Genomic DNA, 264,076 nt, shown 5'->3' with positions numbered 1-264,076 from the left:
TAACAAGTAGCATACATGTAATAATTTTAGTCAGTATAGGCTAAAAAATCAAACATGGCTAAAACTAAAAACAAAAAGGATAGTACGTAAAAACTATGCAGGGTTGATGAATACTAAAAGCAAACACTCCGAGCATTATATATAAGGGTTAAAATCGCTCTAAGATAAGGCAAGAAACTCAATTTAACTGTAGAATAGGTTTGCCAGTAGGAAAGCAGTCAGTTTTGTTTTTATAAATTTGATGTCTTCAAAGCCCGAGTTGAGCCTGGAAGTTTATTAAAAATGTAATACCTTGGCGATGCAGATTAGATTTAGATTTAGTATATATATATATATATCGTATGGGGGACAAAGGCAGCTATCCATAAATAAATAAATTAAATTAAAAATTACAATTATTAAAAAGTACGTAAGAACAAAGTTCTTGAGTCATAAATTAAAAATAATATTAAAATCTCCCGTCACAAAGCTAAATCCAAATTACTGAGCCAGTTTAGAGACCCATCCTCTAAACCACTCAGACCAGCCAGACCACCAGAAAACAATCGCAAAGGGCAGTCGTTTACAATGTGCTCAATTGTCTGAGAGTTATTTAGATTTAGTGAGCCTTTTGTATGGAATATCAATAACTTCTATTCCTGGTATTATATACAGAGTAAGTCAGAAATATGGTAAAATATTTTAAGACGTAACTGTAGAGCTAAAAATAAGAAAAAATGTTATATAAAGGTAGGTCCGGAAACGCTCCATTACTGAGTAATGGCTGGCGAAAGATTCTGCTTTGTTTTCAGTTCACCTGATGAAATGTTTTGTTCTTCTTGCTCTTTATAATAAGGAATGAGTATCTGATTGGTAACAGCTGGTAATAATTAAAAATTTAAACAACAGCTGTTTTTACATTTTTAAATAATAAATAATCAGCTGGACATTTATTATTTTGTCACCTCATTGTTGAACAAAACAAGAATCTGTAAAGATACTGTGTGTTTGTGTTAAGTATTTTAACCAGTTGTTTTAATTCATTTTATTAGTGATTTTGTGTTGTGTGTTTCAATTATTAAAAATGGAAGGTAGTATTCATGTGTATCCAAACTCTGAATTAGCAGACATGTATTTAATGTATGGTTTGGGACGCTGCAAAAGTACTGCAGCAAGACGTCTGTATCAAGAGAACTTTCCTAACCGCAGGTGTCCAAGCGCAAGATTTTTTGCCTCTATTCATCAATGCGTATCTGAAACAGGTTCTTTGAAGTCCTCAAAGCATAGTAATGCAGGCATCATGTAGGCCTGTTGAATCATCTAGTATTGAATCATTTCAGCATAGTTGGTTCTTAATGAAATTTCTGATCATCCTGAAAAGAGCACTAGAGAATTGTCACTACAGTTTAATGTCAGCCAATGTAGTATTCGGAGAATACTACACGAGTACCAGTACACTCATACCACTTCCAGCATGTCCAAACTCTTTTGCCACAAGACTACGCTCCCCGTGTTGCTTTTTGTTTATGGCTTCTGGGAAAATGTGCTGATCAAAACTTTTTAAATACAATTTTGTTTACCGATGAGGATCACTTCACAAGTACAGCTATCATTAACTTCCATAACAACCACACTTGGGCAGACAGAAATCTTCATGCTATCAAACCTAATCGCCCACAACATCAGTTTTTAGTAAATGTTTGGGCTGGAATCTTAGCAGATCATTTAGTCGTATTCGTGCTTCCTCCCAGGCTTAATGGCGTGGTGTACTTGAACTTTTTAAGAGACGAGCTACCTAACCTGCTTGATGATGTACCTCTGCATTTGCGCCAAAACATGTGGTTTATGCATGACGGGGCACCTGCTCACTACTCTCTGGCTGTTCATGGACACCTAAATGAGAGTTTCACAAATCAATGAATTGGCCGAGGTGGACCAGTTCATGGCTAGCAAGATCACCGGACTTAAATCCTTTGGACTTTTACCTTTGGGGACATTTAAAAACATTTGTTTACTCTTCCCCAATAGATACCATTGAAGAACTCCGATTAAACATTTCTAATGGAATAGAAACCATTAAGCAGACACCTGGAGTTTTTGAACGGGTCCAAAACTCGATGAGAAGACGTCTGAACACGTGCATTTTGAATAACGGAGGTCATTTTTAGCATCATCTTTAATCTTCCGGAGGGACTTAAAGCGATTGTAGATATGTTTATTGTATTTAAAAATAAAATTTTTAACTAAAAATATGTTTCTTTTTTACCAGCTGTTACCAATCAGATACTCATTCCTTGTTATAAAACAGCAAAAGTTTGCTGTGTAGTGTAATACGTGAGGAGTCAATTTCATAACTTTTTTACACATTTAGTTAACTTTGCTTATTATGGTTGTTTTCAGAATTAAAGTCTCTACAATCTGTATTAGGACAAAAATTTGTTTATCGGTCATTTAACAATGTTATTGGACATGAAACATTTAAGACGGTATTTTTGTTATTACATTTTTGGCAAATTTCATACTTTTTCTCAAAAATGTTCACACTACAACCTCTAGAGTGGTTTTATTTGATTTTTCAGGTGATTTTCCTTATAAATCCACCTTATTTGAGTTAAAATGTAAGAACAAAACATTTCAGAATTACTTAATTTCACCAGGTGAACTGAAAACAAAGCAGAATCTTTCGCCAGCCATTACTCAGTAATGGAGCGTTTCCGGACCTACCTTTATATAACACTTTTTCTTATTTTTAGCTCTACAATCACGTCTTAAAATATTTTACCATATTTCTGACTCACCCTGTATATTTATAGACATCACTTCTTAATGTTAAGCTTTTCTTAATGGTTATAATAACATTAAAAATTTATAAATTTACCACAGTCAGGATATTCTGGGTTGTAAATAACGGTCTACAGCTTGTTTTTGAGTTAACTTTACGTATGATTCTAAGAGCGTTCTTTCGAAGTAGTAAAACTCTATTTACACCAGAACTGCCTCTCCTTATACTGAGCCCATACAAGATTAGGCTTTGAAAAATGCAAAATATGCTGTCTTAACATATTCAATAGTTATTCGGTCCCTTAATTTTCTCAAGAGATATATTACTGTCGATAACTTATTACTTAAAATATGTACACACTAATGCCAAACTAACTTACTATATAGGATTATGCCCAGTAAGTTGACACTATCTTTAAAATTATGTACATTACTCAAGCTAAATATCATTATCTGAGTTTTATTTATATTAAGCATAAAAAAGTTGGCTCGGAACCAACTCGAGACAGAGTTAAGTGAGGACTGCATCCATATGACCAAGTCATGTATATCAGCATTAACACCAATCAGAGTGGTGTACATCAGAGTCGGTGTTACAAGATATGTCATTTACCATAACAAGAAAGAGTAATGGTCCAAGGACGTATCTCTGTGGGGCTCTGTGCACAACGGTACCTACCCGAGAGAGCTATGACCATTAACTGTGATAATCTGCTATTTGCCACCTGAAAATTAGACCTGATCAATTCAAAATTATTGTGATTTACAACGTAGTGCCAAAAATTTTCAAGCAATATACCATGTGTTTAATTATCAAAGGGGCCTTACTGAGGTCACAAAGTATTACCACCGTATTTAGCATATGATCTAAACCATCTAGTACACCAATAACCAGATGAGTGGCTGCATTCACTATGGAGAGACCATTCCTAAAGCCGTACTGGGCACCCTAGACCTAGATATTCTTGGGAATATTAGAAATAGGCCTTTAGTTCTCGGGCAGTAACCTATCTCCCTTCTGAAAAATTGGAGTGACCCGAGCAACCTTTAACTTACTGGAAAAGACACCTTCATTCAGACATACACTGAAACAGGCTATCAAAGGTAACAAGATATTTAGTAACTACTGATTTTATAAGGCTATTCGATAAAGAATAAATTTCCTTACTTTTACTGTCCTTCATTCGCCCAACCGTATGCAGAATCTGAGTCACTATAATAGATGCCCACTACATGTCCTCCACTGGAGCATCAGCTCTTCTGACCATGTCCATCGGATTGAAAGGGGCAGTCTAAACATTCTTGAGGGCCCTTTCCGCAACACCAAGGAAATACCCATTGAATTTATCCGGGGTAACCGAAACTGTCATTATATTTCCACCCGACCTGTAAGACATACGTAATTATTAGTAATATAAAATTCATAGAATCAATGTACAGATAGTTGCTGGAAAGGAAGTCTTGTATTACAATTCGATACAAACATCCTCCGGATGTAACTGGATACGCACATCCGCCCAGACGCCGATGGTGAACAAACAGGAAATGCTTGCTTAAGCAGCGGAAATGCTTATTTGTAAAAACCCTTATTTGTAAGGGGCAGCCATGCTAATATGAAAAATTGGTACTCACCAATTATGATGGAGAGATTTGGCAGAGGCGTGGTCAATGAGCTGGCGGGAGAAGAACATCAAAACTGAAGAACAAGGAGGAGAGGGGGAAGTGGAGGCCGGGAATTCAAAAAGTGAAGTTCGGGAGTGTTTGTGTTCGTGTGCGGAAAAATATCTCTAGGCGTAATAAGTGTGATGTGAAATAAAATGTAAGTAATTTTAAGAACTTAGTATATTTTAGGGTTCATTAATCATTTTCAATTCCATATCTATTTAAATGTTCACAATTTCGAAAATGTAAATTCATGTAAATGTTTAGCTATTTTAAAGAAAGTTTCTCATGTTAGTCCATGAACTCATTATTATTGCAACACTACAAAATTACTAGTAAATGTTATAATGAATTAAATTTAAAATAAATTGTAATGAATAATTTAATATCAAACATGTTTTCAAAGTATTAAGGTATTAAGGTTTGTGCTTAATATGTCGATTGACGCAATCAATTAATCAATTTAATGAAATGTTGTCACAAATAAATGTGTTGGTTCATTTGAGGGTATTTGTACTGCCAATCTAACCTATTATTAAATCCTCTCACAGCAACCCTTGCTCAAAATATGTCACAACCTTAATCTTAAACTAAACCAAACTACAAAACCTTACAGACCTTTCTTACATAATTAATTTTCAGGCAGCAGAACACTTGTTCACTGCACCTTTAATAAAAACAGCACTTGTTTTCAGTTTTGCTTGTCTACTTCCATATCGAAAAATTTTCCTAGCGGCACAATAGACTAGCTTAGCCTCCAAGCTTCCTGTTATCTTAGCAATGTCCCGATAAAACATTAGTCTCTCCCGCACTACTTTGAGTACAGGGATGAAACATTTAGGTTCAGTAGGCGTATTGAAATGAAATGAAAAATGTCTTTATTAGAGGTGAATTTAGGACTATAAAGTCCTTTCTACCACTTAATCTCAAATTTTCCGAGCCTTGAGGATCGATTTCGGAAACAAAAATTAAATCCATTTTTAAAAACTTGAATAAAATCATTAAACATTGTTTCGGCGTCATCGACAGAGTTTATTACAAACTCCCAGATAATCGTTTGGAGAGAATTAATAAAATTGCACAATTTATCTGGTGTGATGGGTCTACCAACACTAACAGTTTGATTATTCTTATTGACAGATATATTTGGATCTGTCATCCAAACAATGGCACAAACTGAGTAAAGGTCACTCAAACCATTCTCAATTACTTCCTAGTCAAGGTTAGTTATACTATCGAAACACGACAGTCCTCTTATTGTGTTGTAATTCATAAAATACATATCGAATGCTTTCAAATGATTTTCCAGCCTAACTGTATTAGTATCATGCTTGGCAGTATTTACATTAGTTTCCACCTATTATAAAGTTACATTTATTTTTTTCCAAATCCAGAATAATTCTTTCGATGTTAAACATAAACAGATCCAGGTCAACAGAACCACTAGGTGAACAATTGACAACTATTACAATGATCTGAAATGTTCAGAGTTTTTACAGCAGTAAATTCATTATACAATTCTGTACAGTAATAGGAAACATCATTAGCTTCATAAATACACTGGAATTTATCCGATATGAAAAGAGCATGGCTTAAGATCTAAGCTTTTAGATTTGAAAATCAATATCTACCTGTGTTTATGTTCTTTTTGTAGTTACGAAAACAAATCTTTACAATGAAATGAAAGTCAAGAACTGGGACTCAAATCTTAACATCTTTCGCAAAGATTGATCTAATCATGCCATTTACAAATCTTCAAGTGGTGATGTGCTTGTGGCAGTATATTCTTCGCTGCATTTCTACTCCCTCTGATCTGACCAATTCATTGAAAACATATTTATGACACTTAGGACTTCTTCTCGTCTGTTACTTAATGGTACTTACATTCCTCCAAGTCAGCCCCTTGCTATGTCTGCTAACTATGCTGATGTTGTTGAGGAGGTCTTGGTTCTGAACATATTATACCATTATATAAATGTTTGATTACAATTCGCCAGGAATTTGGTCCAGCCCATTTCCATCAGCCTTTACCAGACCTTCTTAGTACCTAACTTACACAGCGTTCTCCTGCTACCTTACACAAGTAAACCACATTGCTAATGCTAGAGGTGTTCTAATTGCCCTGATATTTAGCTCTGGCCTGTTTCTAGTACGTCAGGCACTGTATCCACAATTACCAATAGACGATGCACACCCAGCTCTAATTTTTGAGGCATCCTATATAAAAGTCTAATAATCAATACTAGTTTATTGACACAGTTGAACTTTACAGTTTTTTAGTGCAATTAAGAACACATACAAGTTACATTAGATAAATGAAATACGCTTTATAAGAGAGTAATGCTACAAAATAATTTGTACATTAAAGTACAGTTTATTCCCAGATTGACCTGCTGACTTCATATAGGCCCATTAAGAACAAGATTCAAGATGTTTATTGAGCTATTAGGTACAATGTACAATAAGACAAGTCATAGATATCACTTTAAGTAAAATCACACCATGCAGGCAAGAACATGCAAAATTTATAAACTTTACCCAGATTAGCCTATGTCTTAGGTTAGGTTGTAATACAATCACGGTGTCGGTGCCGGTCTTGAAGAATTCACTGTACGAACAAAATGGATTATTAGTAAACCAATTTTTAACAATTCTTAGAAATTTGAATGTGTATTGTAGACGTTCAATAAAAGGTGAACTTTTATAAAACTTGATACCTGTAACAGGAAAACACTTTTTGCTTTCATCAAGCCCATATCTGGGCAAAAATAGATTTGCATTATTTCTAATTGAGTAACTGTGAACACCATTCGTTGGTAATTAACCACAATTGTCATTTATTTCTACAGATTCAGATTCCTTATTTGTCATTACACATTACAGAATGCAGGATAAGTGTCAATAACAACAACAATAAATTAATGTCACAACAATTAATAACAGTCAATAATTAAGAACGTTTATGTCATAATACTCTTGAACACTGTACAGACATTCATCCAATAAAATATGCTTAATACTATTCTTAAATTTATTTACAGGCAACACCTTTAGATGTTGTGGTAAACTATTGTACATTTTAATCCCTTGGAATACAAAACTATTTGAGTGAGAGTATAACAACACCTCTTTTAAATTAACACATCATTTAATGTTGCCTGTATCTTTTGTTGTGTTCATGTACTGAGGTGTAATCCTCAAGAGTAGACAAATTGTTTCTTATATACATTAAAACAGACAATACATAAATATATGGCAGGGATGAAGAGAGGTTTATAATGTGTTCTAGCTGATACCCCACATATTAATCTGATGGACCTTTTTTTTGCAACACAAAAAGTCTCTGAGCTCCATGATAATTTCCCCAGAGGGAAGTGCCATAGGACAATAGGCTGTGAATGTATGCATAATAAACACATAATAAGGTATCTGTGCCTACACTATCTTTCAGTATCCTAAGTATAAATATACCCTTGCTAACACGAGTAGATAAGATGTTTATGTAATTTTCCCATTTTAAATTAGATTGAATATTAATTCCAAGAAATTTTAAACTACTGGTAACATTAAAGTGACTTAAACTAACAGGTAAGTCAACAACCTTCTCCATGTTAATACAAAGCTTGTTAGCAGCGCACCAATCATTTATTACTCTGGTTTGCTGGCTTAAGACTGATCTCATGTCTTCAAGGCTCTTTTTTTAACATACACACCCAAATCATCAGCAAACAGGTAACTACTAGCACCAACAGAACTTAAATTAAAAGGCAGGTCATTTATGTACAAAATAAACAGTGTCGGACCCAAAATTGAGCCCTGTGGTACACCATGTTTAACATTTAAAGACGGAGAAAATGAACCATTTAGAAACACTGACTGATATCTATTTGTTAAGTAGGATCTAAAAAACTTCACAGTAACATCAGTGAAACCATAAAAAACTAACTTATCAACTAGAATGCTATGTGCAACGGTATCAAAATCTTTAGACATGTCATTTGATCTAAAGATTGAGCAGTCTTTATTTTCAACTCCATTTAGACATTCATTTATTAATGTTTGAACTGCATCAATGGTACTACGTTTCGCTCTGAAGCCAAACTGTTTAGCAGATAACAGACAGTTTCCTTGTACATATTTTACAAGTTGAGTATGCACTAAGGATTCCAGTATTTTAGACACTGCTGGCACAATAGAGATAGGCCTGTAATTTTTTGGTTCATCTTTGGCACCTTTTTTATGAACAGGAATAACCTTGTTTTGTTTTAAAATATCAGGAAAGACACCCTGACTAATAGACTCATTAAATAGAGGAAAGTGCCCAAAAGCGGACCCCTCCCCCTAAAGTGGACCCCTGGCTTTGTTGCTCTGTACGATGCTGAACTCTATCGAAACTAAATGTAACTACTAGTTTAGACTTCTGCCATTACAAGGTGGAGCGCTTACGGCACCTGCTTCACCTGCCGGCTGTCAGTCCGCCATTACGTGATTTGTAGATAGACAAAACTTTTTACAGTGTTGTACGTTATTGGACATTTCTACTACATTATTGTAAGTAAGACTTTTAACATATATATATTCTTAAACCGTAAGGAATACAGTTAATATTTATTACCAAACCTTCTCTTATTTCAATGTTCCGCTAAACATTTATTTCGTAAAAAAATAATTTGGTTGCAGTCGCTTAAAGTGGGCCCCATAAATTTCCTAAAGTGGACCCCTTATATTTCATGTTTGAATACCTGTGTATGTGTCTTTACACGATATTATTCTCTTGGTATTTGGTTTCAGATTTCAAGAGAATAATGGGGAAGGTTGAACATAGAAAGTGGAGTCCGTCTAAAATGGCTAAGGCCATTGACGCAGTTAGAAAAAAATAAGATGGGCTGGAAGAAGGCTTCTAAGCAATTAATGTACCGAAGACCACCCTCATGAGGTTGTCAAAAATGAAATATGGTACTCCTGAGGAAGCTGCTAAAGCAAAAAGAGGTAGGGCTACAGTTCTAGGGAAAGATCTCGAAAAGGAATTAGTTCAATATTTGCCTTGCTATGGAGGCGCTTCCTTTATTTGGACTGACTCGTAACGACTTGAGAAGAATGGCCGTACAAGTGGCAGAAAAGAATAACTTAGACCATCCTTTTAAAGACAACATTGCTGGTAAAAAGTGGGTAAGCCTTTTCTTAAGCGACATAAAGCAACGCTGTCAGAAAGGAAACCTACTGGAACGTTCCTACAGCAAGCCCTTGGGTTCAGCAAAGAGAACATAGAGAAATTTTATAACCTTCTAGAAACCGTCTATGACAAACAAAATTTCACACCAGACCGAATCTTCAACGTTGACGAGAGTGGTATAACTGTAGTACAGTCTAAAGTACCTAAAGTAATTGGACTTAGGGGCAAAAAAAACAGGTAGCTGCTTTGACATCAGCTGAACGTGGTGCCCTCATAACTGTAGTTGCCTGTATGAGTGCTAGTGGCTCATTTGTTCCCCCTTTAGTAATTTTTCCAAGGAAAAAACATGAGTGAGCAGTTAAAAAAGGGGGCTCCACCTGGAACACAATTCGCAGTCCACCCATCGGATGGGTCCAAATAAACTCCTTCACTCAGTGGTTTCAACATTTTGTCGAGTCTACTAAACCCACAGATGAAAAACCAGTGTTGTTGATATTAGATGGCCACTTCAGCCACACACAGAATATTGATGTTATCGATTTGGCAAAAGCCAATTTCGTTACAATTTTGTCCCTGCCTCCTCATTGCTCCCATAAGCTGCAGCCATTGGACAGAACGTTCATGGGACCTCTCAAAGTCTATTACAGTGAAGAAATTCGGCAATGGTTGCGGCTAAATGACCGTGCTCTTAATGCTTTTGATGTAATGGACCTCTTTGGAAAAGCCTACATTAAATGCCAGACAGCTGAAATAGCCATAAATGGATTCAGAGTGACTGGAATATATCCACTAAATAAGAAATTGTTCTCAGATGCCGAATTCATTGAAGAGGCGAACAAGAAACGAGATTCAGCTTTTTATGAATCGGTGCTAAAGAGAAAAACTGCAGAAAATCTGATATTTTCTGAAGTAAACAGAAGAATGTTATGTGGACGAACCACGGAGTAATTGCACAATTTGACCCAAATAGACCGTCCACATCTTCAACAGGACAGTGTGTTGCTTTGTCACCAGCTTTACTAGATGAATCTCAGGGTTCTTCGTCTTTTTACGACAAGTCCATTTGACATCGCTCCCATCCCAAGAATCAAAAGAAGAACTCAACTAGAGGGCGAAAGGCCTGCAGTTCCACGATAATTACATCTTCGCCTTATAAAGCCCAGTTGATGGAAATCAAAAAAAGCTAAAGAGGCAAAGGAAGCTGAACATCAAGCAAGAAGCAAAACCAATCGTGGTCGTGGGTATAGATCAGCAGGACCTTCAAGAAAAGGAAAAGAGCTTGTGAAAAAACGTCTTGAATTTGAGAAAAACGCCAAAAAAGGATCAAGCAGTGAAGAAGACGTCTGCAGCATTTCGAGTGGGTCGTCTGTAATGGCGCCTGTGCTAGGAGTAACGCCAACAAAACGTGATGATGCTTTATGTATGTTCTGTGATCGAAAGATTTAGTGAGGACCGTAAAGGCGAACTGTGGTGATGTGCGTTATGTGCTCGCAATGGGCCCATGAGGACTGTTCTGGTGCAGAAAAAGACAAATTTACGTCTGCGATTTTTGTCAGTAGATAATTACATTTCTTTAAAATTTCCTGTAGCTTTTTTAAACTGGCTTTTAATTTTGTTTTTTGTTGTTAATTGATATGTAACACAAAGCAACTTTTAGCAACCTTTTTTTAAATTGCCAAAATGCAAGGTTTTGGAAAATCATTTTTTTTTCTCACTTATAGTTTGTGATATTTTATATAAGTAAGATTTAAAAGATGCAAAACATTATAAGCAATCATTATATGCTTTAATAAAATCTTTGTCACTTTTTTTCATAAGTTTAAATAATCAAAAACAAAATGGGGGTCCGCTTTTGGGCACTTTCCTCTAAATAAGCTAAGACTTCACTAATGCATTTAGCAGCTATCTTAAGAATAGGAGCATTTATTCCATATATATCGACATGTACTGTTGCTTAGGCTGCAAATCGCTGTGTACACACTTTCCACAGTGAATTCCTCCAAAGAGAAACTAAAAACATTGTTTTGATTTGAACTAACAGCTCTCAAATACAGATGATAATCACTATTGCTAGGTGGTATATTATTACTAATATTATCAACAGATTCGATAAAAAAACTCATTAAAATGTACAGAAGTTAGCCCATTTGGTTTTAGTACAGGCTTTCTATTTACATTAAGCGTTTGATTCACTACATTCCATGCAGCTTTTGTCTTATTTTTAGAGTTATCAATAAGACTACTGTTATAATTAAATTTAGCTTTTCTTATTTCAGATTTATACATTTTTTTCATCTGGTTGTACTTTCCCCTTATAGTCTCGCAGCCAGTGGAACAGCTAGTCATTAAAAATACAGCCTATCCAACTCTTGTTTTAGTTCAATAAGACCCACATGGTACCATTTAGAGCATACACTTTTCTTTTATTCGAAATATATTTAAGTGGAATAGAAGTATTTAATGCCGATAAAAATAGATCAAAAAATATTTTAAATTTACTATTTACATCCCCTTTGGAGCAGTAAACACTAATCCAATTTATTTGGTTTATAAGATTTACAAAATGGACTAATTTAAAACTATTTACAGATCTAATAATATTACTACGTTTAGATATATCCTCATGGGACTCCAAATGAGCAGTAAACAAAATTGCATTGTGGTCTGATACCGCAGTGTTAATAACTGTAGCAGTCCAGCGATCTGGATAAATTGGCGTAAGAAGATTGTCTATACAAGAGCCCCCTGAACTGGTTCCACTCAGTCGAGTGATATCACATACCGTGAAGTGCAAGCCAAAATCACTTATAAGGTCACGCAACTGAACAGTGTATTCATCAGAGTTAAGAAAATTAATATTGAAATCTGGAGCCACAATAATGTTAAATTTAACACCATGCACACTTGTGAAAACAAAATGGAGTTTATCAAAGAAAGAATTTATATTACCTGAAGGTGGTCGATATAATGTCACAATAACCGTGTTCAAGCCAGGCAATATCACGGCAGATACTTCACAGTCAATTTATTCCGCAAAAATTATGGACTTATTATACACTTCAAAGTCTAGATTCTCTCTAATTAAAATTAAGAGTTCTATACAAATATGATGCAACAACATAACCTGGCAATGCAAGGTTGCTGATTTCATGTTCTTTCAGCCAGTGTTCATTAACACAAATTACATCAGACTGATGTGTTTTAGCCATTAGATTTATAAAATCAATTTTGTTTGTAATACACTGTACATTCCAATACAAGACATTTAGAGGCTGTTCAGATTCAAAGCCCAGTTCACAAACACTCCGAGATAGGCTAGGTCTATTTACTTTGACAATATTTAGCCTCGGAGATTTTACACTTAAATTCCCAGAATTTGTAGTGACTGCACCTACATCACTGTTCACAGTTATGTCACTGAATTGGCTTTCCAAGTTTGTGTGTTTAAAGACTTCTTAAAGTGGAATCTATTAATATAAACACCTTTAGGCCAAAACTCTGATCTGTATACAGTTCCCCACTTATCTGGGGAAATGCTAACCTTAAAAGAGGAGTATTCCTCAGGGTGTTTTGAGTTCAATTTCTCAACCAAAACATCATTACATTCGCGATGCGCTAAGAAATTCTTGACTTCATCCTTAGTGGTAGTTGGTGTAAGTCGTGAAATAAACAAATATTCTCGTTATTCACCGTTGTAAGGTTATGTTCAACATCAACACTAGCACTGCCACTGCCCGTTAGACCACTACGATTTGATGTAGACCCTTTCTTCTCCCTGCTCGATGTACGCTTTGATTTATAAGATTGAAAATCTTCGACATTCCCACTAGGCCTACTGGGTACACGAAAGTCTGAACGTCTTCTAGTTTCTTCTCCACTGCCATTTACAGCTCTTTCCACCGTTTGCAGTGTGCACTGCTGACCTGGAAGACTGTCTGTACTGCCATTTGTAGCAAGGTCAATCACTGAACTTAAGTTAAGCCCACCTGCGATAGGCAAACACTTTGAAGGTTTATCCTCAGTAATAGTTTATTTTATTAAATGGTTGTTTCTATTGTGTTGCTCTAACATTACATCTTTACCCACTTTTACTTTGCCAGCATATGTGGTGCAACTAACACTTTTTCCATCAATCAAGTCGCTCAGGGCTTCTGCCTGATTGTCCAAAGCAGACCTTAATCTAACATTCTCACTTTCAACTAGAGAAAGTCGTTCACACAAGGCTTTTTGATTTGAACTTAACTGGTGAATTTCGTCAATAGGAGCTTTCATGTGAGGATAATAGCCCGAACATACCTCTTCACTGTCATCTTTAAGTTTACGGGAATGTTCCATACACTTGGCTGCCGGCAGCCTACAGTTCACGCATAACCAAGACCCGTTATTTCCAATATCTAAATATTCTTGATATTCTTCGTCACTGATCGATACACATCGAATATGGAACCAAGACTTACACGTTCCATTGCAGTAAACTGCTTTACTATTTTTGTAAACTTTACTTTTACACGCAGCACAATTGGGATTAGAGTTCCTTTTCGCCATCTTGGATAATCAATCCAACATGGATATTAAAATAAAGTTTAAGTCAATTCAAATAAAATTTAAAGCTAGTTTAAAATAAAATTTGAAATCAATTTAGTAAACAAATACACAGTGCTAGGATCAGGCACAATACTCTGATATATATATATATATATATATATATATATATATATATATATATATATATATATATATATATAGAACTTGATTATTTACAAAAAGAGGTTTGTAGTGATCCTTATATTCTGCATGGGAATTACCCTCATGGCCTTCTTCTGCAATAGAATTTTACTGGCATTAGATACATGGCCTCTTAACCTAATACTATAACAGACATGGCTCTGAAAAAAGCAAAGAAAGCTTGTCTTAAGTAACAGGATGGCAATTCAAATATAAGTCTTCTCAACAAATACGTACAGCACCCTATTTAATTTTATACATATATGGTTTAAATGGTCACTCCATATTAGCTTAGAGTCCAAGACAAAACCAAGAAGCTTAACGTAGTCGTAAGGTAGACTTTTAGTTTCATTTAAAGTTAGCCCATTATCCTTCAATTAGTGTGGGGCAACTTTAAACAAATCATGTACTGCAGACTGAGCCAACTGTAGATCTCTATGACAAGAGAACAGCGAGGTTTCATCAGCAAACAACACCTTGCCAGATACACTGTAAAAAAGATCATTGATTGCAATTACAAACAGTAGAAGACCAACACAGAGCCGAGCCGTGTGGGACTCGATGGTTGACAATTTTCGGGTTAGAGCAAACACTGTTCCAGCTAAGATAGGGTTGTATCTGCTGGATAGGATTTGATCTCTCTGAGTGCACTGTCCCCCAGACCATATTTTATTGATTTGGAAAGAAGAATATTATGCGATGTGCAGTCGAATACCTGCGAGAGGTCGGAAATCATGACAAAGGTTGATTGCTTTGGTTCAACAGCAAGAACTGTGGATTTGCCACTTCAGAAACTGTACAGCCCAGGGTCTCTGGGGTATGATGGTTTCAAAAACTTTGGCAAAAACAGCGATCAGCGATATCGCATGATAAAATCTCACCTCGGGATCTCTTCTTAAAGATAAGGACTGTTCTTGCCTTATTTTAGCACATCAGGAAAAATGATTTCCACCTAACATATATGTTCTACTGGTTGCCTTAAACCTATTCAGTACACTAACTGTATCTAGATTATTTACTATATACATATACTACACAACTGATATGGTTAAATTTGGGATGCAAGTCAAATTTATCATTACCCAGAGGTGTTCTTAGGCACCCTTGACAGGATGGTAATATGCAACCAATGCCGTCAGAGTAAATCACATTCATAATTTGCAATAGGAGGGATTCCGGTCAACAAATCAATCCCTGAAAGCCATGCACTAGATTCAGCAAGAGTATTACCTACACACTGATCCGAACAGTGATATCTTTCTTAACTTTCCCAATGTAAATTTAAGTCCACTGGCAGGTTTAAGTGATGTAGAGCACCTTTGGGTCGAACTCTGTCCTCAACAAAGACATTCATTATTTCACTTTATTTGGACATAGTACAGTATGTTAAAACTTTAAGCATATGTGCGTCTTGAGCTCAAACTACCAGAAAAGTGTTTGCGTTATTGGTTGTATATTCCTATTTTTTAAATTGCTATACAAGATATATTTGAGACACTTTCAAATTGCTATCAATCTAATACAAACTGACATACCTGCAAGAGATTTGGTATGCGTTGCTTTATACTTTTGTACATGCTTCGTAAACTTTTGTACACCTTAATCTTCTACAAATTTTAATGACTATATTGCTTTCAATATTTTGTAATATCTAAAAATGGAGTATAAATTTGTTACTGAAAAGATTGTGATATTCTGATATATTTATATTGTATTTAACCATGTTATCCATTTAAAACAATTGTTTACAGTTTGAAACATGGTGCTAGGACCATAACAAGCTGTGTTGAAATGAAATGAAAAATGCCTTTATTAAAGAGGAGGAGTTAGGGCTATTAAGCCCTCTCTACCACTCAACCTCAAATTCAAATGACTTTATTTGTATTATATATACAAAAGGGCGAATTTAGGGCCATAAGGCCCTGTCTTACAATTAACCCTAATATAATAGTACACAACTTAAGTCAAATAAAACTACTATATTTAAAATAAAACAAAATTATATAATAAAGGTATCTTTAAGAATTTAGTACACATACATTCATACATTAAATTCATACACACATTCACTAGCACCCTATCCGTCCTCCAAAACCTACCCCAACTAACCCATCGCTGACATCGTTTCTAGCAATTTAGCTTTCAGTAAGTCTGCAAACCGGTTTCGACTCCCTACTGACTTAATATGGTTAGGAAGGGAATTCCAAGCTCGACAAACAGTAACGACAAATGATTTGTTGTAAGTTGAGGTTCGATGGTGGGGAATAAGAAGAATTGATGAGGCCATTCTTGTCTCTCTTGCGCTTGTTTCAGAGATCAATTTGAATTTGTCAGCCAGATATATAGGCTCTCCAGAGTTAAGACTAGAATACACCAAAATAAGAATTTTTAATAATCTTGTATCGGCCAATTTTAGAATGAAATTTTGAATATAGATATGCGTTATATGGTTGTCACGTCTTAGATCAAATACAAAACGCAAACAGTAATTTTGGCATCGCTGCAATTTGTTAACAGATCCACAGTCATATCATTGATTATAGAGTTACAATATGAAAAATGAGGAAAAATCAGTGTTTTTACCAGTAAAAGTTTCACATGTTCTGGCAAGAAGTGCTGCATCCTCTTTAGTGAGTGAACTGAAGCAAACACCTTCTTACAGATGCCCACAACAGCATCACACCATCCAAGAGTTGTGTTCATATTTAGACCCAAATTTTTCACTTTGTCACAGTACGGAAGAGGAACGTTGTTTACAGTAATTTTGGGCATATTATTTGTGTCTATATAGTTCTTTAGTCGTGAGTGAGAGATGATAATCGTTTGGGTATACAGAACATTTACAATAGTTTATACAATTGTGTTAAATTATTAACTTATTCTTTAAATAGAAAAAACAAAAATGCTTAACCTGTACAAAATTAAATTATCTTAAAGTAACTTACTTACTCTTACTCTTACTCCCAGGCCCATTTATATCGGAGGTGATATTTAACCGCACCAACAAAGCTCCTCCATCTTGAACGGTCCTCTGCATCTTCCTCTGAAGCGCCCATCTTCTCCATATCAGCCTTCACCTGGTTCCACCATCTCACTTTTGGTCTCCCCCGGGGCCGTCGTCTTCCTTCTGGGTTACCGTACATTACCCTCTTCAGTTTGCATTCCTCTTCTCTTCTCAAAACATGGCCTGCCCAACGGAGTCTTCTGCACTTTATTTCTCCTATTACATCCTTACTATTGTAGAGCTCCCTGATTTCTCTATTATGTTTTCTTCTCCATACCCCTTGTTCATATGATGGCCCATAAATTTTACGTAGAATTTCTATTCTCGAAAACTAGAAGCTTTTTCTCATCCTTCTTATTTAGCCTCCACGTTTCGGATCCGTACAAAAGCACTGGATATATAATTGTTTTGTATATTCTAGTTTTAGTTTTGTGAGAGAGAGATTTGGTTGAAAGTATCCTATTGCATGCATATACACATCTATTTGCTGAGTTGATCTCCTATTTTGTAACTCGGTCTTTCAGAGCTTGCTCGCATTCCTGATCAAACCATGGTTTTTTTGTTTCTCTTCTTCCTACTACCACATACCTCTTCTGCTGTGTTCAGAACTACTTCCTTAAAATTAGACCATTTGGCATCTACCGTTTTCATTTTTCTCCATGTCTTCCAGGGCCTTAAATCTATTCTCCAGTTTCAGTTTGAATTCATCAGCAATATGCTTAAGCTCAAGTCTACCCACTTTCTATTCTTCTTTCTTGCTTTACTTCCTTTCTTCTCTGGATTGCTATTCGCTGACACACATCACTTTGACTAAAACTAATGAGTGGTCAGTTCCACATTCCGCTCCCCCTAATGCTAACGAACATCAGTTATACTGCTTTTGTGCCTTTGGTCTGTGATCACGTGGTCAATTTGGTTTTTTGTTGTTCCACCAGAGTGATGTCCATGTATATTTGTGTATATCTTTTCTTTGGGAACATCGTGCTTACTATTTTATATTATTCATTTGCAATTGCAAAACTTGCCAGTCTGGTTCCATTGTTGTTTGATTCTTGGTGCAGGCTCTCTTTTCCAATAGCAGGTCTCCAGACTTCTTCTCTTCCTACTTTGGCATTTGCGTCCCCTAAAATAATTCTTCATATCAAAACTTGGTAACCTACCCACTAGTTCGTCCAGAAGACCATAGAAGTCATCTTTTCTCTCATCATCTTCTGCTTCTCCGGTTGGCGCGTAAAAGCTGACTAGATGATATGTTACCAAATTTTCCCCTTAACCTAATATTGCACAATCTATTATTAATTGCTTCATAATGTATCACAGCCTCCGAAATTCTCTTGTTTACAGCAACACCCCCACACCACCGTGGTATCTGCGTGGTATTTTTAGCCACTATAATAAATAAAATAATCTTTGGTGTTAATTCTCCCTGCCAGGGGCCACCGGGTCTCCTGAAGTGCCACAACATCCATGTTATACTTGTGCAAATTCTTCTGCTAGTATGTCGCTCGCCCCTGGTGCTGCCAGTGTTCTTACATTCCATGTACCAAATCGTAATTGTTTAAAGCAAAGCCGGGTCTTTATCCGTTTTGTTCCATCCAGTTTCTACTCTTTGTTGGTGATTCGTAACAACAATTTTTTATGAGGAGGGTCGTCAGCCCAACGCTCAAACCCCCAACCTGGAGGACCAGGGTATCTCTCTTAGTCTGGCTCCTACCTCACGAAGACCTGTCCGGCAAGGGAGGCCCTACCAGTAGCTACGCTACCGCCGGTATAGCTCTTGAGGTCGTTGGAGCACGCAAGCCCACCCGCCACATCAAGGCAAAGATACCTTCGGATGGGATCTTAAATTAAAAATCTATATATTTAAATGAATACTTACTGAAATTATTTGAAAATACAGTGTTGTATTTTCAAATAATTTTAAAATATATAGGCTATTTCACATATAGAGAGGACAAGATGAAGTGAAACTTGCTTTCTTGGTTCATTTATAGCAGCTTTTACACAACAAGCGAAGATTGTGCTAACATAGATTTTTATATTTTACTCGAAGCCAAGGTGAGTGGCTCAGTCATTATATCTTTGCTAGCTCTAGCTGCTATCTTCTGACTCCCTTACACTCATATCTCCAAGCTAGTTCTTCCCGTGTTCAATTTGTGCTACAGAAAATTTCTGTTCGGTAGCAGACTCTGTTTCAATGCAGTCTGTTGTTACCTGATACTTTGTGACCCGTACAGGAAGTTAGCCAGCAACTGATCTGTTGCTGGTAAAAGCTGCCCTAAAAAGAGAGAAAGGCACTCGGAAAGTAGGGAAAATTACCTCACCTTTTACAATGTTCGAAAATTGTTTCACATTGCAAAAACATTTATCAGTAAAGAATGCTTTGGCTTGGGCCTGAATTTTATTTAGAAGTTATTGCTCTCAAATTATAAAGTAGAACTTTAACTAATTTTAAGTCAGAGCAGGCTTGTAGTTTTTGAGCCTATGTTGACTGAATGAATTCTTTATTTAGTCCTTTTCTACATTTAACTGGACAAGGTTGACAAATTTTTTGAACACTTAAAACGTATAAATATAGTGTGATATGGAGTTTGCATTGTTAAAATATTATAAATTTCGTGGCTTAACACACAGGCACAGTCTTCTACATAATAGACATGAAACTGTTCAAATTTCTAATTTTTTGAAATGTCCATCACAATGAGAGTGGGATAATAAGCTTAATATTACCCTCATGGCCTTCTTTTGATAAGTGAATTGTTTTTTTTTTTTTTTTTTTTTTTTGTTTAGATTTGAAGCAAAGTCACCCCAATTTGGTAAGACATGTGACATGCGTATGTGTTAGACCTTTTGTGAACTGAGTGTTTGTGAGGTTCAAGAAGGAAAAAGATACCTTACCTTCAATTTTAACCAGTTGTTCACTTCAGTTAAGACCATAATCAAAAATCACACACAGCAGGTCATTCGAATATACTTTTTATTTGTTCGTGTTCACTTTTAAGTAATTAAAGAGTAGTGACATTTTTCTCAAGTCAATTACACACGCAATTATGAATAACCAATCTTAAATAATATAATCATGTTTTATGTAGGTGACCAAACTTCAGGATTTGGCTGAACCACAGACCAAAGAAAGAAATTGACTGGACATTCTCATGTACGGACCATTAAAAAGTTGAAACCGAACTATGACCATTGGTGATAATTACAATTGAAATAAAATCAGAAATTTTGCATTTGTTTACAGAAATATGTCGGCATGACGATAAAAATTGTAGAAAGTCTAATAGTTTGATTTTCTTTTTTATTAATATAAATGTAAAAATTAGAAACAATACGTTTCATACCTGCAAAACATCAAAAAGTCCTGCTGTAAGTAAGTTTTTTTTTTAAATTTTGTAGACATTTTTTACAAGAGAACAATGAAAAAGACCTATTTTATCCTTCATATGTTTTTATAAACTGTGTCGTTTGGCTACAAATGAGGTTAGAAGTAAGTTATCATAATGCCTGGGCCCATACTTACTAACAATACTACCAAAACTTATCTTTCTATAAATTCCCTTATTGATTTCATAAAAAATGAAGTTGTGTTCGTATACAATGCAAATTTGCTCTGGGTTCTTCTACTCTACAAGAGAAAAGAAATAATTTAGCCCACTGATACACTGTGATAGTGTCACACTTTTTAATGACCCATTGTTTTATATTTTTATCCACACCACTTAGAAAAGTTAAAATTTCATATAAAGGTAATTACAGTGTACAGGACTTGACCTCCACAGACTCTTCAAAGTTCTATTTAATGAAAACAATCAAAAATTTATATTAGTGATTTTCATAGAATTTGTTCGTTGAAAATACTAAAAACAAAAATTCTCTTACAGACATAGATGTAACGATCGATAATCTCCAAAAATGGTTAAATTAAACATTTTTTTATTATTAAATTAAAAGTAAAAATATTACTCAATCCATTGCAAATCTTCTAATAACATTCAATCATGAAGAAATATTTAAGAATGTCTTTATTGGAAAAATTATTAACAATATTGGGCTAGATCTGATCCCGAGGCTTAGTCTAATAGTTTATTAATAGTGAGAAGAGTCGGATTATGTTATTACCGCTAATTGGTTACGTGGTTCATTTTGACTGAGCCACTTGCACTGAGCCACGTACCAACATTATTAAATATAATGTTGTCTATCTTATCATCCAGTATATCATGGGATTAAATTTTACGTGCTCGGAATGATTATTGTATTTGTAAATCATTAAACAGACAAAACAGAAAAAAAAACTGTCTATGAAATACTTGTGTAAATAATATTCTTTTTGTCCAACCCCACACAATGAAGTTAATTAGTGATTTCTGGTTTCTCTCCAATTCAATGATTGTATAAAAGAAAGCGATTATTAAAAATACTTTTATTTTATTTTCCAGTAAAATATCTGTTCTGGAGCACCAAAGTCAAAAAAGGGATTTTGTGTGAATATCTTTCAGTGATAGTGTTTATGTAAATCTTGGAATGATAAAAAATAGACTGATTGCAAATAAATCTGAAATACACTTGTAGTTGGTTAATGTCAACGTTCCTCTTTTTAATTTGTAAGTTTAGAAATCAGTTTTAGTCAAAATACAAGTAAAAGTATTATTTAGCAGTTTCTAAGAAAGTTTTATTGGTTATAGTGTACTGGATGTTTAACAAAACAGCACAAACTGTATTTTTATAAAAATTCTTGTTTAAAGAGATTTGAAAGGATAAATTTCAAATTTAGGTAAAACAATGAGTAAAACTTTATTGAGACCTTACAGATAGTCAGATTTCTTTCTAGCTCTTAGGCTTATGCAGCCAGTATTACAACCCACGCTGCGTCAAAACATTTCTTACACAATTAAATATTTGTAATATTCCATCCTTTCTGTGGTGAGCCTTTTTCAGTTAACAGGTAATAAACCAAAACTAACACTATGAGGCCGAAATAATTCAAGAATGTTTATACTCTTTGTGAACCAGAAAACTTACATATTAGTCTAATTTTTATTTTATTATATATTATTTTTAATATATGTTGAAAATATCTCCAGAGGACATGTTAATTTTTTTAACATTGACAAATTTAATAATCATGGCTTTGGCAATTTTTAGCTCTTATCATTTAGCACATTTGATTCTCACAATTGCCATAAAAGTTCTTCTTGAACAAATTTAATTATAATTGCAAATAAAATACAGTATCCATAGAGACAAAACAGTCTTAAGGCTTTGAGTTCTCAAACAGTGGGAAAACAGCAATATGCAATTTTTAGTATATAAATGAAGAAAGTTGTGTAATATTTTGGCACTATACATTTAGTAGTAAAACGAAATAAACATTCACGAAGGTATACATGCGTTTGAGCCCATGGAATACAATGTCTCTCTGCTTACCAGAATTCTTAGTCAGTAATGAAAAATTGGCAATCATATTATAACTACTGCATGTTACTAATGCTATATGATAAATGACATACAAAATACAGAATCTATAAAAAATATGTATAAGTACTGTAACCAATATAATTAGAGATATTACATAATTAACTCCACAGTATAGGGTTATCTTATTAATTAATATAACAAATAAGATAATATGGGGTTTAGTTTCTTATTTTTTATATTAATAATTAGAGATATATTTGTCAATTTATTAAACTACATAAGCATTCATGAATGTTAAGTATTTTCTATCTAATATTCAGGAATTAATGAGTCAAGGCTAAGAAATGAAGTGGTTGAATTAACATATATCCTCTTGATATAAATGACATATTTTTCTGCCTCACAACTACGACGGATGAAGTTTTAGGTTTCCAATCTTCACTACCATGAAAATTTGTAACTGACCAAATCGGATTCAGATTTGATACAAGATTGATCAAACACAATTTTGTATCCCTACATACAATTTGATCAGGACTTGAATCAAATTACTTGTTTTTATCCAAATTTGTCTTAATCATAAGGGGAAATTCTGAACAAACTTGATTGATTAAATCCGAAAAAGGTTATCTACAATGTCTTTTATTTTTAAAATGTCTTCCAGTTTTTTTGAAAATGTTGGTCCAAATTTTTGTAGAGCAGAATGAATCTATTAATTTTACACAGATGTCTTAAAGATAATGATAATGATTTTGACTACTTGAATTGAAATGCATGTTCAGCTTTTATTTGAATATATATGACCTTGTTTTCTATGGATGGCCTGTCAATTGTTGAAAGAGTAAAGCTCAGATTATTGTAACTTTTCATGATGAATCAAATTGATTGAATTGAATGAGTACAGGTTAATGTGTTGTATAATTGTGTGACAAATATTCCCATGCAAAGTTTTCCTTCACATACCTAAATTATAACTGATAAGGTTTTCATCAAACTAAAATAAGATTTATTTTACTAAAATAGTTGCATTCAAAATGTAGATTTACAATTAAATATTTTAAGTTTATCACTGATTTTAATAGAACACGATTTTATTTCCCAAAGGTAAAATAATTTCAATGAAAACCTAATTTTAAAAATTACTCAAAATCAGTACACTTTCCTCAAAGTTTTCTTTTTACAATGTAAATCTGTAAGGACGTTACAAGAAACAACTATGGTTGTGGATTGCTTCTCATTCCTGCTGGGACAAGACTCAGAGAACAAGGCAGTAATGTTTAATGAACTGGATGATAGTAAAGTAACCAAAGAGGGGAGCAAGGAGCTGGGTGGGGTCTGTGATAAGAAGGATCAAGATTGGAGTACTTGATAACAGAATATAACTGCTCAAACCTGCTTAGACCTTCACTCTTGTCTTGACTTGAGACCAACAAACATGAAGGGGTAAGTCATGATTTAGAATTTATATTTTATTTCATTTCAAATTATAGTATTATCCTTGAATCCAGTTTAAATTGTCCTCTTTATGTACTAGTGATAAAATATACAATTTGTCTTTAAATAAAAATTATATTTCTATGATTTAAACACTTTAATTGTTTCTCTTAACTGGAATTTTTTACAAGACACATCTTTTATAAATCGGTTAAAAATTTAGTACACATTAATATATATAATTTTTTTTTTAATTCCAACTTTGAGATAAGTCCCAAATTGGGTTTACTAATTGATTGTAACATGAACAGCAGCAATTGAATTGCAGCACAGTTTAAAAATATAAAATATTTCTTAGTTATTTCATTAAACCTTGAATTAGTAATGGAAATTCTCCGATTCTGTACTCTGGGTGATTTTAAAGATTGTTAGTCTACATGATCCTTCTTTCTAATTGACTTTTAGATCCTCTCCCCATCACAATGATGAAAAGTGTTTTAAAGAATTATAAGGCCAGTGGATATGCTTTGTTTGCATTATTCTGTTCCACTATTTTCCTGAAACGTATTACTTTCTATTTTATACTTCAGTTCTAAACAATTTTGATTTTACTATTTAACTAAAAGTACTGCTTTAGATTGTGAATATTGATTACAAATTCTGTTTTGAATATATAAAAGAAAGAAGATTTAACTGAAGTTAAAACAGTATTTAATTAAAAATGCATTTTATTCATTTCAAGAATATTATACAATGGCATTGTTATAAAAACCTTCTTTACTGTAATTATTAAAGTAACTAGGTTATAGATGATGCTATTTACTGTACTTACATGCATGATATAAATAAAGATTATTTATATTATACCCAGTGTCTGGAACAAGGGGCGATAAACGATATTTCAAATTGAGCATGAATAAAACTTGGTTTAGATCTTGTTCCTTGCAACTATGGTGATCTTCATATTATTTTTAAATGTAACGTAACTGAAATTTTAAGTTATTTAAATTTTCATCCTGGTTTCAGTTTGTAAAAATTCAGATGATACTGTATAAAATGTAGAACACAATTTATTCAAAAGCGGTTTATTAAATGTTATATTCCACTTATTATTATATTCTGTTCACATTTAAGTAATTTATTATTCATTTACTGATTACAACATGATTTTCCACAGTTATAATACACAGTCGTATTAAATAAATAACATTATAATTATTTGCTTTCAGCGATTAAGCCAAAACTTGGATTAGTAACCAATGTTTTACTTAGTCGTTCCAGAAGGAAAAGAAACAATTTAGTTGACAACACCAATGAGCATCTCTGCATGTATACCAATCACCTTAAATATATTAATTTATTTTCATTCTGTTTAAACTCGCTTCTGCATTGAACTCTCGTGTTGCCAAAATAACTTAAATTTGGATTTGGAATCAAGATTAAACAGTGTAAATTTTTACCAAATATTTGATTCCTTTTCACAACAAATATTAAAAATAAATGCTCTATTCTATAAGTGTTTGTATATGGTGGTGAAAGTAGTGATGAGGTGTTTGAATAGAAATGTATTGACTAATTCGAATACTTTTAAAAATAATTCAAATGCCTAAATGAATGACTGAAACTGAAACAAATGGTTGTTTGTGAATAATATCTAATGAATCACTGCTGTTTATTCATATTTATTGAATACTTTATTCAAGATTGTTTATTTGTCTTTAGACATTTTTTTATAAATTCAATTGACATCATCAATATACTTAATGTATGTATATTATATTTATTGGCATGATATCATATCTTAAAAATAAGAAACAAAAGGACAATTCTGTCCATAAATAAGTACCAGTGGCCTAAAATTTTAATCATTAGTGTTGCAAGACAAGTACTCATCAATTGAATAAAATGCTTTATATTTTAACCAAATAGTAATGTAAATTGTAAATTTAACAAGCCTAAGTGACTGTGGTATATCAGGTAATTTATTAAACAATTTAATTTCCATATATAAATTACTTTTTCTAGTTGTTTCTAATCTAACAATTGGCTTATCCAATTAATCTTTGTTTCTGGTATCATAGTTATGAATATCATGTCACGAATTGTACTTTTCAAAAGTTTCTTTACATATTATAACATTCTATCTTGATAAAATAAATCGAATAGATGTTTTCTGTTGTTGAACATTTATAACTAATAACATTTTATGACTGTCCTGAAGCTTAAATAAGGGAAATATACTGGTTTATTTAATAAGTGAACATGTTTCATATAAAATAAACCATATTATTCTTTTGTAAAAATATTCAACAAATAATTTGTACAAATTTTTTTGTAAAATAATTAATTTTAAATCACTCCATTTAACAGGTTTTATTTTATTTATAAATTGTGAACAGTATTAAATGAAAAATTTTCAAGTGATTTGTTGTGAATAGTTTATCCATTACAAGTTGAGACTGTACATTAATTCAAAATAATTTGAATGATGCTAATAAATACTTATTAAAATGCCTCTTAAAATATTTGTATAGTTATTCAAATCCCAAAGTATATTCAAATATTCCATCATTAGGTGAAAACAATATTGTTGAAAGATAACTACTAAAACAACACTAGAATGAAAAGAATATTTAAAGACAGTAATATTCAACAGGTTAGGACATATGTGAAATTTGGTTTTAATGTAGTGTTTATAAAGTAAACATTTATAAAATTGAATTGTAAAATACGGATAATAAAGAGGTCATATCAATTCATACTAAAATTATATCCTTATATTTCAATCATTTGCATGAAGCAATAGAAATGTTTCTCCATATTCACCTGGTTCTAATGTTATCTTCATCATAGGTTATTCATCCTACATTAGTTCCAGGACATATGAAGTATTTTTAGACCTGGAATGAACACGTGTGGTCGTCAACATTCAAACAATTTTTTATCAACATATCTTGATTGTAATCTTCTAATACTCAAAAATAATTGTTTTACCTTTAGGATGCCATCAATTATTCTACAATGGGAAGTTCTGACACCTAAATTATCTACTTAAAGAACAAAATCTGGTGATGCCATTTTCGTAGGATCTTTATACTTTTTTTAACTAGGTTGTTTTCTTAGAAACTTACTATACTATACATCAGAATGTTGGTGTTATTAATTGGCTACACTCTTAATACTTTTAATCACATATTGTACTAAGTAGAAATGTATTTACTTTTTTGGAATGTTTACTATTTTTACAGATATTTAAAAACATATAACAGTACCAGAATCCAGATCACTGATGATGGACAATTTAGCTTGACAATAATTTTATTTTCAAAGCACTTATTATTTATATCAAACATATAATGTTTTAAATTGTTGTATTACAAACCCTATACACAAACCTAACAATATATTTTGAACTGTACTCTAGGGAAGTTATAGCATGACCGGTGGGATGCGTGTGAGGAGTGGAGGAGTTGAGCGCGTGGGGGCACAATCTAAAGTAGGGGAGTGAATACGGTGCTACTAACCCTACTGAGAGTTTTCGGCTCCCGTCTCAAAGTGGTGGCGGGAGCCGAATATTGTAGTGTTTGCCAACATTTCTAGACCCTTATGTTCTTACCACGGTGGTATTTTATGATGAGCAATTTAGTATAGGAGACCTTGAGAATATTTGAACATTTCTAGACTCTTTTGAAGTTACGGCGACGGACTTTTATTATGGGGAATTCAATACAGGAAATCTTGGAAATATTGGGACCGGATGTACGTGATCTTAACAATGACTATGTTCTGCCGAAATTGTGTTCGTAGCTCACCCTTCTTAATGAGTTCGCAGTAGAGATACCTGGTGGTAAGAAAGGGTTCTCATAAATTGGGAAAGAGTAGGAATTTATATTATTCTTGATCTCCAACGACGACAACAGTTCAGGATTGTAATTGTTACGCTTTGTTAGCCATTAAAATTCAATTTATCATATACTAACCGTGTAAGCTTCAGGATTTACGATAGTAGATACAATTATACACTACAAAATTTTCAACTGACATAGCCTAGCTGCTAAATTAAAAATTAATATAAAACTGGTTAAACTAATTTGTCAATATACACAGTAGAATAAGAAAAAACTCAGTTTTATCTACCATCTTGTATCAAGTTAATTCAATGATGTATACTTAAAATAACAATAACGCCAACGATCCACACGCAATAGTTAACATAACAAAACCCCGTTGTCGATGAAAATTATTTATTGTTCTTCGAACTACACCCAAATCAAAATTGTCCAGATTACTTTTAGTATGTTTGCGTTTTCTTACTTTGTTGTGCGTACTAAAAGAATTGCCAATTGGACTTATTTTTTTTCTCCTTCAAAATTCGTCTCAGCGTACTTTCAGAAAGTCCAGTTGCCTCTACGACACGCTGTTGAACTTTCTTCAAATTTATAAGTGTGTTGGTTTCTGCTTCCCGTTTCATAAAATGGGAAGTACTTCTCTTGCTTGGCCGTGTATAACCTTTCTACCTCCAATTTTACTTTTTACATTATGATCCATCTCAAACTCTTTACTTAAAACGTAATGAGCACAACGCAATTAATTCACAAATTGTATTACAACTCGTGAATTGGCACAAGCGAATGTTTTTTGGGCGGCACGTATAGAAGACTGGAGACCGAAGTTCACAAGGCTAAATACGGCAACAGACTGAGCCACTCCACCCCCCACCACTTTAGTTCCGTCTTTGCCTACGGCGCATCTCGAAGTCACCGGTCATGCTATAAATTCTCTACTATATAACGTACATAAAAATATATACACACACCAAATAGAAATGTTGGTTTCCAAGAACACAAGAAGAAAGCTGGAGGTTGAATGCACACATACATTAACAGTTGGTAGTAATTGTTAGGATTGTCTAAACACAATAGAATGTTAAAGTAAGAGATTTGGCAAAGACGTTAATAAATTGAAATGATAAAAGACAGATATATAAAGATAGCTGAAATCGATGGTGGCAGTAAATCGTTCCCTGGCATTTCTTGTACATACAGTTGGTGATAACATTTTCTCATCATAGCATTCAAGGGGTTGAAATAAGAATATTTGTGTCTAAAAATGCATATTGAATTACTACAAGGGATGTCCAAAAGCAATAAAAGTTCTGAAATTAAAAATTAACAAAATGAAGAACAATAAATTTTATTATGTACATTTGAAAGATAAATTCTTCATTTATTTGTCTTTATAATTGCTCTTCAAGTTAAGGAACGTACTTTATCTTGGCACAAGATTTTAACACCATATTTGAAAGAATCTGCCACCTGCGATTTCAACCACTGGTTTACACCGGCCTGCAGTTCAGCATGACTATCTAAACTCGCGTGATACTGACATTTCACCCAAGTCTCGTCCCAAGTTATGAAATTATCAGTATATTTGTTCTCATTTTGTAATGTTATTTTGCTAATTTGAGTTTCAGTACTGTAGGCAGTCTGTTATTTTTTATCTGTTCTTGGGATTTTCAGAACCCACCTATTGCCAAAATGTTTTGGAACCTAACTTTCTCTTCACAATTTCATGAGCAAAACTCAGTGAAATTTATGGAAAATGTTCAAAAACATTCCACAATCGTGAAACAACAATTTTAACATTAGTTTTCATCGCTAGTTCAACAGTGATAAGTCTAGGCATACCATTTAGTTCCTCATCGTGAACATTGGTATGGATACTTTTTAATTAAAACACCATTTTCTTATTCAGTTTTAACTCCATTATTGCTTTTCCAAACACAATAAAATTGACAGTCAATTTTAAATGGTTTGTAATTTTTCTTGACAAACACCTATTTACAGATTGTCTCTTACAAGTAACATGATTTTCTATTACAGTGCAGATTTTAACAAGTGAAAGAGAGCAAAGTCAGAGACCAATAGATTAGATGATTGGTCTCGGGCTAAGTAGAAGGAGCACCACCACAGCTGTTTACAGAGTGCAGAAACATTTTGACACTAAAATGGTGGCTCTGGACTTCCTAACCACAGTGTATTATTCACAGTGTTGTATTCATTTCTAAATTTATAGTTGAATTAGTACATTCCTTTATATAATTAGCAGTTATAGATTGGTGTCAAATTTGTCTTTGATCACAGGAAAAAGATTTGATGCAAAATAAGTTTTGCAATTAAACATTCTCAAATAAACTAAATATACTCAAAACCTCATAGAACATTTTTTATCCAGACTCTAAGAACTAAGAAATTATTAGAGAAGGCACAGGTTCTCCAATAATATTGAAATAGTTAAAGCCAAAAATATTATATAAACAAATCACATGCTAAATAAAAGGTGCTTTGAAGAAGCCAACTACATTGTAAAACAAGTTTTTGATCCGATACTACAAACCAATAAACATACATATAATACCCGTTTTAATAGACATGTCGATCAACACAATCTTGAATTTTACAAAAAGAAAACATATTACAGAGGTGTTAGATATCTACATAATTTACCAACAAAATTTATAATGGAAACAAATCTGTTAAAATTTAAAAAAGAAGTCAAAGATTATTTAACTAATTTGTCTCTATATTCTTTTGAGGAATATTTCAATACAAAAACCAATTAATTCATTTAAAGAAGAATTGAAAATAAATTGTTAAGATGTTACGATTGTATTTTTTTACTTATATTTTAAAATTAATATTAGTATTTAGTTTCATTGTAGTGACGCTATTCTTTGTACCTTGTACATATTACAGAATAAAGTAGTTTGACTATTGACTATTGACATTATTAAAAAAAAAAACACACACACACACACACACACACACACTTAATTGGCACAATATTCTTGTTATACAATGATTTACTTAATCTAGTAAAATCAAATCTTTAATTACCTTATGTCTATAATTTTTCAGACTGAACAAAATATATTGTATTAAAACTGCTAAGAATTGCTCAAGTAATTGTGTCAAATTCATTATTTATCAAGTAATATATTATGTTTGGAATTTTAATTAAATTGGTATTGATTTACAATAATCTCTGTTATAAAATATTGATGTTATCTGATTAGTATTTTAAGTATTCGTATATCTTGGATTTTAATGCTAATTCCACTCATTCCAAGTGTATCCAAGTACTGACTCAATAAATACAAATAAGCCACTAAAATTTAATGTTATTGTGTTATTCTAGTGTTGTTAATGTTATTCTAAGAACTAAAAATTATAAGAGAAGATACAGGCTTTCAGTAGTATTGAAGTAGTTAAAGCCAAACATATTATATAAAAAAGCATATGCTGAATAAAAGGTGCTTTGAAGAAGCCAACTAAACTATTTAAAAGCACTTAATTGGCACAATATTCTTGTTGTACTATGATTTACTTAATCTAGTAAAACCAGTTCTTTAATTACCTTATGTCTATAATTTTCAAACAGAAAAAATTATTGTATTAAAATTGCTAAGAATTGCTCAAGTTTCAGGTTGACTGGTAGAGAGGGCTAAATAGCCCTAATTCTGCCTCTTAAATAAAGGCATATCATTCACTCATTTCAAGTAATTGTGTCATATTCATTATTTATCAACTAATACATTATGTTTGGAATTTTAATTGAATTAATATTATTTTACAGTAATCTCTGTTATAAAATATTGTCGTTATCTGAGTTGTATTTTAAGTATTCATATATCTTTAATTTTAATGCTAATTCCACTCATTTCAAGTGTATCCAAGTATTGACTCAATAAATACAAATAAGCCACTAAAAGTTAATGTTATTCTATGGATTAGTCTACTAGACTCTTGAGTATATATCAATAAGTACAGTGTATGTAATAGCACATTTTGGATGAAATACTATATGTGACCACTGAAAATACTGTGCTTCGTACTAAATTCAAATTTCTAAGTCCTGAGTTTTTTTTAAAGTCTAAGCTTTTTCGAAATAAAAACTCACAATTACAGTATCTGATTATTGTACAATGTACTATATAACTGTAAAACTACTATCATAATATGCTTTATAATAAAGTTGTGTTAGTGGAAACCTGAATGAATGTATAGTAATTGTGATCCTAGAATTAAAGTATTCTCATTAAAACATTCAACCTGGGAGCTCAAGCCCCACCAAAATTTTGAAAGACAAACATTAAAATTGCACCTAGTAATTTGTTTTAACCCATTGGCTTATACATATTTTTACTATCAGCTCAACTGGAGTTATCCTATTAAAAATGCTAAAAACGTAAGAGTTTTGTTATATGTTTATAAAAAATTTATTTTTCAAGTTATTTGGTTATATTTTATATCTTTTTGGATTAACATGAAATGGGCTTTAATAATAAATAGATAGTGATATATTTGGTCATAATTTAAAAATAATAATGCTATACAAACTAAAAAAGTTTTGGAATTTTTTAAATTAAAAAGGAATTCTTTTTTTACTCAAATAATATAAAATAAAATACCCCATTGTTGCTTTTATTTTATTTGAAATGTATTTCTCTACCTAGCAATACTAGAATATGTGTATATATATATATATATATATATATATATATATATATATATATATATATATGCATAGTTTGTCAGAATAAATGTTTTTTCTAAATACTGAAAATTCCAAGAATATTGATTTTTTTCTCTTGTAGTACACTAATATTCTTATAGTAACTTATTATTCATTTAAATTTCAATTAATTGTAGTATTGCAGTTTTTCTTATATGTTACAACAATATTAGTCTAATTTATACTAACATTTGGTTGAAAAAGGAGTTAAAAAAAAAATTATTTAGATGGTGCTGTACTTGTCACGGAACGGTTCCGTGATATAAATTTTGAGCCCAGACTAGCTGTCATGGAACCGTTCCGTGATACAAAGCCAATGGGTTAAGCCAGAATATATTCATGGGGTCTCTCATGAGGTCTTAAAACTCAATAATTTCCCGGGGGAAAATTCCCGAATCCCAATTTTTTGAGGGTATTTTACACCTCCTAAACCACCCAGTGTAACAGCCTCCTGCGAAATAATTTTCTGTATACACCACTGTATGAAGTAAATACAGTATATTTAAAATAACCACTTTACAAAGTTATTGTATATTTTGTACATTGGTCAGGAATTTGCCTGTCAAATGATTATAACAGAATTTACTTTTCAGGTTTCGGAGATTGGTTATCCTAGGAGTATTCTTGGTCACTCTTCTCATCGTCATTGACATAATCGATGCCGGGAAGAAGGAACCAAAGAAGTAAGAGTTAATTTATTATCAGACTAATATTTGTTTAGGAGCAATTTTAAACATTGATAACATTTATAGCCTTTAATGGAAAACCGCAAAAGTGCACATAATATATCTCACAAATCTAAATAAATATTGAATTTCGAACAATATACTGAATATTTAAAATTTATATAAAATAACCTTTACATTAATTCTGAACCATTTCGACTTAATTTACTATAATTTAACCAACTTAACATTTTAATTACAAAATATATTATTATAAATACTTGTTAAAATGGTGGTGAAAACACATTTTTTATATAATCATGAATATTATTAGAGCTAGAACATAAGTTCAAGTACAAAATATGTTTGATTTGGAAATACTAATAAATTTAAGTATGATGTCTTATGTTTGCATTTAAGAGTTTCATATAATAAATCTAATATCGTCTGTGATTTGTTAAAGAGCTTCATTTGCAAGTATTTATGACTCTGCCTTCTGGTAATTCTTATAGATTATGGCTGTAATAACAGTCTATGGTTAGCTGCAGATGAATATCAAGTTGTCTAATCACGCTCATAGAAAAAGATTTTTAAAATAATCTCATTCCTTTCAAAACCCTTTTTGGCATGGATCAAAAATATATTATAATTATAATGTTGTAAAATACAGAACTTTACACATTTAGATCTGGGCACTTGAAATGAATATTACTTTTTTATACGGTTAATTGTATAATGTTAATACAAAATTGATGAATAGTATAATTATGGATAAACAATGAACATAATTTGTGCTTATAAATCTGTTTTATGAATAGTAATCATCAAAACCAGCTGATTATAAAACTGGAAAAAATAATATTTCTTAGTGATTTTTCAATAAGTGTTATTTAATAATCGTCAGCTTATAAGAAATTATCATCGTTGCAGTTTTATGGACACCTGAAACACTTTGAAGTTTAAGACACATACTGTTGAAAAAGTATTTTTAAATACATTCTTTGCACAGTTACTAATATAAACTGCAAAAACAATTAGGAAAAAACTTATTTTTGTTTTGTAAATAATAAGTGGATAATATATTCCAAAATCTCCCTCTTTTTAAAATGTACCATATGTAGCCCATTGTAATTATAGACAATGTTTGGCACACCATCACATTCTTCCAGTTTGCTAGGTTGACCATAATTTCCTTACTGCTACAGGTCTGTTTTGTTTATCATAGGAGGTTCTACTTTAGTTTGGATTGCTTTGTTTGTAGTTTTCATGTACTGAAAATAAGTCCTGATGAAGGTGTAAACTGTCGATAAATTGAAAGTAAGTTAAAGTTAGATTGGTACATCACTTCTGATTAATCAGAGGATCATACATGATGACAACTAAAACCCTCTAAGTGATAGTAAGTCTGATACTGCATTCGATTATGAAGACGGAGAAACTGATACAATAACAATCGACCTCTGTATTCACGAAACTCAATCACTGATCTTGATTACCCATCCTCATTTGCCAACAGCTCGACCACAACAAAATCAAATAAAACAGCTGATAAATCGTAGACAGCTCCGACCATTTCTTCCTTGGTAACAGAACTGAAAGAAAAGACTGTTTACTCAAGTGCTAGATTTCGAATTCCTTTACTGGTTGATATGATTTTGAAATCATTGATAATTTTTTTTTTAATCTGTTCTTAAAGAGATCAGTCTAATACAAGATTGTTCTTTTTTCACCTCTAGTAAAAAAAATTGTAGATGATGCCAATTAATATTTTGCACATAATGTTTACAACTAACTGTTGTGCTATGAACGCTTATAATGAATTAGCTTAAAAAAATATTACATGTAACATGTTTATGTTTACTTTTAAAATGTATTAATACATATTCTTGAATTTTAAACTTTCAGCATAGAACATATATCTGAGCAGCATTGGATATATTGAAAGCTCATTTTTCACTTGTCATGAATATCTTATTTTTCATAGGAATTTTCTATTTAAACGAGTTATATGAGGCATATCCAGAAAGAAAGTGTGCTGAGGTTCTAATGGCCGGAAGGAATATTTTCAAGATGTTAGCTACCGATTTCTCCCCTCCGCAGATTTATGTAATGTTGAGAACTGTCAATGTGATGATACGTTTCGTGAAAAATATCAATCGAATCTCAAGTGCAAAATAAGTGGTGTCATCTATTATCTCGTTTGGAAAGGATAAACTGCGGTTGAAGTTTATAATAGGGTTAAAACCGAATAATTCCATACAATGGAACAGAGAAAATTATCTCCTTGGAGTTTGTAGCATCTAAAAACTCTTGCCACCCGATTCAACTTGTGTTTGATTGTCAACACTGTTTTTAGACCAACCTCACAGACAGTTTCCAATATCCGAGGGTTTCTGTGGTGGTTTCGTGTAGCAGAGACCTGGAGATTGGTGGAAATATTGCAGAAAGTTCATCACAGTCAATCTGCGATCGTTACAGAGTAAAATTTCAATTTTTCCAGATTTCAGTCACCATCGAAAGTTTTCCGCTCCTCTGATCATCATGCACAGACGTACAACCGTTTTTAAACTCTCAACACACTCGTATGATTCATACCTTTATCAGCACATGCAGTTTTTTACCACATTATAAACATAAAGCAGTTTTTATCTTTAAAAAAATTTAACAGATAGCGCTGTGTATTTTACACTTGGCGGGAGATTGGGTTGACATTTTTCACGAAAAGTATTGTCGCATCGACAGTTCTCAATGTACTGACCTCGAACCGGTCTCGTTGCAGAGGGAAGGAATCAGGCTACATGGCAGTGTAGCCAACATGTGAAAAAGATTTCTTCCACCCATGAAAGCCTCAATACACTTACTTTCTCGATATGCCTCATATATGACCATGATTTACAATCTTAAATTCCACTAAGATGTATTTTTTGTTTAGCGTATCCTCCTTACTCAAATGCCTATCATTACTAGCTCACACACATTCTTATACACTGCTTTATTTTTATTCTGTATTTGATTCCAACACTTAACAAATATCTAGCTTCCACAGAGTATTTCATAACACATAAGTTTGCTGTCAGGTCTCTTCCAAACCAAATCCTGGCTAGATTCCTGCAACAAACTAGGCCTACTTATATTGTTAACTTTAATTGGATCCTTGTAGGTGTTGTCTAATCTTTTTTTTTAATCGTATTCATAAATGTATTCATAATTGTTTGTGGATACAATACTTAAAAGCACCCCCTTAAAACTGCCATTTCAATGCAACTCTTTGTTAACTGTGTTATTTGTTCATTACCACAGTGCAAAATCTTTACTCTTAAATTTTATTTATTTTTTTATTGAAAATATTGTTCATCTATAAGACTATGAATTGGGAGAGAGTTTTTGGACCCACCACAACTCAGAGGACATTGACAATATGTAACGAAATGCTTAAACATCAGCTTAAATACCATTTAGGCTTGTGTAAAGATATGTTTATGCTATAAAAATCTAACCTGTAAATAAGTAAAATACATACAAATTTATAATAATAAAAATTACACTATCCACATTTTTGTTCCAGGAAAGAACTTGAAAATAAAACTCCAAACATAAAAGAAAAGTCAAAGAACATGAAGTATGAAAAACTGAAGAAACAAGAAAATCTGAAACAAGAGAAGAAGAGATCTGACAAGACAGCCAATTCCGAGGACACCAAGCAATATAGCGAAGATCCTAAGCTTGAATCGAAGAAGTACAAAGTCAAGAAAGCAGCTAAGTACTCATCTAAAGAGGGTAAGACAGTAGAAAACAATGTGAATCCAAAATACACTAAGTCACACCAAAAGGCTAAGAAATACAAAATATTAGAAGATAATGAGCCATCACAAGAGTTCACAACAAAAGGAAAGAAACAAAAGGCATATATCTCAAAAACATTATCTCCAGATGACAACAAGACTCTGAAAAAGTCACCTAAAGATAAATTTCAAGAACCTGTTGATGAGGAACTTAACAATGTGCATGAAGAACAAATTGATGATGAGGTCAATAGTTTAAAAAGAAAGAAGTACAAATTGGTGGAAGTTGTTTTAGAAGAAGATGCTGAAGAAGAGAAAGAAGGAAATGAAACATACATTGAATTAGGATCTGAAGAGGATATTTTTGGAACGAGTGAAGGAAATGAAAGCGAAGAGATCGTTGAAAAACTTGGAACAGGTCAGAGCTTTAAATTGACAAAGAGTAAAAAAAACCGCCAAAACTCCTTCAGATGACTACTTGAGTGAAGAATTCAGCACTGAGGATTACAGTGTAGAAGAAAGTACAGAATCAGGCTATAGTGAGGATGAAAGTCCATCATCTAAATATGAGGACCCGAATACCCAGCCGAGCTGTAAGCCTCAACCAGAAGATCCACACCGAGTTGGTCCCAAGAAACTCGTGCTTTATGTCATTGAAGAAGAAGTCAATGGACAAATCAAGAAACGAGTAGTTACAGAAGAAGACGGAGTAACAATGTGCGAAGTAGCCGACCTTATGAAAGAACATTACTATGCTGGTTTGCTCTAAGAATAAACTTAGCAGTTTAATATTATAAGACTATGTTTAATTGTAATATTCAGACGTTTAAGCTATTCAGCTCTTTTATTTACCAAAACAACCCAGATACATGTATAAGCTAAAAAACCCAGTGAATAATAATTTATTACATAGAAGTAGTTTAACAGTTATATTAGAAAAGCATGCTAAGGTTTAATAATACGGTATTTATAGAAAAGTTCACAACTACTTATAACCAAAGAGTTCCTTTAACAAGATTGTCTCTTTTAAAATTTGTTTGGTTGTTAGTTCTAAACATTAGAATACATTTTTGCAATAGGTGTGAGTATAATTTAAGCAGGTGGAAGATGGTTTTAAGTACAAGTAAGTGGTTTTAAATATAAAATATGTTCAAGAAATACAGGTTTTTAATGGTTTTAGCTATTATTAGCCATCAGTTTGTAAGAAACATTTTGCACAGATTTGGTTTCATGTATTTTTTACGTTTAGTGAACAGATACTACCAAGAGCTTCCTTTAGTGCTTAAATTTGGTTCATTTGGATTAACTCATAAAATTGTGTTTCTTAATTTTGTCCGTAACAAAGTAATCTTTAGAGATATTATTGGACCTTTAATAAGATTTCCATAATTTAAATTTTACACGCTTTAAAAGTGTTAGTTGCAAAAATTTGTATTTTTATATACACCAGTAATTAATTTGTATCATGAAATTGAAGCCATATATGATTCAACGTCAGCATTAAAACTCCATGACTTAGTGTTTTTATGTAAAACTACACTTGCGTCTACTGAATGTTAGTATTTAAATAAAATATAACCATCGTTGTACTCCTTTTACTTAAGGAAGATTGTGAATAAATTGTTTTGTACCAATGCAGTTTTAATTTGTATGTCTCTTACGTACTATGGATCTTTACAGTAAGATATAATGGACATTTTACATTACGATAAAGTCGATGAATTTCCAAATCTATATATATAACTGGATGAAAGTTTTAGGAACAATGTGTGTATTAAATAAAACTTACAGGAAAAGGTAAAGGCACTAATTGACTGTAAAATATGCACAGTAAAAATACTTTACAAACTGCTCAAACACCTGGCATAAAGCAGATTGCAAAGATCAGAAAAGTATTAAAATTTTATATGTTGAAAATTTATAAACATTTTAACTTAGGATTGTGAGTACATTCACTTTAAAACTGTGATATTATATTCCACTTAACTTCTGTAGGCCTTATTGCTGATCCTACTTTAATAACGCTAGCTTACTTATCACTGATATAAACAATCAAGTAATTAAGAGTTGCACATGCTTATCATTTGATCTCAGGGTCCACATACCAGAAAATTACTTTAATAAAGCTAGTTTACTTTATTACTGACATAAACAACTGAGTACTTCCATATGAAGCATACTTCAACATTTGATACTCGGGGCTTTATGTATCAAAACTTTGTTTTGGAAATGGTTTAAGGTCAACACATCAGAAATGTCTTATTGTAATTATAAAGAAATCTTCAAATTGCAATATAATATATTTACTACAATTTAAATCTACTGGTACACAACATCGTCATTACGTATTTTTAATTACTTTACAAGTTATAACTCGGATATAGTTTTATACTAACCAGCCTAAAGATGGAATTGGTAACACAATAGTTTTGCCTGTATAACTCAGGAAAGTCTAGTTATTGATAAATCCCCTAGATGTTTATTTTTAACTGAAGGGGAGAAAGTTGTATGGTAACCATCCACAGGGCTTCTCAATCCCAAAAACTACTCCCAAACACCTATCTCACATAATTTTTTAATCTTTTCCTTCCGTTTTCCAAAATAACACTGAAGTAGTTTCAATTCTTACAAAACAGTCGGCCATATCAGTTTACCTGTAATTGTGAAACACCACTTTTATTTGCTACTTATTGTGGTTTTTTATTAAATTTAAATATCTGATTTAATGGTGGTAATGTTAATTAACGACTATTAACCCTTTGAGTGCCACCGGGTATGTCTGGAAAGTGCCAAGATCTGATTAGATTGGCTTTTCGAATATTTATTATTCTGATACTAATTGTGGACATTGTACTTAGTCTCAAATTAAAGCTAAAGAAATGTACAACAAAATGCACATATCCACAGTTTATTATTAGATAGTATTCGTTTTCATACTGCAGCTGATATCTCAAAGGCAGTGGCAGTGAGCCTGCCCAGGAGTGTAACTAATTGTTAACTTTTGTAAAAACTTACTTTTGTATATTGTATATAAACTTGACTGAATAAGTATAACTAACATACACTACTACTAGCCTACTTTTTGTGTGATGGAATGTTATTTATTTTCACATCATGTCTGAAGAAAACTAAAAAACTGTGGTGAGTCTTTTATTCTGTAATGTAAATTGAAGAAATGTAAGTTTAATAAGAAATAAAACGGGTTTATGTCATTGTATACATATCAAATAAAATAAAAAAAGAATATCCATCTTTATTTAGTTCCATGCGGTTGGTAAAAGGTATTTGCCAAATATGAGAGTCGGCTTTTATACGGGTGCAGACATTGCGCACTAAAACAAAAAAGTTCCAACTCAGTTATACAGGTACTTACTTTTTTTAAATTTGGTATATTTGTTCCTACTTGTATGTAAAATAATGCAAAATATGCATACAAATAAATAAACAACGTAATTTCAAAATTTTTGTTTTTCAAAATTGAAAAAAAATTAAATTATTTTTGGTATTTAAAAATGTTTATAAATGTTATTATCCAAATACATATTTTAATGTATAGCTCAGTTTTCTCCCTACATAAAACAACAAAAATCATCTTGTTATATTTATTTTTGATAAAAGTTATAAATTATGTAGCGGAATACTACACAACACCAAAAGAGTGCTTGAAACTGAGAGAAGTGAACTGTCAGAAATAAATATAACTGGCAGCGCCACCCCATAAAAAGCGTTTGGCACTCAAAGGGTTAATTTTCCTAAAGTGTTTATTGTAGTATTAATAATCTATCAAAATTATTTACAGCCCAACAAAACTAACAACAACACTTCGGACTTGGCTACACAAGAGTGGTTGGTAAACGTACAGGCTACAACTGTAGTGTCTCTATGACCTGTGCATGTGTGTGTACCATACTTGCTTCAAGGGCTGACATTATTCAAGTTTTACAGCCCATAAGTACTGGTGTATTATAGTTTATAATTTTTTAGATTTTTCTAAAGTTGTTTCCTATATTTGATATCTTATTTTGATAAAATGGTTACTTTCAGTATGAAAAGTTATTGAATACAAAGTGTAACACTTTGTTAAAAGTTACAATACTGTGGATATACTCTACTCCACAAATAACGACATATTTCGATCATCCCAGTATATGGATGTCATCTCAAAATTCCATTAAATCACTGAATGAATCTTGCTGGCAAGTGTGTACAAATCAAACTTCAAAACAAAGCTTGAAATCCATAAAATTGTATTAATTTTAACCAATTCAAACATTACAAGGTCATTAGAAGGAAATATCAATTTTAATTTCAAAAAAATATTATGATGATAAAACAACACCAAATATTGCACATTTTTCACTTCCTTTTACAATTTTGTTCTTATGACAAGAATTTATAAAATTTGCCAATACTTCTAGAATATTTTCCTTGCTTATAGATACTCAAACTGGACTTGATTAAAGGTCACAAAACTTGGTTCTAAGCTGTAACAAGATTACGAGTACCCATCCCATGACACACACACTTTCAAGGTCACAAATGGATGCATACACCTATATCTCCATGTGGGTTTCTGCGCCATAATAATACTTTCTCCTATATCGCGTATATTTGACAAAGTTAAAATTACAATATTTTTGTAAGTGTTGTGTTCACTAACACAAGGTCTTATGTGACCAAATCAACACACAGATCTAATGACAAATGTTGTACTCACTTTACTGGCCGTATTTGGAATTCAACTTAGAGAAATTTAAACATAACACTGCAAATAACGTTAGTATTTGACAAAAATCCCCAATTGCCTACAGAAATATTATATAAATAATATTATGAACATTATTATATAATTATTATTAACATTATTATTATTGTTATTACTATGAACATTATTATTAGGCCCGCTGAATGAAAGAGCAAAGTCAACTGGACTGAGGACTAGTGATACTTTTACTTGTATGAAGAAAGTAAAAAGGACCAAATTTAAGAATTTCTTGACTATGCCTCGGACTGGGACATATGTAACAGTGACCTGTCAATAATTGTTTTTTTAACAGGCAGTTCACAGGTGTTCAATAGTAATTAACCAACAATAGCAAAATTCTATAAAATTCATTTATTAAGTTTTATGCAGTTAACTTCTGTAGAATACAGTTGTAGATTAAGAGCTGGCTTTAGTTAAACAACCTTGAGTTTTTCCATAAGAACGAACTTCATGTACTTTTATACCCGTATTTTTTATTACAGAAATATAGGTGTCTCATTTTAAAGACACAATCAATGTACATCCAAACGCGTTTTAGTTTTTTCTTTTTAAAGTGTACACTTTGTGAATGTTTACATGATGAAGTACAAAAGAGCTTTCCTGAATAACCTATAAAAAAAACTAAAAATCATTTGGATTTGTATTTATCATATCTTTAAAATTAGACATCTTTCATAATTTTACGACTAAAAATAAGATTCTAATAGTGCATGAGGTATAACTCTTTGCTATCGGTAGGCCACTAATGTGGCCCAAACATCTCTCGCTCCGCACAAATGGAGTCTCAGGTGGTTGTCTTATCAGCTCGCCGGACCACATATAGTGGCCAGCTGGGTTCTATGTCACCACTTGTATAACCATTTACGTCACTTCAACTCAAATGTAAATGGCAGTATTTGACCTTCGGCTCTTTAAATAATAGATTTAAATAAAGGTCTAAATAATTTACAATGTTTATTAGCTTCAAGGTTGAAACTTTATCGATTGGTTATTTAATTATTTGCCTTTAAACAAATCATATATGTAATTTCAGTTATACGTTGATCTGTTTTAAAAGTATTTTTATTTACCAGATAAAAATGCAATCAGTCTCAAATAAGTATCTAGCACCAACAGAATATAAATTTATTTCCATGTTTTGAGGTTTGTCTCTACCAAATGCACTTGGATTTTAGTAAATTGATAGGATACACTATACAAGGCTACAGTGGCACTCAGATAAAAAAAAAAACAATTCTAATGATGTTCTGTACGTGCTGCAAATAGAGAAATATTAATTTAGTTACTTATTTGGCCGAGAGATTGCAGCACTTTCCATCCACAACTGTAAATTTTATAACTGCACAGTATAGCGGGCCACACATAGTGGCCAAACAAGCTGAACAGCCAAAACAGCGAGGGCCACTAGGCGTGGCTTGCCAGGCTGAGGGACAGGACGTGATCGTAAATCGCAGAGAAAAGCCATGGCCACTGTAGTAGCTTGGCGATCTGAAAGGTCACTCATGTTAGTTTAATGCCGCTCGCAAAGGGTTAACATCGTTCTTATGGTGTTACAATCAAGATGGCCGCCAGTACAGCCGCCATCTAAAATAATGTAAGCAATTATCTCATTATACACAATGAGGCACATATTATTCACCAAGACTCACGTATTATGGCAATCACAACGTGATAGTTGCATGAAAAGTACTGGTGTTTATAAGTTCAGCTGACAACCGTTTATATTATTACCAAAAACTGCTTTACAATAAAAATCTTTATACAATTTGATTTTCTTTAAACATTCTGACACAGGATGTTATTTAAGGGATTTTATTCCACTTGAACAGGAAAACAGAAAACTATAAAACTTAATAAACTCCCTATTTGAAGTTTTTCATAAATAAAACTGTTTAAGTATTTTATTGATTTTGATATCTTGAATTTGAACATTAAAAATAGATTAAAAACTGAATTTTTTTAGGCACTGGAATTAATGTTTTTTTTTTTGTTAAAAAAACCAAAGTATTTCAAAAATAAAGTTAGACATACACGTAACCTACATTTAAAAAGTGATGTACATCTGAAGAATGAAAATTGATCAATGGAACAAAAATATGTTTATCATTATTCCGAGACAGTTTATAATAACACTGTTTTAGTCCCTTAAAAAATTATACATAACACCAATTAGTTGGATGAAGAATAGTCATAATTCAAATTTGTTCTTTAAAATAAATTCTTTATGCTTAAGAGGGTATGTGCCCAGTTAGCTGCTTTCTGGGCACATCAGCCTCTGCTTTTCACATGGGGATAAACTTTAAAATTTCATTATAAATACAAACTCGTCTTAACCCTTTCCGAGCCAATGACATTACTAGACGTCATGCCTAAACTAGCGCTAAAAGCCAACGACGTCCACTGACGCAAAAATCAATTTTAAAAAAGAAATATTATTTAAAAGCATTTCTGGGTAACAAACTTAGTAAAAAACTGTAAAACAAGGGACAACCGTTTGTGTCTATTTTGAAGTTCACGGCTCTTGTTCTAGCGGCAAAATGGCAGGCGGCCGGATGTTCATAGTCTCCCGCAGAGCCAACGACGTCTACTGACGCGCGCTCAGTCTGCCTGTAGCCTTCCGTGGGAAGTGTTTATTCACCCTTCCATTTTCGAACCGCGTATTTATCTTTTCAATTTTGATGTTAATCAATGTACAGTGTAGTTTATGTATTGTTACGTGATGTCAGAATGTCAAAATAAAATTTTTTTCAGTGAAATTATGATTTTACCATTTTTTGGCTGTAAATTAACAATAAAGAGTGAAAAAAAAATATTTTGTCGTTTTTTTTACCTCTTATGCTACCTATAAGAAGTATAAAAACAAATTGGTTTTGATTTGTGGGAATCTTTTTATTTTTAAGGTGTATGGCTCTTAGGAGTAGTTTTGATTATTTATTTGTGGCTCGCTAAGGGTCCACAAATCTATAAATGTTTCACTTCAGAAACTTAAATTTTAGTGTCTCGATGCAAACAGATAAAAAAAACATGATTATCAGTTGAAACTAGTAATTTATAATTAATATTCAATATAGTTTCTTATGGGAAAATCCTTAATGAATATAATTCATAAACAGTTAGTGATAACAGATAATAATATATTTAACAATTCAATATGACTGACACACTACAGTGTAAGTTTCTGAAACAAAACCTTTATGGATTTGAGATAAGTTCCTATTTATAATGCAGTTTTAAACTTTAGCCCTGTGTTAAAAGCAGAGCTCAGATCCGTGGTCAGCAGTTGAATGGCGATCCAACTTTCGGGTGGTTTAATCTTTAAGTAAAAGTACTTTGTATTATAATGATACTTTATCATTAGTATCATTAAGTAAATGATACTTTTATCAAACCTAACTCACCAGAGTTTAAAACTTGTGGGTCAAAACAATTTAGGATAAGATAACATTTTTTAATTCTGTTTTGAACTGCTGACTCATATAAGAATATAAAAAATAAAAATAATATTAAATTAGGAAAGCAGCCTGAAAGTTTTTGTCTGTGTCACTTAATAAAAATGGATTGATCCCTTTGGCTTATACAATTTTAAGCCCATTGTGGTCTGTTATAACACATTTTAACTTGAAAATGTAATTTTAAACTTTTTTTGTTTATTTTAGAAAGCCATTGGCAAAAACCAATTATAACGTAAATTAATTTGAACAAATACAGGGTGACTGCCGGGAACCGGACGAATTTGCAACAGCTGTTACATTGTTGTTACACGTTCTAGGGAGATTGAGGTTATGTCATTGTTTTGAGTGAGCTTTACCATTTTAGTCACAATGGATCAGTGGTCAGTTCAGCATCGTGTTTTTGCATATGACACATTTATTAAAAATGGCGAATCCGTTATCAAAACACAGCGTATCTTCGCCACTTTAATATTGCGCGAAATGACACGGTTTCAAGCCGGAATACATTGCTAAGATGGGTGCACAAGTTCAGAACAACAGGAACAGTATCAAAGAAAAAGCCACCCGGTCCAGCAAGAACAGTGAGAACACCAGACAACATCGCTAGAGTGAGAACTGCTTTGATGAGGAGCCCGGGTCGCTCTGCACGAAGACACGCACAAGAGCTACGCATGAAGCGCGATTCTGTCAGAATAATTTTAAAATCAGATTTGAAATTTCATCCCTATAAAATACAGGTGGTACAGCAACTGAAAGAGAGGGACTATGGACAAAGAGAAGATTTCGCAGTACGTATGCAGGTGTTGTTTACTGATAATCCTGATGTAATGATGTTAATGAGCGACGAAGCTCACTTCCACTTAAACGGTTCAGTGAACAAACAAAACTTACGATATTGGGCTCCTGAAAATCCATGTAACTTTCATGAAAAACCACTCCACTCTCCAAAAGTAACGGTTTGGTGTGCTGTAGGCCACTTTGGGATAATTGGTCCGTATTTTTTTGAGGAAAATGGAGTCACAGTGACAGTGAATTCTGCACGCTATGTTCACATGTTGGAAACATATCTCAAGCTACAACTTCGGAGGCGAGGAATAAACGTGAAAAATGTTTACTTCCAACAAGATGGGGCTACAGCGCATACTGCCGCTGCATCGATGCGAGTTGTGAAGATGTTCCCTGGTAAGTTGATTTCACGTTTTGGTGACGTGCCGTGGCCGCCGAGGTTACCAGATTTGTCCCCCTGTGACTATTTCTCTTGGGGGTATTTGAAAGCTCGTGTCTATGTTCACAAACCACGAACATTATTGCAGCTAAAAGATGCAATCACCGAAGAGGTGAATTTGATTGGACAAGACATGTTGATGAGAGTGCGTAATGATTTTCTCCAGAGGTTGGAAACCTGTATCCAGGTTAACGGCCATCACATGCATGATATCATCTTTAAGAAATAAACCCAAACTAGGATAAAAGGTTCCATAAAACATATGTTTTTTTAAATGGTATGTTTTCACCAATATATATTCCACAATTAAATAATTTTACTATATAAAATATGGTTGTACTATTCATTTAAAATACGTCCGGTTCCCGGCAGTCACCCTGTACATAGCATTTATAGTTTTGATTCATAAAGAAGATTCTATAATTGAATATTTCGGAACAACTAAATTAAGTGTCAAATTGATGTTGAAGGGTTGGAGTTGATGTTAACCCTTTATGGTGTTAAGAATAAGTAAATATGATTATTATCTTTTGGTAAAACTTAAAACATTACTGAAAAACTTAACTAAGACAACAGTTGTTAAATGAACAAACACAATTAATAACTCATTTTTAAATTTTATTATATTAACAGCACACACATGTAACTATTAAAAAAGTAAACCACTTTGGTAGTTTATTATGAATAAGGTACTTACATTTTAAACTATGTAAGAAAATCATTGCATGTAAAACTTAGCCTTACTATACATAAATAACAAATGTATATATCACAAAATATAGTATGAAATGAAAACTCATTCAATATTATTAAAAATCAAAATAAATTCAAAACAGTTTATGATTAATTGTTTGCAGATGGGGTGGAGGATGGTGTGTATACTGAATATTTTTAAATATTATGATATTATTGTTATATGTTAAAATATTTTAAAAGTAAACAACTTTGGTAGTTTGTTATGAAAAATGTACTTACATTGTAAATAATATAAGAAAATCATTGCATGTAAAACTTAGCCCTACTATATCAATAACAAATGTACATATCACCAAATAGTATAATGCAATGAAAACTAATTAAACATTTTAAAAAATCAGAACGAATTCAAAACAGTTTATGATTAATTGTTTGCAGATGGGGTGGAGGATGGTGTGTATACTGAATGTTTTTAAATATTATTATATTATTGTTACATGTTAAAATATTATAAAAGTAAACAACTTTGGTAGTTTGTTATGAAAAATGTACTTACATTGTAAATAATGTAATAAAATCATTGCATGTAAAACTTAGCCTCACTATATCAATAACAAATGTATATATCACAAAATAATATAATGCAATGAAAACTAATTAAATATTATAAAAAATCAAAACAAATACAAAACAGTTTAAAATTAATTTTTCTTAGTTCATTGCTTAAAATACTATTTACTCTGACTTCCTTTAGTCCAAGCCTATGAGGTGTTTTCGTCCTGGAAACAGTCTTGCATCTCAATTTCAAAGCTAGGTGGGCTGGATGATGGTGTAAAGGTCTCAAACAGTTGCCTGCCATCATCCAACACTATTGGTGTTTGCAAAGCCTCTTCCAGGTTTGGGCTTGGAGGGCTTGGGACAGTGTCAAATCCGGGTACAGTATCCGGTGCTCCTGCAAAATTCCCATGACCTTAGCACTTTAAATGAATAATCAAGTTATTGTTGTAAGAGATTATTCAAACTTCATTTTAACAATACATAGCATGAATATCAAGGCCTGTGTTATGGCATTTTTTCTGGTTCACACCATCTCAAAAATGTCTACCACAATTAAATAAATTCTTGAAGTATTTCGGTTTTTAGTTATGGTTTGATTTTTTTTATTGAATCTCTCTGCAATGAGGCTGAAATACATCAAGATTTTAACAGTGTTAGAATGGTATTGTTTTGGTGAAGTGTATACTAAAAAAACTTTCATGATAGTCTGCATAAGAGCACATGCATGCTTTGTTTGACATGGTTATTAACTCCAGAAAAGTATGAACATCTCTAATTGTCAGGGCTGATAACTCCTGAAGAATGTGAAACTCGTCTTTTGATATGATCGCTAATTCTTTCGATTTATACATTTCTTGTACGACATTACATAATTTTACGCAATGCTCTATTCCTAGTACTGTAGGTGGCAAAAATGTAACCCAGGAGTCGAGGGGGTATGAAATACTACCCAGAAAAAAGGGATATCTGGGTGTTTTTCTAAATCATTGGACCTTAGAAGGAAGTTCACAAGGTAAGTCTACTGATTTTCCTATCCATTAGACATTACGCTTGGTGTTATTGAAGCATAGTTTTGAGTGAACATTACATTTTTTATTTAGGATAAAGGAAAAGAAAACCAAACATAGTTTTCAAAAGACTAACACTGGCGTTTCAAAAACTATATTGGGCCTAACTTTATCTCAACAATCTAATGCCATAGGAGAAGCTCAAAATCAGTGTATATGTAGTTTTTGGATCTCACATAATCCAAACCAAAACGGAGTACATCTAAATGAAAATTAGTAACTTGGATAGTGTATATTGCACATACTCGTATAGTTTTTGGGTATCTAAAAGATGGGCTGGCCGAGTTTAAATGATCCTAATGCACAAGGAAAGAACCTACTCAGTGTGTGGCACTACCAGTTATTACTCAAGACTATTGAGAAGATCCAAACCAACACCTGGTTTGGCTTTTGTTTTGGCGGCCTACCTGATGTGGCACTGTATTTACTGAACCCCTGGATCTAGGCTAGTGGATTGGCATTCTGGAGTGTATCCGTTCTCAGCAAACACTAGTAATGGTTCTATGTCAGGCATGAATAAATCACTGTCTAGAACAGCATGACGTTTAAAAAGTAAAATTTCAAAGTATTACTCATGAAATTATATGTTATTTGGTTGTAAAATATTAAAAATATTAAATTTGTGGTAGAAAACAAATGTGGAGTTCTCATTGCCTCACCCTGTATATGGAGCTTGCCTTGAAAACTTCCTTAAAAGAACACATAAAAGTACACATATTTAAAACTTTTCAATTGCATTGCAGCAATTTTTCTCAACCAGTAAAGAGCATTCCAGTTGTCTCACAAAATGTACAACTGCATACCTTGGAATGGAGGCGTGGACTCCATCAGCTGCTCAATTACATAAGAGAGCATCGTTATGCTGAAGCTGTCATCCCGCCGCAACCCCAGAGCTTTGTGGAACATGTCCACTGCCTCAGCGAGATTGTTCTGCAGAGCCAATATGAAGCCTATACAAGAGACGGTGGAGGCATTCTGAGGAGAGATCACCAGGGCCTGAAACCGATGGTTTTGGTTATAGAATTCGTTATTGACTATTAGATAGCTATTTAAGAGCCGGCAGTAGTACAATGACTTTTTTTCCCCCGAAGAACAGTTTTTTATTGCGGTGTTACGGAAGATGTCTCATTTAAAAAAATATAACTAATATGCATCCAAACACTTTTAGTTTTTGTAAAGTGTATAGTACTTTTTTAATATTTAAACGATGAAGTGCAACAAAGTTGAGAAATTTGTCCGAATAACCTAAAAATATATCGGAAAAAATAAAAAGCGATTGGATGTGTATTGATTATGTCTTTAAAATTACATATCTCACATAATTAAATAAAACTACATGAGGTTTAGCATTGTTCTCTAATGGGGAAAACTTAAGGTCAATTTACAACAATTGGCTCTTAATACAGGCCAACAACAAACTGCCAATTATTAATTATATTTTTAGATTGTTTTGATAAGAATACCTGTGCCTGTGAGCCGTATCATACATTCTCTTGCTCAATATTTGTATGCATTATTCTTGTCCAGAGATCGTATTAACGGAATGCACTCAGACTGCTTTGACTTTATAATAGATCCTTACAATCTTTTTGGAAAACAAATTGAGAAATTAAATATACCTTTGGCATTAAGATACATACTACAAATCTTCTCTACAAAATGTAATTTAATTTGAAAACCATCTAGAGGGAATAAATGTTAAGAATTTACTCATAATTGTTTATGCTATTCTTAAGAAATAAATGCCAAAAAATACTACATTCGTTAGTGAAAAGATGATTTACTGGGTACAAAATAATTCAGTGGTCTAAATCTACAAACTAAATTCTCTTTAGGTGACCTTTCTGCAATGGTTTCGATTGCTTTTCTGGTTGGTTTTTTTGGAAGTGCCAATGGCCGTGCAGTCTAAGACGTCTACTGTAAGTTAGAGATAGCGCATGTTCAAATCCTGTCTATGACCATAGCATTCCATCAAAACCTTGTAATGCATCGACTCTCCTCCTTATTATTTTTAATAAGATCCTCACACAGGCCGGTGGCCCATTAGGATAGACAGAATAAGGCTTATAAGGGGATCAATCTCTTCTTGTATTAAAAAAAACCTACATTCAAAACACAAGTTCAACCTTTTATCACTTCTGAATGTAATTTTATTACATTGTCAGCTACGAAAATGGAAACGAGATGAACAAGCATAAAAGGATAGGAATTAACACAATCTTTAGTTGCACAAGTTTAACACATTTTAATTTCCCTGACTTCCAAAAGTGGGATTTATAGAGACACTACCTGACTCCGTCTATATCTGTAGCTAATGTTACACCTTTAACAAGCATTTTAAGTTGCGTACAGAACTACACTTTATCTTACGTCCACCTTATTGGGGCCTGTACTTTTTTTGGTAATGATTAATGACCTAAGTAGTAATATTCCCTGTCACATTACTATGTATGCTGATACTACTTTGTTAAGTCGTAATAACTCAAATGACATAACACCCTTAGCTACATCTGTAAATAATTCATTGACACAGGCAATCTCCTGGTTTGATGCCAATGGTTTCTTTTTAAATTCCAAAACCAAGCACTTGTATGTTACCCTTAAATCTGTAAATAATATTCCTGAGGGCTGTGATACTTCTGTGGTCTTGCTCGGATTGCATATTGATTCTAGGCTAAGTTGGAATGTACATATTGATGTTGTTTGTAAAAAATTAAGCAGAGTAATATATTTATTAGTTAATTTAAGAAAACATGTCACTTTAACGTACCTGAAAATGGCATACTTTGCTTATTTTGAGAGCATTATTAGATATGGCCTTGTTATCTGGGGAAATGGAACAGGTATGGAAAAAGTTTTGATGTTACAGAAGAGAGCTCTGAGAATATTTACTTATTCTGAATCTCTAGCCCATTGTAAACCTCTTTTTGTTGAAACTTATATCCTTACAGTAATTAATTTGTACATATTTGAAGTTTTAGTTTTAGTAAAGAAAAATATTGTTTCGTATAGATCAAGAGGTGGTATACACCAATATCAGACTAGGAATGTGGATAAACTTGATATGGTTCGATGTAGGCTTACCAAAACTGCGAGCTATCACTCTTCACTTGGCATTACAATTTTTAATAAGTTACCTGTGCCATTAAGGGGAATGCCATTTTCAAAATTTGTTACCAATTTAAGACGCTTGTTACTCAAAAACCCATTTTATAATTTAAATGAGTACCTTTCATGTAATTTTAACATAGGTTAAATAGGCCTGAGTGATAACTGTATGTACTGTTCTGACAAAATCTATTACAATTTTGTAAATTGTTGAATGATGAATAAATGAGTTTATGACCTTACACACTAACATTCTATAACGTTTTAGGTACCTAAAACATACCTGTTGGTGGTACCTGAGGGCATCATCATACTTGTTGAGTTTACGGCAGGTGTGTCCCAGGTTGTTCAACAGTGGCTCCCACTTTTCTGCGATAATTACCTCGTTGATCTCGTGCACATGAGCCAGTGCTGTCAGAAAGAATTTCTCTGCCATGTTGTAACTGTGTAACAAGTTATTACATAAAATCTAGTATGTTTAGACATGTAACATAAAATATTATTTCGAAAAATTACAGGCCTTAATCATGTTCATTGTAACGAAATAACATAATATATTATGCACATATTAAGAAATGCCTTGTTTGTTTTGCAACTTTCTTAAGACTAAGTGTATAATATTTATGATTACGTTGAATTATAGTAAGTTTTAGTTGCATTTCGAATAGTTTCTTCTGGCATTTATACTCTTGTTGCAAAGGAATCAATATCTAGTCTGATGGACTTAAACAGGGTTCCCACTCAATCTAAATACTCAAATTCACGGCTAATTCACGGTTTTCACGGTTAAAAAAATTAAAATTCAAGGTCGGAAAGTTTTCATAAACAACGTTACCGGTACAAACAAAATCGTGTTGGAGAGGGGCGAAGTTGAGACGTAAACACTACAGACGCGGCGGAGCGGTAAAATACAATATAAAACTTCTTCCCATTTGACTAACGATGTCATTGGTCGTGCAGCAATTGACGGAAACGTCTAAAAGAACAAAATAACAATAGGCTTCGGTTACGACGCAAGCAATGAGCGGCGAGCGCCCGATTTTATGTGCGATTTGCTACATAATGAATATAACAAGGCATATTATTTTTACAAAACATCATCATAACAGTCATCAAAGCAATGACAAAGACAAATTTCAATATAATTAGCATGCACATAGCTCATCATTTTCTTTAACTTACAAGTTTGTTGAAATCTGAAGAGAACTTTGTTGACACAGGTTAGACAAGATACAGGGTGACAGGATTCGTACGTTGGCTAAGGCTAACTCGTTTGAGTCCATGAAGTACACTTGCGTGATTATTAAATTATTTTCTTGTTTAACACATTATTATTATTATTTCGATCGATTTCTTCCACAGGAAAATTTTCACATAATCACAGGTTCACATTTTAATTAGTACATAAGAAAAGGCAATTTTATTGAAATTAAAATAACATATAAACGTTAAATGTATAAAAATTATATACAACTTGTTATAAGAAAAGTTATTTGGTACCAGTTTATACAAAAAAAATTATATTTGTACACATAAATAAAGAAATTGATAAAAATGTCTAGAATAAAAGTGAATTACGATTTGCACTTTTTGCTAAGTTCCTGTATCTTATCGTCTAACTCAGCTGCCCTTTTCCTGGCGTCGGACAAAACCTGGAATTTTTGTGCTTCCAATTCTTTTTTTTCTATCTATTGCAGCTTGCTTCCTCTCTTTCTCAGAATTAATTTTGTCTTTCATTTCTTCTCGTTGTTTTGCCAAGTGCTCCGAGTAGTGGGCGTGGGAATTTTTGGCAGCATGAACTAATTCATTAGTGATTTCCATTGCCTCCAATCCTCCTGCTGCTGATACGCCGTCACAAACTTTTCTCAACGCGACTAAACTCTCCTCCTTCAAGTTTTCAACTATACACTGTTTGTTGAGAGAGAAGCCTCTTTCAACAGAAGAATTTCCGTGAGAAAGTGTCAGAATGAGTTGAATGAAAAGCTTTAAATCTTATATCAATTCTCACAATAAGAATAATATTGGAGTGCCGAGCTGGGGAAACAAATCTTTCATGATGAGACATGAAACCAGCTGTTGTCCGAGGATGGGGGAGTGGAGTACACGATATACCCCTTCCCTTCCACTCTCATTGACATTAGACAACAAAGGTTATTTTTACCATAACATCGCTGCACCACATTACAATAAATGAACCTTGTACGATATATTTTTCATCTGCATTAAATGATTAATAGCGTTAACGTAGTCGTATGGAACCCGACAAAATTATACTTGGACGACTTCCTCGATTTGTAGTTTTGTAGTAATAAAGCTTAACACTACAAAGTTACTTGACGTTTGTTGTTTCCTGGTTAGAAAAAATGCAATGGTTTTTTTTTCTAACGTTTTTATAACATGACGTTTCATTTGTAATATTTTACTAATACATTATACAATTTAAACACACATTCACCATAAAAGATTTAAACCGTGTACACTCGTAATATCCATGCAGCTTAGGAATCATAAAGAATATTATTGATAAGGAAAACGCATATCACTACCGTTTAATATCTAAAGAGATGAAAAATAAAATTGTTTTCTCAATCGACCTTACTGGTAATTAAAACCGTTATATATGCCTATAAAGTTATGGTCTCGCTGCGTTAATTGATATGTGTCGTGTAGGTTCTGCTCCGTCACATTATTATACTATTTATTTACGCAAGACCCTAAATTAATTCAATTTATTGTCCACCATAAATTAAAATTTTTTATAATTATTACATTGTGTTAACAGTCATTACACACAACGATATAGATATCGTACTGAATAGCATTTTTCTCATTAATATTTAAATAAAATAAGGGATTTAATAGAATGAAATTAAGTTAAAATGTAATTTAAATTCCTTACATTAGATTAAGGATTTGTATACTTTTTTATTTTATGAAAACAATAATAGACTATATCTGATACAATAAAACTCCAATACGAAAAGTGTTTACATTAAACGACAATCTATCAAGTAATTAAATTGTGTTATTAATCTCGCGTTCAATCAGAGAATGCCTTGTTTACATTTACAGCCGCGTAGCGTAGCCAAGGCCCGGAACCTGGCGACAGACAAAGACAGGCCTCACGTGATTTGAGCCGGAAGCGTCATCTCCCACCGGCCCTTCCTTTTCCTCATTTGTTTATAAACCATATTATCAGTAAAATCGCTCAGATAGCAGCACCTGTCAAACTTCGTGGTCTATCCCCTACATTGCGTGCTACTTTTTACTTTGCAATAGCGAAGGTCAACTTTCCCATATGATCGTCTGACGACGACCCGTGTTGATTTTATTTATTCAAAAGTTGTAGAGATTTTCACGGTATGTAAACAAAATTCACGGCTTATTTAAGGTTTTTTCACGGTGAACGAAATTCACGGCTTATTCCCGGTTTCACGGTTTTCACGGTCGGGTGGGGACCCTGTTAAAGCACTGACATCAGATGAAGCAATAGTTCTCCTATTGGTCGATTGATATTGCGTGGTGTCTGTCTGTCTGAATTTTACCATGTAAAGCAAGTTCTGGACTGAAATTATTATTACAAAATTACATTGTATCAAGTGACACCATTTTCAATCTTTAAAATTGTAAAATAAATATATTATCATTCTCATCTTTCTTTATTACAATTTTAATATTAGCACAATGCATAGCTGTATATAAATCCTGTCTTGGACATAGCTGAACCACAAGTGAAAGTGCATCACAAGAACAGAATTGCATTTAATTTGCTTTCTGAATGATTTATCCACACTAGCAATGAGAAAAATTCCATGTCATTTCTGACTAACCATAGTATTATAAATTGTCAATTCTTTATCATTCAATATTTAATTTCATACGGCGGATTATGATATATCAATGTCTAAAGAACAAAATGAAACTAATATCAAATTAAACATAATAAGGTAAGAGATTCTGAAATTTGCATTACAAGCATTTTTCTTAAATGACACAAAAGTCGATGAACAGTCATTATTTTAATGAGGATTGACAATCTAGGTGCATGGTTATTCTAACACGCTTTGGCATACACATATTTATAACATTGGAACAAACAATGTAATAACAAGTGACTGCATCTAGAAAACTAATTAGTAATCAATTATGCTTGTAAGTGAGCTTACTCATGGTTCTGGAAGGCTATGATGCCCATCTCGTGGATGACGAAGGGATCATGGGGAGCTATGGTTTGAGCCTCTTTGAAGAACCTTTCGGCCAATCGGATGTTGTTTGTCAGTCCGCACTCGAGACCGATGTACAGGAGAGGCAGGTGACATCTGTAACATTTACATGATCAACAATTAAGTTTCCCTTAATTGAAACACACAATTAAATTTGTACAAGTTTGTCATTGTTCAAGTTGTTTCAACATGCATTAACACATTTTCTTCACCCAGCAGGGATCACTTTTGGCTGGTTTATACCTTCCAGTTGAATCTACCACTGGGCACAGCAAAAACCGATGTGTCGCTTAAATCTGGGCAACCTTATGGATGTCCAGGAGCGGCACATCACTAACTGCAAATGTTGAGATTCTGGGATTCAAGGGCAATTCGATAGGTCTAGTCTACTACGAGTGATGACTATTGGAGTTGGTGGGGTTTGTTCTGTAACCTCAGAGCTTCTTGCTAGCCTCAACAAGAGTGTGCCACCCCCTGCCTACTTTGACTGGAGAGGCTGGTTCAGTGCTGGCCTCCCCTTGTTCCGGGGAGACACTTACTTACAAAAAAAAAAAATCACTACAGATATAACTGTACAAAATCACACATTTCTATTGGTTGTACAATTAAGATACAATATTTAGGACACTTTGAAAAACATTAGTATGTTTGATTTTAACATGATTTTAAGATAATAATTTGTAGTTTATTTACAGTCACAAACTGTCAGTGGGAACCCATATTTCAAAAATATACTGTATTTAGTCCTGACATCCGGATGTAAGTTTTTTCACCAGTTACAGGCATGTCTATATAACAGGACGTTAGTATTTCTCTGCAATTCTTCAAATGTCCGAATATACAAACTTTGGTACCCAAAAGGGTTACTTTTAAAAAGTAGCACAAGACTGGACGAAGAGTTCTCACTCAACTGCATATACACAACACCATAAAATAGAATTTGAACATCCTCTTCAAAACCTTTTTTTAATGTGCCACTATAATTAAAAGAAACATACTATTATAATTTAGTACTCACCCCTTCATTAGTTTTGTGGCAGAGAAATACGCTGCCATGGCTTGATCATGTTCATTTTCAACTGCGAAGGAGTGTCCGTATGCAAGCCAAGCAGGTGCAAACAGTGGGTCCAGTAACGTTGCCTTTCCCAGGTAACGTCTTGCCGGATCCCGTTTTCCTGAAAGCAAACATAAAATTGATTTAACAATTATTTAGGGTTATTTGTACTGACAGAAACTTAGTACGACATTTTGTCTTTGTAAGTGGTTCAAACATGCTCTAAAAAAACTTTTATTATGAACATGATTTCGTATTAATTCTCTGAGCCTACGACGAAGATGTTCTGTAACTGTACCTGACAAACTGTGGATCAGAATAGTAATGCGTCAAAGCCGAAAACTAATGACGATTTGGTAAATGTGTGTTATTGAATTCACCAAATCGTCTAAAAAGATTCGGAATTGAGAATCACTGAAGGGATTACAGAAAAGTTCTATTGTTAAGTATTAAGGGGTAATTTAAAGCGGGTCCTTTCTACACCAGTAGTTTATACTAAACATTTTTGAAGTGAAAAGGGTCCACATCATTTGCTAAATTTATTGAATTCCAAGGAAATTGAACTCTTGACCTCTTGGTTAGAGAGTTGCAGCCTTACCTTTACGCTACGCTTATAGCGTAAGGTACACGCTAGATATGTATTTTTAAGTTTTATTCCGTAAAAAATATAAAGAATGAGAAAAATGTAAAATAGTTCATATCTGAGTATAACATAACTGTAAAGGCCTACTTTATAACATTTTATTTATGTATCTTTGTAGACCCAAATGTATGATTATCTTTGTATTAGAAAGATTCATTAAAAATAAATTTTAAATTATTATTAATTTATTCTTGAAACATTTTAAATTACTATGCAAATAACATGGAGGAAATTGAAAAATAATTCCGATCTAGGGAGGCCGCCGAGCTGTCAATGAAAGTAGCGCCCATCTGTACTGGCCATTCGAGTTGCGAGGACAAACTACGGCAAAACTAACGTGAGCTGTCTGCAACCTTGGTGTCACCAGTGCTGCTGGCCTTTCGAGCGCAAAGGGTATTTGATACTGAAGTGGAAAACATTTTACAATCTTTAAGAAGCCTGGTTGATGCTATCTCAATAATCAAACAAGAAAACAAATAACTAAAGGATCTCTCAGCCTACTTGCAATATTATGCTATCAATCAGAAATCTGACTAGACGTTATTCCTATTCACGTCTTGATGAGTGTGAATAAGTTATAACATCCAGTCCTTCATTCAATTTAAGACAACTTATTCGATGAAATTAAGTTTCATAAAAGTGCCATATTACCTATGAGAAAGTAATAGCAGCCAACTGCAAACCAAGAAACGGCTTTGTCACTCATCAAGTCCACAAGGTCATGTGCTAAGGAAAATAGTTCTGTAACACAACAAATTCAACATATATTAGACCATTCATTTATAAAAATCTAATGCTTGTTTTATATTCATGTTTGCAACTGTTTTAAAACACAACACCAAAACCAATGTTGACAGAACGCCACAAAAGTTTAGTACGCACTGTAGTTTTGCTTCGAAAACACATTCAAATACCAAATGCCATAACGTTTCAACAGTTAGTATGAATTCAATAGTGAAAACATGACTTTTTGTAAGCCAGCTTTGGAGTCCTGTAATTCTGAAAAGGAGCTAGTTGTGTTGAATAATCAATCAATCTTTATCTGTACTTGCATTACTTTAACGATGCAAAACTAGATGAATTATAATATAGTTACCTATGCCTACAAAAGTCCTCAATCCTCCAGATACAGTTTTATAATCAAAACATTCTTGATACATTGTTTTAAAATTATTTAAAGGAAATGCCTTAATACTACATCACAATACATTGTAATATTTAATATCAAGATACAGAAAAGTCTTGAGTGATTGTGTACTGATTAAGGACTGCAGTGGAATCATTAAAACTAAACAAATTTTTCTTTGCATATAATAAAGACGATACAACATATATATTTAAGGCAGTGTGAAGATTCCAAGTTTATGGCTGACAATAATCTCTAGGAAGAATACAACATATTATACTTATAGCTTATTTTTGTAAAATAAAGTCTATTTGCAGATGAGAGGTTTCTCCAGAATGAAATACCATAGTTTATTTGACTAAAGGTTTGAGCATAATAAACTCTCAATAGTACATAATAACTTAAGGTATTCTTAAGAACTCTTCAATAAAAAGAAACACTTGGCTACACTGTCAGATATTTGGCTCATTTTACTAGCAGAACTAGCAAAAGAAATTGAAGTCAGCATTGGGTCAGTACATTCGATTTTAACCGAGGATTTGAAAATGAGAAGAGTGTCCACAAAATTTTTCCCAAAGTTGCTGACAATGGAGCAAAAACAACTTCGCCTTTAAATTGCACAAGACATACTGGACAGTGCAAAGAGTAACCCTGTCTTCCTGAACACAGTAATCACTGGTGATGAATCCTGGATTTATGGATACAACCCGGAAACCAATCATCGCAGGGGAAACACAATATCTCAAAGCCCAATAAAAAACACGGCAAGTTCACAGCCAAGTCAAGGTCATGTTGACAGTCTTCTTTAACTTCTATTCTATCTTGAGGTTCTTCTTCACCTACGTGACGCAGTGCGCTGCAAACAACCGAATCTGTGGGCAACAAAAACTTGGCAGCTCCATCACGATAGTGCACCTGCCCACTCTGTACATCTAATTCAGAGTTTTCTCACTAAAAACACACACCCCTGGTTCACCAAGCTCTGTACTCCTCTGTCATGGCTCCCTGCAACGTCTGGCTGTTTCCTAAGCTGAAAATGCTCCTGAAAGGAACTATATTTCAAGAAAGAGAAGACATTAAACAGAATACGATGGCCGAGCTTAACGCATTCTAAAAGATGCCTTCCAGAAATGTTTTGAACAGTGGCAGAAGCGCTGGGAGAAGTGTGTGTATCACCAAGGACACTACTTTGAAGGGGATTAGAAGTTTGTAGCTCTAGTTCAATAAATGCACTTTTAATGAACCAAAGTCTGATACTTTATGAACAGCCCTCAAGATATATGCCTATAATGAACATGCAGGTTCACTGAGCTATTCTCACAAACAGGTACAGTTTATTTGCTAACAATACTTTAGGAGAGTAGCTGTACATGATGGTAGTACAATAATGTAATTAGAGGCTTAATTATACGAGCATCCCAAAATTACGTTTTTATACTTCATCAATATTCAAATCATCATATGTTGTGGTTTTATTTATTTAAAAGATTCTACCCTGCTTTTGAACAGTGTGAAGTCTCATTTATTATAGTCATGTTATACCTCAAGGTTAAATCATCTGTATTCATTATTTTCTAATAAATACAGAATGACATAATTTATGCAATTTTAAAGTTACAATAATGTTTTACTTAAATCTAACCTACAATACTGTGCTACAATGGAGATAAATGATAAACACACACACACATCATTACAATCCTCATATATTAACACTGACCATGTTAAAAATATTACGAAGATAAACACCAAACATACCTATTGATGGTAAAATATTGTAAATTAACAGTTAAATATTAAAATATAGTAGAAATTCGATTAACTGAGCTAAATAAGACTAGGACTACCAAAACCTGGTGAATACGAAGATTAATAAAATATCTTTATTTATAGAAAAATTCAATATTGATTAATAAAATCAGTTTATTTATATAATAAATTAGTGACTTACAACCTAGCTGTAACCAATAAATGCGTTCTAACCCTGTACAGGTTTTATTCAAAAAAACAACAGCGGGTAGAGCAATGCAAACAACACACTGCCAACATAGTGTTCCGTATTCTCACACGTCAAATATCAGATTTGTTATCTTCATTGTAATTATGTACACACTTGTTAAATCGGTATTAATTATCTCATTACCTCGGGTAATCTAACTCATACTGTATCTACTCATCAAATGAATAAGTAGGATCGTTTATCAAATAACTCTTGAAAGCTTTTAAGTTTGTAATTTTAATAAATTTCAAGAACTTACTTGTTATTGGAACAAATGTACCTATTATTTTTTAATACGGTAATTTGTTACAAAACTACCAATTTTTGAACACAAAAAAACAGTAAAAGTGTAAAACACAAGTTTAAATATTATTTTGTATATTACGAAGACCTATGTACAGTTACCTTTTAGTAAAATTTGAATATGGGCATTATAAAAATGCATTTAAATAACTGGTAAGGTTTTCACCTAGATATGTTAACCCTTCGCGCGCTGTTGACAAATATAACTGCCAATATTTACTTTGCTCAAAACGCTGTTGACAAATATATTCGTTTTTAAACATTGAGGTTATTATTGGGAGTAAGTAGTTCCCAGTTTTGCCGGTGGAGTGCAGCAACTGCTGGAGTATTTATCCCTCAATAGAAAAGCACAGTAATAGTTGTCCCCGCCTCCCGTTTTTTGTCCAAGCTGCAAAATGGCAGCGCACTACCCATGCCATGCCAGACACAAGCGCTACTGACGAACTAACTCGCCGGTTTAGTTCGTTCGCGGACTGCGAGTGGAACTGTTGTGTTTACGTTGTCAAATTGGTTTTTGACATATTGGGAAGATGTGTTGTGTGTACACGCAACGGTTTACGCAAGGAGACCATTTACGTATGCGAGACATGCACCGCCCAGCCGAACCTGCACCCGGATACGTGTTTCAAGACGTACCACACGTTGACGTTATCTTGAACACCGTGATGGCTAATTTTAGATCTTTTTATACCCATTAATGTTTTATTTTAATTGTATAATATACATACTATACATATAATATACTATAATATAATATTATACACGATAGTAAAATTTCGTTCAACATTTCGTTAAATTTGGTGTATTTATATTGTTTTATAATTTAAATAAACGTATTAAAAAAATTATACTTTTTTCGTTCCCAAAAGTCTTTTTATATGGTAACAAACTCAAATACAACATTAGCGTTGACTTTATGGAAAAAAAAAATTTTGAGGTATATGTAGCGTTTGGGTATGGTGCGTCCCAAATTGCCGTAGCGCGGGAAGGGTTAAGATATATACAAGTTTGGTTCTATGTAAATTTAGAATATACAACCTAATTTTACTAACTGTTGAGTATTATAGGGATGCAAAACTAAATAATATTTGTAAAGAATATTAGGAGAACTCCAGCGTAAATTCCTTTTTTTCCCTTTATTCAAAATGCATTTTTTCATTAAATGTAATGGGTTTTAAAACAAGTTCAATGGGAAAATTAGTTTTGTAATTTGATGATTTCTACTTACTAGTTACATCCTTCAACTCCACAAGGCAGCTTATGTGTATTGGAAGGCAGGTTGTGTGGTATGGATCCTTCTTGAGAATTCTGCAACAATTGTGATACACAATTAACACAAACTAGACGTAGCAACTACAACTATTTCTTTGTAGCAACAACTGATGCTACATTTATTGTGTTTCAAAATTAAATTTCCCTTTCCAATATTTGGAAAATGGAGACAACTAAAATATTTTACATAAAATAACCTACTAGCGTAGATCTCAAATTAATGACCTTGAACGGGTAAAATAAACAACATTAAGAAACTGTATCGTGTTCCACCATGGCTTGAAAATATATTAAGTGTTATTGGATTAGTTTCATCAAGACATTGTACTGAGGTGTCACATCGTTATTAAATATTGGATTGCTCCCTTCTTTTTTTTTTTTTTTTTTTTTTCCTTTGGGATATTGGGGTGGATTCATAGATCCTCACACGTCAACCTGAGCTTATTGTGTGCCCCTTTGATGTTAGAGGGGTAAGCCTATCTTCGTGCCCTTAATTAGGCTAAGAAGCTTTTCCCCGATACTAGCATCTGGTTCGTCGCCTGGTTGTTTGTCACCGAAAAGAGCCCTTCTCCTTGCTCCCAGTCTCTCACAGTCCAGTATTATGTGTTTTGCAGTCTCTTCAGACTTATTGCAGAGTCTACACTCCGAGGCCTCATTTCGTAAACCTAGAGTGTTTAGGTGTTTCCTGAAGTGGCCGTGTCCAGTGATCAAGGCAATCACTTGCTTAACCCGATCCCTGCCCAGCCCCATCAGCCATCTGGTGAATCCGGAGCTAGAATCGGCAAGCAGTCTTTTGCCGAGTGCTTGTCCTTGGTGACTCTGCCACCGCACGCGGTGTGTCTTCCTGGACCATTTGTTTATACTTTGGTAAGCGGCTGACTTGCTTATACCACAACTCGGTTCTGGACCGGTGTATGGCATGCTTGCTCCGCTTTTGGCAAGCCTGTCGGCGCATTCGTTGCCACCTATGCCTGTGTGGCCCGGTACCCAACCAAGACGCACACAGTTGCGTGATCCAAGCTTGCAGAGAGTGTTAAAGCACTCCCACACAAGCCTGGATGAAATGCTGTTGGAGTCAAGAGCTTTAAGAGCTGCCTGACTGTCTGACATTATACAGATGTTCATTCCCTGGTACCTTCTGGTGAGGCCTAGGTTGGCACAGGCTAGGATACCATAGATTTCGGCTTGAAATATGGAGCAGTTCCGACCCAAACTGCCGCTAAGGGCAGTTCTAGGGGATTGACTAAACACTCCATATCCAGTTCTACCCTTAATTAGCGAGCCATCCGTGTACCAGACAAAGCTCTTTCTTATTGTTGGGATGTTATCTTGCGATTTCCACTCATCTCTGGAGTAGAAGTCAACAGAGAATGGCTTATTGAATACGAACTCCGTTCTCATTGTGTCGGAGACCATTTCGAGAATAGCGCTTGGGTTTACAGCTTCAGTGATGGCGCCATGGCTCGCGTTAGACGCGCCATTCCTCCACAAGCCAGCAACCATCAGCCGATAAGCTGACTTACGCGCTTCAGCTTTTATATGGACATCAAGAGGTAGAAGTCCTAAAGCCACCTCGAGGGTCGCTGAGGGACTGCTCCTGAATGCTCCGGTTACAAAGATTGTGCCAAGCCTTTGTAAGCTTTCAAGCTTGGCTTTGGCAGTTACCTGATTCACCTTTGTCCACCAGACTAATGAACCATAAGTGATTTGAGGCCTTACAACTGCTTTGTAAAGCCATAGTGCTATGTGGGGTTTTACGCCCCATGAGAATCCTGCAAGTCTCCTGGACGTCATGAGCGCCCACTTTGCTTTGTGCAGGATATTATTAAGATGATCATTCCACGTAAGCTTATGATCTAGAGTCAGTCCTAAATATTTGACTGTCTTTGACCACTCCAGCTGAGTGGATGCGAGTTTCAGCCTAGAAAGAGACTCTAGGTTCTTTTTCCTAGTGAATGGTACAACTACTGTCTTAGAGGGATTTACTTTCAGTCCCTCTCCCTGACACCAGTTGTGTACATGTTGAAGGTTGGTATTCATGATATCAACAACAACATTTGTATATTTTCCCTGTACCATAAGGACTATGTCGTCTGCATATCCTTGGACATAGATTCCGTTGTTAGTAAGGTCCTCAAGTAGACCATCTACTACTAGGTTCCACAGTAGAGGTGACAGGATGCCTCCTTGAGGACATCCCCTTGTGGGTGCGATCACAAGCGATACTTCATTAAGATCGGCCCTGATCCGTCTGGAGCACAGCATGGCCCTAAGCCACCGGCACAGAGCTGGCTCGAGGCCACGTCGCTGTGCTCCACTCGCTCCCTTCTATTAATGAAATACCATATAAAACTACTATGTGTGGATATGCCCATTAAAAGACTGAGTGTGTACAAATACGTGAAAAATTGCAGAAATTTATAACTGATGCTTCTGCACCCAAAATAGTTGTAACACATCAATGGCTTATACAAACAAGATCTGTCCGGAAAGTATCCGATACGTAATTATTACTGAAAAACTATCTTACTGACCGTAACCAAACTTTAGAATTCTTCAAAGTACTCTCCAGAAGCACTTGTTCAAAAATCCTCCCATTTCAAGAAATAATTTGCAAAGTCTACCTTCAGGATCACCATTAACTCTGCCATAGTACTCAGTTTGACCTCTTTAACCATTCGAAAAATGGTTCCTATGACCAGGAATATCAATTTCGGAAACACCCAGAAATTGGCATCAGTGGTTATGGTTTCGCATAAGTTTTGCCAACTTCAAAGCGCAGTCTTTTGATGAACAAGTATGGGACCTATTTCATAAGCACTCGTTTACGACACAAATATTAGAACAGAATTTCGACAATAGTTTTTGGTATGCCCAAATCTTTCCCCAACAAGGATACTTTCCGGGCAGCCCTTGTGTATATGTAGCTTATATATTACAGTTACAAAAGACTTATCCACATCTGTTTAGTATATCAATAAATTGATAGGCTGGAGATTTAGATCCATCTGAGCAGAAGAGTCATGATATATAAAAGAAGTAACAGGAATTATATCAAAACTATATAACAAATTTATGGATTAATAACAGTACATAGAAACCTAACATACAATATGCAAAATATATTTAATCAAAGTTCTAACTCAGGTAACAAATGACGGACAAAAACTATAAAATAACAGTATCGGACAAAAATTACTGGAATATGAATTGGTTTCTACTCTATAAGTCCTTGTAAAAGTAAATAAATTTTAAATTGAATCTAGTTTTTAAACTCAGGACAGGTAAAGGCAGATGAGTACTTGAAGTATTTTCATATCAACTAAACAATTAACTCAACTCAGTTTAATCAATAAAAATTAAAACTAAATTTCACTTTAAACTTAAATGATCTACAGACATTTTGGCGATTAAAAGTGTCCTCACCAGTATCTCACCACGTTAAAACCACACATATGCATAATTTATTTAAGCTGTCTCTTTTGTTTTCTTGAGCATATACAGGCACAAGTTCTCTCTAAAATAAATGTCCGGTAGTTTTTCGTCTTATCCTACACTTGACCACAGGTCACGGGTCTGCTATCAGGTGATTTTGCAGGCTGTTTTTACCTTTATCTGGACATCTCCACCGAACTTCCTTCTACTGGTATATTACTAGTTTATATGTTATGAATCATCTCTTGACTAACCTAAGTATTTTAACGAGGAAATGAAAATCATTCCTTACAATAATTTATAATAGACAACTGGTCACATATCGATATCCAACAAAAAAATGTACAGTATTACCATTTACTCGCAAGTGGTTTATTACGTATACCTGAAATTCTATTAATGATCGCCTGGAAGTATAAGTGTTTTAACAGCACTGAAAATACTTACTCTTGTGTTAGAGAAAAGCACTGCCTATATGAGCAGGCATAGTAGAGTCTCTCAGCCCGTGCCGCTTCCAGATCCAAGTTATCCACAAGCCTAGGGTGGGGAAGGGCTGGTACAGGTGTTTGTGGTAGGTTCTGGTATTTGTTCAGCAGAATCTCATAAACTGCAGGGAGCAAGTCATTTTCACCACACTGTTCCTTAAACGGAAGTGACATGAGAAGCTCTTTTTCTGTAACATTAGACAACTCAATTTTAGAAAAATCAATATTTTTGAATGTAACATATTTTGAAAGTTTTTGCAATGAAAATGGAAACCAGTGCAATGTTTATAATGAAACTTTTTCCAACTGAATACAGATAATGCTTTAAACTTAACTATAAAAACCAAAAAAATTTTAACTCTTTGAAGACAAGCAAACAAAGCAGGGCCGTATTTAGCTTCTTGTCACTTTCAGGCCATCCTAGGATTTGCCGCTCTCCCCTCATCTCCCACGCATACACAAGTTACAGACAAATGCAACTAAGAAGGGCACTTGGGCCTACCATCGCTGATGAGGTGGGAGGGATCGGTAGAGAACGAAAACAGTACCATCTAGTAAAAATTGATAGTTCCAACAAATAAACTATCATTTTTGTAGTAAAATAAACTATTCTTAGATTCTATCATTTTTTGTGAACTAATTTTGGTGTGAAGTTAAAGCACCCAAAATGTATTTGTAATTGTATTTATTATATTTTGCACATTAATGCCAAACAAATGCTAAAGAAACAATTCCAATTTTTATGGACATTATTTTTTAAATGTGTACACGCCTTTTCACAAATTGGTTGACACTACCGAGTACCTAGGGCAGCTGTGAAGTGGGCCATATCTTCAGTTATAACGGGGGCAGTCAAACGACCAAGCGGACAATTGAGCGAGTAAATCTATAGGAAGTTCTGCGCACCGATGTCGATGAATGCATCTTTAAATCGCTAAACTTGAGGAACTAATTATCATCAAATCAAAATCTTTATTGTCTTTAGGCATATAGCAATCGACATGGTCATCATTTTATGTTACAAATCATAACTTGTCATAGTTAATGTTTATACTACTTAGGTAGGACTAACTAGTGTAAATTGATAATATAAAACATCATTTTTGCTATACCTAATTCTTGAATTAAAATAACATTGATAAATATCAAATAAAATCTTAAACTAAATAATAAACTGAACCATAGGTTTGCTATGTTCAAGTGACGGTCACAGCTAAATCCAAAGTTGCCTCCCGTGGAAATCTGCCACTCTAAACCTGGCCCTTAATAGAAATATGGGACACTATGATATTATGTAAGAGACTGCGGTGATGTAGCAAATTTCAACTCTAGCAATGTGTGAGAAATTTGGTTACGGTTCATTGCTGTTACCTATTCTAAGTTCCTTAGTTTTTATCTCTTTGTATTTCAATGTGTCGACATAACATCATGTATTTCCTAAGGGAAAACACAAGGAAAGTTAAGTAATTTTCCATTCCGTTATGTTTTCAAAAAACATGTATCAAATTCGGAAAAATAAAGAGAACAAACAATCTATTACCAACACAGCGCTACTGTGGGGCAGACTGCAGCCCAACATACAACTACACAAAGTATGACATATAGATAAGATAAAAATTAGGGATTGTCTGTTTACCACCGAGCAGCTAACTTCCGCCCATAGAACCAGGAGACCGTGGCATGATTGACAAATATAGACAAAGAAAATACAAACTTATATTAAACTATTATTTAAAAATCACCTTATTTTAAATAAATAAATAAATAAAAAGGCCTTTATTCATGAGCGATTTTCAACATTGATGTTGTTTTACAAAATAACTCAGGTCATGTATAAACTAAACATACAATATACAACCAAACAATAAAAATAACTTCACAATATTCCTTAAGCTAACATTTTTTTAAATTTGTCTTTAAACGCCCTCATACTTAAATATTTCATTTCAGGTGGCAGGCCGTTGTACCGCTGGGGACCGAAGTAAGAAAAGCCCTTTTTCCCTCTTTCAAGGCGCACGCGCGGCACCGCCAGAAGGGCATCCTGTCTCGTCTTACGCTCACTGATTATTGACCGGGCAACTAATTTATTTTTTAGATATGTTGGCCTACTGGTCGTCAATACCTTGTGGACAAGAGACACAGTTTGAATTTTGCAAGTGTCCTGTATTGATGGAATTTGAGCCAAATTACGATAAGAACTGATATGGTCATATTTCCTCAAACCATACACAAATCTTATGGCTCTGTTTTCTAACTTTGTTAAAATTAATAATTTTTAATTGGTTTTGTTACTGAATGTTTCTAAATAGTTTTTATACTACAAAAAAAGTTTCAGCAATCGGTAATTTACGTACTAACTATCAGTTGTTATACACAAATAAAAGCAACACACTTGAATCAAAGTAAATATAGAAAATACAAATTATAACTAAAATATCATTTCTTAAACTACATTAATTTGTTAATTTGGTTATATCTACATTTTTTTCATACAGATAGTACAAAAATGTGTTAGCAGTCAGTAATTTGCTTACTGCTGATTAACTTTCATCTGTGAATAGACGTATTTGGATTCAAGATTCAGTTTCCACACATCACTAATTATAATATTATGAAATCGTGATTTTCCAAGTGCATTTTAAGATCTTATATAGGTATCAGAATCAAGTGCAAAGAGCTGCAGTATCGAGTATCAGAATCGATCCATCCATAGTAAATATTCCACATACATTATAAAAATTCACGCACAATCTACGCTTTTCCAGATTCTAATCGTTAGTGACAACCCTGATTCCAGTCCCGCGAAAGTATCATGACTCTGAATATATCCCATTGCCGGGAAATACATAAAGAATGCATCAAAAAGTTATCTGCTACATTAATTACAGAAGCCTGGTCAATTGTCAATTTGCATTAGTACCTTTCTTAGTTGCCCCAGAATACGAGCACAATTAATGTTATCAAATACTGGCTCTAAATTTTGTATGTACGCATTTAAGATAGAACTGCAAATAAAACCAAGAATATAATCAGCCAATCACAACAACACAACTACAAAGTAAATAAACACACAAAAGGCTGTGGTTCAAGTCACGTGTTCGTAAGATTATAGCCATGGACTACAAACAAAATGACGTAAGGCTCATCGTACATGTTGGACTATTTGGTTTGAACGGTTCGAATTGTCCAACCGATTATCACGTGTGCGGTGAAGTTCTTCAGATGTACGGTTGATCGGAGAACTGATGGGATTTCCTCTAGCTATCATCCAGCCAATGCCGCTCTGATGACGAAAATTGACATGTGTGGTAGATTCGGCTGGCTGGCCATCTGTAGACTTGTGACATATTAAGCTGAGTTTACACTGGTAAAAAACAGCTGGTGGTGTCAGCTGGTGGTCTGGTAAAAATCCAACTGACATTCTTGTGTACTCAAAAACCGGGTTGCATCTATTGCTATTTTCAAACACGAATAAGAGTTGTACAACTTCGGAGACCTCATTTCAGTGACTGGATCGTAATTTGCAACTAGTACAAACTGACAAGATATATTTCATTTTAAAATAAAGTAATTTGTTTTTCTGCAGCATTTCTTATATGAAGTAGAAAATAGTTTTAGTTGCTAAATCTTTAACATGTATATCGTATTTATAATGCTGTCCCTGTGGTGTAAAATATATATAGTACAGTAATATCTGAAGAGTACAATATAAATAAATATTGTTCTAATGAATTGATTTATCAGCCTTTGTGATGAATTGTTTTCATCTTTCATATCGGATGGAATGAGATGTTGAGTATGCCTAAGTGGAACATGTAGTATGTGTAATCGTATTTATTTTTATTGTCAAGCAATTTTTGAAACGTTTTCTTATTTTCAAATCACCCTGCTACATAAATCATAACTACTTACCCTCAGAGGAGGTCAACATCTGATGTTTCACAAGTGAATCGAATGCCTCATAGCAGTAAACATCGTGTTTCAGGGCATTTTTGAAACATTCAGCTGCTCGGGTCCGATTATCCAGTTTTTCATAAACTCTTCCCTTCAGGAGTAATAATGCACTCTGCAACTGTAACACACAAGATAATGTTCATCCAATTATATTCTGTTGGGGTGAAATACATATAATACTATTTGAAAGAAAAGTATTCCTTCTGGCTTAATAGGAAGAATAAGGAGATTGTGTGACAACTGAGATATTAATTTATTCTCATGGAATCAACATGTACTCAATATCCCGAGAACGTGTATAAGCGTTCCAGGTTACTTTTTCTCTAGGTTTATAAAAACGGAGCTGTGAATGTTTTTAAGTTTGAATGGCTGCCATATTGAAAACAATGGCTGCTAAGCTGGCAAACAAAATTAGTCAATATATTTATAAGATCAATTTTTCAACCAAGTTTGGACCTGTTTCAGCATTTATATCACCAGTTCTTGCTGGTCGATAAATTCTAAGGGGATTTACATCTAGTGGACATCTTGGAAACTGTTTGAGATACAAAAATTTGTGAATTACAAAAAGTAATGTTATAAGCATTCCAGAACACTAAAATTTTACTCTGGGTTCATAAATAACGTAGTTGTTAATTTTTTTAAAGGTTAAAAAGCCGCCATATTGAAACAAAATGGGGTACCAAGCTGGCCATTGAACAATTAGGCTCGATGCACACTTGCGTATTTACAAGTAGCGTGCACGCCGCGGGCAAGCTGCGTGCGCTTGGCTTGTTTTTTTCCGTCAATACACACTACACTTTTTCGGCGTATTCAGTCTCTTTACACCTCCCAAGCAGCATGGATGGTCACAGACAACGTGTTGCATTTGCGTTTGCTGTGTATGATTATTTATACAATGACAAAAAGCGAAGTATGTGGGTGCATCCCTTAGTTAGTCCTCGTTTGTTAAAAGGGGCGTTTGTTACGCTTTTCCAAGATCTTCGTCGAGATGAGAAGAAATTTTTCAATTATTTTAGGATGAGTGTAGTATCATTTGATGAACTTGAAGCAAAACTAAACGACACAATCAAAAGTAAAGATACTAGATGCAGACTATCAATACCTCCTATTGAAATGTTAGCTGTTACTCTCAGGTAAGCATAACACTAAATATATAACAACTACAGCACGACCTGTCACATCCGGATCAATGTGGCGACATTTGTAGTATTTGTTAAACTAAATAATACTGCACTTACTTACAACATGTTTTACAAATGAGTTAGCCTGTAAAGATTCTATCGAGGCTAATTTGTTGAATACTCGCTACCAAAAATGTCCATGGAGTCTCCATAATTTGAGTTCACTGACGAAGACCCGTAAGGTGAAAGTGTGGTGTAAGAGGGACCTGACGGAGAACCAGATGGATTGCTGCCATATCCTGTACCTGACAAATGAGATGTAGAAGAACAACTTGTTGGAGCTGCAGAAAATGGTGGATGATTTTGATAGGCTCCTGTACGCTCAAGTGATCTATAACGACTTATCAATTTCATGACTTCATATCTAAATTCCAGTTTGTGATCCAGGGACAGACTTTTAACGGCAGGAATGATGGAATCAAAAAATGACTTGTCATCATCAGGTACTTCTACAGTAGGAGTTGGTGCCTTATTCATAAACTTAATTAAGGTTTTTTTAATTATTCTCTGTCGTTTAGCTGCTGGTATTTTTTTCTAAATTATCTGAAGGATCATCTGTAGGTGTCTCACTTGTCGCTTGGTCAGAAGAATTTTTGTGTGGAGAAATACTGCCATCGTTATTGTCATTTTCATTTTCCTCCTCCTCCACTATGCTGTTTTCAGTTGGTACCGCTTCTATTGTCTGTTGCAGAAAAGACAGCTGTCGTGCATTCAGATAACGTCTTCCGGACAAAGCTCCCTGTCCAGATTTGTCTTTCTTTCTCTCTGCTTTCTTGTAGTTGTCGATGATATTCTTCCAACGCTTAATTAGCTTTTTGCCTAAAACAAACACAATTTAAAAAAATACAATTACATTTGGTTCGTTAGGGGCCCTGTGTTTATACATTGGTGTTTTAAAATTCCTTAGACTATATTACCCTATACTGAAAATTACATTATACTTTTGAAAAATAGTGCTATGGCTACTCAGATTGTTAGTTTTAATCATGCGATATATAATTTGGGTTTTTCATAATTGATACGGTTTCTTTTATTTTCAGATACTTAGGCAGTGGGTGCACAATGATTGACCTTCACTATCAGTACAGGCTTGGACACTCAACGATTTGCAAAATTGTCAGAAAAGTGTGTGAGGCAGTGTGGAAAGTCTTGGTGAAAGAGTGTATTCCGGAATTCTCAGAGCAAAGATGGTTGGAAAACTGCCGAAGGATTTCAAAAGGAGGCAAATTTCCCAAATTGCTTGGGCACGTTAGATGGGAAGCACGTTCGTATCGTGAAACCAGACTTAGCTGGATATCACAATTTTTCAACTACAAAAAATTTCACTCGATAGTACTATTTGTTGTAGCTGATGCTTACTACCAGTTCAGTTACGTTGAAGTTGGATCTTGTGGACGGGAATCTATTTGAAAAGTCTAAATTAAACATTTTGTTGAATAACAATGGAGCTTGCATTCCGAAAGGAAGACCTCTGCCTGATACAGCGGAACCAGTAATGCCTTTCACTTTCCTTGGAGATGAGGCATTTAGTCTGTCTTAAACACATCATGAGACCATTTACTGGTACTTTTCTTTCTCACAAGAAGCGGGTTTTCAATTATCGTCTTTGTCGAGGTAGACGTTTTGTGGAATGCGCATTCGGCATTCTCACCAATAAATGGAGAATATTTCACAGACCCATGAATGTTGACTTGAGTCTGACAATACTCATTGTCAAGTGTTGTTGCGTGCTTCATAATTTTGTGCGTCAGAGAGATGGTGTCATTTTTGAAGACACATTAAGCGTGCAAGGTGTGTTTGATATAAACAATGATGTTCCGGCTGTACAAGGGGGTGAACCACTAAATGCTAGAAGAAACGTTTTAGCAGATTATTTTGTTACCAGTGTTGGAAGTCTACCATGGCAAGATATGTACATATAAGTTTACATAAGGGTTTTTTATGTACCCCTGTTTTTTATAAGGGGTAACTAATATTTTTGAAAAATATTTTGTTAAGTCTTCACTTTGTAAATTTGGCATTAGCATATTCATAAATAAACTAATTACAACAGCTTACGGTGTACGTGTATATTACATTAAGACCTGCCTTACGTGGCATGAACAAATACCACGATGAGATAAATAGTCACTTTATCTGTTTAACCCTAGTGCCACCATATTAACTGCTCGGCGCTCAGCACAATTTTGATATATATTTCTATAGAAAACTGTAAAAATAGAATATTGATCCAAACCATAAATATGACATAAGATTTTTTACATTAAATTTTTTTAGGATAAATTTGTAAAACTTACCTATTTCATTTTTTTCTTTGTCGGATTTCTCATTAAATCCCTCGAAGAACTCCTCACAAACTCCTCACGGGAAAAAGAAAAATGGCGCCTATGAATAGGAACTCTGTTTGTGGATCTTGTCCTAAAAGAGTAACAACTAACAGTTCTGGAGGTGTTTTGTGCGAAGGCGTATGTAAAAATTGGTTCCATTTTGAATGTGCAGGGAAGTCTAAAAAAGACTATTCTTATTCGAAAGGTGAACCGTCGAATTTTGTATGTGACAGTTGTAGTGCTAGTCAAAGTGAATCAGAAGTGAGTACTCCTGCTATTGTATCTGTTACAGAAGACTTAAATAATAGATCTTGTGACTGTTTTGTTCATATAAAAATCTTGACTGATCAGATTTATGAAATAACTGAAAATCAAGGAGAGTTGCGTAAGCAGTTGGACATATTAAAAGCAGAAAATGCTCATCTTACCGCAACTATGGATAGCCATACCGAGGCTATTGGTGATATCTTAACAGGTAACAGCGATAAAGTTTCGTATTCAAGTGTCTTAAAATCTAATAAAAATCCCGTTGACTGTTTTTCATTGCCCTATGGTGGTGTAAAAGGAAATTTTAATCCTAATAATTTGAAGGTTAATGACAAACGTATTTTGACTCCAGCAGTAGTTGACATTCAGTCTGCTGGTCAAGGCAAAGGCTCAGTGCTGCCGTCCAACACTGAATTAAGCAAAAAATCCCTGTTGAAGTGTGGGAAAAATGGGGAAATCAAGACACCACTGCCGAACAACGACCTCAGAAATAAGAAGCAGTTAGTAAGGCTGCATGAAAGTAGCGCAGTGCCTGGCTCTCCGCAAGGGACTTCTGCTGTTTCTGACTCTGGTTCTGCTACCAATGTTTCAGATGAGATGTCTGAAACTGTGGAACGTGAACCAAAAGACATGGAAAGTGAAAATGTAAATAATGATTTTACAATGGTAACCTATAAAAAGAGAACATCGGTATCGATGCAACAGAGGGCTGGCAAAAAGCCTAAGTTTTTTACTGGCTGTGCACCTTTAGATAATAATAAACTGAAAGTTGTGGAAAAGCATAGACATATTTTCGTTTCTAGATTTGCAGAAGGTGTTGAATGTGAAGTTTTGAAACAATATTTAACTGACAGTGTGGATGGAAATTTTGAAATTACAAAGTTAAAAAACAGGTATCCTGGATATAGCTCGTTCAAAATTGGAGTTCCTCTGTCTCTTTAGAGCAAGGTATTTGACCCCAACATTTGGCCTACAGGTATATATATAAGTAGATTTAGGTATTCTCACAAGAGTTCCTCTGGGTCATCTTTTTTGGAACCCGGCCAAGAGACAGTTCGTGGGACTTAGGCCTGAATCTATCAGCTAATCCTCATGGTTAGAGGAATGGTTTAGATGTTATTAAGAGCGATATTTCCCATTGTGAAACAGTGATAGTGCATATTAATGTGCAGTCAATCAAAAATAAACTGAACTCTCTTGTAATACTTGGTAGGGATACAATGTGTGACTTACTCTGTGTCAATGAACACTGGTGTACTGAGGAAGAGTTAGGTCTGTATAGACCTGACGGTTTTCTACTTGCTGCTAGCTTTTGTAGGCCTACACCGTATGGTGGTTCTGCGATCTTCGTTCGTGACTCCTATCAGCACTCATTTATGGTTGTAAATATTGTACCTTTTATTGAACTCAAACAGTTTGAGGCTGCAATGATAGCCTTTAGTTCCTTAAAGTTGTTAATTGTATCTGTGTACCGCACCCCTGACTCCTCTGTGGAGATATTTATTGATAGGTTAACTGGACTCCTTGACTTTGTAAATAGCCATTCTAAGTATAGAACCTACAAAATGATTTTTGCGGGTGATCTTAACATTGATCCCAGAGTAACCAGCCCTCTGATAGTTAAGTTTCTTAAACATTTTAAAGTCTTATGACTGCTTTTGTCTTAATTTGCAACCTACGAGATCTTTAGCCTGTTTAGACAATTTTATTTCCAACCTACATACATATGTAAAACAGTGCAGCCACATCTTTCTGATCACCTTGGTTTGGTGTTGGTGGTAAAGAACTTATGTTTGCCCTCGAGTTCTTCTATAACTGCGGATCTCCCACAAACTTATCGCTATAGAGTGTTAAATGACATCAGTATTAGTAGATTTAAGGCTAGATTAAGTAATATTGACTGGTCCGAAGCTATTTGTGCTGGTAGTCTTGATGTGGCTTTTGATAGTTTTATGCAGATTTTGTCGCAACACTTTGATGACTGTTGTCCTTTGAAAACTAAAACTAGTGATAAGAATAACAGAACCCATAAGCCTAAAAACTGGTATACGCCTTTCCTTGGGAAAATTAGACATTTTCTAGACATAAGCTATGAAAAATGTAAGGATAATCCTTCTCTTTTAGACAACCATAGAAGGATCAAAAGGTTCTATAGACAACAGATTGATTTAGCAAAAAAATCTGCTAATGATAAATTCATTATCGAATCAAAAAATACTTGTAAAGCAGCGTGGAGTATTATCAATGCTGAAACAGGTCGTTTGCATGAGAAATGTTCACAGGTCAAACCTCCTATATCTGCTGAGGATTTTAATAATTTTTTGTAAATGTCTCTAATGTTGTAAATAGTAATAGTATGAATGTTAATTTAAATGCAGCTAGTGCCATTGATATTCTGAATTCCTCTGGTATAAATAATTCTACTATAGGCCTACAGTCTTTTAAGTGGTATGAGGTTAGTCCTGCTGATGTATACTATATTGTTAATAGGCTAAGTAACTAAGTCTGAAGATGTCTATGGTTTGTCTAATCATGTTTTAAAGAATATTATTGTTGTAATTATGTGCCCCTTAACTTATCTTATAAACTGGATGCTCAATGTTGGTATTTATCCTCAATGTTTAAAATTAACTGTAACTGTACCTGTATATAAAAAAGGTGATAAATCAAATGTCAACAATTACCGCCCTATTGTGATTGTACCTGTAATATCTAAGATAGCTGAAAATATAATTAAATCTCAGATTGATTATTATTTTTTTTTTTAAATCATCTACTTGTACCAGCGCAATTTGGTTTCCGACAAGGTCTTTCTACGACTAAGGCAGTTGAAAGTGTTGTTTCTTTATTAATGGGTTTGAGAATAAAGAGGAAGTCAGTGCTCTGCTTCTAGATCTAAGTAAAGCTTTTGACACTGTGTCTCATAGAGTTTAATTGAAAAGCTGGAATGAATAAATTGTCTCTACTTATTTCTTATCTCTCTAGCAGGTTCCAATATGTAAAATTGAATGACAGTCAATCTAGTTCTAAGCAGGTAACAAGCGGGGTTCCCCAGGGCTCAGTACTGGGTCCCTTCTTGTTTACAGTATTTATTAATGACCTTCTTCCCAATTTCATACCGAATAAGTGTGTCTTGTATGCAGACGACACTACGTTGTTGTGCTCTGATAGATCTCATGAAACTAGTGTAGTTATGACAAATTATATGAAAGAAAGATCTTACCTTTGGTTCTCTGCAAATAGCCTATGTGTCAATGAAGACAAATCTGAACATATTATTTTTAGCCTATGTACTGTATCAGCAAACAAGTCAGTCAAGCTACTTGATATTACCCTTGACTCTAAACTTTCGTGGGGAACCCATATAACCTCTCTATGTACTCGATTGTCCAGAGTTATTTTTCTCTTAAAAAAACTTAAACTGTGTACTAGCTCTAGTTTAGTTATTAAGGCCTACTATGCTCTTTTTCATACCCACCTTCAGTATGGTACCCTTCTCTGGGGGAATTCTAGTTATGCTGCTGATGTCTTTCTGTGCCAAAAGAAAGCTTTACGCATTATTTTTAATAAAAAGCCTACTGATTCATGTAAGCCTGTCTTTGTAGAAAGTGGTATTCTTACACTTCCTTGTATCTTTGTTCTACAAAGCCTTATGTATGTAAAAGAGAATCTTGATGTATTTAATGTGAGAGGCCTAACTCATGATTATAATACTAGAAATAGAGATCTAATTGATTTAAAACATGTTAGGCTAAGTAAAACCCAACGTACATATCTTTTTAATGGCATAAAGCTGTTCAATAAATTACCATTGATTGTTAGAGACATTTCCTGTAAACATTTTAAGACAGTTATGTTAAAATGGCTCAAAGAAAAGGCTTTTTACTCTGTTGACGAAATGTTACGTTGTAGTATGGACAATTTATGTTTTTAGACTTCTGACCTGTACTTTACCGTATGCAATCTAGTATGTAAGCATAAGCCTAGGAATTATGTGCTTTGTAGTCTGTAGGTTTATTGTATTTCTACAGACAAAGGTATACCTTTGACACTGTCAATACATTGTATATATGGGATGACAATAAACATCTTGATTCTTGAAACGATGAACCAGGCTCCTCTCTTTTTAATCCTGTCATGGTAATGTTCTGATGTCGTATCCCATATGACAGGCTGGTTTTTGACAGCAGCAATAAACAGTTCAGTATCGACGTTGATATCCATCGCGCGATCAATGTGTACTCACTGATTGCCTAGCAAAGACTGCCAAGCCGCCAGACTTGTGCAAGCCGCGTGCACGCCGCGGCGTAGCAGTAGTGGCGTCCTTCCGAGCTCACGCTGCTTGCAAGTTGCTTGTTAGTCGCGTGCACGCTGCGGCTCCGCTCGAGTGTGCACTACCTAACTAACAACTCACTACTGCTAAACCGCCGGCGGTCATACGCAGCTTGCCCGCGGCGTGCACGCTACTTGCAAATACGCAAGTGTGCATCGAGCCTTATTGTTTCCACAAGCTGCATTATACCGGGTGTCCCACAAAGAGGTTTAAACGTTTGATTTTATATTACTTGCCCATTTATGCACCGAAAATTTTCAAAATGTTTCACACAATTCATTAAATAGGTTTTAAAAATATTCTGTGAAAATTTCAGCTCTCTAGCAATTGTTGAAACAAAATGGTGGCATGTTGAAAAACTATACTTTAAAAACAGTATTTTTGGTGTTGTAAAATTATTCATTGTCATATTCTCGAGAAATAAGGCATTTCAATTAGAAAATTAGAACATAGCCTATTAAAAAACCTACAATTACAGTCCACAATTATTCAAACTGTAATCCATCTACAGCGACACACTGATAATAGCGCTTAACAAATGGATCATAGGCCCACACACAACACTTCACTTTCTCCATTTCTCGAAATTCAATATCATTAAAACTGTAATGGAAGAGGTTAGGTTATGTTTTTATATCAGAAGCAATATTCTTCAATCAAACAGCTGTTTTCAACAAGGAGCGCTATTAAACAGCTGTTCTTTTAAAACTGCAACGCAGTAATCAAATCAGGTCATTCAAGAAAGGAATTTTTATAGGAAACAAAATGGTAAAATTTTCAATATGCCACCATTTTGTTTCAAGTCTATGCAAATAAAAACTTGAACTTACAGTTTTGGGTGTAAAGCCCTCCAGTATTTTGTCACTCCCGATTGGTGGAATGACGAAGTTTGTAGCCACGACGACTGTTGTCGACCTGTTGGTGCCCAACACCTCCTCATCATTGGACAGAATGAGTAATGCATCGTTGTACTGCTTTGCTTCTAGCAAACACAGACCTGCTAACCACTGACAAAGAGGTTGGGTCTAAAAAACACAAAAAAGGATAAAAACCACAGTGTAACAGTCATTATATCTATAAAATAATATATATTACATATACAGACAGTTCAATGTTATTTTAAGTCTATACCCTTACTATTCTCAACTGAATATGTCAATAAAGAATTTGTCTATTATCTATATTTATACATTTCAAACTTAACTTGTGCAGGTCATATAGCAATTGCGAATATCAACATTCACACCATACAACCAGTTACAATTAACAAATTGTTTGTGTATGAGATACAGAAGGTCCAAATTTGTTGTTTTTTTTTTAGCTACCATTGGAATCTTGCAAACCATAAATTTGACAGCAAACTTGAAACAGGGAATTTTCTATTGTTTTTGAAGAAGTTTAAAAATAGCCTATGTAGTAGAAATTGTTGTAAATGTGCATAATATTCCAATACGATTCTCAATGATACTCGTTTATTACTGATAAAGATAAAAAATTTGTAAGACAAATTGATGTACAACTAAATGTTTAGAACAATGTAATCATCCAGTTCGTCCAACCTTTCAAAAAGAAACAATAAATTAAATCTAGAAATCAAAAACAGTTTTAGAATAGTGATAAAAGAATTTCTTAATATTAACAAAAATAGTTTAATTCATCAGTAATTTAAACAAAAATCATCTACTTCATAAGATGGATGATCAAAGAGAAAAAGCCTATTTTTCTTTTGAATATATATTATAAGGCAGTGATCTTAAACTATATTTGGTTACAATATTGTTTACACCCCTTGAATTATATTGGTGGATGTTCAGATACATTAATTTGTATGACGTAGCCATATAAAGCAACAGTCTACACACAACCAAAGAAAAGAACCGTCGTAATATGAAGTCCTTCAAAATTTTGTTTAGATGAATCTTATAACCAATACCAGAGATATAACATTCTGTATTTTTATCAATAAAATGAAGTTGTTTAAAAATTATGTGTATCTGTTAAAAGTAGGCTGAAGGTTATTTATAATGGCTAACTATATAAAATAAGTAAATAATTAAATATAATCCATTGCCCATTTGAGAAAACCATTCACAGATAAAATAAATCAATATTGAAAGAACTTATTACATATATTATTGTACCTGAATCAGAATCAGAATCAGAATCAGAATCAGTCTTTATTGTTACGTCAACGTTTATACATAGCACTGCTATAGAAACAGGTAACATTGTCATAAATTAATGTAATAATGATACATACACATATACATTCATACATATGCACATCACAATTCACATATACATATAAACTTAATAAAAATACATATAAGAGGTCAAGACAGCGTAACAAATTTAATGTAATCTATGTTAAAACACAATTTTAAAATTCAGGATCCATCAAATACTCATCAACACTATAATAGTTTTTTTCCAACAAAAAAATCTGTTAGTTTGCTTTTAAATGTTTTTGAATTGATTAAATGTTTATATTTTTGAGGTAACTTATTGTATAGTTTTTTTGCCGTGTATATTGGAGTTTTTTCTACCAGACGCAGTCGATGTATGGGATATTGAAAATTAGCTTTAAATCTTGTATTGTAATTATGATCAAAGTTATCACTTGATAAGCTTTCAAAATTTGATTGTACTGTTAGTAGGGTTTTCAGAATGTATAAATTTGGAAGTGATAAGATTTTTAATTCTTTAAACAGAGGTTTGCAAGAAGTTCTAAATGATGAAAAGGTCATTAATCTCATAATTTTTTTTTTGGATCTTAAAAACTTTATCAAAGTCAGAAGATGATCCCCAAAATTCAATACCATATTGAATTATTGAAAAAAAGAAAGAGTAGTAAATTATTATTCTAGTTTCCAAATTAATTGAATTTCGTAACACTAGCATTTGATAACATGCCGAGTTTAATCTTCTAATAATATGAAGATGATTATTAGAACCTACTACCTACTACCAGATTATTGGAACCTACTACCAGTTCCAGTTTTTGTCAGTAATGTTAGAACACAAACCATTTCTAACCTTAAAACTTGCAGTCTGGCAACAGTAAAATTATTGTTCACCATACAAATTATAATGTATGGTGTTACTCAAGTCCTTTGTAACTGATGAGTACAAAATGATACAGGGGGTTGACTGGACAAGACAATACCCACATCACTGTGGCCCTAAGAATCTATTGTGACCTAACCCTATAATCTGACAGCTTAGGCCTCTTCACGCTTTTGACCCTAGATTACTAATCCGTAGTAAATTTGATGATGCACCATTTAAAAAAATGTTAAACTGGGAAACCATGCTCCCAAGCCATTCCCCAATCCACAGTACCTTCCTGGCTTCGTCTCTAGACCTCAGTACTAGACTAAGAGCCATGTAATTCAGTCAATAATTTCTGTTTTAGATAGCGTTTTGCATATTTTACAAAGGCTGTGTTTTTACATTACACTTGTGTTTTTAACTTATGTTTACTAATAAACTAGTGTTTTATTCTAAATTCAATAAACTTGTTTATTTTTCCCCAAAACATCAAGTTTTGCAAAAAATAAACACCTGACACAGAAATATTGTTTTATTAATGAAGAATTACTTAGGATAAGCCAAAAAGTATACACTTATAATAGAGACAAATTAATAAATATTTAGACATTCTTTAAATGGCTAAAATTTGCTTATTTAATAAGCAAATACATTTTATTAAATAAAAAATTAAAAGGTGTTGGCAAAATGACGATCACTTGCTGGCTACCTAATCCACCCAGAACAAGTATTACACTTACCTTATCAAGACCTTTGTTCCTGATTAGTATGGCCGCTCTGTGATACTGTCGTGACCTATACATACATTGGGCGACCCAATACCAATCTCGTGGATCCCCTCCACTCATGTTGGCTACTTTGTCCGCCCAGAACAACGCAGACTCATAGTTGTTCTGAAACAACAAACTCAAATTTAAAACCAATGATTTGAGGTACTAAGCACTTTTATAGAATTGAATTGAAAACCAGTTAAATAAAATCACAAGTTATTATTTCTTATTATTGTAACTGACACAAATCTGATTCAATGACAAAATGATACATATTTCTTGGTAAGTACCACGTATTAAAAATGCTGCGTTTACAATTTTTTTTTAATATAAAAAATCTCATAAAACAATATTGAATTATAGGTCCAGAGCTAGAGAGAATAACGCCCTTGGAATCAACTAGCACCCTTTTCCTGACAAATATTGTTTTTTTACAATAACTTGCCAAAATAGGCAAATATGTTACTAATATTGTAAGTTATTTGTACCACAGGACATTATAAGAAAATCAGATAATACATGTTCATACAGTACTTTAGCCATTTATTGAAAAATAGTATCACTCAAAACCAAAAGATTACAAAGTCAAAACTTACATTTAAAAAGTATACAATGAAAGATTTTATCTGGCCACTAACATTGCAAATTAATTTATAATGTCAGATAAGTCTCTGCTGATCAATTAGTCTTTATCATAACACAATATTAAAGAATTTAATTTTGCTGCCTGAAAGAGTTGATCTTTTCACATTATTTAAACTAGTCAAGACACAACACTCCTTTCCGTGGAACAGTTGGTGAGTGGTAAAGAAAAATCCTAATTGATCATATATTTCATTGTCAAACTCATTTCTTTCTAAATGTCTATGTTCATCCATGTTATTGGAAAATTGTGTAGCCTATTGCAACAATTCGGACAGAGGTTGTCCAATATTCTCACTACTATGCCCTCATCATTGATTTTACTATGATTGTTGGACAAAGACCAATTACCGTTAGTTGTACCCTATGTTTGACACTCCAAGATGGTAAGCCAAAGAAATGTCTTTTCAAAATCTTCTCCCTGGAATAGGCCATAACTCAAGATGGTTTAGAATAGTCCGCTTTAAGTTCAATCTCAGAATTAGGCTTAGATATTAAGCTATGCAACGAGCAAAGCAATGATAACACAACAAATGTGTCCGAAGCTCATTCAGACCTATAGGCAAGAATTAAACAACGCTGCCCTTTAGCTGAGTTTGTCCCTTGTGTAGCACATTCAGTCAATCTAGTTGGCTCTGGTGCTGCTGAGTTCTGCACTAAAACTTGTGTTTTTTAGAATTGTCGAAGCCGTTTTCATCTTTTTTCTAATTCAACATAGATGGGGCGAATTGAAGGCATGATTACAGAAAAATAAAACTTCTGTAGTGAAATACCAATCGGACACAAGATGGTCATAGAAAGCTGATGCTGTAAGGGCTCTGATCAAAAGTTAAAAGGAGATTTAAAAGAAACGCTCAAGGAAATTTCTGAATACCCCACTTGGAAGCCTTTTGCCCTTGGAAGTGTAAATTTCATGACTAGTTTGGAAACTTCGAAATAGACTTTCTTACCTATTTAGGGCATGGTATTTTGGATAGATTCAATAATGTCATCAATAAATTCATTTATAAGATGAAATCCTTACATTTGTACGTTTAGTTACGTCATTGTAAATTTGTTCAGGTCACAAAATATCGGCTTGAACACTTTTAGGAACAGGCTTAGCAACAGAAGACAAAGTAACATTCCACGTTGCAAGTTAATTTACGTTACAGATAAAAGCTAATACATCTCCACCTTTGACTAGGAAACAATCTACTAATATGAAATTTCGGTAAATATTGCATTCACTGACTATCATCCGATTTTATTGTCCCAAAATTATTTTTTATTAGCCTTTTGGACAGCTTAAAAATGTAATTTTACCAAAAACTTTTTTTATATGGTATTGCCTCCTTAACAGTAGATTACAAAAGAAAGTTACGTACTTTATATATGTTTCCAGTTCTTTTTTCTACAACCGCTTTCGGGGTTAAAACCCTATTGCCAGACTATAAAACTAAAACTTCAAATATCATTGTTGACATTCTAAAAATATAGTATGACACACATACATAATGAGGAAATAAATAAATGTAAAAATATTTAAAACAATAACTATAAATATTATTAAACTACACTAGTGTTGTTTAGACCCAAAAGGTAGTGGAAATATAAAAATACTGAACCAGCATAATATGCCGATGGTTGGTCCACAAAAGAAAAGTACACGACATGGGCTGGGTCATAATTCTGATTCTACTTTGCCAATGATATAACAACAGCTGGTCTTAAAAGGGTTAAATTAATGGAAGTTATGGTTGTTGGTTTAGATTACTCATTACTATTGTAGAAAATAACATTTAAGTTTTTGCTGTTTATTCACACCGGCTCTCTAAAGTTGCTTTTTCAGCTTGCCATGATGGCTGGGAGCATTTGTGATCGGACCCTCAAGATAGTAACAAATTCAAGCTCAGATCACATGAGCGCTCATAAATGTCCACTTTAACTTTTTAAATTTATAATACATCCATATGTAAGGCCTAATAATAACAAATAGTAGATATGGACTGAGTAGTATCCAATAATTATATTGTACAGTGAAAATTTGTAATAAACAGTTTACAATTTCATTAGTCTATCAGAATAAATATTACATTACAGAGAGTTAATTAAATATTTGTATACTATGTGTAAATAGACCCTCACATATAAATTTAGTCTCGGTTTACTAGCAACTTAGTATCGCCATTTCAGCAATAGTACATCCAATCTCTGGATGTATTGAGATTGGATCGGCTGGTAACATGTTACCACAGTAACAGGTTACTGAAGCGTAATACCTCACTACATTATTTTGTAATATGTTAATGACAAGTAACAATATGTCCTATTTCTAGGGGCCATTACTTGATTACTACTATACACGATTTAACTTTTTTTTATTGATTTGGAACAATAATGTGGAACTGAATTACATTATAGCCTTTTAAGATTGTACTATAGTGAAGCTATATTTTTATATCCTATTCAACCTTCAGCTCTTGAGCAGTGAACACCTCACCAGCAGGAACCCCAAGATGTCGGACTTCTTCAAGAAAATGAGACGAGCCTTTGGAGATGCTGACAGGGAAGAGGCCCAGTTCTCCAACTGTCGAATCGGCGCTGAAGACGATTGTCGCAGGACTGAGGACCAACCAGGAGCTAGCTAGTCACGCTGACCAAGGACTGTGAGCGTGAGATTCCGGACAAGAGGCAAGCAAGTGATATCAACAATTTCAGAGGCCTGCTCCATGCCAGGGTCTCTATCACACCCTACAAGAAGTCCGCCGACCCACTGCAATGATACAGGTGTCAAGGATTTGACTACAGCTCCGGGAACTGTGGTAGGCCATGGAAGTGTGTCCGCTGTGATGAAAACCATCTGCAAATGGACTGCCCGAAAAGGCCATCGGACAAGGGTCACTGCTGCAACTGTGGCGGTGACCAGAATGGCAGCTACAGAGGCTGCAAAAAAAGAGGCCCAACCCCGAGATTACAGCATAGTGATCCACAACACTGCCGGTAAAGAGACAACCCGGAACGTTACCCCAATGGATGCCATCCTGGAAGACGAAGACTCCGCTCCAGAGAAGAGAGCCGAGAAACCCTGCAAGCTGACTGCCTTCCTCACCAGGACTTAAATAGGATCAATCGCTCAAATCGAAGCAGAAGTTGGAGTTGCCAACTGCCCCAACTACCTTACTAATAACAGAGGAAACATCGGCTGCTAATGCACAAGCAAAGGTAGCCACCCCAGCCTAGAGAAGCGTCCCAAGCCATCCTTGGCTGAGATCACTGCGTAATTAAACGCTCTCACCCGGCTCTTCTCTGAAGTAGTCATCATCTGCGGCTCACCCAGCAGCTGCTTGACAGACACAGGGACCCAGAGAATCCAGTTGACGGGAGAGACATTATAAGGAGGAGGGGTCACAAGGCCATCCCAAAGATTTTTATATGTGAAAGTGATAGCCTATATACGCATTCTAGATTATAAAAATATACAACTTTATTTATACTAAGTTTGAAAAGCGTAGTAATTACAATTTCTTTACTGGGTAACCATGTCTGACAGCATTTAAATCATTCTAATAGGTAGTTGATTTGATTGTATTTGTGGTCGCTTATCATACTGTAGCCTCGAGGGATGTTTTCATTCGTCGCCATCAGTGTGGGCTACGAACGTCTCCGTTGATGGCCAGAGGCATTACTGTCAACCCGTTCAACTTCAAGTTTTTTGAGAATTTTTCATATTTCGGGCTTACCAAAATTTATTTTTCAAAACCTATTTTTATACATTAAAATTTTAAGCATTTAGTTCTTCAGAAAATACCAAATATTGTTGAATGGCTAAAGTAAACTTTTACCAGAATAAGTTCATAGGCCTAATATCAAAATGATGATCTGTCACTCAGCCCTATGATTTCATTTTTACCACCTTTCTTATCCCCATCTTGTAACTGTATATTTCCATAATGTAATACTACAACACCCAACAACTTCTAGAACAAGTCTAGGTATGTTAAATAACTATTTAATTTACTTAAATGCCATAATCAATCAGCAATAGTAAAATAATGGGCTTATTTCATAGGTATTATTTCTAACCGCCATAGGTTGTAAACCTATCTTGATAAAGAACAACGATCATTTAACCAAGTAAAACTTACTGCATCCAGATACATTCGTACTTTCTGTCGATAAGTCTCAATATTGATTGAGACTTGTTCTGCCATTTCATAATCTAATATAGGAACTGTTATTAAAATTATCTCAAATTTATGTTGCCGGTACAATATATCTTCCCTCCTTGCTTCCCTCAGTAACAGTATTCACATGTCTACTTCTTTTACTTTTCCACAAAAAAATTCACATTTCAAATCCATTAAAACGGAAAGCGCGTTATTCCTGGGTAGAGTACCTGGAAAATATTCAGGAGCAAAATGTCTTGTCCATCACTGTATAATGTATAATATGAAGTATATACTTTATTAAACAATCTTCTGATATAGCTTGTTTTTCGCAAACTATTTTATGTTTTACAATACGATTATATATTGGGATTAAATATTCTCAAAAACTCCCTCACATTTAATTTGCAGTAATATAAAAAAACCCCTACAATATAGAAAATCTTCTTAGTGTTCAAATAGTTAATGATACTCGCGATGTTAACACAAATTAGCTAGTTATCACTGAGTACAAAACTAATACTATATTTGTTCGTTCTAAAAAGGCATGTTTATTGCTTCGCCTAAATACATTAATTAATTTTAATTCAACTATTATACTTTTTATAAAAATAAGAATTCCTAGCTTTAAAATGCAAACAAAATAGAAGAAAACTATGTATAAAACAGTTTAAACATGTTTAAACAAGGAAATGAAGTAGTATGAATATTTTTGCGTGTAAATACCACAACTGTAATTTTTATATGATCGCATTATACAAACTTTGTGTTTGATTTAGCCCCTTAAAACATGAGTACCCTTAAGTTGTAGCCCTCTATAATACTGAAACCATACTTACAGTAACAACTGAATATGTTTTGTTAATATATGAGTAACGTTTACTAGTTAAACATTAATAAGGTGTTGCATATAATGTAAAGTTTTTCAATTTTTACAGTAAATAAATTAACTATAAGGGACTTTTTGCATTTATAATCTTAATACATACATTACTATTATCTTATTTGTGCACTTTCGTCGCTGACCAGTTATCCCGGATTTCTTCATATTCCTTGTTACTGGCAAAAAGAACAGATAATTAACTAATTACTATTTATAAAATAAAATATTATACATCATGCACTACATTTACATTACATCTCCTCAATGGTCCTTGAAAATACTCCTCGACGTATTTGCGGATCTCAAATTGAAGCGCATTATAAAACATAAGGCCACTGTTTTATTAACGTTTCTGCGTTCTAGTCAGCCTATACTTTTAAAACATTCTGGCCATCTGCTCCTTTCGTACTGTATGGTGACCCGTTGCTATCACATAAACTAGGGTGTCACAAACGAACCGACTAAAATTCGGTATTTTCAAGCATGAGAAGATAGGTTTGCTGTGGTCCAGTCTGCCCGCTGATCGCCTGCTTTCTTTTCAACAAGCAGATTTTTTAGCTCCTGCAGCGTATCCCCATACCACAAGTATATACTTAATATGACTATGAAATAAAACATAGTAGGCTGTCTTAAGGTACTCCTCCCCCACTGACGTTTTGAATGTCTTAAGAAGGAAAGGGGCTCTTGATAGCTTGTGGCATACACTGGTCACATATTCCTCCTATGTTAACTTTGAGTCTACCCAGAATTCCAATAACTTTACAGCAGAACACTCTCGCAGGTCAAGCATGTCTTGACCTGCCTATATAGTATGCAGATCAGATTCTCTGTATTTTTCTTCGTTTAGTTGTAGGCCATTCACCTTAAACCAGTTTTTGGCCTGATGAATCAGCAGAAAATTATGAGGTTAAGTTCCCTACCTCTCGTCAAGACCATAGTGTCGTCAGCAAATAGAAGCGAGTGACCATCGAGATTCAGATCATTTACGAGTACCAAGAAGAACAGAGGGACCTTGAACTCAAAAGTAAAAACATGAATAACTAGGCCATATAATACTGAGGGAAAGCATTCAGGAAAACACTCAAATTAGCTGTATTTGAGGCCTCCTTGGAAACCAAGTTCATTTCGATTTGAACGGCCTGATCTATTTTAAAACAAACACTTTGGCACAAACGGATTGTAAATTGAATCTTACATTATTTTCGATTTTACATGTGCGGTTACAAAGTAATTTTCTGGCTATATTCTTGCACTGATTTATTAAATTATAACAGTTTCAAGGTAACGAGAACTACTAGTTCCTTGAATTTTTGAGCAGTTGGTTACGAACAAAGTTTTTATAAATCTTGGTCTCCTTTTTAGAGCCTCTAACACTTTTACGGATCTGCAACCTTGAAGACACTGAATTGTAGCCTGGTCACACCACACCTTGAGTTAGTGTGATGTGGTCTCCTCATCAGTTGTTCCTGAGAGATAGTGTTGAGGAAGTTCAGAAAAGTTTTCTAAGATTCGTTGGAGTGCTCCTTGGATTTGGGTACTTGTATGTCCCTGTGCAAACAATTTAGTCACTACTTAGCCTACCTTCTCTAGAGTCTTGACGTTTAATCCAGGGTATCTTTTTGTACAAAGTCATTAACAGTATTATCGATTGTCCAGCTCTCATGCAAAGAAACTTCAAAATTTAATCCGCTACACGATATAAGACTATTTGTAGAAACATCGGTGACAACTTCCTGTGCAGCCAACAGTCCCATGATAAGGATCCAAAGACAAGGATGCTTGCTACCAGAACACATAGACTTCTTTCAGAAGCGCTCTACGTAATGTGCAGTACGGTACTACACATATTCAGAAGATGTCCTTGTTTGTCTATACACTCTTGGAAAACACACACACATACCAATAAATACTATCACTGTTTCCAAGTTCTCTTTGTTTAATTGATAGCCTTTTATCACAGTGTAAGCTACATACTTTATGTTAACTCATAGTTGTTGGTTTTGTTGTTATTCTTGTATTACACGTCACTGCTACTTTGCATCATTGTTGTTTTTAATTAAATTATTCTTCTATTTATCCATTTATTGCATTTTGTTTGATACCTTTATATAAGCTGGTTACTTTTAAATTTGATTTAAGTTTATGTGATTTTAAGCACTGTACTTTGCACCAGTATTGTAATGATTGATCTGTTGGAAATAAATGAAAATGAACAAGTTTTATGATGAATTTGCTGCTTCATATCTACGTCCTCTTTGGAAGGTAATATACTCTTTGGATGATAACAATTCTCTAGGTAGTGGCGCTTAGTGGGAAGTTTCAGAACTACTTGGACCTCCATTTTGAGCAGTAAACATTGCGCAACTAAAAATTCCATCTCCAATCAAATCCAACAAGCACTAGTTCTGAATAACTGAACGCGTCCATTTTCACGCCTTGTATTTTTGTGTTGTTTTTGTGAAGTGCATCATGGATCTTAGTTGCCGAGACGTCCGCAAATGGTGCAAAGGATTCTGGGATCGAGGAACCATATTTTTCCATTATAAGTAATGTGAAAAATATTGTTAAAGAAAACTGTTAGTTTGCGCGTCTTGCATGTAAATATTTGTGCGCAGTTAGGTTCTTCGTTAAGTATAAGTTACGTATTTTCGTGACATATATGGCTGTTTTGTGTTGGCTTTCCGAAAGCGCTGGTTTTAGTGAAAACATTGGTGTGATTTTCGCCAGGTGTTAAGACGGCTGCTGTGTTGACATCCAACCTAGCAAAAGCTCATTGAAATTTTTATTCTGTTATGTGGCGGTAATGTTGAACTCATATAATTGAGTTGTAGTTGTCGTTATTGAAGTTTTTACTTGAAGTGTACTTTCTGTTTGTGTGATGTTAAGAAATAACGTAGAAGGATCCTTTACGTCATGCAGGTGAGACGATTATCCTTCACAACTTAAGTTGGTCAATGTTATTTTATCACCAAAGTTACGTCTTGCCAACCATCTCATTGAATTGAATGATACAAAATGTTGAATTAGTAGATTTGAGCTGTAGAATAATTGGAAAGTGTGATAAGCACAAGAAATGGTTGACAGATGGTAAATTTGGGAGTTTTAAGTTAATTGACAAATAAAAATAAATATCACTTTTACTTGATTTAGCTATGTAACTTAGGTTTAATATTAATGGAATGTAATTTTAAATGTTCCTGGAGGCAGCTAGCAGCTTCTGTCAACCTAAATAACTGAAATCATTGTAACAAAAATTATTTAGTGTAACTAATAAGAATTTAAGTCTTACATATTATTTTAAAATCAAACTAATTGGTTTTAATTGATGAAGTTTTGAAGATTTTGCAAGTTACTTGTACTTTTTCAATAAGACTCATCTATGTCTTGCCAATACTTTCACAGATGTCTAACCTAATCCATCTATGATGGGTATGTTGCCTAATATTTTGTTTATTTACAATATTAATTGTTTTGGCTGTATTAACATCTATTAGGCGTATAACAATTTATAAATTAAATTAATTGTTGCAATTATCAAACTATCAGTCCCAGGAACATACAAAATTTCATTTAAATTGTTGCTATTATTATTACAAATTTAAGATTAAAGTGGGTTTGTTCATAAATTCATCTACAGTTTAAAATATTCCTGTCACAAAAAACCATTTCTATCTAACTTATTTGTTTCTTCTTATAGTCTGAACATTTTAAACACCATTTTAAAAATTATAAGAAAGAATGACCTAACTTATGTATTTTTAACATAAGTAAACCATATTTGTTCGTTATTGGAGGTAATAATGAAGAATTAAGCCTATAGCAACTATTCATTAATTATTATATTGGAAATTAATAAAGTAACTTATGATAGAAAAATGCTTGATGTATTATTACTGTTAGTGCTAGTAATGGAATTCTTATGAAAATTCAAGAAAAACCACGTAGGTGTAGTACTTGCTAGTCATGAAATTAGATAACATATTGCCACACTATATAGAAATATAGCAACCTGAAAGAAAATATAATTGTAACGGCCATGTCTGATGCGAGATATCATTGGATGACCAAAATGAGTACTCTCCTGTTACATTTGTTATCAAAGATAATGAAGTATTATACTAAACAGTACTACACTACTGGTCCAGTGTAATTATTAAATCTTGGAGTAATGCCCATTTTCCTTCCCACAATCTTTATATGGTCAAGGTCTCGTACAGAAAATTATCGGCCAATATCACGGAGGAAAAAAATTGAAATTATTGCACTTAAAAGATTATTACTTTGTTAAATCAATTGAAAACAACAAGCATACATTTTACCACTTTGGGAGAGGGTTTACTGTCATACAACAATAAGCGGGCAATAGACTCGATTTTCCTGAAATTTTCCTCCAAACTAACATTTTACAAAATTTATCAAGAAGCCATCTTATAGTAGTCACATAAGAGTCAGCAGTTTACTGGTATCTTTACAGTTTATCAAAATTTAAAATTTAATTTTTTAACCTTCTTACAGAAAATAATCTAGTTATGGAAACATTAATTTTACACGTTATAATAATGTTATCACCTGTACTTCTCTAATGTAACTTTGCAAAAATTGTTTTGTTGTTAGGTATATATGTAAAGTAATTGAATAAAATCAGTGATATTTTACTTGTATATTGTTTTGTTGTATTATCTCCCACACCGAAATTAGTCGGCAAGCCCATTATCCATTTTCTATATAGAATCAGAACAAGTATAAAATTAAATTATTATATAAATTAAATATAATTAATTTTTTTTAGAAAATAAATGTCTAAATATATTGGTAGCCCTATCATAGGTGGTGAAGTGGATTAGGTGACAATTTTGATATTTTTTCCTGAAACTTAAGAAAGCACATTTATTTGGTGTGCAGTTTTTACATAGGTTAAGGGCATACAATTTTATAGCTTACAGTATTTTTTCATTTTATCTGAAAAAACTGTAAGCTAAAAGTGAATTTAAAAATAAATATCGATCTATGAAATAAATTCATATCTGCTCTTAATCCTTTTTATTTTTTATTGTACCGGTAACATAAAATTCGAACTGGGTAGGCACGTTTTACACCAAGTAGTATTAGAGCAAGTAGGTACATGTATCTCACTTACCATGCTCTTATTTCTATCATCACTACCATTGTCTGTCATTGTTGTGGTTTGTACATAGTTTTATGTTGGTTATTAAAGATAGAATTGTTTAATAGTAAGAATAGTAGGTTTAGCAATAGTAAGTGTAACAATTTTTAATTTTTTATAACACCAAAAAGGCTGCAATCGTATAATCAGTTTAGCGTTATATTGTTTAAATTATAAATGTATAAATCATCGTACAAAAATATCTGTAGTAATATGACATTATTAAATATTAGTTCAGGCTTTCTTCCTAGTTATGTGACGATTAAACTTACTACAAATAATCTGTAGCAAGTTTTAATCAGTGCTATATCAAGTTTAGTAACTTATTCAGTGTACTGTATTCTCAAAGGAGGGAATTGCAGACAATTCAAGTTCAATGAATATGCTACTTTTAGATTGATGACAGAAGGTTGTCACTGTAGTTAACTAGTATATTCTCAATGGCACCATGAGGTTAGGTCACGCTCTATGTTAGTGTAGCTGGCAAGTTCTCGATACTGTTATCAGGCTGTTAAAACAGAAAATAGCTAGGAAAGCTTGTGTATTCGCACAGCCACCATGATGTAATTGAGGCGGTTTGCTAGTGTGTATCCTCTGTGCCTTTTCAAATAGGGAGTTTTCTGGTGTCCACAAACTCACTGTATAGCAGATGAGGCAATTTGTCATATAGATGAGGCTTACTTTTAATGTTGTCACTAGCCTGTGAAATAGAGTGTTTGTTATTGATGAAGTTTATGTGTTTAAAAGTTCACCACGTGAGGCAGATCACCAGCTGAGCTGAAAAGTAGTATATCTTCTAATGAGGTTGAAGAAGCTGGGTGATGTGGTGAATAAGAGAAGTTAATAGTCCGAGTAAATAGTAGTGACATTTTATTGAGTCATAGTCATTAACCGTCTGCTACCATTAGCTATTCACTATTCAGGCCATGATGTAGTTCTTCCAATACTATCACTTTACTTTGCTGATAGTAATTACTATACTTTCAGTTATGCCTACCTATGTGCACTGTTCACGTGATTGGACAAGCATGGCTGCTGACTGGTCACTTAGTATCGCCCATTACTGTCCTATAATTACGACCGAGCTGACAATTGGAGACATATTCATTGACTAAAGGTTATACCAATTAAGTCCTCTTAGGTTTTCAAAACTCAATTTAAAGGCCTGTATCCGCTTCATTGCGTACAATCTCTGCATTTTTGTTGTACTTGTCAAAGCTACCTCTAGTTTCTCTTCACTATGGTGTTATTTGTGTGTATAAACATAACACTAGCCAGTTAATCTCTATATCTGCCCTTAAAGAGCAAATATTGTTTAGTAGATGATAGACGGTTTTGTTAACAACCGTTTGTGTAATCAACTTGATATTGGAGATGTTAAGACACATTAACATTAGTTAAGTCTGATGTTCACCAGACTCCACAATTACAAAGTAGTTATTATAGGTAGACAGTAATGGAGTTTAGAATTCAAATCGTGTGATAAATATGATAACACTACAAATATTTGAAGCAAGCACTGCACTATAGTAGCACTTCGCTTTTATTCTCTGGAAGTACAATAGTTATTCATAATGACACCGTAAAGCAGGTAACAAATTATTTTTATTCGTTTTCCATCAGTTTATTCTTAATGCTGTCAAGTGACTTGTGGAGAGGTGTGGCAAGGAGACTGATACTTCTCATGGAGAGGCCTATGGTAATGGCCTATATGGCTTGTTTTAGGCCTACATGTATTTCTGAAACTTCATTATCCTTAGGAATCAGTTCATAATGATTACGAAGGTCAAATTCATACAAAAACCTTATAGATTCGGTGTTCAAATGGGAGGATGTTTGCTCAATAAAATCAATGGTAGGTCACAATCTTTCACCTATTCACTAGCCCAATTCGGAACACAGCATTTCCCGTTAGGTCCCATATTATGAGGAAACCTGGTATTTGTTTTAGGCTAGTTTTAAGAACTAATGTTGTTGCCAACGTGTTGTGACATATAGCGGAATCGTTTTAGCTGCTCCAGTAGTGTTGCTTTACTAAACCTGGCTATGAATGTGGTGATCTCTGGCGATACGCGGTTATCTACTTTACATACTTACGCATAAAAGTGAGCTCTCCTACTTCCAATAAGTCATTAGTCATTGATTCATCCTTCAATAATATACACACTCTACTTTAGATTTCATCATGAAAATGTCATAAATAGAACAATGACAATTTATACATAGAATATAATTACAGGAACTTATCGCAGTTATACTAATCAAGCGATAAAATTAATTTTCCTTTAACGAAGAGTTAAATAACCTAATACCTAGGTAGGCATGGTAATGCTTAGTCTTAAAGAGTGTATCTAGATAAATCGTTTGATACTGTGTCTAGTATTAAGGCAATGCAGCTCTGTTTCATGCAAAATTAAATACATTCCTCGTCATATTAACAAGTACATAAAATACCTACAAGTTAAAATGGCTTTTTTTTTAAAAAAAAAAGAGTCTTGAAGTGAGCTAGATGAAGATGAGAATCAGTTTTTTTATCCATGCACTTGTGTGACTATCCTCAATTCATGCATACGGCAACAGATTAAATTTTTGCTTTGTAAAACTTTTTCAAAGATGGATTAGACACTATAATGAAACTTAATTAACTTTCTTTAAATGTTATACAAATTAAATTAAAATTTCATAAAATACTATGAAACACATCAGCAACTTTTATAACAGTCACAATCCTGTCACACGTGTCCATAATCACGTCCATATATTTACGCTTCCAAATGATCGCAAACGAACAGAACATCCAGGAAAGTGCCATATCAGTTATATGTGAAAACCTATTTATGCACTTCTGTATGAATTAAAGAATCATAATGTGAAAACCACATGGTATCCATACAATGACCTTTGTGTGCAAGTGATCTTTATTATATCCAAAATAAATAAGAATGCCGGAATGTTAAAGGCTGGTTGGTTGATCGTCTGGGCAGAATTGAGTTCAGTTTACAAGTCAGAGATCCTACAATGGATTGAATCTGAGCCACTCCCTCACTTGTCCCTTCATTATTTTGACATTTGCTGGCTATCTGCTGAAGATATTGGCAGTAAGGTTGAGGAACTTGTCTCTTATATGGTGGTGTTCATCCCTGTTTTCAAAACTTGAGACCTGGTATTTTATAAATAGTTAGTATGCCAAGTTCTCAAGAAGTAACTCCTAGTAATCACACAGGCTGCCCTCTTCTGAAGTTGAATACATTCAGATGGATATGAAACTGTATAAGTCATCACTAGACAAGATTTAGTCATCACCAGTCTGTCGTCACCACATTGACCAGTCTGCGCAGCAAGAATACCACTTGTGGCTGATTAGTACAGACAGCCTATACATATATGTATCATAAAAATCTTGGATGAAGAATGAAATTGCATATAATAGATCATTTTCAAATAAGATTTAGCCATCGAAACGACCAGCCTCTACATCAACGTATCATGAATGCCTAGGATGAAGAATGTAACCCAGTAGTATCGCACTAACCAATAACAGTAAAAATGTTTAGACAGATTAGTATAAACAACCTGTACATCCGTGTATCATGAATGTCTTGGATGAAGAATGAAATTGCATATAATAGATCATTGTCAGACAAGATTTAGCCATCGAAACGACCAGCCTCTACATCCACATATCATGAATGTCTTGGATGAAGAATGAAATTGCATATAATAAGTCATTGTCAGACAAGATTTAGTCATCGAAACGGCCAGTCTCTACAGCGAGAATGTTTGTCTAGACAGAATAGTATAGACAGCCTCTACATCCATGTATCATGAATGTCTTGGATGAAGAATGAAATTACATAATAGATCATTGTCATACAAGATTTAGTCATCAAAATAACCAGTATCTACAGTGAAAATGTTTAGACAGATTAGTATAGACAACCTGTACATCTATGTATCATGAATGTCTTGGATGAAGAATGAAATTGCATATAATAGATCATTGTCAACAAGATTTAGCCATCGAAACGATCAGCCTCTACATCCATGTATCATGAATGTCTAGGATGAAGAATGAAATTGCATATAATAGATCATTGTCAACAAGATTTAGCCATCGAAACGATCAGCCTCTACATCCATGTATCATGAATGTCTAGGATGAAGAATGAAATTGCATATAATAGATCATTGTCAACAAGATTTAGCCATCGAAACGATCAGCCTCTACATCCATGTATCATGAATGTCTAGGATGAAGAATGTAACCCAGTATTATCGCACTAACCAATAACACATCTATGATTGGGAATTAAGAGCAATCATTCACTCCCGGTTTACGGTGGTAGTGTTGATCCCATATTGTTTGTATATATATATATATATATATATATGACATTCTTCATTCAACATGGGATTTCCTGTTTAATTTGTTGTAATAGCTTAGCCCCCAATCCAAAACAACTCATCCGTAACTTAATGGTTTAAGTGTACAATCAAAATCATTATTAAGGTTGGATAGGACAGGTAAAACTAGAATTTTTAAATGTATTTCTGATTTTTTAAGTTAAAAATAGTACTCTCCAAAATTCCAAATTGTAACCCTTTTTTGTACAGTTTAAATTTAATTAAAACAATTGGATCAGTTTTTCTATTTATTGTCAGTGACATCTAGGTCTGACTGCTAAAAGAACTACTAACACCATTTCAGTTTGTTGTTGCTGGTTTTTGGCACTATTCCATCATGAATTTATTTTTATCTTGTTGGCCAAAGGACAAAAACTCTTTTGTATAATCAATTAGGGACATTTCAGTTTTTGAAACAGCCTTCTTATTTAAACGGTTACTTGATATATCATTTCTGTATCTATGTAATTTGTTTTAAATTTTATTTTTATAAAACTACATTATCTAAGTTTATCTTAAACAAACTTTTTGTTCTATAAATTCGAGTACCAATACATTGTAAGTTATTGTTTGAGCTAATATAACCTGAGATTTAAAAATCTGTTTTAGACATATTACATTTATTTAAATATTATTCATACAAGTTTTTTTCAATTTCTTACCATATTCTATGAGAATATTAAATTCGTAGTGTGTTATTTATGTTTTAGATCAATACACAAGTAAATACAGAGCCATTGATTGTAGGTCTTATAGTCTACGATGATAAGCTCAATTACACTATAGGAATAGTTGATAGGTGGTATTCATCACTCTTTTTTAAGGATCAGGTGACTTTATTGACAACATTGGGCTATCACACTTTTTTCACGTGTAATTTGTATATAATATAGATAGTTGTTCTCAGAAATTGTTTAGTGTTAGGAGCATCGTAAAAACACAACAAAACAACCCAAAACTGTCTTACGTAATATTCTGTTAAAATGCTTTATCCAAGCCAATCTATTATTTGGTTTAATTGCTTTATAAAAAAGGATGCTATATTCTAACTAACCTATACATAACGGGTATTGTACGGTAAAATATTGTATTATATATTCCATCGAACCTATTCTAATACAAATAAATGGAAATTGTTGAAAATACTGAAATAAATAGTAATAAATCAAATACTGATAATGTGAACACTTTCACCTTATTATTTTTGGTCTGAAAAAACTGAATATTTTTTAATGACAGAGTAAAGATTTAAAGTGTATTTTGGATTGTGTATAGTATTTATGATGAAATGGGAACCGGGAACCGGCAGAGATGAAGTAGTGGTGTTGTTGCAGGAGGTTGGTGCTGTGACGAGGGCAGAGAGTGACGCGGGGGCTAGTGATGTTGTTGGCAGCGGCGCGGGAGAATGTCCGGTAAGCCCGAGGGTCGCGTGGCACCGCCAGGTCTCCAGAATGTGCTAGTGTACGTGTCAGGCGACGGGCTATACCCCAGCAATGGCTCCGGAGGCAGCTACCAGGCTGCGCCCGCCGTGAAACAACCAACTCAACCACCCAGGCTACCGCAACCACTACCGCAGTCACAACCACAGCAACTGCCATCACAACAGTTCTACAACGTCCAACCGTCGCAACCTCCGGTGCCACAGAACGGATATCAGTACAGTGTAGCCAACTACAATGGGCAGGGAGTGCGGACTAACCCAGTGATGGGCGGAGATGTGGGGGGCAATGTGGTGTTTCCGAGAGGCTCAGAAGCGGAGTCTCCATGTAGTAGCTTGAGTGACCAGGATAGTGTTAGTGTGAGTGGAGGAGTTCCTACATATAAATCGCCACTGTCCGTAGCGGTTCCCATCGGCTGGAAACGGCTTCACACCAATGGAGCAGTCATCTATGTCAGGTGAGTTTATTGTAGATATTTAACTATTGTTTAATAATATAGTTATTGTTTTCATGTTTGTTTACATGTGTTTTCCTCCTCTGTTGTATATATAAAATTTAAAATATAATTATTCTGCAAACCAAACAAAATGTGACATAGAAATCAAAGAAGTATGTGAAGTTTATATGCTGTGTTTTGTAGATATATATACACTCACAGTTCTATAATTTTTTTAACATTAACTTATAGTTGTAGCAAGTCAGAATTGAATAAGTCCTTAGGGGTTGGCTTTTTGTAGAGTTAGGAAAAAAAAAAATTTATTCTCTATTGGACCAGCTGAGTGATTTATCCAACCTCCAGGTGGGATACAAGATGGTTTTTTCCCCATTTCCAACATTTTATAATTTGTATTTTAAACCGACAAAGCAATTTAATTTGGTCTTCATCAGACTACTCTGAGGTATTGTATATATTTGCTCTGTATCAAACAGGCTGACTAATGAGAGCTACCCATCTTGCTTTTGAGTGGACCTTATTAAACCCTCCAGCGGTTTACTCCACTACATCTCACGGTGCAGTCCATTTTGTAAAATTTGCAACCTTTTATTCAAAAATTCCTAATATATATATATAATACATAAGCAATGTATTGTTGTATATTAATTTAATCTCAATTAATATTTAAAAGTAAATAAAGATTATTTGTTTACCAATTAGTTAAAAAAATTGTTCTTAAATTCTTAAAAAGTTGTATTCTCAATGCTCAAATTCACTGTCAAAAAAAATAAAACTTAAGACTGAATAAAACTCTAAAATAGCCACTATGTTCAAAATCTTTCATAGAAAAACACTTAAAAAATTCAGCACAGTATTTACATAATAAAAAAAAAACTATAAACAAAACATTCCTATGGGTTCCTAACCATAAACATAGGCCCTGCATCTATCGCAGCTTCAAGGGGATTTACTATAATCCACGGATTTTGAACATTATCTCGAGGTATTTTTTTAGCTACATGAATATGCCTAGTACTATTTGGAATGCTACTTATTTACTTCATCATCAGATGTCTCAGTATCATCAACATCAGAGATGTAGTCCTCGGTCGTCATTTATTGCTCTACTAACCTCACTTGTTCGTAAAGGATTCATGTTTACATAAAATATTCACAGCAACACTAGTAACAACATGAACACGACACAAAGTAAACAAATGTGGCAGGGCATCAGCTGTGAAAGATTTCTTTTAGCTTCATTTAAACGCTATAGCTGCTGTTTTTGTAGATTGTTTACAGAATGAAGAGCTGATTCTGTAGTTTCTAATGATACGTATATAACACGTGTTTAGGGAAGTATAAGCGAACATATAATCAGTTGGAAGACAACCCTTTCCAATTGCCGGTGCAATGATAATAAACCACCAACAATAAATCACCGGAGATTTAAGTGAATAAGATGAAATATTTGGATAATTGACCAAATACTGGCAAACATTAAAATGTGACCCGTTAGTCAGTTTACAATAAAACCGTAAATATGAATGGACATAACATACAGGCAGACGTTTTGAACAGTTCGTCCAGAACAAGATAATATTTCACTGAGGATACGACTGGAAAACACAATATTCTAGTAACTTTTATTGCTTGCAAGTATAGGCTATTATTGCAACTAACGCCAAGTACTAGCTATATTATTGCAAGCTTATAGTGTATTGACAAGTGTAATGGACTGGGCCTGTTTCTGTGTGTTAGCTCGCAGATTACTTACTTATGCACATAGAAATGTTTACTTGTGACTTGAAGGCCAACTACAGTGTTACTAAATAAATGTCTGCTTAATTCGCATAATAAATCTGAATTAATGTAGAACTAACCCGTCAGTTTCAACAGGAATACAAAGTTGTTATCCCAAGGTCATGTAAAATGTATCCAGGTAGTTATGTGAGAACACTTGAAGTGAGCTTAATTGTTCTGTTTTTCCTGCACTGAGAAAAGCAAGTTGTTCCTGTTAGATGATAAAAGATATTTATTTTTCTTGTGATTAGATTTGTCCCTCAAAGTACATTCACTTGTTTTTTTACATTTGAGAAAATGTAACCCTCTAACAACCCATATTAAACACAGATAAAAAAAACAGCCACTGATCCAGCTGGCACAAGTAAATATTCACAAAAAGTAAATATTTCTAGTCTTTGTGTTGCATGTCCTTAATTGCCATGGATTTTATTTTTTTCTGGAATACTTTTGAAGTCCATTTTGGACGATTGGCAAGAGGATTGTTCTTCAACTGATGACTTTAATAAATTCTGTCCAACTATAAAATTTGGAGAGGTACAGTTTTTTCTTCTTTTATTGTCAGTACCTATGCATTGAATTCTAACTGGAAAAAATATTAGGATTCTTACAAAGCAATTATTCTGCAAAAACTATAGTGGTTGTTACGTACGTTTTGTACAAAAATACAAATATGTAGTTTTCTGGTTGTTTAACAAAAACATAAAATGTTAAACAAATACATTATTACAATTTGTTATAGTTGAAATCATTGCAAATACATACAAATTGGTAACACATACAAATACGTGCATAGAATATAATCAGTTTATTGTGATATGAAAAAAACCTCATAAAACATTGTATATAAAAAATTATTTCATATGTAAAAATGGCTTTGAATACATGTTATGGTGACTTTTTTATGAGTTCAGAAGGAATTCTAAGACTAACTTTTAAAACTTATGTGACAATCTCACAGACCTTTGAATTATGGATGAAAAACAAGTATAGAACTGAACTGAAGGCAGATATTACTGGCATAAAATAAAAAAAACTAATAAAAACTTATACTATAACAAATACTTATGTATTTGAATTTTTGTAGACACCACTGATTTATGTGTAGTGTCACCAATTTGTGTGTAACATCACCGATTTGTAGAGTAAAACCTGTTTTAAGTATTTAGAAAGGTGTAAATGAATAACAAAGATATTATTATTAGTCCTTTTAACGCAATAGATGGCACTGGAAGCAGCCCTTTTGTTTGCCCTAGCTGGACTTTTACAACATCTTGGTAATTGTGTAGAGAAACTTGAATTTGGTGGAGTTTAAAAACTGTAATTTGGTTAATTTTTTATTATTTCATAGGAAGTGGTCTAAAATCTAATATACTATACAGCCGCATGTGAAAACTGACTGACTGACTGATATATGTATACAAATTCTAACCTATTTCTAGAAGTGCTAGAAACTTGAAATTTTGCACGCAGGCACCTTTTTTGCCGTATAACCAACAGGAAAAGTCTGAAAACCGGGAATTTTAAATTTTTAAACCCCTCAAAAAAATTCGCAAAAATACGCGCATTTTTTACCCTTGCAGGCCTTTTTTGTAATCCCCGATTTAGCGGGCGAACCGTTAGAGCTAGCTCGAATCTGATGAAAAATCGTTAGTCAGAAATGAAGTGATCTACAAAAAAGGTCCAGTGACTTTTTGCTCTATCTTCCATGCGACAAAAACGCTCGAATATTTGACATTCCAGAGATTTTTTTCGCTAAAAATAATGTTTTGAGCCCGATAGCGGCCGAACCGTTGATCCTAGCTCAAATCTGATTGACCCATCAAATTAGCAAATTGCGCGATCTACAGAAAAGGTCTAGTGACTTTTTGCCCTATCTCCATTGGCTTGGCCGAAAAACGTGATTATGTGAAATTTTTTTTGTAATTTTTTTACGTGAAAATTTAGTTTTTTTGCGGTAGATAGTGGTGAAACCATTGGTCGGAGGTCAAAATCAAAACAAAAGTTTGATTTAGGAAATGAAGTGATCTACAAAACAGTACTATTAACTTTTTACTCTATCTCCATTAGTTTTGACCGCAAAACGCGATTATGTGAAAATATTTGGAAATTTCCGCCTAAAAATTTACATTCCGGGCTTGATAGCGGCTAAACGGTTGATCGTAGCTCAAACACGTCATTTGATAAGTTTTAGTAAATGACGTGTTCTACAAACAAGTGTTATAATTTTTTATTGCCCTATCCTAAATGGTCTGGCCGAAAAAACCTGTTTAAATGGAAATATTTTAAAATTTTTACATAAGAATTTTGTTTCTGGAGGCGGTAGTAGCCAAACCATTGCTCATAACCTAAATCCTACATTTTAAATAACTAGACAATCTAGATCTAAAAAAAAGGTCAGCTTGCTTTTTTTCGTATAATCCTTAAGTAAGCCGTAAAATGTCTTTTAATGGCAAAGTCTTGGTCGTAATTAGCAATTTCAGGAGCAATAACGCGACTATAATTTGTGCAATCCGTTCTGGTTCCGGATTTAACTTGTGTTACTACGTTAACGAGTGATTACAACCCCACATCGTCATTGGCTGAGCGGTAGCGAAGCGTCAATAGTAAATAGGGACATAGTAGTAGTTAATTAAATTAATGAAATAGTTATTTATTGTCAACACTCTGGTATGGAATGATAATTTCCTAAGTAATTTAAACCCTCTGATCAACTTTTTATTTTGATAAAAATTACTGTACACATATTCTCGTAGCACAGACACACATTTCCCACAAAAGTACCTCGCGTACTTATAACCCCCCGACAACATAAATCCCCCTCTCGGGGATTTCCTGGTAGATGAAATCCTGATTAAGTTAAACGCCCTGATCAACTTAATAATCTGTTAGTACAAAATAATGCGATCTACAAAAAAGGTAATAGTGACTTTTTGCCCTATCTCCATCGGTTTGGCTAATAAATGTTAATATTTTGTAATTTGTACGTAAATATTTTGTTATTGGAGACGATAGGGGTTGACCCGATTGTACTAGCATAAATCTCAAAACGTTTATAAATAGATATTGATACGATCTAAAAAAAGTTCAGTAGCTTTTTGTTGTATATCTTTCCGTAAACTTGTTTACGCTCTGAATGGCAAAATTTTTTTTTGTGAATTTGCAATTTTTGGGATTTTTTATTTTTTTTCCGACTAAAAATTGTGCAATTTATAACAGTTGAGATTGAGTTTGTATTACTGCGTACACGACTGACTAGTATACGTCCAGTAGAGCACATCGCGAATTGGCTGAGCGTTAGCGAAGGTCAATAGTAATTAGGGACAGAGTGAATTTTATTTATGCTCACAAACATAAGACCCTCCAAAATAGGCCCACGTGTGTCTTAACCCCCCGGTAACATTACCGCCCCCCCCCCCCCCCCCCCGATTTTAATTATGTTCACAGACACAACACACTCAAAAAGAGGCCTACATGTGTCTTAACACCCGGTAACATTAACCTCCCCCCTGGAATTTCCTGGTATGACTAGATAAACTCCTGATCAAATTAAACCCCCTAAACAAGTTAAAAATACTAACTTAGTGTTGGTTTTTTTATTATATTTACATTCAACAATTCACACTAGCTGCCCAGTGCAGACTTTTCTCCCAAGCTCCATATCGAGAAAACCAGAAATCATAGATAAAATCCGAGGCCAGAATCGAAAGATAAAATTAAATTTCCGACAAGAAAGGTCCAGTCACTTTTTCTCGTAACTCTAATGGTTAGGCTACAAAACGCCCTCAAAGTCAAAAGTTTGGTTGAATCCGGAAAGAATCAATAAAATAGGTCTAATTTAAACTTCCTAATCTGATGCTCGGACTTAACCTGTCTCAGAATTCCGCTTATTCCCGCATTTAGCCAACTTCCCAAATAGGGGCCTGGGGGCGTAGCCCCCAGCGAGCCGAAGGCGAGTATTAAAATATATGTTGCACCGTAGTATTAAGCAATAAAATGCCGACTGCTTTGTTGTCGGAACACTATTTGTTATGACACTATTATAAAATTAAGTAATGTTTAACTTTAGTACGTAATAATATAATAACATAATATTATTAAACATAGATCATTAAAGTTGTACACAAGATTTGTATAGTGTGCTCACTCAGTAACATATGACATTATACAAATCAATAATGATGCAGCGCTACCGATTTTTACGTTATTGATTTGTACTTTTATGTCGAATTACAGCCTCAACCTTTTAATTCAATAGATATGTATTCTACAAATTCTGGGTCAGCTTGTAGACGACATGCTTGTTTGTATCATATGAAATATATTGTTATTCTTGAGATTGTAGACATCCACAAAAAAGAATTCAGGGTCTTTAAGTCATCTAAAAGTAGACAATCCATTGTAAAAACAACATTTTTTTAACTATACGTTTGTTTATCGTAGAATCGGAAACAAAAATATGAAGCGAGCAGACAGGAAAGTTACCGATTTGTATTTAGCTGCTATCCAAATTCTGTTGATCCGTTAAAATTTAAACTTTATGTATGAAATAAAGATTAGTACGGGGAGATTGGGTCATTGAAATAAGTAACAAAAATAGTCTGCTTATGGTATTTTTACTACAAAACATTACTCAGGACTGGAATTCAGTCATTTTGTGAAACAGCCTACACCGTTATATCAAAGTAATCCCAAAATTGTGTTCCATTAAGCAAATGCAAATTTATATGAAAGAAACAAAAATATAAATACAATATTGAAGCACAATAAATTGAATTGCAAAAGTATACTAAATAAAAAATGTGCTATATTCGTGTTGGTATTTTTTAAAGAATGTTTTTTCTCAAAACCAATTTAATTTACTGTGACACAGCCAGAAATATAAGCACTCCATTTATATGTAATGTTATCACTGGTATAACTCTTAATTAACCGGGAGGAATATGTTGTAAATGTTCATTCTTTGAAAAGTTGAAACATTGAAGCAAAACAACAACACACCGTAAAAGTATAAGTATTTTATAATTACAAATTAGATGAAAAGGCACTATATAAAGGTTTTGATCATGAATAGCTGAAGTTTAGTGGTCTAAGTTTGTGAGTGTTGGCAAATTGTCAGGTCATCATAATTATATCAGATCAACAGAGTGACTTTCTCTAACCTTTTTCAATAACAATGAGATTTACCAGAGGGTTGTTGCCTTCATCTACATAAAGAAAAATACCAAATTTTATGGCAAGCTAATTTTAAATAAGGCAGCTTTAAAGTTTCCAAAAATGACCCAAACTACCTGACTAATTTAAAATTGTGTCTTTTCTAATTCAGATACAGATCAGGAAGAAACGTAATTTGAATTGTTTCCACAGGCTTTTCATATGATATGTAACTCAGTAAAATAAAATATTGTTAAAAAAACTAAACATTTGAATTTTAGATAGTTTTAAAAATGCAGCTTCCCAGATTCAAAATTAGTTTAATTTTTAAGTCAATTTTTATAATTTTAGAACTATATTAATTAAATACCTGAATTACAAATAAGATAAGCGATTAAAAAAAAATTACATATCACAAAATAATATTTAATCGAAAGCCACTTATTTCACTCAGTGATTTATTTATCGAGTCCTATACTTTTAGTCAAAATTCATTATAGTATTATAATATAATAACACACATCAGTTATATACAACAATAACTAATGTAAAAATATTGTCAGTTAATATGCTAAAAAATATATGTGCAGTAAATATAAAATTATAGTTGTATATTTTTCAATTATTATTATTAATAACATTTTATGATTTGCTTAGCAACTTTTTTGGCAAAAAAAAAACTTACAGGAAAAAGGAAATACTAATAGATATGCAACCTTTCAATGTAGAGATTTAATTTTAAAAAGCGATCAGGTACCGGTAAATAAAAAATAGTTAAGAAATGAGACAGATAAAATTAAACAGTTACACGATATACCAGAAGGAGATAGAGTTTGTGATTTTGTCCGAAAACAGTTCATGACAGAATTGATGAAGAATAAATCAAAGAGACTGAAATGTACTTAAATATTTTATATGTGCCTCTCTCTATTACTTATATGAATCGCTTTTGAATAAAAGATGTCCTTAACCAAATAAAAAAGATGTTTTACTATGTGAAGCAGAAGCTTTTTACTAATATCAAAGAGATGATAAGAGTGAATTAGGTGCTTGAAGAGTTGTCAATCTTAAAACTAATGTATCTAAGCCTTCTTGTAAGTAAAAATATTAAATCATTTTTACTTATTTGCCAAAGTTATTTAGTGGTAGGAAAATTATAAAAAAAGGTTCAATGCACGTGATTACGTTGTAAGGTAGTACAAAACTATTTTCCAGGATAATTATTCATTTCAAGGAGACATAACAAGAAACGTGGTAAAAGTCGGTCCTTTCAAGTAGTTAATTATCGCTTTACGAAAGTAATTAAACCAGGCATGCTTAAATGAATATGTCAGACACAAGAATGTAGATTGTAGAATTGTCAAAGGAACTGGTGTGTGATGTAATGGATGCTTACTGGTTATTTAAATATAGGCTACATTTTTAAAATTTTAAATACGTTTTTCAAGTTAGCTGAGCTTGAATCTAAAAATGCGGTCTTGCAAGTAGTACTGAACTGACATATGTGTAGATTTAACAGGTATTTAAAGATATTTAATTACCATTGGAAAATGCAAAAATTGTGGCCCAATCGAATGGAAAGTTAGCTTTTTATGAACAGTTTCCGTAGATTGCCACTTGGAGAAGTGCCCGTACTGTCATGAAAATAAAGATATACGGCTTTCAGAAACTTCTAAGTGACAAAATAACTTTTTGTTTATGGATATTGTATTAGTTTGGCATATGTAACAACGGTTATTTAAATATACATTTAAAAATTTTAAATACGTTTTTCAAGTTGGCTGAGCTTAAATCTAAAAATGCGGTCTTGCAAGTAGTACTGAACTGACATATGTGTAGATTTAACAGATATTTAATTACCATTAGAAAATGCAAAAATTGTGGCCCAAACGAATGAAAAGTTAGCTTTTTATAAACAGTTTCCGTAGATTGCCAGTTGGAGAAGTGTCTGTACTGTTATGAAAATAAATATATACGGTTTCCAGAAACTTCTAAGTGACAAAATAACTTTTTGTCTATAGATATTGTATTAGTTTGGTATATGTAACTGCAAAGTCAAGACATATTTTTTAATCACCTTCTGATCGTTAAGGACTCAGTTAAGCTCTTGTGCTTTTGTTGAAAATTAAGTTTTCTCCCTCAAGATGAAGCCCAAAGCTTTCGTTGTACCAGTAGAAAAGCTAAGGTCTACTCACTTAGTATATTTGCAAAATAGAAAATACTGAACATTGGAGTTTTGCAGTGTTATCTGGGTGTTTAGAGCATAACAAGGAATTGAACAGTTTCGAAAGAACATCTATTTAAAACTCAATGTAATAGATGTCAATTGGGACCTCTATGTATATTTTTAAGATGGCAAAATCTGGAGGCACTAGCTCTTCTCCAAGAATTTGTGAACTAAATGATATGGCTGTTGTGCCCGTTTTCAGTAGTGACAACCTAACAAACTGAACCTAGCCAAACCCAACTAAACCTGGGAGTCCCAGCAGTACAGGACTGATGTGCCAGAGCTCAGCAGTCTATGACCAGAATCAAGGCTAATCTCAAGGTCACCTCCGGCTCTATTGTTTCCCATCCCAGCGCTACACAATGTTTTCATTGTCTACTATCCAGACAAAACAGATCTGTTTATAATTACACCTAGTATGCTGCACAGTTTGTTTATTTGTTCCTTAAAACTTGTTGAAAGATTACTAGGATTTGTATCAGCAAAAGTTCTACTTTATAGTAAATTAATGAGCAGAGGCTTGTATTGTCTTGAATTTTTTAATAGGTAAAATGCGTGTTTAACCTAAAGTAATCCTTGGCAAGAAAAGTTAGTATAGGGATAGTAACTAAAGTGTAAGACTCCAAATTCATCATGTACACTTGATTGTACACTGTGGCGTTGATATTTACCTCATAAGATTTCCTCCAATGAAATAAGTTTAATAACCTGAAAATTCCAACAAGTTTGGATTTTTGAATCTTTTTTCTTAGAAATAAATGAGTAGGATCCTGCCACAGCATTATTTGTGGCTGGCTCATCTTGTATTAGATGTAAAAATATGCATGCTGCTGGTTTTGATTCAAACCGTAAGTAGTAAGTCATCAAAATGTATTAGTAAAAGTTTTCAGATTTTAAGTTTGACTACTAGATTTCTGGACCTGACATATTGTTGTTTATTCGAGAGTTTTAAATATTATCACCAGGTAGAAAACAGGATTTTTAGTTCCTTATGAACAACATAGAGAGAAGCCAGATACCCTGTGTCACAAAGACAATTCCAATGCCATTCTCTGGTGTGGAGGGCAAGATCTGGGAACTGCCATGGTGTAGTCTTATTCCTTAAGAACGACTTAAAGAGAAGCCAAAAAACCCTATCTCACAAAGACAATACCAATGCTATTCTCTGGTGTGGAGGGCAAGATCTGGAAACTGCAAAGGTGTAGTCTTGTTCCTTAAAAGCGACTTAAAGAGAAGCCAGAAACCCTATCTCACAAAGACAATACCATTGCTATTCTCTGGTGGGAGGGCAAGATCTGGGAACTGCCAAGGTGTAGTCTTGTTCCTTAAGAGCGACTTAAAGAGAAGCCAGAAACCCTATCTCACAAAGACAATACCAATGCTATTCTCTGGTGTGGAGGGCAAGATCTGGAAACTGCAAAGGTGTAGTCTTGTTCCTTAAAAGCGACTTAAAGAGAAGCCAGAAACCCTATCTCACAAAGACAATACCAATGCTATTCTCTGGTGTGGAGGGCAAGATCTGGAAACTGCAAAGGTGTAGTCTTGTTCCTTAAGAGCGATGTAGAGAGAAGCCAGAAACCCTATCTCACAAAGACAATACCAATGCTATTCTCTGGTGTGGAGGGCAAGATCTGGAAACTGCAAAGGTGTAGTCTTGTTCCTTAAGAGCGATGTAGAGAGAAGCCAGAAACCCTATCTCACAAAGACAATACCAATGCTATTCTCTGGTGGGAGGGCAAGATCTGGGAACTGCCAAGGTGTAGTCTTGTTCCTTAAGAGCGACTTAAAGAGAAGCCAGAAACCCTATCTCACAAAGACAATACCATTGCTATTCTCTGGTGGGAGGGCAAGATCTGGGAACTGCCAAGGTGTAGTCTTGTTCCTTAGAGCGATGTAGAGAGAAGCCAGAAACCCTATCTCACAAAGACAATACCAATGCTATTCTCTGGTGTGGAGGGCAAGATCTGGGAACTGCAAAGGTGTAGTCTTGTTCCTTAAGAGCGATGTAGAGAGAAGCCAGAAACCCTATCTCACAAAGACAATACCATTGCTATTCTCTGGTGGGAGGGCAAGATCTGGGAACTGCCAAGGTGTAGTCTTGTTCCTTAAGAGCGACTTAAAGAGAAGCCAGAAACCCTATCTCACAAAGACAATACCATTGCTATTCTCTGGTGTGGAGGGCAAGATCTGGGAACTGCCAAGGTGTAGTCTTGTTCCTTAAGAGCGACTTAAAGAGAAGCCAGAAACCCTATCTCACAAAGACAATACCAATGCTATTCTCTGGTGTGGAGGGCAAGATCTGGAAAACTGCAAAGGTGTAGTCTTGTTCCTTAAAAGCGACTTAAAGAGAAGCCAGAAACCCTATCTCACAAAGACAATACCATTGCTATTCTCTGGTGGGAGGGCAAGATCTGGGAACTGCCAAGGTGTAGTCTTGTTCCTTAAGAGCGATGTAGAGAGAAGCCAGAAACCCTATCTCACAAAGACAATACCATTGCTATTCTCTGGTGGGAGGGCAAGATCTGGGAACTGCCAAGGTGTAGTCTTGTTCCTTAAGAGCGATGTAGAGAGAAGCCAGAAACCCTATCTCACAAAGACAATACCAATGCCGAGGGCAAGATCTCGGAACTGCCAAGGTGTAGTCTTGTTCCTTAAGAGCGACTTAAAGAGAAGCCAGAAACCCTATCTCACAAAGACAATACCATTGCTATTCTCTGGTGGGAGGGCAAGATCTGGGAACTGCCAAGGTGTAGTCTTGTTCCTTAGAGCGATGTAGAGAGAAGCCAGAAACCCTGTCTCACAAAGACAATACCAATGCCGAGGGCAAGATCTCGGAACTGCCAAGGTGTAGTCGTCGACTCAGGACAGGTTTCATAACTTGTCCTTAGTTGGCATTCTTCTCATGTTTATGTTCCTCTCTCCTGTCTGTGATATGTCTGTAATCTTCCATTCCTTTATAGCCCATCCTTTACCCACTTAAGATGATAAAATCTTAATGAATCTTGAGGTGTTGACTTCCCTCCTAGATTTCCAATCTATTGATAGAGTTGAAGTGACTACTTGTTATTGCCTATGTTACCGTCAAAATGTTTCCCTATGACTTAATTGGATATCAATAACTTAATTTCTCCCGGCCAGAAAATAATTACATGGAAAACATCAATTATCCAGACATGCAGGTTCGTTATCATTAATTGTCGTTATTCCGTATAAAACGTGTTTACATTTTTCATTGGTTGCAATTCATTCCTCTTCACTCACTGTCTAATCACACCAACTAATACAAAACAAGAAACCCCTTTTAAATTTTAGTTTATTGTGAATAAATAACAAAAACAGGTAAGTATTTCTAGTATATCGTGTTGCTATCATCATGAGATTTTGTAGCTTTTTCAATAAATTATAAAATTAACCTTTAACATATTGAAATGGGTACATATTACACAATTTTTCATGGGTTCCTCAGGTAAGACTACAAATTTTAAAAAATCTGTTATAGTATTCCTATGTACTAGTATGCCAAATTTCAGCCTTCTAGATTAGCGGGGAGACGGCGGATAAGTGAGGAGTGATGACTCTCACTATACATCTCAAGTGAGGAGTGATGGCTTTCAACATTACATCTCAAGTGCGTTTGAATGGTTTAGGAGAGTTAGTGTCGAATGAGTCACAAAGGTTTCCCGTAGTGCAATTGATTAGTCATTATCGTTGACATCGCCATGATCTATGGTCTGTGATATTTAATGGGCCGTATATATCCTTAACTAATACGGCGATTATGGAGGGGTTGAATATGCTGTTGTACTGGCAGATTAACTCATGTGCCAATTGTCAACAAATGTAGACACTACTCTCGTAGTCTAGTTACAAGATGTACAAGATCACAATGTTGTGTGTGTGTTGTGGGTTTTCAGACAATTCGCTGGGCCTTGTATCTCTGTCGCTTGCACCCCTCGTCTCGACGTAACCAGAACGGCCTGATGCAAGGGGTGATAACCCGCGTTTCTGGCTGTCTGTCTGGTCTTTTGTATTCAGGTTGCCCCTAATTTGCAATACGAGTATAGGGACCACTGTTTCCTCTGAACGCCGTATTCCCTAGTCTAAGATTGACAGTGGCATCTCTAAGATGTCGGGTGTACGGGCGTCACGCTTCAAATAGTCACACGCCGTGTTTACTTCTGGCGTCTTTTCTCGTCAAAACCAGCCCCTCCTTTCCCCTTTCAACACGATTGTGCCCAACTAAAATCACGGTGTTCCTTTTCTCTTTTCTCCCTTTTTTAATCGTCTTTTCCGTCCTATATCGTAAAAGAAGAATTTTAGAACTGCGAACAGAAATCAAGAAATTTATAAATCAGTTTATGCAACGTTTGTTCACTTATACAGCCTTATACTGCGATGGTATAATTTATATTTCAAGAAATAAAAATGTAAGTTTGAAACAAGACAAAAAATATAAAAGCAATCAAGTTGAGCTAACAATATAATTATATATATATATATATATATATATATATATATATATATATATATATAAGTAGATATGTATTTATGCGCCCACTTTTGGAGGCAAACCGTAATTCTACATAAAATCCTGTTCAATGTACCATTAATAAATCTGAGAAATTAAACAGTAAATCCCGAATGTATATGTTCATTGTTGGCTTCTAATTTCTTAAGCTGTTTTAATGACAAATCTTCGAAGTCTTTTGAAAAATCTTTATTCCACAATAAAGTCTTTAATAGTCTTCTTTGAAGTAACAATCAAGTGTAATTTATCATTTTTATTCAATTCTTTAATGTTTTTTTTTTCACGTGAAAGGCTTACAAATCTCCTAGGTAAATGTACTTTAAAATCTTCCAATTCTGCCATGATTGTAAGCTCGAATTTATCTTTAATTTTCTCTAAATTCATGATTGTATACTTCTTTTTGTCTTGTAAATCAATTAATTTTTTATATTCTTTGAATTTTAAATCGCCAACCTCATTCAAGTCTTGTAACAGAGCCATTTAATACGAAAAAGAAATGAATAATACAAGAATAATTCTAAAACAAAATTGGGTAAATCATAAAACACAAAATTCAAGAACGTAAACATGACAAAAAACGTAAAACGTGACAACAAGAACACAAGAACGTAAACACGAACGTAACATGAACGTGAATTTTGTGTTTTGTGTTCTATTTAACGTGATTTTGCATGTAAATTCGTATCCTGAGAGTGCTGAAGACGTACAGATTTGGAATGGTGGGCTCTTTGTGTTGACGTCGTTACAACAGTATGAAGACATGCATGTGTGGCAGTTTTGTTGTGTCTGGACGCATTAATAAGGTTTGTTTTGGCCTTTTCTGCCGGGAGTAACCGTTAAACTGCGCGGTATGTGGTTTTTATCGCTTAGCGGAAAGTCGAAGGCGATGGGTTTCGCACACAAACAGCTGCTCACTGTTTGTGCAGCAATTGACACCGAGTTCGCAGTGAGGAGAACTTAGGAGGTGGTTGTTTGCGTTATCCGACGGCCGGCAGCTGAGCAACTACGCCCTGCCATCTGTGGCAGACACTGCTCCATTGTTCGCTGTTTGCTGTGTTGTGCTCAGCTCGGTGTCAGCGGATATAACCACCAAATGCTGACCCGTCCCTACGCCATCGCGTCTCGCCGTGCGCAGCTTTACGCCTCGGAATTCTGCGTCTGGTTTCCAGCTGCGGGCTAGACGATTTCCGCGACCGGCTGACACTCGACTGTCTTATCACTCTTCTGTCTCGGACGTGTGCACAACTGTTGGCTCGACGGTTTCTCGAATGTAAACGCTCCGTCTGAAATTCTTCTACACGACGGGGGCGTTTAGTGAATGAAACGAGTTAAGTGTTGACTCTATTGCGGTGCCTCGTGTAAACACCGACACTGCGTGTTTACAAATTCCCCCCGACGTTGCAAAAATTACTGTGGACCACTGTTTGATCCAGAACGTGGAAGATGACGGCTGCCACGCGATGTGGACACATTGGTGGGCGAGTTATTTTATCAATGTCGTGATGTTTTGGGACGATTCATCGCAACATTTTCTCATCACCGTGAGGATTCTTTCTTGAACCCAAAACTTTTGTGGAGTGACTCCTATCGTGGCCGTGAAAATGTCAGCATCATGACATGTGACATTCTGTCACCGTCTCTATCGACAGTCGTCTAAGGATATCAAGTCCTACATAATATTAGAGTTTAGGTGGTAAACTCTGGTTTTGCTCCATCGACCCCATAAGCTTGCAGGTATTGCGGCGAGATGGTAGTGATATGGGGCGAAAATCTCTGGGAACAAGGAAGGCTGACCGTTTCTACCACAATTAGCCGTACCAGGTGCGGACAAGGTAAAGTCGCTGCTGCTGCTTACTCGTCGAACACCAGGGCCTGTGGTCTAGCACGCATTACGGCGACTACCGAATGTCTGGCCGAAGACAAAGCGAAGACGATGCCAGGTGGCGAAGGTGTAGTTGTACCCTGTTGTTGTATGTGTGCGCGCGTTGGAAGCAAGGAGGCTGACCGGTTCCACCACAATTAGCCGTACTGCTACAGCTGCGGACAAGGTAAAGTCGCTGCTGCTGATCGCTGGGGCCCGGTCACAAGCCACTTATATCCGCCTCTGCCGCCCTCTGTCCAATCCGTGTATCAGCCTTGTTTTTTTCAATTTTTAGTCATGATTCCCGGTTCTGGGATAACTATCGCATCAAGCAGTCTCGTTTGTGAAACCAATTATGTTCTGAGAGTGATTTTTCTAATCATTTTAATAAGTATTAATATTCGTTTTGTAGTTGTGGGTGCTAATGCAATTCTTTAGAACCCCCTTTAGCTGTACGAAGTTGTCGAATGCCTTTCTTACTCATAGTCTCATCTTTGGGGCCCAGTAGGAACTGGTCATTAAGCCGCCATGAAATCTTACTCAGCTATCCATTCCTAACATTATACAATATATTTTGTCTTGAAAGAACGTTGGACTAAAAACACTGCATTTAGTCAAAGATAGGTTTTGCGTTATTTTTAAATTTCTATCTTTTAGATTCGGTTTGAGACTCATTGTGTATCTATAGACAGGGTGCATGTTGTATACAGACCCCATTTGGCATAGTTTAAGAACTCCGGTGATTATTAGATTGCTATGTTATACCAGTTGAAAAACAAGGCCTGATTCTCGTGGTATAACCCTTACCGACACGCGTCTGCAATTGTTCAATCTGTGGGCTCAAAGTACGCCGACCTCTTCTACTTCCTCGCGCAGGAATAAGCGTATGGACAGGGACAGAGATTTGCACGTTGTAGTTTGCTAACTACACGTTCACCCACTATCAGCGTGTAGTCACTCTACGCTATCAGCTCTCAGCAAATCTAAATGATGTGGGAATCCCGATTGGCGGAGTGAACAGGCCTTGTGTAAATGGTGCGTTATTACACCGAATAATACGATGGCGTCGGCAGCAGTTTATTTGCCAGATTTAGTTACCGTGCAATTAGAGAGACGTGATGTCATATTGATGACTTCATTAGTGCATTGGATGACGTGACCGTTTGTTCGGTCTTGTTAGCCTGTTTGAAAACTGTAGCCCACACTGGGTGGATACAGAGAACTCCGGGTTGTTTTGTTAGCCCAATATAAATGATCAATATTTACATTTCCCCCGTCAGGTTATAATGGATGCATCGTATAGCCGAGAATATTCTTTTTTTGTCCGAATAGCGCAGCATTATAAACTTGTTACGACACAACAATATTACATGGGTCACCAAAACTGTAATACAGTCATTCCTTTCAGTGCAGCAAGTGTATAGCACATATAAATTTCTTCTGTCCAAACTTCTTTTTCTGAAGAGGAGAATTCCTTTCGAGTAAATATTCGACCAAACACAATAGCAACTGTTTAAAAAAGTAGAATTGTAGGGGTCAGAAGGTATTATCACACGTTTTCGCTAATTGAATCTGGGTTGGTCAGATATTGCTGGTTCTCCAAATCAGTATGTGAAGGTTGCAAAATACAACATTGGGATTGGGCACGATTGGAACCTAAATCGCACCGAGCATTATTTTGATATACGAGTGTAATAGAAAGGAGCACTTGAATTTGTAGTAGATCTACTAATGAGGTCAGAGAATAAGTACCGTGTTGTCGTAAGCATATAAAAATGTTGTTACGGTTGTAGTACCTGCTAGTAATGACACTACAAAGTAATTTAACTTATAAAGTAATGAATCAAATCTTCGTTCGATTTTGATTGTTTTGTCAAAATTGTGTATCTTGGTTTATTGTAATTCAAGTACAAATTCTACGTTTCTACGAGAAGAGGTCGACGTGTGTTGTTCCCAATTTCCATTTTGTTTTGTTTGGTGTCAGTATCGTGTATCTAGGTTTATTGTAATTCAAGTACAAATTCTACGTTTCTACGAGAAGAGGTCGACGTGTGTTGTTCCCAATTTCCATTTTGTTTTGTTTGGTGTCAGTATCGTGTATCTAGGTTTATTGTAATTCAAGTACAAATTCTACGTTTCTACGAGAACAGTTCGACGTGTGTTGTTCCCAATTTCCATTTTGTTTTGTTTGGTGTCAGTATCGTGTATCTTGGTTTATTGTAATTCAAGTACAAATTCTACGTTTCTACGAGAACAGTTCGACGTGTGTTGTTCCCAATTTCCATTTTGTTTTGTTTGGTGTCAGTATCGTGTATCTAGGTTTATTGTAATTCAAGTACAAATTCTACGTTTCTACGAGAACAGTTCGACGTGTGTTGTTCCCAATTTCCATTTTGTTTTGTTTGGTGTCAGTATCGTGTATCTAGGTTTATTGTAATTCAATTACAAATTCTAGTCCGACGAGGTACTTATTTAGTCCTTACACATGGCTATTATTTGTTAATATTTTTAGGACTACAAAATTACTTTAAAAAGCTGATATAGATTGATATTTTGTTGACATAAAACAATAACGTCGGGGAAAACTGTATGTACGAGTAGTTTATCTCCAAATATTTGTCTGACATTTCATTCGCAATAACACGGATAATATTTATATAATAATAATAAATAGTAAAGAAACAACGGAATGATATGGTATTTTACATTTAGTTTTGTTATGTATTCATACTCTGTAGGCTAAATTGAATTACTGGAAAATTAGAATGTTATAAATTAAATACCGATATGGTGATTGCTTTTCGTTATTCACGAACAGTAATTGAACTACTGGTGTTGATCAGCTCGTTAATGGTTTACATTTGATATGTTCCATAATTAATGATGGGCGGTTCTCATTCGGCATTGTTTACACATTGGTTGTAATTTTATCAGTTCATCGTTCCAGTTATAATTTTCAGTTTTAATTATTCTGTCCGGTGAGAGCCCATTGTGTCATATATTGTGTGTTCTGTTGGGATACTGCATTCAAGTGGAGTACATAGCCGGTAAATAATACATACATACATACATACGTACATGGCCGGTGTAAATAATTACAGTTAGTTAGATCCGCGTTATAAATTTCACAGAAACTATTCAGCATACGATGACATGATACAATAAAGTCCTTTCTAATCAGAGTCTTGTTTCCCTTGTTGTCAAAGTTAAGGAATGTCTTATTTTACCAGGCGAAGTTAGGGCTAAGAAGCTCCTTTTAACACAAACTACCCACCAATGTCCGGGCAGGCGGGCTGCTTGCAAGGACAGGATCGCTGAGTTCACCTATCCAAGCAGCAGCCACGCTCGACGTTGCTTGATTCGGTTATCTCGCGATAACCGCCGTACCCGCTACATTGCGCCATTGGAAAAAGTACTGTTGGGTTTTACTTAGTGTACTTTATTCCACCAATGTGTTGCAGTATACAGTACACTTTATGAAGCCAAATTTTCTGATGACATCGTAACCTAATATTTGTGAAGTTTAGGTTACTATTGCTGACTTAATAACTTTTCATATCGCATCTAATACATGTGAAATCCAAAATTTAAAAATGCATGAATGTATAAAATTTTATAAAATTTCCTTGTTTGAAGATCTTCTATATATATATATATATATATATATATATATATATATATATATATATATATATATATATATATATATATATATATTTAAAATATATATTACAGTTACATTTTCAAAAGCAAAAAAAAAATGTTAACAGATTATATATATATATATATATATATATATATTACAATTATAAATAAATAAATATGTGTATATATATATTTATTAAATCAACTAAACAAAATTTAAATTGATTATATAAATATGTGTAAATATATTTCCGAGTCTTTTATCATATTCGTTTGTATTGCGCTCTCAATATTGTAAAGATCGAGTAAGACCAATTTTCTACTGTTTTTGTGGTAGAACTCAGAACTCATAATTGATAGGCCATATCAAAAATTCTAGTGATTAAGCAAAGTAGCATTAATAGTACATCACTCACTGAATAAGATAGTACAATTTCCAGTGATTATACTGTGCACCATATCCGATAATTATCAGATCACTCACACGTGGAGAGGATTGAGGAGAGTAATGCTGTGTAACAATCTCGTGGTTTTGAATTGTGATTGTAACCTCAGGACTAGGTCAGTTCAGGTTGTGGGTAGCCCCTAATAATCCAAGGAAACTTTACCATTGTGGTAATTTATATTGAAGGTCTCTTTTCTGTTTACCGGCCTTTATTAATAAATATACTAAATTTTACAAAATATTATATATTTTTTGTGTTAGTTATGAATATTACTTACTATGGTACTAGACGGAATGTTTTTTATCCCCTAATTCATCATATTACACCATTCGGTTGTAATTGTACGCGTAAAGACTGTCATGACAATTACAAAGCAATGGCATGTTTTTAATTTGGAAACTGGAATACCGTTTCAGTCATGATCTCGTGAATTGAATTCTTCCGCCGTGTGCATGCAGAAATCCCCGCTCTGTCAACCGGTTAATCGGTGTAGTCGGGTCGGGGACGGGGAGGAGTGAGCAAGTTAGCTAAATGAAATTTAAGTCTATTAAGTTTAAGTGAGCAGCGTTAACGCAGAAACAGTTACACCAGTTAGGGTCGGAGGGTTATTAAACGCGGCGTTTTTCATTGGAGGGCTGTTCAGCTGAGAGAAGCAAGGTAAGGGAGCAACAAATATGTACTAAATTGGATGAAGTAGTCTTTGTGTAAGAGAGAGAAGTCGCCTTGCCACCCCCTCAGTCGGAGAAAGAGCGAGAGGGGAGAGCCCGGGATCAATCCCAGTGCGCATGTCCAGAAGGCGCCGGTTTGTTCTGGGGTTACTGTATCTTATAGCCTTATTGATTACATATACAGACATGCGGGTCAAAAGCCAATCCTGGGCGGAGGTAGTGGCACCTGACGCCTGACGCCCACCTTAGACAATTGTATCACATAATGTGAGCTGGGCCGGGCCGTCACAAGTGTACAAACACACGCACACACACGCGCACGCACACACGAGGTAGGGGATAGAGGGACTGCGGTAGGAAATCGGTAGTTATCAACATGTTAAAGATGTGTACGGACTTTTCAGACAATTTAAGCCGTTATATTGCACATTTGTTTAAGCTCATTAAATAAATGTTTTTTTAGAATCATACATATACAATACATAATATAACATTTAAATAGTGTTAAAACTGAATTAGCGTGTTTTTATTTATTATACCTATGACACATTAATATTTAATCTCTATTACTGCCTAACAACAATACGAGTATAACATGAACTAACGAGCATGTTCGCTTGTCCTAATCTTGTATTAGTGGCAGTCCTCGCTGAAATACATTCGAAATCGAGTCCCTAAAACTGTTTATTGCGTAACAACAATACGAGTATAACATGAACTAACGAGCATGTTCCCTTGTCCTAATCTTGTATTAGTGGCAGTCCTCGCTGAAATACATTCAAATCGAGTCCCTACAACTGTTTATTGCGTAACAACAATACGAGTATAACATGAACTAACGAGCATGTTCGCTTGTCCTAATCTTGTATTAGTGGCAGTCCTCGCTGAAATACATCCGAATCGAGTCCCTACAACTGTTTATTGCGTAACAACAATACGAGTATAACATGAACTAACGAGCATGTTCGCTTGTCCTAATCTTGTATTAGTGGCATTCCTCGCTGAAATACATCCGAATCGAGTCCCTAAAACTGTTTATTGCGTAACAACAATACGAGTATAACATGAACTAACGAGCATGTTCCCTTGTCCTAATCTTGTATTAGTGGCATTCCTGAATGGGAATAATCCGAATCGGGTATCAGTTGTAATACAATTTCGTAAACTTAAACTCGTCCTAGATACTCTGTATAATATAATTTCTACAGATGGTTATTGTAATCTCTATTATATTCTTATCTTCTTGTTATTAATTAACAAAGGAAGAAAGAAGTAACTTTGTCAGAAAATTGTGTTACGTCCGTCTCAACATTTTGTGAGAGATTGCGCGATCTGGCTAGGCTGCTTGCTTTGTGTAATGGATTGAATTGTCTTCCTTTCAAAATACTACTTAATGTTTATTTCTTTTATTCTCATTCAATATATATACTATTGTCATTCATGGTTGCATTATATATTTATTTTTTAAGAGATTGAATTTAAAACATAAATGGCTCTTAACGCGTCTCAGGCGTCTTAGAATAGGAAGCTCTTTAATTTTAATGTTTACGTACATTAAACATAAAAAGAGTCGTGTTTGTACATCAAAAGAGTCCCTTTTCAGTTGCGAAAACTGGCCGAAGATACGTCTATATTAGTAAATTATTATTTTTTTTTTTAGAGATACATCAGAAATGGAACAGTAGTTGGAGTTTAAAGCTAAAGCGCTTATACCGTATCATGCGAAATAATGAAGCGTTGCCACATTCTGTAACTGTTCAAGGGCCGACCGAGATAAAGCACGTTTCTGCAGTGAAATGCCTGCTGTATTTGGTAACCGAATTAAATAAGGAGGGGAGCGGTCGCAGTGGCAGGCGATACAAGCAGTGAAAGACTACAACAATAATGGAACAGTTGTTACAGCTCGAAAACTCACTTCCCCTCTTTAACCCTCCCACGTAATCTCCACCCACTCCCGGGTAAACTGCCGCAAGCTTGTCTCATAGTCCACGTCGATTGATGGGTTCAGCAATCGGTCAGCACTTAGCTGCGTCGCGACGTAGTTGACGGGTTGGGGGGTTAAGCCCCCGGAAACCATTTTGGGATTAAAATACTGGATTAACACAAGGTGGATTAAACATCTCTCAGATCAGTAATGATCAGTCTCCTGAATGGTATATAGGCGTAATCCTACTGCGTTCATTCCCTTTCCAAGTCATTCATAATTAATTGTATAATTTACTAGAATTTCTGAGTCCAGCCGTATCTTTTACTCACAATATTACTTTGCAGTGTTAGAAGGAAAAAATAAGAAAACATTGCTTCCACGAAAAACTAAACAGACATAAAATATATTTTGCAAACATTATCTCCTATTGCAACACGGGTTTAGTGTAATAATATTGATAGGTTCCATGGGCAACCAAACAGACTCAGAACAATGTTTTCCAGGGATTATCTTCTATTTCAGTATGGGCTTAGTGTGATTGTTGATAGCTATATTGATTGATTCAATGGACAACCAAACAGACACATAACAATGTTTTCCAGAGATTCTCATCTATTGCAACACGGGCTTAGTGTGATTGTTGATAACAATACTGATTGGTTCCATGGGCAACCAAACAGACACAGAACAATGTTTTCCAGAAATTATCATCTATTGCAACACGGGATTTTATTACCTACAACCGACACTTAAGGACAAGAAAATACGTACAACATTAAAACAATCTTTAAGTCGTTACACTCCGAATTCCGTTAGTTAAACTATTCCTATTGGGTAAAACGCTTTCACTAAATCGCTTAAATCAGACACGGCCAGTGGTAAAACCTGATTCGATAAACAACTAGAATTATAAAACCCGAGTAGAAGAGAGAAGCGGAGAGGTGAGGTGATTTGTATAATAATTACGGAGAAAGTATACACTAACTGTCCCCGTATTAGGGGAGCGAAAGCGTCGTAAATTTAGCGTAAACAGTTTTAAGTCAAACATTAGAGAGCGGTGACCTGTACGATGACATTAGCCCACTTCTCCTACCCGTGCACACCAGTGGACCTGGCCTGAGAGTACGGTGAGGCGTTTTGAATCTCAACGAAGAGATCAAAAGTCCTCTGCATATAAATACACAAATTCAGGTGAAAAATAAGATCAATGAAATTTACTTTCTGGAGTATTCAACCATTTTATCTTCTTCATCGTCTCTTCGGGTTTTCCAAGGAATAATTGACGTAAGCAACAATACAACTAAGCACCTACCGCATATAATTCATACAGAATATTTATCCTTGTTTGTTTGGTTGCCCGTGGAATTACAACTGTACCCAGCGATACAACTAAACTTTTTTTCGGTGGGAATAAAATATAATTCTGACAAGAGCAAATTATCTGTATCCGTTTAGTTTTTCACGGAAACATGTTCCACGTTGTCCCTACCTGACACACAAAAATGTTTTCGTTGGAATTAATTTTTGAAATCAAATCGTAAAAATACCTGTTTTTTCTGGCAACTTTAATAAATATCGGCACAACTTAACTGAAATACCAGTTACTGGTCCTAGCTTGATATATGGTGTCGATAGTTTGGGAGTGCCAATAGCCGAGTGGTCTAAGACGTTGGACTTTGATTCTGAGTCAGAGATGCAGTCCTACACATTAGCATTAATTCGTGTTGTTGAGGATTTATGCAGCTTTGTTTTACTGGATAGACAAATTGACGATACAGATATGGTTTTATTGAATTTGGCAAATTAGATTATTGTGAACAGAAAATTGCATGAAATTAACGTTTACGAAAAGCTAAAACAAACATTTTGAAGCAGCTGTACGAATCTGTTCTAATGTTCTTCAGAAAAAATATTTAATTAGTAATTTACAAACGTGTGACTACTGTCTGGCTAATTTTTAGTATCGATCCAGAGGAAATTTAGCGGACAAAACTGAAAAATGTACTTTACATTCTGCCAAGACCATAGTTAAAGTTATTACAAGATGCCTGTTCACTTCTAGTTGGATCTTAAACGTTAGGATAATTTATTTCAAAATCTACCAAGATAATAGTAGTTTAGTATTTTTGAACTGAATCGTTTAATATAACGCGTATTTGCGTTTAAGAGCCGATGGTTGAGCAGTCTAAGACGTCAACTTTGGATCTGAGTTACAGATAACGCAGTTTCTAATCCTGTCTGTGACCCTTGCACTTTTTATCAGTACCATCGACCTTGTACTCTACCGACTCTCCCCCTTGTTCTGTTTGATAAATTGCTCGCACAGGCCAGTGGCCCATGAGGACGGGCAGAATAAAGAATAAAAGGGTTTGGCTTCTCCTTAAAAACAGTTTTTATACGTACAATAATAAACGCACATGTGGGTGTAAGTTTGTATTTATTATCGTCGGTGAGACGCGATTACCGAATTCCACTTCGAAAAAAGCCTATATATCAAAATAAATGTATTAACATTTTATTTACGTACACATATACTGCCACTTTCCTGAATTTTAAAGCATAAAACATTTGAAGTGTTATGTTGGTCTACATAAACAGGGCAAGACGGCAACAGCGATGCCGGCTTGTTTGCGACTAATTTACAGCCGAAGTAGTCTTGTAGATGATGAGAGAGAGTGGTACGCTGCACAAGATCCTAACCGAGGGCAAGACGGCAACAGCGATGCAAGTTTGAGACTAATTTACAGCCGAAATAGTCTTGTAGATGATGAGAGAGAGTGGTACGCTGCACAAGATCCTAACCGACAACAGCGATGCCAGCTTGTTTGAGACTAATTTGCAACCGAAGTAGTCTTGTAGATGATGAGAGAGAGTGGTACGCTGCACAAGATCCTAACCGAGGGCAAGACGGCAACAGCGATGCCAGCTTGTTTGAGACTAATTTGCAACCGAAGTAGTCTTGTAGATGATGAGAGAGAGTGGTACGCTGCACAAGATCCTAACCGAGGGCAAGACGGCAACAGCGATGCCAGCTTGTTTGAGACTAATTTGCAACCGAAGTAGTCTTGTAGATGATGAGAGAGAGTGGTACGCTGCACAAGATCCTAACCGAGGGCAAGACGGCAACAGCGATGCCAGCTTGTTTGAGACTAATTTACAGCCGAAGCAGTCTTGTAGATGATGAGAGAGAGTGGTACGCTGCACAAGATCCTAACCGAGGGCAAGACGGCAACAGCGATGCCAGCTTGTTTGAGACTAATTTACAGCCGAAGCAGTCTTGTAGATGATGAGAGAGAGTGGTACGCTGCACAAGATCCTAACCGAGGGCAAGACGGCAACAGCGATGCCGGCTTGTTTGCGACTAATTTACAGCCGAAGCAGTCTTGTAGATGATGAGAGAGAGTGGTACGCTGCACAAGATCCTAACCGAGGGCAAGACGGCAACAGCGATGCCAGCTTGTTTGAGACTAATTTACAACCGAAACAGTCTTGTGGGGTGGGCAATAAAACAATAAACATCACACCCTTCTCTACCCTAACACCGGCCCTAACCTAACTGTCGGTGATATATTGACTCGTAGGTTATGGACTGGAAATTGTAAACACGGTAGTCAACATGATCGCGTGTCCCGACCCCCTTCTCCGCTACTCGTGGCAGCCCTACTGGTGTCACCGATGTTTAGGTTGTCCTCGGACTACAGTTGTTTGTAGTAAACACATAAATGTACTTTAAATTTTCTTCACATCGGAAAACATTATGTTTATTGTGTTTTTATTTAAGACGTTATGAAATGTCCAAATAATTGGGGTCTGCTAATTTAGCCAAACACGTTCTTTGTAAATTACAGTTACGGTAATACATAATTATTTGTATGTTATTTGAACTATGTTATTATACATATAATTTTAGGTGCTCGTCCATGGTAATGTAATTATTTATTTTACAAAATTGTGACATTTTATGTATACTTTACGAGTGTGTGACTTTGTCTACTCAATGTGTGTGTGTGTTTGTGGGGTTATAAGAAAATTTCTTTTTGTTCGATTCAAAAACACAATTTTTAAAGATTCAGTGATCACATAGTGGTTGAATCATATAAAAATAACTAGCAAGGAATGGTTAATTAAGTCTTACTGAACAGTGTTTAGTGTTTGGTCAAAAGGAGGTAAAACCCCTTACACTAAGTGTAGGTTGTACGAACTAAGTCCCTTCTGGAAAAAATACTAATTAGAACAAGCCAGAATTGTAACATGTGTTAACCCTTAGTAGTAAGTGACCTCGGCTGGCTGCTTTCCTATCGCACGTCGCAATCGTCGTCTATACCGTGAAATCTGTGAAGAAACACTGGTAGTCCTTCAGAAGTCACGGATTTCTTCTGTACCATCTGTTAAAAAAAGATTAAGTTAGTGTTAATTTTCAGTACAGACTGTTATCACGTATTTTGGCTAGGGTTACTATTGGCCAATTGAAATAAAACTTAATATAATACATCCACTAAGAGAGAGGGTAAATATGGCACTAAATGATTGGAAACGGGTTTATTAGCTATAGAAACTGGAGAAGGTAAATATCCAGCGTTCAGTCAAATTTATGGATCTTTTTTGCTGGCTTAAAGAGACGATTGCTCGAGTTCAAAACAAATGCCGGAGAACTCCTTGCCAGAAACTTCTTCAAATATACATGTATAATTCATTAAACTAACCAACTTTCTCTGTCAAAATTTGAAAACTGTGTTGCTTTAGGAATTTCAAATTAAGAATGTGGGATTGGAAAAGTATAAAACTGAAATGGTTAAGAGTTTTATAGACAAAAAAGGCTGATAAGACATGCAGACTATCCCGATTTGGGCTGATTTGTTCTATTTCAACAATTATAAACAGTAGTCAACATTGTACAATCCTTTATTGTAAGATAAAATTAACTTCAGCATAAAACTACAAAAACTACGATCTTAGTGCATTGGAATGGGATTCTCATACTTTTTCATCAAATATACCCATTATATGTCAGAAAAGAAACAGATTTAGCAAACTAACATAGTGGCAGTCTGACACAGATGTGTCGTTTTCTTTAGCTATCCAGAGATTCTCTACCAAGACGTAGTGGTTTGGATGGCGTTATTAGCCGTAGTGATATCTGAACCACTACATGCCACCAATCTAAGAGAGAGGCAGCCAGCTCATCTTCAAGTTTCAAACTTTTCAGTTAAAAACTCAGTAATTAAAAATGTACTCTTTCATTTTCATTCAGTAGTAGCTCGTTGTATTATGCAATTCTCCATCATCCAAGGTTGTTCTATGGCAAACTAGCACGAATATCCTCATAGCTGAGCCAGTAATAACGAAGCAAACACGCTCCTCTGCAGACTGTATACATTTTCTCAGCATAAACAATGCCATTATTGAAATTATACTAACAACGCTGTCATGTGCCTTGGCAGATTACACATTTACATAGTATATACATCGCCATATTTGAGTTAGTAACAACAACGCTGTCATGTGCCTTGGCAGATTACACATTTACATAGTATATACATCGCCATATTTGAGTTAGTAACAACAACGCTGGCATGTGCCTTGGCAGATTACACATTTACATAGTATATACATCGCCATATTTGAGTTAGTAACAACAACGCTGGCATGTGCCTTGGCAGATTACACATTTACATAGTATATACATCGCCATATTTGAGTTAGTAACAACAACGCTGTCATGTGCCTTGGCAGATTACACATTTACATAGTATATACATCGCCATATTTGAGTTAGTAACAACAACGCTGTCATGTGCCTTGGCAGATTACACATTTACATAGTATATACATCGCCATATTTGAGTTAGTAACAACAACGCTGTCATGTGCCTTGGCAGATTAACACATTTACATAGTATATACATCGCCATATTTGAGTTAGTAACAACAACGCTGTCATGTGCCTTGGCAGATTACACATTTACATAGTATATACATCGCCATATTTGAGTTAGTAACAACAACGCTGTCATGTGCCTTGGCAGATTACACATTTACATAGTATATACATCGCCATAGTTGAGTTAGTAACAACAACGCTGGCATGTGCCTTGGCAGATTACACATTTACATAGTATATACATCGCCATATTTGAGTTAGTAACAACAACGCTGGCATGTGCCTTGGCAGATTACACATTTACATAGTATATACATCGCCATATTTGAGTTAGTAACAACAACGCTGGAATGTCCCTCTGTATATTACAGTTGTACTTAGTCTAAACATCGCTATGACAGAGATTGTTGACTACATGTTTATCAAGCTATTAAAGTGTAAACGAAGCCTTATTCACTAGAGATGTTAGCAAATACTTGGATGCACGGAGTTTAGCTTTTACCAGGGGTTAGTAAATATTAGTTAAATATACTCTGTTATTCATCAAAGGTTTTCTTTAAAGCCTATTATAAACCTAGTACTATGTTGTGCTACTTTTATTCATATAACCCATTGTAGATTACTTGTATAAAGTGTGATACAATTTGCGTAAAATGTTAAACTCAGCCGAAAATCTATGAATGCAAGTTTACTATTAATTTCACACATTTTTGAGTTAAGAGACTCGAATCTTAAAGCGCCATGGATCGATTTCACTACAATCTTGGCAGAAAGCCTTCCGGTATGTGCATACCTTACACAATAGTAATTTCAGGATAAAGAATCTGTTGCAGATTTCTGACAAGAAGTCCAATAATGTAACGTGACCTCCGTCCCCAAACATCTTACAGAAAAATTTGAGATTGCATGCATGTGATTGGTCTCGGTGTTGCATTATATTCGTCCTTCACTCGCCGTACATTCTGTAATAATTAGCCCTTTAAGTGGTTGGCCACTTGAAAACTTAGATAACGAAAATTAAACATACATTTATTACGTGTCTTGATGTATACTTTTAGGAAATTGATTGCGTAGTGTAAACTCCCGAACATGTAGATTTGGTACTTTGTACGTTGTGGGACGTTAGATGGCGTAATTAGCAAATGGCGCAGTGCAGTGGTTACGGCGGTTATCGCGAGATAACCGAACCAAACGATGTCGAGCGTGGCTGCTGCTTGGATAGCTGACCGCTGAGCGATCCTGTCCTTGCAAGCAGCCCGCCTGCCCGGCCATTGGTGGTGGTTCGGAAGTCACCTCTAAACCGTTGGTCCCCAGGTTAAGTGTTAGAGAGGGCTTCTTTGCCACAACTTCGCATGGTAAAATAAGTCATTCTTTGACTTTTGAATCTTTTACGTTATATGGCCTAAATTTAACAGAAAAAACATAACCAGTCTAGTTTGCAAGTAGGAGCTTTTATATTAATTATTACAATTACTCTTGTTAGTCTCTTTTCGATCCATTTTTAATGTTTATACCTTTTTTGTTAAAAAATGAATCTATAACATTTTGGAATGGTGATATAAGGCTCGGCTGTCCGGAAGCAGATTGATATACAATTATCAAAGTTTCTGATGTGGAATCGTATCGTGGGAAAACCATAAGCGGTGTAATTAACAGTGATTTACATTTTCTCCTGAACCATATTTTCATTGGCCAGAAGAAGAAATATCGTGTTCTTCTCAGAAATAAGGAAGTCGTGTGTATGACGTGCTAGAAGCTATTATATGCGGGTGTTGGTGGGCAAGAGGCGATGGTTGCGGTGCAGGTGGTGATATTTATGGCAAGGTACCGTAGTCATGATCGATATGGGACAGGTCAGGGCTGTAGTAAGAGGCCCAAGTACACGTCACGTGATCAATCCCTTCGACCTACCTGCCTACCGCTTGCTCTCTATTATACCGTCAACTTGTATACCTTCCTTCTATTGAAGGATTCGATATGGGACAGGTCAGGGCTGTAGTAAGAGGCCCAAGTACACGTCACGTGATCAATCCCTTCGACCTACCTGCCTACCGCTTGCTCTCTATTATACATTCAAATTGTATACCTTCCTTCTATTGAAGGATTCGATATGGGACAGGTCAGGGCTGTAGTAAGAAAGAGGCCCGAGAACACATATCCTCGGGGAAAAATATAAATGTAATTTCTAAAGGCCTATCAATAATTTTTGGGCGAAAACAAACTTGTTACGTAAAAAAGGTTTGGCCTCTATTTCACCGTTTTAACTTTTGTAATTTTCTTTACTTGTTGCTATAGAAAATTGTTTATATAGGTAACATAAATCTCTATATATATATTTTTTTTCTTATACACATATTTACAGTTCATCCCATAGAATCCTAACTGTCATATTTATATAGAACACAGTGCAATAAGAGAATTTTGACGATTTTGTAGTTTTTATAGATATATCATAAAAAAGTACCAACAATTAATTTTATTGAAATATTTTTATATGTGAGTTAGATATTAATTTCAAAAAAAGCTTTGGTATATTTTGGATTTATTCAAATAAATTTCACATTGGTTGTTACGGTGATATAGGCCTACATTGGAGAAAAATTTATTATTTAACACTTTTTTTAAATACATTTATTTTTAAAAGTAAAATTCAACCGATTCAATATTAAACCCTCTTGTTGTAAACTAAAATTATTTCTAGAAACACTGATAGTTTTAAAATGTCTTAAAAAATAGATGAGCTGTGATTAAAATAAGAAACCCTTACAAAATCGCAAAAAGTGCCTGCCATTTTGGGAAAAAATTGTGGCCAGTTCCAGGCTTGCTATATGAGTAAGAAGAGTATATGTCAGTTGAGATGAGTATGTTACTAGTTACATAGGCTTTCGGTCGAAAGAAACCCACATCAAATTATAAGAGCACAGACGTACATTATATCTGTGTACAACGTTTGAAGAACTGTGGCAAGGCAAGGTTGAATTGATTGAATTGAAATTGTGTCTGAGCAAGTTTTGTAGCGGGGCGAGAATCATGACAGTGGATGCATGTCGGATGGAGCCGAGAGGCGCTCCGGGCGGGGTTAGTATAATATGCCGGTGCATGTAACGGTAACGGAATCGTCACCTGGCCCATGCCGCCTGCCGTGTGCCGTGTGCGTGTAGACCTTCACAAGCCCCGGGCTGCAGCCGTCGATTTAGTGAGGCCGTCCGAACAATGTAACGTTCGGTGCCAACAGGAAAGGATCTGGCCCCGTGTTGTACGTTTCGTTTGGTAAGGTCAAAGATTCTGTAGTACTGCTCCAGTTGGCGGAAGCAGTTTTGACCTTAGTAGTAACACGGCGCAGTTACGACAGTCACACTTGGAAAATTGGTACAATAATGGCCTATACGTATATTATACAAGCACTCATGAGTGTAAGGTAATATGATTTAGATCTGGGTTTTGTATAAATTGAATCCTATTCTGCCTTCACTGTCCGGTCGTATATTAGTCTTCCCACCTCGTACTGCATGGTAAACAGACTGTAGATCCACGTCCTAAAACTGTCGGGACCATATCTTACCTACTTCCTAAAGGGTGGACTGTGGGTCCACGATCCCGGCCTGGGACCCACTGTCCGACTCACCGGTTTCTCTTGACCAGGGGTTGACAAGGGATCGTCGAACTCACTCTGCCGCACTTGAACAGATGTTTCGAGATCTAAACTCTATATTTGCTAAATATTGTTCAGTAGACTACACAGGAGACGGCCACAGAAAGAATTAAACAAAATCTATATACATAAAAGAATGTCCGGTTAGTGACACCATTAACTTAAGAATGGCTATAACGGTTGTAATGGTCTTTGTTTTATTGGATTCGTTTTTGCCCCGACTAGCAGAACAACGATTAAAGTATAGTAAAAGTGCACAAAAAAATCAAACAAATAGAACAAGATTTGTATAATAGTATAGATTGAAAGAGCCTGTTAACATCATTACACATTTGGTCTTGAAAGCATAGAATAAGCACTTCTTATTTCAACCTTTTCTGCAACCACTGTTGAGCACAGAGTAAGAAGGCGTACTGCATTGCCTCTTCCCTCGGTCAGACTATGACGGGTAGAATAATGGTTAAGGGGATGGATACTAAACAACGTAAGCGATGGATACTAAACAACGTAAGCATTAACTCTGTTTGTGATGTTGTTCGAGATATACACTCGGACATAGATATATACTTTGCAATCGACGTGTATTAAATATTGTCTTTCCAGTTGTGTATTATGCATTAACATTGTTTTTTCTGTCTCACACATGTTCGTAACTTTCTAACGCCTATGTTTTATTTTACAGGTACGTACTCCCTCCCTTTATACGCTCTCGTCTCCACCGGTAAGTAGTGTTCTGCACGTTCTGTTTCTGTGTGCCATCACACCAGTCAGTAAACTAACAATGAGTTCTGTCACAGTGAACTGTAACACTTTATTTCCCAGTGGTTGTTTTATTATGCTGCACTCCAGTGAGTCGGTCGAGACGCAGGAAATTCTGTACTTGTCCCGTGTCTCTGGAACAGATCTCACGCAGCATAGTACTAAAGTGAAACCCGTATCTAACGATTTTTATAGTGCTAAATACGTTAGTTTTTTTGAATTGTTTGTGATTTTAGAAATTTGTTTGATGGACACATTTAAAATGTAACAATAACTAATGCATGCATTTTGGTAACTTAACTAGTAACTGATTTACGCACTGAGACATTTTTGCACCCCATTTTGGCATGCTCATAGTACGCTAAGAACCCAGCGTAGTGGTGACGACTACAGCTTCTAGACTCGGCACTATTGTGTAGGTAGCATTGGCTGGTTCGTATTCTTAAAAGTTTCAAGATCAATTCTTTCATGGGTAATAGATTTTTAAGATTTCCTCATTAATTTATGCATCATTACAATAATTAAATGATTAATCTAACGACCTTCGGAGTGATACGGTCTCAGTTTTCGTTGTACACAGTAATTACGGTGTTGTTTACGACGGTAATAATGCCATTTTTCGTCGTTATTTAATATTCTTCGCCAGATAAACGATCTAGGCGAGGCAATTGTTTCCGTCCTTGTAATTTGATCATGATTTGTTACATGTTTTTACTTCCCGCCTGATTCCGTGGTCATTATCTGTATTAGTCATTTAAATAAATTTGACTTAATTGTACTTCATCGGACTTACATGGTGGCTGTTTACTTTTTGTGTTTTATACGCACGCGAGCAAACCACGACTAATGACTTATCTAACCGTAAATAATGAGCTTTTCGATTCATCGAGGAGGTCTAGCAAATTCAGTTTGGCACGGAACAGTACCTCTTTGACCGGAACAGTACCTCTTTAACCGTTGTTTTGCCACTGAATCACCGTAGTCGTTTTTTCCAATCATTTATAATTTTCAATATTCATGTCAGGTAAGTGTTGTTAGTTGGAAATAATTTTAAACTTACAGCATTGAAACTCTGCTCATGAATAAAATAATGTGTATCATTCCGTGTGGACATTTTCAGGTTACGTGCTACGTCAGAGGATTGTGTTGTGAGGAAGTATTTGTACTTAAATTTCTAGTTAATTGTTTTTCAGAGGGCTTGATTACAGGTTGTGCAACTGGGTCGATCTCCCCGACACGTATTTTGATAATGATGGGTGTTAGTTGAAATGACCCGAGGAAATGTTGTACTTCACAGTCGCAAGAAAAAAACAGTCGAGACATTGCGTTGGCGATTAACCGCTTAACTAGTTTATGTCATCTGGAGTTTTTTTAATCTTAACTGATTTCTGACATTCTGCTACAATCTTAGGTTTTTTTTCGGTGAAAATAGGAGAAATCCGGAGCATTGCGCTTTAAAGTGCTTTGTTAACATTGATTGCTAATCAGTAAGGGTAGTCTTGTATACACTTATATATTTACATACTGTAATAAGATTGCTGATATTAACTAAAACTGTACAACATTGGAATAGCGTATTACTGTACTAGTATTTTAACTGTCACAATTACTGATGGTATATATCTCATTTCAAAAATCTGCGGCACGTATTCAATTACACCCAGCTGCCTTGGACCTTCCTCGAAACATATGTTATGAATATTACTATTACTGTTTACTTACAGTTTGTTTCTCGTGGAAGTGGACTTGGGCCGTCGTGAGTAAAGGACCTCTTTCATCGACCGATCACCATAAACGTGGCAGTGCTCAACTAGAGCAACTTAATTGTGTCACAATCGTATCAACTGTTCCATTGTTTTTACACGTAGCATTTATTCGAAGCGTGTTCGATCGCAGTTTCCATTATCACTCGCTTTACGGTTTGGCTTTACAGTCCGATAAGTTTCTAATTACGATATCGAAACGTTTCTATTGTTCTGGTTACGGTCACGTCATTTACTGATAATAATTCAAGCAGTGAGAGGCAATTACTTTGAAGAATCAGTCGTAATTCTCGGTTGCCTGTCTTCATGTTGGAAGATATAATGGATGGCTTTTCTTACCCAACGGCGTTAAAAGGTATGTTTAAAGAGAAATAAAAAGATAACAATAAATAAATACAATTAAAATGTCAAATTACTTAAATAATTTAAAACTTTTACATTTAAAAATTAATAAATAAGTTAAACATTACTGTAAATACTTGAAAACGTGTGTGTGTGTGTGTGTTTTTTTACACGTAAGGAAGTCATTGAAAGAATAAAATTGATTCTTCAACAACCATGCTACTAATTTCTTTTTAAAAGTTTGAGTATTGTACATTTTAATGAAGTAACTTAACTTATTATAAACTTTTTTGACAAAACAATATGACTTTTCAAAAATTTACTTAATCTGCAGTGAACAAAGGATAAGTTATTTTTACTTCTAGTGCCATGAGCATGAACGTTAAACAACCAGTCAGGAGATGTATTGATAGCATTAACAGCAAGATCTAAAATATAAAGATTTACAACAGTATTGATTTTACGTTCAACAAAGAGAAGTTTACAATGGTCGACCCGTTTAAAATTAGTAATAATTCTTATAGCTCTCTTTTGTAAAATTAAAATTTTATTCAAACAGCTCAAGTTAACCCAGAATAACGGACTATAATGGATTGAAAAAAGCAAACTAAACTATTCTAAGCTAGTCTAGGGTAACAAGTGACTTTAAACGCCTTAAAAGATAGATGACTCGAGACAACGTTGGTACATTGTGGTCAACATGACTTCTCCAGGTAAGCTGTTGATCTATAAAAACACCTAAACATTTGACATATATTGCATTCGGTTGCATCAAATGGCCTCAAGGTAAACAGAATATTTTGAGTTTCAGCTTTATTAAGATAAAACCCATTATTTTGAAACCATACGGATGCATCGGGCATAACAGAATGCTCAGTATTATTAAGGTTAACAATATTATCACTTATACTAATGAAAGACTTGTAAAGTAAAGTAGTCTCACTTTACCAGGCGAAGTTAGGGCTAAGAAGCAGTCTCATTTTACCAGGCGAAGTTGGGCTAAGAAGCCCTCTCTAACGCTTAACCTGGGGACCAACGGCTTTAAGGTTACTTCCGAACCACCACCAATGGCCGGGCAGGCGGGGTACTTGCAAGGATAAGATCGCTCAGCGGTCACCCACCCAGGCAGCAGCCACGCTCGACGTTGCTTGATCCAGTTATCTTGCGATAACCGTTGTACCTGCTACACTACGCCATTGGCGTACAAGACAGTTTTTGTCCTAACATTAAAAGGTAAATCATTTATACTGATCAAAAAAAGAAGAGGGCAAAGAATTGAACCCTGGGCTACCCCAAACACGATTTCAACATCCTGTGTACTCGCCATTAATACATTCTCGGTATGTCTGCGGCCATCAAGAAAGAATTTGAGAAGGCTCAAAACAGACCCATGTACACTATAGTTTTCAAGCTTCAGTAAAAGATCCTTATGGCATACCGTATCGAAGGCCTTGCTGAGGTTACATAAAGTAGCCTGAGCAAACAGCCTGTTCTCAAACGCATACAACACTTGGCAAACCTATTCATCTACGGCATCCATAATTGATCTCCCTCTGCGGAAACCAAACTGAAATTTGGACAGTTAATCCAAAACCAGTTAATTTGGGCAGTTGGGAGTGCCGATGGCCGAGCGGTCTAAGTCATTGGACTTTGGGTCTGAGTTAGAGATAGCGCAGGTTCTAATCCTGTCTGTGACCGTTGCACTTTTTATCAGTACCATAAACCTTGTACTGTATCGACTCTCCCCCTTATTCTGTTTGATAAGATCCTCGCACAGGCCAGTGGCCCATGAGGACGGACAGAATAAGGCTTAAAAGGGGATCGGTCTCTCCTTTAAGGAAAAAAATCGTATCCCTTGGTCATCATTGTTTTAAGAGAAGGTCTTACTCTTCGCTGATAACCGTTGTAGGAGAGACACTTGATCGCTTTTATTGCCCTCCACTGTTGGACGATACGTTCTCAATGTTCGCCGATATTGTTGCCAGGGGTGGCTTTCTCTGTTGCTCACTATTTAGCCATAACTTTACTCCCTTGTGCCACGGTCACCACCGCCACCGGGGACAAGTACACCATTGTATTGAGCTCGGTAACATCGGAGTGTTGTTTTACTGCACGGCCACAGTGATTATCGGGTTTCGCATTGTTCGGATATACGGTAATTGTTGTGTCGGTGATGCGGTTTCTATTATTCACAGATTATGGTGGTAACTCCAATTGTTATCCGATCTCTCCCCCATTATGCGCTATGTCGATAAGTATTTAATTATGTTATTTTTGTTGTGTCGGAATGCGGCTGTTAATTAGTGTTTGTATCCAGCGAAGCTTGTTCTCAGTTAATTAACGCTGTAGCCCGACGATTGCCGCTACAGCGAGCTCCTTCAGGCAAGTAATTAATTATTTACAATCTTACATAAACTTCACTTATCTTATTATTAAAATGAGGATTTAATTTTTCTACATATTACGACACACTCTAGTTACTCGTTGTTAATTGGAAATGCTTCTACGAATACACAAACATTTCTACAATTTAAGTATTTAAAAAAGTTCTTGGGGTAATTACTGTGTGAATATTTTTTTAAATTAATTTGTATTCTTTTTATTTAATCGGCTATACACTCTTAATTTATTTTTCTTATTAATGAAGTGTAGTATGTGGGCCGCTGCAGAACGCTAAACACTCTTTACCTACGTCACTAGGTGCCGTAATCCGTGCCGCTGCAACAGGGCAGTAAAATAGACCGGGCTCTTTGTTTTACACCGCCACTGCCGCTTTACGGCACTTTTACAGAACGATTATAAGAAGTAGGTGAGTGGGGCTCACCATGTATCCTAAACCCAAGTCCTTGCCCCAGGTAATAATTCAATAGTTTGTTTATTGTAAAATGTCGTATTTTTTGCGGGAATTTGTTTTTTGTAAAATATCGTATGTTTTACGGGATTTTTACGTATGGCTGGATATCAAATTGCAACAAATGGTATGCCTATGGACGCTTGTCCTGTTGAGAAGTATGTGATTCATGATTACTGGTTTCTAGATGTAATGATTTAATAACAGATGTAAACAACAATCCAAATCCAAATTCCATAAATGGACAAAAAACCCGAATTTAGTGTTCGGTTTCGGAATTTGTTTGCTTTGGGTTTTCATGGATAATCCCTAGAACGCATTGTTGTTTTGTAATTTGGTCTTGGATTTTTTATCAACCTGGTTGTGACAACGAAAAATAACTGTTAATAATTACAAAACTCGTGACATTTATATAAGGCTGCGCAGATTATTTTGTATACTCTTAATATTCAGAGTTAGTTTGATATTTTGAAAATGAGACAGTTTACAGTACCTAATTATGAACACAATATATGTTCCAATTAAAAACCTAGGTGTATAATACATTTTTAAGAAGAATTCTTGGGTGGCACCAGTGGCTTTTGGATGATTCTAATGAAAGCTCGCAAGTTTTTTTTATTAACTCACTTGTTTGTAGGTGCTTATTAGTGTGTTGGGACTGGGATAGTAAATAGTCCACCTGGAAGCATCTCTAAGTTCCGCGTACATGGAATTGTTGTTAAGCATGTGACATCCGATATCCACACACTTGTTCGTAGGTGCTTATTAGTGTGTTGGGACTGGGATAGTAAATAGTCCACCTGGAAGCATCTCTAAGTTACACGTACATTGAAATGTTAAGCATGTGGCGTCCGATATCCACACACTTGTTCGTAGGTGCTTATTAGTGTGTTGGGACTGGGATAGTAAATAGTCCACCTGGAAGCATCTCTAAGTTACACGTACATTGAAATGTTAAGCATGTGGCGTCCGATATCCACACACTTGTTCGTAGGTGCTTATTAGTATGTTGGGACTGGGATAGTAAATAGTCCACCTGGAAGCATCTCTAAGTTACACGTACATTGAAATGTTAAGCATGTGGCGTCCGATATCCACACACTTATTCGTAGGTGCTTATTAGTATGTTGGGACTGGGGTAGTAAATAGTCCTCCTGGAGGCATCTCTAAGTTACACGTACATGGAATGTGGCGTCCGATATCCTTTTAACGACGATGTGGTTGTCTGTTCACGTCAACTACGTTACAATTCGTGGGTAATTGAGCTCAAATTAGATCTGACGGTAATCAGTATCAGTATCAGCTAGAAATGGTAGAAACTATTTTAGAAGCTGTTGGGGCGAAAAGGTTTTGAGTTGTTGCGGTATATTGATGACTAGAATTAAGCTGTTTTATTCTACCTGTTCCATCACTGAGGTTAACATGTGTTTCTCAAAGGGAAACGAAATGTTAGACGAAGAGTCAATTACGCTACTGTGCCATGAGTTTGTCTATAATATCGCTTTCCGCGTAGAATCGAACTCGAGACCTCTCGTAGCCGAGTCGGTGTAATCCTCCCCCCCCCCACTGGTGGCTCTGAGAGCGAGTAGTGAGGTAACGCGTACCATCTGTCAGTCCGCTGCACCCCGGTGAACACATCCGCATTGTTGTGGCGTTATAGTGGAGGGACAGCACGTAGCGGGGGTTGTAGGGAGCCCCGTGTTGAGAACGTTCTATTAACCGTACAAACATGTATTGAGCCTCTCACTATACCGGTGTTGAGAAACAACGGTCGAGGCGGCTACTTACCACCGACTATCCTGTGACCTGACTCCGTCGGTTGGCGGTGGTTCGGGAGATAAATCGTAGAGTATAACGTTTAACTATCAACGCTCTCTTCCGCTTCATTAGTTTAAATGTGTCATTCGCTTTTCACTAAACGTGAAGGATTTTGGTGTATCTAAAGAAAAGCGATATGTATATTAGATCGGGCACGCAATCAAAAATGTACTTTGGTCATTTATGGAACGTGAAAGTTGTTTCCTACTTTCCTGGTCCATGTCGAGATAAACTTAAACAGACAGGCAGTAAGAAGGTCGCTAGCGTCTGTACCGTGGCATACCTTCTGCCGACAACATGTACCGTGTCTGCACAGTGAGTCGGCAAGTTGCTACTTTCCTGGCCCATGTCGAGATAACCTTGAGCAGACAGGCAGTAAGAAGGTCGCTAGCGTCTGTACCGTGGCATACCTTCTACCCTCAACGTGTACCGTGTCTGCATAGTGAGTCGGCAAGTTGCTACTTTCCTGGTCCATGTCGAGATAACCTTGAGCAGACAGGCAGTAAGAAGGTCGCTAGCGTCTGTACCGTGGCATACCTTCTGCCGACGTGTACCGTGTCTGCACAGTGAGTCGGCAAGTTGCTACTTTCCTGGTCCATGTCGAGATAACCTTGAGCAGACAGGCAGTAAGAAGGTCGCTATCGTCTGTACCGTGGCATACCTTCTGCCGACATGTACCGTGTCTGCACAGTGAGTCGGCAAGTTGCTACTTTCCTGGTCCATGTCGAGATAACCTTGAGCAGACAGGCAGTAAGAAGGTCGCTAGCGTCTGTACCGTGGCATACCTTCTGCCGACGTGTACCGTGTCTGCACAGTGAGTCGGCAAGTTGCTACTTTCCTGGTCCATGTCGAGATAACCTTGAGCAGACAGGCAGTAAGAAGGTCGCTAGCGTCTGTACCGTGGCATACCTTCTGCCGACGTGTACCGTGTCTGCACAGTGAGTCGGCAAGTTGCTACTTTCCTGGTCCATGTCGAGATAACCTTGAGCAGACAGGCAGTAAGAAGGTCGCTAGCGTCTGTACCGTGGCATACCTTCTGCCGACGTGTACCGTGTCTGCACAGTGAGTCGGCAATTTGCTACTTTCCTGGTCCATGTCGAGATAACCTTGAGCAGACAGGCAGTAAGAAGGTCGCTATCGTCTGTACCGTGGCATACCTTCTGCCGACATGTACCGTGTCTGCACAGTGAGTCGGCAAGTTGCTACTTTCCTGGTCCATGTCGAGATAACCTTGAGCAGACAGGCAGTAAGAAGGTCGCTAGCGTCTGTACCGTGGCATACCTTCTGCCGACGTGTACCGTGTCTGCACAGTGAGTCGGCAAGTTGCTACTTTCCTGGTCCATACCGAGATAACCTTGAGCAGACAGGCAGTAAGAAGGTCGCTAGCGTCTGTACCGTGGCATACCTTCTGCCGACGTGTACCGTGTCTGAACAGTGAGTCGGCAAGTTGCTACTTTCCTGGTCCATACCGAGATAACCTTGAGCAGACAGGCAGTAAGAAGGTCGCTAGCTTCTGTACCGTGAATAAGTAAGCGGGAACGTTTGGTTTCACATTTTGTTAAGGTTGAGTCCTATGGTCGCGTATACCAATTTAGAACTAATTTGACAATTTTATGGTCCTAAGGATGCTGGTCAGAAGCTCCTGTACCAGCGCCTGGTTTTTAATGGTAGTGGAGTAATGATATAACAGTAGATACGTGTTAAATAAAGTTACGTATGTCTAAAACAATGCAGTTACAAAACGGTGACAATTTATCTACATCCTACGGCGTCTACATGTACTAATTCGCAGAAGTAGTTCTTGGTTTATTTTTCATGGCCGACTTCTGCTTTTGCAACGTAACAGTTCATTATGAAAACAGGTGGCAATGCCAAGTCAGTTCGGCCAAGTGATACGTGGTGGCCACAATTACGAGCGAGTGACTGGTTTGTCGCCCGGGTTACGAAAGTTCCCAAACCCGGCGTGGACGTAATCCGGATAGTCACACAACCCGTTATTATAGAATATATCAGAACCAGCGTTAATTACAATTGTTCTGTGTGTTGACTGAGCAGACAAGGCGTTGCGCAGGGTGTGTCGAAAGCCGCGATTGGAAATGTCATGTTGTGAGCACGCATTAAGTAATAGTGTAGGCGCGAGCGGAGTGAGCTGGCAGCGAGCGGCTAACATGTGTTTAGCGCAGAAACGTCCATTAGCGTAATGTAGAGTCGTTAGATCACACCGGTAGTTGTATGAAATATGGCACTCCTGCAGAGAAGATAACATGTTCGATTGGAGGTAACCCGGCATTTCTGCCAAATGCCTGTGTCGACATTCTTACATAAAGGACATTCATAACGAGATATGTGTTTATATCCTAGCCTAAATATGAGTTATATATGGGAATTCAGTCTTACATAAGTATGAAGTAAACCGGAATCAAACAGCTTTGTCTGAGTATAATGTAATCTTTGAAGTCCCTTCCCAGGGAGTGTATGGATCTGGGCACCCGAGTGGCAGTATGTATCCTTTCCAAGCAGATTTCCATGTCCTGCAGTTATATCTACAGGAATGGGGGTGAGAGTCGATACTGTGTGAGGTGAACGTAACAGTAAAAAATAAACTGGTCCAAGGCAGGTAACGGTTTCACGCTACAATTGGCTTGTGCGCAAATGATAGTGCATTTAATCGTTCGGCTCTAAATTGACATTCCTGTAGATTGTCAATCCCTTTTACAACGTCTTGTGTTAGGTTAGGTGAGGACTCGGTTATGTTACGTTATGTCCCGATTAGGTTAGGTTAGGTTTGGTTATATCTCGGATAAGTTAGGTCTCGGTTAGGTTAGGTTAGGTTAAATCAGGTCAGGTCTCGGTTAGGTTAGGTTATGTTAGGTTACGTTAGGTTAGGTTACGTTACGTTAGGTTAGGTTATGTTATGTTATGTTAGGTTATGTTATGTTATGTTAGGTTAGGTTATGTTATGTTATGTTATGTTATATTATATTATATTATATTAGGTTAGGTTAGGACTCGTACAAGATTTTATGAAGTCTATTTTAAAAGGTGTAGCTCGCTATTTCGTGCTCGTTGGGGTATACATGTTCCTATTTCCGTCAGCGATATTTTCGACCGTCCCGTTTCGACAGCTGCTGCGGCTAATAAATGTATTAATCCACACCTTTTCCTATTTACATTGTAATGTAAAATATCGTATACAGTAGTTGTATTTATTATTGATACTGCTAGTAATATCGATGGATGATGATTCGGAAGCGATTATTGAGGAAATCTGTAACCTTCAGAAATAATTATTCAGTTAATACTGGAAACAACTTTGTTATCTTTAAATGTAGTGCAAACGATAAACGTATGTCGCTGTTTATACAGGGTGTACAAAAAGTACGTTACCGGCGTTGTATTCTTTTCAACGTCACAGATAATGCGGTCACATTTAATGGGTACGTACGATACCTAAATATCAACTTGTTAAAGCATATCTCTTATGTTCCATTATATCAGGACGGCCCACAAGGAGTTAGAAGAAAAAAATTGCAAATTGGTTACAAAGGTCGAGTATTAAATTAAAGGTATCTAGAGGAGAACAGAATGAGCGTTAACGATTTATTATATAAACAAATGTCAACTGGAAATTTGAGGTTAAAATAATTTTATATACGTATATTTATATTTATTTATTATTATTATTCTTATTCAATCTAGTGGATATAGGAAAAATATTTAAATATTATTTTTGTGCTATAAACAAATCAAATAGTTTCTTTACATTAGCAATATACGTACATTGCATGAGTAACATTAGGGTAGGTGCTATTGTACCATAGTATACAATTTTCAGACTCTAACCTCTAAGTGGTAAAGTGACTAGTATCCAAGCTGTGGGAGAAAATATCTTGTACTACACTATTGCAGTATACAGTAATATCAGTTCTACTCTACTACAGTGTAAAATCTATCACTTGGCTCCCAAATGGCACAGCTTTTGTTATTAGAGTTTTGTAGTCAAATTGTTTACATGACAGGAGCGAATGTGTCAAAATGGTTACACTAATGTTAAAGGAGCTACAACCAAACATTGATTCGTTTACTAATCATCATTCATTTCTTGCAAATTTTACCAAATTGTAAATCTTTTCTATTATTGATCACCCTACTCGTGGAAGTCAATGTGTTTTTTATCGGATCTGGGAGGCTGTTGACGACATAAAGACTGCCTGAGAAGACAAACGTTCGTAATTAACCGCTTTGTGTTTGCCAGTTCGGTAGTTATTTTTGCCTCTATATTTATTGTGTCCCGGCCTCTTGTCTAGCAAACAGAATAAGACGTAGAGACTTGGTTGAATATACAATTTGCAAAAGTTTACTCCACGAAAGTTGCTGAACAAGTTGTGCACAACACTACTCCATAGAAAGTGTTGGAGTAAATCAGTCCGTAGTACGCCGTAACAGTTCCGGACTTCAATAATATGGAGCTAAATGTCTCTAAACATAAATGCCTGAGCATATGTTTGATATAAGCATGGTTCATGTGAGTGTTTCATGTCAACCTTTGATCCAGGTGTGTTCCAAGAAATTGAGAGGAATCTGCCAACCTGGCAGCGTAAAGCGAAATTAAAGACGTTTATTTAAAAGTGGATAGTATTTACTAAAGTGTTGGACACAATTGTTGAGTCCAACACAAATCTGATGGTCCCTAATATGCGTTGAGGTTGCCCCAAAACAACGTACTGCATAATTCTTCTGTGTAGAAGTCTTGATCCAACGCCATTGAAATATAAAAGAAAATCGTTGGTCAAGTATTGAGCCTTGGAGGACTCCAAAGCTTAGTTGAGTTCTTGTGGAAAATATCTTACATAGTTGGGATCATGGATTAGGAATGAACATGCCGTAAGTGTGGTACGCCTCTGACTCGACAGTATTCCAGTTTGGCAAGCAATTTTTCGTGGTCAACACGGTCTCATAACACATACACTTAATTTCAACGTCAATTTTCTTAATGATGCATCGTTCATTTTGAGTCGCATCAGCGATTTCACCCATTGAACACGCGTAACTACAATATTGCCTTTAATTATGTAAGACTTTCCTGGTCTGTAGTTTGTATTTTCTACATACATTATCTATACTCTGTTACTTCACACGATTCATCCTTTTTGTTGTTATGAGCCCTATTTTATGAGTTAAAACTTAAACATACTGATGTAAAACTTCTGCCGGATTCGCCGTAGCAAAGAATTAGTCGAATGTGGTGTCGTTATGTATAGTTTATAACGACAAGCAAAACAACAAACACCAATTACAAACTAGTGTAGGTGTGGTGGAAACCGCGTGGTATAATCAACCATTTAACGATCCCGTGGTTTTACAACCTTGCTATGTACATTCCAAATTACACACAATCCAACGTGCTTCCACACGTTGGAAGGCCCCGTATTTCTTGTACTCGAACACACAGTACTTATGCAAACAAATTTAATTGTAATACGCTTACGTTGATCAGTGTTCAAGTGAGCACGTTTCACACATGAAATGACTAGAGTCATCATTTTTACAACAAGTACCAACAACTTGAGTAGCGTTTTTTTACCTTAAGAGAATTGAATACGTTCTCTTGAAATAAAAGTGAATTCTTTCCCGTTCGAGATCGACACAAGTCCGTACACGACACCAGAAGCGAATAGAAGCAAAGAACGTATTGTGCAATGCCATTATGGATGAGCTGTCACTGTCTTACCGTGGAGAGGAGGATTATGGTAATGAAGACAACTCGAGTGGCTAGAGCTAGATGGAGGCTCGGGACAGGACCGTATCCTCGAGATTTATAAGGAGTCCTTCCTCCGCGGTCGTCGTGTCGATCCTGTACTCGTCACCATCACTCGACATTCTAACACTCTACTAAAAGCGAAGTTATTTGAGAGATTCGGAGGAATGAGGTTGTCTGGGAGATGTCGCGGACACCACTGAAGCAGTCTTCTGTGACGGTACACTCGGGTGTACGTGTCAGCCTAAACAGAACGAAGTGTAAATAGGAGAGTAAAGTAGGAGAACGATAGAACGAGCTCCCACATGTGGAATAGGATGCCCAAATGCAAAGTAAAGGCGAGAAATTCAAATTCAAATGACTTTATTTGTATTAAATATACAAAAGGGCGAATTTAGGGCCATAAGGCCCTGTCTTACAATTAACCCTAATATAATAATATATAACTTAAGTCAAATAAAACTACTACTGTACATTTAAAATAAAACAAAATTATATAATAAAGGTATCTTTAAGAATTTAGTATAAATACATTCATACAAACAATTCATACACACATTCACTAGCACCCTATCCGTCCTCCAAAACCTACCCCAACTAACCCAGAAATTGACTTGAATTACCTCAGTATCGTGATTATGTGACATAATCTGCCTTTTCGACTGGTCATCTCGATATTTGGCTGCCTTCGCAGCGTACAAAACACAACCGTTATTTTTAAATAAATAACGAGGTTCTGTATTCCTGGATCGAGGCCCCCAAATCATAGCTCACCGGATCTCAAAGTATAACAACTGACGTTTGTGACCCCTGTTGGAACACGTATCAACAATACGTTTGTGCTGCAATCGTCGTTGCGCTGTGTACACACCTGTTCACAACCGCGTCCACAATGTCAGTCCAATTCGGTCAGATTACTTTGAAAACATTTTTTGTGGGATTTTCCTAATAACATGTTTCGAAACCGAGGGTTTTAACAATGTAGCAGACATGATGTGTAATTGAAGAGGTTCTTTATTTTTAAAATGTTGAGGGACAGTCGTAACATTGGAGTTGGTCGGTGATTTAATTCGCCATTTGAGTTGCACATCCAATTTGCATTATGCTCGTTGTTAGTCGTTGAAATCTTTGCACATTTGTGTTTTATTGCTTGATGACTCACTTAATAGTTCCTTATCATCGATTTAAACTAATCCATTATTAACTTATTTTTTGCAGGTTTTTAAGTTGAAATACTATTAACATCACACTGTCTGTTTCGATAGGACGGGTCAATAGAAAATGATGCCAAATTTTTGTTACCCATTTTATGATTTTTTTGTAAACATTGTTCAGTTTGAGTATCGTGAAATTCGTCGTTTAAAGTTTGTTAATGCCGATGGAAGGTATTAAAGGAGAATAGGATATCGGACATTCTCCACCTTTACATGTTCCAAAACTTAAACTGTTGGGTTTTGAAATTTTTCATTAAATTACAAATACGCATCGTGTTTCTTTTTTATTGCATTGTATAGTATGTAATTGTATAGGAAGAAATGTGTGATGCCAAAACAGCTCTGCTGTGAGCTATCAAGTATTGTATCGTCCAATCAGAAAAGAAACTACTACAGTTTTTATTTGTATTAAAGTTACGTCGTTTGATAACGGTCATTTACTTAGTTCTAATTTGCGTAATTTTTAATCAAGTTTTGTCAGTTGAATTCAATTCACTTTATTTTGTAGTGTAGTGCTATACTGTATGAATGTATTGTACTATTTGTTAATAAGGACGTTTTAAATCGAGTGCAAAAATAATGTGACCACAAGCGGGGTATATTACTGACAGTGTATGATTGTTTTCCATTCGTATCGGAGCGATACAGGGTTAAAAATAAGTTATTTTTTTGGAATACCCCACTTATGAATTAATTCCAGCTAATAAATACGTTTAGATTTAAAGGATGATAGGACTTGGGACATTTGCATCGTGATATGCTACAAAAACAGAACACTACGTTTCGTGAATTTAAATCTTCCCTCTTCGTCATGTGTAAACCTTTTAATACTTAAGGTATACTTGTAAAAAAAACACTTATAACTAAAAATTGTGGCGATTAACTTACCACATACTAAATTAGGTATAAAAACATAAAATGTACGTCAAGCAATACCTGACTGGTACATATACAGCTTCAAGTTCAGACTGGTGGGAATGAACCCAAACGATGGTACTGCACAGAACACGTAAATGTGGCAAAGGGTCGAGTCCCTACCATCCTTTCAAATCATGCATCGTCGATAACAAACTTTAAACAAAGCCTTTTGCATTTTGTAAGCTAATGAATTAATCCTAACAAATCTGTTGGATATAACGAATCCGTAAAATGTTAGCTAACGTTTTTTTTAAATAAGTAAATATTTTTCTGTTTTATCCCCCTCCCTCCACTCCAGGGCCGCGAGGGGAGGTGGGTAACCGTTTTGTTGGTACGGCCCTGCTGGCTGCTCACCTGTCCACCTTGAGCCGTGTACTTCAGTCTCGTTAAAAACAAAGGTCGCGTAATTATCGACCAAGGTCGTCTTTCCTTGGCCCGTCCTGTCGCTTATACACGGATATTGACGCGTTTATTGATGCTGGCCCGCGCCAATAAATGTTTACCTTGCAGCGTTTCAGTTATGGATAGCCTCGTCTCATCAATTTGCGCCCGACCTGGCAAAGGTCTCTAGTTCCTGTACTCGGCCAAACGTATCACGTTAACCCCCCTCCGGTGACAGGAGGACTCGGTACATAGTCGAAGGAGGAAGTGAGAAAGATTCGGTCCTAAACCACTATTTAGTGATCGGTTACCAAAATAGAGAGTGTTAGTTAGTCAATACAATCAGAGTGACTAAGGACATGTCCTCCTTTTTAATGTTTGTCCTCCTGCCCTCCCGGTTCTTGGCGAACCGGGATGGCAATGTTCAAAAATAGTAAAATCACGCAAAAAACCTCTCAAAGACGGGTCATGAAAAGTGATTGCAGCGCACACGTAATGCCATGGCATGTGAACTGCTATTAGGTTCAGTTGTATGTTGAGTGTTGTCTAAAGTGTCACTGACTCACTGTTGTTTCTATCCGCTCAGCTGCACTGGCGCTACTACACTTTGATTTCTTATTTATGTATTATGAATGATATGTCCATTTTGTTATAATACGTTGTATATTTTGTCTTATATATGTGTGCTAGTACAGCTTCCTAATAATGTAATGAATAAATGCAATGGTTAATTCCAATTATTTCACAAAGTTTGTTTTAATATTATTCTAAACATTTGGGTTCAAATCAGAGATATGGGTTGTAATTTTTAAATAGAAATATTTTAACAACTATTAGTTCAATCTTATGCCGCTTATAAAATAATACCCTCAAATAATATGTTTAACGATTAATATACCCTTTATTAGTGTGAATCCCTTTAATTTTTTTATTTATATGTCAGAACAATCCGATTTGAGGTTTTTTAATTGCATTGCTCGCAAAACAATACTAATTTATAGTTTGCGTTTCTTTAATAATGTATAAATTAATGTTTTTCGCAAAGTTTATAAGAACATTTAATACGGTCCTCCTTTTTGCTTTAATGTCCTCCCTTTTCACCCCCAAATGTCCTCTATTTTGGTCTGGTCACCCTGCATACGATGGCTAAGAGAGCATACATACGATGCGACGCACACTATACCATAACACCTTAAACCTCTGTAAAAATATACGACACCAATCGTATATTTGTATAGTAAAATTCCTTATTATTGTGTTTTGGGGGGATGATTAAGAATATTATAACATTGCTAAAACTTATTAAAAGGCAATAAAGGCGTTTTGTCGATAGTGATCATACTTATTTTAACAATAATTATTGACTTCATAAGAAACTACGGTTTATCGTATTTTAGTAAATACTTTTCTAATACTTTATAGAATTATTTTCAGACGTTGTCAAAAACTACCTGAAATAAACTACCATATTAAATTGATACAAATAAAAACAAACATCTATTGTATTCTAGCGAGTACATTGTTGTACTTGCTAAGGGGTTAGATATGACTAGCACCAAATTAAGTTTTTTTTTTTTAATTTCGTCCATGAGTACTTCCTAGAGAACACGTCTTCCTATTACCACATGAAGTGTATTTGCGGTTTTCTGTGCCTCTCTAATGTTCTCAACATGGCTCGCACGTAGGAGTCTTTTGCCACTTTTTTAAAACGAGGCTTATTGTGAATAATTAGGCCTACTTGCAATACAACTTTATTTTTCGTGATCTAGAACGATTAACCTTTTAACGTGGTTTTTCAAAACGATTGTTCTGTTTTGTGCACGAAATATCACCAATATCATTATTTACGAGATTCAATTTATTTGATCAATAATTTTTTGGAGCCAATTCTGTAACAACAAACCGTTAAGCCCATCAGAGATAATCACTTATTAAAGATCGTAGCGGTTCTGTTTTTAGTAGAAATTATATAAATTTATGTATAAACTTAAAACATAACTTAAAACTTAAAACAACTTTAAACTTTAAAGAAAACGACTTTATTGAAAAGCTTGCAGGTGTAGGTACAATCAATTAATTAGCCGCGCAATCAACACGCGCGCGCGCGCACACACACACACACACACACGCGCGCGCGCGCGCGCGCGCGCCACACACACACACACCACACACTGTTATGTTTGTTTAACGTTTAGTGCTTTTTAATCATTTACAAATGTGTAAATCCATGATGAATTGTATACGAAAGCATTGGTTTACTATGACAGTGTTATTGAAAGTAAGTAGGTTCTATAAGGTTTAAATCATAAAGTATACAAAATACGATATTTTTGCAAATGATTAATTTGAATTGCGATAAATAAAACTGCAAATTGTGGGATTTTTTCCATTAATTATGGTATATCAACGTAATAAATAGATTTCGGCGAAACAAGCAGCTTGTTAGTGTGTAAGGTTCTTCAGCAAAGTTCTTCGTATACAATGTTAGGCGAGGCGGCATGAGGAAACAAACTAAACCCCTCATTAGAAATTAAATAATTTGCTAAACTAAATATCAAATACTAGCACAGTAAACCATTTATAAAGATCCTAAATAGTATTTTGTAATCAAGTTAGTGATTGAAATACACTTTTATGCACCTAGATACTAATTAATATGGTATGGAAAATTTTTATCCTACGCACTATAAAAACCAGATAAAACTTTCAAAATACTTCTTACGGCATGATCCTATTTCTAGGGGGCTTTACACTGATTTCAAGATTACCCTTAAACGAAAGTTGGCATAACTTTCAACTCCAAGGTTCGGGATATTGTGCGAGGACAACTGTTAATGGTCGTTAAACACTTCAGGTGTAATTCATTTTTGAGTTTTTGCCAACAAGTAGTTTTGCGATCACTGTGTAACGTAGGAAAACACTTTTTTGTTTCTTTTTTGTTCTCTTAGGACAAGAAGCTTATAAATTGCACTTATTCCTGTAAGAACCTTTGCGCTGCTTCCTGAGTGATAGGATATTCAGGTTGGGTAATTTTAGGGAGTAGGGGCCCCCTCCTATCGAGATCCATGAGGAAGAATTAGGGCACTACATCTCAAAGTCATCCCGGAAGAAGGGGAGGCCAGCTCTGAATCAGCCTCTCCAGTCAAAGTAGGCAGGGGGTGGCACACCCTTGTTGAGGTTAACAAGAGCCTCTGAGGTAAGGGAACAAACCCCACCAACTCCAACAGTCATCTTCCACAGTAGACTAGACCTATCGAATTGCCCATGAACCCCAGAATCTCAACATTTGCGGTTAGTGATGTGCCGCTACTGGACATCCATAAGGTTGCCCAGATTGAAGTGGCACATCGGTTTTTGCTGTGCCCAGTGGTGTAGGGAAGATAAGAATTGTCTATTAATGCTACTTAATACAATTTTCACATACGATTAAGTGTAGGGAAACACTTAATCGTTTGTGAAAATTGTATTCAGTAGCATTAATAGACAATCAGTGTAAATTAAAAATATATGCCTAGTAATGGGAGTGCCGATGGCCGAGCGGTCTAAAGGGCCCCATACACCTGCGAGTCTGGCTCGCGAGCCTGGCTCGCCGAGCCTAGCTCGCGAGCCGGATCCGCTGATTATTCACCATACACCTACGTATCTTGCTCGCCCAGTTGCAAACATGAGTTGTTCGAAGAAGGTTGCAGCTGCGGTCATAGTGTTAGATGAGCTAGGTGTATTTAAGAAGAAACGGAAGAAAAAGGTTAATGTGGTCAAAGAATTGGTTACTAAATAGAAAGAGATTTAGTCACATGAATTTATTGAATTTCATTAGGAATGATAGTCGCCAAGACTATCAGAACTATTTAAGGATGTCAGCTGAAAGTTTTAACATGTTGTTGGACAAGGTTAAACCGCTTATAACAAAAAAAAGACACTATAGGCTGCTCCTGCTCTGCGGTGAACTTCATGAGCTCGAAATACCACAGAGTTGGGGTGTACGTATCATCTGCGGAAGCTCCGCTTCTCGTGCTGTCACGAACCTTCCTCATTTCCTTCCTGAATGCTGCCCTAAGGTTATCAACTTTCCTTTTTACAAAGTTAGTGTCTGCATTCAGAATTTTTTTCTTTCGTAATTTGGAGGAGATGTTCCCAGGCAGTATCCCGTTTAAACTTGTTGGAATACTCCGCACTTCGTACCTTCCACAAACACGGCAAATTTCGATACTCTTCAATGAATGTTGTTAAAAAATCAGGGCTCATAAATAACTTGGAGTCAGCCATGTTCACTCAAAACAAACAAAACACCTTAACCTATGCGGAACGAGTGGGTGCGTAACGTTTGGCCTGCAGTAGTGAAAACGGAATGAACAGATTTTTCGGTGGTGGGGGCACGAGTCCGATCCGTAATGCGCCATACACTGGCGAACTGATACTCGAGCCGAGCCGAGCCGAGCCGCACGGCAAGCAGTGGCGGATCCGGCTCGGCTCGCCTGAATTTGACTCGGCTCGGCTCTTTATTGTCCATACACTGACGGATTTGGTCCGTTTCTAGGCTCGGCGAGCCAGGCTCGCGAGCCAGATTCGCAGGTGTATGGGGCCCTTAAGTCGTTGGACTTTGAGTCTGAAGTAGGAGATAGCGCAGGTTCAAATCCTGTCTGTGACCGTTGCAGTTTTTATCAGTACAATCAACCTCGTACTATATCGACTCTCCCCCTTATTCTGTTTGATAAGATCCTCGCACAGGCCAGTGGCCTATGAGGACGGACAGAATAAGGCTTAAAAAAGGGGGGGAAATGGGAGCACTAAAATTGTGGGTTTACAATTAGACTTGTTCTGATTAGATTCAATAAATACTTCTGATTAGCAACTGGATTTTATAGTCTTGGTTGCAAATTCAACAAACATACATCAATTCGAATTTACATAACATTAAATAGTTTCCTGTATAATTTGTTTAAATTAATTGAGGAATGTAACTTTTATTTTGATTTCAGATTTACTCGTAAATCCGGCAAAACATTTTAAAGGTTTAACAAAACCAGTAAAAAAGTACTCACTCGGCGATCTGAATACCTTTTTTTACCTGCGCGCGTAGTTTATAAATCACTTTTATCCTATAAGTTATATAAGATTAGGCAGATATACAGTAAAAATCATACGATGCCTTTATTTGTGGTTTACATGTTTGTAATGATTAAAGGAGGAGAATACAATGTGGTTTTATACAAAGAGAAAGGTGCCTCTCTCCCAAGTCCTAGGTTTCATTGTTCAATCTGGCCATTTTTCCTATTTTAAAATGTGATTACAACTGTTGATACCTACGTAACAAAAATAATCGTAATTAACATAACGTAATCTATTTCACTGGTGTTTAGCCAACCAAAAATTTCTTCTTTCGCCAATCGTCACAATGTAAGGGAATTATGAACTTATTTAGTGTACATATACACGGGGGAACTAAGAACGTCATAACTTTTACATATACAAATAGAGGGAATTAAGAACGTCACCATTTGTACATATACACACGGGGGAACTAAGAACGTCATAACTTTTACATATACGAATAGAGGGAATTAAGAACGTCACCATTTGTACATATACACACGGGGGAACTAAGAACGTCATAACTTTTACATATACAAATAGAGGGAATTAAGAACGTCACCATTTGTACATATACACACGGGGGAACTAAGAACGTCATGACTTTTACCTATAGAGATGGAGGGAATTAAGAACGTCACCATTTGTACATATACACACGGGGGAACTAAGAACGTCATAACTTTTACATATACGAATAGAGGGAATTAAGAACGTCACCATTTGTGCATATACAAACGGGGGAACTAAGAACGTCATAACTTTTACATATACAAATAGAGGGAATTAAGAACGTCACCATTTGTACATATACACACGGGGGAACTAAGAACGTCATAACTTTTACATATACGAATAGAGGGAATTAAGAACGTCACCATTTGTACATATACACACGGGGGAACTAAGAACGTCATAACTTTTACATATACGAATAGAGGGAATTAAGAACGTCACCATTTGTACATATACACACGGGGGAACTAAGAACGTCATGACTTTTACCTATAGAGATGGAGGGAATTAAGAACGTCATCATGTGTACATATACACACGGGGGAACTAAGAACGTCATAACTTTTACATATACAAATAGAGGGAATTAAGAACGTCACCATTTGTACATATACACACGGGGGAACTAAGAACGTCATAACTTTTACATATACGAATAGAGGGAATTAAGAACGTCACCATTTGTACATATACACACGGGGGAACTAAGAACGTCATGACTTTTACCTATAGAGATGGAGGGAATTAAGAACGTCATCATGTGTACATATACATACGGAGGGAACTGAGAGATTCATCACTTTTACATATACAGATGGAGGGAATTAAGAACTTCACCATGTATACATATACAAATGGAGGGAATTTAGAACATACGTACATAACAAGGCATCTAAGCACTTCAATATGTGTACATATATACATGAAGGGAACTAGGAACGAATTAACTACTTACCCTCACTCGCTTGTAGTTTCTTGTATATGACGGCCTTCCCGGCTCATGGGACGGCAGTAGGATCACATCGTTATTTCGCCAATCACACCAGTTTCTCGACACGATCAACATCCAGGTGGACTACTTAGGCTAAATACAGCTCAAGCGAGTCGCCAGGAAGTCGGGCGTGGTTTTATGAGTATTTTGCTTTATCAGCGTACTTAACCACTTTTGCGACGTTTTGTGTTCAGCTACAGTGGCTATTCCTGTAGCCAATAAAAGTACAAGTCATGCGCCCATTGCGGCCACAATACGATCCGTGTGGCAAAGGTAAGCGAAATTAGCGTATGTTCAAACAGCTAGTGTTGTGCTGTTCCAGTGGCAGGAAATTAAACACATGCTGAGTTATTGTGAGTTAAGATGAAGATGAATAAACCAACCATAATATCAATCACTGACAGAATATTGCTGGATGGTTTGGTTAGAACAAATCCCCCCCCCGTACTAACATTAGAATATATCTTTATTCTCAGTCTGATCTCTAGTTCACAACTCGTCGGAAAATAGCTAACACAATTAGAATGCAGAAATGTTTTTACCACTTAGTAGAATGCCATCTTCTGTCAACCAACGGTAAACCAAAACTACACATGTGTGGCTTGTCTTAATTGTTTTAGGGAATGTTTAACGCGGTGTGAACTGGTCGAAGCGTAAATTGTAGTCATGTTAATACTCTATACACAATACTGCACTTTGTATTTTGATTGTATAATATTTTTAATATCTTAAAATTTAAATTACAATAACCGGTTATATAATAACATTTCATCAGAAAACTACAATTACATAACACAAGATTTGGTTATGAAATGCACCATTTAACATTTCAGATGATACGAGAACTACACGCTTGTAGCAGCACTTGTGATTAACGTCCTAGTTTACGTATTGTTGAAAGCTTATATAGCTGTGTATAAATTTCTGTTTCTCCCGATATTAATTTGAAGTTTTTTTGGTATTATTTATTGGATCGTTCTAAGAAATGTTTCAAATGCACGATGATAAAGCACTAAAAGGTAGCAAGGGTTTTAAATTATTTTTGGTTAACTCTACAGAAATAATGATGCAAACCTAGAGCATACAGATATCCAGGTTTTATAAATCTCGGCATGCAGGGCGATTTTAATCGCACTACGCGGTGAAAGTTGGAGACATCAGTAGACTGCCGCTACGGTACTACGGCAAGAGGGCGTATATGTGCTTTACGATAGAAACGAGACAACTCGTTTAGTGTGATAGCCGACTTTCACCCGGAGTCATAGAAAGGTCAAACGATGACGATGTCTTTGCATGTTACGTGTGGCAGCTCAGTTCGTGGTTGCCCAACACCCAGCACAACGCGGTGAAAGTTGGAGACATGAGTAGACTGCCGCTACGGTACTGCGACAAGAGGGCGTATATGTGCTTTACGATAGAAATGGGACGACTCGGTTAGTGTGATAGCCGACTTTCACCCGGAGTCATAGAAAGGTCAAACGATGACGATGTCTTTGCATCTTACGTGTGGCAGCTCGGCTCGTGGTTGCCCAACACCCAGCACAACGCGGTGAAAGTTTAGAAAGAGTAGACTGCCGGTACACTACAGGCCGAGTAATTTAACGTTAATCGCTCCCGATTTGTTTCATTCCCGGTTATCTGGCGGTTCTCGGGCCGATATTGACGACTATAACTCTGTTACTTATACAATATCAATCTTACTACAATTCAGTTCTCCTTTATAACGGTAATAGATATAACTGTCAAGTTATAAATGACATTGTAGTAGATTTCCAGTGTTTGATCAAAACAGTCATTTCATTCCAGCTATAACATCAATGCACTCGCAGATTGAATCAAACTGTATTCCACGAGCTTGCAATGGATCTCGCTCTCACAATATCTTTCCGCCTCACAAAAGACTTGATATGTCAACACTCTGTAATATACATACTACATCTATTGTATACGTCAGTTATATTCTATAATTTTAAACTACTAGCTAGCGAAATTGAACCACTTTTTCGATTTTTCTAGAGTGGATTGCGTACATTTTATGTGTTCCGCTAAATGATTAATATTAGTGTATAACCAAGCTATAATTTTTGTTATTGAATAGTTAATCCACAATGATAGTTCACTATACATAAATTATTCGCTACTTGGTAATGCATGGTTAGTGGGATAACATCCACTACTGTGTTCGACCTTTATTATCAGTTATTCCAGGCTAGAATTTCACGTTGGTACCTGTTAAGGACCGATGGTATCTTGCGTTGCTAATGGATCCTTGGGATGATTGATTTCTGTGAGTGATTAGTACGGAATAAGAAAGAGTATGTTGAATAATAGATCAGAGTGTAATCTTAAAATTAAGAGAACACCACTCCTACATAATTGTAAAAGTGGTTTATATTGTGCTAACTGTCAGACCACATGGCATTGAGCAGATAATCGCCAGGGTGATGGGGGATGTATGTCACTCTGCACACATTCTCACCCACTTGGTGCAAGTTCACCTTGGTGTCGTTTTTCATGCCTGACTCATTTCAGGCAGTCCTGAAAATGTTCCAATTTGATTTAATGAGTTAACAACCAATGAGCACTTATGTTCCTATATAACATTAAAATAACCCATTACTAGACATATTCTTATAATATGTCTGAATTAACATTAGAATAAACGCTGAAGAAAAGCAAGAAAACATAGAATGAAAGGATATAACTTATTTATAAAAATGCGTTGACAATTTTAAGACATACTCGGGAGTGCCAATAGCCTATCGGTTTAAGTCGTTGAGTTTTGGGTCTGAGTTAGAGATAGCGCAGGTTCAAATCCTGTCTGTGACCGTTGCATTTTTTATCAGTGCCAGTACTGACCTTGTACTGTATCGGCTCTCACCCTTAATCTGTTTGATAAGATCTTCGCACAGGCCAGTGGCCCATGAGGACGGATAGGATAAGGCTTGAAAGGGATCGGCCTATCCTAATATATATATATATATATATATATATATATATATATATATATATATATATAATCATATGGATCAAACATTTGTTGTAACAAAATTCTCAGCATCTCTATTAGTTGTTTTACAATGAAAAGGATGTCACTAATACTACAAAGTTAACGGAAATTTAGAATTGAAAAAAGTAGACCTTAAGACATTTGATTAGGTGCGAATAGTAAACATTAGATTTGCCATTAAACAGGATAATCCGTACCTGGGCCAGTCTGGGAGCCGTCTATGGTGATTGTTTTGGATAGTTTCTGCTTTGATAGTTTCCACTCCGTGACAATGACTGTACTCTGTGTAACTAGAGTACCAGTCATGGGAGCCGGTCGGCTCCATCCTAAAAGAACAAAGTTGATCCTAAAACATCTGTTCCGTCGTGTTGTCACTTAGCGCAGAATCAATAATAATCTCTTTATTGCATTTAAAAATGTATCGAAAATGTTATAGCAATTGTCAATATATGCGGATTCAAGTAACAAATACTCCACATTAAAATACTTACATTTCTTACACACTTTCACATTACTTCGCATTGTCGTGGATCTAGCTTTAACCTTCCCAGCGGCTTATGAATTTCTTTACGGAAGATATGTCTTTAGACTCTAAAGTGTGATTGAGATGGTTTATGAATTGATTTGGATTGTTTGTATTTCTTATAATGTAATGGAGTTTATTGATTAGACCGACCCCGGCTTGTTGCGGTAAGTGGTGATTGGTAAGTGGTCAGTCTGTGGTTGTAGACTCGACAGTTGTCCCTGCTTCAAGTATCATGATAATGAATGTCTTTGCCTCGAATCAAAGCACAATTTGTTTGATAGTACAGGATCACCACAAACGGTTTTGTTTTCAAATTAGTGTCTGCAAAATACCGAATGCGTGGGTTTAATGTCACGGATGATGTGAATTCCAAATCTTCTGCTGTTATCCATATAAACAGAGTCGTGACATAGATGTACTGAACCAGTTTCCCATGCAAGATCACTAAGTTCAGTGTGCAGACTTGACCTAAAAACAGAATAGGCCCAAAAATAGAACCCTGCGGAACACCAGGGGCCGTTTTGATTTTGTTCGAAATCGGTATTCGAGATCTACACGCTATGTTCCAACACACATAACACAGTTTGTCCTGTGTTCTCTAAAAACACATAGAGAAGAAACGTTTTGGGCCTTAACATAAGAAAAAAGCCACGCGTTCGGTAAACGGTTGGTTTATGTTACTAATGCGGCCGAAGTCTCAGAATCATTTTCCTGAGGCCAATTTTTTAAGATTTAGAATTTTGTTGCTTTCTAGTTTCTCATAGAGAACCTTTCAAAACTTTTGCTAGACAGAAGAGTTAAGATTAGACGGTAGTTGCTAATATTGCAAGAATCGTCTTTTGAAGAGTGAAATACATTTTGTTTTCAAAAGAGATGGCAACTCTCAAAATTCAAACGACAAATCCATAAATTTTGTGAATGGACTCAAAATATGCCTGAAGCAGCATTTCAGTAACCACACTGACATCCCATTGGTGTTCTTTGATTTTAGTCTCTGTACGATAAGAGCTATCCCCCCCTGCACGTCTCCCATACACATACACACAGGAGCCAAATTCATTGATGCAACCCGATCCATAGCACCGATCTCATGAGATTGGGTTTCTGAAAATGACAAATTCTTGAAGATTGCAGAAAAAAATGTTAATCTATTAGCAACCTGTAATTGGTCACCAATCACATCGTCATTAGTTTTTGTAGAGATTTGTATTGTACTTATGGTTGAAGTCTGATTTTTGTGATTATGTATCGATAATCTTCACAGCTGTTCTTGACAAGTATTCACAGTTTCTCAAAAACCCATTTATTGGCGACCGTACGTTTAGCAGCTTAAAATATCTTGGAGTGTTTGTTTTGTATTTTTTAATAAATGGCGAGTGAAAAGGTTTCAGTTTTCTCTTGAATTAAGAATTTCTTAGATTAACCAGCAATTCTTTTTGGATTTGAAATTATTTTTGACTTTGTGAAAGGACATGAAACGTTTTAATAATACAAGAAACGACCACTAAGAGCTTGATATATTTAATTAACATTGTAGACGCTGTCTGATAAATTCCAGGTGTAATATATCACTTGGTGGTATGAAAAATGTGTTGAAAATGGAAAGTTTACAAGCATGAAGCATGGAGACAGCTACGGTCAAAACAGAGATAATGTTGTTTGGGGTGTTTGTAATGACGTTGTCGATGCCAGTACTCGTCATAGAGGTCGCTCGTGTTTGAGGATTTCACGGACCAGTTTACTGTAAATAGAAAGGTTTTAGAACATACCTCAGCCACCAGGTCAGGGTTACGGTAGGAGCTATAACGTTTATATCAAAGTTTCCAGTTATAGTAAATTTCATTGATCTTGAAAAATTATTAGTTCGAGTCTTCTAAACAATATTTGGCACTAAGCCATATCGAGATTTAATTTGACATATCGTCTGTTTAGGGACACCACGATTGGTGTTTCTTGTGTAAAATACACCGCGCTACTATGTCCAGAAGACCGTAGCTTCCTTCACCGACTTTAATTAAAGTTCCCCTCCTTTTGAATCGTCGATAGCGTTCTGAATGTGCATTGACCACTTTAGTTATTTCTTTTTATTTAATTCAAGAGATTTTAGTGTTATCTTCTTACAAAAATGGCGCAGTGTAGCGGGTACAACGGTTATCGCGAGATAACCGAATCAAGCAACGTCGAGCGTGACTGCTGCTGCTGCTGCTGCTTGGACCGCTGAGCGATCCTGTCCTTGCAAGCAGCCCGCCTGCCCGACCGTGGTTCGGAAGTCACCTTTAAGCCGTTGGCCCCCAGGTTAAGTGATAGAGAGGGCTTCTTAGCCCTAACTTCGCCTGGAAAAATAAGACATCCTTCACTGTACTTAAAAATGAAGAAAATGGCTTCGAAAATATGTGCTTGAAAATTAATACTGAAATGTGTACGGTTATACCAAACTATCTTTTTTATTACTGTAACATATCACTTGTATACGGGGTTTATACACTTTTGATAGATATAACAAGTTTCATGAGGTTTATTTCGAAATAATAAAAATAAGAATGTAGTTTATTTAGGCTATAGAGGTTTCATCAACCAGTTGTGGGAGTGTTTTCAGGGGTGGTTCTAGGTCCGTGCAACCCGTGCCTCAGCAAAGAAGGGTGCCAAACTAAACAAACAATGTACTACACGCGCGCGCGGGCACGTGCAAACACACACACACAATAACAACACACATATATATATATATATATATATATATATATATATATAAGTTATATATATATATAACTTACACTAAAAGATATGAATTTTATCTTAAAATATAACGAGAGTTTTTATCGTCCCAAACTATCACTGCAATAATCTAACTGATAGTGGAAAGCTCCTGTATTATTACAGGCAATACTTTCCTCCCCCGTTCTTCAGAGAATAGAAAGCCAGACTCGCCGGGTGATTCATCGCGACCGACCCACTCCTTTCCCGTTCGTTTCTGTCCGCGATTTCGGAGATAGTGGATTTAAATCCGGCAAATAAAATCTAACTGCATATCGCTGTAATTGCAACACCTTAACTATGGACTCGATTTGGAGGTACTTCATCTACAAACAGTTTAAAGAAATGGACCGGAACAGTGTGGAGTATCGAAGAAACAGAAGAACGTAACGAAAGTGTTATTACGTAGACGGGCAGCCAGGTGGACCGACTGTCCTCTCACCTTTCAATAGAGACCCTCAAAATCAATTGTTTTTTCTTGGTACTAAGATTCAAGTCTTTGAAAACATTCTATTAAGAGTTATCGCACAGGCGGGCGGGGTGCCGAAATAATGTCTTGCACGAGTAAAGTTTCCATCTCGGGCCGCCCCTGACAGTACCTCCAGTCCAACGACCAAGCAGTGCTTGCAGATTGGAGGTTTCTGTGGCAGAGTTGTACTCTGTGGAGCATTGATGATTTGGTCCTTACAGGTGAATTCGAAGGGATCAGCTTAAACTACGAGTTACAACAGGATGTAATAAATGGAAAGGTTTGCAATTTATTCACATATCAAAGAACTCAAAACAGATTTGAGAACCATAGTGGTCATGGTTACTTCAAGTACTAAACTTTCTCTTGTTGATTGCCATCAATTTTACAAATCAAAATCGTTTATTCTCAGAAAAACTAACAAAAGAGACATATTAATATATTCATTGTCTTAAAAAATATATATAATTCAATTAATTATATGGTTTAAAAGTGTAATGTGTAAAATAAATTTTATTTCTAGTTCAATTATTTGAGAAATATTCTCACATGGGCTACTAAAGGCTGTGCGTGAGAACGAGTCACCACAAAGTACTCAGTTGTTATTTCTAACTGTAAAAATTTCAGTATTTCTTAAAGGAAATTAAGTAAAACACAAAATAAAGTTTTATAGAAATGAGAAATAAAATAAAAGTGAAAATTTACTTAGATGAAGCAAGTGAATGGAAATTATTATTAAAAGGACAAAATTGCCAACTGTCGGAGACCAAGACCACGGACAGGCCTTGGTAATTTTTTTATCGAGAGTTAAAAATAACTCAATAAACTCACTTTTGTTAAATTTTATTTAGTTTTCCCAATACAGAGAACACGTCAATATTACCCCCTCCCCGTAAAATACTCAGAACAGAACGTGTTCATCGGAAAAAAATATGGCGTCGTAACGAGATCCTTACTGCTGTATTATGTCAAATGTCGCACTCCTATAATTGATAGCTAATATAACAAGCTTCCAAGTTCTCGGAAACCTGCGTTCTTGTGGAGGAAAACTTATTATATTTACTACCGACATTGTTGTTTATTAAAGGACTTAGATTGTTAAGAGATAAGGAGATTCAGTGATTTGAGAACCGGGAAAAGTTTTTAACTAGAAGTAAATAACGAAAGTTTTACAGTTAAACATTTTATACGTATACTTTTTCAAGCCTTCACAATAACTAATCGCGTAATTTGGGTTTGTTTGGTAAATACATGTTTGCAAAAGCAACACTTTTACATGTAATCTGGTATATTAAATCGAACGTCTCATTTATGCTGTAGAGTTATAGTAAAAAAAACTTTAATGGACGATTTAATGTATGTATTTAATTATAGTGTATGGAGTATGTAAAGAATAAAGCGAGTGTTTATATAAAGACACTCTGCGGAGGAGAGCATCTTATATGAGTAAAAATGAAACACTATACATCTTATACTGAACGTAATGTTTTTAAAACATAAGGTGTTTCTTTTAAATATGTTAATTTTAAAATATTATGTAAAAAGAGATAAACCATAATTCATAGCTGATAATTCTTTCAATATTATACTCTTATGGACATCCGAACTCATACTACATTATATAATCAAAATTTCAACTTCACTGGATTCCTGAACATATAGACTAGTAGTAAGTCTATCAGATCGTCTTAGCCAGGAACGTTTTAGTAGTAGAGTTTAATTCTCCTACAATGGTTGGGGTAGTACTGATCGAAAGTAAAAAAGTTCTCAACCTTCAACTGAGTACGCTGTAACACAGTGACAGCTGAAATCAGCAGTCTATCTGTATCTAAAAAGACGAAACTACGTCGAAACATCAGCGGTACAAGTGCTGGAACTGCGTCATCATGTGCTGATAAAGTGATCCCACTGATGTAGTAGTGTAAGTCCAAAATTGTCAAATTGTCCGGTCAGTAGAGAAATCCCCCATGACGTATTTGTCCGACATTCGTTGGGCACGACTGTTCGCTCCCTCAAGTCTTTAGATCGAGAAAGTCCCAGATAAGACGCAAGCTCGTGGAAGTCTTGATAGTGTTTTGAGATGTCTGTCTCTCGTCAGTCAAGCGATTTACGCGAGATGCTAAGATCAGAGTATGAGAGTGTATCGGTTCTTCTTACCCGGGGAAGTTTTAGTTGTAGAGTTTAGTCTCCTACACTGACTTGGATAGTGGCCTACTCGAAGAAATAGCAAAGCTCTTAATCTTTAGTGGATTATCAGAAAGAGATGTTTGGTATATCTTAATTTAAAATAAATTGCAGCTGGCTTATCATCAAAACAGCGATAGAGAGCAGATTGTCTTATAATCAGAACAATTATAGCACTAAGGTTGCTTATCACTAAAACAGTGATAGGGGCCAAACTGTCTTATCACCAAAACAGTGATAGGGGCCTAACTGTCTTATCATTAAAACACTGATAGGGATAAAAACAGATATAGGACCAAGCTGGTTTATCACCAAAACAGTGAGAGAAAACAAACAATTTTAGGTACAATTGGCCCGTTGAGTTAAAAGTTAAAAATTTCTGTACTAAATAATACGCAGAGAGAGCCTACTCTAAATTATCGATATCTTGAACTCGTAACGTCGATAACTGAATCAACGTGGTAAAATACCAGCTGTGGACTTTGACTGGCCAAATGAAATAAAACATACCTCTACGGTAAAAGGCGTTCAAGATAGGCTTGAAAGACTGCTTTTCTTAATTGCATTTAATGGTGTGAGTATCTAGCATGTTCTTGGGAAACTGCACAATCAGAAGAAAATTTATTACCACGAAATGGCAAACATTGGCGAAGAACAGAAATTAAAAAGTGTTAAAGTGTAAGTTTGATGCGGAGTATTTGGCACCGTTTCTGATACTTGACTTTTAACTAACTATTGTAAGTTTAGTGTGTCGTTATCTGCACGTTTGTCGAATTTTACGCGCAGGTCGTTGTTTGTGTGCTAAGCTGTCAAAGTATGATCATGCCGTCGTGATTCAAAATAGAAAACAGCGAATGCCATGGCGCTATTCCTGAATTGTACGCAGTAAACTCAACAGAAGGTACGGTTTTAGCAATAAACTTCCAGCAGTTTTACGTCAGTAAAACAGTTGTAGCATTTATTTTATGTCGAGAGTTTTGATAACGGCGTGTAACTGTATATGCTTATACTCAGTAATACGGATTTCCTTGGAGATTTAAAAGTATTTGCAAGAAATTTGAATGTTAATATTACATATGTTTGTACGCAACATGTGACGCCATTCGTTTTACTAATAAACAAGTATCACTAGTTTTGGTGGATTGTGAGGTTAAATGGCAATGTACTGTAATAAGATAAATTCAGGTATAGAAGGTAGTAAATATTTACTTTCACTGTATTATCTTGCATGACTGAATACACTTTTTATTTAATTGCGGGACGTTGTTACCACATGGTCTAAACATTAACTTACATATTTTTCTTAAAACAGTCACTAATTTTATATAAAATATTGCCTCGGTTTTCACTTGTAACAATGTCGGGAGAAACTGCACATTTGGTCTCTTAATCTAAAAGTGGTGTTAAAATGAAATATACGAGTACTACCATCGCCAAAGAAGTGAGTTAGTAGAATTCGCGTGTAAAATGCTTAGCTTAGTGTCCATTGATTCTCCAGTTCGACATTTGTGGATGTCTTGAAATGCTCCGGACATATATGGAACCATGTAAGTGTCCGGATGATAAGAAAATGCATTAATGACCTTGCCTAGTGCCTATTTGTCTTTATGCACTGTTCTTACGTGCAGGTGCTTGAAACGGGTGTAATCGGTATCCGGAGGTAATCACTCTTTTTAGTATTCTTGCTTTTTAGGATACTATTTCTAAAGACAGAAAAAATATAAACATTTTTGGTTACTATTCCACGACGAGTAGTATGCATTTGTAGTTGAATTTATTGTCATCTCTTCACCAGTACCAAAGAAAATTAGTTTAAGGTACGATATGAGTTTTTTACAATGTGTACCAAAGATGAATGGAGTGACATGTTTTTGATGCATTAAAAACGTCTTAAAAACAATTATATAAAAAACGAAGTTTTTTAAAATTATACTTTATGAAAAGCATATCGTTTCATTAAGTCATAAATTGCATATCCTTGAAGCTATTACTCATATATATATATTGTAAAAACATAATATGTTTTGTCTTCAGCAGTTTTTCCCTTACTACAAAACCGTTTAAATAATTTATGTTCTGTAGTACCTCCTGAGGAGAGCAAACCTTTTTATCCTTCAGGCTAGTTATCTTAAAGAACTGAATTCAAGTCTAAAAAACGTCCTAATAAAATGAACGATTACACCGCCTTAGATTTGGACAACTACAAATGAAATGAATCCTGATTTCCCAGGATTTAGCGGCTTCGGACATGTTTTCAAGCAAGAGTTTAAAAATTTCAGCGGCACAATATTTCATATATTTTTTATCACGTTATTAAGTCTCTAATATTGATGCCGATTAAAGAACCGACCAGTTGTATTGACCAAATATGTTACTGTCGTTTGCTCTGTCCATAGTCAACCCATATCAGTTTGCTTGGATGGAGTTTTCAACAGGTAGCTACTACGGTGTACGAAGTTTCGGGATCCAAACATTGTGAGTGCTTGAAATCAAGGGACCGTAGTTTTTCGTGCAAAATTCAAGTTTATAAGATCATCTTTTTCAGAAACATTACACCACAGTGCATATGTGCGTTTTATGCACTTCTTCTTCGGCTCTTCCTGTTCTTTTGTATCGTGAGGTTATGTTCACAATATCGCATAAAAGCATACAATAACTCAATAGATCAAATTTGTGTGTTTTGGTCTGGACGTGCCCCAATGTTATCTAACGAGGCCCAAAACTATGTCAGTGAATTATGCAATGTTTCCACTTCATATTAAAAATATGGTCGTCAAAAATCAAAGTAAAATCTGTCTTTTAATTTCAAAACGAAAAGCACCAGTCGGTGTGGTGTTCTGAAGAAAGAATTGAAAACTTACATATTGTAACAATTGTAGGTGAATGGCCTCCAGGCAAACCTTTTGTGGTTTGTTGCTTGAAAATACATCCTACTTTTTAATTCAAACGCATTTTCAGTTTTTTTAAATAATAATTTGAGGTCAAATGTTTTTTTAATTAGAATGACAAACAAAGAGATTTTGATTTGCAAATTTATTTAGGAATCGTAAAAAGATACGAGTAATTCTTACCTTCGTGGACGCAGATGATAGCTCTTTACAAACATACCGGTAAAATCAAAGATAGTATGTCGTGGCAACTTGAAAGTAATTTAACAATCAAACAACACAAGACAAAATTTAACCAGAGGATACATGTCGGTAAGAACCCCTGAATAGGTATTGTGCTCTACTGGAAAGTGGAAGGCTTCCATTATCCTACTATCGAATTATAACAATTAACTAATCGTTATCAATTTATTAATTATCGTTGGGTACAACGGTTATCGCAAGATAACCAGATCATGCAACGTCGAGCGTGGCTGCTGCTAGGATGGGTGACTGCTGAGCGATCCTGTCCTTGCAAGCAGCCCGCCTGCCCGGCCATTGGTGGTGGTTCGTTAGTCAACTTTATGCCGTTGGTCCCCAGGTTAAGTGTTAGAGAGCCCTAACTTCGCCTGATAAAATTTTTACTTGACTTTATAAATACTATTTATTATTATATAAATATTTATTAATATTACTAATAATAATTTTATTATATTAATTTCTTATCAACAGAAAAGTGTCGTTTAGTTCGTAGTAACAACACGCCAAACTAAGTGAGCGGGATGGTTGGGGGGGGGGGGAGGTTCCGAACTGGTAACACTAGGACTAACCCTTGTAGAGCAGTGGTCATAGTTCCCAGTATTACCGGTATTACTGGGCCACCCGGCTGCACAAACATAGAGGTACCGTACAGTAAGATGATGAGATGCACTCATCACCGATACAACCTGGTAGTAGGGGGTGTAATGTTAGTGGGAGGGGGGAGGGGGCTGGATATAGGTCAGGAGCCGTCTCTCTCTTATATTGATTGTACCAGTTACATTTAACCCTTCCTCTCCCATTGCCGTAGCCGTGTTAACATCCCCCTTCTCCTTCCCCGCCGTCGGCGAATAGCCCGGGAAAATAATATCCTGCCCTCTTTGTTTGTGGCCGTCCGCTCTATTGATTAGCCGGGTCCTTGAAATGTTCTGGTTTTGTGCGAGTCGAACGTCTTGGAATCATATATGACTTTTCCTTATAAACCGTTATCGTACTCATTCAAACAAACATACATGAACCAATACCACTAACATAAGCACAAATTATTTTATTTCTTAATGTTGCATTACGTTAATCTATTTCAGAGCAATTAAGGTGAAATCAAGGTGTATGTGTGTGTGTATATATATATATATCGATTTTAAGTTTCTTATCTTAGAAAGATATTAAAGTAAAGTAAAGATGACTTATTTTACCAGGAGAAGTTAGGGCTAAGAAGCCCTCTCTAACACTTAACCTGGGGACCAACGGTTTATAGGTGACTTCCGAACCACACACACCACCAGTGACCGGGCAGGCGGGCTGCTTGCAAGGACAGGATCGCTCAATGCTCACCAATCCTAGCAGTAGCCATGCTCGATGTTGCTTGATCTGGTTATCTTGCGATAACCGTTGTACCCGCTACACTACGCCATTGTTTAAAGAATATATATATTTAAAGATATTGTATTGATTAGAAAGTGGGAGAACTCAAGACGTTATATCATCTCAATTCTCAAGTTGTCTATACTAAACAAATGTTACGTTTGTCAATAGCGATAATGTAAAAATAAGCAGGAGTACAACAGTGTTACGTCATAACTTACTTTGAGTATCCACAACACTCAAAAATTTTTACCGGACTCTTCGTATTTATATTATTGAACAGCGTCGTGTCCATCGCGTAAGAAGGCGGAGTCGACAGACAGACAGACAGTACACGCTGACCTATTGCTGGAATGTGCAGGGTAAGTGATGGAAAAGCTTGATCGGCGCTTTCCCTCACCTCCAGACAGGTATCGTCACTGTACTTTCTCTCTTGGAACCGACTGTACGTTGTCTGTTCGTTGTCCTGACTGGAACTGTCGTACAACTTTGCCAAATGTTTTGACAACGGTTATTTCTTTGAGTTTCATTATAGAGAATAATATAAATATGGCTACATAATATTTCAATGTACAATCAAAAAGCTGTAAACAAACGTAAATTGGAGTAAATACGACCAAAAATTCGTAGCTCTGCCAAATTTTGTGACGGCAGTTATTTCATTAAATTTGGTTATAGGTAAAAGTATAAAATTAGCTACATAAGAGTTTAATGTATAGTCAAAAAACAAACGTATGTTGGGGTTTATACAACAAAAAATACAGTTATTTCTTTGAGTCTCTTTATAGTGAAAAATATAAATATGTCTACAAAAGATTTTAATGTACAGTCAAACACCTGTAAAAAAATGTAAATTGTGGTAAACACGAGCAAAATACGTAGCTCTGCCAAATTTTGTGACAGCAGTTATTTCTTAGACTTTGATCGTTAAAACGAAACTTGTACGTTAACGTATAGTTAAAAGTATAAATTTAGCTACATAAGAGGTTAGTGTATAGTCAAACAGCTCTAAACAAATCTAAAAAAGTCAAGGTTATAAATTTTTATCACTCGATTAATTTAAAAAGTTTGAAAAAAGTCCCATCTTCTCCATCACTCTCCCCAGTCTCGTGGGGAGCCTACTTGGAGTAGATAGTAGTAGTAGGCTCCTATGAAGCGAGATCATCGGCTTCCTCAGGTGACAGTATTAAACTGTAAATACGCCAATATCCCTCTTAGTGTTGTTGTAGAAACTACTTGAGAATATGTTGGTTCAAGTGATTACTAGTGTTAAAGGGGTGAGAGTCAATGGATGTTCCATTTTCACGTTTGCCACTTGCTGAAGGATTAAAAATAAATCTGATCCAACCAGATGTTCGTGACTTACGATCATTGCAGTTGCCTTTGCAGTTTAGTTTTGTTGTGGTGTATTATGTTATACTATCGAACTATTGTTACAAAATTGATAACTGTTATCAATTAATTATTAACAGTTTATCTTTCAGGTTCATTGGCAATGACGCTAAATTGTGGCGCAACAGAAATGTTCTGAAGTGTGGACTAGTTGAACAATTACGATGTTGGAATTACACGTTTTATTCCGTCACAGTGTTACTGGTCCACATCAATGAGAAGAGGTAACGGATACAATAAACGTTCTCATGGGCCACAACCTTGTACGAGGATCTTACCACGCTGAGTGAGGGGGAGAATCGATACTGTATGAGGTCGACAGCGCTGATCCAGATCTCTTCTCTTTATTGCACGGGAATGATTTTAGTATGTCGTAGCAGCACTTGTCAAATTAATCGAATCGAGCCTTTTTTACTAAAACAATTCATATTTACGAACATCAAATTGTTGGTTACAAAAATTGAATTTACCATTCAGTGTGGATACCTGCCATTTTTTACCTACCAAATTATACATTACCATTTTCATCTTGGCGCCAATTTTTAATCATAATTGAAGAAATCTTCATATTTTTTTCTGTAAATCCATCCTCCTGAGTCAGAGAGGGGTTTCCTGACTAATCCAATACCTTCTAAAACTTTCCGTTGGAAGTCTTGAATTTTTGAGATGTATGACAAGATGTTGATAAATCCTGTTGAAAAATACCGGTCCTGTCTGGACACAATTTTTTGAAGCAACTGCATAACTTGGAACACACTATTCAATGTATGTATCTCCATCGCCCAAATTTTCTTGTAAAAATGCTTGTCCAAAAAGGGTGAAGTCCCGGAACTTTCGTGGTTGCTTTGCAAATTGAGTAACGGGGCAAGAAGATGCCTAGTCAGCACCTCTCAAGAAGTGACCTCTCATCTGAAAACATAATTTTCTCACACCCTTCTTAGTCTAGTGTCTTGTCCAGTGTATATGGGTATTTGCATGACTTAAGTGAACAGTTGTCTTTTCACTGCCGAAGAGCACTTAAGACTCGTATGAACGTCTTACTAGCAATCTTCCGTTGAGTTAGGGACGTGTTTTCGCTCAATGTTATAATAGCCTGCCTCATTTCATTTTTGGTGTGATGTCGATGGGTATTGGAAGATAAAAATCTTAGGTTTGCTTCAGATTGGACAAAAAAAAAAAACACACACACACACACACACACATATATATATATATATATATATATATATCGTTATCTATTTATTTTTTATCGTTTATTTATAGTTTTATATATATATATATATATATATATATATATATATATATATACACACACACACATTGTAATGCTTGATTAAATTAATTTGCACAAGGGTGTATGATCGGTTGGATTGTACCTGAGTGCTAGTGATAATATACTCTGAGCAGGCGGGATTGTATCTATACTAAAGCAGCGTGGGCTCAAATCAAGGTGGGGCTTAACCTGTGCTAAAGCGGCATATTCTCAAATCAGATTAGTTTGTCTCCAATGATATAAGTAGCAATTCTCAGACAAATGTAGGATTGTGTCTTTATTACAGTGGTAAATATATCGTTGCGGCTACTGTTTTATAAACGGTTTTCCCCAAAATAATGTTATAATCAGGAGAACATTTTGTATTGATTATGAAATAGATAGTCCGGTATTTGAAAGTCTTTCTACGAGCTTTAAAAAGGAAATCCGTATTAGGTGTATGACCGTAGTGACTCATGAATTATGTATACGGTTGGTGTATCAGCTGAAATGACGGATGGGGGGAGAAATGAACTGTTGACCTTCTATTGTTAGCAGATCGAAGACAGGCAGAGTGAAAGGCAGGCAACATGTAGTTATGGACCAGTACCTTCTGGTTTTGCTGGAGAAAGCTCACCATTATCTATGATTCCAAGTGAGATATAATCAAAACACGGGTTGCCCTTAAAGGCTCTTAATGAATTAAGGTTTAAAAGCCGGAAATACTGCCGGCCATCTTAATTGTAGCCTCATAAGAGCAATGTTAAATATGACGTACTTTCACTACCTTATACTTGGTCGCAGAATTGTGGAATATTAAAGTATTATTTTGAAATTATGATCAGTACGTTTCCTAATGCTTTTAGTTTATTCGGTTGCTAGCTGCAGCTGCTCAAATTCATGTAACAGCTGATTCTTTGACAGTTAGAACCTTGTTCTTTCAAAACAGGATATTGGTTACCTAACCTCAACAATGTACTAGAAGTTTCTTACCTGTGAGGATATATATATTTTGTTTTCATCAATTATTTCATAATTTTGTTGCAAGAAAAGAAAAGAAAAAAAAAAAAAAAAAAAAAAAAATCTTTTTGTTGTTAAAAATGGTTCAAAAAGGCTGTTTTAAACATATGGTTCTACAAGTGATTGTTAAGTTTTGTTAAGTTGTTAAGTTTTTGTTAATCTTGTATTAAAGTACTTTATGTATTGTCAAATTTTTCAAATGATAATAAAATACTTATAAACTGTTTTATTTTTCTAACTTTTTAGATTCCATAGATTAAGTAAAAAGTTTTTTTTATTAAAATACGTGCTTACTAGTAACTGTTGTTTCCACTATTTTTTGTACTGTTGTTTTCTTTGTAGGTATTCCTTCCAGGGTTTGTATCTGTTTATTTTGTTAGATTGAGTGAAACAAGCAATAATTTTGACCAATTATTTTGTCATGTACAGATATCGCAGATGGCGACTTTGTGTTTTTATTTTGTTTTAAAGTGCTAGACTCATAAGTTTAAATGTTTTTGTAGGTAATGTATTTTTGTTCAAAACTGGTCACACTATTTATAAAAGTGACCAGTATATTTCCAAAACAATGAAAGAATTGTAAATGTTTGTTAAAATTGGAAATAAATCATTTATTCATTTATTCATCATTTATTCATTTATTCATTTTTTGTCAAAATATCGTAGTACTTATTTTGTCTGCAGATACAACCATGTCACATTTTTAATTCTTTTATTTCTGAAGATAGAGTTATTCTGATCAGTGCATTGTATAGATAAAATCATGAGGACCAATAATACGTAAAAACCTCAATCTGGTCAAAAATGTCGGTTAGAACCTTGTCAAACCAAGCCCACGATTTGTCTAGGTTATTCAGAACAAAACTGTAACTTTGTTTTTATTAATCGTTTCAATATTGTACAAATTTCTCCCCCCCCCAAAAAAAAAAAACAATAGTTTGAATGGATATTATTTGTATGTTTAAAATAGGACATCTCCCATACCTCGCTTAAAATTGCACACAGCATAATGTTGCTCTAATTAGGGAAAAGCATGAGGTCGTTTCACTACAGCTGGCTCTTAAGAGTAATATCACAGTCCCAAATTAAGGTCTCTGTGTTTTAAAAACATTCCTTGTAAATGATTATGTATTTTTTATTAAAACGAATACAACGTATTTTGCAATTATTGAAAATTGGCGCTTTAATTGCCATCGAGATCTCTATAAGAAGGATAGGATAATGCACTTTTTAGCCTTATTCCAGCCAGTCTTCATTGTGTACTGGTCTGTGCGGGAATCGTATCAAGCAACAATAAGGATTAATTCAAATTAACGTATACGTCGATCTCATCGACGTGACGATTTTAGTCTGAAAAATAAGATTTAGCTTAGGGTTTCGGCCGCTCAAACCCACAAGCTGTGGAAGACAACGGGTCAGAAAATATGTCTATTAGTTGATACACTGCAAACTGAACAAAATTTAAATTGAGGATTAAACTAGGGAAAAGCACAGAACAACGGTTTGTGAATTATTCTGTGCCCTAATGCTGTGACTTGTTATACTGCAATCCAAAGAAAGTAGAGAATGTTGACAGATCAAACAAACGATAATATAGACGCGTCAATGTTAGTAAATGTTTCCTAAAAACTGAATCGGGTAAGCTATAAACAAAACGCAAGATTGTTTGTATGGAAATGTTCTCTAAGGAGTTAAAACTAGATTTAATGTATTTGAGGTTAATCACTTGAGAGATCAGAGGGATCCAATATGGTTGTAACGTACTATTCTTTTATCAGCTGTTTTTGATACGCTGAATTTATTTGTGTACAGTTTCGTTTTACTTTATAATAGGATCTGACGTTTCATTTAGTGCGCCAACCTCAAACATAAATGAAATAATCCTTATAAAAACTGCAATTTTGTTCTTCTAGCTTTTTGGCACTTAACGAAGTCATCTACAGAGTGTTGACTGTGACTTTGACGAGATGGCCCCGTAGTAGAATACTTGTATCACTCCCTCATTGGCGCGATTTGTGACCATAGAGCTGTAATGTATGAGACGGTCATAAATCTGAGAAGAGATGCCCTCAAGAGGGACATCTGAGGTTGGTAAATTGTAAGCGCACTTGGCAAAGACAGTATTATCTATTGCTATAGAAGCAAGGCTTTGTACAGAATACGTAAGCCCGTTTAGTTGTTTTTCTACTCGGAGAGAAGGCAAGTAGCCGAGATTGTGGCAGCATTGTTTCGAACACGTAATGTCGCAGTCGGTACAGTGAGATTTACGTGCTGTAACGTTTGACGTAAAATCGCATGTTCTAGATCTGAAATGCCATTAAAGATTCCATCGATAACGAAGTAGGCACGTTTCAGCAGAGGTAACAATTACTGCTAAATGAGGTTGTTTTATAGTCGGTACTCCGTCTAGCCCATAAACTAGTTATGAACACAGGCGACATCGGCATATTTTTAATTGGCCATCATGTTCAAGGTGTAGTACGTAACTGAAATAGGCGTGAAATATGTTCTCGAATAAGAATGTGTCATAAATTCCATTTTAATATTCACACTTAACGCCTAGTATGATAAATAATTTGAATTGATGACGATCCTATATACACGCGCTGACTGTACTAAAGTACTTCTGTTTAATATCGCTATGGTTATTAATTTTCAAATAGGCTCGTATTCACTTTTGTTCTTGTTTTATGTAGAGAATTGGGTTTGGAAGCGAGAGATTCACAATTTTAGATAATGGGCTAAAAATGCTCTTAAAACATTGTTTGATCAGTCCATTGATGTCTTTGGTTATTTTTGGTTGGTAAAATTTGTGATCTCTGCTTCCTCCGCCTCACACTCAGGAGACAGTATGATAGAAGACCTCCTGCTAGTCCAGAGAGGAACTTTGGTCTATCACATTTGCTTAGGTAAGCTCCCGTTGAAAAGGGTTATTAAATTCCGTTGCTACAGTGTGGGGGTCATTTGTGATTTTTCCATTTATGAATAATAATTTGAGTTATTGATCATACTGTATTCAAAAGGAATGTATCTAACCTATTGTATTCCGTGATGACTCGCTTCCAAGCAGCTCCAAGTATTCATTTCCTGGTAACGTAACCCATATCTTAAACTGTCACATTTGCCCTTGAGCGCTCTCTTCGCAATTGTATATGTGAGCTTTTTCGCATAATCAGGTGAACATTGAATTCGGAATCCAAATCATGAAGTATGTCCGGAGGTCAAGAAAATTTGAACGAATAAAGATCCAGTATTGGATTTTGGTCCAAAGTGATTGGGTCCACCAGATACGCTGCCCAATCAATTTAACATTATTTTAGAAAAACATATTTAATAAATTGCCTACACTGCCCACAAAGATATATTAAATTATAATAATTAATTACCACTGATTGCTAAATACATCTTGTATCTTCTAAAAAAATCAAAATCACGTTGCTCTCTTTGGATATTAAGTTTGCATACTTAAGTCCATTCGAGTAGATACAATGTACCGCTCCTAATATAAATTGTGTAGAATTATTGCCGAGTAAAAGGAAATAATGAATCCTGTTCAAATTGCATTTTTTACATTAAGTTTATAATTGATCACGTTTACACTTAAATCTCCCCTTCCCTTTCACTTCTCAGTCGATCAAGTTTTTTTTTATCATCATATTAGCCGTACATTTCTTCATGACGTTGTTACTTTTACATAACAATAGGTGTTACTTTTTACCTTTTAACCCGATCAGGTTCATATTAAATCAGTTATACTAGCTATATTTTGTTAATCTTTGCCAATGTTATACTTCACGTGAGTATATCAATAATTGCGATTCTATACAGCCTTTACTCCACAACAGCTTCACACTGTTGGCACAAGGATATCGGCCAATGGCGAGACTTTGTAGACAGTATTTTTCCACTGCGATGGACAGTGTCGCCAGAAGCATGTAATAGTAGCGTATCTCATCTTTCTTCGACTCTGTAGAGGGTACAGCATTTTATCCACTGCGATGGACAGTGTCACCAGAAGCATGTAATAGTAGCGTATCTCATCTTTCTTCGACTCTGTAGAGGGTACAGCATTTATCCACTGCGATTGGACAGTGTCGCCAGAAGCATGTAATAGTAGCGTATCTCATCTTTCTTCGACTCTGTAGAGGGTACAGCATTTTATCCACTGCGATGGGCAGTGTCGCCAGAAGCATGTAATAGTAGCGTATCTCATCTTTCTTCGACTCTGTAGAGGGTACAGCATTTATCCACTGCGATGGACAGTGTCGCCAGAAGCATGTAATAGCGTATCTCATCTTTCTTCGACTCTGTAGAGGGTACAACATTTATCCACTGCGATGGACAGTGTCGCCAGAAGCATGTAATAGTAGCGTATCTCATCTTTCTTCGACTCTGTAGAGGGCACAGCATTTATCCACTGCGATGGACAGTGTCGCCAGAAGCATGTAATAGTAGCGTATCTCATCTTTCTTCGACTCTGTAGAGGGTACAGCATTTATTCACTGCGATTTGACGGTGTCGCAAGAAGCCTTTAATACTAACGTTTCTCAGCATTAAAGAAGTAACAAAGGTAACTTATCTAGACATATTTATCTTTTTTGATTAGTTAGGAATACTTTTCTTTAGTTTTCCGTTTAATCTAAGTCAGAACAATAAGAAGTTAGATCGGATTCGTGGTTTACTGTTGTCTGTACGACACACAACACGATGTTAATTATGATTGTTTGTTTCCTTTTAAGGGTTAATTATACATGATGAGTAGTTTTTAAGTCATTACCTGTTAGTTATATTATACACCCTTTAATGTTAGTCTAATTAACAATCTTGTAAATAGCAAATTGTTCAATTAAACTTGTGAACGTAACCCTGTGACTACCGGAACTATATGTTTCTTACTAGTACATAGTCACTTTTCTCACACTTCTTGAACCTGTTGGCTCTTTAATTCTTTCAAATGATAACGGAAATGTAATAATATATTTAAATGAGATTAAAACTAAACTGGTATACAAAGCAACATAGTTTGGAAACTAAAGAGTTGTTAAAAAAACATTTTTCTCTTTCATAATTGAAAAATATTACAATAATATATTTAAAATATCTTTAGGTGTCCCAATTCCTAAGTTACGCGTTTTAACAAGTATAATTTATTTTGAGATTGTATTATGGATCTTTCTCGGCAGAACGTGAAAGTTAATCTGTTTTATAACAAGTATAATTTATTTTGAGATTGTATTATGGATCTTTCTCAGCAGAACGTGAAAGTTAATCTGTTTTATAACAAGTATAATTTATTTTGAGATTGTATTATGGATCTTTCTCAGCAGAACGTGAAAGTTAATCTGTTTTATAACAAGTATAATTTATTTTGAGATTGTATTATGGATCTTTCTCAGCAGAACGTGAAAGTTAATCTGTTTTATAACAAGTATAATTTATTTTGAGATTGTATTATGGATCTTTCTCAGCAGAACGTGAAAGTTAATCTGTTTTATAACAAGTATAATTTATTTTGAGATTGTATTATGGATCTTTCTCAGCAGAACGTGAAAGTTAATCTGTTTTATAACAAGTATAATTTATTTTGAGATTGTATTATGGATCTTTCTCAGCAGAACGTGAAAGTTAATCTGTTTTATAACAAGTATAATTTATTTTGAGATTGTATTATGGATCTTTCTCAGCAGAACGTGAAAGTTAATCTGTTTTATAACAAGTATAATTTATTTTGAGATTGTATTATGGATCTTTCTCAGCAGAACGTGAAAGTTAATCTGTTTTACATGGAGTATAGGAAGACGAGTCGTTTGGTCACAGCATGTTCTTCAACATGATAAAAGCCAGTGGGATGAAATACAGGCGGTATCGTTGCTGTTACGAGGGCTCAGACGTGCCTTTGATCAGTCGACGGTAACTGATTGACAAAAGCTCACGTCATGTTGTGTTGGTTCGCAGGGGTTCCTGTAACCTGATAGAATACTTCGGCTTGAAATATAGCCGAGTATACGACAACATTGCCGGTATCGTTGCTGTTACGCGGGCTCAGACGTACCTTTGATCAGTCGACGGTAACTGATTGACAAAAACTAAGATTACGTTATATTATAACGCCAGCGTGTAATTCTTCGCGTCTTAAATTGGGCTGCTTCGTACAGATTATACAATTGAAGATTAGGCTGGTTTTCACTAAATCCACCATGTATTAATTTCTTTCCGGTGGCCGTTCCCATAATGAGTTTTGTTTCACGTGCGTTTCTTTTCTTTTTGTCGTTTCTTATTTTATACTAACTCGGTCTACGTTTGTTGAAACCTTTTAATCTTTGTTATCCTATATCATGTTATCAATTTTCCAATTTTGCCATTGAAAACTTGATTCTGTTATTTCTTTTCAGTGACATTATCTGGTAATTTGCCCTATGATACATATTACAACAGTGTTCTTTATCACTAGAATTTGTAAAACTCGTGTAATTTGTCATCTCTTTGCTGCAAAACCGTTCAATGAGAATGGCCGAATTGAGAATTGTACGTGATGTCAGAAGTCAGACAGGTTTCTTTGTTTATCTGTGTTCCTTAGTGGTTGCAGACAACTGATGTGTTATTCCTGTTGAAGATGAAAACAGTTCGGTAAAGACTGTCCTAACTAGCTCTGCTTTCGCACTCAAAGAAGTATGAGGTCAAATGGCATCTTTGAGTGCCTTTACTACACTACTCAAAACGAACTTTTGAGCAAGTGACTTTTGGCCACGGAAGTTGGTTCAGCAATTGACGGATTCAGAAGAAAAATCATCATTACTATAAGAAAACGACCATGAATAGCTTTGTTATTCAAAAGTGCGAGAGTGATAAAGTGTGTTTTATAATTCTATAATATCGACGTGTTTTTATTTCCAAATTTCACATAATTTATTTTTATAATTATGTTAGTTTGTTATTATGTACAAACTAACGTTTATTGCTCAATGCCCTTATCATAAATGATTTGTCGAATTATTCGAATGTGTATTTGTGTTACCCAGTGGCCGCTTGAATGCGTCAGAATCCGGTAAATGTGGAAGTCGCGCAGCAATATTCATGAGGATCTCACACGTCTAGACCTCGTGAAGCAGTACGTGTGAGAATCTAGCGTGTGTAGACCTCGTACTGCAGTACGTGTGAAATGACATCAAATAAAACGCTCTTAAGAGGAGAGTAATTGTAGTTTCGCTGTAAAAGTAAACTGGCGATGCCGACTCTCGATTATTAAACCGGCAGTAAAAGCTAGAACGCGAGCAAACAATGGCAGATCTAGCAATCGCCATATTGCAGTAATGTTGGCTGCCGGGATACGTGCATTCACAAAGGGACAGTAGAACGGCTGCTACAAGTGCAACTAACCTCCCTCTACTTCCCACACCCGTCAGAACCTTTGTGGATTGTTCTGGCGTTTGGTTTCATGAGGTTAAAGAACCCTGGTACCTAGATAGATCGCATGGAGACCTTCCCATTACAATCACACCCGTGTCTCTCATAAGAATCGTTGCTTGACCTGAGGCTAAAAAACCGTGGTACCAGATAAATTTCGTACGAAATCTTTTCATTACAATTACACTCATGACTAATAAGAATCAATCCTAAAGACTCTAGCGTCAGGTAGATTTCATAGCAATCTTCCTATTACAGTCATATTCATCTCCGAATCATAAAAAGAGTGTATTAAGTTTAGTGTATTAATAGTATTAGTGTATTAAAAAAGACTTACAGGCCGCCATTTTGTTCAGGACTGAAGTAGAAACATTTGATTTGCAGCACTATTCTTGTTTTACAAGAGCTCTACTATGTTAAAGAAAAAACTAGATGTAGTCACTCTAAGGGGGTTTACCATAAAATGTTGTAAATTAACTCCGCAGCCCCCTAATCACCCATTTAGGCTTGGGGGTTGAAGTTATCATACATCCCAAAAACCATGATTTTAGTCTTATAACGATCCCCCATAGATATTTATTTTTATACTCGTATATGTCTTTTCAAAGGTCTGAGGGGGGGCGCTATCGAGACTCCTGGTATAAACGAATGTGTGATAATTCGGTACCGTAACACTGACAGATACAGACATAAGGAACCTATCTTGAAGGGTTGCAGGTATGCGACTAGACAGGAGTTTCAGGAATAAAATGCCCTATCATGTTATCAGGCCTTATGCGAAATATAAGGAGTGTTTTAAAAACTTACAATTTTTTCAATGATAATTAGTTATGAAAAACAAAAGTTTGAATTCACCGAAGAAAGTTAGAATATTTGAACTATTAGATGGTGTGCAACACCCTCGGAGGGAATAGACTTTGTTGAATAGATTTCGTACCTACGTAGGTAGAAGTAGGTCTTAGAAGTTAAGGTAGGGTCAGGCACCCACTGAATGTTGCTACTGCGGGAGCCGACAATGCGTCGTATAGTAGAAGATTGTCCTTCGCGTGCATTTCCAAGAGTCAAGCCCATCATCATCCTACTGACATGGGTAGGAGTGGGTCTTAGAAGTTAAGGTAGGGTCAGGCACCCACTGAATGTTGCTACTGCGGGAGCCGACAATGCGTCGTATAGTAGAAGATTGTCCTCCGCGTGCATTTCCAAGAGTCAAGCCCATCTTCATCCTACTGACATGGGTAGGAGTGGGTCTTGGAAGTTAAGGTGGGGTCAGGCACCCATCGAATGTTGCTACTGCGGGAGCCGACAATGCGTCGTATAGTAGAAGATTGTCCTCCGCGTGCATTTCCAAGAGTCAAGCCCATCTTCATCCTACTGACATGGGTAGGAGTGGGTCTTGGAAGTTAAGGTGGGGTCAGGCACCCACTGAATGTTGCTACTGCGGGAGCCGACAATGCGTCGTATAGTAGAAGATTGTCCTCCGCGTGCATTTCCAAGAGTCAAGCCCATCTTCATCCTACTGACATGGGTAGGAGTGGGTCTTGGAAGTTAAGGTGGGGTCAGGCACCCATCGAATGTTGCTACTGCGGGAGCCGACAATGCGTCGTATAGTAGAAGATTGTCCTCCGCGTGCATTTCCAAGAGTCAAGCCCATCTTCATCCTACTGACATGGGTAGGAGTGGGTCTTGGAAGTTAAGGTGGGGTCAGGCACCCACTGAATGTTGCTACTGCGGGAGCCGACAATGCGTCGTATAGTAGAAGATTGTCCTCCGCGTGCATTTCCAAGAGTCAAGCCCATCTTCATTCTACTGACATGGGTAGGAGTGGTTCTTGGAAGTTAAGGTGGGGTCAGGCACCCATCGAATGTTGCTACTGCGGGAGCCGACAATGCGTCGTATAGTAGAAGATTGTCCTTCGCGTGCATTTCCAAGAGTCAAGCCCATCTTCATCCTACTGACATGGGTAGGAGTGGGTCTTGGAAGTTAAGGTGGGGTCAGGCACCCATCGAATGTTGCTACTGCGGGAGCTGACAATGCGTATAATAGAAAATTGTCCTCCGCGTGCATTTCCAAGAGTCAAGCCCATCTTCATCCTACTGACATGGGTAGGAGTGGGTCTTAGAAGTTAAGGTAGGGTCAGGCACCCATCGAATGTTGCTACTGCGGGAGCCGACAATGCATCGTATAGTAGAAGATTGTCCTTCGCGTGCATTTCCAAGAGTCAAGCCCATCATCATCCTACTGACATGGGTAGGAGTGGGTCTTGGAAGTTAAGGTGGGGTCAGGCACCCATCGAATGTTGCTACTGCGGGAGCCGACAATGCGTCGTATAGTAGAAGATTGTCCTTCGCGTGCATTTCCAAGAGTCAAGCCCATCATCATCCTACTGACATGGGTAGGAGTGGGTCCTGGAAGTTAAGGTAGGGTCAGGCACCCATCGAATGTTGCTACTGCGGGAGCTGACAATGCGTATAATAGAAAATTGTCCTCCGCGTGCATTTCCAAGAGTCAAGCCCATCTTCATCCTACTGACATGGGTAGGAGTGGGTCCTGGAAGTTAAGGTAGGGTCAGGCACCCATCGAATGTTGCTACTGCGGGAGCTGACAATGCGTATAATAGAAAATTGTCCTCCGCGTGCATTTCCAAGAGTCAAGCCCATCTTCATCCTACTGACATGGGTAGGAGTGGGTCTTGGAAGTTAAGGTGGGGTCAGGCACCCATCGAATGTTGCTACTGCGGGAGCCGACAATGCGTCGTATAGTAGAAGATTGTCCTCCGCGTGCATTTCCAAGAGTCAAGCCCATCTTCATCCTACTGACATGGGTAGGAGTGGGTCTTGGAAGTTAAGGTGGGGTCAGGCACCCACTGAATGTTGCTACTGCGGGAGCCGACAATGCGTCGTATAGTAGAAGATTGTCCTCCGCGTGCATTTCCAAGGGTTAAGCCCATCTTCATCCTACTGACATGTGTAGGAGTGGGTCTTGGAAGTTAAGGTGGGGTCAGGCACCCACTGAATGTTGCTACTGCGGGAGCCGACAATGCGTCGTATAGTAGAAGATTGTCCTTCGCGTGCATTTCCAAGAGTCAAGCCCATCATCATCCTACTGACATGGGTAGGAGTGGGTCTTGGAAGTTAAGGTGGGGTCAGGCACCCACTGAATGTTGCTACTGCGGGAGCCGACAATGCGTCGTATAGTAGAAGATTGTCCTCCGCGTGCATTTCCAAGGGTTAAGCCCATCTTCATCCTACTGACATGGGTAGGAGTGGGTCTTGGAAGTTAAGGTGGGGTCAGGCACCCACTGAATGTTGCTACTGCGGGAGCCGACAATGCGTCGTATAGTAGAAGATTGTCCTTCGCGTGCATTTCCAAGAGTCAAGCCCATCTTCATCCTACTGACATGGGTAGGAGTGGGTCTTAGAAGTTAAGGTAGGGTCAGGCACCCATCGAATGTTGCTACTGCGGGAGCCGACAATGCGTCGTATAGTAGAAGATTGTCCTTCGCGTGCATTTCCAAGGGTTAAGCCCATCTTCATCCTACTGACATGGGTAGGAGTGGGTCTTGGAAGTTAAGGTGGGGTCAGGCACCCATTGAATGTTGCTACTGCGGGAGCCGACAATGCGTCGTATAGTAGAAGATTGTCCTTCGCGTGCATTTCCAAGAGTCAAGCCCATCATCATCCTACTGACATGGGTAGGAGTGGGTCTTGGAAGTTAAGGTAGGGTCAGGCACCCATTGAATGTTGCTACTGCGGGAGCCGACAATGCGTCGTATAGTAGAAGATTGTCCTTCGCGTGCATTTCCAAGAGTCAAGCCCATCATCATCCTACTGACATGGGTAGGAGTGGGTCTTAGAAGTTAAGGTAGGGTCAGGCACCCATCGAATGTTGCTACTGCGGGAGCCGACAATGCGTCGTATAGTAGAAGATTGTCCTTCGCGTGCATTTCCAAGGGTTAAGCCCATCTTCATCCTACTGACATGGGTAGGAGTGGGTCTTGGAAGTTAAGGTGGGGTCAGGCACCCACTGAATGTTGCTACTGCGGGAGCCGACAATGCGTCGTATAGTAGAAGATTGTCCTCCGCGTGCATTTCCAAGGGGCTAGTCATGTTGCATCTTCATGTTGCAGACGAAGCAGCGGCAGAATTTATACGAGAACTTGGTTTGGATTAATAAAGATATAAACTATGTTTCTTAGTTTTTTGTTTGATTTTTTCTCTGCTTCGAGCCTTACTCCCTGTAAACTATTTTATCATTTTGCTATTTTATATTTTAGTTGGTACTGGTAATTGATACCACATATGTGTTTCAAGTATAAATTTTAAAGTGTAAACATTCTATAGATTACTCACCATTGTTGTAAATTCCCCTTAGCGTTATCTTGTTATGTGAAAATTGATAACGTTACATTATAGATGCTCCTTGCGTGTTAGATTTACTTCGTCACTAATGTAAAATCAATCAATGCGATAGTGCCTATTTGAATTTTGTTATTTTATTTGAAATTGATAATGCTATCAGAATAGAATTAATTTATTACATTTGATTTCAGTTATAACTAATTAAAATTAGTATAAATCTACGGTGATTTTGTTTACATTGTTTTACGCAATAGTCTATTGTTCGGTCAATTGACGTGGGGATATTGAGAACACGGCCAGACTGATTTGATTATTTTGTTCTCATGTAGAGGTGATACAATACATTTCATTTGTATTAAATTACATGTGATAAGTTTAAGAAGTTTAGAATATAAAATAGAACAAATCGCCAGCAATGCAATATTTTAATTTGCTTAACTGGTTTCTTTGGTTCGCTCTCTAGAAGGTATCTCTTTGCGCTCTGACTCTGGCTTTCTCGGTTTGCATACCTGGGACCCGTATTAACACTGTCCCAAGTGGCCGCATGTGGCATAGTCCGAAATTGTTATGTCTTCATGTTAACAATACTACATCACGCGTCAAGACTCAGGCCTGGATACGTGATGGAAGAGTCAGGGGTATGCGAGGAAGTCTCGGAGTATGTGACAGTCTCCTCATATGTGGGTGTCTCGGGGTATGTGGTAGTCTGGATGTATAAGGAACTCGGAGTATGCGACAGTCTGAAGTATGAGGAAGTCCTGGGTATGAGGCAGTCTCGACGTATGAGTATCTCAGGTATGTGGTATTTTACTTATCAGGAAGTCCGTGGTAGATGGCAGTCTCGACTTATGAGGGTGTCTCGGGCTATGTGGTAGTCTGGACGTATAAGGAACTCTCGGAGTATGAGACAGTCCGGGGTATGTGGTATTGTACTTATGAGGAAGTACGGGGTATGTGGCGGTTCCAACTTATGAGGATGTCTCGGAGTATGTGCCATGTTAATGTTACTGGCATCAGAAATTGTGCAAATAGCCTAGTTCAATGGTAATTGAGTTTGACAGCTTAATGGTTTTGTATTTATTTATTGCCTGTATATTTATTGCTAATCCTACATTCAATCGTGCTGTGTTAATTATCAAGCATTATATATTAGTTTTAATTGTTGCAATACTAATGTAATTTTCTTTCGCGATCAAATATGTTGTTATCTTTACTATATGGTAAATAATATGTAAAGTAGGTAGTGGAAAAGAACCTAAAGATAATGATAATTGATATAATCAAAGTATTACGAGTATATTGTTATTTTTAGCATTTTCCTTGCTGCGGCATTTTGAATTGTATTTGTACAAGCCTTCGTTCTTGTTGTTTGCATAAGTAAGTTTATATTTAATCATTTCTTTTTTTTTTATTTTACAGTTATGTGTAATATGAAATGATACAGAGAATATGTCATTTGTATCTCTGGTCCCATCCACCTCCAACTCGGACATGAAGATTAATTTTAAATTAGTAAGAATTTCTTAGTTTCATTGCCTATGACTGAGAAGCGAAGAATAATATTGAAATACCTGTAATCGAGTTAAAAATTACTACATTTGGCTACCTTCACAGATGAATAGGTCGCATTGCTGTGAATATGTGGGAAAACACGATTAGACAATGTGTGTTGTGTGATTGGGAGATCGGTTATTTAGCTAACATATCACGAAATAGTGTAGGAAAGGAGATATGAATTTTGCCATGCCAAAGTATCGCTTGGCGAAGCAGTCGAGAGGCGGCTAGGGAGTAGCTGTAATTTTCGGCCGTATGAAACAATGTTGCAGTGTGTACGAGTATGTTGGATCCTCGCCAGTTCTCGCCCGTCTAAGTGGGTCGCATTACATCTAAGCTGTTTTTGGCTTTGGTACTTAAGAGAAAATAGGCTTCTGATTAAATTATTAATCGTTCCTCGCACGTTTTATCACTTAATTGACGTACCCTGATCACTTCACTTTCAGATTTAAATTTTATAACAAATTGATCCTTGTACGATGATTTTTAATGTTTGTACACAAAAGTGTCAAGGGAAGTAAAAGGAAGGACCACCACTCAAAACTCGCGTATAATGTTTATTATCAAATGGATCTCTTACGATGCTTACGATTTTCATGTTTACATTTATTTAAAAAAAAACGTGTAACTTCAAGGAAGCAATTTGAGTCGAGATATGAATTTGAATTCACCTTAGTTATCTGATTATAGAAATCAAAGCAGTGCCATGCTACTGTAATAATCAAATATAATTCATATATTTTCCAGGTGGATAATTCTTCTTAGCCCTGAACTGGTTTTGCTTGCATAGTTTAAACTGTGAAATTAATACAGGTGGGAATAATAATAACAGCTTGATTTTGGAATTCAAAGTCAGTTGAATCAGTTTCCCGGCCCCTAGGAACTCCCGGCCTTTAGGGGGCCTCTCAAGGTTTAACCCTGAGGTTCCGCCCACTCCGGTACGATTGGCCCAAACCACGAACATGCCACTCACTTTTACAACGCCCGTACAAATTTCTTAAATACGCGTCAAAAATTAGAACCGTAAATATAGACAGAGAATTGTTTACATTTACATATTGAGATAAATAGGTTTGGAAATCTACCTGAAACCGGTGATGTTTTGACTATCGGTAAACAATAATAACATTTTAAAATATCAAGTATTTATTTTTATTTAAAAATAAAATAGTACCTGCCACCTGCCAAAGAGGTTTAACTACATGAGTCATTTGGGAGCGGGAATTCCCTCGATAGTAAACAAAGGGCTTTCTTCCTTTATAAATTCACAACCCTCTCCCCATCTACAACTTGTGTAAACAAACTGCACATTTAGTGCCCTATACTCTGAACTACACTCACTGAAAGTAACAGTAAATCCTACTATAAATCTCGACTCATTGATGGGTACTTGTATGGAGTTCTGTAAGAGTTCTAATAGTTAAGCTACTGTCTTACTTTACGCCGTACAGATTAAAGTAGACCCTTGTTGGTTAGAGGAAGTGAATTGCTACTGTGTCGAAGAGGGAATGATTACTTTCCGAGTCGTACCAGGAGAAGTTGCTCGTAGTCCTATTGCATATGGGTTTAAATAGACATTTGGCAAAAGTGGTAGCAAAACTTTCAGCGTTAGAAGATTTTCAGTGGGAAACACTATTTTCACGTTCCAATGGAAGTCTCCATGCATCCCACTGCAGCACGGGTTCCGACTGCAGATTCAGTTTGATGTTCAGCTTCACCACGTCTAGATGAGCCGTGATCAATGGTATTTGATTGCACTGAGCAACGATCAGTCAATTCCAGATCAAAAGTCACTTTGATATTGGTTGTAGAAATTCTTCGCAGTATTCCGATAGCTTTTGTCAGCTGGCCTGTGTATTTATGATACATTCACACTTTTTCACAATCATCAACATTCTTAAACAAGCTCTTCACTGGCAGACAAGTTTATAATCCAAGGTTAAATGTGCCGCAAAGTATGAACTTTAAATTGCACTTTCAATCTTTAACTGAGCTTTGTGTACAGCCCGAACGTTTTTATATTTACGTTATTTCTCTAAAGGGTATTTTGTAAGAGTCTGCATCATTCTTGTCATTGTCGAAAGAGAATTTACATCCATATTATTTCCAATGTATTTTAAATTGTACTGTATTGTTAATAATGTGGCTGATAATTTTCCTGTCCCATCGAATATATGAAGAGTTATAGAAGGCGTTATAGAAGTTATAACGTCGTTTCATATTTTACCTGACTATCGTTTTAAGGATTATTTTTAATCTGCAGCTTGCATTCCCTGGTATTTTTACTGTAAATTGCATATAAAAGCAATTATCAAGGGTTCTATCTCTGCGTGCGAGAGTATTAAGCACTATATTATGAAGTCAATTTTCTCTTTTTTCTTTAATTTCTTGAGTCCGGTATTTTGATGATTCTGGGTTTGTATCTAAAACTAAAAACACAAAAAATAGTCGCTATTGTCAGGGATTTCTATATTCGGTTTATATATTGCTTTGATCTATTATCAAAACTTTAAAATGGTATGTCATTTAACCTATACAAGATAGTTTAGTTTATACTTAAAATTACGAATTTCCACTGCTTCCCTGAAAAGGTGAAGAATTCCCAATATCAGTTTTATAGGGCTTTCTTGTGTTGCATAGTTAACAAGTGGATCTAATATTAAACAGTGAGTAGCCTACATTTTACAGAATGTAAGCCTTTAAAATAGGTTTAATGATTCTTTTTTAATGGGAAAGGATGTAGGGATGGCCGTCAAAACAGTTAAGAAAATACCCAAAATGTTTATTTTTTTAATCGACGATGATTCGCAAGTTTAATCTTGTCCAGTTACAACATGTATTAGGTCCTGTGCGCTTGGTAACTAACACATGAACCACTCGAGTTTGACAGCTAAACACGTACCGTTGTAAAAGCTGAGGTTGGCGACGCCAGGAGTTAGTTACCAATTTAAACAGTTATTGACCACAGTGCGCTACAGTGGCTAACGCGTGAACTACTTGCATTTTGACGCTAAACAAAATCCGCTGTAAAATGTATTAGTTACCAACAAGTTTAGTGACCCGACACGCCAAAGGAAAGTATTTTTCAACAATAGATTATTAAGTTAAGTATGTCGCAACTGCAGCTTGAACCCTTCCCGAATAATTAAGAACTTCTTGATTACCAGTTGTGTCCAAAAAGTATCCGACCGCAAGCTGGATAAAAGATTATTCATCAATTTGTTTTAACAAGTGATATCACCTTGATTCCAAACATTTTTTCTAGTGCTTTTGCCATCTTCAGGAGCAAGCCTTGGGAGTAAACGGGGCTTTTCATTCTAGTATTAAGTAATTCCTGGTCTCAAATTGGGATTCTTACATTCAATATACGATTGTCTAGTTATCCTTCTCTAGTGGAGATTCGCAATAACATCTGAGAGTCGTACTTAGTAGCAAAACCGGGCAAGCAGGCTGTACTCAGGTATGATCTATCACCTAGCCAATGAGTGAACGCTCACACTACTGATATATTCTGCTAGTAGTGGTTTATGTTACACCAGGGCGCATTGTGTGCAGAAAAATTAGGTTGCTGGCTTGATCGATCTCTAACGTGATGGCGCTGTTGTAGTAGGCGTAAATACTAAAACCCAATTCTTATTTCATTGTAAGAAAATCTCATAAGAAAATCATAAAGCCTTATATGCACATGAGAAATTATCTTAAAACATTAATTTTAAAATGTTTGAAAAATACTGTAGCAAAACTTTCAATTTACACAGTTCTTTTAAACACGAATAAATGTGTGGTTTATTTTATGATAGGCTTAGCAGACACTACATACATTTCAGAACCAAGAAGGTATTGTGTTCCCAAGATTATGATATATCAATATAAAAAATCGTTTTACAGAAATCGTGTGTGAATGATTGGTGTATTAGTTTGCCTAATTTAATGATACGAGGTAACTACAATAAGGTCTTATACATGATCATGCATTGAACATAGTCGAGCAAATGCAATTCTTTGCTTGTGTACAATCGTGTTCTGTCTGTAATTTGTACAGGCCATTGAAATAACGTGTAGTAATATCATCCTGCAGTCGCGTGTATTACCACTTTATAACACACCTAAAGTGTACCGCACATCGGCAATAATGTAGAACTCCTTCCAACTTTATCGATTGCTAATCTTATCTCTGTAAACCGTAATATAATCCTCCAATCGTGTATATTACCTTTTTTGAACAAATAAATGAAAAGCGGTTGCCTGTTCACTGTCGTTCCTGCAATACTGAGGGAGCGAATATACTCTTGTGAGATTTCATCACTGGAGGAAGGAAAGCGAACTAGCTCCTATTACAAAACGGCTGTAAAAGGCAAGGACCCTATTCCGGACCCTCACGCAACACCGCGTCAAATAAACCTGTTTCGGTCCTTGTCGGCCTATTGACGGACAACTGGGATCAATGATGTTTCACCACATCCCTCCCCTCTTCCCTTTGTGTGCTCCCGAACCAAAATATATCGCGACTAATCTCCGACCCTCTCCTATTAACCAATACGTCTGGCGATGTACAACTATAACAACAAAGGTGATGTTTCTTAACAGAGATCGGTTTTTGAAATTTGGGGGGGGGGGAGAATCGTTGACGCAAGCGATGACCGAAAATATCCTCTTTGACCGACTATCGGATGTCTTATTCTAATTAACATTTTAATATACACAGTGTTTCGTGCCTTTGCACCAAACTTTATAAGGTGATTACTTAAACATAATTTAACGGTTTCTGTAAATATGCACCCTAAGCGCTTGGTTTTCCTTACATTTCCTGTATGTGATCGTTGTTTTTTTTAATTCATAACTCGAACGTTTTAGGTCACAGAGAATTGTTACTTTGTTTGTTATTCCCGACTTTGAGCTAAAAATAGTTTTTACAATGCCAACTATTTAAAAACCTTTACATCAAATTGGACGAAACCAACGTAACAGCAAGAAACTTACAAGACATATAAAGAGTAGACCATTCAAAGAAAAAGGTATGTTACCTTATTTATTTAAAATATGAACGGTAGTTGATGACATAAACCTTTAGTCACCAAAATGTCTGGAAACACCCAAATATACTTTTTGATAACATAAATTCAATAGTAAAATTGCAATGTTTTTCTGAAATTGAATAATTATTTAAATACTCAAAGTGATATATTTTATGATAGAGTGATTTATAAAACGTCATACTGTAACAAATGGCGGCTGTTTAACGGTATTATCGATTTTGTTTCAACAGCCACCATTTTGTAATGAGTAAAAAGCTTAAAAAGTGGTTTGCGGCACTGTGTTCTAATAATGAAGACCTTTCAAATTATATGCATATTGATCTAGGCTTCAATTTAAATTTTCATGACATCTCCTACGTGCACCCGTCGTACCCCCAATGTAGGCCTGTGATGTTAGTTGCCTAAAATATTGGATAGCCATATAACACTGTTTAAAGTTCATAGATTTTATCTGCAATGATTTTGAAACATTAAGGCGTTTCATAAATATTTTTTCTAAAAACATTGATTCACAAAAAGTACTTGCTCCGCCGGGACTCGAACCCGGGTGAGTGTGCTATCACTACACCACAGAGCCCTTACTTTTTACGATTACGACTTGAGGATAAATTTCACTCCCTTAATTCGTTTTTCGTACACATATTGTAAAAATGAATACCCTTTAACCTCTACTGTCTCTCGGCTTTTAGGCTAACCTCTGCAACATTTCTGTGACTTTATATTTTCATTCTCCTCAGAAAGGGCATCTTAAAGAGACTTAAATATTAAATTCGGATTTTACCAACTTAAATAAAGAGAAAGAATCCTGAACTAACATTACATACGTTTTTTTCTACCTGTTTCGAAATATACTAAATTTAATGCTTTTTTGCATATTATTTCTATGGACCCATCAATATATGATGATCTACATATGCCAAAAAGTTTAAAACTAAATTCTGTATTGTGGTATATCAAAAGTAATGTCTTGTCTGACTATAACACGGATGTTGATTGCTGCTACCACTGTTACTTCCCAATCACACGCGCTCAGCTTTTAGTATCAAGTGAAGGCCTATCTGCTGGTGCAGAAGCAGGAAGTACGCTACAATCAACAATATTCTGTCTACTGTACCACGGATGTTGATTGCTGTTACTATTTATTGTTACAGCCCCAGTCAGACGGCGCTCAGCTCTTTGGACCAAGTGAAGGCCTATCTGCTGGTGCAGATGTAGGAAGTACGCTACAATCAACAATATTTTGTCTACTGTACCACGGATGTTGATTGCTGTTACTATTTATTGTTACAGCCCCAGTCAGACGGCGCTCAGCTCTTTGGACCAAGTGAAGGCCTATCTGCTGGTGCAGATGTAGGAAGTACGCTACAATCAACAATATTTTGTCCACTGTAACACGGATGTTGATTGCTGTTACTATTTATTGTTACAGCCCCAGTAACACGGCGCTCAGCTCTTTGGATCAAGTGAAGGCCTATCTGCAGACGCAAGGAACTTGCAAGTGCGGTCTCGAGTGCCCTCTAAACTGTGATATAGTATTCAACTTTGACCCTAAGGTATGTGTGTTTTCATTTTTTCGTAGGGTTACTTCACTTTACCAATGCTACATTTGTATGTTAGACAAACCCTAGAGGTTTTATTTCTTGTTGGTTTATATATGCCAACAACTCGTTATCATATTTGGGCACAGGAGTGCTTCATCACTAACAGTAAATGTCAAAATACTGTGGTAAAGTGATACGTTTATCAACAGGTCTATTGTGAAGCGATGGATAATTGTGGGAGTGGGTGCTGTTCCTAAAGGTTTTTGGAAGCCTATACGTGACGGAGAGCACTCCCCTGTCCTTTTTGACCGGTAGAAGCTGAAACAGAGAACCCTCTCTTTGTTTCTAACTGACATGAATGAGGTAATGCCAGCTATCTCTCCACGGGATCTCGACAGGAGGTGGCTCCATTCTCCCACTCTTGCCTACCGTCGTGCAGAAGACTTTTCTAACTGTCCCCCAAGTGGTGTTGAGCTATCTTAAATATTTAAAGATACAACCGCGTTATTTTAACATGAATATCATGCATATTCTCTTTGTCGAAAATAGATCACCTGTTCGTTCACTCCAATACAGCCACGACCTTCTTTCAAATGTAGTGTTCATAGAAATCCAGGTTCGCGAGTTATCCGTGGCCAGGTGGTTGTTATATTGTCCTGTACGTATACGGTAGCTGGTTAATTTAGGGAACACGATTAATTGTCCCAATGTCATGTCTGTGTCGTGCGGGTTCAACTGAGTTGAAGATATAAGTGGGTTTCGAGTGGTAATTCTGTAATCTATACGGGCACTTATTTAACACACGATGTAGGCCTACGTCACTGTGCTGAACCGAACCCTGCAGTAGTAGTTAAGGCGGCAACTAGAGTGACTGCAGTGCGGCCGGACCAGATGTTGAACAAGACACGATGTACGTCGACTGTGCTGAACCGAACCTTGCAGTAGTAGTTAAGGCGGCAGCTAGAGTGGCTGCAGTGCGGCCGGACCAGATGTTGAACAAGACACGATGTACGTCGACTGTGCTGAACCGAACCTTGCAGTAGTAGTTAAGGCGGCAGCTAGAGTGGCTGCAGTGCGGCCGGACCAGATGTTGAACAAGACACGATGTACGTCGACTGTGCTTAACCGAACCTTGCAGTAGTAGTTAAGGCGGCAGCTAGAGTGACTGCAGTGCGGCCGGACCAGATGTTGAACAAGACACGATGTACGTCGACTGTGCTGAACCGAACCTTGCAGTAGTAGTTAAGGCGGCAGCTAGAGTGGCTGCAGTGCGGCCGGACCAGATGTTGAACAAGACACGATGTACGTCGACTGTGCTGAACCGAACCTTGCAGTAGTAGTTAAGGCGGCAGCTAGAGTGACTGCAGTGCGGCCGGACCAGATGTTGAACAAGACACGATGTACGTCGACTGTGCTGAACCGAACCTTACAGTAGTAGTTAAGGCGGCAGCTAGAGTGGCTGCAGTGCGGCGGACCAGATGTTGAACAAGACACGATGTACGTCGACTGTGCTGAACCGAACCTTGCAGTAGTAGTTAAGGCGGCAGCTAGAGTGGCTGCAGTGCGGCGGACCAGATGTTGAACAAGACACGATGTACGTCGACTGTGCTGAACCGAACCTTACAGTAGTAGTTAAGGCGGCAGCTAGAGTGGCTGCAGTGCGGCGGACCAGATGTTGAACAAGACACGATGTACGTCGACTGTGCTGAACCGAACCTTACAGTAGTAGTTAAGGCGGCAGCTAGAGTGGCTGCAGTGCGGCGGACCAGATGTTGAACAAGACACGATGTACGTCGACTGTGCTGAACCGAACCTTACAGTAGTAGTTAAGGCGGCAGCTAGAGTGGCTGCAGTGCGGCGGACCAGATGTTGAACAAGACACGATGTACGTCGACTGTGCTGAACCGAACCTTGCAGTAGTAGTTAAGGCGGCAGCTAGAGTGGCTGCAGTGCGGCGGACCAGATGTTGAACAAGACACGATGTACGTCGACTGTGCTGAACCGAACCTTGCAGTAGTAGTTAAGGCGGCAGCTAGAGTGGCTGCAGTGCGGCGGACCAGATGTTGAACAAGACACGATGTACGTCGACTGTGCTGAACCGAACCTTGCAGTAGTAGTTAAGGCGGCAGCTAGAGTGGCTGCAGTGCGGCCGGACCAGATGTTGAACAAGACGTGAAATTACGATGTGAGACCGGACCAGATCGGAGGAGCAGAGCTGTCGGGCAACTTTCCAGACAAGTTCAAGGCCAGGGGACACTCTGGCTAGCTTCTCGTTCTCCACACTTAGAATGTCCGGTGTCCGAGGCTAACATGCCCACTGCTCCCGTCAGCGACTGCCTCGCTGTGATCCTCGGACTCCGATGGGATAATTATTTATGGCTCTTACAAGTCACATTAAAAGTACAAACCACGCACATTATTTTTTGTGGATATAACCTTTTCTTCTCTCTGCTGCCATCTGATACTCATCATAATGTTAACGTTGTTCGTTTGTTGTTAACTCATTTCACCTGTTGTTAATAACTCCCTAATACCTGAGAGATTTTTAATTTGCTGCTCTTAAACAATTCAGTTGTTTACATTTGTTATTCTGTACCAAGGGGGTTTATATAATCAACGTTTTACGAAACTTATAGTTGTTTAATCAAAACTACGTCCATAAGTTAATCTCGTAAAATACTGCTGTAATATGTAATGAATTGTACTTTACGTATATTTTTACGGACGGTTGTGAAGTGCCGTAATCGCGAGACGAATAAGACAATTTGCCACAAACCCATCGTCTGCAACCAAACGTTAATATTATCAACATTAGCCGCGTATTGTAGAAGGATTGTACTACAGAGTGTTTGTGTATTTGTTTGTAGACCGAGCGGTCTAAGACTTCGAACTTAAGGGTTAGCGCGAGTTAAAATCCTGCCTGTGACCGTTGCACTTTTTATCAGTACCATCGATCGACCTTGTACTGTATCGACTTTCCCCCTTATTATGTTTGGAAAGGTCCTCGCACAGGCTAGTGGCCCACGAGGACGGGCAGAATAACGCTGCAGTTAACAGTTATGTCATTCATGTAAATAATTCGGTACGTGGTCAATAACAACGTTCGGTATATAACTTATTTTTGTAGTTATGTTGCAACATCCAGAACAATTACACCAAGAAATCAAAATGCAACTCATTAAAACCGACCAAAACCGTGCTAATTCCGCGAGACCGTTGCCTACGCGCAGAGTGCATTTGATTGCCCATTATATTAACTGGCCGTGCACTCGTTTCTTCATACAACTAGCTCGAGAATTAGCGAACGGCGTGTAAGTTTGTTTGCGGTTGTAAAACAGGAACGGACTACAATAGACGGTTGAATAAAACCCGTCAATGGTCGTAAACGCGAGGGGAAGGTCAGACGGCACCTGCATAATGTGCGGAGTGACTCATGAATAATATGGCCATGCATGATGTATATTGCATGTTTACGTTAGTAGGTGTGACTCAATATGCATAAGTGCTTATCCAATGATTCATGGATTTATTTGCTTATGGACGGCGAGCGGCGTAGTGGCTATACATACATGCGTGGTTGTTTGAAGTACTTGGCTCTGTGTATTAACAAATCCACGTCAAAAATGTTAAAATAATATAGTTTTTCACGGAGTTTAAGACAATATTTAAGGTTTCGTCGCATATTCAGGACATATTGGGTTCGTTTTGTGGAAAAACCAAAACCCCCCCGACCTTATGTGTTCTACTGGCTGTCACAGACCTGAACTTGGATAGTTTCTCTTTAATACAGGACAGTGAAATCTTTGGCATAAAACAACATGAAAAGGTTCTCTCCAGGTTTTTTTTCTTATTTAGTTCATACGTAGCAGAATTATACTTAATTCTGATGTTTTTTGCGGTTGAGACATTAGGCACCTGTCCCCAGGGCAACACGCCACGTCTTTGCATTTGAATTTGAACATGTACCGATTCTCTTTTGTGTTGGACGTGAAAGCTCCCATATGCGGCCGGTGTAAGTCCCGCCGCTATCTGTCGACTGCTGTTCACATATTCATATCGCGGTAATGAGCTTATTAATTAGGGGACAGCTGAAACTGGTATTAACAATTAGCTGTAGGCAGGTGCCACGTCAGAGCAGTCACCTGCTGCCGGTCTCCCCTCCGCCCCCACGGGCACGCATTCGTGGCATCGGCCGCTTTAAAACGAGTTTTAGGTGAAGTAGCAGATTTTGTAAGGGGCAAGGTGAAAGTGGACGCTCAATGAACTGTTCCAAGCTGTATACGCCCGTTTTACTGAGCGCTAACTTTGTCTCAAGCACATTAACTGTTTTGAACTGACCTCCAACAGTTAGGCGCTTCTTATAATCAGAGAATATGTTCTTAATTTCTTCTCCCTTTTCCGAACGTTTTAAAGTGCATTAAGTTACTTTCCATTTTGCAGAAGTTCTCGAGAACGTTGCCTCCTACATGTGCGATCTCTACAAGTTCCACTCCTACCGTCAGTAGCTAAAGTGAAGGCTCTTGTTAATGAGATAAAAAAGCATTTATAAACGGCGTTTTTGCAATGATGTGTTCCGTTATGTATCCTTCAAATTTTGTACATTTAACATGTGTATCAGATCTTGAAGTTTTTATGTAGTTGTGAATATTTATAAAAAATGCCAACAGTTTTCTCAGTGAAAATATTCCATACAAATTATTAACTCTTTATTGAAAATAGTTAGTTAGGAGATCAATTCTGTACACTACACGAACAACAACGAACACATTGTATGTAAATCGTGTCGTTGGAATGATTTGTCTCGCCAAACACTGCTACCAACAATATTAGAATAATTACTTGTTTGAAATTTGTAAATGCTCTAATAAGATACTGTAACCTGGGTATCAAGGTAGGCTCCTAACGCTCAACCTGAAGACCAAAGTAGGCTCCTAACGGTCAACTGGAGACCATAGTCCGCTCCTAACGCTTAATGTAGACCATAGTCGGCTCCTAGCGCACAATTCGGAGACCAAAATAGACTTCTAACGATCAACCTCGGGACCAAAGTAGGTTCCTAACGCTCAAACTGGGGACCAAAGTAGGCTCCTAACGATAAACCTGGGGACCAAAGTAGGCTCCTAACGATCAACCTGGGGAACAAATTAGCCTCCTAACGCTCAAACTGGGGACCAAAGTAGGCTCCTAACGATCAACCTGGGGACTATGTATCACAGTATATCACCCCAGGGTACAGGAACGCTAGTACAAGGGAAGGTAGTGCTGTGTATCTTATATAAGTTGCTACATTATATCTCATTCCCCGTATAATTTAACAGATTTAAGTATTATGACACTTTCTCTTTTTCACCCGGTGTTGTGTTAACAGTTTTAGGTGGATAGGTAGAGTTTTCGTGACATACTTGTCAAATTTGAAACATTATCCAAGTAATACTCACCAACATGCTTCAAACCCGAGGTTCTATTCTCTCTTCCACATCCTCACCTCTTACGATCTTCGAATAAAAGGTGACGATAGGAATTTTTATTTTAGATTGAAGAATAACCAGTTAAGACTCATAGCAAGCTCCAGTTTAGGAAATAGAGGTTTATCGCGTTTAGCTAATTCTCTTAAATTTAACAAATTCATCGAAGTGTGTAGGAATATGGTGCAGTTTGAAGCTCCTAATGGTTGAGTTCTGCAGAACTTCCGGCATTGCTGAGTGTAACAGTTCGTTGGGACAATCTGTCCTCATAGCTTTGTAACTTTCCCAGTCCAGATCTTACAAAAACAATCCATCGGAGTTGGATTCTTGGACATTTTTGCACGTGAAATCCTCACACAATATCATTACGTATTTATCATCACTAGGGACCTCTTTAGGAATTACCTGATGAACACCAAGTAAGCTATTCCAGTAATCTCGGGCTAATTCTTATTAACGTGAAAACAATTTTCCCGCAGTCATAATGTCAAAACATAATGTGTGATGTTTCTGATTCCGATCACTTAGGTATAGTGGCTTCAGCTATATTGACAAATCTGTACCGTTGAATCATAGCAAAGACATGGTTTCATTTTTGTGTATATTAACGGAATTGAGCTTTCTCGGACGTCCATTGATCCGAAGAGAAGTGGAATATCTTCAAGAATTAAAAAACTACCACAATGAATTCGTATCACACTGTCATACAGCCACCACAAGTATAAACGTATGCATATATACCCGTCGTGGAATATGAAGCGAGGACGTTCCCGATTGATGGAAAAGTGTAATGTAAAATGGCCAGCTGTTTGCCTATTTACACACTATTTTTTCATTTAAATGCTAAGTTCATGCATCCTATCTGTTAAAAGAGTGAAATTGTGAATTCTGGATCGCCGAACATTATACAATAACATAACGACACCGACGATGAATCTGTACAACCTTGGTAAGGTCTGCAGGAGTCTAAATAAGTTGTCAATGTGGACTGATAAAACTCTTGAGATCTTGATCGTCTCTCGCTGAAGCCCCGACAACCCCTACATTATCGGCGGAAGAGGTGACGGCGACAGCTGGAGGAGCGACGGTTGTCACGTGGCAAGCGGCACGGCGGGCCAGGAGGACCGGGGCCGGACAATAGAAACCCTTGACCCAGAAACAAGTCGGTCACGGAGAGCGGGCGGGCGTCGGGCCGGGGTCGGGAGTACCATCGCCGTGCTTTTGGCAACCGTGCATTCTCGTACCATCACCGTGCTTTTGGCAACCGAGCATTCTCGTACCATCGCCGTGCTTTTGGCAACCGTGCATTCTCGTACCATCGCCGTGCTTTTGGCAACCGTGCATTCTCGTACCATCGCCGTGCTTTTGGCAACCGTGCATTCTCGTACCATCGCCGTGCTTTTGGCAACTGGGTATTCTCGTACCAACGCCGTGCTTGCAACCGAGCATTCTCGTATCATCACCTTGCTTTTGGCAACCGGGTATTCTCGGGTGTCTGTCCTAGTGCTATGGACATACCGTACAATGTAAAGTCCTGACATTTTCTGGGGGTGTTTAAAAGTCTGTGAACGATGAATGAGACTAAACTTGTCTATACGTTATCGTGGTTTATACGTTATCGTGGTTTAACAATAACGAGTTAGACTAAAATGTCGAGAAGAACGCATATTACAATCGCGAACTCTCTGCGTTGTTTCGTTGACATGTGTAAAGTGTTCAATGTTTTTCACTCTGCCCTTAAACATGTCCACGAACAATTAATGTGCAATAGAATAGTGTTGTGTGTCATTGTTACAGGACACAATATTCCTACAGTCGAGCTGTCACTAGGCAGGTAGAGGTGTGGGACGTGTTATGCAACAAACGCGTTGGACGTTTCTGTTAAATGTTAAAAACAACGCCTCGGCAAGCGGGCCGTAGCCGTGGCAGGGCGCCGAATTCCTTTGCTTAATTAATCTCCTACTTAATACGCCGGTAAAGGCAAACGAGTTATGAATAAAACAGCCGGCGGCGACACCGGCTTTATTAAGAAGCTCGAACGCAAGGCTAACCGGTCTTTCAGCGACGTATCGGTAAAAAAGACACAGCAAAAAAGCAGAGACAAATAAAGTGGCAGATGAATAATAATGAACAGTTTAGTGTGACGGGTGTCAGATACGAACATATGTCTGTCTGTGGAAGCGTGGGACCGCGAGAACTCGGCTTGTAGCTTGTAGCTTGCTGCTGATCAGTGGTGAATGTGGAGGGAGGGGTCCACAGGGATATCTAACAATTCTCTACAAGATCTGTAAAAACTTATTGGAAAATATATTGGAAAATTACAAACTCGTTTCGAAGCCATGTTTTAGACGAAACTGTAATATGTCCAACACGCGCGCAGTCTGACGAGAAAACTGTTTTCTTCCGATTTTGCTTCGAATCCGATGAGGAAGAAGGTTGCTGATGAAGCCCGAGTGTTGTTAATTCTGTTTATGAAGTTTTTAAATCAAAGTCTTTAAGTAGAGAGCGTGAGATTGTTATGCTGTTATTGTGATCTATCATTGTTTATATTTGTATATTGCTCTAATTTATACTACTCTGAATAGAGAGCGTGAGATTTATCGAGATATTAATATATTTTTATTGCTTTATATAATTATATTTATATGTGTTTAGTTGCTTTAAGGACTGCCTGTACTGTCGGCTATCTTTAGTTGGCCCGTTGTGAGAATATCTCCAAATAATTATACTGTATGTACTTATTTTTTATCGTCGAGTTACAGGATATATCTCATTTAAATACACAATCAAACGTATCCAATATGTTTACATTTTACAATACTTTTATTAGATTTATTATTATTGAGAATCATTTTGAATGTCCTGGCAATTTAAAACACAGTCTTGTTTTTACATTTGTACTTTTTTCATAAAACGTTATGTTCATTTAACCTTTGTTCGTTTTCACCATTGTTCTAGTTTCATGATGACTTAGGTAGGTTTCAATTTGTCTGGGACCCCCTCTCCCTTACAACATAGGATATCGAGTCAGTGCAAGGTGAGGAGTTTCAGACGATGGATACAATGGGTTGCACGGATTTCACGACCAGCAGGGTGACGTAATCACTATCCAATATAGAGTGGAGTTACTGCAAACACCACTATACCAAGGACAAGTCGTTGGTGGCTAATACGTCGCATCTGGCAATGTTGTGGTAGTTTCAAACGCAAACAAGCACTGGTGTAACAGCGTTAGACCATGAAAAAGACATTTTACACACCATGTAAAAGACGAAGGCCATGACATTGTAAAAGATGTTGCACCAAGGTTAAATCACGGTCAACCACTATTTAACTGGCACTGGTGTAACAGCGTCAGACACAGACCATTAAACTGCTAAAAGATGTTACACCAAGGTTAAATCGCGGTCGCCCACTCTTTAACTGGCACTGGTGTAACAGCGTCAGACACAGGCCATTAAACTGCTAAAAGATGTTACACCAAGGTTAAATCGCGGTCGCCCACTCTTTAACTGGCACTGGTGTAACAGCGTCAGACACAGGCCATTAAACTGCTAAAAGATGTTACACCAAGGTTAAATCGCGGTCGCCCACTCTTTAACTGGCACTGGTGTAACAACGTCAGACACAGGCCATTAAACTGCTAAAAGATGTTACACCAAGGTTAAATCGCGGTCGCCCACTCTTTAACTGGCACTGGTGTAACAGCGTCAGACACAGGCCATTAAAAGATGTTACACCAAGATTAAATCGCGGTCGATCACTCTTTAACTGGCACTGGTGTAACAGTGTCAGGCATAGACTATTAAAATACTAAACGATGCTAAATCAAGGTTAAATATCGAGTGACCACTATTTACTGGCACTGGTGTAGCGGCGTCGGACACAGACCAAACATATTTTACACGATTTACCAGAGACGTGGACTAAATACTGATACACCAGGGATAAGTTACTCGTTGGCATTAATTCTTAGTAACAGTGTCGGAAAACTATCTGGAATGGGTAAAATGAATCGAAATCACAGGAAACTTGGAGTGAGAGGTGAATATAGTGATTATCCATGTCGCTCACTGAAGAAATATATTTGTAATAGCTTTCCCCCTAAGGTGTGAATCAATTCGCGTATAAATGTCGCCACCCCAGTAAAGTTGAACAATCCGAACGTACCATACGTAAGACGTGCAGGTTTTACGAAAGGAAACCGACACTATCTGACGTACATTACCGAAACGTAACAGTTGATCAGTTTGATTCGGTCCATTCAGTGTGCAAATTTGTTATGCTACAAGTCTGAACTTACAGGCCCGCCAGAATGATTTAGCTCACACATTTTACTGCGCGGAATAGAACCGTCCCGCTCTGCATCTTGAACCGATTAAAAGCTCGATTTGGCGTGTACTCACTTAAGTGGTCGCGAGTGAAAAGACGACCCGGTTCTAATTGAAGACCGAGCTTTCTCACATCGAGGCCGTATTTTCCGTCAAGTGCACAAAAATAATACTTTGATCAGTAAAGGGCAAAGAGTGGGTGCAGCAACCGCACGTCAATTAGCAGCGGTACGCTCGTGAACTGACTCGAGTGGGTGGCTACAAACTGCGCAATGAAGAGCTGCCGCTGCTGCTGCCTGCCACTTCACACTGGGATACGGCCAGATCGATTTAATCAACCAAATTAGAGTCGGATTCGAAGATGAGAGGCGCCCTATGGTACATCGAGTGCACTTCTCAATAATATTATAGATTCTGGATGAGTTGAGGTGCGTTGCGTAAGCGTCGATTTGATTCGATTCATATCGAGCACTGTTATATTTCTCAGTTTCTGATCAGCTTAAAATATTCAAAAGTTTAAAAAATTGTGTGTACTACGTATAAACTTTATAGAAAATATTTTCTTCTAGTAAGTAGCAAGAGACTTGTAGTTTTGTACCTAAAATTTGTCAAGTGCAAAATATGAAAGTCCTAAATAAAGAGGGTTTAAAATGTTCGTAGTGTAATGTAGCCTGTTGTCCGTCAACAAAATCCGGCTTGAAACGTTCATGGTTTTGGATGTCCGCGGGTACTCAAACTTGTTAAGGTGATATGAAAGTTGTACAAGTGATGACTGACGGTTATGAATGACATGTTATCAATGTACCAGGTGTGTCATTTTCTTAAATTGTATTGCGTTAAGAAAAGCAATTTCCTTAGTTTGTAAATAACTCATTTCTGTAAATATTCGCATTGCTTATTTTCAGCGGTTTTGTCGGTCCAACAACATAACTCGAAATTCCTGTGTCAATTGTTAATACCTTGTGTTAATCTGTTTTCCTGTGTTCAGCTAATAATTGATGGTGAGTTTAAACTTACCAAAATAAACCCAATTACAAATAAAGAAAATGACCATGGAGGTGTAATAAATAATTCCTGAGGAACCCGTGCTACATGGATTACGGATAAAGACAGTTTACCTCTGTTTTCAGTTTATTTATTTATTTATATTTATTTTTTTTTTAAGGAGAAGCCGATCTCCTTTTATGCCTTATTCTGCCCGTCCTTATGGGCCACTGGTCTGTGCGAGGATCTTATCAAACAGAATAAGGGGGAGAGTCGATACAGTACAAGGTCGATGGTACTGATAAAAAGTGCAACGGTCACAGACAGGATTCGAGCCTGCGCTATCTCTAACTCAGACCCAAAGTCCAACGTCTTAGACCACTTGGCCATCGGCACTCCCAAAGTTTAAAGCCACTGTATGATTTTCAAGTAGTATTAGAGTGATATGTGCGCGTATGTTCATCGATTTACTCATGTTAGCATCTGTGACACCCCGCCTGTGTAGTCATTGGTGGGTATTAGGAAGTCACCTGGAAGCCGTTCGTCCCCAGGCTGTGTTTGACAGGCCCTTAGCCCTAACTTCGCCTGGTGAAATAAGGCATACTTTACCTTTGGAGAGAGGACCTACTTTACCGTTATAATCGAAGAGAGGGCCTTTAAATCCTTACTTTGCCTCTACAATAAAGACATATTTAATTATATTTTTAACAATATTTGCAAAACAGATATGTATACATTGTACAGCTGCTTTTTCCCCAGTGTTAATGATTAATTATCACTATCGGCTTAATTCGATCTCTACCACAATTTCTCTGTTAAAGGCCATTGTTAATAAGTAGTTACCTAGTCTCCTACAGGCCTGCTGCTATGGACGGAATGGTGAAATACAGTAAACTCTTACAACCCTCGATCTCTACGACAATAATTTTACATTTAATTCTTTTTACATTACGTCATCTGTAGTAAAGAAGTCGCCGGTCGATTATTGTGACATCCGCGCGGAAACTGCCTGACGGACGAACAGCACCAGGGAACATTGTCGCGAGAAGGTGACTAAGTATTGGAGAAAGTCATTCGCATACTTGGCTGGGGTTGCGTTGGTCCTTTGACGACCTTTCTGAGAAGCAACGGGCCTTCTAAATAGCGCCTTTGTCGCAGGCCACAGCTGCTATGGCCCGACTACTGTAGTGTGGGTGTTCTCGCTTACACGCTCCTCAGGGGCGAAGGAGGTTTATTACAGTTCTTTGTTCGCAGTTTAGTGCCGCTCCACAGTCTTTTGTACTATCTGCCTGCTCTTTTCTTTTCGTTAATGTCCCGAACTTTTTGTCGGGTTTTTTTAGTACACGGTGCGTGACACAATTTCCTTCCTCAAGTCGCAAGTCATTTTTGGGTGTTTTGCCCGTGTACTAAATGTTAAAACTACGTATGTACTATGAATCTATTTAATGTTTTACATATAATTTATTCTAAAAACTTGTATTAGTCTGAATCTAGTTTCATTTATTAAGGCGAGTATTTATTAAGGGGATGGACTGCATCCAGCAATTTATAATATAAGATTATGTAAAATCTGAAATATTCAAAACATTGTAAATTTTATCTATTTTCAAAAAGTGTTTTTTTTTTTTTAATGTGTCTACCTTATACCAAGATTTAGAGCATAATACACTTTACAGCGGGAAAACATATTAAAAATCATAACAAAGAAAATGCCGGCTTAATAGCTAACACCACTATTAGCCTGGATATTCTACATTAACAAAGACCCACTAATCACGATATTTTTTATTACATCAATTTACTGATAAAACACCTTGTGTGCTATAATAATCTAGTTACAATATACATTGATAAAAATACTTTTTTCACATAATTAATGCCTTATAAAGATGAAAATACCAGATGGCTAAACTAGTATGTTTTCAACAACAACCGATTTTAATTACGTGCCAGTGTAGTCGGTAACGATTATTTCAGTGATTTATAAAATAGTGATGAAGGTGTTGACTGAAGAACTGCAAGGCAAGAGTAAGCCACACTAAGAGGGTGTCGAGTAACGAACAGGCTTCGCTCGGGTTGTATACCAAATTTGAAATCTATATAGCTCATTTAGTTACTGTATCTAGATGTCCTGCAGACAGTCACATATGCGTTTGCATCTCCCGATAGAAATAAGGTAAATAATCCAGTGAGCATATAGGCATCGATGATGCTCTGCCAAATGTCATGATTGGGCATGCACCATCATACAGCTTATTCTTGTCTTGTGTAGAAATGAAGTTTCATGCAAAATTCAAAGTGCATATGTGATATCTAACCTGGGATATCTCGCCACATGGTAAAGTTAGGTTTTATAGAAGTGTTCAAATGAAATCAATCTTTCGTTGAGTATGTGTCGTGCGAGAGAATGATTAGGACAAGTACTGGATCCCTTCTACAACAACAGACAACAATATTTTCGACTTTCGAATCCATCATCTTAAACATAGTATCGAATGCCTTTAAGAAATCATTTATAATACTGTTCATTTGTAATAAATAAGTCCTATATTAGCGATTTATCCAGCTGTAAAGATTTCTTACAGCCGTATCGGAATATAAGAAGCTGTAATGCTGTGAGAACTGGGAGTTGTGACCTGAAATGAGGAAAATGTAACTGCAATTATATGTAGTAATATGTACGGTAATAATTTGGGTTAGTCGAAAAACAAATTGTATGACGACGTTTTAGGCGAGCGAATGTAAGCGGAAATTTAGAGTAGTAGTCGTGTCTAATCGGGAAGTGTGTAATAATGTTCCATTGGTGACTGAGTGGACAGATTGGTGACTGAGTCACTCACACTGTGCAGGTATAGACCACCATTTACAGGCTTACAGTTGAGTCGCATCGTCTCGCGTATAATCGGGAAGTGACTAATAACGTTCCATTGGTGACTGAGTGGACAGATTGGTGACTGAGTCACTCACACTGTGCAGGTATAGACCACCATTTACAGGCTTACAGTTGAGTCGCATCGTCTCGCGTATAATCGGGAAGTGGCTAATAACGTTCCATTGGTGACTGAGTGGACAGATTGGTGACTGAGTCACTCACACTGTGCAGGTATAGACCACCATTTACAGGCTTACAGTTGAGTCGCATCGTCTCGCGTATAATCGGGAAGTGGCTAATAACGTTCCATTGGTGACTGAGTGGACAGATTGGTGACTGAGTCACTCACACTGTGCAGGTATAGACCACCATTTACAGGCTTACAGTTGAGTCGCATCGTCTCGCGTATAATCGGGAAGTGGCTAATAACGTTCCATTGGTGACTGAGTGGACAGATTGGTGACTGAGTCACTCACACTGTGCAGGTATAGACCACCATTTACAGGCTTACAGTTGAGTCGCATCGTCTCGCGTATAATCGGGAAGTGGCTAATAACGTTCCATTGGTGACTGAGTGGACAGATTGGTGACTGAGTCACTCACACTGTGCAGGTATAGACCACCATTTACAGGCTTACAGTTGAGTCGCATCGTCTCGCGTATAATCGGGAAGTGGCTAATAACGTTCCATTGGTGACCGAGTGGACAGATTGGTGACTGAGTCACTCACACTGAGTGCATATCTTTTTGACGCTTCAACAAATGTTTAGAGTATTATTTCAGAACCGCATTATTGAAGTCGTTAGATTTCTTTGTTGGAATTTCGTTATTGCTGTAGATATGTCCTTATCTTCCTCTTTGATCGGGGCCAGAGCCATGGTAGCTGCTGGACTCTTATTGATGGAGAGAGCTGATGCCGCTGATAAAGACCCTGAAAAGTGTTGAACTCATCAGCGACCCTAGTGGTACCGCTGACTTGTTAGTTATTATGTATAGCTCGTCATAAGCTTTTCCAGCTCGTATCACTTTTCTATTAGTTTGTTTCCAATTTAGACAAAATCGTTGATTTTATTATTTGAGTGGCTATTAATTTCGCAAATAATAACATTTATTTCTCTCGAAACCCAGTTGCCTTTGGTAAGCAAACTTCACTTTTATATTCTAGCATTTCGTTGTATTTTAATGATAGAGTGCTCGCGTTCAAGTTGAAATAAAATTTTCTTCAAAATCGTAGAACTAAACTCAACGGGGTCAATACAATTTAGAGACTTTAAACAACGCTCTTTCAAAAGCCATTAGTTTAGAATTACATGTGAGGGTCACGTGTTGTCGATTGATGTCGCTGAAGTGGCGGTAACTCGTGTTGGCGTTTCTATTGACCGGACTATACCAAATGACCTCAATAGTGCAGTGAACCGTTTCGCCGTGGGGTAATCAACATCTAAAACATCAATATTAAAATCCTCTATTGCATTTAACGTCTGTATTTTTTTGTACATTTTTTGCCATGTACTTAATTACCTTCTAATTGTACTTTATAATTGTGTCGTAGTTTATTTAAACCAATCTCTGTGTTCTGTATGATATCAAGGCTGATCTCACTTAATCGTAATACTTCACCGCTTTCCATGCAGGTCTTCAAGGGGTAATCTAGAACGTCTAGGCTACCATCTCCAGGATCGGACAGTGATGGGTCCTGATAGTGAGGTACCGTGTACCGTGTCTTGTCGGGCCCGGAGGCAGGGCGGTGAGTTATGTGGGAGAGCCAATCTAGAACGTCTAGGCTACCGTCTCGAGGATCGGACAGTGATGAGTCCCGATAGTGAGGTACCGTGTCTTGTCGGGCCCGGAGGCAGGGCGGTGAGTTATGTGGGAGAGCCAATCTAGAACGTCTAGGCTACCGTCTCGAGGATCGGACAGTGATGAGTCCCGATAGTGAGGTACCGTGTCTTGTCGGGCCCGGAGGCAGGGCGGTGAGTTATGTGGGAGAGCCAATCTAGAACGTCTAGGCTACCGTCTCGAGGATCGGACAGTGATGAGTCCCGATAGTGAGGTACCGTGTCTTGTCGGGCCCGGAGGCAGGGCGGTGAGTTATGTGGGAGAGCCAATCTAGAACGTCTAGGTTACCGTCTCGAGGATCGGACAGTGATGGGTCCTGATAGTGAGGTACCGTGTCTTGTCGGGCCCGGAGGCAGGGCGGTGAGTTATGTGGGAGAGCCAATCTAGAACGTCTAGGCTACCGTCTCGAGGATCGGACAGTGATGAGTCCCGATAGTGAGGTACCGTGTCTTGTCGGGCCCGGAGGCAGGGCGGTGAGTTATGTGGGAGAGCCAATCTAGAACGTCTAGGTTACCGTCTCGAGGATCGGACAGTGATGGGTCCTGATAGTGAGGTACCGTGTACCGTGTCTTGTCAGGCCCGGAGGCAGGGCGGGAGACCACCCGGCTAGACTCACCCATAGATTTACATGAAACAATGAATCGCCGGCTCAGATGCCCAGCTGAAGGAGAAAACTGTCCCTGTATGGATTACTATCAATCGACTGTTAGTGAACGGCGACCAACTCGTCCATTTTGTCAGTCACAATGTAGTCGCACCCTCTCAAATATACTGTATGGGAAGTGAGGACAGGAGTCAACCTTTTGTATAATGTATCAACTCATAAACTGCATTAACATACACAAATGTCAGTATATTTTTATCTTAGTTTTTAAATACTGCCTAAAATTTGTGTTATTACTTTTAAACGTTGTAATTAAATGAGTGCATTCCAAATGGTTTGAAGAATGGTTTTTTATTTGTTGTTGGGTTTATTTTGTCATAGAGAAGTTTTAGGCTGAAATGTATGTATTTTAACGGTTTGGTTGTATCAAACGAACAATTAAAAGTTTTGTCGTGTTCGGTCGCAATGCAAGTTATTTCTCGTTCGATTTTTAACGGAAGTTCTACGTGGTGTCATAATTTGCTTAAAAGCATAATAAATAATATTTATGTATACTGTGTTACAAACTCTTAAGTGTGAAGATTGTGATAGATTATTCATAAAACAAAATGCATAGCAGCCATTTTCAGTTGTATTAATTGGTATGAGTTTTTAATATGCGTACATTTTTGCACATTTTGATGAGGTTTTTGTCATAAACGAATTAAACATTAGGATAGATAGCGGCGGAATTGGAAGGTAGTACAAAAATAGTATTAGAAATAACAAAATTACTTTCGTGACAACTTTAACTTTCTTTATTAAATTTTATGTAAACTTTTGAAACGGCAGTCCGACAAACTAAAATGTTAAACAATGTTGCAATTCACTCCCACAATGCCCCTATATTTGTAATGAAATTTTATTCGGGTTTACACAAATTAAAAGAAGTTATGAAAGTTGAGTAGTTGGCGAAAATTGGGCTATCTTTAACAAAGAAATTATTTACAACATTTCTTAAATTAGTATTTTAAAGACCTCTTAATTTAAAGAATATGTTTGTAAGACCCAAATTCATTGGAAGTAATTCTTAACAATCATTTTATGGCTATAAGCACTGAAATAAGGCACTTTTTGGCATTAAAAACCTAAGTAATACGAATCAGTTCAATGGCTAACAACTTGGGACAAATCTCTTACAATGTATATCAATCGACACATGTTTTCATAAATACATATGCATAATTAGATTTTATTCATGAGTCTCCAAATGTTTGGCAATTTTATTGAACTTTTTACGTGATAAAGTTATGCCTTGTGTTGAGTTCTCTTTTTTAACAACGACGTAGCGTGTCTTCATGTTCAATGGAATCGTGTATATGATCAACAGTGAAATTGTTATATTAATATTTCTCGAGTGCGGGAATAAACTATTGTTAAGTTGTATTATCAGCCAACAAGAATGTCGTAGGAGCAGCATGCCAAAACTAAATGTCCGCTGGTAATAACTATCCAGCCATAACATATTCACTAATAATAAAATGTAGAAACATCGAAAGCCGTGTTGATCAATTTTGAATTTACCGATATAAAAACATCGGTGCTGTTTGATTCGTTGTGGTAAAATCGTTACACTTTTAACATTAAATAAGTATGCTGATGATGAACAGTAAACCAATGCACTCTGTCATCAGTATGGTGACACTCGCTCGTGGAACTGCTATTAATGCTTTGGAAATTCTATAGACCAGATGCGTAAAACTTTATAACAGATAAGTAACTACAACGCGATTGGCAAGGCCACTGAGAGATATTAACGCTTTGGAAATTTTATAGACCGGGTGTTTAAAAGTTTGTAAAAGCCAGTCAAGTAAGTACAATGCGATCAAGAACAAAACTATTAAAAAAGCATTAACGTCAGTATTTCAAACTACACCGGCCAAATGTGTAATAAATCATAATGAAAGTACATTACATTAACGTAGTAGTTTTGAGTCCTCATATTTTGCCGACGGGATGTCAAAAATTGAGTTATTACATTGGAAGCGACAAAAGTTCACCGTCGAAAGCTGGGAAATTAATTATAGTTCGAATAATAACGAACAGTGTGGCAGAACTGCTAACTAGCTTGTTCCGCGTCGCTGTAACTACTGTATCTGCACTCACGTGTAGTCCAACTGCAACAACCGTGACTGCATTGTAACACTCGGAACCACGTCACCCATTCGTTTCTGTGGATGATGATGTTAGCTATTCAACATGTTTGTAATGGATATCACAATTTTAAACTTATCGGAAATACCATGAATTTTGGTGCGGTTTAAGGGGGGTAGTACACCTTTCCGCATGCATTTACAAATTTATTTCTTGTGCAACTACTGATATACCTACACATATGAAATTTTGTGGGTAAGTTAGATAATTATATACTTTGGTTTATTTTAAAATGATTTTTAATAAAATATTTTATTCTATTACTGAGTTATAAATTTTTTTGTTTTTTGTACGTAGCTTACTTATTAACATAATTGTAACGCTCAAATTAAAGTTTCACACATAAATTTGGTATCATTCTGTTTGTTCGACCTAGGGCTATGGCATGAACTAAGGATATTGGTCTAATGTCAAAATAAATATAAATTACAAAATAAACATAATTTATAAAAAACAAAACATTTATTTACCTTAATAAATTGAGTTATATTGATTCATTTCTGGTAATCCTAGTTCATGCTATAGCTAATGATGTTAGAAACATCCCCTTAAAATTTGGTAAGGATATCTTGAATACTTTTTGAGAAATCATGTAAATAGTAGGCAAAAAAGTAACTTTCGGAAAACCACCGTTAAAGTTAAACTATTAAAAATGATGTTTTATCTTACATTAAAAAGACCCTGCTGCATATGTTACACCTTATACTTCTTAAAATCCCATTTGCTGGTCTAGTCTCAATCTCCTTCTGGCTCTTCTGGCTTCCAAACTTTGATTTTCAACTTTCTTTAGCAATGCGCGCACACGGATCTCATCAAAATTTCTCAACAATTCTTCACAGAAAGTCCCCGGAGTCATGGATAAATGAGTAAGAACCTTTAACCTACCTAAATGCCCTTCATTATAAATCAAAGATGCTTCATGTGCTGCAATATTTAAAACTGTTCTTCCAACAAAACCTTTTTTAGGCAGATGTTCCAAAGCACATTGTTGTATGACTCGTTAGCGTTTTGGGTCTTTCCTTTTAAACATCTTAAAAGTTCAGGCTTTGTCATATCTACGAATATTGGTTTAATGGAATCCATTATAGGGTATGGTATTGTATTTTTATGTTTAAAAGTTGTTATTGAGTCATTAGATATAGCCTGCTGGTACATACACCAAGATTCTGGGCCAGTCGGACAAAAATGGTGAAGTGTTTTCTCATCCGAACTGGCCTTGTGGTTCCATACTGCCCAAGCAGCCTTTCTCATTGATACCAAGTCATTGGGATTGGCTCTAATAGCATTACCAAAGTACACACCTAGTTGGTCAATCACAGAGTCTGTCATTTATTTTCGATTACTTGACACTGAAAACGTAAATGTTGACACTAATCTTCACTCAAGTAATGTAAACAAACAATACATTGAACCAAAGCCATTGGCCAGTAAAATAGAAATAAGAAAACAAATCACAGATTGTAAAGCAAAACACTACCTACTATCAATGAATACTGTATGAAAACTAAATCTAAAAACAAGAGGAGTGTACAAGATTTGGATTTTGTACAAAAAGCGATTTCGTTTTTTTGTCATAATTCAGCTAAAAATCAAGATATCATCATAATTTTTTTACTGTATTGATCAGAACAAACTAGTAAAAAATTATAATGAAAAAAATCAATAATGAAATTTTTGACATTTAACGGTGTACTACCCCCCTTAAATTTATAGGTGTATGTATAAAACTAAGTTTTATGTATTTTGTTATGCAAGGTATTGTAATACACGTACTAAATATACATATATACCTAAGCTTTGAAAGATTACAACGGTGCCAAATAAACCATAATATTGGTATGTAGTAGTAAAAGGTTCGTTTAGTATGTACTGCAACAACCACATACTCCACAATATTGTTTTGTTGTTGTCTTGTTTTGTTTGTTAGCAAAAAATTAGAGATTACTACATATTTTTCATCTGTTACTGTAAATTTGGGCGTGTGATTTCACTCAGTTCTGTTTGCTGGTTTTTTGCTGCAGGTGCTGTATTGTTTCCAAAATTTTGGAGATGACACAACTTCCTTGTATCTCGTGTTATGTTGTTTAATTTCTAATGTTAATGAGTGTTTGTCCCATTGTCGAGTTATTCGTTGTAGTCTTGTGTTGATTCAATTCAATTCAATGTTTACTGCATAAAAGACAATATAAATTGCATCGCAATCGTTATGACATTTACATTGTTGAGATTGTTAAGTCCGCGTTGAAAAGTTTTTATATTATCGAATCATTTTTACAGCAGTGTTGAGAATAACAAGAACTAGTACTTGACACATTACAATTAGCGCGTCTTATTTTATTTGTGCGTTTTTTTATTATTAGTTTGGTATACAGACGATGTAAACTCAACTCATGTCTTCCCTCAAATCGTAACACTGTTTTAAGCTTTACTAAAACTCCACATCGAAAAAACGTAGCCGTTTCAAGTAATGTGTTGGGTCAGCCAAATTGTTACCTAGGTGTGTTATAGAGAGAGAGCAGCGTGGATCCAGACCCGACTGCCGAGAGCAGTTGATGGGTTAATTGCTGATACAGGAAGAGGCAGGTGTGCTCTCTCTACTTGACACGAACGCGAGCGCACAGCGTGATTACATTGTGAAACTGTTTCGGCAGTTGATGGGTTAATTGCTGATACAGGAAGAGGCAGGTGTGCTCTCTCTACTTGACACGAACGCGAGCGCACAGCGTGATTACATTGTGAAACGGTTTCGGCAGTTGATGGGTTAATTGCTGATACAGGAAGAGGCAGGTGTGCTCTCTCTACTTGACACGAACGCGAGCGCACAGCGTGATTACATTGTGAAACGGTTTCGGCAGTTGATGGGTTAATTGCTGATACAGGAAGAGGCAGGTGTGCTCTCTCTACTTGACACGAACGCGAGCGCACAGCGTGATTACATTGTGAAACGGTTTCGGCAGTTGATGGGTTAATTGCTGATACAGGAAGAGGCAGGTGTGCTCTCTCTACTTGACACGAACGCGAGCGCACAGCGTGATTACATTGTGAAACGGTTTCGGCAGTTGATGGGTTAATTGCTGATACAGGAAGAGGCAGGTGTGCTCTCTCTACTTGACACGAACGCGAGCGCACAGCGTGATTACATTGTGAAACGGTTTCGGCAGTTGATGGGTTAATTGCTGATACAGGAAGAGTCAGGTGTGCTCTCTCTACTTGACACGAACGCGAGCGCACAGCGTGATTACATTGTGAAACGGTTTCGGCAGTTGATGGGTTAATTGCTGATACAGGAAGAGGCAGGTGTGCTCTCTCTACTTGACACGAACGCGAGCGCACAGCGTGATTACATTGTGAAACGGTTTCGGCAGTTGATGGGTTAATTGCTAATACAGGAAGAGGCAGGTGTGCTCTCTCTACTTGACACGAACGCGAGCGCACAGCGTGATTACATTGTGAAACTGTTTCGGCAGTTGATGGGTTAATTGCTGATACAGGAAGAGGCAGGTGTGCTCTCTCTACTTGACACGAACGCGAGCGCACAGCGTGATTACATTGTGAAACGGTTTCGGCAGTTGATGGGTTAATTGCTGATACAGGAAGAGGCAGGTGTGCTCTCTCTACTTGACACGAACGCGAGCGCACAGCGTGATTACATTGTGAAACGGTTTCGGCAGTTGATGGGTTAATTGCTCATACAGGAAGAGGCAGGTGTGCTCTCTCTACTTGACACGAACGCGAGCGCACAGCGTGATTACATTGTGAAACGGTTTCGGCAGTTGATGGGTTAATTGCTGATACAGGAAGAGGCAGGTGTGCTCTCTCTACTTGACACGAACGCGAGCGCACAGCGTGATTACATTGTGAAACTGTTTCGGCAGTTGATGGGTTAATTGCTGATACAGGAAGAGGCAGGTGTGCTCTCTCTACTTGACACGAACGCGAGCGCACAGCGTGATTACATTGTGAAACTGTTTCGGCAGTTGATGGGTTAATTGCTGATACAGGAAGAGGCAGGTGTGCTCTCTCTACTTGACACGAACGCGAGCGCACAGCGTGATTACATTGTGAAACGGTTTCGGCAGTTGATGGGTTAATTGCTGATACAGGAAGAGGCAGGTGTGCTCTCTCTACTTGACATGAACGCGAGCGCACAGCGTGATTACATTGTGAAACGGTTTCGGCAGTTGATGGGTTAATTGCTGATACAGGAAGAAACAGGTGTGCTCACTTGGGCTGCGTTTACACAGGTTGCTGTATAGCTATATAGCTGGGCTCTGTGTAGCTCTCGTCTCAAGCTCTGTTTAGTTATTTTAACAGTTTAAATCTATGTAAACTATGATAACTCTTGAATTCATTTCATACTCTAATTTAAAATTTGGCAAACATTTTCAAACTAATTATAATTTGAGTAATAATAATTCAAACTCGACCACTTTACCGGATACAAAAGTCAAATTCCTTCTTATAGTTATGTCGAATGGTGTGAATCCTAATGGAGCCGACTGACTCTGCAAACCTGGGAGTACATATCGATAACGCGTTAACTAGGAAAGATCGTGTCAGCAGTGTTCGCGAAAAAGTTGCATCTGGCATATTTCTTCTTCGCAAGATCTAAACTTTTGTACGCGAGAAGTGCAGCTAATGCCTCGTTTCGTCCTAATTTATCCTCATCTGTCCTATGAAATTACATTTTGAGGAAGATGTCCAGCACCAAACTTTGAGAGAGCTTTTCGTTAAAAAGGGCAATCCGAATAGTTGAAACATTAAATGACAGAGAGTTATCTAGTGAGACATGCGGAAGTTTAGGGTTCTTTACAATTTGCCCACAGTACGAGACGAGGGCTAGAGATAACTTCGAAGCTTGCTCTACGTGCAGGGCAGTTCGGTACACAGTACGAGACGAGTGCTAGAGATAACTTCGAAGCTTGCTCTACGTGCAGGGCAGTTCGGTACACCAGTACGAGACGAGGCCTAGGGACAACTTCGAAGCTTGCTCCAAGTGCTACCTGAAGATCTCATGAAGATCAGATGAGAACCGAACCCGTGTAAATTGAAAGTTAGTCTGAAAAGCTACCTGGTGGCTTCCACTATACTCAGTGGCTGTGTTTTGACCACCATCTTGTTGGAATTTTTAGGGATGACTCAATGGTTTTAGCTTCAAAATTTCATCCAATAGGACCAAGATTTTATCCATTTTAATTGTATCACTTATATTTAAAACAAAATGTTTGGTAGATAATCGTCATACCGAAGAAAAAATTGAACCGTTCAAAATAACCGGTCGGATTCTAAAGTCGGACAACTCCCCGATAGCATCGTATGAGTTAGGCTTCGTAAAGTAATGTTAGCGGTAGAATTGGGACACATTCTCACATTTTTGTCGGTTACGGATGACGATCCGCTTTAAAAAGAGCATTGTAAAAACGTGTGGCCCGGCGTAACGGAGGGACCCTGGAGTCATCGGGTGATCATCTGGGGCCCACGTGGGGCGAGTCACTCGGCACATTTCTCTGCATCTTTCTGGGAAAAATCTGGAAGTGGCTCTTCGTCGAACTGTAACGATCTACTTGACAAGCAAATGCACAAATTTTGGCTGATTTCTTACCTCCAGGCTCGAGAGATAATTGTAGATAGTGAAATGATTTCTGAGTATTGCTTTCATGGCATCAAAATGACACATTTCACTAAAAATTCTGTCAGAAATATGGAAATTATACCGCTTTTACAGCTGGCTCCTTACTATCAAAAGTGAATTTTAAATCGTAATTGAATGTCATGATCCAAACTGAGACTCTTCTTGTTGCTGAAGCTCCAGGTTAAACAAATGACTTTCCGAAGGACAGCCAACTTTGAAGCTAATTGATGAAAAATATGTGTGCTTGTTAATTGTAAACTTGCCGATGCAGTAAAATCCCATGTTTTTGTATTCTAAAATCTAAACTCATCCGTAAGAAAATTAAAGCGAAATAATTGAAAAATAGAATTGAATCGACCGGTAATGTACAGTATTTATTGACTCTTCAATTGAGCTAGTTTTATTTGGATACTTTTGTGCTATTAAAAATACGTCTAATCTAATAAATAACGGACGTCTGCCTTACCCTTGAGGTTTAGAGAGTTGAATCGTCGAGCATAACGTGTGAACCAAGTATAAGATGATTCTAAATGAAAAGACGATACATAGAAAAGATATTTCTGGTTAAGATAAAGATAGTTATAAATTTCACTCCGAAGTTCTAACACTGGGTGAAATCTTATATGAACTTTTATGTAAAACACGTTAGAAGAGCATAATACAACATTGATTGTCTGGAATGTTATCTTAATTAATTAAAAATTGTCAACAGTTTTATGTATTGAATCAATTAAAAAGTTATATTGCGTATTGGTAATTGGTTTTGTTAATGTAAAAGTATGTCTAGTATGAAAATTTCAAGATAATAAACGAACAGCGACTGCCGTGGTACAAACCACACAAAATCCTGAGTCGGGATTGTGCTGTTGTGACCCAAAATGTAGAGAAAATACTGGTGTGTATTTTGCAGTAAATTTGTTTTATAAGTTTTTTTTTTTAAGGAGAGGCCGATTCCCTTTTAATCCTTATTCTGCCCGTCCTCATGGGCCACTGGCCTGTGCGAGGATCTTATCAAACAGAATAAAGGGGAGAGTCGATACAGTACGAGGTTGATTGTACTAATAAAAGTGCAACAGTCACAGACAGGATTTGAACCTGCGCTCTCTAACTCAGACTCGAAGTCCAACGACTTAGACCACTCGGCCATCGGCACTCTCCGTTATTAAATAAATTTAATAACGGGATTATGATATGATCAATTATTCCTGCTGTTTAATATAGTTCAGATATGTACAATAATGTTGTTCCCTGAACCGTGGCCAGGTTGGGTGAGTGTGAGGTTGAGGCTTGAGGCATCTCATCTGTTGAGGTTGCGAGGAAGCACATGTGTTCAGTAAACTAACTCGTGTGTCAGAATACACACATGAGAACATCGAGTTCGATGATGGTGTATGTCACTCCATTTGGCTGAGTGTTAGCGGATATCTTCACATTGGTGTTATGGGTAACGGAGAAATTATCAGAATATATGTATACATTTGTAAACAAACTCAATACACACATGAGGGATTCAAACATGTGACATATTAACACTTGTAGCCTAACTATCCCAACACATACAGCATGATTTTATAGTGACTTGGTTTAGACTTTGATTGCATAAACACTGATATGAAACCGAATTTAATGAAAAAAATCTGAATGTATCATATGATAAGATATGTCGAAAAGTATTTCGTATGTAGGCTTTAAAGTTTTAAGTTTTATGATGTTTAATTTTCTTGTCGACTTTTTTGTATGATTATATTTTTGTGTATCTGTCATCGGGAAATATCGAGAATGCAATAAGGTATAGATTTGAAATTTTGCATGAAACCTCAGCGAAGTCTCTTATGACACTGGTGTGGCGAACTTCTACTTTGTATAAAAAGTATTAGACCGTACACATATTTACTGTTAAGATTTTCAACCCTAATTCTTTCATAAAAATTATATTAAGTATTATGTTACAAGTTTCTGAAAGAAATGTCTGAAGTACCAAATTACCGTTGTATGTTGGGAAAACTAATTTTCCGAACGTAGAGAACGTGGGTTAATACCAATTTATACTTTTTTCATATTTCAGAATGTCTGGGGATAGATATTTGGGTTAATATGAATTATATTCGAATGGTAATGGGTACGTTTTGATCTCTAATAATACTTGTAGTAGCCGAGCTTGCAAAGAAAACACCACAAGTTCACGGTATTAGGATCAAATTGTAGGGACAAACAATCACACCTGGTCATACGATTATACCAGCACCTCGCTTAGGTGTTATTCACCATTTTAAACTAAACACTTAAGTGCGATTGTTACGACCACGTGTTTTAGTCAAACACGAAAGGTCGGATGGAGTCGGAAAACTAGAGAGCAAAATAAAGACACGTGGAAGTTCAAAGGGATTAAATTACACTAGCAACATCTCTTAATTTATCTAACTAGAATTGTAAACAAACTTTCCTGATTGAACAAAATTAAAGCCCAAACCTACTATATACAATCATAATTCACTAACTTGTCTATCTTGGTTTAAGATTGTAAAATTTCTAAATTTATAGGAATAAACTGAGGCTTAATTGACGTAACGTTTAGTCTGTACATGGTGGTTTAGTGTTCGCTAAAACTGGGCGTTCCAGAAACTATCAATGATTGGCCACAACTTGTGACTCAGTGCTCGTGACTCACTCCCTCACGCCCAAGCCACGATCCAACCAGATCGCGTGTCAAGCATTAAAGGGTACGCTATGGATTATACAGTACACAGTTCCAGCTTTGTACGTCCGCCTTGTTCTTGTCTATAATTCGAGTTTATCACCGTGACATGTCATTATTACCTCTAGTGCCCTGGTAAATCTGTGGAATCATGGAAAGTTCCGTACAGTTCGTTCTTACACCAATTTGGTGTACCATTTAAAATTCCATTTGATGAGAGTATATCTATATAGTTTTTTTAATTCTAGGAACATTACTGGTTAATGTAATCTATCTTGGCGAGGACATGTACACTGCACGTGCTCTACTTTGTCCATCTTACTCCATCTTTCTCTTTATGTTCAATTTTTGTTGTTACAAAAAAGCACATCCCTTTTTAAACCCATGTTGTCCGTCGTATGGGCCACTGGCCTGTGCGAGGATCTTATCTAACAGATTAAGGGGGAGAGTCAGTACAGTACAAGGTCGATGGTAGTGATAAAAAGAGCTACGGTCACAGACAGGATTTGAACCTGCGTTATCTGTAACTCAGATCCAAAGTTGCAACACAGACTGCTCAACCATCGGCTCTTAAACGTAAATACGCGTTATATTATACGATTCAGTTCAATAATACTAAACGACTATTATCTTGGTAGATTTTGAAATAAATTATCCTAACGTTTAAGATCCAACTAGAAGTGAACAGGCATCTTTGTAATAACTTTAACTATGGTCTTGGCAGAATGTAAAGCACATTTTTCAGTTTTGTCCGCTAAATTTCCTCTGGATCGATACTAAAAATTAGCCAGACAGTAGTCACACGTTTGTAAATTACTAATTAAATATTTTTTCTTAAGAACATTAGAACAGATTCGTACAGCTGCTTCAAAATGTTTGTTTTAGCTTTTCGTAAACATTAATTTCATGCAATTTTCTGTTCACAATAATCCAATTTGCCAAATTCAATAAAACCATATCTGTATCGTCAATTTGTCCATCCAGTAAAACAAAGCTGCATAAATCCTCAACACGAATTAATGCTAACGTGTAAGACTGCATATATCGTTTGTATTGTTCGATTGTGAGGTTTCTACTTATAAGTTATCCAAGTAAATCTGTTTCTAAAGGTAATAGAAGTGTTTTACTAAGTGGAATTTGTGTTCGGCAACAAATTGATCGAGTCTGATCTAAGGATTTTCGTCTCGTCGACACCACTATAGACGGGGGTTTCAATGTGCGATCATATAAGCAAGCGCGTACCGACAGAGGTCAGAACTTAACTCGATCCATGCAGGTAATGCGGAATCTCCTTTTCTGTGTGGAGAATACATAAATATCGGCCCAAGGTCTGCGCCCTAGAAGGTGAACGACGACTAGATGCATAAGTCTGATCGAGTATGACATATGTTTAAATAATTCATGAACCTCGGTTCCACCCGTCATATAAAGTCTGGCTTGTTATCGCTCTGAGTGTAAGAACTCCGTTGAAGCTTAATTGGTTCGGTCTGCCTTTAGTATACATTTTGCGCATATGTTTGTAAAAAGGTATGTTGCAATACTATTGTTGAAGATTTAAAGATTGCTGTGTTAAATTTTACCTAACCTACCTAAACCTGGGTATCGAGATTAAGTCATGTAGACTACGGAACGCAATTGTTCTAGACCAAATTACCTTCAAAGTGGTGGTCGTAAATATGACATTGATTGCCTGTTTGTTCACTACATCTTACATACGTATAAGTTTATGATGCATTGTGAAGCGTTTATATAGTTTCAGTGGCTTCCTTTCAGGCGAATCTTACATAGAAAGATACGTGACGTATAAAATCATGGAGAGTTAATATGCTAATTAGTTCGTTTAATTCATCAGGGATATAACTGTATGTTGTAGTATAGCAAATGTAGAGCTCAGACTCGAGGAAGCATAGCAATACTTGAATAGTACAGGTGTTATCGCTGTAGTCGATGTACAAATTGTGCTTGGACTTTCTCACTCCGAAATCTGCCGGTCCGACCTGAATAGTACAGGTGTTATCGCTGTAGTCGATGTACAAATTGTGCTTGGACTTTCTCACTCCGAAATCTGCCGGTCCGACCTGAATAGTACAGGTGTTATCGCTGTAGTCGATGTACAAATTGTGCTTGGACTTTCTCACTCCGAAATCTGCCGGTCCGACCTGAATAGTACAGGTGTTATCGCTGTAGTCGATGTACAAATTGTGCTTGGACTTTCTCACTCCGAAATCTGCCGGTCCGACCTGAATAGTACAGGTGTTAACGCTGTAGTCGATGTACAAACTGTACTTGAACCCTCTCACTCCGACCAAAAAAGTAAGTGGTAATCACTATAATCGAACCATATATCACTTTAAAGTTGTAGTACATTATAATATTGTTTATGATACAGACATTAGTTTAAACTGGGTTACAGTGGCTTCTTGGAGCCAAGAATTAGATACGGTCTCCATGAAATGGATTTGGGAATAGTTTGGTGTTTCGATCAACGGGAAAGCTGTGGGGAGGTCTTCAAATCAAGTGATGCTCTAACATTGGCAAGCCTTTTAATTTACCATTCCCAATACATATATATATATATATATATATATATATATATATATATATATATATAAATCTTTAATAAGAAGTCTTCAAATGTATTAACAGTTTCTATATTTCGGCTTAAGCCGTCTTCAGGAAATTATAAACATATAAATAGGGCTATAAGAACATAACACAAATAAAACATCAACACAGAAAATTAAAATTAAGAATGAATTATGTAGAATGATAAACATATGATTTAATTGTATAAATTCACTTTGTTGACTAAGTCACCTCAAATTTAATCGACTTGGAAATTTTGATTTAGTAACGAGTTGATGGGCTTGTTCCATGGTTCTTAGACTGTTTGTACTTAACTTTTCTGGTATTTTTCTAATTGGTTTCACTAAGTATGTTTCTTCAAAATTTAAATTATGTATTAAACCATGTGGAACAATATATTGTTATATATTTTTCAAAAACGGAAGTAATTTTGATGGTCTAGATCACTCTTACAATACAAAACACAAACAAAACCTTGACATTAATATATTCAGACTATCTGTATTCAAACATTCTTCCTTTTTACTTTGGTCCACAATTATTTAATTCTCTTTCTTGGTCCAATAGATACCAGAATAGTTTTAAATCATTTAAAGCCCATTCAATATTGGCCGGAAGAGCTTACTATTGTCCACAAAAGGCCCTCGGAGAGATCCCGATGTGACGCAGCAGGTGTACAATCTGTCTTAAATTTAGTTTCTTAAGAGTGTTCGGTTACTTATTTGTATTGATATTTTTTCTGGATGTTTTCTAAACGTATTGTGGTATTTACGTAACTATGTTATTTTAAGTAAATTGAATAGTCCTAAGTTCGTGTTAATTTATTGACTGATCTGTATTGACGTACACAAAACCTGGATGTTCAACTGTGGAAATAAAGATTCAATTCAATTCGGTTTCAGGTCATATGCAACAACGTTACGTCGATAAATGAGGATTTAATTTTTATAAATGGCCAGGAGTGTGTAAACTCAGTTGTACAAAAGTTGTCATTTGCAAATTTGTGTTCCAGGTGGCGACGAGGCCGTGGACGACGACGTCAAGCGCTCCAGTGGGCGACCTGACAAAACTTTGCAATCACAAGCGGAAACAATTAGCGTTGGCGGCCAACTTGGACCATCACCTCGATCTCAACAGCAGAGGTAAAGTTAGCAATTTGGTTAGTTTACACCATTTTCGTGCTGGAGAGGATAGGCCTTTGATACATGTAAACTTGATCAACACATTTGTTACTAATAGGATGAGATACATTCATGACAGTTGAATGTAAATGTGCCTTGTAACTAACTTTTCACTGTTTTGTAACATTTATTTAAAAAGCACTCTGGTGTAGAAATTTACGTTCCTAAATAGATAAGATTTTAAAATATTTATTTTATTTTTTGTGGTTAAAATATAATATAGCTACCTATTTTTTTATTTACTTCTTATTAGTACGAGTATATACCAAAACCAAATTGTGAAGCCCTATCTTTAATAAGTTTTATAAAATTTGCCCCTAAAAAGTAAAAATACAAAACTTTCCGAAAACCTTAATAAATAAAAAGTGTTTTATTCTTGCTTTGTTAAAAGGCTTAGGGCCCATATTTTGTCTGTTTCCTGATTTTCCTTTTAAGAGATCTTATTTATTTTGTCTTGCCTCTTCCTCTTTGGTAAGTTGCAGGATTTTTCTTTCCAGAGTTTTGTATTCTTAATTTGTTTCCTCTGTTGAATCCAGGAGTTACTACGGTTTCTTCAAGTATTTTGTAGCTCTCTCCATGGAACCATCATTAATTTAATGTGATAACTGAGTCCAGAACCAACATTTGTTTTGTTAAAACACCGTTAGCAGAATAACTAACATTGTTTTATGAAAGTTGTCAATTAGGAAGCATAAATATAGGTTTAAAAATATATGCTTTGCCTCTTAGTGTAATAAAATATTAGTGCAGTCTTGGCGTTTATATTTTAATAGGGACACTGTCTTGTAGGGAACGTATATTTGTATCTTGTCACAAGACATACATTAGGAATTGAACATATATTTCACCATAGTCCCTTATCAATAATAACTTTTGCTTAGCTATATGTAATTTTGAACCCATTGTGATAAATTCAACGAGAATGGTAAACGCACGCGTACTCTTTGAATTAGATAGACGATTAGATAGGTACAACAATAAAGTCTTACTGTGTCTATGCTTCTCTGCTATAGAGCAGGATGTTTGTACATGTAGAGGTTGTAACGGTGCCGTTTTATAAATCAGTTGCTATAATTTAAGTGCAAAATTATCGGGCAGAGAGTAAACCAGTGCAACTGAACGACATCTGCAAGAATCGGTTTATTGTTCTGTTCTCCGTACTTATTCCTGTGTGTCAGCACTGTTTTTACAACAAGAAACATCTGCGAATCGTGAATCGTGTTCTGATGTAGCGGAGTAAATATTTCTTCTAATTATAGCGGGGCCTTGTTTGTTTACACGGCAGCGACCACGTTGCCTCCATCGATTGTTACAGAGCCTGATATAGTGTCATTGTGTCATTTTAGTCTCAACCGATAAAATGTATTTTCGTTGTCTATTTATTGCTTTTAACTAACAGGCTAGTAGATTGTGTTTTGTGCTTTTTTTCTACTGTAAGGTCTTTTCGGCGCCGAAAATGTTAAATAGTCGTGTAATACAAAGATGTTCTTTAAGGAGAGGCCGATCCCTTCTGCTTTATTCTGCGCGTCATCATGGGCCACTGGCCTGTGCGAGGATCTTATCAAGGAGAGTCTATACAGTACAAGATCGCCAGTACTGATTAATGTGCAACGGTCACAGACAGGATAAGTACCTGCGCTATCTCTACTCAGACCCTAGTCCGACGTCTCAGGCCGTAGACCGCTCAGACATAGTCACTCCCAGGAAAGCGATATTAATTTGGTTATCAGTAGTTTGTAAAATTGTTGTTATCTTGTATTACCTTTACAGGCATTGCACAGGCCATAAATCATATCCTAGATTATATATGTTGTAGGTATGCGTCACCTGTGTTGTCACAATCCTCATACACACACCTGAAGGTTACTTATTTTCTCTTTTGGGCTTTATTTGATTTTTTAATATTGTCCTCTCGGTAGGTAAGTCAAAGTGCAATTAAAAAACTGTTTAATTAAAACGTAAATCATAAAACATAAATCACTTGATTCTCCTTGAGTGTTAACACTGTTGGATTAAAGTGGTGCAATCGACTGTGGGGTTTTTATGTCCCTAGCTCTTTAAGAAAACTAACTCCCACAACATAGTGAAAGTAGACCCTTTTTAATTTCTCCACGCGAAATTACGGGTATTTAAATTAGGAAATTTTTGCAGTTTTGTAATCCGGTCCAAATAAAAACGGATGAAGATAAAAATGTAGATTTTTGCTGCGTGTACATTTTGTTATTTATTCATTAATAATTTTACGGGAATTATATTTTTTTAATAAATAATATAATTCAAAATGTGACATGCTTTAAAATATTTTTACTTAACGAATGTAGAGTTTTTTATCAATAAAAAGCTCGTTAAAAATATTCCCGAATTCATATGAATGAACAACTCCCTGAAAATATAAATCATGTTCAAGCTATAAAAGTTCAACATTTTTGTATTCAACTTTTTTTTTATTTGGGCCTGATCACAAAATTACAAAAACTTCCTAATTTAAATGCCTTTCAGGTCACGCGGAGTGATAAAAAAAGGTCTTATACTTGTGTGTACTCAGGGAAGTTATCATGAAGAGTTATTAAAAGGAGCCGTACAGAAATATGACGCACAATAATATTTTTCAAACCCAAACCTGTTTGCGTTAACTTAAATGTTGACTACCTTGCTACATAACTTAGGGGGTTTCGCCGAGGTTCCACCGCTACACCTGATCGTAGGGCTCAAACATTCTTAGTCAGTACCTGAACCCACATTTATAAATAAATTTCTCCTAACTTCCGTCCCCTTCAGACACCCCGATATATGCTCAGTTTAACCATGTAATGTATTCCTCATCGCAATGCTCTATTGCGTTACTGATCATCGGGCATCTCTTCAGCTGCGTCTTTTCTTATCGCGTTGTAACTCATCTAATCAGTAGACCGAGTCCTTCTGACCTAGCCGTTCTTCGGATTTGTGTTCGGCCATCAAACGTCGGGTGCACTGCAGATTGTAACTACTGCAGGACCCAAGATCGAGCAAACTGGTTCTCCACTACCGGTCATAAAATTTTGCATCTGACCTTTCTTCGGCTGGGTGAACATCTTGGTCGGTGAGCCTGATGGTTATGGGGCAGGTTCCCCCGGAGAAATGTCCTGACGGAACAAGAAATGTCCGGCTCTGTTGGACAGTAGACTGCAAGAAGCGACTGTGTACCGCTTTATGTTCGACTGTCCTGATTCGGATCGCATCACAATCTTTGGTGACCCAAATAGTATCTACTTGCGGAATCTACGAGCACTAGCAAATCAGACGCTTATGCAAGGGACTTCCCACACAAGTTGGAGGAGAAGATATTGGGAATCGCGTTTCTCCATTCTGAACATTTCTTGTCCGTGTGTATATGGAAATGTGTCGTAGTCTTGTGAAAGCTGGGAGAAAGTGAAAGAAATCAACAAATTATTAGACCGTACTTGGCGTTTCACGTGTCATTTCGAGTTACACAATCGCCATTGCTACACACCACGGCTAAATAATTTTTACTTGTGTACTGTAAAAAGTATTTGACTGATTATTGCCTCTTATAATTTCTTTGACAGCAACTCTACTGTATATTTTTTGGTTAAGCTATGTCAATGGATTTTCCTCCATTAAGGGGTTGTACATGCCTTATTATCCAACTCACGACCTTATTCTTAATATTTATTACAACTAATATTATTTTTTGGGCACAAGGAAATAATAGTACAATGCAACGCGTAGTATAGTACAAACAGTACATTATTAATGTTAACTTTCTTTCTCATCAGCCAGTATAATAGTTTTACAAGTTTAATGTTGGCTTCAAATTTAAATATTATCTATAAACACAACAAGGATGAATTGATTAACTACACTACTTCATAAGAAGTAGATAGTTGCATAATTATTGTTCTAACTCTGTTAGGTATAATTTTTCAACGAAAACTTCACAATCATCACAAAAAGTATATTTTCATTCAATGCTTATTGAACAGTTTGTGATTTCAATGTTAGATTATTAGAAAGCAATGTATACGTATTGTATTCAATGTTGAAACACAGACCGTGTAATAGAAGTCATTTAGGATCAGTATCGTATGTTGAGGAGGAATGGAATGCCGGGGATGTGGAGCAGCAGGTGTTGCAAAGATAACTATTTCCATGAAGTTGGGCGTGGGCGGGCTTGCAGGCTGTGTTATCGCAGTCACAGCAGAAGACAGGAAACGGTTGTGCTTCTGCTACCTAGTGGTCTGAGTGTGCGTTACTGAGATATGATTATGTCTCTGAAGTAAATATTTGGTAACTACTTATTGCCAGTGGTACGAAACTAAAGTGACTGTTTCCATATTATTCTAAAACTACATACATTAAAATAGAACACTCGTATGTGCCTTGTATAGAAATTTGGTTTTAATCGGATTAAAATAGAACACTCGTATGTGCCTTGTATAGAAATTTGGTTTTAATCGGATTAAAATAGAACGCTCGTATGTGCCTTGTATAGAAATTTGGTTTTAATCGGATTAAAATAGAACACTCGTATGTGCCTTGTATAGAAATTTGGTTTTAATCGGATTAAAATAGAACACTCGTATGTGCCTTGTATAGAAATTTGGTTTTAATCGGATATGTTGTTACAAAGCCAAGGGCATTAATTGGTAATAAGGTTATTAAGGAAAGGGTTCCCTGAAAAGCAGATAACAAGGATAAAGTTTATGAGAAAAATTACTCGGAAAAGAGTATTAAAGAGAAAGAGAGAATAAAATTAAGAACGAAAAATCTGTTGGTATGAGTGGGTAGGCTAGGCTACCGTGAAGACGTGTTATGAAATGAACAATCTGGTCAACAGAACATACTAGTCATGAAGAAGAAATAAGTGGTCGCTTATAGCTGGAGAGAAAGCAATATCGATTAGATCTCTTCGACTTATTGGTTGGTGAAGAACAGATGAGAACAATGTAGTTAGAAAAAGACTATAAGGAAGCGATGATAAGCTAACCGGCTAGTGAAAAGGCTATAAAGATAAAAATAGCATGATAGATAAGAAGGCTAATCGGAAAAGCAGAAATGAGATCGAGAGGTCACAGAAACACAGATAAGAACGTGGAACTAATAAGGTTACTTAAATAGAAGATAGCTAAAATGATCGCTGAAACCTATGTTGTGATATGAAATCTATATTGATACTGTCAATCGAAAGATTGATAACAAATGGTCGTTATCACCGTTTGTTATCAAACAATTCAGATAAGGAATCGACATTCTATGCGGTCATTTAGAGGAGGAGAAGAATGATTAAAGTCCTTATGGAGAACGTTACAAGTGGTCACTACAGAGCAGTTAAGGATTACATGGTAGAAAAGTAGCATACCACAAGGATAACGGCCACAAGGATCAGCTTTAAACTGTAAATCTTCAAGATTATATGGTTGTGTGTGCTCGCTGAGCTCTTGTGGTCTGCTGGTGGCTTGGCCACCAAGAGTGTAGGCGTGTCCTCTACTACAGCGTCTATTTAGCTACTGGTGCACAGAAGTGTCATCATTGACGATTTCACGATTTCAGTATTTCAAATGCCCATCATTGATATCTCAAAATAAATATCTGCAGATCAAAGAGATCATTATGCATTTCTACATGATTTATTTACTTATATTTTTTATTTATCGTCTGATTAATATTAATGAATTTATGTAATTAAGTTTCTAACTTGGAAAAGTCTTGTAAATGAGATATTTTGTCTATAAGATGTAGGTTAGTGATGGTTGTACTTCCCCTGCCTACTCTCTGCAAATTGTTACTTATCTATCAACAAACTCTTGTTTGGTCACTTTTCGGTGAAGCTCAATTAAAAGTAAATAAAATTTTGAAACGCAAATTTTTACCTGTCTTTAAATACTCTAGTTTGATGGGCATGCCTACCCTCTGCATATCTGCATATCGGTACCTATCTTTAGATACTCTTGTTTGGTCCTCCTGCTGACCCTCTGCAAATTGTTACCAATCACTCAAAACTCCTGTTTGGTCAGTTTTTTTAAGTAAAGCTCCTTTAAAGGTAAATAAAATTTTGGAATGTGTTTTGCAAAAGTAACAAAAAATATATAAAATATACATTTACTAAAAGAAATTTATAATTTTATCAGCAAGGCTAATAAGTATCATAAGTTAAAATACAAAATACAAATTTATCATTGGCTTGTAACATGTTGAAATAAAAAATGTTCCCTTGCCACTCACTTAGGACAATTCAGTTGTTACATAAGTTATCAGACCTGAGCCATCTTTTGTGCCTGCCCCATCTAGAGAAATATTGTAGTTGACCAGGCAATCGGCTTTCTCATCCATTACAGGTATAATGCTGTAATCACTGTTAAGTATCCGTTGTGCTACAGATCGTCAACACTCTTAAATAGACAGCAAATTTGTCAGTAAACCTTTAATATATTAGATCGTTGAGTAGTACGTCTAAAGAACTAAAGCAGTGGGGCAGTTCCAATATCTAGAGGACCAGTACCGACTTTATACACAACATGATGGTCAGTCACTGTCATTTGGCCGATTACGTGATTATTTTACTGCTTTGTTTCATATAAAAAAATTAATAAGTAAACGTAATTATAGAGTAATCAAATGCCTTCTCTATGTGTACATATATATATATAAAGCGATATATATATGTTTAACTTTTTCTCAGTCTATCCATCGGTTTCCCCACATGGCTTCAACAGATAACGTTTTGAAAAAGATGAAATATTGTATATATATACTAAATTGAATCGTAACCAAAGGTGTATTTATATTGTGAACATGCATAGCAACATTTTGATGTTACAAAACGTGTTTTGGTATTATGTTTATGTCAAATTTTGCACAAAAATGTGAAGTTGATGGACTTTTTATGTTTTGATATGCATAGAACGCATATAGTTAGTTTTCTGTCATTTGAAAAATGATTTTCAAAGAGGGGGAAACACTCTCTATTGGAGAGAAACGAAGATGCTTCAGGACTTAGTTGCCATCTAGTTATTATTCTAATTAAGAGCAATTCAATTCTTTCTTTAACATCTTATGTTTTAAGTTAACAGTAGTCATTTAATACCTACATCATATGTTAAAGGTAACTAGTGAGCCATTAGGGACTGTGTTTTGCGGTAAAGTTTAATGTTATACGGACATGATAATTGCAAATAATAAAAGATGATGTATGTACACAATTCAGTATAGATTAGTTCCAATAGAGTGGCCCTGTACGCTTCAACCCAGTGGTCTGGCACGTTATGTCGGCAGTAATGCAACAACTAGTGTAATAACCTGTAATTATCACTGTAATAGCAGATGACTGCAGGAAGTCTAGATTATTTTGCTGGTTCTTTTTCTCACAGTCCTCCTGTGGTGATGGTATTTATTATTTCTAAATTTCAACTCAAACCACAGTTTAAATTTGCAGTATGGCCTTGAAACAAGTAGCTAAGATTAATTAAGTAGGTAATATGCAATAGAATATTGTGTTCTGTGGTTTTATTTTTGCTCTCTACAGATTATTTTAATGAACAGGATATAGATAGGAAACACTTATTAACTACTTTACAATGAAAATAAAACTAAAAAGCTTTAGCTAAGCTACTTTAAATTTATTTGAAATGTCTTAAAATGATATTGTTTTCCCCGTAGTGGGAGGGATCTATGGTTTTGGAGGCAATTAAAGATTTTCGAACAGCAAACTCCATTCTGTAACAATTCAAATTAATGAAGACATAAAACAAACTTTATAGCCATTCAAACCAGACAATTATCTACTCATTGTTCAAAGTTTATTACTGAATGGATAATTTGAAAAGATAACAGGTTTTTGAGCATTTTCCATCGTTATACATACCTTACAAATTTAGAATGCTAGACATTTAGATTTGTACTAAACACACTTCTGCTTTAACATGAGATTTATCATAAGATTCTACAACTAAATTTAATGAAGTAAAATTATTTATAGTTCAAGAGTGGTTCTTCAATGTCCTGTCATTAATTATGTGTGTAGTATAATAATGATAGGACACGTCTTAACATTAAGTGTTGTTTAGTTAATTTAATATGATAAGTCGATGTAATTAATTATAAATGTTTTTTATAGTTTAGCTCAAAATAAATTCAAGTTGAATTTAGGTTGACAAGTAAACAGCTTGGTTATCGCATACCAGTTGTGTGAACCAATCTAGTGTCATTTTTTTGGTACAGATTGTGTGGACTAATCTAGTGTCATTTTTTGTTACAGATTGTATGGACTAATCTAGTGTCATTTTTTGGTACAGATTGTGTGGACTAATCTAGTGTCATTTTTTGTTACAGATTGTATGGACTAATCTAGTGTCATTTTTTGGTACAGATTGTGTGGACTAATCTAGTGTCATTTTTTGGTACAGACGGAGGAAAGAAAAAGAAACGCAAAATGGTGGGAGGATACAGTGCGTCAGTATCTCAGCTGTTGGCTCAGCGTGAGAGGGATCGAAGCAAAGAGACACAACAGCAGGTATTGCTACAAGTCACCTGTCAAAACAGTTTAATAAAAAAGTCACATATAGAACAATCTGGAAATTCAGATAAAATAACTTCATGTTCAATTTTAAGCTGTAAGCTCTTGATGTGTCAGCAGGATCATTATCACATTTTCCATGGGATAGGTGTGCAAAGGTGAGTAAGAACAAAAAAAAAATAATTCAGGTAAGGATAACCAATGGTAGTTCTGTTAGAACGTCGAAGTTTCTGGGCTTCGTACAGTAATACAAGTTTGGTGCGGAAATAGGAATTTCTCTTAATCTTCTTTCTTGTTTATTTTTTTCTTTATTATTTTTAAAGTTTCTCATAGTTTGGGATTTTTTTCACATACGTTTGTTGTGTCAAATTTGATTGAGTGTTCGATTTTGTAACCATATTGTCGCCAATTTTTACATATTTAAATTGTTTTGCTCAATGCGTTCATTAACTCTTGAAGATATTAAACTTTTGTTTCTCCAGTCTGGACTAGCCACAGCAACATGGAATTTCATAGACTCCAGGTATACACTTGATTGTAAGGAATACAAGCCAGTTATTACTGAAAGTAGTTGTCCACAGCAAGACAAAATTTCAAGATTGTAATTTTTTGGCAATGTGTGGAACTGTATGAACTGGAAAATAAATTGCAGTATCAAGAGTAGTGTGAGTAGTAGTAGAGTTAGCAACACCAGTTGCAACAGAGAACATGTTTAGGTCATTGTAGGCAGTGAATGGAACATCATTATCAGCAGAAACAGCCCATATTGCTGTTAAATTTAAAAGCAATATGGGCAGCAAACCAAAATTCCTTTCCTTCAAATATCTAGCTATGTTGGAAACTGTTTTAAATTGAGTTACAAAAAGTCACATGAATTTTGATGTGAGTTATTTATAAATTTATGTCAATGTTTGTTCAAGATTAGGGAAGCTTAGAATGGAACAAAACAGTGGAATATCATAAATATCTTATGGCAGTAATAGTGTGCTGTGGTTGTCATTAGGTGCACAGTCGTACATAATCATTGTGGCTGCATGCTCCTCATTGATTATTCCTCTGATTCCATAATGTCACTGCTTTGTTTTATCAGTCTGGTCTGTCTATGTGTTTGTCAAGACCATTGTTGAATAAAAATAAAACTATTGACTATCAATAGTAGATTTAATCTGAACAGCTTATCATTATTATTGTTTGGCTTTAATTTTAAATAAGACATTTAAAGTCCACAGTTTTGTTGTCCCATTATTTGGAATAGAACGGGTATCTAGTGATTTTTATTCTGTTCTCTTTGTTTGAAAGAAAGAATTTTAAACGTGCAGTATAGGTAACTGTAACTGATTCAATATCTATTGTTACTATCTTTCCATAAGTTAAAATAAAATTATGTTTTATTTAACATTCTACATCTAATGAAGAGACATTGTATTGTATCCTTCATCCCAACTATTTTACACTGAAATTAGTTTAGAATTTCACTTGAAGACTACAGTTTTAGTTACCCTAAATAAACTTAACTTTTTCCTCCTTTTGATTATGTGCCAAGTTTGGTGTTGGTGTATAACATATGTTTTAATCAAAATATATCTATAATTTGAGGAAGTCATGGAACATTTATTTTGCTATTACTTGTTGGGTTGCTGACTTTCTTGTGTTCTCTGTCAAATCTGTATTTGTTGATTGATTTGGTGGAATCTGTATTATTGATTAACATTATTTAGTACTACAAATTAATTTTGATTATTACTATACTGTAAATTTAAATTTTTTAAATATTTTTGACGTAGCGTTTGTTTGTCTTAGGGCTGGTCTGATGTTGGAAGAGATGGTTCTCCGATGATGGCGCAGATGCAACATCAAAGTCCTCAGAGTAGAGCTGTCTATCCTCCAGCCTATAACTCCGAGAGCCACAGTCAGCAGCAGTTCTACCGATATGCACCGAACTGCTTACCTCAGCAGCAAGGGGAGTTGATGGGTGGGGTTGTGGGTGGAAGTGGGGAAAGCTATCCTCCTGGTGGAACAGGATATACCCAGCAACAGAACTGTTCCGGTCATATGAACGCTGGTATGATGATGGGTCATCAGTACCAGTACCAGCAGAGGATGTGTCCAGGTCAGGATGGGCAAGGGATGGAACATCACTGTCAGCAGAAACAGCAGAACCAACAGCAAATGCTGCATCAGCAGCAGCACTTTCAGCAGCAACACTTTCAACAACAACCACAGCAGATGTCACAACATATGATGCAGTCAAATTCTCCGAGGCCACAAATGCAGCATAACATGCATCAACAAATGATGAATCAACAAATTCAATCTCCTCATCAGCATTATGAAAGGATGATGGGACAACCAACAGGACAATTCCAGTACCACCAGCAGGAGCATAAACAGATGCAGATGATGCAACATCAACACTGTGTGAGTAAACAACCAATGCAGAATCGCGAAAACTACCAAAGGGCAGATATTCCACAACAGGTTCATCAGATGCAGCAAGGTATGGTTTTGCAGACTTCACAAGGTCAGGTTATGCTACCCCAACATACAATGGTTTTGCAACAGCCGCAGCAGCAACAACAACAACAGAATTCAGGAATGCAAGTTTCACAAAGTCAGACGATGATTCAAGGATCTACAATGGTGGTTCAGAGTCCAAATCCATCAATACAGCAAAACCATCAACAGAATCAGATTTTGATGCAACAGCATTCTGCACAAGTTCAGCAAGGTGTTCAAGTGCAAATACCGAATCAGCAAGCTGTTGTATTACAAAACCATCAGCAACAAAATGTAACCCAGGTTCAAAGTAACTCCTCGAACAATAACATGTGTTCGTCCCCTGCCATGCTGATGCATCACCAACGTCCAGCCCCACCATGGCAGACTAACCGTAACAATCAACTTACAAATCAAAATGCTGTGATAAACCAACAACAACCACCACAACCCCATAACCAACAACAACCACAACCTCACAATCAACAACAGCAATCTCCACAGACGCAAGTAATGCAGTCGAACATGTTTGACAGAGTTCCTCCACTACATCATCACTTGCCTTCTGCTCCTGTTTGGAATGATGAGAGGAAAAAGGCAGTAGCTAAAATGCAAGGAAAGCCAGCGGCACATTTAAAAAATAAGAGGCCGCATTATATGGCGGATCATCACCATCACAATGTGGGAGCTAGTAGTGAACAACCTTGCCCTAACATCGATGTAAGACATCTTCCTCAGGAGCAGAACAAAATGCCTCCTAATCAATCGCAGCCATTCCCGAGTACCAATATTCCTTCATTTATGGAGGACCCTAGTGGATATCTTGCCCAACAGACTGCTTTATTGAATAGTACAATATCACGACAGACGGGTATGAACGGGAGTGGTATCAATATAATCTGCCAAAGTCCTTGCAACACACAGGTCAATGATCAAAACTCGAATCAAGGACAAGTTGTGATCAATCTACCCACAAGTACCTGTTCACCACTTGGAAACCAGGGAGTACCTCTGCCGAGTAATGTGATGCTACCGAACCAACAGAAACAGAACTTTGTCACCAGAGTTAATACCAATACCAATCAGGGAAATAACAGTATTAAAGTTTACAGGAGTAATTCTGTGTCATCCTCCGGTTACCAGAGTCAAACTCCAAATCATACACAGCCAGGTATGCCAGACAGCAGTGGGGTTTCTCCTGACCGAGGAAGGTGTTCTCAAGGTTGCAGTACAAATAATGTTGACGGTTTTCTTCTTCAAAATCAAAATCAAAGCCACCAGTCAGTTCAAAACACTGTTACTGCTGTTAAATTCAACCCCGAAGACAGTCCTGTAACATCATCGACCTTTTTAGATAATCGTCAACCGGTACAGTCTGTATCAACGCCTGACAGTAGAGGGCCAATCCAAGGAGGCACAGTCAGTACAAGTAACAGATCCCCAATAGAAATGGTCGCCAGGATTCCACCAGATGATCCGTCTCCCGGGAGAACGCCTACACCTTCTTCAACTCAAAACAGAAGATTAGACGCTTCTCCAGAATCATCCATGTTTATTTCCACCTCATCACCCTTCACATTGGCAAATGGTAATACAATCATTTATCAACAGCAAACGCACTCGAATCCAAATTCAAGGCAAGAAACCTCAACACCTATTTCACAATCACCAAAGCCACAACAACAACAACAACAACAGCAACAAATCAATCTGGTGCTACAAGACGTACATATGCAGAGAATGCCAACAATAGTGACGACAATGGCAAGTGGTCACACAGTAAGCAGTAACACGATCACTTCTGTGTTGGCTGGCCGAGCCAACACGGCAACAGTCACTGTTAACAATCAAACGACAACAGCACCTCCAACAATTCCACCTCCAGTCTTGACAAATCAACAGATGCCTCAGGTGTCAGTATCAAAATCTCCACTGGAGATGGTGCAAAGTGTTGTCAGCAGTATTCAAGTTCCTCCAAGCTCAACAGAACCCGTTTTGAAACCAGCAACAGCCCCCAGTCTTCCACCTGGTCATATTTTAATGTCTAGTAATGGCCAGCTCATCGTGACAAATACGCAAGGGGCAATTTTATCACCCCAACAGAATCTGACAAAGATAAACACCTCGATGCCACCAATGTCCGGAGTCTCTACAATTGTCACGAGTGTGACCGGAGCGGTAACACAAGTCATACCTGCTGTAGGAGTCACTCAGCAAGTACTAGGCCAGCCTACAGTTCTTGTTAATACCTTGCCCGCACCATTACTTTTTCAACCAGGTGTGATGACTGTGGACGGAACTATGAACACGGTTCAGATCCCCCATCTTGCCGTGGCCACTGGAAATGTGCTCCCAGGACAGATGGTAGATGAATCTCGAGTTAACAACAGTAATGGTGCTTTCTCCCCGAGAAATCAACCGGTTCTTTTGTCACCTGAAGGATCCAACGGGAAGAAGAAAGGAAATGTGAAGAAAAGAAAGGTATCACCTCAAACAGTTGCATCGATGTTGCATATTGCTGCCCAACAGAACTCTCCCACCGCTGGTGCGACTGGAATGGTTGTTCAACAACAACAGCCGCAACAGAACTTTAGCCCTCCAATGCTTCAAGCTTTAACGATTTTGCCAAGCAAAACCGGTCACTTTGGTGGTACTCAGCAGTTAATTGCAACAGGAAATATATTGCAACCTTTAAATCTCGTGCAAAATTTCCCTACAATACAACAGTTTATCGTTCCTGCAGGACTTGGAGGAATGGTGATGGCCACTGGGGACGGAACGGCAACTCTACTGCAAGATACGGTACAGTTAAATGTTCTGACTCCCATGCAGGGACCTGGAGGCACGGTGTTCGGCCACACCAGTGGTCAGAGCATTCTGGCTGCAGGTCCAGCGGGGATGGTCATCAGAACCCCAACAAACTCAAACCAACAAACGGGGAAGGTTCAGCTTCACCCACAAAACAGCTCTGGTAATCAGTTTATAGCGAACTCACCTAATCAGTTCCTTATGAATAACCCAGCCTTCAGTGGTCAGTTGAGTCCAATGTTGGCTAATGTCAGTCCGACAAACCAACAGATACATTCATTTAACACCAATGGGGGAAATGGCCAAGGGAGACCGAATCAAACTCACCAAGAGTTTATACAGTGTGGACAGACCCTAATGGTTCCTTGCTCGATAGCGCAAAATTCCTCATCACAAAACACAACGGTGGTGCAGCAGAACACAACAATAGTGCAACAACAGACTACAATGGTTTCAAACAATCAACAGAATATGGATCAGAACCCTGGTCCTTCCACTTCGTCCTCATCTAGTTTAAGTTTGAACCAGCACAACTTTATATTGAACAACACAGATGGAAAACAACAGAACTTCATCTTGACAACAGACCAGAAAGGGCAAGGTGGATTCATTCTTAGTCCGAATCCAGATAAACCGGGAACTCATATCATCTTGAACACGGATAAAACTCAGTATGGCGGTCTGATAATCAGCCAGGAGAAACCGAACCAGATGTGTGGAAATTTTATCTTGAGCAATTCTAACATGCAACAAGCTGAGAAGACCTCAAATAACTTTATTATATCTGGAGGAAGTGTGTCCGAAAAGCAGACAATGAACCGGTTTGCTAAACATTCGGTTTCAACTCAGACAGCAGCAAATCAACAGGTTCTTCAAGTTTCATCCACTCCGGTACCGACTGCCTTAGTAGTTGCCACCAGTAACACGTTCTGTCAGACCTCCACAGCGCCATCCTCGTATTCCGGAAGTCCTCCTGATACTACAACGCACAGTCCTGTAGACGGAGGAACTTCTCAGAGTCCGGGACTTAACTTGGAAGCGCCCTCCAGTTCTGTTACTGTCGGAAGTACTGATGACTTGTCCAGCCCCACTTCGTCCAGTGACCCCACCCGATCACAACCCATGGTGCATTGTGTTTCCAGTAGCAATGAACAAGACCCGGACTGGAAGGAGAATCCTGCTACAAGCCCAGCTATGTTCTCACCACCAGCCAACAGCATGGAGATGGTTTACAACAGAGGTTAGTTTATTTCTGTATTTTGAGGTACTATCAAAACTTCACAGTAAATAGTTACGCAATATATTGTATGTTTATAAATCATCTGATTAAACTATTCATACGATTCAGATGACAGTACTTAAATATTTCAATATTTAGTTTTATCAGCTAATTATTGTAGTTTTGTTTTTGAAAGATTTTCTGAAAGTTTTGATGTTTTTGAGTCAGGGAGGTGACACTTTCTTAAAAGTAAGTGAAATAAAAAAGCTATGAACTTAAGTTCCAAAACCACAGAGAACATCACTTACAGTTTACATACATGTAATGAATTTCCCACACACATATATTTATGCTTAAAAGAGCATATAGATAGGATGCTATTATAAAAATGAAAATGTATAAATGGCAAATGCATTTTTGTGCCCCTTCACTATTACCACTATTACAAAAGATGATAGAGTTGATTGTGTTTGAGAAATCAAGCAACCGTGTTGTCTGTTTATCAGTCAAAATAAATACAAATTTTTATCTTTTTAGCTTATACCTCAGTTTGTCTTGCCACATACAAATTGGAATCTAGCATTCTCTTACTATTAAAACTTTTTTAGAGGAGGCCGATCCCCTTTTAAGCCTTATTCTGTCCGTCCTCTTGAGCCACTGGCCTGTCTGAGGGTCTTATCAAACATCGTTAATAGTGAATAGTGAGTTATAAACAACAGGTGAAATGAGTTAGCAACAAACGGGGAAAACGTTAACGTCTTAATGATTATCAAATGACAGCAGAAATCAGAAAAGGTCGTATCCACACAAAATAATGTGGGTGGATTATACTCAAAATAAGAGGGAGAGTTGATACAGTACATGGTCAACGGTAGTGATAAAAAGTGCTACGGTCATAGACAGAATTTAAACCTGTTCTATCTCTAACTCAGACCCAAACTCCGACAACTTAGACCGTTCGTACATTGGCTTTCACAATTGAATGTAGTTGTGCTATTTATTTTGGCTCAACAGCAGCTAATGCAAATTAAGAACAAATTGTGAAGGAAACAGGATTTTTCTGGACATTTGCCATCGTTCAGTGAAACAAGAAATCAGTAACACTACGTTTCGAGATCTGCAATCTGATCTCTTCTTCAGGTAAAGAACTAACCTAATACATAATTACAAACTAGGTTAAAATAAACAAATCTTACCAAAGCGTTGTGGCACGCCTAAGTCAGGAATCACAACCACCATGTTGTGTGTCAACTTCACTAACTCTAACATGCACTTAATAAAAACCATACACAATACTAATCATTAAAACTGAACTACAGAATACAGGTCACAATACATCTGCATTCGTCTACTAACCACCTTCGACTGACCAGAGGGCACTAGTCAATGGCAATCGTCACGGCAGACAAAAACAATATGGCGGAAATTAAAAGGAAGGGGGACAGGAATGGGCCCTTTCGTATTATTGGTTCATGCTAGATGAACTTCTTAAAACCATATTGTGACTCCGCATTGGTTTATTACAAATATCTGATCCGCATGATACTTTTGGTTTTCTTTTTAGTTCTTTTTTTAAATTGGTAACCAAATCGGCCTGATTGGTTGGTCTGCCAATTTAATGTATGTTGCCTCAATTAATTTCCTTTTGAAGAAATGTGGTTCCCAATGTAATTATGTATTAGGTTAGTTCTTTACCTGAAGAATAGATCTGATTGCAGATCTCAAAACGTAGTGTTACTGATATCTTGTTTCACTGAACGATGGCAAATGTCCAGAAAAATCCTGTTTCCTTCGCAATCTTTCCATTGTCAAAAATAACCTTTAAACAAAGAAGAACAAATTTTTGAAATATTTAAGATTTTTTGTTTGTCTCTGCTAAGAGTAAAACAATAATAAATGCACTGAGGTTTATGTTCATATTTCTTCAAAGTATTTAACCCTTTGCGGATCATATTGTTTTGGCGCGCGGGTACCAGCGGGCACGAATTAATTTACGGTCAGCGGCCGAACGAACAGCAATGGTGCGCCACTTCGTATCGCTCGCTATTGTATACTAGAAGGTATTCGTTCAGATGGAACATGGGCCTGCTGGGGTACCCATGATGTAGGAACGATAATACGCGAGCAAGGTTCCAGGGTGGCAGGGATGATGTCTGAATCATAGTCTAAATAAAGCGGCTCGGGCGAAGAGATTACAACATCCAGGCCATAGACTAAACCCGCCAATATGTACGTCTGCGTCGTTTAGTTGTGTCACTAACCTCAAAAGTATTATAGTAACAACTGAGGAAAACACCCAATCAGAAGCGCTAAAAAGCAGGGAGTAAACTCATATGAATGATTTTTCAACTTCGACATACAACTGCGATCTGTAGGATATTCATAAAACTTTTGAAAGCTCTAAACGTAGACCGTTGTTAAACACTCTTAGTTGACAAGTGAAGACGATCGCCCGATCTATCAGACATTAAAAGAACTATTTGGAGGGAAACTTAAAAGCAGACCACTTTTGCGACCTGAGCTCGTCATCGTGCCGTTAGGCCTGGCCGCTGCGTGACGAGCCCAGCTGGCTCGCAATGGGTTAAGGAGTTTATGAGTTATGTTGTTTTAAGAATGCGCAGTACATAGTAGTATTCACCGTAGTTAGAAACCGGTTTAGTTTTATTATAATGGAGGCTAGGGTAAACATTCACAATATCACCATTTAGCATTTTATCCTGTGTACCGTATTTGTCCTTATACTGAGTGTATTAATTGTCTCAAGGTACAGGCACCATGAAGAACATGTCGATGAGCTCTTACGTAGAGTCTTCTAGTGCTACGATGCAGACATACGATAATGAGGGACTGCTTAAGCGTAGCAATGATGTGAGTCCTCTGTGATATTTTAATTAACTGTTTACCATTTACATTTATTTCCATTAACATACTTTTATACTTTTGCCACATATTGTAAGAAGAGCATCAACTGAAACTTACATTAATCATTGATTATGTAATGATATAGATATTGTAATCTATAAGTTTTATTTTTATATATTGTATCCAAACAATACCAATAACCAGTAAACTAACAATGAGCAACAAAAGTAACACGATTACAGTATGGTACATTTTCTGCTGTGATCAAGTAACTTCGTAGTATATCAGCTGAAATCACAATCGTATGAATTCATCAATATTTATTTGAACTGTGAAAAACCAACACAATAATATGAATACTATTTATGAAAACACAAAAATCTTAGATGTGCTACGTAATAGCACTTTAAATAAATTACTAAACAATTGTACATTGTTGAAAATTTTTTAACAAACACTTGAGCAATATATAGTTGCATGGTGCTCAAAATGTTAAAGATTACACAATTTTACAACCTTATGTAATTTCAAATTATACTAAATGCAATACAAAGTAGTCCAAAAGTTCCTAGTATATGCAGGGATTCACTGGAAAGAAAATGTATTTTCAAAAATCACGGCTTTAGTTCAATGTAATTTCCTATGGTATATATTAATGCTTGTAAAAGGGCTGAGCTACATGCCCTTAAATCATAAAGATATAAAAATGCATTGTGTTGTTTTATGCTGGCTCCAAAATTCCATCCTTTGATAAAAAAAGAAGTAAGAATAATTCTAGGAACATAATAAATGTAACCGATGAAGATTAAAGCTTCTTGGAGAAAATCGTAAAAGATAATATGGTGCTGTGCTTTCTTTTCTACCATCAAACAACAGTCATATGAATGGGCACAACCTTTTCATTGGCAGTAAAGGAAAGTGGTTGCCAAACGGTTTGGCATTTACAACAGATGTGCTGCCGACCGTATGAAGAAAATTATCTCTTCAGTAAACCCCTACTTCAATATGTGTTAAAAACCATTTTGGGAACTTTTTCACTGCGTCTCGTACATAAATTTATTTAAATTATTTAACATTTGAGTTAAAAATTTTGTGATTAGAGGAAACCAACATTCAGTGAAAATCTTGGAAAAAGTAAAATTAAAATACTGTAATGAATTCTACTCATCTAAAAGAAGGAGACAACTAAACTAAAACAAATTGCTAATGAAGCCACTAAAAATTAACTTGTCTGCCAGGGCTATGCCTTACAACTGCATAGTATGTAAGTTATATGAATGATTAGACACCTACGTTCCATTGTTCAGCTAAAAGAAATTGTAATGTTTGAACTTGGAATTTATTTTTACATTTAGATGATTGTGATAACTTACGTTGGTATGTAATAGATGTAATGTGTAATTCACTTAATTTATGTTGCATGTAATAGATGTAATGTGTAATTCACTTAATTTATGTTGCATGTAATAGATGTAATGTGTAATTCACTGTTGATGGATGCTCAGGGGGAGATGGTAGGCAGGCAGATGTATGACTACAGCTCCTTGGCTCGTTCCCGATCACACAAGCGCAAACACCCACAAGTCTGTGTGGACAGTGAGACAAGAATACACACGTCCACCCTGTCTCCACATGACGAGGACGACGGTAAGCCATGGTCCCCTGATGTCCATGTGTTATCTGATGTTACAGTTTGTTGGCCATCTCAGGAATGCACCCTCCTCAAAACGTATAATTTTATGACATATTATCGGAATATTAAACTGAGTCATATCGACAGGTAAACGATTTTGTTTATAATTAGTGCAAAGATATGGTTGGTGTTTGTTTAGATGAAGTTACGTTATGGGCGAGAAGGTATTGTACAAAATATCTGTATTTCGTCAACCCATTGACATGTTATGATGAGAGAGAACCGCTGCCAGTAAGGTCTTGCTATGAAACTTTGTACAACCCCATCCTTCTCTAACCACAAAAGAAAGCAGTTCAGTAGAGAGCAGTTTGTGTTTGTTCACAGAGATCGGCTCACATACAACAAGATAATGCAGTCATTCTGCAACCCTACTACGACTGTACTAACGACAGTCTAAAAAGTGTTTATCGTAATTAAAATAATCATAATTTCAGGGTGTGTGTGTGTGTATGTATATATATATATATATATATATATATATATATATATCCTGCTTATGCAACTTGTTTGTAAAAAGAATATCTATGCCCTTTCATACACAAAGTACAACAAAAATATAAACATTAAATAAAAAGTTATCAGTAATTTGCGTAATGCCGATCAGTTGTCATCAGTGAATAGATGCTGTGCACACAGATAAACGTCTCTGATCAACGATAAATTGTAAATCTATCTACGGTTTTTCAGACATAAATAGCAACAAAAATACATTTTAGCTATTGGTAATTTTGCATATTCCCGAAAGCTCTTGTTCCCGAATAGACTTGCTACAATGCATAAACATGCACACAGAATATACGAATTTCAAGTCAAATATTGTTATAAATTCAAGAAATTTCCTTAACTTTTGATAACTACCTCTAATTTTTCCGTCTACCTATACTAGCCAAATAACGATTACACTTATATAGTGCACTTCCCTTTCCCTTAGTGATGGGCACAATTTAAACTGTAGGGTTGGCAGGACCTGTGTTTACTATTGAATTGGTTCACAAATAGCATGTCAATGGGCAAAATTTATGTGAATTTAGACAGTAAATTTTATTAATTCAAATAAAATCACAATTGTTGAAATGCGTGGTCTTAGTTGACTGACAGTAAGTTTGTCAATTTGAGTCTTTTATTAACTCTTGAAGAATCATTAAAATTTAAATATATTACCTTTCTTGAGATGACTCACAAGTTGGTTATTAACTCTTGAAGAATCATAAAATTTAAATATATTACCTTTCTTGAGATGACTCACAAGTTGGTTAAGATTGATTCCACAATTAAGCTTCTGGTATCAGTCAGTTTTAGTCTGAGATGACACAAACAATATGTGAAATTCATTTCTTTTGTGCTGAATTCAGTTTAAATATTGTACCATTTTGTTACTGAATCTGTCCGTTTCTCAGATAATTTATCTTCTTAAGAGCCAGGTATAGTGACTCAACCTTGAGTTGTTCCTTGTAAGAACAATGTCAAAGCTCATGCACTTTTACACATTCATTTTTTATCATAGCGTTATGGGATATGTCTAGTTTTAAAGATATAGATAATAAGTATCCATAGTTTTTTTTTTTTTTTTTTTTTTTTTTTTTTTTTTTTTTTTTTTTTTTTTTTATGTATACTTTTTGAGTATGTCGGCGATTAATTAGAAAATGTTTTAGGCTTTTTTTAAATAACCAATAAAAATATTGAAAATTAAAAAACATTTGAATGTCTATAAATTATATCTTTAAAATTAGACACCTCCCATTATTCTTTGACTAAATCAAGGTCGTAAAAGTGCATGAGATTTAACATTGCTCGTATGTGGCTATAATCAAGATGGCCGCTACTTGTACTGCTGGCTCTTATAAGCCAAGTGATAAGGGAAGCTGAGGTATGTTTGAAAAGAAGGTAAGCTGTTGTTTATTGTTTTTATTACAAAATGTGAAAAAGTGTTATTTATAATCAAAAGCTCCTATTCATTCGTATTCAAAAGTATTTACATAATTAAAAAAAATATGTACTAAAATGTATAAAGCCAGAAAAAGTATGAAATAATTTTTGTACTTGTGATAAGTTTTCAAGTATGGGCTTATCACTATTGAATTTTTTTTACGCTTTGCTTATGCTCTTGTTGTGTTTTCATTCTTCACCTGATCATTTCATGTAATTCTCATATATTGTAAATAATGTAGCATCCATTCACCATACTAATATTCCTTTCGTCCAGCCCCGCTTTTCAACAATAATAATAGTCATACTCATCATCATAGCACGAGCATGGTTCTGAAGAGTTGTCTTGTATCTTCATTGGTTTATTTAACCAGTGTTTAATTCCTAGAAATATGAATATAACATTTAAGGGAATTAAGATAACAAAATGTAGTGTATTAGATCTTGATTTTATGAATGCACTAAAATACTTGCATCTTTGGAGTATTTAAAGTAGTATTCATAACAAAAAACTGTTGGTATTCCGAAATAGTGAATAGTATTATAAATTAAAATATCCACTCAGAGAAAGGAACCTCAGTTTTGCTATGGCACGTATTATAATAAATTAAACTAAACTTTATACGAATTGAATGCATTTTTAAACTATTTATTACTACATTGGTGGACTGTGATTTATTCACTAGTATCATAATTTCATACACCGATCCCATTCTATTGCTTATAAGATAATGACCATTTTAATAAGCACCATTTTGGAACTCAATACTTAAGAATATTTGCAAGATGAAATTTTTATGGCCCCAATGTTTTTTTCTAAAATTTTTCTGACAAGTATCTCATTCATCTAACATTATCTCTAATTTTGATAGATAGCTTATTACTCTGCAATTCATTTTGAAATGCGTACAGGATGAAAGTTTTAATGGCTCTAACGATTTTCTTGGAAGTTCCAATTCATTTTCGCAACATTATCATCAACTGTACAGATGACCGACTACTTTGTACTTTATCATGAAATACCTGCAAGATAAAATAATTTTCTCTTATGTTATCATTTAGCTTTGTAACAATCCAATCACTGTGGACAGACTGGTTTGTTCTGTTTTATCTGAACATTGTCCACTCTGAAAACGTCACAAGTTCTGCTCTTATTGGATCAAAATTTCATGAGCTTTTAAAGTTTGTTGTAGGGTAGTTATAGTATGCTCCTCAGTCAGCAGGGTATTCAGTAACTGTCCCAATGACCTTTTAATAACACAATGGCTCTGCCGCTATCCCCATTAAAACCCAACACTCGAGGAAAAGTGTTTGAACGAGTTACATCTATCAATGCCGACTTATCATCTGTCACAGTCCTCTTGTTGTGTAGCATGAGATATAATCTGATTTAATTTACTGTACACATGGTGCCAGTTTTGGGACGATGAATGGCGGAGAAGGTTTGCTTCATTCTACGAGGCAAAATAAGTAACATCAGATTTAAATAAGTATCTGAATGTTGCCACGAAATACAGTTTTATTATTTTCTAACTCAATATAATATAGTAACATGAAAATTGATATATTTTCTTGTTTGAAATACTGCAATTATTGCAGTCAGCTCTGAGGCGGCAAAAATTAGTTTAACTAATTGCGTAGAATAGATTCTGGGCTATGTATGAATCTGTACAATATTGTCGTACAAGTGTTATAAAATTAGGTAGTGTTTTACCAGGTAAATTCTTTGAATATTCTACTAAACGAATTCATTCTTCCAGATATATTTTGTTTCAATATCATTGACTATATATCGATTGCGGTATTTCTTGGAGATGCTCGTGTGTTGGCAATATAGGTCAACGAGACATTGATAATCTAAATTATGATATAAATATTTATTTCTTGTTTAGTAAAAAGATGTGAAATAACCCAAAAAAAAAAACAAACCAATCTGGGTACAACAAATACATTTTTCATTGATATCAAGAAATTTTAAGAATGCTTATGAGAAAATATTAAAATAAAGTAATTTTAAAATATTTAGTGGAATTTTACATTTTAATTTTAGTGGTAAGTAATAAAAATCAGGTAAATGAAAGCTTAACTTATTTTTCAGTCTTTAATTTTAGCAAACAAGTTAGGTTTATACTTTAAATTATGTAGAAAATGGTATCAAACTTCTGTGGCTAATAGTACTCATGGTTTTAAACGAAAATATATAAACATAGGTCAAGAACTATTAAAGGTACAGATACCAAACTGTGCATGTTGGTTACAACTAACAGGAAAACTAAAAAATTGTGTGGTTTGCTTTTAATGTTAACAAAATGGCACCTCTTGAAATAAAAAAATCAAGTAACAAAGAACCAGTATAGTTAATATAAATGTACGAGATAACAACAATTTTAAAATTGTTATTACATTTCCAACTGTACTTTTTCAATGAAATCCGTCATTGCACCTATGTGCTCACCTGAGCACAGCCACTTTAAAGGCACGGCTTTTACAAATTTACTATATTCTACTCGGCATCATTATAATTAATGAATTAAAAATATTTAAGTGAGCATATACCAAAATGCAATAGAATACATACACACAATTTTATACATTGTATTATGGTTGTAGAATGCGTATGCCTTGGGAGCTTTTTCTGACTCTTTCAAGTTCAAGCTGAATCAGAATCTACCAATCTAACATGCTACTTAGACCACTAACCATAACATAAATGATAAACACATTGGTAGTTGTTAACAGCTTTACAATCTATATATTTTATACGAACATTGTATCTTTCTGAATTAGCACGAAATGTGAACATTTTGTGTTTTATCCAAGAATTACTTAATATTTAGCTTGTATAACGTGTATAATGTTCAATTAGTAAAGGTTTACGCTTTTTATTTATGAAAAAACATGTAATATAAAATAGTACCTAAATGTAAACGATTACAAATTAACAAATTAAATCATTTCTTAAATCAAATAAAATTATCTACTGTAGACTAGGCTTAACCCTTTTAATGCCGACTGTTCAGACAGCATGAAGCTTATGACCTCCACCAATGTATTGTGTAGACGATCACTTTTATTAGGTTTACAGGGTGCATGACCAAATGCCTATTATTTTGAGGTTATATTGATCAGTGATAACGCAGTTGAGTTATGTAATGATTGGCTTACTGTGACAACAAAAATATAAGGTAGACTCATTTTAAAACTATATTAAAGACAGTCTGTGTTTGTTTGTATAAATTTTGATGTTTACATTCTTTTTTATTTAGTAGGCTAGATATTTTTTTAAAAAAAAGCTCGAAAGGGAGTCCTCTAACTTGTTTCTGTAAGGAAAAGAACACAAATGTTGCTTCTTGTACTTGTAAATAATGTACATAGTCTTGAGTTGTAAATATATGTAAGCCAAATGGGTTGGAATTAGATCGTTTAGTTTAGTATGAAACGCTATTTAAGCTAGTTTGTTTAGAAAAATACCTAAAACACATATCATTGAGGCTTTCCAGCTGTGTGCAAATCTGTGAAAAAAATAATGTCAAAATGAAATATGACCTGTAATTAGAAATTACATATGGCGTATAATTTTTTATGAGCTAAAGAAGATCAGTTAATTGAAATAAATTGTCTTATTGTTAAATATTTGTTATCCAATTATAAGATAAAAAGTAAAAAAATGTCATGTATTTATAACTAAAAAAATTTTTATCAACTATTTGTTTGCAGTTTTTCTTCAAATATACAGTTATTTTAAATTAAAATAAAAAATAATTAATTTTATGACTTGAAAAATAAGTCATTTTTTATTATTAAAGTGAAAGCTTCCATTCCCAAAAAATATCTTTGGCACTTTTGCATTTCCAACTAAAATATGCTTAACCGTAAAAGGGTTTTGTAGTATTATTGCAAACTACTATGGAGGAAAGATTCTAACTTTCAATCAAACTTCGCTTCATCAATCTTTAATTAAACGGTGACAGAGCGCGGAAAAGATTTGCGCCGTTTTATTGTATTGGATCTGTTATTGAAAAAAGGATGTTTTATTATATGGGATAGGCAAATAATCATTATTTTTAGTGTGTGTATGGACATTTAAATCTGTATTTGGAGAAGTTCAAAACATTTATTTTTCAAATATAAGGGGGTTTCCACATTGTATAAGTTGAAGGAAAGTCAACTAATACTTGATGAAGAAGCTATTTTAGAATTGTAGCCAGAATACTCTCCATAATAACCCCAAGTTAAGTTAACGTTTCATTTTTACGGTCACGAATACAAACCATTTTTTACCTTGCTCAGCATTAGTGAAGGGCACATTTCTATCTTAACTATTAAACTATAACAATTTCACACAGAGAGATGTAGGAAAACCTATTGTAGATCAGATTTTTGGTTTGGTAATTTTATTTATTTCTTTGAGTTTGCTTCGTTTTATATTTTTTTCTTGAAATGTTTTCTCTATTCGGGATTCTCAATAAAAACTGTATAGAAAAATAAACAATTACCAACGTTAAAAGTTTAAACTCCTACCCTGATTGTATTGTAATCTTGTATTTTACAAGATTATGTTTAACTTCTAATCTGATTAATTTACTTAACATATACTTAATTTTCACATTACTAGAAGAAAAGTGATGTGTTGCGTAATTCATTAAAGTTTTAGATACATTCCTGATCGTACATTCCAGTTAGGCTATAATTGTCAGTCAGCTGATCTCAGTGGCTTATATAGAACATTATTTCGGGGGGGGGGGGGGGGGGTAGGTAGGCGGGGGCCTGCCTAACACACTGGAAGGTGTTGGAAGTACAAAATACTCTCCAAAAATAGGGGATCGGGAATTTTCCTCCAGGAAATTGAGCTTTAAATCCTAATAAATGTATTCTTGCTTAAAAATCTATTGGGTGCAACAATTTGTGTGTTTGTCTTTCAAAATTTCGGGGGCCTTGAGTTCCCTGAGCCACCCCTCCTTATATACATCCATGGGCTGATGTACAGTAACTTGTAAAATGTCCTTGGTACTTGAGACGCAACTTTTGTAAACATCAGTTTAGTTACGGTTAGAACGGATTACACAGAAGGTAAGCATACCCACTGATGTGTGTTGTCACGGTCGTGTACTGTCCCTGGCATGTTTGTCGGTGTGTAGGCGGTGGCCTGCCTCACACTCCAGCACACCTTACAACTTCTGCTTCATTCACTAATTTATGGTTTGGTTTGTTCGCTTTGGTTCATGCATTAACCTGGTCATCCCTTTATTCTGTTTTTAACACTGGCTCCTATTGTAAATAGACCTTGAATGTTTCACAGTCCTCGCTACTCAAAGGCTGTGTCATTTTTGTTTGATGGAAAAGAAATCCTAACTAATGTGTAGATGGCTCTGTCGCTCATTGTAAATGAGAAATCCAGAGGATTATCTAGAAAACATCACATTGCTACTTCTATTTTTGATTTTCATGGAAGCTACATTATTGATATACAAGTAATAAATTATCACAAATAAAATGTTGATTGTTAATATTTTAACAAGACTTTTAAAGAAAAAAAAGTAGATTTGACAAGTATGACAAAATATTTATTTTCTGTGGTATCTAGTTTTTTAATAAAAGCCTAAAAAATATAACGGATGTTTTACTGTCTTTTTTCTAAATTAATATAGAAAATTAAAATTTTATCCTACACAATCATTGAGAAGTATTTTTGGTGGGTTAATGGAAAGCAATATGAAGTTTTCACTAGTCCTCAGCAATTTTTGAAAACATTTAGAATATGGCAAGACAAAATAACAATTAGTTTCTTGCAAATATACATCATGAGCTGCAAAGCCATCCGTATGATTGACTTATTGTGCCATTATAAATGTCTTCTTTTTAGATCATTATCTCTTTTGGCTGCCTCAGATTTTTCATTCCTGTTATTGATTTTCAAAATATGTACTTTGCTTTCAGAAATAAAAATATCTATGAATATTTGAACAAAAACATATTAAGCTTAACTGTATAACTCCTTGCAAAGTACAAATTTTAATTCTCTATTAAACAAGGCACAACTTTTATCCATCAATTGAACAAAGGTCAAATTCTATTACAAAATTAAATATTCAGAGTTGTAAACACATGAAAACATTTTAAATTTTACATGTCCGAAACATTGAGTGTTGGATGATTGAAGTCTCAGTGCAGCCAGTGTAAGTGATGAAGCATTAGTTATGTGGGTGTGTAGAGGAGGACAGTGATGCCTGGTCGGTGTCATCACCATCGGGCGGGGGCCCAGGGGCGGGGGACCTGGTGTGGGGGGCGGCTCGGGGCTTCCCCTCCTGGCCCGGCAAGCTGGTGGGGCCAGCCCCCACCCCAGGCCGAGTGTGGGTGCGGTGGTTCGGAGGCCCTGGGACCCTCTCTGAGGTCCATCCCGGCCGACTCAAGACCCTGTCCGAGGGCCTGGAAGCACACCATAGAGAACGGAAGAAGTTCAGGAAGTGAGTTTGCTCATAGTTTTATACACATTCCCTATGGATGACCCATATGTTTCAAGTAACAAAAAGTCATGTACCTAGTTTTAAACCCAGGTCAGTTCATATGTAAACCACATATTTTTCATCAAGCCACTATCAGCAATTTATATTTTGTTGTGTTCACTTGTCTGTGTCAAGCTGTCACAAGTGATTTATATATTTCTTAATCCAGACCAGTGCAAATGTGAATGACACATTTATCATGAAGCAACTTGTTTTTCATGTTGGGTTGCAGTGTATTGGGTTTTTAAGTTAAAATAATAAATATCAATGTTTCTTAATGAGGGAGGATATGTCCTTAACCAGCAATATAAGTTAATGTAATATCCACATAATAAGTATAATCTAGTATTAAAATCTTTATTCCTTGCACTGAAGTTTGAACCATCTAGTAACAATATAGTTGATTTTAAGATAAAGAAAACAGCTATACACTGTGGCTAACTAGTTCCTAACATGCATTTATATGTGTCTCGGCATTTATGTGTGTCTCGTGGGCTGTGGCACTCCAGTACTCTTAGGCAGTACACATTTTTTTAATCAGAATTGTTTTAGATTTACTGCAGTTGATCCATCTCAAAATAGCTGTCTGTATTTTATGTGGGATTCCAAAAGTGAGAAATAGACAACTATATAGGCCTATGTTACTAGAATAACATGACTGGCTCCATAGAGGGTGGTACTTCATCTGTTTCAGAACAGGTGCACATGTGATGTCTCATCCTAAATGATTTGCATATTGTTAGTCCGAGATCATCCAAAGCCCTTCACCTACAAAATGTAAAGTCCACAATCTATTTCTCACTTTTGACGTTTCAGAATTTGTACGTTTTGCCTCAGTTTAGTGCAAGCTGTTAATATGACAGTATTTTCGGATACATTTAAAGCATGAAATGCTTGCGCGCCAGATTGTTGGACTGTCTTACTGCCAATATTAAAACAGAATTGTCAATGTAAACTATAATGGAGGGTACTGACTGATAAAAGTGAAAGATCACTAGAGAGCAGTATAAATAGCATCAGGCTTAGACCTCATCCTTGAGGAGCTCCTCTATTGGTAGGAAGTTAATCAAATTCTCACATGCTTGTCATCTATGTTTTTGGCATCTAATATTTCTGCCTCTCCGTGGAGAGCCATCTTCAATCTCCAAATTTTAAACTATAACATCTATAATGTTAGTTTAACATTCAGGCAAGGCCAAAATATTTCGATTGAAATTGTGTTAAACTATTGGCTCCGTCTGAATCAGAACAGTTCAATCAGCAGAAAACTTGATAATGAAGTCAATACACTGTCACATAAACTCAAGAGTTAAAATTTATTTGTTTATTTTATGTTTATATTATGTTTTTTGTTTATTTATTTATTTTTTTATTTGTTTCACTGGACAGTCTCTCTTTGACTCTGATGGAATTTAAAACTAATTATATTAGAATTGAGAAACTTTACCCCCTTACTCAGATAACCACAATCTAAAATATGAATTTTGGTTAAAGTATAAACATTTGATCACTCATTTTTTTGCTGCAGTACAATAGGTATATTATTGGAGGGCTATGAAAATATGTTGTGATTTTATTTACATTTTAAAACTATTTTGACTTGTTTTAGTGTAAATCGTAGTAGAATTTTGATTAAAATCTGTTCGGTGTTGAACTATAATTGCGAAACTACTGCATTTTTAACAATGTTTTCGTACAATGATATCTGTACGTTTTTTTACTTTCTTCCTCGTACATAAAAAGTATTGTGATGAAATAAATGAAAGTAAATTGATTTACTTTTGTGCGTGTCTGATGAAGACAATCTTGCTGTGGATAAGGCTTCACAAAATAATAAATTGACCGAATGTTTAGGTAAAACCAGTATATTTCTGGTGAGGTACTACTTTGTACATCAGACAATAGCTAATAAATGATTAGAAATTGTGTGTGCTCATAAAAACAACATTTTAGTACAAATACAAACATAGTTTTAAGTTAAGAGAAACAGAAACATCGATGAAGTGTACTGTTCACTGCTGAATATTGTGTGTTCAACTGTTTAGAAATCTTTTTAGGAGTTGAATTAAATCAAGTCTAATTGGATATTTCTGCTTGGTTGTTCTTTATTACAAGTTCCACAGTGTGTTAAGTGGTTTACAAGCACACCATTTTATAGTGCACCAATGGAGGTTTCACAGCTAAGTGTGTCGCACCAAGTCGCTTGGTAATTGCTGGGCTTGCGAGTCATAATTGTTAGCGTAAATGACTGTTAGTCATAATTGTGCGTTACTGGTAAAACCGTACATCTTTCTAGGAATGTTTATGTGATTATCTGATACATTTTTATGTACTAAAACTGTTCATTTTTAATCTTTTGGTCGAAAACACAATTTCTTCTAGATAAAGAATGTAATGTACAGTATGGACTTAAAATATCATTTTTTTAAACTTCTGACTCTATTTTTACAGAAGTCGTAAACTAAACAGTCAGTTGGAGAACGCGATACAGGAGGCCATGGCAGAGCTGGATAGAATGAGTGAGACCCCCCAGCAAGGGGCCCCTCTGCCTCCGGCCACGACTTCCGCTGCTCACCACACCACGGTGCAGGTGTCAGCGAGGAAACGCTAGAACGCATCACGTCCGTACATAACAGCTTACACAACATTAATGCCAGAAATGCACACCGAGGATCTATTTGTTTTAAAAATGTATAGCTCATTTTAATTTTACGAAAATCCTTATTGTACTTTGAAATGTTATGTAAGTATTTTAGTGTATACGAAGCACTCTAATTTTTGTCGTACACTTGCATGTTTTGGTTATAGTTAAAAAAATATATATAATAGTTTGGTTAACTGTCTCCTTATTTCAGATTTTTAATTATGAGCTCTGAATCAAGGCTGTGGGTAAACAATTAATTCGTAATTATCGTTGATTTTATCTTGAAGCCAACACGCATTTCGAATTTACAGTTTTGAATACAACAAATTAATTTGTAGGTGCTCAAAACATTTGTATCCTAATTTAACGAAATACTTTTTTGAAGTCTTCCAAGGTCTCCTCACAGCGTCTTCCAAGAAAATTTATTAAAGTTTCATTTAGAAGTGTGAAGACAGATTTTTTTTCGTATTATTAATAACAGTTACGTAATTCAAACAATGATTTGGTTTCATGAAACGGAATGAGGAGACAAACAGTTCCAAATATGTTTATTCAATAAGCGTGAATATATAAATATTACTCAATTTGAAATTGAGTAGTCAAAAGTTGTTTCAAAAACAACATGAGTGTGTGAAAATTCTGAGCTTTAAAACGTCTGTTACTGGATAATTTGATTACTAAGCTTAGGTCTAAGAACTAAAAATCTCACATATTTATAGTTTAAGTAAACAAAAAAAATCAAATCTTTGTTGTAAATTAACATTTATTTTGACATCCATAGTAAATTTATTTGTGATATTTTTCCTTTTTATTATTAGTTTTAGATTTTATTTTTATATGTACTTTTTGTTGAATTGTTTGTAAGTGACTCTCTTGTATCATTTGTTCTATTTATTGTGTTTACATCACTTTCATATCAATGAGTTTAAATTAACGTTTATGTAATAATTGTAATGATCATTGTTTGCAAAAGGGAAGAAATCACATTTTAATTTAGTTCATGTTTATTTTGGTGTGCATTGTGCTCTTGCTTTAATGCAACTAAATGTGAGAAACAGTATATCGACTCACCCAATAATTTAAAAGTTTATGTTGCCTTCTGTTACTATCATCGTTGTAAAGTGTGCTTTATAATTTAGCTTAAGTTATGCAGTTCTGTGGTGAACACTGCAACTCAGATGCTAGCTTAGTTTGATGTGCTTGCAACAAATGTGTGTATGGTCTGAAGCATTGTGACAGATTATTTTTGCTAAGATTGTGTAAGTGAATGTGTACATCGATTACGGAGACACAACGATCCTGACCTCGACTGTTCGTTGGAGACTGGAGATTCACTAACTGATCAAATCAACAAATGCACTATTGATTTAGCAATGTTACATTGAAATGGGTTTGAAGTAAACGTTCAACTTAATATTAATTTTGATCATTAAAAGTTTCATTGGTCAATTTAGTTTAAATATTTATCAAAAATATTTGCTACTTTGTGAACAAATCACAGCTGTTTTGACAGCAGGACATTTTCTATGACAATAGTGTATTTTTTTCAGTTAGCTGTGATTGCCTTTGAAAAAACTTTTAAACAACTGATTTGATGCTCCTCTCACCCACAGTGTGTCGTTCTGTAACATTAGTTTGTGTCTTATGCAATAAAATGCATCAGTAATCCAGTAGCACTGCTGGCACAAAGTTCTCGTAATCCAGGCTGTCATTGACAATCCACTAGCACTGCTGTCACAAAGTTCACGTCATCCAGACTTTCAGTGACATTTAGCAACAGGAAGTATGACTCATTGAGTATTTTTCGATTTATTATGGAAGAAGGAAAGTATTAAGAACGTATAATGAAGTTTATTTTGGTCCCCGATAAGGAGAGCTCGTCCAAAAATAGTGGGCTACAATAATACAGAAGTACCTATGAGATGATTTTATCTTCCATAGTGATGGGATGCCCGAACGGTTTTTATAACCGACTAACCAGTCAGTTATTTCTGTCGTTAATCGGTTATTTTAGTCGAATGAATAACTAATTACTTTATAAAGAGAAGGTAATAAAGACTACCTCCTCAGAAGGCCATATGAGAATAACCCAGAAATTTCCTGAGGCTGAAATGCTAATCAACGTGTCAGAAGCAATAGTTAAAAAATACTCCTTTGAAAACCCATATACAGCCTCTATTCAAGAAAAACAGAAATGGATTACAAAGGAGACATGGCCTCCTTACAAAAGGCTTTTTTGATATGGAAGTACTTCGATTTGGAGTAACTTAAGTAACTTGAAAAGTAACAAAGTAACTTGAAAAGTAAAACTTGTCATCAAATTGTAGTTTTTGACATTTGTTTCATGTAATGATAACATGTTCAATTCAAATCGCAACTAAAAGTACCTCAGAAGAAAACAAAATTAGTAAGATATAAAGAAAACCTTAATATAATAACACAAGTTAATAAAATATAAGTAAAATTAGTAAGTCATAAATATAAAACACTCATTATTTATATTAAAACAAGTCTGCACAATCAGTTAACTTTAACAAGATTTAGTCTTAAGACTAATTTTAAATAACCGGTCAGGATCACTGACTAATTCAAATATAGACTTGAGTCTGCAAAATCAATTAACTTGTAAAAAATTAGTCGGTAGAAAAATTAGTCTTAAGACTAATTTAACTAGTTGCAGCAAAAAATAACCAACTAATCAGTTAAATACACTGTTACTATATAATTTCTAAACTCTGGCAAATGAAGTACAATTTATAAAATGTCTGTACCAAGCAGCATTTTGTTTACACATATAATTCCGTGTTTGTTTTTATTGTAGAATCATATATTATACATGGGTTTTATATAGAATTTCATGGCTTTTATCATGGTATTAACACTTTCACTGCTGCCTGCTAATTTTGACAACTTTCTTACACTGCCACCTGTTTTAATGATTTTATCCCACAGCAACAACTTCTTTCCGATATTCCAGATGACTGCCAACAAAATGTTATAGATTATAATCCATAGAGAAAGAAATAAATGCATGGAAATAGCGAATGAGTATCAATGCTGAAGTCCAAATACGTTTAAATGCATTTTTATTACTATAAAAGTGGGCGATGTCAAGTGATGTTGGCAGTGAAAGTGTTAAGAAAAAATCTTAAAAATACTGTATACACTCAAATTAGGTTCAAACTTAACTTTAAAATAAAAATCAAAAAAATGATTTTGTAAAAACTTAAATTATATAAAGCAAATTTTGTTTGTAACGATATATCTCATATTCTTCTTTTAATTAGAAAAAAACAATAACAAAATCATGAAAATCTGTTAGATAGTTATTTTACAACAGTTTTTTCCCTCAAAAGCTTACAATTATGAACGGCACTTTATGCATATGACTTGGGAAAACACCAGCAATACTTAAAGGGTTAAGGTTCTGCAATTAGTTTTTGTTTATTTGTGTTTTTTCTTTATTTCAGAGTTACAGCTTTTTAAGATAACTTCCATAAAGACATAATAAAAAATAAAACATTTTTATAAATATATAATCATTTATATAGAAATTTTGAGCATTTTTGCAGTGATGTCCAGGAAAAAAATGTTTAAGATAAGGGTGTATATATTTTTGTAATTTTTTATGACTTCGGAGAAAGACGTTTTAAAATCATTTATTATGACCTGAGGAATTTACTTTTGGTAATGAAATATAATTTTTTTTAATTGATTGTTTTAAATAAACTGTTAGTTATACATTTTTATATATAAAAATATGTTTTTTCTTCAGTCATCTTTCATATAAATACTGTAAAACAATCATATTGTTATATTAAGTAGGTTTTCCATGGGCATTATTTCAAGATGTCCACTTTCATTTTAAATGTGTACAATTCCTCAAGAAACGGTCAAATTATAATACTATGCGTGTCATTAGGGAAGATATTTAAAGGGCTGCAACTAAAAAAATTTTTATTAAACTAAAAATAAATCAACTCAATCGAAAACTGATTGCACCACCTTAATACAATCTATTAGCACAGAGACCTATGATCTGGAATTCTATGGTTAAATTAGTGTTCATAATGTATTTAAATTTTTATCAAAATTAAAACGTACAGCCTCATACAAACAATTTAAAAGTAAGAGTTAATAGTATTTTCACCTTTTCATTCTGTATTTTTTTTTTTTTATGAAAACCATAAATGCATATTGATATGTGAAAATACAAAGTTAATGATATACAGAGTTGAACGTTTTTCTTCAAATTTAAAAGTCTTTATTTCAGTACAGTTTCAATTGTACAGCCTCATATCACAGTGTATGCAAATATTGTTTCCGTAAGCAATAATATTGATAAAGTTAATGTAAGTACTGTTACTTGGTGAATCTCCATGTCAGCCTGTTTACTGAGTCCTCGCTACCTATGTTGGCCTTACGTTACGATGACTTGTTCCAATAGAACCTGTGATTGCATAAGATAGTGTCATCATACATACAGTAATATGTACATTAGTGTTAGCGTTCACCCATCCCCACTATTTACTGTAAATAATCGCGTTGTATGTTTATATAGTATTATAATTTTATAGTGTACCATCAAGTGTAAATACATATAAATAATATAAATATATACATATATATATATATAATATAAATATATACTATCTAGAATATTTTATTATCACAAATGTGTAATAAGACTTATAGTCTAATTATTTATTTATATATTTAGTAAGCTTTAATTAATTAAATTAGCATTGTGAATTGGTTATTGAGTAATCTGGATTTGAATGACAGCTCTTTAGGGAAAAGTTAAACTAATTTCCGTTATTAATGTTTATACTGTTAAGTGTTATGTTAAACATATTTTACGTTATGAACGCTTTACCACTTCTTACAGTCCGTTTTCATGAGCATGTGTTGAATAAGTTTGACTGAGAGATATTTTGCAAGTTGTCTGTGCGTTCACCATTCTTTACTCGACTCTCTTCAGTTTGAGTGATCCTGTCAGTTTCCCGCAGCCGTGTCATTCAAATTCCGACTCATTTATAATCGAGACATACAGTGTTCCAGCTTTAAGTTTTCCAAAATCCGATAGTTTTAATTTGATAATGGAAGTTTTAAATTACGATAAAACAGTTTTACTATAATATGTAATTCTTTTTTACATATACTCGAAATAATATATTTTTATAGATATTTCTAAGGATGCATGTTTGGTCGTCGTAAACGCGACAGACTGATGGTTCGTTGGTTGTTGTTGCTATTGTATTTATTTATTTTTAGGATGTTGAGTTTGTTATATCACATTAGATACTGCACAGCCAGCACACCCACCTTACAGTACGGTGAATACACCAGAATCTTATCCCATTGCTTTGAATATTACGGTTATTTTTATTTCTTATATCATTATACGGATTTGTTTCTGTAATAAAGGCAGATTTATTATAAAGTAAAATTTGTTTTCTTAATATTTTATTCTTAATTTAACAAAAATAGTAGTGTTAATGGAATAACCAAGCTAACTCATCATTCAGATAAAATAACATTTAATTCACTTAGTTTTGCTGCCTAAGCATATCCCACTAGTTTCTACTTCAGTAATACGATGAATCCGCCATGAAAACATGTAAACCCCACTAAGTTAGTTTGATTACTTTACAAAATTAGGCTATAATCGAGTCAAGCAATTAAAACCTCGAAATTCTTGTGGCACAATTTCAAATTAATTGATGAATTCGCACAATATTGTTCTTTTCATATCGTAGTTTACATCTTTTGCTCACTGTACAAATTATGAGTTGGCAGTCTGCACTCTGCCCATCCAGCAGCTGATTATCTTCCTGTGTCAGCAGATCCTGACAAAAATTGAACTGCGTTTGAAATTTGTATACCAAAACCTTAATAACATTACACAGCAATATTCACATCTGTGATAAAATGTACTAGGCGTAATATTACATCGACCACTTCTGGTTTTATAAATACATTCAGTTGAATAAGCAATGGATGAATCTTAGCAAAAAAGAAGCATTTTACATATAAAGCATATGTTAGATGTACACATTTAAAATAGAAATATAAAATGTCAAAGATCGATGAATACATATAAAAAAAAAAAAAAAAACAAACAAAGTACAAAACAATTCAATACATCATTGAATCAATCCTTTGGGTCACAATCATTTGAACTGCTTTGTACCTAAGAAGCTTTGTGAATGGAGTATTTCAGCCAATATGTACTAAGTTCAATGATAAAATACTAATCCGATAATTGTTGTTTTAGCAAGTTTTAAAGAAACATTTATAGTTTTATAAAAAAGATTTAAATTAAGCATTATTTTCCAACTGGCCTTTGCGAGAATTATTATCAAACAGAATAAGGGAGAGAGTCCATACAGTATTAAGGTCGACAGTACTGATAAAAATTCATAAGGTCACAGACAAGATTTGAACCTGCCCTATCTCTAACTCGATCCAAAGTCCGAAGTCCAAGACCATTTGCCCAATATTGTCATCATGATGTGAAAGGTGTGTGCGAATTCAAAAGTGTTTCTGACATAAAGCACTACATATCAAAAGGGATTAAAAATAATAAATACATTTTTTATGTTGTACAAATTTGTAAACACCATACTAAAAGGTACAAAAATTTTGAACTGCATATAGTAATGTTAACTTTTAATTTTTTTAATGTCATAATAAAGAGATGATTAACATCTGAATAAATGATTAAGTGTATTTTATTATATTCTTAAAATCTAAAAATAAAGCAAATGCTGCATTCTTTTTCTTATTAGGTTGCTTCATGGACAAAATAATTACAAATACGCATAAAACAAAGCTATAGTAAATGAATCTAAAATCCAATACATTTTATAAATCTTGATACCATTTGCTTATTTATATAACAGACTTTACATATTTACACATAAGTAATGGTGTAATAAATATAAGGTTACCTACATAAATTTTTGGTCAAATAGCTAATTCCTTTAGATGTCATAAAACTAACTTGGTGATAAAGTGTGTCTGCAGAACTCTTCATATAGTGCGGCAGACTCTAGTGTATCGGAAACATGTACACAGCATGGTAGCTACAAGTACCAACCTGAAATCGTAACTTTTGCCTTGCAGAGTCAATCTAACTTTGTAATTGAATTTTTTTAACTTTTCTACCTACATTATTTTATTTTTTAATCATTTAAACTAAGTTAGTAAATTAACCATTAAAATACGAGTGCTGCCAAGAAAATAACCTCTGTTTGATCATAGAAATGGAAAAGTTAATAATAAAATTCGATATTCTTATTTAAATTAAACTGCAACCTCTACTGATTTCCACATTGCTTTCCGTACTAAGGAACTAACCATGGACCTTTTGGTTACCACTTTATTAAAAAAAACTGTCCACATTACCTGCAAGATCTGTATACGTTTTCGACGACTTTCTCTGATATTCACTGTGGACTTTAGTCTAAAAACGCAACAATGCTGTAACATAAATTTTGCTAACAGTTTCACTATTGACTTCACATAGTAGCTTTACATTTTAATGATCTTAGGGATCCTTGGAGATATCTCACCGTTTGGATAAGAATGCCAATGATGCCCCTATCGGAGACCATGAACTCCTGGGCCTTGCTCATCGAATCCAATGCAGCAATTGAGACGAGCACCCAGATAAGTACAATTGAGATAAGTACACTCGAAGAGGCCAAGATATTTTAAGCCTGGTACAATGATATGGGATATGGTACTTGAATGAGGGTTTCTCCCATCAGTCATAACATTTTTTTATCTTCTACAACAAGAACATTCAACTCTTTACTGCACTTAAACCTATAAGATCTTCGTCAGGGCTTCCTGTGTGACAGGATATACAGAATGTTTGTAAACGTAACAGCATGTTAACCATCATCAACAGGAGTTATCAGTCCACCGGTGGGCTGTACTGTACAATTAAGCAAATAGTGCTACTTCTTCAATTGCAAAACTAAATGGTTCCTTTCTGGGCATACATTTTTAGTTAAATTCTTGTTTTAAATTTATAAAACCTTAGTTCTAGAGCTCAAGCTTAATTTTCCTTTAATTTGACTGAGTGGATTTTATATTCAACTTGAATTTATTTTTGACCATGGAAGTAGTAAGTGTTTATTATTTTTTACTTAAATTAGTAAAAATAACAATTAACGTCATTTTCTGTATTAAAAATTAATGTATGAACTGTATTTAAATTTACACATCCAAAATCAACAAGTATGGTTTTTTATAATGGCAATTTCTTAGTACTGCTGATGCAAATGTTACTTGTGCTTAAAGCATCTTTAAAAATATCATAATGTGCAGATAATATAATTGTATTTGTTGTTATATTGAGTATCATACAATTAAAATTAAAATTTTTCATTGTGCCTTGTGAGTAAATAACGTATGGAACAGTCAATATTTAAATCAAACTTCCTGCTAGAATTGCAAAATAGAAGACAAAAAATAAAAGTTGTTTTAAAATTAGCTTGAGAAAAATTTATTATCAAATACAGTGCAACCTCGTTAAGTCGGACCACGGCCAGTCCGACATAAAATAAATCCGGATTAAACAGAGAATGTTGTACAGACAATAAAATATTTTTTTATTGTGGAAAAACACTTAAAATACATATCAAAATACAGTATATACAGTTTAATTGTTCTTTAAGAATTTTGTCAATTTGTGCGTCAGCTTTGAATGCCGTTTCTGTGCCGTGCGACCTTTCTCTTTTTCAACATGAGAATAGACTGATGTCTCTTCTTCTTGCTCGAATAAACTATCAACTTGCCCAAATGAGATGCTGCTTCTGCATGCCTTATAACTGCGATATTTTCAGAGATCCGGCGTAACGAGGTTGCACTGTATATTAAACAAGCACCATTGGAAACAGCTGAGCATTCAGATAGGGTGTTAAATAACGCTTTCTTTGGAGACAATGCAGTATTTGCTTGTCGTGTTCAGGACGCCATAAAGTTTGGACCTGATGCGAAGATATAGGATCATATTTGAAGAGTTGGGGTATCTTCTGGCATAGTGATATAAAGTAACAAAGAAACGTTTGAGAACATCTCAATATCCGATTATGTATCTCTGTTTATGCCCCTGTTGGAAGGGAAATCAAGGAATGTCTTATCTTACTAGGTGTTAAGGATAAGACACAACCTGGTAACCAACATTTTAGAGGTGACTTCTGAACCACCACCGATGGCTATAAGAGAGCTCCTACCACTACAACAATCGTCCTTTGCAGTAAACTCGATCAATATCTCGACTTTACACGCAGTGGTGTGCCACTCTTGGACAATGCCTGCTGTACCCAGTGTAGATTCTGTAGCAGGTTTTGCATAGGCCAGAAGTGAACCTTTTTGGGGACAAAATAACATTAGGGGAGCATGGAAATATCTCAGTCTCCAAAAGGTCGGAAAGGCGGTGGATGATGCGTCCGCTGAAGGCGATGACAACAGCCACGATGCAGTGACAGGATGAAGATCGGAGACAGGGATTTTTTCTAATGGTTGTGACTTCGGGGCTGCTTAGGTATCAACAACTAAGTAATGTCTTTTTGAGATCATGAAATGAGTGGCTTCAGCGCCAAAATATAGTATCAAGTTCAGGTATGTGCCTTTTTCCATTGTTGGGGTTTCAAGGATAATTAGAACTAAATAGTTTCCAAATAAGTAAGTTCCAGTAGACGAGTTTGGAAAAAACCTTGAGTAAGATCATTTTATGGCGGATCTAGCCTATACCTATATGGAGAGATCATTAGTGTATCGAATTTGCAAGTTTTAAAACCACAAAATTGCAGGACAATTTGTGTGTCAATAATAAAACTACAGTAAACAAAATCTTATTTGTAAATTATGATTAACACAACATTAAATATTTACTCTAATACGGATTTCACGTACATCATTTATCTGTTTTCTTTTACCCTAAAATTATTGAATTCCGTTATTGAAGTTTGACTCCTCTCGCAATAAATTTCTTAAGAACTATTTATTATTTTTTTGAACTTATGACGGATCCAATATATTAAAAATAATGTCAACACAAATTTCAACTCTAAAAATTGGGCATTATGAGAAATAGTTGCTAATGATTCATTGATTTTTTTACATTTCATTAGTTTTTATAGGAGTTTTCTAACCTGTAAAGCCAGATGAAAGGTGTGAGCGCAGCTTGCTGTTTGGATTTAGCACCTTTGTTAGGACTGAGTGTTACTCCGAGTCAACTACTCTAATAATAAAAGTTAATTGAAAGTTGAAATACCAATATGGGATGAGAAAAGCAATGAGCAGTTCTTGTGAAACTGTATAAAGGCTGGCTCAGTATTGACTTGTGATACTTTGTCTGTTATAGAGCCTACAATAGCTAGATATACCGGTGACTAGACTAATATTTTTTGAACGCAATTTTTCACTGACCAACAAGCCTCAGTTCATTAGTCTTCTTTAGTCTACACCCTTGCTCCTTCTTTAGTTCTTAGTGTGATCAGAGTTTTCGAAGCTATTTATTTATATTTTTATACGAGTTAAGAATCAATTTCGGGTTGATCGGTCGTGTTTGTAACTTTTGTTGATTGTTGGTTATTGTTATATGTAAATATGTGTGTTTCGTTTGCACCAAAGAGCCGTAAGTGTGTTATGAAAAACGGAAACAAATTTAAAAGAAATTATTGAAATTAAATTGTTGCTTTGTTACAAGCAATTTATTACAATAACTTAGTGTTTGGGTGTAACATACTTGTAAAGAGTTAGCTGCATGTATTTTTCTAGGTTAATGTTGCAATGTTGTGCGTATGCTGTACATAGGGTGGTCTGGTTGCTATTTTCGATACATACATTAACACTAACCCTACACCAGTGTAGCTAGAATCACGTCTGCACTCTAACTTGGCATGTCCACCAGACACGTTCTTTGGAAGGAAATTATTTTTAATTATTTTTGTGAAATATTGAAACAACTCATATTTGTACAATTGAAGAGTTAAACAATGTGGAATAAACACATTTTATATCAATGTTGTTTTTGTTGGTATTTCGTTTTATTTCAATCCTTTCCCTTGTATGTTATATATTTTGCCTTCATTTACATAATTATAAATATGGAGTCAAATGTGGAAGTACATGTAAGTATGAAGATGGATTATCAACAAATTGTGCTAGCTATTTATAGCAGTCTGTTATTAAAGGTGTAGTAAAACTAATTTTATTTTTAAATTGCATTTTTTTCTTACGATGTTAAAAGCTTGAATATTGGATTATTGTTAATTTTAATACAGTAAAAATACGATTTCAAAACTTATTTACAAATGATTCTTAGTTTGAATATTGCCGTTTAACAAACAAAAAAATTGTAAACTAGACACAGACTAGTAAATCAATACCAGATGTTTTTAAGTTAAAAGTTATATGTAAGCCATTAAGATTGTAAGCTGATCAAGATACTCATGAAGAATTACATTGTCTAATCAGCTGATAACTAAACAAGGACTAGTGTATCAATATCAGACATTCATTTGTGATAAATTTATGGATACCATGAGGACTTCCAGTTGAGTGTATCAAGGTATTCATGTGGAATTAAATTGTTTCTTCAATCAATACAGAACGAAAGACTAGTGAATCAATAACACATGTAATGATGATACATTTATGGATACCATGAGGACTGAGCTGAATTTATCAAATTATTCATAGAGAATTAAATTCTATAATCGGCTAATAACTAAACAAGGACTATTGTATCAGTATGAGACATTTGTTTGTGATAAATTTATGGATACTATGAGGACTTCAAGTTGAGTGTATCAAGGTATTCATGTGGAATTAAATTGTTTCTTCAATCAATACAGAACGAAAGACTAGTGAATCAATAACACATGTAATGATGATACATTTATGGATACCATGAGGACTTTGAGCTGAATTTATCAAGTTATTCATAGAGAATTAAATTCTATAATCAGCTAATAACTAAACAAGGACTATTGTATTAGTATGAGACATTTGTTTGTGATAAATTTATGGATACTATGAGGACTTCAAGATGAGTGTATCAAGTTATTCATGAGTAATTAAATTGCTTAGTCAATTGATATAGAACGAAAGACTAATGAATCAATAACACATTTAATTATGATACATTTATGGATACCATGAGGACTTTGAGCTGAATTTATTAAGTTATTCATAGAGAATTAAATTCTATAA

General features: G+C 35.8%; 3 protein-coding genes across 4 annotated transcripts; 2 read left to right on the top strand and 1 right to left on the bottom strand.

The window, feature by feature from the left end:
* The first annotated feature begins 24,070 nt into the window (after positions 1-24,070).
* LOC124369974 (stress response protein NST1-like) lies at positions 24,071-38,841 on the top strand. The gene is made up of 3 exons (XM_046828210.1): positions 24,071-24,191; positions 33,350-33,439; positions 36,987-38,841. The coding sequence occupies exons 1-3, from the start codon at positions 24,184-24,186 to the stop codon at positions 37,675-37,677; spliced, it is 789 nt and encodes a 262-aa protein (XP_046684166.1). The 5' UTR covers positions 24,071-24,183; the 3' UTR covers positions 37,678-38,841.
* An 8,401-nt stretch (positions 38,842-47,242) lies between these two features.
* Positions 47,243-87,424, bottom strand: LOC124369973 (cell division cycle protein 16 homolog). The gene is made up of 12 exons (XM_046828209.1): positions 87,270-87,424; positions 82,471-82,623; positions 79,510-79,704; positions 70,527-70,686; positions 66,577-66,802; positions 62,651-62,730; positions 58,646-58,735; positions 57,316-57,472; positions 56,241-56,393; positions 52,358-52,517; positions 49,770-49,962; positions 47,243-48,293 (listed from the first exon to the last, which is right to left on the bottom strand). The coding sequence occupies exons 1-12, from the start codon at positions 87,333-87,335 to the stop codon at positions 48,103-48,105; spliced, it is 1,824 nt and encodes a 607-aa protein (XP_046684165.1). The 5' UTR covers positions 87,336-87,424; the 3' UTR covers positions 47,243-48,102.
* Positions 87,425-90,556: 3,132 nt separating this feature from the next.
* Positions 90,557-253,844, top strand: LOC124369972 (methyl-CpG-binding domain protein 5-like). 2 transcript variants are annotated; one of them, XM_046828207.1, is made up of 10 exons: positions 90,557-91,092; positions 99,076-99,637; positions 190,686-190,809; positions 221,011-221,140; positions 229,582-229,688; positions 231,492-236,235; positions 238,979-239,082; positions 240,582-240,723; positions 248,907-249,159; positions 251,650-253,844. In XM_046828207.1, the coding sequence occupies exons 2-10, from the start codon at positions 99,147-99,149 to the stop codon at positions 251,807-251,809; spliced, it is 6,255 nt and encodes a 2,084-aa protein (XP_046684163.1). In that variant the 5' UTR covers positions 90,557-91,092; positions 99,076-99,146; the 3' UTR covers positions 251,810-253,844. The 2 variants fall into 2 exon arrangements, with proteins under 2 accessions (XP_046684163.1, XP_046684164.1); XM_046828208.1 differs by lacking the exon at positions 248,907-249,159 and having other exon boundaries at positions 251,650-251,811.
* The last annotated feature ends 10,232 nt before the right edge of the window (positions 253,845-264,076 follow it).

Source organism: Homalodisca vitripennis, chromosome X (assembly GCF_021130785.1).
Source record: "Homalodisca vitripennis isolate AUS2020 chromosome X, UT_GWSS_2.1, whole genome shotgun sequence".
Lineage (NCBI taxonomy): Eukaryota > Metazoa > Arthropoda > Insecta > Hemiptera > Cicadellidae > Homalodisca > Homalodisca vitripennis.
The sequence above is the reverse complement of the archived record's forward strand: the minus strand, read 5'-3'. Positions and strand labels throughout refer to the sequence as shown.

What these genes read in the sequence shown, in the direction of transcription:
- LOC124369972 (XM_046828207.1), top strand. Translation starts at nt 99,147, where the DNA reads ATGTCCGGTAAGCCCGAGGGTCGCGTGGCACCGCCAGGTCTCCAGAAT. An exon ending in GGAGCAGTCATCTATGTCAG is followed by an intron (nt 99,638 to 190,685) that starts GTGAGTTTATTG and finishes TTATTGTTACAG; the next exon opens with CCCCAGTAACACGGCGCTCA. An exon ending in GCAAAGAGACACAACAGCAG is followed by an intron (nt 229,689 to 231,491) that starts GTATTGCTACAA and finishes TGTTTGTCTTAG; the next exon opens with GGCTGGTCTGATGTTGGAAG.
- LOC124369974 (XM_046828210.1), top strand. An exon ending in GGGAAGAAGGAACCAAAGAA is followed by an intron (nt 33,440 to 36,986) that starts GTAAGAGTTAAT and finishes TTTTTGTTCCAG; the next exon opens with GAAAGAACTTGAAAATAAAA.
- LOC124369973 (XM_046828209.1), bottom strand. Translation starts at nt 87,335, where the DNA reads ATGGCAGAACAAGTCTCAATCAATATTGAGACTTATCGACAGAAAGTA. An exon ending in GGAGTTGAAGGATGTAACTA is followed by an intron (nt 58,736 to 62,650) that starts GTAAGTAGAAAT and finishes GTTGTGTTACAG; the next exon opens with AACTATTTTCCTTAGCACAT. An exon ending in GTCCACGCCTCCATTCCAAG is followed by an intron (nt 48,294 to 49,769) that starts GTATGCAGTTGT and finishes GGAATTTTGCAG; the next exon opens with GAGCACCGGATACTGTACCC.